Source organism: Saccoglossus kowalevskii, chromosome 6 (genome assembly GCF_978046115.1).
Source record: "Saccoglossus kowalevskii chromosome 6, keSacKowa6.1, whole genome shotgun sequence".
NCBI classification, from domain to species: domain Eukaryota; kingdom Metazoa; phylum Hemichordata; class Enteropneusta; family Harrimaniidae; genus Saccoglossus; species Saccoglossus kowalevskii.
Window position 1 is genome coordinate 29,520,915 of NC_140646.1, and position 236,220 is coordinate 29,757,134.

General features: G+C 35.0%; 13 protein-coding genes and 1 long non-coding RNA gene across 20 annotated transcripts; 6 read left to right on the plus strand and 8 right to left on the minus strand.

The window, feature by feature from the left end:
• Nucleotides 1-2,472: 2,472 nt before the first annotated feature.
• LOC102800514 (uncharacterized) lies at nucleotides 2,473-21,132 on the minus strand. Its single transcript, XM_085500655.1, has 19 exons — nucleotides 20,544-21,132; nucleotides 16,135-16,351; nucleotides 15,136-15,282; nucleotides 13,746-14,011; nucleotides 11,537-11,968; nucleotides 11,192-11,428; nucleotides 10,843-11,005; nucleotides 10,059-10,335; nucleotides 9,187-9,435; nucleotides 8,803-8,930; nucleotides 8,489-8,609; nucleotides 8,210-8,309; nucleotides 6,898-7,039; nucleotides 6,016-6,253; nucleotides 5,789-5,909; nucleotides 5,424-5,577; nucleotides 4,290-4,402; nucleotides 3,796-4,003; nucleotides 2,473-3,232 (listed from the first exon to the last, which is right to left on the minus strand). Exons 1-19 carry the CDS (start codon nucleotides 21,130-21,132, stop codon nucleotides 2,473-2,475), a joined length of 4,662 nt encoding a protein of 1,553 aa, XP_085356781.1.
• Nucleotides 21,133-34,497: 13,365 nt separating this feature from the next.
• LOC100374731 (poly [ADP-ribose] polymerase 2-like) lies at nucleotides 34,498-58,978 on the plus strand. Its single transcript, XM_006818198.3, has 16 exons — nucleotides 34,498-34,703; nucleotides 37,530-37,799; nucleotides 38,560-38,766; nucleotides 41,735-41,875; nucleotides 43,378-43,496; nucleotides 44,133-44,229; nucleotides 47,408-47,580; nucleotides 48,933-49,022; nucleotides 49,970-50,193; nucleotides 50,704-50,767; nucleotides 51,234-51,368; nucleotides 52,601-52,725; nucleotides 54,173-54,272; nucleotides 54,625-54,723; nucleotides 55,378-55,502; nucleotides 57,553-58,978. The coding sequence occupies exons 1-16, from the start codon at nucleotides 34,679-34,681 to the stop codon at nucleotides 57,704-57,706; spliced, it is 2,148 nt and encodes a 715-aa protein (XP_006818261.2). The 5' UTR covers nucleotides 34,498-34,678; the 3' UTR covers nucleotides 57,707-58,978.
• On the minus strand, nucleotides 58,804-72,102 carry LOC100374878 (mitochondrial ribosome-associated GTPase 2-like). 2 transcript variants are annotated; one of them, XM_006818217.3, is made up of 7 exons: nucleotides 71,674-72,102; nucleotides 70,046-70,193; nucleotides 68,824-68,939; nucleotides 65,655-65,723; nucleotides 65,167-65,316; nucleotides 64,278-64,416; nucleotides 58,804-59,892 (listed from the first exon to the last, which is right to left on the minus strand). In XM_006818217.3, exons 1-7 carry the CDS (start codon nucleotides 71,824-71,826, stop codon nucleotides 59,534-59,536), a joined length of 1,134 nt encoding a protein of 377 aa, XP_006818280.1. In that variant the 5' UTR covers nucleotides 71,827-72,102; the 3' UTR covers nucleotides 58,804-59,533. The 2 variants fall into 2 exon arrangements, with proteins under 2 accessions (XP_006818280.1, XP_085356462.1); XM_085500336.1 differs by lacking the exon at nucleotides 58,804-59,892 and adding an exon at nucleotides 64,095-64,175.
• A 3,319-nt stretch (nucleotides 72,103-75,421) lies between these two features.
• On the plus strand, nucleotides 75,422-80,373 carry LOC102807657 (plasmanylethanolamine desaturase 1-like). The gene is made up of 4 exons (XM_006818199.3): nucleotides 75,422-75,595; nucleotides 77,256-77,375; nucleotides 78,533-78,624; nucleotides 79,756-80,373. Exons 1-4 carry the CDS (start codon nucleotides 75,427-75,429, stop codon nucleotides 80,233-80,235), a joined length of 861 nt encoding a protein of 286 aa, XP_006818262.2. The 5' UTR covers nucleotides 75,422-75,426; the 3' UTR covers nucleotides 80,236-80,373.
• A 1,945-nt stretch (nucleotides 80,374-82,318) lies between these two features.
• LOC102800745 (protein NipSnap homolog 3A-like) lies at nucleotides 82,319-94,872 on the plus strand. Its single transcript, XM_085500337.1, has 6 exons — nucleotides 82,319-82,462; nucleotides 83,360-83,588; nucleotides 83,957-84,121; nucleotides 90,851-91,012; nucleotides 92,153-92,239; nucleotides 93,604-94,872. The coding sequence occupies exons 1-6, from the start codon at nucleotides 82,418-82,420 to the stop codon at nucleotides 93,678-93,680; spliced, it is 765 nt and encodes a 254-aa protein (XP_085356463.1). The 5' UTR covers nucleotides 82,319-82,417; the 3' UTR covers nucleotides 93,681-94,872.
• Nucleotides 94,873-96,758: 1,886 nt separating this feature from the next.
• LOC100375031 (uncharacterized) lies at nucleotides 96,759-104,591 on the minus strand. Its single transcript, XM_078010477.2, has 5 exons — nucleotides 104,471-104,591; nucleotides 100,265-100,875; nucleotides 98,951-99,095; nucleotides 98,018-98,134; nucleotides 96,759-97,168 (listed from the first exon to the last, which is right to left on the minus strand). The coding sequence occupies exons 1-5, from the start codon at nucleotides 104,497-104,499 to the stop codon at nucleotides 96,889-96,891; spliced, it is 1,182 nt and encodes a 393-aa protein (XP_077866603.1). The 5' UTR covers nucleotides 104,500-104,591; the 3' UTR covers nucleotides 96,759-96,888.
• Nucleotides 104,592-104,792: 201 nt separating this feature from the next.
• Nucleotides 104,793-127,240, plus strand: LOC102800968 (protein broad-minded-like). Its single transcript, XM_085500338.1, has 32 exons — nucleotides 104,793-104,870; nucleotides 106,036-106,194; nucleotides 106,827-106,982; nucleotides 107,666-107,843; nucleotides 108,627-108,701; nucleotides 109,194-109,319; nucleotides 109,445-109,523; nucleotides 109,746-109,852; nucleotides 110,273-110,334; nucleotides 111,023-111,149; nucleotides 111,345-111,401; nucleotides 112,091-112,193; nucleotides 112,544-112,681; nucleotides 112,854-112,931; nucleotides 113,544-113,686; nucleotides 114,166-114,302; nucleotides 114,616-114,817; nucleotides 115,676-115,828; nucleotides 117,616-117,696; nucleotides 117,847-117,934; nucleotides 118,166-118,284; nucleotides 118,545-118,664; nucleotides 119,022-119,110; nucleotides 119,290-119,400; nucleotides 119,938-120,146; nucleotides 120,470-120,595; nucleotides 120,981-121,134; nucleotides 121,522-121,649; nucleotides 122,654-122,808; nucleotides 123,158-123,298; nucleotides 123,996-124,184; nucleotides 124,505-127,240. The coding sequence occupies exons 2-32, from the start codon at nucleotides 106,058-106,060 to the stop codon at nucleotides 124,616-124,618; spliced, it is 3,882 nt and encodes a 1,293-aa protein (XP_085356464.1). The 5' UTR covers nucleotides 104,793-104,870; nucleotides 106,036-106,057; the 3' UTR covers nucleotides 124,619-127,240.
• A 796-nt stretch (nucleotides 127,241-128,036) lies between these two features.
• LOC100373666 (phenylalanine--tRNA ligase, mitochondrial-like) lies at nucleotides 128,037-139,279 on the minus strand. Its single transcript, XM_002735117.4, has 5 exons — nucleotides 138,690-139,279; nucleotides 137,221-137,380; nucleotides 136,685-136,816; nucleotides 129,796-129,953; nucleotides 128,037-129,561 (listed from the first exon to the last, which is right to left on the minus strand). The coding sequence occupies exons 1-5, from the start codon at nucleotides 139,191-139,193 to the stop codon at nucleotides 129,274-129,276; spliced, it is 1,242 nt and encodes a 413-aa protein (XP_002735163.4). The 5' UTR covers nucleotides 139,194-139,279; the 3' UTR covers nucleotides 128,037-129,273.
• A 417-nt stretch (nucleotides 139,280-139,696) lies between these two features.
• LOC102806487 (LYR motif-containing protein 4-like) lies at nucleotides 139,697-144,727 on the plus strand. Its single transcript, XM_006816948.2, has 3 exons — nucleotides 139,697-139,796; nucleotides 143,074-143,194; nucleotides 144,273-144,727. The coding sequence occupies exons 1-3, from the start codon at nucleotides 139,714-139,716 to the stop codon at nucleotides 144,345-144,347; spliced, it is 279 nt and encodes a 92-aa protein (XP_006817011.2). The 5' UTR covers nucleotides 139,697-139,713; the 3' UTR covers nucleotides 144,348-144,727.
• A 13,945-nt stretch (nucleotides 144,728-158,672) lies between these two features.
• LOC100375477 (glycogen-binding subunit 76A-like) lies at nucleotides 158,673-207,310 on the minus strand. Of its 5 annotated transcripts, none has more exons than XM_085500341.1 (2): nucleotides 206,483-207,310; nucleotides 158,673-158,959 (listed from the first exon to the last, which is right to left on the minus strand). In XM_085500341.1, exons 1-2 carry the CDS (start codon nucleotides 207,194-207,196, stop codon nucleotides 158,945-158,947), a joined length of 729 nt encoding a protein of 242 aa, XP_085356467.1. In that variant the 5' UTR covers nucleotides 207,197-207,310; the 3' UTR covers nucleotides 158,673-158,944. The 5 variants fall into 5 exon arrangements, with proteins under 5 accessions (XP_085356467.1, XP_077866604.1, XP_085356465.1 ...); XM_078010478.2 differs by lacking the exon at nucleotides 158,673-158,959 and adding an exon at nucleotides 168,691-170,485 and having other exon boundaries at nucleotides 206,483-207,308; XM_085500339.1 differs by lacking the exons at nucleotides 158,673-158,959; nucleotides 206,483-207,310 and adding exons at nucleotides 168,691-170,485; nucleotides 189,828-190,739.
• Nucleotides 183,724-187,431, minus strand: LOC100375326 (glycogen-binding subunit 76A-like). The gene has a single exon (XM_002736108.4). The coding sequence runs from the start codon at nucleotides 187,340-187,342 to the stop codon at nucleotides 186,563-186,565; it is 780 nt and encodes a 259-aa protein (XP_002736154.2). The 5' UTR covers nucleotides 187,343-187,431; the 3' UTR covers nucleotides 183,724-186,562.
• An 8,188-nt stretch (nucleotides 207,311-215,498) lies between the features above and the next one.
• Nucleotides 215,499-218,956, minus strand: LOC102807841 (glycogen-binding subunit 76A-like). The gene has a single exon (XM_006818200.3). The coding sequence runs from the start codon at nucleotides 218,760-218,762 to the stop codon at nucleotides 217,971-217,973; it is 792 nt and encodes a 263-aa protein (XP_006818263.1). The 5' UTR covers nucleotides 218,763-218,956; the 3' UTR covers nucleotides 215,499-217,970.
• A 6,691-nt stretch (nucleotides 218,957-225,647) lies between these two features.
• Nucleotides 225,648-227,156, minus strand: LOC146742219 (uncharacterized). The gene is made up of 3 exons (XR_014929707.1): nucleotides 226,907-227,156; nucleotides 226,344-226,415; nucleotides 225,648-225,882 (listed from the first exon to the last, which is right to left on the minus strand). It is a non-coding gene; the product is annotated as an uncharacterized LOC146742219 (long non-coding RNA).
• Nucleotides 227,157-227,388: 232 nt separating this feature from the next.
• On the plus strand, nucleotides 227,389-231,261 carry LOC100375626 (cytosolic beta-glucosidase-like). Of its 2 annotated transcripts, none has more exons than XM_006818222.3 (3): nucleotides 227,389-227,517; nucleotides 227,944-229,286; nucleotides 230,746-231,261. In XM_006818222.3, exons 1-3 carry the CDS (start codon nucleotides 227,507-227,509, stop codon nucleotides 231,024-231,026), a joined length of 1,635 nt encoding a protein of 544 aa, XP_006818285.1. In that variant the 5' UTR covers nucleotides 227,389-227,506; the 3' UTR covers nucleotides 231,027-231,261. The 2 variants fall into 2 exon arrangements, with proteins under 2 accessions (XP_006818285.1, XP_085356468.1); XM_085500342.1 differs by lacking the exon at nucleotides 230,746-231,261 and adding an exon at nucleotides 230,497-230,735.
• The last annotated feature ends 4,959 nt before the right edge of the window (nucleotides 231,262-236,220 follow it).

Sequence of the window (236,220 nt, forward strand, 5' to 3'; positions counted from 1 at the left end):
AACAAGAAAGTAACCGCCTTCTACTGTGGTTTTCTGCTAATTCACTTCAACCCAACTTATAAAAATTTCAGTATATGCTGTTTGGCACTCGTCAACAACTACAGAAAGTACCTGCTCACATAAAAACTCTCATTATAAAAGATCAAACAATTCACTCAACTACATCTGCAACTTGTCTTGGGCTGAGAATGGATCCTGAATTAAAATGGTGTAACCATATAGCCTACCTTTGTAGGACATGTGGATTCCGCCTATCATGCCTCGCAAGATCTCGTCGCTGCATTCGTGAGAAAGCTCGCAAGGACATTATCTCTGCCACAGTATTCTCACTACTTGATTACTGTGACACTGTGTATTCTTACTGCAGCATGACACTAAAAAGTAGTCTGCAACGTATCACCAACCTTGCTGTATGCATCCAATGTGGCTTGAAAAGACATGAACCTGTCTCCATTGCAAGATCAGCTCTTGGTTGGCCAACCATTCAAGACAGACAAACTAAACACTTTAATAAACTCGTTTACAAATGCAAGCAATATTTAGTCCCAACATATTTATCTGACCTTCTCATTTCAAACTCTGCCATCCATTCCTACAACACCAGAAATCGATTTCATATTTCAAACTCTCACACTCGCTCTTTTAAATATCGCGCAGCTACAGCTGCTAATAATATTGTATAATTTTATCTTACTACTTTGTTGTAAATTCATATTTTACCATATTTATGCATTTTATCATTTTATTCGGACTGCTATGTCATTTTTTTTATTGTTATTTTATATTATTTCGTAGTAATTTTATTTTATACCCTATTTATGCATTTCTTTATTGTGTTCTCGTCATTTTTGCAGTGGATTGTTTAATTCTATGTTATATTTTATATCTATATGCTGTGCATGAAAAACCATTTATGGATGTACTGTTCTAAATGAATAAATTACAAATGAATTACTGGTGGTGATGCTAATAGTAAATGTTAGAATACAGAGACAGAGTCAGTACTGGTTACAGAACTGTACCACTGATTGTATAGGATTTGTTCATTCACCTAATGGGGTATTCAAAGAATGTTACACAAAAGTAAAAGATACAGAAAGCAGGAGTTCACCATGTCTAATAAGGAGAACTAAATTAGCATATATTAATGTCACCAATGATGCCCTGTATTGCTAGGCAACCAAGGGCTGCACCACTGGAAAAACCTCTAGGGAAAACCACATTTGTCAATATTGGAGAATATAATAGTAGTAATTGGCTATTTGACAATATAAAAAGAGTTGAATACCCAATAATGAATATCTGGAAAGGTGGTGCACATTGTTAAAATACTACTATCGTATGTCAAACAGAAGCACCTACTATACTGTTATTTTCCATATTGATGTACTGCAAATGCTGTTCTGTTCTGCTTATAAATACTTTCAGCAGCTGGCGATTATTCCTCAAGATTGCAAAAACAATAACATGTATCAACCAATAACCAAGAGCTAAATAATAAATGTATTAATAAAATAGTGTGACTACACCACCTTTTAATACATGCACGGCCACATAAAACACCAGTACACATCATTTTTGTTGATATTTATTAAACGTACATTATTTAGGGTTGTCCCATTTAAAGCGAAATTTGCTGCAACATTCAAAAGTATTTCTTACGTGTAAATTGTGGTTATTGCACATGGTTTACGTTACTCTATAGTCACTGCATTAATTATTTAAAACAAATCTTACCACCATAAGACAATTTGAACAATTGTGTACAGGGTCCTTTATATAAAATTTCCTGAAAATATGTTCTCCACTTTTATCAGTATTATTAACACAAAGTATGAGTATTGACTCGTACTCTAGGTCATACTGACTGCTTGTGCAAATTAGCACTGGGTACTAAAAGTTGTAACATAATTGCATTACTTTTTCCGAATTTTGAATTTTTTCAGGTTGAATGAAAATATTACCACAACAGATAATTAATAGTCTATGACACTTACATAGCAGTGTAGAGTTTTTTTTACTGTAAATACCACTACAGAAAAATGATTGAACATGTATTGTGTACATAAATGTAAAAAATAAATTCTTTATAATATTATAATAATAAAATTCTTGTACTAGTATATTTCCTGATACATGTACATTAGTGTAGATTTCTCTTCCACAATGCAAACTTTGACACACAACACATTGTGTTTCAAATATGCTAAATCCAAGATCTTATGTAAAATTCAGCTGAATTGATGAATTGAACAAGACCAATATGGTCAATGTTTGGAATAGAGGTAGTTCTGAAGATGCCCAATAAATTTTGACAATGTGGCAAGCTTCATGAAGCTGTTTTTTGTCAGAATTGCTCTGACTGGTGATTGGAATTATTTGGCATCCTTTCAAAGATACATTTTCTGTTTTAAAATACAGGATCTTGTTTGAATGGCAATAAAGTTTTATAACAACTGATCGGATGGATTTTCAAACAATAGAAGACGCTTCATCTGGGAGTGACAAGGCAAAAAGTACATTAAGTTTGTGCATTTGCATTGTCTCCATTTCAATGTCTGGCTTCTTTTGCTTCTTATAGTCCTTGTGAGAGAGGAGACTGTCTTGACTTCCTGTAGATTGATGTCGACTATCATATCCTGAGGAATTTTCTGAATCTGAAACAATCTCCTTGTGGCTAATTTCATCATTGATTTCAATGATTGAATTCTGGTTTGTATCTTTAAGTGTTAATGCACTCCTGTCAACATGAATGTCAGTCTTCTGTTCATCAAATACATTCTCTTCATTAATCATTTCTTCAATACTAGGTTTTTGAGAGTAAGGTATTGATCTGGATCTTTCTTGCTTTTCTTTATATCTTTCAACATTAATATCATGCAACCTTTCTGAAATTGTTTTTGATCTTTTCACCGAGATTTTTTTCCTCATCGCTCCATTCTTGGGATGTCCAAAATCGCCCGAGTTACATGTAGAGTGTGATCGTCTCACAGCGTCAGTTTTCCTACTCAGCAAAGGTGACTTTGTGAATTTGTTCTTCCATCTGTTTGGTCTTGGAGGCAAGGGTGGTGGTTGATTTTCTATCGAACAATTTGTGGTATCTTTGCAAAACATTGGCGATTCTAAACATGGTGTTATCAAATCCATATGGTAACCAACAATTTCCATGATTTCTAATGGGCTAGGTCTATCATCTGGGCTTATGGACCAACATCTCTTCATTAAATCTTTTCTAAAAAGTAATAGCATAAATGATATTTTGAAGATCAATTGCAAAAATCCTTTTGTCATTTTCTCATGTCTTTAAAATTAAATAAATAAATAATGCAATAAGGATGAGAGAATGTAATTTTTAGTATTGTTGACACTGTATATTCATGGATACATGGGTCTTATGATTTGTCAATAAAATGAAAACACTGTTCTTGTAGCAGACATATTAATTCAATGAAACAATGAAATTCCATAATATGCATGTGCACTGGTTGTTTTAGTGGTTTTGATTTTGTATCAAACGAATACATTCATGTATCTGCAAATGAAAAATTTTTCAAGACAAATCATAATCTGATTAGATCTGCAGTGTTGAGTATCAAACAACAGCTTAAAAAAACAAATGTTTCATCCATAATGCTACAATTATTAATAATTGAACTGTAACAGTTGTTTCACCAGGATTATTATTAACTATATAATATTTTAGTGTAATTATTTTCATTGCTATACTTTATACACTAGAAAACAACAAGCCCCAAATGCATTTTTTGTATTATAGAGAGTAAAATGTTCACTTACAATACAGGATTACATCCTTCTGGGGGATTCAATGTCTCATTGCGCTTTAAAGCATCCACTACTTCAGAATTTGCGAGTCCTTGGTAAGGGAAACTACCAAAGGTGACTATCTCATACAGTACAACACCAAAACTCCAAACATCACTTTTAGTGGAGAAAATCCCATCAATAACACTCTCTCGAGACATCCAACGAACTGGTAACAGACCTGACGATCGCGAACAAAATTGAATTGAATATTCCATGGTACATACGGAACTGAAAGGTTCTAAAATTGAGTTTTTCAGAATAAACATGCATTTTAAACGTCATGGACGGTGGTGTGTTATGTAATAATCTTGCAAATCAGACTTTCTGATGTCATTATATCTTCTTAGAATTTACTTTCAATAAGTAAAGTTCGATTCAAAATTTTATAGTAACAGGAAAAAAAAACTATAATTGATATGTTTTCATATGACAGATAAAAAGATAAGACAATTAATTATTTATACCTTTCTTGCCAAATCTATAGTAGTCAGAGTCATAGAGTGGTCTTGCCATCCCAAAGTCACACAGCTTAACTACATGACTAGCATGTACTAAACAATTACGACATGCAACATCCCTGTAAGTAACAGGTATGGAATTAGAATATAGGATATACAAGTATTTAGGGAAAGTACTAAGCATTGCTCTGATCAAATATAGAAATGTTGGTGATGAATATTATTAACTTTTTCACCACCTGTTCAAAGTTTCCTCTTTTCATCAGAAATTCACAATATAGTTCTGTTTATAGTCTGCACTTTTCTTCAGAAGATTAGAACAAAAATAGCAAACTGAAAATTAACTCAAATTTTGTCTATTGGCTCCAAAATTAGGGTTCATTTCTAGAAATATTGAAGAATATAAGAAAAAAGTGCAAAAAAAATTTGGGCAAGAAAGTCTGGTGGTGAAAAGGTTAAAGTGGTATTGTTGGCAGTATTCACAATATATGGGCATCAGAACATTACTGAGCAGTTCCATGTTTTTGTTTGCATTCAAGTTTTCTGTATCTTATTGTCGCATGCCATATTCCCTCTCTTCAACAAACAAACATGGACTATGTAATAATATAAGATGAATACTGATTGAGGACTATTTGTCTTCTCAAATTACTTTTAAAACCTGAGTTTTGAAGAAAAAGGTTAAAATAATGCGGTTCAATAAAAACAGTGCTAAAAATTGTTTCATAATATATAGTACAGCAGAATATATTTCATTGTTGACTAATAATGAATAGTTATATATTTCTACACTTAATACTGTATTTGATTGTTATTAATATAATATTAGGGAAAACTGCTTAATCTTAGAGAGTGCTCATAGATAATGTCAATTACAAAACCCTGCCTCTGTTTACTATGTAAATTAATGCTTGTCTTAGGATGCTAACAAAATATGCCAACTTATATTTTATGCATAAACAGGCAACTGGTAGAATGGACACACTATTGGACTGCAGGCAAAAACTTTTGTAATAAATGCAGGCACTCAACTGATAAACATCGTTGGACAAAAATGGCACTAAAATGAAACTGAAATTGAAGTATGCGTTACAAAACTGTTTATTTTCTTGCACTTTGCTGATATGGTAAATTATCTACCTGTGAACAAAATGCATACTGGAAAGATAATCTAAACCAGCAGCGATATCAAATGCCATCTCAGTGAGCACATTAGGAGAAATGAGTTCTGCTTCCTTTGAGCCCATCTGTGGTACCAAATGACGTCTTGATAGTAAGTAGGTTTTCAAGTCACCTAAAGAAGAAAACAAATGGTGAGAGAAACACTGAATACTTGAAGACGTCATTAAACAAATGTTGATTTAGTTCATAGCAGCATACTCATTGACCACTGTATACATGAATTTTAGTCCAGTCCTACTACCACCAGCATCTGCACTAGATAAGATTTTTGTCTAATGTTAGTAATATATTAAAAGTAAGATGAATTGATAAAAGAGTCTTACCATGTAGCATGTACTCCATGACAGTATAAGCTGGTTCAGATCTTGTACAAACTCCAAATAATTGTACTATATTGATATGATCAAACTGTTTCATCATCTCAGCTTCACTCAGGAAATCCAGCTGAACAAATCAAAACATTTATAAATTAGTACAACGTATTTTTTGAACTTTCACAAAATGTGAAATATTCAATCATGCAGGAAGTTCATTGATGACTCCAATTTACCTTATCTTCAAGAGATGATCCTATTTTCAGTGTTTTCACAGCTACAGCTAACCATTTTCCATCCACAAGTCCTTCTCCACCGTAGACTGTACCGAATGCACCCTCACCTAATTTACGATTGAGCACCACATTTTCACGAGCTAATTCCCATTCATCTAAAGTCAAAATATCTGCATTCCTATGAAGTAATCCCAGCTCTTTAATCCTGGCATTGGTGCTTCGTACTTTCCTATCATACCTGATAGTAAAAAGCAAGGCTAGTTACACTTTGATACCTCTTGGGAAATATATCTAAAAAGACCTAATCACAACAATCTCTCACAGTGATAGAGGGACTGTGACCTGTGACTGTGAAGAAAATACTACATTGTTGATTTTATATAGCAGATACCATACTTTTATTTAATGTCATCACTAGTGAAAATCCTAAATCCATGAAATTGTAAATCAAAATATGTAAGTAAAGTTAGTCTTTGACTATAAAGATGTGTGTTGTGGAAAGATTCCCTGTGTTGTTTTTATTATTGTAAATGTAGTAATTTTTTCCAGGATTTGTATTTTTGTTGATAAGTGAAATTTACTTTTAATTAAATCCACATTAACAAATTGAAATTTACAAAATTCATCAAACTTAAAATCCAGTGAATATTCTCAGAATATCAAAATAAAAAATAAAGAAATTTAATTCCCCATGAAAGTTAATAATTTTACGGTAAAGTACAGTGAAATAAAATATTATCATTATTAATTTGGATATGAAATTTTGACAATCCAAATGTCAAAAGTTGAATATTAAGTAGATTTGTAATGAACAAGATCATACAAATATTTTATAATATAATTAAGGTACCGGTATATTGAATAACAGTGATAATGACTTACCTGAGTTTAACAAAAATACAGAAACTCAGGATGATCATAGTGATAGTGATAAGTACAATACAAACAAGTATAAAAATAACTCCAGAACATTCAATACCAAGGGATTTTCTCATTGATTCACCAAAAACACAAGGCACATAATCTGCAAAAAAATATAATATGTACAGGTTTTGTAATTGAACTGTGAACATTCAGTTCTTAGACTGTTTTAGACTGCAAGACAACTTAATGTATAAATGTCTATGTTGGCAAAATGTAAAACAAAATGGCTGTTGGTATGCAATCTTCGATTGGATTGCAATATAGATAAATTGTTTTCGACATGTGAGAACAATTGCCATTATACCAACTTTGGACCTAATTGATAGAGAATTTGAGATATAAATTATGCAAAAAAAAGATGAAAATATTTGTATTGTTTATTTTCGTCAAACAAAATGACTGCCAGCCAGCCATCTTGAATAAAATCACAACAAAAATTATTTGTGGAACATTACATTGTCTCTGTATCAATTTAAGTTTCAACAAGTCATGCTCTGGGTCTAAAATAGCAGAATTGCTTTATTTTGATTTGTTAGCATTTAAATGGCTGCCATTCGGTCATCTTGAATCTTATGGTCAAAAAATAAATGTACATATTTGCAACAATTCAAGATGTACAATCTATATATAAAGTTTGAACATTATTAGTCAAGGTATGTCAGACACACATCTCTGGAATCACATTTAATAAAATGACATGACGTGCATCAAGGTCTCATTCATATACAGCCAAGATTCTGTCCCGAAATGGCTGAAATGAACAGATGAATTTTTATGACCACAAAATGGCTACAATTTCAATTGAACTCAAAAGATAATAGATATTTTACAAATGATCTAACTTTGAACAAAATGGGTCTGTGAAGCTTGGACATAATGCTCTGCGTATACATATATAAAATGTAGGTTTTTAGATAATTTTTGGATTAAATATGATCATCAGTCAACAGTTTTGAATGTACATACTGTATATAAAATGTAGGTTTTTAGATACTTTTTGGATTAAATATGATCATCAGTCATCAGTCAACAGTTTTCAATGTGATCAGAAAAATAATCAGAGGCACACATATACCAACATATAAGAACTACATAACAAGTCTGGAGGCCATTGGTCCATGAGAAAATTAGACTTGCAAACGGATACACTGATAATTCATAAGCTTTTTCAATCGGGTCCAGTCGGGAAGTAAAAGAAAAGTGATCAAGTGATAATGCATGTATTCTCAAGAGTCTGACCATATATATAACTACAGCTCAGATATATTACCTGATTTCCCATCATTTGGTGGTACACCAGTAACCCATGTAATAAGACTCTCATCAATAGTCAGATTTCCAAGGCCCGAAGGATAACATGAACCAAAAAACTAAAATAAATAATTATAAGTTGGTAAGTGATTACAAAATACAGAGTAGAAAATAATATAATTTTGTGAGTGAGTCGTTGTGTTTTTGAGCATTTTCTACCGGTAAGTAAGTGAGTGACTGACTAGGTAGGTGATGGAGTTAATTAACAGTAATGTTTCACAAAGATTGTAATACTTACACTAGATGTATGTGCGAACATTTGTTTAATCTTTATACTACTTGTTCTATCAGGCCCATCAAAGAACACTTTGCCAGACAAACCCTCGAATAATGATTCATCAATAAAGCCCATGTATTTCCTAAAAATTAAACATGATTATTTTCTTCAGTTAACCATACAAAATAATTGATGTTGTAACAAATGGTATATTAAGTATATTATGATAGAAGCCTATTCATAAATGCAAACATCCAGGATTTGTACTCCTGGGTTATTGACTTAAAAAAAGTCAGCAGTCTAATTTTTGAGACAATGGTTTATTGCATACTCACTGTACAGTTTTATTTGTTGTTATGGTACTCAGTGCAAATACATCATGTTCTAATAGTTTATCCAATGCAATAGCGATAGTCCATACAGCATCATAGGCATAGGCAGCATAGGGAGATGGTGGAATACCCTGAAATTAAAAAATCAAGATAGTGTCTTCAATTATAATTATAGATGAGCTAACGATTAAATTAAATGAATGAATGAATGAATGAATGAATGTATGAATGAATCAATGATTCAATGAATCAATGAATGAAATTAAATTGAATGCATTTATAGCCTTATATCAATAATGTATTTCCCATGCTGATATGAAATGGCTTATATCCTTGTGTCTGTGGGAGAGGTATAGTAAACAAGACTAGGTAGGAGAGATTACTAACCAAATTGTCTACAATATTCAGATATTGTTCAGTGAACTCTCTGACAGTTGTATCACCCACAACAGTTACATTACTCTCTTGCCAGTTCATTCTTGAAAAAGTCATTATGCCTGCAACAGCTTTCTCCATTTCCTGTGTTGTACAATGTACATATTCATTTTCATGTTCATTGTAATAGTCCGTATCCCACCAGTCTCTAGCATACCATGCCGGCAGAAACCACTGATATCCCTCATGGGCAGTTGTACCCTAGAATAATAAAGGCAATACATACAGTACTGAAGAATAATTGAATAATTGTGGGTACACAACTATTACTGGTAGTTTTTAAACATGTTTTCCAAGTGCTGCCTAAGTGTACCCTTTGAAGTTTCCATTTATCACTGTCATTATTTATTTAGACTGCCATGTTTATGATTGTTTTTACAATATTATTATGAATAGTATAATATCAGGTTATTACGAAGATACCTCAAAATATGCACAAAGACAGTACAGCGGCAGTATCAACCAACGCGCAGCAGAGGTCGATGTGACAGCGTACTGTCTGAGTGCATACTTTGAAGTATCTTGTAATAACCTTATTATTATACATCTTTTCCTTCCAAGGATACATCATGGGAATGCCGAGATCCAAATAGTTTAGAATAGAATCAGCGAACTTCTTTGTATGGTATGGAGTCCAGTCAAACCCTGGTGGCAGCCATGTTTGTTTTTATTATTAGAGGACACTTATGCGCGTAATCATTCCATATTTGGAATTTGCATTCCCTAGTATGTAGGATGAAAATACCTCATAAAATACTGCAAAATTACGGCACGCTGTAACTTATGGCGTTACGGTGACAGATGTATAATAATTAGATTAATACCTGTTTGTATGCTTCACATATTACAGCTCTAGCGGCGTATTCATAGAAATTACCAATGACAATGTGTGCCTCATTTTCTTTAATCTCTGTGATGTAGAATGACATGTCCAGGGAATGTTCACCTTCAGTAAACCTACGACTGACTACCACATCAATACCATTCATAGTAAATGCTGCATGAATAGCGGATACTAAGTATGCGAATTCGCTTCCATCTTCCGTTAAAGTGGCACATTGCTCCCATCCCCAGTATTCAAAGAACTCTACATAACAATTACTGAAAATTTAAATAAGAAGATATCAGGTCAGATATGGTAATTTCCATTGATATCTAATAATGGGTCTGAATGAACTGTAAGTCATTACCCATGTTAATACGTGATGTCATTTCTTTCAATCAATGCAATGAAAATACCCTGAAGCCCTGCTAAGGGCAGTGGAAGATCAGATATTGGAAAATCTGTTATTATAAATTACCAGTAACCAGGCTTGGCCTAATAACTTTCATTATAAAGTCAGATATTTGAAAATGTACATGCTTGGATATTGCCTAATATAGAGGGGTGATGTAGATTATTTTCACTACTTTTGGTGAAGAGATCTCCCAAGAGAAATATAATGGAATTGTGAGAAATGGAAATACACAGTATGATGTTGAATATATTACATTCAGTGAAAATTTTGAATGACTATCAGTTACATTTGTCAACTCCCAATTTACTGTTTTCAGTGAAAACAAACTCCAGCTCAAATACTGTAATTCACACTATTTAGATGTACTTACGCAAATTGTGTGGCAGGTGGATATGTTCTGTAGTAGTGTGGATACTGACTTCTATCAGATAAAACAGGTGACTCTGAACTATAGCTTATCATGATATTATGGAAATATGTAGACATTCCAGCTATTATCTGTGCCTCATCTGAACAGGCTGGACCAACAATACCTGAAGTAGTGCACACAGAAAACACTTAGTAGTCAAGTTTAAAGTGCTAGCTGGTTATGAGGGTACCGGTAATATTGAAAATGAATAACATACAGGCAAAAACGAAAGAATTTTCAACACATACAGTTGAGGGCAGCAAAAAGGGTTTACTCATACATGGCAGGAATAACGTATGAAAACACTTACCAACACTTGTATGTTCATTATCAGTTATATATTTTAGATATGCCAACATGGAAAGTTGTTCATTACACTGTGTGTTAAAGGTATGTAGATCTAAGTTGTATACTGGTAAAATAGATGAATTAGCATTGACAGCTGATATTGCCATGTGGGCAGCTGGCTCAATTCCGGGCTGAGGCCATTTACCACCAGTGTTTGGGAAGAAACCACCAAGATATATAGTCTGATTCACTACAACACCTGTAAAAACAAAGAAATATTATTTGTACTAAAAAAAATAAATTTAAGATGGGTACTGCAGAGAGAAATGTATAACAGGAAATTTCATATAGATGGTGACTTGATTACCTGGTATCCATGACATCCATATATCTTCATTCTCTCGAACCCAATCACAAGCAGTTTCTTCTTCAGTTATATGATTTGAATATTGATATGTTAACAGGGAATCCATCTGGGATGGCGTAAATTCCATATCCATGAGGATATTGAATGCATGAGGCAAACCAGACTGGAAATCAGCCCATGCATATTTATGTAAAATATTTGTATTGAAGTCGCATCCCCTGTCAATCCTTTTGATGATGCAGTTTGGAAATTCAATCCTTGTATAGTTGCCAGATGCTGTGATACTATTAGGCACCCAATTAAAGTAGAGCACAGGTTTGCTTTCATGATAATAGGATTGAACAAATCGAGTTAGCTTAGGACCAATCCATGCAATGGTGACATTTAACTGCAAGAATGTGACTTGGTCTACCAATACATCTTTGTTGTTATCTGTAAATAAAAGAAAATCGATTTCATGGTATGTCTCAATCTGATTAAAATCTAATGTTGTTTTCTGGATTTCAGTGAATATGTACTACTTCTAGCCAAAGGACTGTAAGAAGTGTGTTCAAAACCGCATTAAGGCAGCTCCCCCCTGACTGTCAAAACGATATTCAGGCAGCTCTTCTTCAGCAGTAATGATTCTTTGGCTGTCAAAATTGTGTTCAGGCAGCTCCTCTTTGACTGGTAAAATTTGTCAACTAATTAAGGCTTGAATAGAAAGTGGCCTGTAACAAGAGTTCTGACCCTTTATCCACTGAAAATTGGACTTTACTTTAAAAAAGGTTCCTTAGTATATGGTAATATATGTGGTTGTGTATTATTTAGATGAGAACAGCATTTAATGTGGCCCAGTTTGGCATAAACAATATGCTGATGTGCTTGAACCCCATTGTCTGTGAACCAATGTTGGACCTGATTGGACAGTGAGAATTTGAGTTATAAAACTTGTGCAGAAAAAACATATTGATGATTTTCATCAAACAGAATGGCTGTCAGTCAACTACCATATCTTGGATTGTATTGTAGCACCAATCAACTTTTGTTGATGTGCTAAAACAGAAATATCTGTAAACTAGGATGAAACTTGCCATTTTTTAGCCAAACAAAATGGCTGCCAGGCGACCATTTTGAATGGGATTGTGATACAATCAATTTTAGTTACGCTGGAACATAATTGTCTGTGAACCAAGTTTTGAAGTAATTGAACAGCATGAATTTGATATATAGCAGCATTGTGCAGTTAAAGGTGAAAATTGCTGATTTTTGTGAAACAAAATGGCAAAATGGACAGCCATACTGCAAAAAATCTTGAAAAATATTAACTCTCAACTTCATGAAATAATATGCTGTACTTCCTCTGTACAAAGTCTGGAAAATTATGTACCAAGTCTCAAATATGAACAAAAATAGGTATTTTTGTTGTTTAAAATGGGCTCCAGTTGGGTGATTTTAATAATATAATAATAGATGTGCCTCAGTATGCCAACATAAATTTATTTAATATATTCTAAGTTTGAACATAATCGACCAGCATAACTATATAAAATATACGTTATTTTGGGGTCAAATATGGCTGCCATTTGATAATTTGAACAGAAAAAAAATGAGGTATACTATGAGGTTATTAAGAGGTTACCGAGAAGTATACACAAAGACAGTACAGTGAGAGTATCGACTGATGCGCAGCGAAAGTCAATGCAACTACGTACTGTCTGAGAGCATACTTTAGGTATCCTAATAACCTTATTATTATTCATCTTTTCCTCCCAATGATATGTCATGGGAATGCCGAAATCTAAGAAGTTTATAACAGAATCAGCGAACTTCTTTGTGTGGAGTCTCGTCAAACCCTGATATGGCAGCCATGTTTGTTTTTAATATTGGAAGACACTTATGTGAATAATCATTCCATATTTGGAATTTGCATTTCCTAATATGGTAGGATGAAAATACCCTGTAAAATACCGCAAAATTATGGCATGCTGTAACTTATGGCGTTATGGTGACAGATGTATAATAGTATCATGTATCAACTATGTACCAAATTTGAATGAAGTACTGAGATAATACAATGGACGGGCGACAGACAGACATATGAACAGAACCCAATCCATGAGCCCCCAGACTGTCCAGTTGGAAGCTAATAAAATGGTAATCTATGCCATGTCCACAAAAACATAAAAAAATGGATATTTAGGCATATAGATGAAATGTGTGCAATTACCTGCATATTCTGCTAACAGCACAGCACATTTAGAATTATTTCTAGGACAGCTGGGGACTCTGAACACACCATCTACGCAGTTAGAATCTTCACAATATCGACTACCATCTCCATCGTCAGTCAATGTAAGATTGTCTAGCAGATCAGCATCAATGTAGAAAAGCTCATTTACAAATGGATCATTCAATACCCACCAGTTATTTGCAATGATGTTGCGTTCTGTATAAATATACTGCATAACATAGGTTGGTTCATACCAACCATATCTATCAAGAAGCAAACAACTGAAGTTTAGTTATTGCGCTATATTATGAGGGATAACAAGAAATACAAAAGCATTAAGTATATAAAAACCTTTAGTTTTAATATTAGGAACAATGCATTATTATGATAAGACGACGGTTATGTTTATTCACTATTTTGATATTTTGGGTTCAGTCACGAATTTAAAGTTTAAATTCACAAATTTGTTTTTTTTCTTCAAAAACTTGTTGATAAGTAGCTCTGCCATCCAACAACAATCCAGTTCAAATTTCAGGAATTCTTTTCAATTGCTAAAAACAGGTGACAGGGTCACTAAGAATATTTACTGCACTCATGGTGAATTTTCAGGAAATAGGCCTGAATACTCACAGGCAGGTAATCTGGGAGATGTGAGTGGGGACATATCCTACGTATATCCTAAGGGAATCAGCATTTTAAGATAAATAACCCAATGTTTTGGTAGTTTTATCAAATTATCCAGCAGTGTACATGATCTCATGACCTAAATTTATATATTAATTAAATATCAATGATGTTATATAAGGCTTGTAACTCGTAATGAAAGAATGTGATCTAATAAAATGCATATTATTTGCATGGCAGCACATAGTGCAAATGATTTTCAAATATTCTCAGGTTTATGTGTCAGAATGTGGCCATGTACTGTACGTTGTTCTATGCATAATTTATTCCTATTTATTGTAAAGCTATTGTAACTGTAATAAGCAACATTTGTGTCTTTAATATGCAGTGACTCATCATGATCAGTGAATTTAGCATTTCGGGCATATTCAGTGGGTTTTAAATTCATTTAGATAATGTGTTCTATGCTCAATTTTACATATAATATTCACTGGGTTTTAATTTAGCGCATTTTCCAGTCATCGAAATAAGCAAAATTACAAACCAGTGAATAATTAACCCTTTTACAATAGTTTATTTTATATAATTTTATTATATAATATTTACTTTAATATTGTAAGCTTTTTGTGATACGAATAGGTATAAATTGAGTACAGAAGGTAATAAATAAGACGGAAAATGGCAAATGAGTTGAACCCTAATGCATTATTATAATAGGTGCTCCAGAATTTATTTTTAAAGTAGGATAAATATGAAAACATACCTGCCAAGGGGTCCAAGATGTCCAGCATGAACTACATAACCAGTTTCTACCCACTCGTCAGCTGTTTGGCCTATTTCTTGATCACACCAAACCTCGGCATTTACTGTTGATGGAGGCACACTCGCAACATTGTTATCATTACATAGCCTAAAAATAAAAGGTATAGTCATCTTATCTTCAATCAACAAATCCTTATTGCAAATCTGAGACACAACACAACAAAAAAAGCTTGAATACTAGTTTAGGTCATGCACAAACTACTGTAAAAGGATTAATTATTCACTGGGTTTTAATTTTGCTTATTTCGCTGACTGGAAAATGCGCTAAATTAAAACTCAGAGAATATGTAAAATTTAGCATAGAACACATTATCTGAATGATAAAACCGTGAATTTAAAACCCACTGAATATGCCTGAAATGGTAGAACAGCGAAATTTAAACCCAGTGAAAATTAGTCATTTTACAGTATGACAACATTTTTTACAATTATGACATAGAGGTGCAATAACAGTGCACAGGGCCACTTCATTTATGTTTACATCATGGTGGATGATTGAAAAGCTGTCTCAATTGAAGACAAAAAAAAGAATAGAGAATCTTATCCAAAGTACTTGTAGCTGAGATTATATTTTAGGATATTTTGTTTGCCATTCTCTAAACTTAATTGAACTTAATTGTTGTCCATCATGAGGATGGAAGTATGTCCAAGGAATATACTTTGGACACAAAATGGAAACAAAGTACATGTATACAAGTTCAAACAATGATACAAAGGGAATTGGGAATAGCTCCATTTAGATGCCTGAATGTACACAGTTTTCTGCCAGAACACATAGTTTGGTAATTGTTTAAACAACACTGACTGGTCTAACAACTTTTTATCAGCGCCACTAATTGTAACAGATGGTAGCCCAGGTGTCTACCAAATTATTTGTGGGATTGTGGGAAATTTTTACACTGGTCATGGACAACGTTTTCATAAAGAAACATGCACTTACCATGGAAAGCTTGTTGGACATCCTGTTAAATTCTGCATTACAGAATCAATGTCTGGATTGCCTGGGGTCTGTTTGATTTCAACGTCTCGAAACCCAACCACTTCATGATACAATATAGCTAGAATATAGGTAACTATCAAATTCGAAGATTTTGTTGTAGATTCTATTATAATTGGTAATATCTCACCCTGATGATACCATAATCTCTCAACAGGATCTAAAAAAAAAAGATTTTCAATTTGTATGCTGAATATCTCATCAAGTTTCAGAGGCAGATTTTTTATTTTTTTCAGGGGGGTGGGGGTGTTATCCTTACCATATTTTGTGGTATTGTTCTTTTATGCCATGAATTTCAAGGTCGTTTCTGCAGGTACATGTATACTAAAAGAACAACCTGATGAGGACAAGGACAGCTTGATGCATTATGCTTGGTGATGTGAACATTGGCACTGTTCCTAATACCCCTCCTGCTATCAATTACCACAACCTTCTGGAAACATATAACTACTTTCAAATAATTTATACCCCTATGAGAGTCACTGAAAATTCTAGTTGAATCATCGATCAATTCGTGATTGTGTAATTTGATATTCAGCCAGCAATTTCTCCATTTGTTTTTGAATTCATCAAAATAATTTCCAATAAAATTGACTGAGGTCTGTAGGTTGTAAATTTCTGCTTCTACTGTTTTGATTTTGTTGATTTTTCTACCAAAATTTTCAACTTTTGATTTTAATTCTAAGAGTTGGCTATGCTTGTTGTCATTTGTTACTTGGTTTGAACTGCCGAGGATTTACTGTCATTAGGAAATTGACCATTTTCCGTACACTGCGAGAATCACGCGTTATGCGTGAAATCGAACGTAAAAACAGGACAAACAAAGGTCATAGCGTCGTAGTCGCGTCAAACATCGCATGGGATTCGACAAACGCGAAAGTATTTCGGGGACATTTCCATGCTTAATAATGTGCTGTCCACATTTGATGATAGGCAATTTCGATTAAGTGAGGGTATTCGGAAGCAATATTCCTCTGTCGAAGATCGGCCAGTCAATGTAAGCTGCGAAATAAAGAAATTCTAGTTCAAAATCAAATCGTTCGATTTTTGCGGCAGACGTTCGACGCGCGTCTTTCATGCATCTCGCGAGATCTCGCAATTGTTCGGAAAATCACCTATTGCTTTTACTTCAAAGCTGAATATCTCATTGGCATAAATGAACACCTTTTGTAGCTCTACAGTCATTACATTTAATCATTTAATCTCGATGGTTCGGTGTTGACTGGACTTTTGTAGTAATATTATGAAATAAGTTTCACCAGAGGTCAGAGAAAACAATGTTCACTCCCTCTGTTTGCTCTTGTTCCATTTCACTCTAAACAGAAAGTTTTGCCTTTATATATCATTAGTCAAATTTATTGTTGAGCTACATTTGTAGTTATGCAGGACATGCAAAATAAAGCTGATGAAACAGAGAATAATAAACTCTTTAACCAACACGATGTTGATATTATAGTTGTACTGTACAAGTTTTATAATCACTACAATCATTGGGGGTGAGCTACATCACAGAACATTCTATGTTGCTAAGGAGTGCACCACTGTACCATGTTTTTCTATGGGGGCTCTGCGCGAGCTGCTGTAGAGCGCAGGTCGAGGAGCTGGTGAAAATAGCTGAAATCGAGAAAACAACACAAACTCAACTTTGAAGTAATCCTGAACAGCCAAATTTATATATGTTGAACATGCAGGGCTAATCTTTTTACACTGTTCAGGGGAGTCTGACCAACTACTCCAAAGTACTGTTTTCTGATAGTTTTCGGCTTTTGTTTTCACCGTGGTGGTTGCCAGGCGGTGAAAATGCCCAGATGTCCACTCCCACGGATTACTTATATAATGTAAGGTAGAGTTGAAGCTTACATGTAGATTGATGTTTCAGTTTCTGCAATATTGCCTCTAGTGTTGTTCTTTGCACTACATAAATAGGAGCTGTAAACACTTATATTCACATGGTACTACTACTATTGTGTTTCTGAGTGCTTAAGTACATCATAAATTATTTGTTCATGACAGCTAATTTTTTTTTTTTTAATCTAACCTTTGTCCAAGAGCACTATTATGGATACAAATCCAAAAACGTTTTATGATAAATTGATAGGATACATGATACATTTTTGTGTCTAGATATTTTTTGATTGCTCCGAGAGTATTTCATCTTTAAATGATGCATACTGTATTCCTCTGGTGGCTACATAAACAACAATTTCAAGATGCTTTGAATGAATGAATTAACTTGATCATCTAGAATCATTTTATAATTGGCTAAACAATCTAAATATCATATGTGTTAGAAAAATGTGACAGGCCTGTATGTTTTCCAGACAATGAAAATATTATCTATAATCCCTCTCGATTATTTATTTATTTATTTATTTATTTATTTATTTATTTATTTATTTATTTATTTATTTATTTATTTATTTATTTATTTATTTATTTATTTATTTATTTATTTATTTATTTATTTATTTATTTATTTATTTATTTATTTATTTATTTATTTATTTATTTATTTATTTATTTATTTATTTATTTATTTATTTATTTATTTATTTATTTATTTATTTATTTATTTATTTATTTATTTATTTATTTATTTATTTATTTATTTATTTATTTATTTATTTATTTATTTATTTATTTATTTATTTATTTATTTATTTATTTATTTATTTATTTATTTATTTATTTATTTATTTATTTATTTATTTATTTATTTATTTATTTATTTATTTATTTATTTATTTATTTATTTATTTATTTATTTATTTATTTATTTATTTATTTATTTATTTATTTATTTATTTATTTATTTATTTATTTATTTATTTATTTATTTATTTATTTATTTATTTATTTATTTATTTATTTATTTATTTATTTATTTATTTATTTATTTATTTATTTATTTATTTATTTATTTATTTATTTATTTATTTATTTATTTATTTATTTATTTATTTATTTATTTATTTATTTATTTATTTATTTATTTATTTATTTATTTATTTATTTATTTATTTATTTATTTATTTATTTATTTATTTATTTATTTATTTATTTATTTATTTATTTATTTATTTATTTATTTATTTATTTATTTATTTATTTATTTATTTATTTATTTATTTATTTATTTATTTATTTATTTATTTATTTATTTATTTATTTATTTATTTATTTATTTATTTATTTATTTATTTATTTATTTATTTATTTATTTATTTATTTATTTATTTATTTATTTATTTATTTATTTATTTATTTATTTATTTATTGCTTCCCTTTTGTAACAGGGGCTCACTATGTAAACTAGGAGCTGCACCAAATAAAAAATACATTTCACTCAAAGACTTATGGATAAAAAAAAAAAACTTTTGATAGACAAAAATAAATTAAGTTACATGAACTAAGATAACAAAATATAACAACAACAAAAGACATCTAAAAGTAGCAACAACAAAAAAAAAAAAAAAAAAAAATAAGAAAACTAAAATATAAGAAGTACACTGGAAAAATATTAAATATTATCTGTATACCTCTTTCTACTGTCCATGGCATCAACTAAGAATTTTTTTGTAAAAGTATCAATTTCGTCACACAGGACTGAATCATACTGCCTTGTACTGTCACCCAGGATTAAACATAGCACTTCTTTGTTTGCTTTCCCACTGTACGTTGCATTCTTTCTAATTTTTCTATATCTGTTGAACTAAATATTAGTAACTCACAGGCATACTCTAAGGCAGGTCTAATAATGTGGTTCCATGGTTCCACAGGGATATACCATAATCTACTCTATTTACATTGCCATGGTTACCAAGAATTGATTTCATAATGGGGAATAACTTGTTAAACTTTTCAGATATTTTTGTACATTGTGTATGATCTGACAAGTTACATGTAATCCAATAACCCAAATATTTATACTCAGACGCTTCTTTTATCTTTGAGTTCCCAATCTGCCAATCTTTGTTTTTGTTAACTTTCTTGTTAATGATCAACACGTTTGACTTTTCCTCATTAATTGTCATCTTCCATAGCTTGCAGAAATGGTTTGTGACATTTAACATGGATTTGAGTTGGACCTCATTTGGTGCAATAAGCACCACATCATCAGCAAAAAACAATCCATTTATACAAATTTCATCCAATTTAACACCAAGTACCGGTAGTGAATCATCTAACAGTTTTTTGAATTCATTCATATAAATTGAGAATAACGTTGGGGCTAAAACACATCCTTGTTTTAAACCTTCATTCTGTGTAAAATAATCTGTTTCAATATCGCCAAATGATACTTTACTTTCAATATGGTTATATGTATTTTTTTATTATACGCCATAATTTGCCCTTTACACCATTCTGCCATAAAGCATACCATAAACCTTCTGTCCAAATGCTGTCATAAGCCTTTTTAAAATCTAAGAAGGCAAAATATGTATGCTTTTTCTGGTGTTTACGAATTGAAGCTATCCCTTTTAGAATGAACACTTGGTCAATTGTCCGTCTGTTTTTCCTGAAACCCCCTTGAATTTCCCCTAAAATATTATTAGATTCCACCAAATCGGTTAATTCTTTTTCAACTATTTTACTATAAATTTTTCCAATAACTGAGCTGAGTGAAATGCCTCGATAGTTATTCAGATTTTTTATATTGCCTTTCTTGTGTAATGGTATTATTATGCTTTTTCCCCAATCTACAGGGACAACCTCAAGGTGGAGACACATATTAAACATCAATTTTAATGAGTCTGTCACTACTTTGCCACCACCTTTGATGATTTCATGGGTGATTTCATCTGGCCCTGCAGCTTTATTATTCTTGAGATCTGATATTATTTTATTTATTTGTTCATCCTTTACGGAGATATTATTTACATTTTGTGATAAATCTTCTTCATACTTGGCTATTGAATCTAGAACTTTTTTTTCAAACATCTTTGATTCTTGGAAAAAACTATCTTTCTCATACAAATTATAACCAAGCATATAGTAACAGTAACATCATGTGGGCATTTATTCTGCTTGATATAACATGTAGTGACAAAATATATCTTGATCTTGTAGAACTCAAGCAATCGTTATGGCTATCATGTCTTATTTTCAGAATGATGCAAGTTGGTTAAATTATACTTAGTGAACTTTAGAAAGTTTAGAGAACCCCTCACCCCAACCTTCACCTTAGTACTAAAAGGTGAACCCACAACCCATATATTTTTAGCTCCACTGTCGACTTTGTCGAGCGGAGCTTATCATATGAGTGATTGTCCGTCGTCGTCGTCCGTCGTCGTCCGTCGTCCGTGTCAATGTTTTACTTTTTCGACTTCTTCTTGAAAACTACAAGCCTAAATGCTTTGATACTTGGTGTATATGTACCTTGGGTAGACCTCTCTTAGGTTTGTTCATTTCATGTTGATATCTTTAATTCTCTAATTTTGGTGAATATTTTTGTCATTTTTGGTAAAAACTGATATTTTCGACTTCTTGTTAAAAACCACAAGTGCAATTGCTTTGATATTACATATATAGGTACTACATGTGGACCTCTCTCAGATTTGTTCATTTCGTGATGATATCTTCAATTCTCTAATTTTGGTGAATATTTTTGTCATTTTTGGTAAAAACTGATATTTTCGACTTCTTGTTAAAAACCGCAAGTGCAATTGCTTTGATATTACATATATAGGTACTACATGTGGACCTCTCTCAGATTTGTTCATTTTGTAATGATATCTTTAATTCTCTAATTTTGGTGAATATTTTTGTCATTTTTTGGTGAAAAGTGATATTTTCGACTTCTTGTTAAAAACCGCAAGTCCAATTGCTTTGATACTACATATATAGGTACTACATGTGGACCTCTCTCAGATTTGTTTATTTCGTGATGATATCTTCAATTCTCTAATTTTGGTGAATATTTTTGTCATTTTTGGTAAAAACTGATATTTTCGACTTCTTGTTAAAAACCGCAAGTGCAATTGCTTTGATATTACATATATAGGTACTACATGTGGACCTCTCTCAGATTTGTTCATTTTGTAATGATATCTTTAATTCTCTAATTTTGGTGAATATTTTTGTCATTTTTGGTAAAAACTGATATTTTCGACTTCTTGTTAAAAACCACAAGTGCAATTGCTTTGATATTACATATATAGGTACTACATGTGGACCTCTCTCAGATTTGTTCATTTTGTAATGATATCTTTAATTCTCTAATTTTGGTGAATATTTTTGTCATTTTTGGTAAAAACTGATATTTTCGACTTCTTGTAAAAAACCGCAAGTGCAAATGCTTTGATATTACATATATAGGTACTACATGTGGACCTATCTCAGATTTGTTCATTTTGTAATGATATCTTTAATTCTCTATTTTTGGTGAATATTTTTGTCATTTTTTGGTGAAAAGTGATATTTTCGACTTCTTGTTAAAAACCGCAAGTCCAATTGCTTTGATACTACATATATAGGTACTACATGTGGACCTCTCTCAGATTTGTTTATTTCGTGATGATATCTTCAATTCTCTAATTTTGGTGAATATTTTTGTCATTTTTGGTAAAAAGTGATATTTTTGACTTCTTGTTAAAAACCGCAAGTCCGATTGCTTTGATATTACATATATAGGTACTACATGTGGACCTCTCTCAGATTTGTTCATTTTGTGATGATATCTTCAATTCTCTAATTTTGGTGAATATTTTTGTCATTTTTGGTAAAAAGTGATATTTTCGACTTCTTGTTGAAAACTGTAAGTCCGATTGCTTTGATATTACATATATAGGTACTACATGTGGACCTCTCTCAGATTTGTTCATTTTGTGATGATATCTTCAATTCTCTAATTTTGGTGAATATTTTTGTCATTTTTGGTAAAAAGTGATATTTTCGTAAAGTGATATTTTGGTAAAAAGTGATATTTTCGACTTCTGTAAGTCCGATTGCTTTGATATTACATATATAGGTACTACATGTGGACCTCTCTCAGATTTGTTCGTTTTGTGATGATGTCTTCAGTTCTCTAATTAATTTATTTTGGTGAATATTTTTGTAATTTTTGGTAAAAAGTGATATTTTCGACTTCTTGTTAAAAACTGTAAGTCCGATTGCTTTGATACTATTCATATTGTTCATTTTCTAATGATGTCTTCAGTTCTTTAATTGAAATGTGCATTGCTAACAGCGGAGCTATCTCAGCCGATAGGCTGCTTGTTTAAAATAATTCTTCCGATTCATTTTTTATTATTTTTAGTAACATGCCCCAAAACAGATTTTACGAAGGGTGTTATATTAAACAACTTTTTTCTTTTACGTACTACGGTAATTGCATGTTTATAAACCAGTCTCCCAAACCTAACACCACATGCTTGGAAAGCAAGGCAGAATGTACTCGGATTTATACTACTAAGTGAACAGTTGGCTCTGGGAACCTCCCTGGGTACGAGCCGAACTCAATAAACACTGAATCACTGACCAGGTTTAGAAAAATTCTTCAACATATTTTTCTCACACCAGCTCTTTAACTAACCTACATGGATTAAAGTGAAGTAAACAAACAGCAGATATCTTCAGTACATTATAATTAATGAGTTGATGGCCTGTACAGAGACAGATAAGAAACACTAATAACTAACTTCATACAATATATGTCAAACAGGTAACACCAGTGCCTGGTACTTCACACATAAATCCAAATGTGAAATACAATATGACAAATCTCACAAGGAATATACATGTACCTTTAAAGTATTTAAAACAATATTAAAAAAAAAAAAAAATAGCCTTCAAATACCAAGCATTCAAGTACAACATCTATGTAAATATTTACCAAACCATAAATTAAAATTTAACTTTTTCAGTTGTGACCTCATCCCCAACCATAATATTTTATATATCAGCGTTTAAACTCACACGTGTTGTAAGTCGATATCATATTACTACCAATAGATTAATTTGTCAGTTACAATCATTTTTTATTTTATTTGCTATTCTGTGAATGAAGTTAAAGTTTAGTTAGTAACTGAAAAATTTACCTTCGCCAACTATTTCAATCAGATTTCAACGCAACCTTGTGTTAAAGTAAACAAGATATCACATAGAAAAATTTGATCAACATGATTGTTGATTGTGTTAACAATTATATTATTTGCAGTAGATATAGTTTTAGTATTTTGTCACATTTTGGGGGTTTCAAAATTCAATGTGGGATATCAATGTAATTTGACAGGATGATCAAACAAAACATTACAACAACAACAGATGTGGGCAATAATTGAAAACTATTGGTCCATATCCAAGAGAAAAGGAAGGACAAAATATTATTTCAAATCCACAAAGTGCCGATAAAATACTCTAAATATCTGTATGTATAACTGGATATCATGATGTCTGGCACCATCATTCATTAGCCATATGTATAACTGGATATCATGGTGTCTGGCACCATCAGTCATATGTATAACTGGATATCATGGTGCCTGGCACCATCAGTCATATGTATAACTGGATATCATGGTGTCTGGCACCATGATTCATTAGCCATATGTATAACTGGATATCATGGTGTCTGGCACCATCATTCATTAGCCATATGTATAGCTGGATATCATGATGTCTGACACCATCATTCATTAGCCATATGTATAACTGGATATCATGGTGTCTGGCACCATCATTCATTAGCCATATGTATAGCTGGATATCATGATGTCTGGCACCATCATATATTAGCCATATGTATAACTGGGTATCATGATGTCTGGCACCATCAGTCATATGTATAACTGGATATCATGGTGTCTGGCACCATGATTCATTAGCCATATGTATAACTGGATATCATGGTGTCTGGCACCATCATTCATTAGCCATATGTATAGCTGGATATCATGATGTCTGGCACCATCATTCATTAGCCATATGTATAACTGGATATCATGGTGTCTGGCACCATCAGTCATATGTATAACTGGATATCATGGTATCTGGCACCATGATTCATTAGCCATATGTATAACTGGATATCATGGTGTCTGGCACCATCATTCATTAGCCATATGTATAGCTGGATATCATGATGTCTGACACCATCATTCATTAGCCATATGTATAACTGGATATCATGGTGTCTGGCACCATCATTCATTAGCCATATGTATAGCTGGATATCATGATGTCTGGCACCATCATATATTAGCCATATGTATAACTGGGTATCATGATGTCTGGGCACTATCAGTCATATGTATAAATGGATATCATGGTATCTGGCACCATCAGCCATAATTAGCCATAAGTATAACTGGATATCATGGTGTCTGGCACCATCAGTCATATGTATAACTGGATATCATGGTGTCTGGCACCATCATTCATTAGCCATATGTATAACTGAATATCATGGTGTCTGGCACCATCAGTCATATGTATAACTGGATATCATGGTGTCTGGCACCATCATTCATTAGCCATATGTATAACTGGATATCATGGTGTCTGGCACCATCATCCATTAGCCATATGTATAGCTGGATATCATGATGTCTGGCACCATCATATATTAGCCATATGTATAACTGGGTATCATGATGTCTGGGCACTATCAGTCATATGTATAAATGGATATCATGGTATCTGGCACCATCAGCCATAATTAGCCATAAGTATAACTGGATATCATGGTGTCTGGCACCATCAGTCGTATGTATAACTGGATATCATGGTGTCTGGCACCATCATTCATTAGCCATATGTATAACTGGATATCATGGTGTCTGGCACCATCAGTCATATGTATAACTGGATATCATGGTGTCTGGCACCATCATTCATTATTCATATGTATAACTGGATATCATGGTGTCTGGCACCATCATTCATTAGCCATATGTATAGCTGGATATCATGATGTCTGGCACCATCAGTCATATGTATAACTGGATATCATGGTGTCTGGCACCATCAGTCATATGTATAACTGGATATCATGGTGCCTGGCACCATCAGTCATATGTATAACTGGATATCATAGTGTCTGGCACTATCAGCCAAGTCTATTAACGACATATCTTGACATATATAAATCAATGCAAACATTTTATGCTATATTATATATAGGTGCTTTGTGGGTAAAAAAAAGTTGATTCACATTAAGTTATGCAAATGAGCTAATTAAAATAATAAATATGCGCATTTTTCTTCTATTATAGATTTTAGTTCAAGATTTGCAATAAAGGTAGCATGTAACCTACTAACACTACTAACAAAATGTCAGATAAAAATACACAAACTTGCTTAGTAATTTTATAATTCAATACTGCAACACATTAATTCAAGAAAATATACCAGATGAAACAGATGGTATTTATATTTCTGACTTGCTCCATTGGACATTTAGAATTTTTGAGTATAATTTATGAGTATGTGGAATTTTCATGAATGTTTACCATTTTTAGCTTGCACATTTGACATATTGAATCAGAAGGCAAAAAATAAAATATTGTATTTGCTTGATCAAACACGCATCTCTAATAGAAGTGCATTTGTTGTATACTGAATCATTAAAATATGACATTTTGACCATGAAAAACACCTCTGTAATTTGCACATGCTTCATAAGTTTCCATAACATTGGCCATATATTAAAACATACCGGTATTAAGAATGAAGGTATCATTCAGACGACAAAAAAGGTCGTAAATTCAAAACAATAATTAAATAAATTGTACTGAATAGCTGTTTCCTCTGTTATTAGTAATATTACAGAAGTAAAATATTAGGAATGTTACAGTAGTAAATAGAGATTTTATTCCAAATTTACTAAATATATACCGGCACAAGATTAATTAGTAAAAATTACATTATGATGAATATTGGAAATGTTATTTATTATTTTCTGTTCTCAATTATCACTTTTACTAATAGTCAAACAATCCAGAGCATAAAGAGCACCAAGAGAATAGATTTCAAAAAGTGATATGACCAGTATAGAAAGGACACAGTCGTGACCAATGGTATCTATGAAGGAATGCCACATCATCCTGTTTACTCTTACCCCCCACAGGCGTCTAACAAGATAAGATTCGGTGAATAACAATTGACAAACAAACATTGAAAGATTGCGCTCTAACCACAGTGTAAATAAATTATTAACATATCTCGCTAACCCTTTGAAGTTAACTGATGTGTCTGAAAGGACAGATATTTTTCGAGATGGGTCCCATTGCTACGTAAACAGCACAATGTCATGTAAAATCACACAAAATTTGAATGGTGCTGCAAAATGACCTTCACCCCTCACTAGCTGGCTGCAACCACCTGTAAGCAATACACCTTCTTCATCCTAGCCCTGACTCAGCAAGATATACCAGTAACACTGATTTTCAGATAAGAAGTGCTACACGTGGCTGCTACACCAGACAACACTGGCAATTAACACCACAAAAACAGTTAATCATGACCTTAGCTATAAACGAACTGACTTTGACAGCATGTGTAGAATCTTTTCTAGGGCTACTACATGCACCCAGTGACAATAAATTACGCAATTGCACCATCAAAAGGTACTGTATGGTAAAATATCAAAAAAACTTCACATTCTAGACAAATTAAATTTTATAGAAGTAACATTACATATTAGAATTTACAAAAACATTGTTTGCTTTTTAGAATGTAAACTGAGTGCAGATATATCAACTTATGTGATGGAGCAACAGGTGATGTACAGGCCCAAAGCACAATGGTTTCCCTAGCAGATTTTCAGTTGAATGATCCAATGAGTGACAATATATTTTTCACTGAAACCAGGTTATCTGAAATTTCTGTCCTCACAGCATCAACAATGTCCGACCTACATTCAGTGTCAGAGGCTTACAGTTCAAAAGAGAGATAAAAAAGAATTTCATTTAATGACTTTTAACAAATCAAAATAAAGCAGATAAAAATCAGTAGAAAAATGGTGAAAACCATGTGGCCTCGCAAAATTTCATTATCAGCTCACAAACACTCAATCCAGGGGTGCAATAAATGTCACACACACTGGGGGTAACAGAATCAACAACAGATGTGCTGATGTGTTGTAACTTTGAAAACAAATTCTATACAGTTGTTATGAAGGCAAAGAAGGGGGCTCAGACACTTGTCAAATCACAAGGCAGACCACTTGTAATTTCATTTATGCAAATATCTACTTATCCAACACTCACATTGTGTCTTGGAATGAAGTGCCATACCTATAAGTGTCCTCAACTAGCTCAGAACGCTGTTTACAGCAACTGCAATACAGTCGTCAGGACTGCACTATAGTTCTGTGGGAAAACCTGTCTAAACAAATTTGGCACCAATAAGGACTAAAATAATTTGCTGAAAATATTAAAATGTAATTATAATTTGTTACATCATAACATTAAGAATTACAATTCATCATAAAACTTAGTTTTGCTTTGCATACTGTTAGTAAATCTGTTAAAATCAAAATCTGAGAACTTGTACAGACTACAATGTTATGATTATTGGACCATTACAGTATACTTTAAAGGGGGAAATATTAACTGGATTTAATTATAGAGGATTTAATGTTGCATTGGTTTTTAATTCACAGCGATCAAGGTGAAAACTTGGGTTGAATGTAAACCACTGCGATGTACATTTGTACAAACAGATCGCAGGTTCAGCCTACTGATAAGGAATATTTACAAATGATCTGCCCTTCAGTTTCACGTACAGAACACGTGAGCAAGGCTTATTATCCATATATATACTGGTATTTGCAAACAATTTATATTTGTGTAAATAATTAATTTTTTGTCTCTAAATCTACCAGGTAAACAATGATCCCTACCCGTTTTAAATAATTTATCTTCATTATTGTCTATTACCGGTATCAAGACATCAGACTGGCCAAAAGCATTCTGATGAACTTTTACCTACAAAATGGCATGATTAGTGTGCCTAGTGGAGATGTAACTGAATTGGACTACTTATAACTTAATGCCTGATCCTATCTACACAGATGAAACAAAAATACAACAAAATCAGACTAATTACTAAAGTGCTGAGCAACAGAAAAATACTTGTTAACAGACTGAGGAGGTGAGATAAATGATTTACTTCAACATATTGTATTTAAATTAAAACAAAAAACAAAATAGTTGATTCTTTGGAGCAATCCCTAGGCTTGAAGAGCAGCAGTTCAGGCCCAGAATAAAAAAGTTCTGGTTCATTTGTTCTCCACAATCAATGCATGCGCATGTTTTTTCATATATTTTTATTATTATTATTAAATTGCCTTTTATTTTTTTTTGTCATAAAAATGAACCGTTTCTTTTGGAAAACCTGAAAATAAGGGTTGACACACACATGTCACGCTGATGAAAAAAAATTAAAAGAAAAAAAAATGATATTTAAAGTAAAAATTGATTCCAAATATTGACTCAACTACCCGGTAGTCATATGTGAAATTAAGTTCACAAATTAAGAGAATATTACATTTTACTGTGTTATGAACATAAGTTTATGGTACAAATATGGAAATATGTTACATATGATTTATTTAATTGTGCTCATCTGTGAAAATGATACAATTATTCAAAAATTTTTGTTTAAACTTGATACACTGACTCATAGTCACCCCTACTTTAGATAAATTCAACACAGCTGGAAAGATAATACTTTTTGCTTTGTAGGCTTGTTTCAAATCAAACTTAATATCAAAGAAAATCTAAATTGTGGTGACTGAAATTCAAATCAGTTAATAGATCAAAACATACTTTTATAGAGAGACAATATAAAAATTGACTGAAAAACACCTGATGTAAAAACTTTATCGATGAAAGGATAGATATATAGCGAATTTAAAAAATATCCATTTTGTCAGTTTACATAGTGACTTCAGTACTCAGTTTAGCCACCTCATCTGCATAAGAAAATGACCATCACAAACTCGGGAGGGGAGCTGACAGAGCGGTTTTGAACATTATTTGCTATATGATTTGATTTTTGTCGTATTTCATTTTTCGGTAATAATGAATTAGTTATAGTAAACGTGACGTGATCTTTCTGGAAATAAATATGACATTAACGGAACTTACCTGGTCTATCAACTAGACACTTTGTATTATTTGAGGTAATAGTAGCTTCCGTTGAAAACGATTGATGCACACACTCGACATTAAAGATATACAGAGATATACAGAGACAATAGCAGTACCAACTGTTTATGATCTTCATGGTGGCAATCACAATAGAAAACTTGGAAGTTGGAAGGCAAATTTTAAACGTCCATCACCCATGCTACAGTACTTGTTCTGACTGGCTACCGGAAACTTCGTTCACTTCAAGCATACCTCTTTAACGTTTGACGTAACAAAGTTGACCTATCGCCCATATGAAGAGAGTATCATCAATCACGCGATGATCTACGCCTATTTCATACTGACCTCAGTGGAACATGCCAGTAAAAATGACTGAGTGATACTTGACTTTGAACCTGGACTGCTGATGAAATGTAAACAGTAGTTCTGATTATAATCTTGGGCTGCTAAACGGTTTACAAACATGGCCCACAGTGCATTGCATAAAATATATTTAGAAATATTCATATTCCACTCTGGAGTATCACAGCCACACCTACTTGACTGTCCATAGCAACCTGTTATCTATAACTAAAATAGAGTATTATTAAATAAATATTCACTATGTTTAAATTTAGCGGGTATAGATAATACTGCAGGGATTATTCCCTATATTTTAAATTAACAGGTTGAACGAAATATTAATGCAATCTTTGGTTAACTTTGTATATACTAGCTCACTAGGTTTTGATTTAGTACGGTAAATTTATATTTCAGCAAAAAATGAAAAAAAAAGTGAAAATAAAATGCCTGTAATCAATGAGATCATCTTGACTCAACCCTGGGCTTTGTTAGTTACCAGGGTATATCAGTGTTCCTCTATCTGATAGAGGGACTGTGGGTATATGTACCAATTAAATTGTGTGTACTGCCTATAGGTATCTGTTTGTACGCAAAAGCCTATGTGTGATCATGGAGGTAATAAGAATTACCTCCATGGTGTGATGAAACATCAGAACAAAATGCCCTTTAAACTCAACACAGCATTACTGTGTCAAAACAAACAAAAAATAAATAATCAAAGAAAGCTTAGAAAGAAATAGAAATTAGGTGATTAATAAGCATAAATATTTACCAAAAACTAATTGGGTCTCTGCATAGTCCTAGGTTCATTGAAATGTGATGATGAATACTCTATAAAAGTTTTAATAAAATCCAATTAGTAATTCTTTATATATCAGTGGAACATTCATGGAAAAAATTAACTAATTATGCTAATAAGGTGATTAATATGCACAAATATTTACCCCAAAACTAATCAGGTCTCTGCACAGTCTTTAAGTAACTATGTACCAAGTTTCATTGAAATGTGATGATTACTACTTGAAATATCAAAAGCTGAAAATTAATTAATTATGCAAATTAGGTAATTAATATGTACTGATATTACCCTAAAAACTATCAGGTCTGTGCAGTGTCATATGACATCTATGCACCAAGTTTCATTGAAATGTGATGATTACTACTTAAAATATCAAAAGCTGAAAATGAATTAATTATGCAAATTAGGTAATTAATATGTACTGATATTACCCTAAAAACTATCAGGTCTGTGCAGTGTCATATGACATCTATGCACCAAGTTTCATTGAAATGTGATGATTACTACTTGAAATATCAAAAGCTGAAAATGAATTAATTATGCAAATTAGGTAATTAATATGTACTGATATTACCCTAAAAACTATCAGGTCTGTGCAGTGTCATATGACATCTATGCACCAAGTTTCATTGAAATGTGATGATTACTACTTGAAATATCAAAAGCTGAAAATGAATTAATTATGCAAATTAGGTAACTAATATTTACTGATATTACTCTAAAAACTATCAGGTCTATGCAGTGTCCTATGACATCTATGTACCAAGTTTTATTGAAATGTGATGATTACTACTTAAAATATCAAAAGCTGAAAATTAATTAATTATGCAAATTAGCTAATTAATATATACTGACATTACCCTAAATCTATCAGGTCTGTGCAGTGTCCTATGACATCTATGTACCAAGTTTCACTGAAATGTGACAATTACTACAGAAATATCAAAAGCTGAAAATGAATTAATTATGCTAATTAGGTAATTAATATCTACTGATATTACCCTAAAAACTATCAGGTCTGTGCAGTGTCCTATGATATCTATGTACCAAGTTTTATTGAAATGTGATGATTAGTACTTGAGATATCAGTGGAAAAGCCAAAAATTGATTAATCAATATGCAAATTAGGTAATTGATATTGCACAGATTTTTACCCAAAACTAATCAAATCTTCGCATTAGTTCAGAGCATCTATGTACCAAGTTTCGTAAAAATCCAATGAGTGGTTCTTTAGATATCAGTGGAACAATCATGGAACAGCTAAAAATCAGCTAATTATCATGCAAATTAAATAATTAATATGCATGGATTTTTACCAAAACTTAATCAAATCTGCGCATTGGCCCATAGCATCTATGCACCAAGTTTCATCAAAAATCAATGTATGGTTCTTGAGATATCAGTGGAACAGACACATACACAGACACACAAACTAACTGCAAAGACTCCCTTTTTGTGCTTCGCACACAAGAGTCAAAAAGGTATAATTGGCCTATGCTACAGGTAGAATATTATGCAGTAATTATGTTCTATCAAATATATTACCACAGTCCCATGATAAGAGAGAGTGTGATATTAAAAAGTGTGTAAATATCCAAGTGAACAAAGAAATCTGGCTCAATATAGGCTCAATTTTTTTAATTGCCATATTTTGTTTAAATTCTTGTTTACCAACATCTATTTTTTCAAGTTTATTTGCCATGTTTTCATACATCATTTCTTGGTCATTCTTGTCACCAGAGCTTACTTTCGTTTTGAGACTCTACCAAAAGATGTAGGTATGCCGTAAAGAAGCCATGGTTGTGATGATGTTCTATATGTATGTCACCAAGATATAATAATAATAAATTTATTGCTATCTCAGAAATAGTTTCTATTGGTTGACAGCTATAAAATAAGTACAATATAGTACTTGACAGATTCTATCGTTACAACTAAAAGAATAATTAAAAAACTGATGTAAAAGTGTTTTTTGAGATACGCTTTCAATCAGAAACGGGTGATCATAGCAAGTTTTCAAATTCATGGAGAATGCAGAGCATGTTGATATATCACTCTAGTACCATTGTACAAAATTGAGCATAATGTTTTTAATAACTTTTTCCAGAACTCACTCCTGCAGGAAAATAGTAGTGCCTAAACTGGTTGTCGATTGAATTGTTTTACGATAGACACGATCTTTGAGGCTTTATTAGACTAACCTATTTGTGGAAATTCTATCTTAAATCGAGGTCCTATGCACAATGAGGATTATTACTGTCAAGAAATCAATGAAATGATTTCTAATCTATTCGTAAAAGAGACGTAGTTGCTTCAACAATAACCTAGGAATGACAGACCTTGAAATACCGGTATTCCACCAACTTGAAGATCAGACAGCGCCCTCGCATGCCAATCACTCCCTCTGATTTTTGAAATATTTTTAAATGTCCATAAAACAAATTCATACATGCAACCCAGTGTATGGCATGAACATATTTAAAAAAGAACGGCACATAAAACCAAAAACTATAAGAAAACAAATTATGGAAATTGAAAATATCGCCGTAACGAAAGACATTCAATACTTCTTTAGCATATGCAAGATAATGAAGATTTGATAAAATGTCGTCAAAGAAATGGATGATGAAATAATACAGTTACCATGAATTCCAGAATGAATTAACAAATTTACTCTGAACAATTTTTTGCTCGTTTTTCATAAGCAGCATTTTAAGGTTTTACATTTTACATGTAAAAAATGGAGTCTATGCATACATCGGATTTTTACAAAGCCGGTATCAATCGTTTGGCTCTGCAGGCTCGGGGTTCAGTGCTATGCGATACAGTAAACAGCAACTTCTAAAATTTTCTTTTGCCGAACTATAAGTAATTAAAGTAATTAGCTCCATGTCTAACGTTGACGAACATGTCAATATTTGTTTTGAACTAGACTGGCCAAGCCACAGTTCATTTCAACGCCAGAGATTTTACAAATTATCATAATAAATTTTCCATAGGCCTGTCAAGTTTTGAACCAGGCGCTACGAATGATAATTGTGTACTACGTACAAACTTGTGCACTAAAATTGATGACGTTGACATTTCTGAAGATATGGCGGGAATGAATCACATGAGCTCTTGTTGATACTTGTAGGACGAAAATAGCCTTTGTTTGTATGTTATAGCTGACTCAGCAAAGACTTCCAGTATTAAAGTAACGTTTGCATTTTGAAGATCAGTGCAGCTTTTGGACAACACTACGTTTACTATGCCCCCTAGACGCAGAAAGGCAGGTAAGTCGACAGTTGTCAAAACACAAAATCATGAAATTGTATACACGTGTCTTAGTTACGCTGCAGATTTTACTTTCACTTTTCGATAATATACGACACTGACAGTCTTCTGCTGCACCGTACCAATCTCAGACAATTTCAGGGCTCCGGCATTCGCGTTACGACCTTGCTTCTTTTGATATTTGTCTGCTGTCGTTGTTTTTGTTTTTCTTCACACAAAACTTCAATAGTGACGCTAACTAGCGGCCTGACGTCAGAATGGCTCTTTGACCTACCCCGAATATATGAGGCTGTGCAAAACAGTTTATTATCAATAATATGTTGACATTATTACGGGAGTACAAAATTGTCAATCTGCATTTGAAATACCATTTTGTGACACTTATTTTATCACGGTATTTTTTTCTGCATTTTTTACAGTAATTAATCGAAAGTTCCACAAAACAGGTTATTATGTAATACCCTCCCCCAGCGCACATTTAAAGGCTGGTCTAGTGGCTGCACTCAGGATTTATCTTTTGCTGTTCATTGATGTTTAATTGTTAAAGGCAATGTCTAGCATTATAATACTAATATAAACTAACAAACAAGTCAGTCACTACTGAACCTTTGATCAGTGCACAACCACCCAAAATGCTCATCAAGGTTACTTGTTCGTAAATATGTGACATCAGAAAAATGAAACAGTAAGTTACTTCAAAAACAGAGCAAAATGTGAAATTCTTAATTCCTCTGCCGGTGGATAGTAGATTCGTCCCAAGTTGATTTGTTTGATTTTTTATGTTGGCACGATACTAACTCCCACAATATGTGCAACAAGATCTGAATAACAAACAGTATCTAATTGTGGTCATGCACTCATCAGGCATAAGACAGCACCCCGAAAACTGAACCAAAGTTGTTTATTGTTTCACCATTGGCAATATGTTAATCTGTCAATTGTCAAATCAAGTTATTCTTATTTCAAGATTAATGTTCTGAAAAGTGGTAAACACAGTAAAAGTTGTTTATTTCTTAATATTTGGGAATACTATACACGTAAATATTGTTGTAACAATGTAAGGACATGGACATGTTAAGCTTTCCGGTTCTATTTTAAATGCAGTGTGATTGTCTTGTTACCAATATATAAAAGTAATCTTGAATACAGACAACATTATTCTTTCTAGTTTGTAAAAAAAAAAAAATAACACGGCAAGCGAATCACGTTTCAGTTCAATCTCGTTAAAATCTGATGTATTGCACGGTGTGAATTTATTATATTTTTACTATATACTTTAATTATTTTGTAATTGTTTTCATTATTATTACGTACATCTTATTTTGCGAGCCTTCAAGATTACTAAAATTAGAATTCAAATTATAATAAAGTAAAATTAAAGCAATTAAAAAATAATTTTTAAAAATATGATAAAAAAATTTGATCTTATTTTAATCAATTTGTTTTCAGTCAAGACTCTACAAAGTGAGAACAAATTTATCAATTACTGATTGCCTCACACAAGTATTTGCAATTATGATTTACATGTTTGATGTTCAGATACATTGATGAAGTATGTTGAAATTAAAAATTTAATTTAGCAAAATAAATTACCAAATATTATTTGAAATAAAATATAAATTCTTGGTTTTACAAACTCTGACAGCAATTTTGTTGACATTAGCAACTTGGAACTACCCCATTTGGTCGGCTGGTAAAAACTGGTATCTTTATTCACCTGCTCACAGGAACAGGCACTTTGTTCATTTACTTTTCCCAGCTAAAATATGACTGTCTGGAACAAGTGGACAGGCCTTAATGTCGATCCCTGTTGTCTCATTGAACTTGAACTACCAACCATTCTGCAACATTTCTGGTTTTAATGTGAACTCAACTCAAAAGCCCCAGGTTAATTATATTCGCCCATGTAACCAAAAAAACATATCGCATTTAAGCTTGGGTATGCCCCAAGTTGATTATATACACTTTAAGAGCTACCCATGTGACTCACCAAAACATACCACGAACATACTGGGAAATGTTCTGAAAGCACACATTGCCTTCATTGCCATTCACCATTCCAACAAAATTGACAATTATTTGCACACCAACACAGAAATCAACTTCACCCTGCACTAGATCATAAAGCTTACCAAAGGCAATGGGACAAATGTGTATTGGGACAGATCAACTTTTGAAATGAATGTGAATTGGAATGAATTGACTGAGAATCTCTGCCTGTCATGGTGTTAAGCTCAAGCATAAACAAAATTCCCATTTTAATAGTGACAGAAAAATAAAATTCAGTTTTCAAATACACCCAAACTATATCATTTTGCACTGAAATGCTCTATCAGAATTGTGAATGAATGTACGTACTTGGCATTATGTGTTTAAAAATTATAGAAGTTTATAGTTGTTGGAAGGCAAATTCAAAGTGACGTTAATGGCCACTTGTCATTTTGAAGTTTTTGCACAGTTATCTAGAGAATACACATGATGGTCTGCTTAATTTTATATTTTTCTTTTTTCTTTTTTCTTGTATGTATGTATGCCATAATGTGAATATTTTTTTAATGTACTGTATCTGTGAACATATCCCCCACTACTGTACTGCATGTGTACAGAATGGTGTTAGTTTGTTGCTGTTGCTGACTTGGCAGTGAATGACTTGTTCATGCTATTACATGTATAATGTTGGACATTGTCTTAAAAAGTATATTTGTTCCATGAAATGACATGAGTCATTGATCTATTCCACACTGAATCTCATAAAACAAAAGCAAAATCTCATAAAACAAATCTAAATGATGGAGAAAACTGAAATAATTACTGATTTATTGCAGCAAGTGCAGCGGATACTGCAACAGAAGCTAAGAAACCAAAGACTGAGTTGGTGTTGTCATGGGAATGGGAAGGTGATGCGGGAAAATGGACTGCTTATGATGAAGATCAAATCAAAGAAATTAATGACACCTTTGATAAAGATAAAAATAAAATTGAATTTATTGTGGGTCCTACCAAATTCAATGTTTTGTTGGATAAAATGGTTCAGAAAAATGCAAAAACAGGCTGGGAAAGACGGTTAAGATGTCTTATTAAAGATGACAATGATTGTGAGTATAGTATTTGATTACTACATGTACTGTAAAAGCACTTATTTTCATTGGTATTTGCATGCACCTAGGTGAATGACAAAGAACAAATTTATTCCTCTAAGTACAATCTGGAGGTACTAAAATGTATTAAAGATATTTTTCTAATAGTTTCAATACTGTATTTTCCTCTATTAGTAGTGCAAATGCTTGTATAAATTTATGTATTTATGGTCGAAAAATGTTTATGTTATATGCACTTCTATATGAAATGCATTTCATATGAAATTATTATTTAATCATATTCTCATGGATTTAATTCTACTATTTTGAATAATATTTACTGGATTTTATTTGTTCTCATTGATTTCATTTAGTAGATTTCATTTGTCACAATCCAGTGTATAATAATACTGTACTTGGCACCCAATCCTGTTTTTAGGGGGGTGGGCACTTAATCAAGCACCCCACTCAAAACTCTGTGCCAAATTAGGGGAAATACCAGTCTTTTTTGGTGGAAATAAAATTGCAAAATGAGTTGCATTTCCACAACAGTTTTACATTGACAAAACAGAAATGATTACAAAAAATATGCATATTTTGTTACAATATTATTTACATACCATCAGAATTTACAGTGTGAAATTATTACGGTTTGTTGGAAAATGGTCAAAGTCAAGAGATTCATCATTCTCTTTGTTGAAACCCTTTAAAGTGGACCCTTATGGTATATTTACAGTATTACCTTTAATTTGATTGGAAAAACTTTGTTTTCTCACAGATTTTGTGTGGCAATGGCAAGATGAAAAAAATAAGTGGAACCCGTATAATGTAAAGAATACAGTTGTCATAGAAGCCAGTCATAAGGCAGGAAGTGATAATGTTGGTATTGAGGCACTCCGCAGAACATACACAATTGATCTTAAAAAAATGGAACAAATAAATGATGATACTGATGTAACAAGAAAAATTGAAAGATTACAAGTTGGTAAGGGACGACGTCAAAAGATCGATGTCGGATAAAAAACTTATTTCCTTTAGTTTGGGGTGGGGGGTTTTTGACCTCTAAAAGTTTCCATTCTACAAAAACGATTTTATTTTTTAATGAAGTCAAAAAAATCTTGGAGTATTTGTAGTTCGTTTTTTTTCTATCCAGCCATGGACAGAAATAACCGAAAAGGGAAAAAAAACAGAAAAATGGTTTGGTTCAAGTGTAAGTCTGCGCGTCAAATGAGGTGCATTTGTAAAATCTTTTTACACCCACCCGACAACCAACTGTTATGCAATACTACTGTCCGATTATCAATTTGTATTTAATGGTGTATTTGCATAATGATTAATCAATTGTTGGCTTTTCCACTGATATCTCAAGTACTAATCATCACATTTCAATAAAACTTGGTACATAGATATCATAGGACACTGCACAGACCTGATAGTTTTTAGGGTAATATCAGTACATATTAATTACCTAATTTGCATAATTAATTCATTTTCAGCTTTTGATATTTCAAGTAGTAATCATCCCATTTCAATAAAACTTGGTACATAGTTACTTAAGGACTGTGCAGAGACCTGATTAGTTTGGGGGTAAATATTTGTGCATATTAATCACTTTATTAGCATAATTAGTTACTAGTAATTTTCAGCTTTTCGCCTGATAACTCAAGTACTGATCATATTTCAATGAGACTTGCTACATAGATTCTCTAGGACTATGCAGAGACCTGATTAGTTTTTGGGTAAATAATTGTGGATATTAATTACCTAATTTGCATAATTAGTTATTTTTTTCCAGGAGTGTTCCACTGATATATAAAGAACCACTAATTGGATTTTATTAAAACTTTTATAGAGTATTCATCATCACATTTCAATGAACCTAGGACTATGCAGAGACCCAATTAGTTTTTGGTAAATATTTACCGGTATGCTTATTAATCACCTAATTAAAATAATTAATTAACACTGATATTTCATTTACTGATCATCACGTTTGAATAAAATTTGGTACATAAATGCTCTAGAACAATAGACAGGCCCGATTAATTTTGGGTTGTAATTTGTTCATATTAATTCTCTAATAATAATTCATAGTTTTTTTGTTCTAATCCCATTTCAATGAAACTTGGTACATAGATATTACATTACGCAGGCCTTATTAGTTTTACACTCAAATCTGTTCATATCAGTTAGGCCACAATTTTATTGATGACATCCGCGCACGCATTAGTTTTCGCCTGTTTTCAAAAAAAAAAAAATCTCTGACAAAGAGTCTCCACAGATCGGTTTTCTGTCTGGAACTTGCCACTCATATTGTCGCAAAGCGCCGACTTGTCGTAATACTCGTTTTTTGGACTACCTCAAAACCAAACTCCGCACAGTTAGATGCGCGCTACGTAAAGTGCAAAGACATATGGGAAGGAGATTGCGTCAAAACATGCCAACTTTGTCATAAATGATCCAACATGACGACCACACCACCAAAATTCGTGAGCATAAAAGTTCAGAGGTAAAACGGGGGGATTGTTGTAGACTAGTACGCAATTGACATTGGCCAGGGAGATGTGGCGTTTACACAGCTATACGAGAGATCAGTGGCGGCAAGCGAGTTTCGCCCAGACAACTTTAAGGACATATTGTCCAGAGTGGCTGTCCCGCATTTCTTTTGCAACGATGAGAGAAATGGGAGAGGAGTGGAGGTGTATGGTGACCTAAAAGTCGGTCAGACGACAAGTCAGTTTGGTTGCCTTGTTCGCATTGAAGTTGACAAAACTGCAACAAAAGCAGCGGAAGCTCCTTGGCCGAAATCCCCGATCAGGGTGAAGAAAAGTTTCTTATTATTTTTTTTTTCCATTTTCTGATTCGGATAATTTGCTTGCACACACAGTCAGTAATATTTTGATCATATGACAAATTTTCTGCATCCAAATTTTTGTTGACTCTCTGTTGGTGTTTTTTTTTTTCAATATCGAGCCTCTTATAATTTGTTACATAGTTGAAGTAGGTCTAGAGCATTTGTGAAGTGTCACTTTAAAAGCTGTAGTTTGAATGTCAAAGATGTTAATTTCCAGGTTGCTGTTGACCAACTTATTGTTCATTTTCAATACAACACAGTAAGTTTTTCTTTATTATTGAGTTGATGTGTATGCCTTTGGCAAAGCTAACATCTGCTTTATCCTCTTGCCTTTTCAAAATCAAAGGTGATGATACCTGTGACAGTAATACAGTACGAGATGTGTACATCAACATGTGCCTCCTACAAATAAAGACTTGTTGTTTTTTTGATACACTGTGGTTCAATTCGTAATAACGGCTCCGTAGTCCTGTGGTTTTAGCAGCATTTTTTTTTGGCAGAATTTTTTTTTTTGCCCTCTCGCATTAGTTTTGGGGTTTTCAGAGGATGTCATCCATAAAATTAAATCAGTGTGGCCTTACCTGATTTACATAATTAGTTTTCAGCTATTCCATCAATATCTTCAAGTACAAGTAATTTTGAATTAATTTTTAACGCGTCTTCAATACTCTCAGCACACGGGAGTTCTTTCTAAGCTTTCTTTGATTTAAACTGTATTGTAAATACTTATTATTACCGTAAATTGTCCAACAATAATAGTATTTATAATGAAAAAAAAAACAGGTTGAAATTAAACTCAAATGTTTGTGGTTGCTGTTACTCAATAAGAGTCCCATACTACTCATAGCAACATATTTTCATGTTGTGGGTCAAATGAGGTTTTACACTAAATAAAAACTACTATAACCCTTTAAGCATTTGTTAGTTGCTCATACTTTGAAACTATATAAGTTAGGGTGTCGGATTAATTCAGAGAAACTCTTGTTAATCACTAATCTAGTGATTAGATAACTGAATTTCCAGGGAGATAATCAGATTCAGAAGTATGGTATATTGGGGCAATGATGAAAGAAATTATTTTCTTTGCTTTGTATTACAGATCATAAACCTCTAAAGACTGTTGCAGCAGCAAAGGCAAGTACAGCTAAAGTGAAATCTGAGGCTCCAGTTAAGAAATCAAAAAACAAAGTCAAAGAAGAGGATACTGGGAATGATGTGAAATCATCAACGTCAAAATCAAGTAAGATTCCAGTGGATTTTGTTATTATCTAAGATGTGTATTGTTGCTTTATTTTAGAAATCGATCAGTAAGCTGTGATGATTGAAAATAGCTGAGTGACCAGATTTAACTTTAACAATAATAATGATATTGCATCCTTAAAAATAATTTCTATTGATTGATTGCAATAAAATGTCAGTAATAAAATACAATACGATGCTAAAGGAAAATATCAGTCATTGATATTTCTGATTTCAAATATTTTGTATAATATATTTTCAATAATATAAAATATCATGTTATCACAAAATAAACAAGGGACATTATACATTTAAATATCATTACTTTTTAGTTCTTTAATATTGATATTATTACAGCCATTCTAAGAATTATTCCGAGAGTCAGTTAGCAAAATGACTTGCAACTTTGCAAAACACTTTGATCTTTGCTCAATCTAGACTTGTGGACGCAACTTGATTGACGGGCACGTGGTTTGGGATTACTATTTCATAGGGGTTGTCGGCATGGTGAATTGCAAGTATTATCTAGCATGCATATACAGAAACTATTCTTTATTTTTTCATATTTATATTGTAATTATTTTCAGTAATTTTAAAAATCGCAAGTTGGGTGTTGCTTAAATTTGTCAAAAAATGTCAACCCCTCACTCTTTTTAGTCAGTTGTACCTGTTACAAAAATGGACTAGACATAATAACGGTTGTCATACCCTCGTCATTTTCAAACTGCAGTTGAAAAAGTTTTCCGTCCATGTATCCTTGACGTACTCTCCTACCTCGGTATGAAATCTAAATTTGATACATAATGCAAGTAATGTAAAAACAATTTTTAGTTTGGCTCAAAACTGTCGCGAAACTGCAGCACATCCAATGCTAAGAAACTTTACTTTGAGCCTTCCCCCCAAAGTTCATCAATACCTGGGGTTACTCAACACTCGGAATTTGTTTTGTAAATTGCATTATGTCAGGTGGACTCAGATGGTTATACCAATTTAAAATAACATTTTAATGCATATACAACATATAAACTGTTAATGTATGGTAACCAACATGTGTCGTTTTGAAAACGGAATTTTACCCGCATCTAGCAAGATAATGGAATGATCCCAATTGTGGGCGTGTCAATACAAGTCTAGAATTGAAAATAGAGTGTTTTGCAAAGTTCCAAGATATATTGCTGACTGTCCGAATAATTCTCAGAACAGCTGTAAATAGCTTTTGACTTTCTGTTTTGTACCCAAGATGTTTAATGACGACCTACAATTTGATTATTACCCTTCATTTTGTCACCATCAAATGCTAGTGATGTTTAAAAAAAGATATTTTAAGTTTAGGAGGTTTTACAGGACTGAAGAGTATGCAAAAAATAGTTGTGTTATTCAAAACCAGAATTGTCAGTGAATAAGTGAGAAAGTTTGCTAACTTGCTGCCCAAGCAATTGCGAGACATGCTACAAAACATGTTGGTGTACAAGTTTCCTAATTATATTGTGCTTGTGTTATTAGGTATGAAGACTGTCATAGTGAAAGGCAAAGCACCTGTAGACTCAGAATGCGAACAGAAGATAGGGGTTGCACATGTATATTGGGAAGGCAATGATATCTATAATACCATGCTTAACCAGGTCAGTTTATAGTGTCACATGACTGGGTCTTTAAAGCTCTCATTAGAGTAAAGTTATGGATTTTGGTAAAACTATCACCTCATCAGCATGTCTACAAGACACTTTCCTAGATAGAAAGCCAGACTCAAATATTGAGGGACAAAAAGTATGCCGTGAACACAACTGACTATGCTGATGTGTATAGTATTTTATTATATATCTGACTTTGAAACGTCATATGGACATGTTCGAAAGTGTTACAAACACATTTGAATGCCTTCCTTATTTGGAAATTGTGTGTCACCTTACTTCACATTTAAAAAAATTTTCTTTGATTATTTCAGACACAGAAGCATTATCAGCTTGTGATAACAATACAATCTCATCACTGAGCGCAAATGTTTACACAACGTGAACTGTTTTTTTGTTGACATTTCAGATTGTTATTTCTCATTAATTTATTACTACAAGCACAGGGTGCTCACATGAGTGTTGCAAAATATAAGCACTTGGGCAGTATGGAAACACTACGCTTTGGTCAATACAAGCATTGTACTGCCTTCTTGCCTACTTTGCAGTATTCTCATAACAACCTCGTAATATTTCAACCGAGAAATGTCATAAACATATAACATTCTCTTTTATTTTATTTTACAGACAAATTTAATGAACAATAACAACAAATATTATCTCATACAGTTACTTGAAGATGATAATAAACCAAACTATAGTGTGTGGATGAGATGGGGGAGAGGTGAGTCTATTTACGTGTCAGCATAGAATTTTGCCAGTGTTCCATTTAAGCAAATTTGGCACTAAGAATTGTTGTGTTTGCACCTCAAAAACAAACTTCAAATTGGGTGTATTTAAATATAAAATGCTTGAAATAAAAAATACAAAAACATTTCACAGAGTACTCATCTTTTGAAAATGCCATTTTACTTAATTATATTATTGAAATAAAGTTGTAGCTATCCTCTTCCGTTGACTGTTGGCAAAGAACCCAACAATTTAATATACAAAATTTGGATTATTTTTCATTTACATACTAGGAGAAAATAATTTGTACCAACTAACATCACATGCATACAAACAATTAGTAGATGCGACAGATGTTCAACTGATAGCTGCAGTATATTTGTAGATGCAACAGATGGTCAATTAATAGCTGCAGTAGATGCAACAGATATTCAATTGATAGCTGCAGTATATTTGTAGATGCAACAGATGGTCAATTAATAGCTGCAGTAGATGCGACAGATGTTCAATTGATAGCTGCAGTAGATGCGACAGATGTTCAATTGATAGCTGCAGTAGATGCAACAGATATTCAATTGATAGCTGCAGTATATTTGTAGATGCAACAGATGGTCAATTAATAGCTGCAGTAGATGCGACAGATATTCAATTGATAGCTGCAGTATATTTGTAGATGCAACAGATGGTCAATTAATGGCTGCAGTAGATGCAACAGATGTTCAATTGATAGCTGCAGTAGATGCGACAGATGTTCAATTGATAGCTGCAGTACATTTGTAGATGCAACAGATGTTCAATTAATAGCTGCAGTAGATGCGACAGATGTTCAATTGATAGCTGCAGTACATTTGTAGATGCAACAGATGTTCAATTAATAGCTGCAGTAGATGCAACAGATGTTCAATTGATGGCTGCAGTATATTTGTAGATGCAACAGATGGTCAATTAATAGCTGCAGTAGATGCAACAGATATTCAATTGATAGCTGCAGTATATTTGTAGATGCAACAGATGGTCAATTAATAGCTGCAGTAGATGCAACAGATGTTCAATTAATAGCTGCAGTAGATGCAACAGATGTTCAATTAATAGCTGCAGTAGATGCAACAGATATTCAATTGATAGCTGCAGTATATTTGTAGATGCAACAGATGGTCAATTAATAGCTGCAGTAGATGCAACAGATGGTCAATTAATAGCTGCAGTAGATGCAACAGATATTCAATTGATAGCTGCAGTATATTTGTAGATGCAACAGATGGTCAATTAATAGCTGCAGTAAATGCAACAGATATTCAATTGATAGCTGCAGTATATTTGTAGATGCAACAGATGGTCAATTAATAGCTGCAGTAGATGCGACAGATGTTCAATTGATAGCTGCAGTAGATGCGACAGATGTTCAATTGATAGCTGCAGTAGATGCAACAGATATTCAATTGATAGCTGCAGTATATTTGTAGATGCAACAGATGGTCAATTAATAGCTGCAGTAGATGCGACAGATGTTCAATTGATAGCTGCAGTATATTTGTAGATGCAACAGATGGTCAATTAATGGCTGCAGTAGATGCAACAGATGTTCAATTGATAGCTGCAGTAGATGCGACAGATGTTCAATTGATAGCTGCAGTACATTTGTAGATGCAACAGATGTTCAATTAATAGCTGCAGTAGATGCGACAGATGTTCAATTGATAGCTGCAGTACATTTGTAGATGCAACAGATGTTCAATTAATAGCTGCAGTAGATGCAACAGATGTTCAATTGATAGCTGCAGTAGATGCGACAGATGTTCAATTGATAGCTGCAGTACATTTGTAGATGCAACAGATGGTCAATTAATGGCTGCAGTAGATGCAACAGATGTTCAATTGATAGCTGCAGTAGATGCGACAGATGTTCAATTGATAGCTGCAGTACATTTGTAGATGCAACAGATGTTCAATTAATAGCTGCAGTAGATGCGACAGATGTTCAACTGATAGCTGCAGTATATTTGTAGATGCGACAGATGGTCAATTGATAGCTGCAGTAGATGCAACATATGTTCAATTGATAGCTGCAGTAGATGCAACATGTTGGATTGATAGCTGCAGTAGATGTGACAGATACAATTTATGTTCAACTGATAGCTGCAGTAAATGCAATGTGTTCAATTAATAGCACAAAAGATGCATCAGATGTTCAATTGATAGCTGCAGTACATTTGTAGATGCGACAGATGTTCAATTGATAGCTGCAGTACATTTGTAGATGCAACAGATGTTCAATTGATAGAAGCAGTAAATGCAATTTATGTTCAACTGATAGCTGCAGTAAATGCAATGTGTTCAATTAATAGCACAAAAGATGCATCAGATGTTCAATTGATAGCTGCAGTATATTTGTAGAAGCGACAGATGTTCAATTGATAGCTGCAGTACATTTGTAGATGCGACAGATGTTCAATTGATAGCTGCAGTAAATGCAATGTGTTCAATTGATAGCACAAAAGATGCAACAGATGTTCAATTGATAGCTGCAGTATATTTGTAGAAGCGTCAGATGTTCAATTGATAGCTGCAGTAGATGCGACAGATGTTCAATTGATACCTGCAGTATATTTGTAGATGCAGCAGATGTTCAATTGATAGCTGCAATAGATGCAACAGATGTTCAATTGATAGCTGCAGTAGATGCAACAGATGTTCAATTGATAGCTGCAGTAGATGCAACAGATATTCAATTGATACCTGCAGTATATTTGTAGATGCAGCAGATGTTCAATTGATAGCTGCAGTAGATGCAACAGATGTTCAATTGATAGCTGCAGTATGTTTGTAGATGCAACTGATGTTCAATTGATAGCTGCAGTAGATGCAACAGATGTTCAATTGATAGCTGCACTAGATGTGACAATATTCAAGTATTAGATTGATAACTCCAGTAAATCAGTAAATGCGACGGGTGTTCGATAGCTGCAGATGCTACATGTCCAAAAATTTGTTGTTTACAAACACTAGAGGGCAGTGTTACAATAGCTAGCAAGAGATGAAGAACATCTCTTTTTGGGCTCAGTTTATATTACATTTGTTTACTCTTTCATTGATTGAATGTGACTTTGAACACAATTAACTGTTTGAGCTGCGCTTCTATAGAATGAAAGAATAAAATGCTGTCTTTTTTAAAGTTGGTAAACATGGCCAGACGAGTTTATTTCCTTGTGGTTCTAATCTGGACGAAGCAAAGAAGATATTTATGAAGAAATTTCGGGATAAGACTTTAAATGACTGGTATAATAGAAAGAAGTTTGTGAAAGTGCAAGGAAAATATGATATGTTGGAAATGGACTACAGTGCTAAGGTGAGAATGGGAACAAGACATACTACATTATGTGAACAAGCCTTGCAGGTCATATTTCAGCATTATGTTCACTGATTATTGACTGTATTAAAGTGTAACTTGTTAGCTACATGTTTAGATTGGTCTGCTTTGAACTAAATTAGTACAAAATCATCGACATTTCAAGTTTGGTCGGTTGTTTCACATCATTCTGTGGTGAGTTGTGCTCTTTAAACTTGTCACAACATTAGCATATCTCATTTCTTTACACTGTTCTCTATCAGTCATCTTTCAGAACCCTCTAGACGGAATCTGTTCATTATTTGCATGTGCCTAGTGATTTAAATCAAAGATGGCCAACTGGTAGCCATTTTTGTTGTTGAAAATGTAGAATCCTGGACTTTTCATTTTCAAATTTGGCACATACATTATACATGTTAGGATACATGTTCATGACAATTTGTTTTACAATCGGATGGATGGCGGCGATCTTGCTTTTTGGCTATACTTATATCTCCAAGACTTACGGACCATTTATTATTGATATTTGGCACATACATCTTACATGTTGGATTACATGTCTGTTAGCCAGCCATCTTGTTTTTTTAGCTCCGCTGTCGACTTTGTCGAGCGGAGCTTATCATATGAGTTGTCCGATGACCTTCGTCCATGTCAATGTTTTACTTTTTCAACTTCTTCTTGAAAATTACAAGCCTGAATGCTTTGATACTTAGTGTATATGTACCTTGGGTAGACCTCTCCTAGATTTGGATTTCATGATGATATCTTCAATTCTCTAATTTTGGTGAATATTTTTGTCATTTTTGGTAAAAATGATATTTTCGACTTGTTGAAAACCGCAAGTCCAATTGCTTTTATATTATATATATAGGTACTACATGTCGACCTCTTTCAGATTTGTTACTTTCGTTGTTTATATCTTCAATTATCTAATTTAGATGATTGTTTTTTTCATTTTTGGTGAAAAGTGAATTTTTGATAGATGTTCATTTTGTGATTTGATTAAAGATATTTATTAAAGAATTATAAAGTGTCATTATTATAAATAGCAAATACATGTAGAAGTATAAATTTTGTGAACATATATTAGATTACAAATTTAGAAGTAAATTAATAAATCTTATTTTTGTTGATACTAGATTAGTATATTATTCACTTTCAATTACTGACCATACACTAAAAATTCATTCAGAAACAATTTACCTGGTCACATGACCAGTTATTTTAATATCCAATTTGATGGCTTATGTTATTCATGTAGGTAGGTAGACTTGCAGCCATCTTGCATTTTGGCCATATTACTTTGTTAGGCATGACATGTTTCCTAATTGCAACATATTTTCTTATTGCAGGATGCAAACGAAACTGAAACTGATTCAAAGAAGAAAATAAAGAAAGAAGACATTCCTGTACCTGATTCAAAACTTGATAAACGTGTGCAGGTAAGCTGGTGTCTATGTTATGATTTAGTGAATAGTGCTACAAAAAGTGTTAAAAGAATTAACAGTTGAAGTTGTATTGTCAGCAGAACTTACCATATTTTGTTGATAACACTTTGTCGAGCGAAGCTTATCATATGAGTGATCATCCATGTCAACTTTTTCGACTTCTTCTTGAAGTCGACAATTCTTATTTCTTTGATACTTAGTGTATTATGTACCTTAGGCAGACCTGTCTTAGATTTGTTCATTTCATGATGATATCTTTAATTCTCTAATTTTGATGAATATTTTTGTAATTTGTGGTAAAAAGTGATATTTTTGACTTTTTGTTAAAAACTACAAGTTCGATTGATATGTACCTCAGGTAGACTGCTCTCAGATTTGTTCATTTTCTAATGATATCTTCAGTTCTTTATTTGAAATGTGCATTGCTCTCAGATTTGTTCATTTTCTAATGATATCTTCAGTTCTTTATTTGAAATGTGCATTGCTAAGAGCGGAGCTATCTCAGCCCAGAGGCTGATGTTTTGGTTGCAAAAAATGCTTATTTAGGATTCAAAAGAAAAAAAGTTTACTGTAGATCAAAGTATCCTTGTTTGGAAGTTATTTTTAGAACATTTTTATCTCAATTTAGAGACCAAATTATGTTTTTTGTTGTTACTGACTCCTATTCAAGAATACAATGTAAAATTGTGACAAGCATGAATGGGTGAATCATGTTTTGAGAATGAGCTGTTATTGTGAAAAGTCTTAAATGCTTATATTAAATAATTTATCTTCTGAAAGTGACTAAACTTTTTTTATTATTCAAAAATGACTTTTCATCAAAAGCAATGTCATTGATAAATCTCTATAGCAATACCAACACTCTGAGATGTACAAAGTATTAAAGTGCACCCCAAGCTGCAGTGTTAGTTGATTTGGTGTATTTGTGTTATACATTGCAGGATCTGATTGAGCTAATATGCAATGTCAAAGCCATGGAGGATATGGTGATTGAAATGAAATACGACGCCAAGAAGGCACCACTTGGTAAACTAACAGAAGAACAAATTAATGCTGGTTATAGTGCTTTGAAAGAAATAGAGTATTGTATCAACAATAATGTAATTGGAAATCGACTCATTCAAGCTTGTGATGCGTACTATACTCGGGTTCCTCATGATTTCGGGTTAGTTGGTTTTATATCTCTGAAATGTAAACTTTTGTGTTGGTCTCTGTTGATGGTAATGTTTAATTTTTGGTGCTTAAGGGTTTGACCATTAAAAGCTCTGAGAAGTGAAGGAGGTAGAATTTGAAAAATTCCTAAAATGAAAAATCCTACAGAATAAATGACCAAAACAAAATAAATTGATTGATTGAAACTCACATTGTTACATTTAATACAGAAAATGTAATGGTCAAACTCTTACTACTACCATTGTAATTGATGACATAATATGTCATCTTTATTTGCAGGTTTAGTTTCCAAGAATCCCACATTTACAGGAAGTTAAATTATAAATATGGGATATGAGGCTTTCTATATACTAGTACTATATACTCTATATACTAGACTACACATAATTTACAGTAATTCTCAATCAATCTAAATTTATTGTTGGATGCAGTTTGGAATATTAACATTCTTTTTCAATAAATAATTGTGAAATCTAAATATCTTTATTTTTACTCCTTCCAGAATGAAGAGGCCACCAATTATAAGAACAGTAGTGGAATTACAGCGAGAGATTGATTTGATAGAGGTAATTTATTCCGTTAAAACCCATAATCTTTGAATTCAATTTTGTGAGGTTTTTATTTTGATCAATACCTGTACCCAATAGAAAATTTTGCAGTGTATCACCAAAATTGTAGATGACAATTTAGTGTTGAACAGTGTAAATCTTATATATATGATTTCAAGGTTGTGCAGATATTTTTACATGGTTTAGGTAAGTTTTATATAGCACAGATTCGTTTCATAGGCATATATGTTTTATGTGCAGATAAGTTTTACTAGTGCATATATGTTTTTATATGGCGCAGGTAAACTTTATGTGGTTTATGTGCATATATCTTTTATGTGATGCAAATAAGTTTTATGTGATGCTGGTAACTATGACATGACTATGACTTCACTTCATTTTTACGCATAGAAATCAAATGTTCAACCTCATCTGTATATATTTACAAATTTATTAAAGCGTGTTTTGTTTTTTTTATTTACAGGCTTTAGGAGATATTCAGATTGCTATGACCATAATAAAGAAAGAATCTAATGAATTAGAAAACCCTGTAGATAGACATTATAAATCACTGAAGTGTAACTTGGAACCATTAGACAAGAAAGATTCTGTCTTCAAGGTAAGCATATACATATCAGCAATATCCCATTCTGGTATGTTTTTGTATGGATCAGTGTATGTGGTATTACTACAAGGCAGATAACACATAGTAGAGCAACCTTTATCATGTAGTCTGTGGTTTTGCCCAGTGTTCCTTCTAAGCAAATCTGTACCATTGATATTTTCTCCAGGAAAGTCAAGCTAAATATTGGTTTTGTTTTTGACCAACTTAGTGCCTAGTGACCTCAACTCAAAAGATCCTGACTTTTCACCCAATTCAGAATTTATCAAGATATTTTTGCCCAGCAAAAGTCTTGACGAAGTAAAACGTTGTACAAAACAAGTTGTATCTGCATTCATTTCTACAATGAACAACAAGCACAAATGTTCTCAAAAACCAAGTTATTAACCAATTAAAGTACTGTATGATACTGAAACAATTCACCACAAATATTCAACTATTGTCGATGGCAAAACTATTATCGGATTTGTTTGTATTGATTTAGGCAGAAAAATTACATGTCTTTTTAGGTATGTAAGGGGATCTGAAATCTAACTCTGCGGTGTGATTTTGCGACTCGCTAAATGTTGATTATTGCACTCTGCGAAAGAGTCACAGTGTCACTCTGCGAAGAGCATGATTCTGATTAGTTGGTTGAAAAGCGTGAATACCAATTGTTGATCAATGCCCATATTACTTCTTTATTCACAGCGTAAGGATTACTGTATGCCTTATAAAAAAATTAAGTTTTAAATGGTTATTTCGCCGACTGCTCACTAACTATGATAAACAAGTGTGTAAACATTATGTACCAGAGACGTGCTGCATAGTTTGGTGATCGGCAAGCACATGGAAGACAAATTGTAGGACCAAACAAATGTCACATGGTTTACGGTGATTAGACACATCACACCGCTGGCTAGAAATGTGAAATAGTGTAACACCGTTGGTCTTGACTGCCTATTTACGATGTGGCGTTAACGCCATCTTGGAGTTGTAAGGCATCGTCCTTACAACAATGCTCATTAGCATAGGCGACAGTTTCAAACGTGACTTTTCACATGTTCTACGTTTTGAAAACAACCAATTTCTTGATTTAAAAAAAATCATGCCATTTTACTATTCAAATAAATGAAAACTTCATTTATGGTTCATTTTAAATCTGCACAATGTCCCTGAAATTTCAGTGAACATTGAACTCCATTCATTTACATTGACATTCATTTACATTGATGTGTTTGATTTTACAGCTTATTAATGATTATGTACAGAACACACATGCAATAACTCATAATCAGTACAAAATGGAAGTACTTGATGTTTTTGAAATGGAGAAGGAAGGAGAAAAGGAGCAATTCAAAGATTTAGGTAACAGGTAAAGACAAATATATTTAACTATACTGACCAAGATTGAAATTATTTTATTGCTTAACTTGTTTAATTTTTCACTTCCTTAGGATTGAAAATTACTGCTGGATTTGCTATATTAAAAGCACACTTAAATAGAGAATTGAATATAGTGTGCCATGCTCGGTTCATCACGTTCAAATACATCACATATCTTGGGTGACAAATGCATTATTCGATTCAAGATAGCCATTTTTTGCTAAATAAATCATCAAGATCAAACATTTTGGCCATTTAAGAACCAGATCTCAGTCGTGTATGGATGGATTGCGTTCAAATTTGGTGAATACATTCATGCCATTTTGAATCTGATCTGAAAAACAAACAAAAAATGGTGGCCATTGATTTAATGAATGCTGTTCAGGGCCGTATCTCTGACATCATGTTTAAACCATGTCATACATCATGTTGTACTTATGAACATGTAATTGTTTGATGATCCAAATCAAGATTGCTGAATGGCAGTCATTTTAATGATTAAAAAAATTCACCAAAATCAAACATTTCTGCCATTCAGAAGCTGGATCTTCATTGTGCATGGATGGATTAAACTTGGACATTGGATGTTATGATGTTGAACTAACTACTGAATATCAATTACAACTTGGTATAGTTTTACAATACCATATCTGGATTGGTCATTTGAAACCAACAAGCATTTTGATTTTGATTTGTACATTATGGAATCTTAATGAACGTCATTTTGTTTTTCCCGATCAGATTCAAAATGGCCGACTGACAACCATAATGTTTTAATAAATGCAGTTCTGAATCCATATCTCTGACATGCCTTGACCATCCATGTCCAAACTATGTTACAATAGATAAAACTTATTTAACTTGATAACTGATGTGGACTATGTAATGTAATTCCATCCATTTTGGTTATCTGTGAAGGCTTTCAGCAGGCAATGTATTAAAATCATAAGCCGGATTATGCATTCATAAATATTACATCTGTCATTCATTACAAGCAGGCATATTTGTAAACATAGATGTTTTATTACTACTAACTTAGGGAATACAATAACCTTACAAGACCCCTTATCATAGCATTACAATTAAGACTTTTCTTCATCACAACTCCGGGCTCCCATCATGCTCTGCGGCCAACTATGGCTGCCATTACAATGGTAAACCAAGTTAATGAGCAAACTTGGACCGTTGTTACAGGAATACGGCTTGGTATATTTTTAACGCAATATCACAGAATGATTGTCAGAATACAGTTTATTGATATGGATACCATGAAACGGCTGTGTTTTCTTCCCCTTTAAGCCTTGATATGGTAATTGGTTATGTTAAATAAATGATTATTTATGATGTTCCACTATCAATAAATCTTCTCTATGTATTTATCTATTGCGACAATGATAAACACAGCTTCCGCTCATCATTTCTTATTTACTTTGTAGGATGTTGCTTTGGCATGGATCTCGTCTCACTAATTATGTTGGTATTTTAAGTAAAGGATTGCGTATTGCTCCACCAGAAGCACCAGTCACTGGTTATATGGTATGTATGGATACAAATTGGTTTCAGACAAATTGTACTTTCAAAATACTGTAATGTATTGAAAATTCCCTTGGCATGTAACTTAAATTGTGTTGGGTGTATTGAATTTAAATAACATGCTGTTTAAAGTTTATTCCTACTCAAACAAGATTTTGTTATGCAATAATCATAACATATCTATCTTTGAGTACTGCCCCAGCAAATTATGAAAATATATGGGCCTGTTTCATTCTGTGTAAAGTCTTTTCAATGATATTAAGTGTATGTGTATATATACATCTGTAAATAACAACAATGGCTTGTTTTAAATGAGTTTAAATGAGTAAACAAATCTAATATTTGTATTTTTCAGTTTGGGAAAGGAATTTACTTTGCTGATATGTCATCAAAATCTGCCAATTACTGTTTTGCTACAAAATCCAACAATGTAGGATTCTGCCTTCTGTGTGAAGTAAGTGTTTTAAGATGTTATTAAAGCTTACAAGGAGAGTTAAGAATGTAGTAGCTTTTTGTGAACATTTAAGAGATCAAGTTGAAGCTAGTTTATTCACTTAAATGTTCAACTTAATTTATGGATGATATACATATTTTGGTAGGTTATAATCTGTTTGACTTTTTTGTGATTTTTTTGGTTCCTATTCGGACTTTATGGATTGACAGATGACATTCAAACTTCATACAAACTCATTCAAGACATATGTACGTCCATTTGTTTCATGATTTAATTCATAGACTGCCATTATTATGCCTAAAATTCATCAAAGTCAAGCATTTCTGCCACTCTGGAACAAAAACCTTGTGTACCGTATCTCATTGTTTTTCTAATCAAATTCAAAATGGCCGACTGGTGGCAATTTTGTTACAATAAATGCAATTCCAGGGTGTTCTATGACATGCATTGATTAATCATGATCAAACTAAATACAATTATATCATGTCACACATGTATTCATTTGACGATCAGATTTAAGAATGGCGGTCATTTTAAAAATGCATTCCGGAACTGGATTTCAGCCATATATGGATGAATTTCATTGTAGTCACAGTTTCTTCTTTACATTTTAACATTTCAAGATTGATTCATATGTAAAAATTGTTGTTTCAGGTATCACTGGGAAAACCAAATGAATTACTAAGTGCTGATTACAATGCAGCTAAATTACCAGCTGGTACTCACAGTGTACATGGGCTTGGAATGATGGCACCAGATCCAACTAAAAAACACACAATGTAAGAATATACATTATGCTTCCTTGTCATACCTGATACATGGTAATGTACATCTATGATACAATTGGAGAAACCTGCCCCATCATATGGGAGCATACTCTAGATTTATATAGAGTATACATCTAGACTATACTTTATAGATTTGAACCATATTCCATAAATCTACACTATAATCTAGACAATGCTCTAACAATTTAGACTATTCTCTATAAATCTACCTAAAGTTTTAGACTATTCTCTATAAATCTACTAAAGTTTTAGACTATTTTCTATAAATCTACCTAAAGTTTTTGACTATTCTCTATAAATCTACCTAAAGTTTTAGACTATTCTCAATAAATCTACTAAAGTTTTAGACTATTTTCTATAAATCTACATAAAGTTTTAGACTATTTTCTATAAATCTACTAAAGTTTTAGACTATTTTCTATAAATCTACTAAAGTTTTAGACTATTTTCTATAAATCTACTAAAGTTTTTGACTATTCTCTATAAATCTACATAAAGTTTTAGACTATTTTCTATAAATCTACATAAAGTTTTAGACTATTCTCTATAAATCTACCTAAAGTTTTAGACTATTCTCTATAAATCTACCTAAAGTTTTTAGACTATTCTCAATAAATCTACTAAAGTTTTAGACTATTTTCTATAAATCTACCTAAAGTTTTTGACTATTCTCTATAAATCTACCTAAAGTTTTAGACTATTCTCAATAAATCTACTAAAGTTTTAGACTATTTTCTATAAATCTACATAAAGTTTTAGACTATTTTCTATAAATCTACTAAAGTTTTAGACTATTTTCTATAAATCTACTAAAGTTTTTGACTATTCTCTATAAATCTACATAAAGTTTTAGACTATTTTCTATAAATCTACATAAAGTTTTAGACTATTTTCTATAAATCTACATAAAGTTTTAGACTATTCTCTATAAATCTACTAAAGTTTTATACTATTTTCTATAAATCTACCTAAAATTTTAGACTATTCTCAATAAATCTACTAAAGTTTTAGACTATTTTCTATAAATCTACTAAAGTTTTAGACTATCTCTATAAATCTACATAAAGTTTTAGACTATTTTCTATAAATCTACCTAAAGTTTTAGACTATTTTCTATAAATCTACTAAAGTTTTAGACTATTTTCTATAAATCTACCTAAAGTTTTAGACTATTCTCAATAAATCTACTAAAGTTTTAGACTATTTTCTATAAATCTACATAAAGTTTTAGACTATTTTCTATAAATCTACATAAAGTTTTAGACTATTTTCTATAAATCTACATAAAGTTTTAGACTATTCTCAATAAATCTACTAAAGTTTTAGACTATTTTCTATAAATCTACATAAAGTTTTAGACTATTTTCTATAAATCTACATAAAGTTTTAGACTATTCTCAATAAATCTACTAAAGTTTTTGACTATTCTCAATAAATCTACTAAAGTTTTAGACTATTTTCTATAAATCTACATAAAGTTTTAGACTATTTTATATAAATCTACCTAAAGTTTTAGACTATTTTCTATAAATCTACATAAAGTTTTAGACTATTTTCTATAAATCTACTAAAGTTTTAGACTACCTCTATAAATCTACATAAAGTTTTAGACTATTTTCTATAAATCTACATAAAGTTTTAGACTATTTTCTATAAATCTACATAAAGTTTTAGACTATTCTCTATAAATCTACATAAAGTTTTAGACTATTTTCTATAAATCTACATAAAGTTTTAGACTATTCTCAATAAATCTACATAAAGTTTTAGACTATTCTCTAAGTTTTAGACTATGCTCTATGAAGCTAGACTATACTGTATAAATCTAGTCTACCGGTATATTCTACAAATCTACACTACACATAAATCTTTTTCAATTTGTCTAAATATTTGGTCTGGGAAACTTTTTGTGGAGTCTTTCATGGAATGATTTCTTGTTTGTTAACTTCTTCATAAGATAGATGTATGTTAAAATCAAGTGTTTTGAATTCACACCCTGTTTGCTGGTACGAGTGTAACAATTGTGTCTTTTTTTTGACAGGTCTGATGGTACTGTGGTCCCAATAGGTAAAGGAAAGAAGACTGGTGTCGCTAATAAACAAGGATATACACTAAATTACAATGAATTTATTGTCTACAATACTAATCAAGTTAAAATGAGATATTTAGTGAAAGTCAAATTTCATTTTAAATAAATGAAAATGTTCCATACAAATAAATAAATTCCACGAGGCGGGGGACATAAGTTTGTTGCAGTGTTAGTGTTTTGTATGACGATATTGCTGTAATAATAAGAATATACATTTACTGTAAACCATATACCTTTGGTGCTGGATATACAGTACAGTCAAAAAGTAACTTGACATCCAAGCTGGCTGTCAGTTGGATTTGCCTTTTCATAAAAAGTATTATTGCCATCACTAATTACAACTCATTTATTGTTAACAGTAGTATATAACTATATCACTAATATGAGACATATTTATGCAAATTACTTTGCATAACTTAAATATGTGGTAGGCTAAACTATCTTTAAATCACCTTAGAGATAGCTGAATGTTATGTTATGCTCTGCCCATACTGTAGTTATATTCATATGCCCTGTTATGTCACCATTTGAATGTTGAGTGTGTTTTAGTTCTTATGGTTGTAGTTTAATTAGTTCCCGCTCAATGCAGTCTGAAAACGGGGACTTGTGGATTGACCTCTACACGTTCGTCCGGACATATATCTTAGACATGCTAAGATGACTGAATGTCAATCATTTTAATGTTAAAAAATCAACATAATCGAGCATCAGCTTCTGGATTCATATCTCCTCTGTCATGTTTTTGTTCAAATTGTATTACTATAAACAAAACCTTAAATTGATAACTGACTGTGTCATGCATGGCTTCCTCCTAATATGTCACATATTTTGTTACAAATTGTATAGTTTGTATTCAAGAACCATACTGCCCTGTGATGACATTGTCCTTTTGTCAATGTACGTACTTTCTGTATTAGAAGTACATCTCTAATACAGGCATAATTTAATAATATAATATAATATCCACTTCTGTAAATTTTCAACCTGCTGTATATTCAGTAGTTTAAGTGTTCAGTGAAATGATTTGTCTCCAACACACTCGTCTGTCACTGTTCTTTTATCAAACATTTATCTACGTTTAACAGCTATTATAAGACTGAGTTCTGTTTTTAGAGGTATTGCTGGAAACCAACAATTATTTTCAGATTTCATTTTGTCATGATAAAATAACAAATCCTAATTTGAAACTATTTACACTGAATATCATGTAAAAAAAAACTACATTTATTGAAGAACATGAATTATATTCTCAAATCATTGTAACATTTGCAATACCTAGTCAGATAAAAATGGCAACATACAAAGGTTCAAGTAATAGACAACTGTATGTACATGTGAAGATACTTGCATTTTGTATTAAAGTATTTTTGATAGTCAAGATGCGTTTGTTTATATTATACAGTACCATTGTTTAATTGCTGCATATACACTATACATGTTCGAAAAGTGTTTATCTGATAAACTGTTTATTATTATGACAGAACATTGTTTCGTATTCTGCTAGTACCATAGCAGTTTGTTTTCACTTCTATGGCCATATAATTGGTAAACAAAATAAACCATCACATTTGCAAACAAGATTATTAAAACCTGAATTACTATGTACTTGAGTACCCAAATTTGGGGACACCAGTTGAAATCTCTATTATATTGTGCCCAGTTCCACCTCTTATGATCTACCACAGTACCACTTAATGCTAGTACCTGTAATGCTCCCAGTTGTACTATGCCTATTTCCAGCCTCTACAATTCACTGCACTACAACAATGCTGCCAGTTTTGGGACAAAAATCAGCAAAATGAAAAATCATGATCTCAAAAGTGCGACTTTAAGGGGGCGGTGGTTGTCTCGCAGTGTCCCATATTGAACAGGATGCATAGCAGCGACCATCGCCCTCTAATATTTGATTGAATGGCCGTCCCCATTTGTCATCTCACTCAACATGTTCATCATATAGTTTTCTGAGATGCACTTTAAGTTTTTCGATATTTGTTAGACATTTAGCTGATATTGGTATGATTGGGAGCATCACATGATTTTCCAGATGTTCTAAATTCTGATGAGATTCGGGTAGATCAATCTTGTTGCCTAATATTGCATGTGGTCTTTCTGATAGGCCCTTCTGGTATTGTTCAAGTTCAAACTTCAAGTCAGTAAGTTGAGTCCAAGGTTCATTGGCAGATAAGTCTATTACATATAATAAACACTGGCAGCGTTCTATGTGTCTGAGAAAAGAGTGACCAAGTCCTCTGTTCAAATGAGCTCCACGTATAAGCCCAGGAATATCTGCAACTAGAATGATAAAAAAAATAGTAAAGCATTATCATGATAACACATTCTACCCCTGTCATTCATGAAAAAAAAAACTTGAAACTAGTCAGAACTTGAAAAAAATGAAAGTCAACATGTGGGATAATTTGCTGTCAATACATTCAGAGATGTGGCTAATGGAGCAGCACCATTTAAAATGAAATGATTGCCGGTTGGCCATTGTGAATTCCATATGAAAAACAAAATAACATCAAAATCCCATTATTTTCAATTTATACTAATTAATCCCTTTCGGACGAAGTCCGAAAACGGGGACTTATAATTTGGTCTCCGTGCGTCCGTCCGGAGTCGTATCTCAGAATCCCTTGGACCGATTCCGTTGCATGTGCCTAGTACTTTATGTGGGACATATGCACATGCAGTGGTTTAACGATTCGATTCAAAATGGCTGACTGGCAGCCATCTTGTTTTTTGAAAATGTTGTATTTTGGACATGCTTTGTCAGTTTTCATTCAAACTTGGTACATAGATTATACATGTTAGGATACATGTCCACGATGATTTATTTCACAATTGGATCAAAGATGGCCGACTGGCAGCCATCTTGTTTTTTGAAAATGTCGTATTTTGGACATGCTTTGTCAGTTTTCATTCAAATTTAGTACATAGATCATACATGTTAGGATACATGTCCCCGACCGTCCGTGAGTTCCTGAGTCTGTCTTCCGACCGTTCGTGTGTCCGTCTGTCCGTGCGTCAGTCTATCCAACGTCATATTTCAGAATCCTGTGGATAGATTCCGTTCATTCTTTGCATGTGCCTAGTACCTTATGTGGGACATATGCACATGCAGTGGTTTAGCGATTCGATTCAAAATGGCCGACTGGCAGCCATCTTGTTTTTTGAAAATGTTGTATTTTGGACATGCTTTGTCAGTTGTCATTCAAACTTGGTACATAGATTATACATGTTAGGATACATGTCCATGACGATTTATTTCGCAATTGGATCAAAGATGGTCGACTGGCAGGCATCTTGTTTTTGTTTTTTTATGCGGTATCTTGGACGTGCTCTGTCAGTTTTCATTCAAATTTGGCACATACATGTACTTTATACATGTTAGGATGCATGTCCATGACAATTTGTTTTAAAATCTGGTCAAGGATGGCCGATTGACAGCCATCTGACTTTTTGGCCTTACTACTATATTTCCACAATTTATGTACCATTTTCATTCATATTTGACACATACATCATACATATCAGTGTGTTTCATAATCAGATCAAAGATGGCTGAATAACGGCTGTTTTTATTTTGGCCATATTACTATGACACGAAACACGTGTTTTGATGTAAATAAACAATCTGTTGTATACGCCACTTGGAACTCAAGTTTCAAGGACACGCTTGCGACAACCCCTCCGCTTTAATATGACGAGCACAAAGAGAACTTAACGGGGACTGTGTCATTTTCAATGACTTGTTTTGAATTAAATATGTCCATGCACAACCAAGATGTGGTTCAGGAATGGCTTGATTTTGATGCATTTTTAGCACTAAAAATTGATGTCATTTGGCCATTTTGAATTGAATTACGAAACGAATATATATGCAGATGTACGACATAATTTATTAAGCTTGAACATAATTAGCCTGAGATATAGGTGTGGCAAAAGCCAGACACACTTATAGCACACTGTACCGGTAATTAAAATTTGTATCAAAATGTGGGTAGATCCATGTGTATTGTGCTCTATTTTGCAAGGGTTGGCATATTTATTTAATATGATACATTTGGAGTGAGCAGTCGGCTGAATCAACTCTTTTTATATTGCCTTGCTATTGCATTGCAGTCTATAGGATGGAATTGGCAGTGGAATGTCAGATGGAAAAATACACCCCATCACTGGCTCTGTTTGACAAGGCCAGAGTGCTAAGCACAATGCTGAACTCTACTGAGTTCAGTTGGTATATACTAATAGTGGTGGAAAATAATAAATGTTTTGTTTTTCACTGTGAAAGATGCATGTGCACCACACCTACATATGTGGGATCCTGAGCAAGTCAGTCTTCACAATATGTCATATTAATACATTGGTCATTTATTTGGCTGAGTTGGTCATGCCATGGAACTATAAACCCCAGGAAGAACAACGAAACTAAGAGGATTAAAAAAACCTTTGTCTTAGTTTATCTTACAGTGCTTTCGCTTTTGTTTCCACGACATTAGTCATACTCCATGTTAGTTGCCGCCGATACGCCCGTTTCAACCGCTTTGCTGGAAACGGAAAACTTGAAAAAAAATGTTCATATCTGCGCAGTAAAATATTTCGTTCACTACGCATGCGCAAACAAGTCGGTCTGCAGGGTGACCTTCAGTGTACCGGAAATCATGCAACGGGTCGGAGTTTTAGCGAGTTTTCATAATTTTTAATGTCGTTTTTAGATTACTTCTTGTTTTTTTCAACCCTCGAAAAAATAAGGTTGCGAAAGTTTGCGAAACATGGGGTTTGGTGAGCTGTTTGTTGTTGAGATATCCCGACTAATTCCGTGTTTCCCTTCGATCGCCAGAAGTGGCAATGTGTTTTTTTTTCCCGTTGAATGTCGATCATTTATCAGTGTTTTTGTCTTGGCGCCATTGTTTTTTTATGCTATAACCGGAACAACTCGGTCACGTGATCTCCCGGAGTCGTCCGATTGACTCCGAAAATGACCGATAGTCGGAGATAAACGTTCATTTGCGTAAATCGGCTTATTTTTTAATGCGACAAAATAAACAGTCAAAATAAACATTCGACATCGCGGCAACTATCATAGTTCAAAGGAAACAAAGTGGTTGTTCTTCCTGGGGTTTATAGTTCCATGGTCATGCCTAGCAAATTCGTAACATGTGGACAATGGTTTAGTGTGTTTGCCTCACACCAGGGAGGTTTCTAGGTTCCTAGAGCTTACTGTTCACTCAGCTGTATAAATCTGAGTACAGACTGCCCTGCCTTCCAAACATGTGAACTTAGAAATGGGAGACAGGTTTGCACTTTCAAGTAATCAGGAGAGAAAACAGTGACCTCACATCTTGAATTTTCAAGGTGAATGTTCCGGCGAAGCACTCCACTCTATATCACCTTGAAGTATTTCATTAGGACTATGTGTATGTGACAATGCCCTCACAGTTTAGAATCAGTTTAACAACAGTCAATCATATAACTTCTTTCTTCAACGCGCTTGGCCAAGCTATCAAAATCTTCGAGGCGGAGCTAAGTCACTAAACGCTCCACGTTCATTTAAGACGCGCACCACAATACCATGTATTTCTATGGACTCTGCGCGAGCTGCTGTGCACTGGTCAAAAAATCGAGAAAACAGCACAAACTTAACTTTGAAGAAATCCAACCAAATTTAAATAGTTTGCATATGTAGGGGGTGACAACAACCATCCCATAATACCGTTTTCTGAGAATTTATTGGTCTTTGTTTCACCATGATGGTTGCCAGGCGGTGAAAATGCCTGACCCGAGAATAAATGTCGCTGAGCACAGCTAAAGCTGTGTTGGCTTGGATGTCGAGGCGATACAGCGACAATATCCATACATCATGCAACTCACTGATATTCAGACCAAAGCTATTCAAGCTTTACTTAATAATAGTGGTAATAGTGTTGTCACTACTGTTGACGATTATAGAAGAGGTAGGTGTTATACCCCAAAGCTCGTGATATCACTGCAACACATATCGGCAGTAATGAAAATATAAGAAATGCAGAGCTCCGAGCGTTTTCTGGCAGTCTTTGTAACAAAGCTTTCTATTGGTTGGTAAACTTTCTATCGCGCAACTACGTGACATACACGATTATGAATGGTATTACCGCACAGTGTTGTAGAGGGAGGAATGTCCGAACGGAACAACACCGTGCAGGCGGACGATGGTGACCTCAATGCCCAGAAATGTTTTAAAAAATGATACGTCTTTAATAGTTATTAGGCCAGACTTTTATTATCCCTTGTTTCGCGAACCCGCCGAATGAACAGGAGCCGGAAATGAAATAAAAATAAAATTTTATTTCAGCGTAATTTCTCGCGCCCGCCGATTGTAAGTGCAAAAAATTGCTAAAACAAATTATTTTTATCTTCATTTTTTTCCACCCGCTGCATAACAAACCCAAGTTGCATTTTCGTGGGAGTATCATGATTAAAGTACCGAAGTCTTGCGCAGATGAGAAACAAGGTTATACATGGAATAAAATTTTATTTCATTTCTTCTCTCTGACCAATGATCTCACTTTCAATTCTTTGAGAATCACACAAATCTAATGGAAAAAAAGAATTTATTTTATTTTATTTTTGTCCTCCTTAAAAAAAATGCCTTATAAAAACTCGAGAAACCAGGAATGAAAAAAGTCTGGCCTTACCTGCAATCTGTTCTAGATCGTCATACTCTACTATACCAACATGTGGATTTAATGTGGTAAATGGGTAAGCAGCTACTGCTGGTCTGGCATGCGACAGAGCTCTCAGTAAAGAAGATTTACCAGCATTAGGAAATCCTATCTGTTGAAATAAAAATAACAAACAGAATATTAGATATACAATATACTTATGCTGTACATATCATTTCACTGAATTCTAAATTCAGAATTTCACTATCATAACAACAGTTTTAATACTCTGTCACTAAAACACTGGAATGTACCGGTAATCTAGTGAATAATAGAAAACAAATGATACGGGTCGAACTACCATGCGGGCACGCACGAGACTGTCCGGACACTTGCGGGAACGAATGGGGGGAAATAAATGACAATACAGTACAAGGTTTGACTAGACTTGGAATAAGAACAAACACTACATTTATGAAAAAGAAAAAACAAACTGAAATAGGAATATAAAAAGATAAATGAATATATACCGGTAATAGAAACTTTGTTAATAGTACTAAACAGCAATAACAAAAAAATTAAAAAGTCAGTTTAAACAAAAATACAATACAACTTTTGCCAAAACAAAATTGCTGTTAATTTTCTTTTTTTATATCTTTTTGACATGTAAAAGTATTTTGCGGTAATATATTTTTTTTTCAATATTATATGAATAAAAAAAAAATGCATCGAAAATGGGTGTTATTAAGCCAAGAAACAAATTAAATACAAAAACAACAAAACATACTCCGTATCCCAGTGAAAAAATAATGCATCTCGCATTATATACTTTACTGTTACAAGACAGATGGGTTGGTACGAATGCATGGTTGATCTAATCCCCCTTCTCAATAGATACTGGAAGTCTGAATATCTTACTTACCAGCCCAGCATGGGCAATCATTCTCAACTCCAATTCTAAAGTTCTTTTCATACCAGTAGATCCTCGTGATGCTACCATTGGTGATTTATTCTCATTTGACACAAAGAAAGAATTTCCTTTACCACCCATGCCTCCCCTGGCAGCTATAAACTGAGAGATGAATGATTCAGATAGATAAAATAATGAAGAATTGCATAAACAGATATGTTTATATCAATCAATCATATGCTATCATCAAATGTAACACATTGGTGAAATTTTTTTTTCTGACTTTACAGCATTTTGATTGTGTAAAAATGAAAAACAGGCTTGACTTCATCATTTTATGAACTCTCAGAAACAGTAATACAAGGCCTTATTTAATATAAAAAAATAGTGTGTCAGATTTATATATCAATTATAAAAATAGTACACGTAGATTCAAAATATGTTTATGTTATAGCAGTACAATTAAAATATATTGAATATTAAAAGTAACTACTAAGTACCTGTTCACCTTCCTTTTCTAAATCAGTTAATAATTCTCCATCTTCCCTTATCACCGTGCCAACAGGAACCTGCATTAGAAAGAGACTAGTAATTCAGGTAAAATATGATCAAGATTGTCTCAAGAGTATGTCTGACCAATCCAGCCACATGTTTATGATTTCAAACTTGCACACAGTGATTTATTTTATGATCTAGCAGTTAAAGAAAAGACTGGAAGATTTCAGATACCCATGTTGTAATGATTAAAATGCTGGGGCATTTTTTACTTGAATGTGAATGTTTAAAACTTCAGAGGGACTCTATGAAGGAGGCAGTTACCCTATATACAACAAAGATTGAATTTGAACTGGGAAAAGAAATATTTCGGGTTTTTTTGAGTGAAAGCACAAATGATAACTGCGTAAAACAAAATTGATGAAACTGTCAAAAACTCATTTAAGTTAAGGAAATCAGCAAGAGATTAGAATTTTATTTTATGTTATGAATTGTTTTTCAATTTGCAGCTCCTTGTTTTAGTGAGTACCGAACCTGTTAAAAAATAAATAAACAAACAATGAAAAATAAAATAAAACAAGCAGCCTGTCGGCTGAGATAGCTCCGCTGTTAGCAATGCACATGGCAATTAAAGAACAGAAGATATCATTAGAAAATGAACAAATCTGAGAGAGGTCCACATGTAGTACCTATATGTATAATATATCAAAGCAATTGGACTTGCGGTTTTCAACAAGTCGTCGAAAATATCACTTTTTACCAAAAATTACAAAAATATTCATCAAAATTAGAGAATTGAAGATATCATTATGAAATGAACAAATCTGAGAGAGGTCCACATGTAGTACCTATATATGTAATATCAAAGCAATTGGACTTGCGGTTTTCAACAAGAAGTCGAAAATATCACTTTTTACCAAAAATTACAAAAATATTCACCGAAATTAGAGAATTAAAGATATCATTACAAAATGAACAAATCTGAGAGAGGTCCACATGTAGTACCTATATATGTAATATCAAAGCAATTGGACTTGCGGTTTTCAACAAGAAGTCGAAAATATCACTTTTTACTAAAAATGACAAAAATATTCACCAAAATTAGAGAATTGAAGATATCATCATGAAATGAACAAATCTGAGAGAGGTCTACCCAAGGTACATATACACCAAGTATCAAAGCATTCAGGCTTGTAGTTTTCAAGAAGAAGTCGAAAAAGTAAAACATTGACACGGACAACGGACGATGACGACGGACGACGACGACGACGGACAATCACTCATATGATAAGCTCCGCTCGACAAAGTCGACAGCGGAGCTAAAAATTAATTAATTGATTTCTAGCAAGCACCTTGCCTGAGGAGTAACTCATAAAATGGTTCTTCACAAACTTAAGTTTGTACTGGGTAATAATAATTTTCTTAAAGTTTTCTGAGGCAAATTGATGAATTCTGAACTGCATACTATGGCAAGCTTTATTTGAATGGCGATACCTAGGGTTATCTTAATACTCCCAGTATAAAGTCATAAGCAGTATGTGGTGTATCAATAAACACTGGGGACTCCTGTATGGCAACTTACAACTTTGTTTAACTTTGTCACACCAAGTGTCTACTTTGGGGAAGGGTGTCTACTTTTTTCACACATGAATCATTTGATTTCATTCAAATATCACTGTTTTGTTCCAAGGATTGATTAAAATGAAATGATTGAATGCTAAACTAGGTTTCAATTCTTTATTGCTTCATGGTAGATTGTGATTGTCTATGAAAATAAAGTTTTTTAACAAGCACCACCACCCCCCTAGGCCGAAGTAACTGTCTGAACCCTAATTAGGTAACAATACCTTCTCACTATAAATCAAGAAGCAGAGAAAAAAAGTACAACTTCAAAGTCAAAGCTGAATTCAAATTTTGCCCTATTGGGCATGTTATTGCATATATGCAATGCATTATAAGTGATAGAACTTCCCAAACTTAAATGTCAATTTTTTGAAATCATTCAACAACATTAGTTTTCAGATAACAAATTTTGAAATATGAATTATTACCATTATCAATGACTTTTTAGATTTTTGTTTTTTGTTTTCCTTTAATTAGGCAATAATAATGAAAACATGAATGAGATGTGTAATCTAAAATTCAGTCCGAACCTCTTTTAGATATAGCATTGTGGTGCTTTTATAGGGACTGTCAATGTCTTTGTTTTAACCAGTCACCCTATATAATTAATGATTAGTCAAATTTCAATCACAGTCAGAGATGGTGTCACATGGTGATGTTTTTTAATTAATTCAAAATTTGACTCAATTGAGTCTATCTGATTATAAAGCTTTCATTGCTCAATAATTATGGTAGACACCTTGTCCGAAATATCACTCGTATCTTTTTCCAGGTTTTGAAAACATTCAATTAAAATTTGTTTTTGATGGCTGTCAAAATAACAACCTCGGTCACACCCTCTTTACTGCCATGTGCGAGTGTTTTGGCGCATACCCCTCAACTTTTGAATTGCATCTTGACTTTTTGTTCACATATGTGTGTATCCTGAGCTTCAGTATACATGGAAGATGCATCCCAGAGTTACACTTGACAATCAGAGCAGGTATAAACTATGTAAGTAACATCTACTGAGAAACCAAGTTCAACACTGGCAATTGTAATTACATGGGCCAATATAGCTTTACGAATCCTATTTTAAAATGTTTAGCCATATTATATCTCACACATGCCAACAATCTTTTTTATTTTTAATGCCAATAATTGTAGAATTTGATTGATGGCTGAAAGTTATGCAGCCATCTTTGCTTGGTACAAAAAGAAAAATGCAATTAAGGCTCTGAAATGTGTTTTTATAAAAATAATCAAACAGGGGTTAAAATTAATAAAAATGTATAATGAATAAATTCAATTTCAGTAAAATACTTTATTTTCACTTGGAATACATTTTAGCTGAAGGAATGTTTCAGTGAAAATAAAATCCAGCGAATATACCTTTTTTTCTATATTTAACATTCAACTCATCAATCAAAAATCAGTGAAAAATAAATTGCATACAAAACACTAAAAATCTTTTCAGCGAAAATAAAGTATTTTACAGTACCCAATGTAGCAACCCTTTATAATGATATCTGAGATGCTGAGAATTATTCATATACAATGAATGGTTTTCACCTTTATAATTGTGTGCTTGGCATTTCTACCATCACATTTCTGTTTTCCTCCTTTGACACCATCTTCTCCTCTATATTGATGGTGCACAGCTTCTAAAGATATCACTTTTTTCACAGCTAGAATATTGAATTGTTATCACACTGTTATCAACAACATTATGAACAATGTGACTAATATTCTATATGGCAACATAGTGTATGTAGGATTGACTATTGATTATAACCAGTAAGATCATTGGCCAGCTATTGTAGCAAGTCTGACATGATTGGTCAAAAGATGTATTTGTGAGATATGATTGGCCAGCAGTTGTAGCCAGTGAGATGTGATTGAGTAAGGACTGTAGCCTGTGAGATCTGATTGGTAAACACTGATAGCCTGTGAGACTTGTCTGGCCAGGAGTTGTAGCAAGTAATATCTGATTGGTTGCAAACTATAGCTTATGAGATCTGTTTGGTCAGAACATGTAGCCTGTGAGACCTGTTTGGCCAGGAATTGTAGCCAGTAAGATCTGTTCGGTTAAGAACTGTGCCCTGTGAAATCTGTTCAGCTAGGAAATGTATCCTGTCAGATCTGATGGTTAATATCGGTAACTGTAGCCTGTGAGATCTGTTGGGCCAGGAATTGTAGCCCATGAGATTGTGTATACAGATTTATTCCTCAAAAAAATGTTATTATTTCATATTACCATTTATGTGAAACAAAACATACGTCTTGTCTACATTAGAGATTCAGCTGTAGTACACTGAAAATGGCAACCCCAAGCAATTGAGAAAAAACACAAACATTCACAGCAACTTGCACAATGCATCATGGAATATAATAATTTTAAATGCCAGTTCATCAAATTGGTGTTTTATTTATACTTTCATTATTTCTAAAGTTTATGATCATTTTCTTGATAGGGTCAAAATATCTTGCAAGTGCCATATCGTTTCAGGATGTTTTGCTAGTGTCATTGCTTATTAACAATATGTACATTACATGCTTATTTCTGTATTCAAACCCAGCATTCACCACATTCTGTCATGTTAATAAAATGTACATTACATGCTTATTTCTGTATTCAAACCCAGCATTCAGCACATTCTGTCATGCTAATGGCTAGAAATATGTTTGACTGACATGCATACGAGATGGGATCTTCACTATACATAGATTTGGAAGGTTGCATACCGCTATAAATTCTAGAAGTTCCTATCTCATTTTTCAATCAAATACTGACCGATGAATATAATATGGCCTCCATTGCCACCATTGCCACCATCAGGACTACCAAAGTCAGATCGGTTGGAGTGTACCATTGAAATACAGCCATCACCTCCTTTGCCACCAGACACACTTACATGTCGCCAGTCAATAAAATGCCTGCTCTGAAATTAAATTATACTCTTCTATAATAAACATATTTTAAGATACTTGAATACCAGTGAAAATTGTGTAGTATTTGTACATGTGCATATATTTACATATTTGTCTTTATTGTTGCTTAGGTCCACAAGCCACCCAAAATATTAGCACACAAAAATATGAGTATGAACACAAATTGCTTTTGGAATTCAACCAAAAATAAAAATATCAAACTGGTTATTAATAGGCAATCAGACTCTTTGAATTATTGCTTCGGACATCACTGCAAAACCTGCTAGGTATAAATTGCCATCATAAGAGCTAAATAATAAAGGTGTTATCTCAGAATCTATCAAGTCACATCCATTGGGGGGGTCACTGTTTTGCCCAGAGTCACAGATATTTTATCTGTTGCAACCACACTGTTAATGACAAGATAATAACTAGGAGTAAAACATTATTTATTTGACAAGAAATCAGTAACTAGTACAGAAGCTGATAATCTCAAAACAAATATTTCAATTGCTCGAACTGTTAATAAGAATTAAGTTATAAAAGAAAAAAGCGACACAAGACTTTCCTAGTCACAAAGAAATCCATTACCGGTATATACATTTTCAATAAAGAAGGAGAAATAATATAAACTGCTGTTATACTCATTGTAGGTAAGCTCATTATGGGAGATTATTCTGTCAACTAGATAACTAATGCATATTATATTACACCATTAATGTGATTGGACAATACCTTCTTCTAATTTATGCAAGCAAGTTACTAAATTACTATCAAGCATCTCATCTCATCGATTTCAACAAAAAATAAAGCAAAAACTATGATATGGAACAGCGGTTTCAGCTAATCAGTACATATTTACCTTTCTGCTAATTGGATGACAATGCTATTCTGTCTAACCTCCCTCAGTAGAGTTTAAAGTTCATTGAAAAACTGCAGAAATCGGCCTTAAAAGCCAAAATCTGCGGATAACTGTTTTTATTTTAAGCAAGAAAATACATCTTTGTTGAATAATTTATAGTTTTTGCTTTTGATTTTCCAGAACCAGCAAGAGATGCTGGTTTCCAAACATCTTCTTAAACTTGTACACTCTATGCCATTGGAAGAGCCCCCTCTATGTTAAAAAAAAACATTTAGCCAAACTTGTTATTGAATCTCTCTCACAGTAATGTGAATTGGCAAATGGATGGTGGGAGCTCTACTTGGTCTTGGCTGACTGTAAAAAAATGATGTTTATTCATAAATCAGCCCAAAAATGTAGACAGAAAATTAGTATCCGAAATATAATGAAAAATGAATGTCAAAATAGTCATATTGACCTATTTGACATTCGAATGTTCAATAAGGAATATGTAACCATGAAGAAACTATCTTCACACCGGTCTTATTTGCATTAGTATTTCTAATAATACACGTCTGTGATCATTTTGCAATACATTAATTAGTATAAAATATAATGTCAATATGACACACCCAACATTAAACACATACCAGTTGTTTTTCACTTAGCATTGGTCTCTTTTTCTTCTTCTTCTGCGATTTGGTTGCGTAGTAACATACTCGATACCTGAAGATACCAGAATAGAGGCCAAATGTTGAACTAGAAAATAACAGTTTAAGGTCGCAAATTATTGCACTATTCATCTTATTTAAATAACCATTTTGAATCACTCCTCGAATATCTACAACAACCGTTCACAGCAAAACTCGACGACAAACATTTTTAAACACATGTGCAGGGTCAAAGGGTAACTTCTGTATCAACCAATGGCACTGAAGGACAAGGCAGGGACCAATCTCCTGGGCAGAGTTCTATTTCTACGAATATATACTTTCGTTGATCTAACCGCAAGGAACTCTGGGAAGGAGAATGGGAAGGGGCATGAGACACTCTCCATTCTAGAGTTCTTAGCGCAGACAGGCTAATGATTTGAAGAAGCGCCATCGTGCGTGGAGAGTGGGGCATGAGATAGAAGCTTACAACCCAACGTAGCTGGCGCTCGCTACCACGTTTGGTTTCGTTTCAATAAACTGGTTGCTATTAATTTAGTTTTACATACTAACAAGCATCGAAATAAAGACCAATAATATTAGATTGTTGGAATAAAGACATTTATTTTTGTTTACTAAATATGGGCGAAATGCAAAATATATTATGTATAAATTATTAAAACACAATTCCTAAAAGAAAAAATGTTTGCAAGAAAATTTACATGCTATGGTCAACTATATATTAAAGCGAAATGCAAAATATATTATGTATAAATTATTAAAACACAATTCCTAAAAGAAAAAATGTTTGCAAGAAAATTTACATGCTATGGTCAACTATATATTAAAGTTTCAAGTTTTAAAGATACAATATGAACGAAAACAAACATATTTTAAAATGGTTGTCCGATACTTCGTAATGTAAACAAATCGGACTATGACCTATCATAAACTAATTATGTTGCGTTTGCAGGACACTCAGTAGTACTGGTTAGATAACAAATCGAAACAACTAATACGCACGTGCAGTAGGTGTACATGATAAAAATAACGAGTGCGCATGCACGTGCGTACTAGTATTAGAGTATTTTATTGTTTAATCGAACGAATACTTTTCATGTCATGTTAATTATAGTACATGTATTTATCAATATACGGTATCAACAACAAACTTAAAAAAATGTTCGCGTCTATATAATAACTTTTTAAACTAATTAATCTACTTTTATATATATTTTTTTTCAGTGACATTTTCTCACTTTCCCATGTTATGTCTACTATTCAACAAGTTGATGTTATAGATGTATTCATAGTTTGTCTCAGTTTTATTTTTAGCCAAGTTTATGCATAACACTAAATGATTGTTTAGTGTCCACATATATAGTATCAGAGGTACATTACTTGGGGTTTGTAACTACGGTGACATGATACCAAGATCCCGTCACAATCTCGCTCTCGTATAAACGTTCCAACTCAGAAAAAATGCGAATGCGCATGCCCGAGGTAACTAGGATACTGGGATGTCCAGGTGGATCAAAATAGCTGCCCACGATATGACGGATTACGAGAACTATATTTTCTGTACATTTTCGATGTATTACATTTTTCACTATGATAGGGACAAGAAAAGTTTATTTTTTTCATTACAAACCTTGAACATTGATATGCGTCATGTCAGAAGGTCGTAGTCTCAGTCTCGCTATCTACGAGAAGAGACTTGAATGGGATCTTGACATGATATCACCATACAGTACTATGCGAGTTGCAAACCCCAAGTAATGTACCTCTGATAGTATACAAGAATTTTAAATTTAATAATTTTATAGGCATTTTACAATCATAAATGATTAATTTGGATGTTTATACCTTAGAAAACTGTCCACTGACTCGGTTCTAATGTAATAATATACACAAAATATTAACTTTACATACTAGTAGTTCTGCTTTGCGTGTTTTTTTTTTTTCTTCAAAAAGTGTCTTATATTATCAAATCACTTACCGACACGCTCTCTATCACAAAACACCAATTCCGTTTATTGCTGTTTAATAGGTGCAAACTGTCTCAGGTGTATGATAAACACATACTAGTTTACTATTTGTCATAACGAAACATAATAATAGTATAGCTATTACAGGTGGTCAGAGTTAAATAAGATGGACCGGAAACAGATTGTAGGTCAAGTTGTATATACGAGATTACCTGTACCTGATTTGCTAGCACTGTATGGCTAAAATATTTTGCTAAAATTACCATCTATGACATTCATCTGTCTTTAGGTCTGCTTCCCGTGGCCTTGGCTGCTTCCCGGGCCGGCAATAAAACTTACTACATGTACTAGTATTTAGTTTGTTACGTTGTAGATATTCTCTGCGACCAAAGTATTGTTTGGTGTCACAGTAAATACATGGTTAAAATACAAATAACTCAATCAATACTATTTATTATTATTTTTTTTAATTGTTATATTAAAATTAGAAATAATATTTTGTTTTGATATGCAATATGGACGAGAGCTTGTATTTTTGAATTTTATTTTTTAATATTGTTTTTTGATACTGTATATTGATTGATTAAATATTTTGGGCAAAGACTAACATATTGCTACCAATTAACTGATTCAACAATCAATTCAAGACCGTGTGAGATAACGGAGGCGAGATAACAGTGACTTGAGGAAGTAAACGAGGTTTATTATACTAACACAAAACAGTATCGTTAGAAACAGGAAAGTATCTTTATTCTACCGATCGAAACACATCATCTGATAGTGGCATTAGCAAGATTTGGTTGCTCAAATCACCCGTTAGCTATCGAGATTGGGAGGCATATGCCTCTAGACACTGTCAATAGAATAATGTTTGTTTCGTGAGTAATGGCAAACTGTATGTAAGAAGATTTGGAGTTTAGTATCAGAAGATGAATTCCAATTTTGGTATATTGATAAACACATACGACTATCATTTATAATGAAATGGAAACACTGTTCTTGTAGCACACATCTGAATATTCTCTCAACGAAACAATCACATTCTCCAATACGCTTTCGTACTTACAACATAATGCACATACGCATTAGTGGTTTTGATTTCTAATGAGTGTTGTTACTTGTTCTACAAACGCAACATTTTCATTGACTGGTGATTCATACTCTGATTTAGATGGTTGAACAACAATTTAAAAATATATTTGTTTTCGTGCATATTACATCTTCAATTCAAGTATGAATATACACAACTTCTGTCAAGAAATAGTTTCACGTCGGACAAAACAATTATCTTTAGCGCGAGAATTAACACAATTTCGGCATAACAACTCATGTTTCATGTTTTGTTGTTATTACATAGCAATAATTAATGCAATTTTCCAAGAGAGTGAAATGACAAACATAACATATACAAAATAGATTATTTGTTCACGAAAATTATGTGAATGAACATAATCCTACGGAAAACAGTCCCCGAAGTGAGCGAAACGAATACATGTATAGTGTACTCATGTACACAATGTATTTTTGTAGCACTTGGGGTAATGTTCAGTAATGTTGCGCATCTGGAGCCCAGATCAGCACTACTTCTGACTGTCAAATGGTAGTATGTGCTCTTTCAGATTCCCCGATGTGTCATTGTGTGTTTATAACAAAAATAAAACTGCTGTGTTAATATGTAATGATTTGATGCATGACGTTGTATGTGTGCTTGTTTGCGCATGTCACAGAAACTCGGTCAGGTGATTTTATAGACATTTTACATTGCATGACCGACAGACATAGCGAAATGGCGAAGCCGGTTGCAAAAAAAGTGACTGACTGCATGTCGGAGGACGATCCAAACGCAAATGTAGACGGCTGTGGCGCGACAAACAAGGCCAGATGGGGACCTAATCATGCTGGGGCGAAGGAACTGAAAAATCTTTATTCTACCGGTAGGTTTGACAATGTTGTTTGTTAATCCCCTTCACGAATGACACTAGGAGTGGCTTCGTAGCTATGGATCGCACGTTTACGGGTACTTTGTCCTATTGCCCGCAGTATAAGTCTACAAGGCATACGTCACGTCGGCAACACTTTTAAATGATTCTTAGTTAGTTATAGTTCATGAGTGTCGTACTCGTTGTTAATCACAGGAATTTGATCGCCATCTTGCTTCTTAGGTCGTTTTTAGCTCCATGTTTTTAAGCGTCGGTAGTGAACGCCATCACCCAACGGTGGTAAAAGAAACGACGAACCAAGCAAGTTGACGACCGAGCCGCTGGGTACCTTGTTATAATCAATGTTTACAATAACATCAACATTTTATTTCTAGTCTGTTAATTATATATCGCGTTGTATCGTGTTGCATATTGTACTGTCAAAATGCAAATTAGGTATTGAACTTGATGACTTTATTCATAATAATCAGTGTTTGAAATTTCTCCAAATTGTCGACCAGGGCAGGTAACTTTCAATTTTCACCAGCCCTGCATTACAGATTATTTTCATTCGTTCCTATTCGAAGTAAGCACACCACTCAGTAACTGATGTAGACATGATCACAACGGTCAGAATGATTTCAGTGTCTCTTTGGTCATCACTTCCATGTGTGAAGTCTGATATATAATTAAAATGTCCCATTTCAAGTTGTTGCATATTTTATTCAACAATCTTTATATCAGTCTTCATAGCGGAATGCCATTCAACTTCAACCGATAATATTATTTAATAAAATTGCATTTTCAAAATTTCAAATGCATGTAAATATTGTTACTAGACCGCTGGGCATGTAAGTTTTAATTTTTTATCAGTCTGATTGGAAAGCTAACCACATCTTGTGTACAGGCGACAGTAATTTCAAACACTGCATTAATTAGTAATATATTTATTCATTCATTCATTAATTATTACGATTTGTGATCAGAAGTGAACCTACAATTTTTCAAAGCTATATTGTCATCCTTCATATATATTGTGTAAAACTTTATTCATATTACGGTAGTTACTTTTAATTTCTTAAATGCCAATTTTAATTTCCTGCTCAAATTGGGGTAAATTTGTTCATATTTTCTGTAATTTTCACTTATTGTGACATTACTTCTAGATTTTAAATTTGAAAATTTCACAACATTTTATGTGGAAAAGAGCTAAAAATAGAAGTATTTTGTGGATGGCACCTAAAGTTGATTATAGCACACAGAGTGTCAAAGTGTCACGGTCGTCACTACATTTTGTTGTTATAGGTCCCATTCAATGTATACAATGATTGAGGTGTATTTTAATTGATACATTGTTGTGCTAATACTATTAATTTTGAAAACTTCATTTCAGAAATCAATTAACAGTTAAAGCACCAGTCATTGTGTTCCATGGGACTCCCATGCAACAGAGACTGCAGTAGTTGACACTTGTTTTCATTGTTTAACTATTTTTAATGCATTTTTTAAAAAAATGTTTGTAAGCAAGTCTAAGTATAGAGATTGTATAGTAATTCATGTTCAAAATTATATGAAAAATAATAAATGCAATGTTGCAAATAATGGACACATAATCTTAATTCATACAAATAAATTAATAATGTTAATGTACTGATATTTTTTCCCCCACTGTTAGGTAAAAGAGTCCAGGAACTAATTTGTGTTGCAATCTATCTTGTTCTTATTGCCTACGACTTATTCCAAATGGTTTATCATTTCCAGTCTAGCAAGATAATGACAATATTACCATCTATAGGTAAGCATACCAGTATCTTTATAATATTTTAGTTTGTACATTGTAGTAATGGGTTTGCAATCACTTTATTGGCCGCCTTATATGACTATTAGATAAACATCACAAGAGTGAAATTTTGTGAAATAAAAATAAATAAAATGTGTGAAAATGTTTTATAACCAAGTTGAAATGATTAATAGAGATGACATCTATCATATAATTTGGTTCTTTTGATTTGCATTTAGTCACTATTGTCTAAATATAGACTGCTAAAAATAGTTCAGGTTTCACATGGTTGTACATTCAGTGTCAAAGTATCATTGTTTGTGAATTTAAATGTAGAATATCAATTGTTTACAGTAGAGATTTTTAGTGTGAAATATCAAATAGTGCTATGTACCATTTTTCTCGCTACGATATAAGAATTTCAGACAGAATAACAAGAATTATTCACATGGTGCGATGATTATAAATCAGAATAATGATGACAGAAGGTTATTTAAAAATAAATCTCACTAAGAATGGTAATATTTCTGCTGATTTCGAAAACCATCAATTGTTTTAACTGCAAATGCAGGTTCACCAACACACTTGGATGACGTTTTTAATTAGCATAAATTAGCATATGATTTGTAAGTATAGTTTTGTAAAATCACGATTTCTGTCATTTTGACTTTTGACTCTTGTATCATCTAGCTCTATGAACAGATATCAGGTGATAACCTCATATCATGTATATCAACTGTGATATCTACCTATTCCTATTGTTTGAGCATGTGTACTATCACATGATATTTACACTAGGTCATGTGACATGGGTTAAACAATAGCACTGACATGCATAGAAAAACCCTTGGATAGCATCCTATTTCGGCAACATAACTAGTGCTGGCAACTTTGGCGAAACTTAGTTTGTCATCTTCCATATTGACAAGGAAAATAAATTTCTGACTCGCGATATTTTGCCTGTTTTCAGCAAAAAACAAAAACTGTGGCTTAAGCCACCAGCAATTTATATAAAAATAGATGTTTTGATTTACTGAAAATATTCAGTTATAAGCAGTATGTGTATATTATGCAGCAAGTATGCTGGTGTACCTATATTGTGTTACCTGTATTCAAATTTCCTTTTTAAGTTTTATTAACTTGTGGTATTACAATGACTGTTTTGATTTCAGTTTTTGGTATTATAGTAGCAGACTTTGCATCTGGTCTAGTTCACTGGGGAGCCGACACGTGGGGCTCGGTAGAAATGCCAATATTTGGAGCAGTAAGTAACTTGCATTGTAATTCACTCACCCTTACCACCACCTTTCAATTAATCAAAGATTGGATGTACATACAATAACAGTTATTATTATGATTATTATTCATATATATGTAACTTGGGTGGACCTCAAGTCAGAGTGTGTGTGTGTGTGTGGGGGGGGGGGGGTCGTCATGTATTGCTATCAAGACAGTTTGAGTCGATTTCAAATGTTGTACTACTATGCATGTTACTGCACATGTGTGCAATGCATTATGGGAGATAACTTCACATTGTATATAATGTGAATCTATTTTCATTTTAAAAATTGAAGAAATAATCCCATTATAGAAACCAGTGTATAAAATTTAATTTTCACAATTTTCAATGAAATTTTGGACTTCTGTATCTGAAAAATTGTTCAGTTATTCAACTTTTTTTGCATTCCTTGAATTCTATCATTTAATCCCATAGTAATGAAAGTACCGGTATTGCAAACATGACATGTAATTTGTAATTCGACTCAAAGCTTTTTAATATGCATAGACATGATTTTATGCAAAGTATATGCTACATTTACAAATAGACAACATTTTATGGAAGTTATAGCTGGACATGTGAAGAAGCATAACAATAACATAAAGTTATAAAGTGGACTTTATGAAGATCTGTGTTTGCTTCCAATAGAACACATGAATACAGCGACTGGTTGGCAAGAACCTGTTTTTTTGTTCTGAAACATAGAATAGTGTTTGATGCTAATCCATAAGCAAAATTTGTTTTAATAATGTTTTTTAAACCATTACTTTTTATAAGCTGAATTTTGTGCTGTTTTGTCATCTCACCTCAGGGTTTAATTTCTGTCATATTTGATAATTATGTACCATATTTGCTCCATGTGTAAATTACAGAAGTATTCCTACTTTCAAAAAAGATAATATATCAAAGACTCGTTATACAGCAAATGTGCATGATTCAGGGTTTCTATTTGCTTCTAATTAAGATGGTAGATTTGTGTGTACTCTTTATAGGCATAGGCTATGTATTTGACATACAAGCTTACAAATGCAATCAAGCTTGTATTAGTTGCACTGTGTTTTTGATTACATTTTCTATAAAATTAATTTAATTTATTTGAACACTTTCTTCCATCAGAGTTTTATTCGTCCATTCCGGGAACATCACATTGACCCGACGTCTATCACACGACATGATGTCATTGAAGTGAATGGTGACAACTGTATGGCTACACTACCTGGATTGATATGGTTGGCATACAAGTATATGACTCAGAACCCAGAACAGATTCAGGAAAACTACAACTATGATTGTTTTTTGATGGCTCTAGTATTTTTCGTCACTTTGACAAATCAGTTCCATAAATGGTCTCACACATATTTTGGTCTTCCTAAGTGGGTAACATTTTTACAGGATTGGAATCTTATTCTTCCACGTCAACATCACCGCATTCACCATGTGTCTCCACATGAGAGTTACTACTGTATCACCACAGGTTGGTTGAATTATCCACTTGAAGCAATCTCCTTCTGGAGAGGATTTGAATATCTCATTGAAAAAAGCACTGGAGCCAAACCAAGATCAGATGATATGAAGTGGGCTGTCAAACAGGAATAGGAGATAATTCTTGCTCTAACCAATGCAATGAAAAGCATATGAATCTTTTCACTTATAGCCAGTTGCACTGTCATTTGAGTTCTGGGACTTGTAATTGCAGACCTTCATGAGTTATAAAATTTGAATGCAATTGTGTATAATGATTCTATATAATGTTACTGTGCATTATCACCTGAACCCTCAACAAAAGCTGGTAACAATTCATAAAGCACTTCCAGGTTTCTTTTGTAAATCACACTTTTTAATCCATTTGATTTAACGCTTATGTGGTCAAGTCAGTTTAAAAGACAAGATTATGGTTAATATTTCCTCTTCACACACCTTAATATTTACAAGTGTCCTGTCCCTGAATTTAACAGGTATTTCATTGGTTGATCCCTCCATCGATTTTTGTCCAAATTATTATGATGCCACTTATGTTTAATTAGGTATTTAAGATAAATCAAATCATATCCATTTTTAATTCTCAGCCAAATTTTATAATACTATGTGCAATGACAGTTTTGATAAAACAGTTTTACATAATGGATAGGTTTTTAGAAAATAATATTAGTTTGCAAACATTTTTATGTGTGATGTATTGTTCGAGATGTCTTCTCCAGTTTGTGCTATATATCATTGTCAGTAACCATATATCTTTTATTATAGGAATAATTTGAGTAGTGCACATAGTGAATTCAATGAATGTTGTAATCTTTTTTTTGTTTCAATTACAGCAGCCTAATTAATAAAATTGTCAAAGAAAGTGTAATTTCACACCCATACCCAATCATGTGTATAGGTATTTTAATAATAAAATTTCTACTTGAGGTGGAGATAAAATGCATTTTAAGTGTATTGTGATTTTTCAGTGTGTATTAAAAGTTGCACTTTTATCATTGCTGTAGATTTGTTGGGACTTTTATATGACATGGTTGATTCTCTGAATATGTGGGAATAGACGTATTTATATATTTCCTTTGACTTGTATTGATTATGGCTTTTATGTCACTTGCATTTCCCCAGCTGAAGAAGAAAAATAGGGAATAATATTATCTCATGCACAAGCCAAGTTGTTGATTTCTTCAATGAATTTTTCTTTGAAACTTTGTTTTGAAAATATACATGTTCATCTGCTGAATGCACTCTCTATGGTCAAAGTGTTGAAGATTAAGGCCGCTTTCAGCCTCATGATTGGCATCATAAAACTGATCTTCATCCATTCATCCATGTAAATAAATACCTTGGCTTGCGGTACATACATTCATGATGGCATGCATCATCACACTGACAGACGACACGTTCTCAAAGATTAGATGCTGTACAGTGTCAATTCACTCAAATGCTTTTCAACATTCAGATGTGCTGTTTATCTCTTGCAAACTGCACTAATTTAACCCATCCCATAATAGTCCCAAGACCCCACTACAGCTTCAGGAATGATCGGAGTGTAACTTTGAAGTGGATATGCATATATGATACGGTAACAGAACAACAAGCAAAGCAATGTCATAATGGCCATAAACATACATAATTTTGCTATAAATTCTTGTCTCTAATTTTTCAAAAAAGTTTTCCATATAGATTTGTTCCATTCAACATCTCCTGAGTTTTTAGTGGTCAATCCCAAAGTTTTACAAATGCAAAACAGACTGCAGTATCTGCAGACTTTTATTGCCACGAAGTGCAACAGACATCTCATGAGCCTACCACAGCATCTGATATATGTATATCGCCACCATGTGTTCAAATCAAGAAATGTATCAACATTGTTTTATGCCATACATATCAGTCTGTGAAACAAACTACCATAAAACTCAGTTTGCAGTTGTAAATACAATTGTAGTTTCTTTAACAATATATATTAATTTGTTCACTGGAACTATTTTCTGTCAAGGTCAAGGCTCTTTGCTGGTACATTTATACTATGGTACATTATATATACATGATTCACATTGCAAATATAAAATTACACAATGTATACAAACTCTGTAAACGGTAGCTTTATGAATACAGGGAGTTTGCTGAATTGTATAAATAAAAAACTATTGACCCCATTACATTTTTAAAGCATCTAAGGGTCATTGTAGGTCATATAGTGGATGGGGTCAAAGTTGACTGTATGCATGTCACAAACTGGCTATAGATGTGGCTGGTATATTATTGACTGCTGTAGCATCAAAACCAGCATCTGCATATAAACATGGCAATGTCTACATGTAGATATCTACACAGACCAATGAGAACGGTGAGTTTACACATTGCCATTATGGATGTACACACTGCAAAAATTGGCATCAAACGAGCAAAGGTCACTGAGATTGAGATTTTATCTAAGTACTAGGTTTTAAGTTAAATTGTGTTAGTGTTTGAAATTAATATGTCTGCTACTGGTTCCATTTCAAATTTTAAAATGACCATTTTCTGATCAAACTGTTTTTATACTAGAGGTGTACACTTTTTTTGATGGGTGGCGTGAAGAATGATATTACCAGCTACCATAACTGCAATTTCTGATGTTGCATGGTTACCTACAGTACAAATAATGCTTTTGTTTTGCAGTGTTTTTATGAGTACTTTTCTAGCTTCATTCAAATTCAGGCTTTCATGGGCTGTAGTATAACAATTTGGTAATGCCTGTGACGACCCACAAGTCTTTGTGGGATGTATTCAATCATTGGCTGATTTACTGCCATGAAACAGAAATCACTGTCAGTTGACCATCTTTAATCTGATTATGAAACATGTATGTGCCAAATATGAATGAAAATGGTCTATAAGTATTGGAGATGTAGTAGTATGATCAAAAAGCAAGATGGCCATCAGTCAGCCATCTTTGACCTAATTATAAAACAAATTGTCATGGATATGTATTCTAACCTGTATAATGTATGTACCAAATTTGAATGGAAATGACAAAGCATGCATAAGATACCGCATTTTCAAAAAAACTGCCAGTTGTCCATATTGGATCGAATCACTAAACCACTAGACATGCATATCTCCCACATAAAGTACTAGGCACATGCAAAGAATAAATGGATTTGGTCCAGAAGGTTCTGAAATACAACCCTGGACTGATTGACAGACGGAGATTGAATTATAAGTCAATCCTGGACTAAAAACAAACTGTTAATTACTGTAGGTTTGGGCATCCTCCCAGACTGTGTCGAGGTGCTTTACCACTGAAGATAATGGTTTTTCCAATAAGTGGTATGAGCTTCGCACATACAAGATACAGCCCGCTAAGTTGCAGGACTTCATGAAGCTATCAATAGATAAGATAAACCTACGATTCAACCATTCAAAAGGCATTGGTTATTGGATGGCTGACATTGGGGGTTTGAATGAAGCAGTTCACATCTGGGAATACGGTACAGTTGATCATATTAGTTATAAAATGATGATGATCTTTAAAGAAAACATTGCTCTATGTCATAAACATCTTGTACTGATTGTTGATTGGACAATGACGTGTCTATTTCAGAGAGTAATTAGTCAAGTACAGATTGTTGATTGGTCAATTACATGTCGTTTTTGAGAGTAATTAATCTAGTGCAGATTGTTGATTGGGCAATGTCAAGAATAGTGAAATTACACTGGCTAAATTAGTACACAAAATTTGGTAGTTACAAAATAAGCATGCATAGACCACAACTAATACATATTTATCATATAGTATGGTCCATGTATATAAAGATATACACTCATAATATAACTCCCAAAGTGTGTGTCTCCACAGACAACTTTGCCCATCGCACTAAAGTCAGAAAACAAATGTCTGAAGATCCCAGCTGGAATGCAGAATATTTATCCAAGATGTTACCAATGCTAGTAAATCAGGAAAGTGTAGCACTGAAAGCTGTTCCTTGGTATCCACTACAGGACACCCCTAAGGAGGAAGGTGGTAAGTAATCAATGCTACATGCAAGTATAGCTGCTGTTCCTGGTATCCACTACAGGACACCCCTAAGGAGGAAGGTGGTAAGTAATAGATGCTAGATGTAAGTATAGCTGCTGTTCCTGGTATCCACTACAGGACACCCCTTAGAAGGAAGGTGGTAAGTAATCAATGCTAGATGCAAGTATAGCTGCTGTTCCTTGGTATCCACTACAGGACACCCCTAAGGAGGAAGGTGGTAAGTAATAAATGCTAGATGGAAGTATAGCTGCTGTTTCTGGTATCCACTACAGGACACCCCTTAGAAGGAAGGTGGTAAGTAATAAATGCTAGATGCAAGTATAGCTGCTGTTTCTGGTATCCACTACAGGACACCCCTTAGAAGGAAGGTGGTAAGTAATAAATGCTAGATGCAAGTATAGCTGCTGTTCCTTGGTATCCACTACAAGACACCCCTAAGGAGGAAGGTGGTAAGTAATCAATGCTAGATGCAAGTATAGCTGCTGTTCCTGGTATCCACTACAGGACACCCCTAAGGAGGAAGGTGGTAAGTAATCAATGCTAGATGTAAGTATAGCAGCTGTTCCTTGGTATCCACTACAGGACACCCCTTAGAAGGAAGGTGGTAAGTAATCAATGCTAGATGCAAGTATAGCTGCTGTTCCTGGTATCCACTACAGGACACCCCTAAGGAGGAAGGTGGTAAGTAATCAATGCTAGATGCAAGTATAGCTGCTGTTCCTGGTATCCACTACAAGACACCCCTAAGGAGGAAGGTGGTAAGTAATAAATGCTAGATGCAAGTATAGCTGCTGTCCTTGGTATCCACTACAAGACACCCCTAAGGAGGAAGGTGGTAAGTAATCAATGCTAGATGCAAGTATAGCTGCTGTTCCTTGGTATCCACTACAGGACACCCCTAAGGAGGAAGGTGGTAAGTAATAAATGCTAGATGCAAGTATAGCTGCTGTTCCTTGGCATCCACTACAGGACACCCCTTAGAAGGAAAGTGGTAAGTAATAAATGCTACATGCAAGTATAGCTGCTGTTACTGGTATCCACTACAGGACACCCCTTAGAAGGAAAGTGGTAAGTAATAAATGCTACATGCAAGTATAGCTGCTGTTTCTGGTATCCACTACAGGACACCCCTTAGAAGGAAGGTGGTAAGTAATAAATGCTAGATGCAAGTATAGCTGCTGTTCCTGGTATCCACTACAGGACACCCCTAAGGAGGAAGGTGATAAGTAATAAATGCTACATGCAAGTATAGCTGCTGTTTCTGGTATCCACTACAGGACACCCCTTAGAAGGAAGGTGGTAAGTAATAAATGCTAGATGCAAGTATAGCTGCTGTTCCTTGGCATCCACTACAGGACACCCCTTAGAAGGAAAGTGGTAAGTAATAAATGCTACATGCAAGTATAGCTGCTGTTTCTGGTATCCACTACAGGACACCCCTTAGAAGGAAAGTGGTAAGTAATAAATGCTAGATGCAAGTATAGCTGCTGTTCCTTGGTATCCACTACAGGACATCCCTAAGGAGGAAGGTGGTAAGTAATAAATGCTACATGCAAGTATAGCTGCTGTTTCTGGTATCCACTACAGGACACCCCTTAGAAGGAAGGTGGTAAGTAATAAATGCTAGATGCAAGTATAGCTGCTGTTCCTTGGCATCCACTACAGGACACCCCTTAGAAGGAAAGTGGTAAGTAATAAATGCTACATGCAAGTATAGCTGCTGTTTCTGGTATCCACTACAGGACACCCCTTAGAAGGAAGGTGGTAAGTAATAAATGCTAGATGCAAGTATAGCTGCTGTTCCTGGTATCCACTACAGGACACCCCTTAGAAGGAAGGTGGTAAGTAATAAATGCTAGATGCAAGTATAGCTGCTGCCCTTGGTATCCACTACAGGATCCCTAAGGAGGAAGGTGGTAAATAATCAATGCTAGATGTAAGTATAGCTGCTGTCCTTGGTATCCACTACAGGACACCCCTAAGGAGGAAGGTGGTAAGTAATCAATGCTAGATGCAAGTATAGCTGCTGTTCCTTGGTATCCACTACAGGACACCCCTTAGAAGGAAGGTGGTAAGTAATCAATGCTAGATGCAAGTATAGCTGCTGTTCCTGGTATCCACTACAGGACACCCCTTAGAAGGAAGGTGGTAAGTAATAAATGCTAGATGCAAGTATAGCTGCTGTTCCTGGTATCCACTACAGGACACCCCTAAGGAGGAAGGTGGTAAGTAATCAATGCTAGATGCAAGTATAGCTGCTGTCCTTGGTATCCACTACAGGACACCCCTTAGAAGGAAGGTGGTAAGTAATCAATGCTAGATGCAAGTATAGCTGCTGTTCCTTGGTATCCACTACAGGACACCCCTTAGAAGGAAGGTGGTAAGTAATAGATGCTAGATGCAAGTATAGCTGCTGTCCTTGGTATCCACTACAGGACACCCCTAAGGAGGAAGGTGGTAAGTAATCAATGCTAGATGCAAGTATAGCTGCTGTTCCTGGTATCCACTACAGGACACCCCTTAGAAGGAAGGTGGTAAGTAATAGATGCTAGATGCAAGTATAGCTGCTGCCCTTGGTATCCACTACAGGACATCCCTAAGGAGGAAGGTGGTAAGTAATCAATGCTAGATGCAAGTATAGCTGCTGTTCCTGGTATCCACTACAGGACACCCCTAAGGAGGAAGGTGGTAAGTAATCAATGCTAGATGCAAGTATAGCTGCTGTTCCTGGTATCCACTACAGGACACCCCTAAGGAGGAAGGTGGTAAGTAATAGATGCTAGATGCAAGTATAGCTGCTGCCCTTGGTATCCACTACAGGACATCCCTAAGGAGGAAGGTGGTAAATAATCAATGCTAGATGTAAGTATAGCTGCTGTCCTTGGTATCCACTACAGGACACCCCTAAGGAGGAAGGTGGTAAGTAATCAATGCTAGATGCAAGTATAGCTGCTGTTCCTTGGTATCCACTACAGGACACCCCTTAGAAGGAAGGTGGTAAGTAATCAATGCTAGATGCAAGTATAGCTGCTGTTCCTGGTATCCACTACAGGACACCCCTTAGAAGGAAGGTGGTAAGTAATAAATGCTAGATGCAAGTATAGCTGCTGTTCCTGGTATCCACTACAGGACACCCCTAAGGAGGAAGGTGGTAAGTAATCAATGCTAGATGCAAGTATAGCTGCTGTCCTTGGTATCCACTACAGGACACCCCTTAGAAGGAAGGTGGTAAGTAATCAATGCTAGATGCAAGTATAGCTGCTGTTCCTTGGTATCCACTACAGGACACCCCTTAGAAGGAAGGTGGTAAGTAATAGATGCTAGATGCAAGTATAGCTGCTGTCCTTGGTATCCACTACAGGACACCCCTAAGGAGGAAGGTGGTAAGTAATCAATGCTAGATGCAAGTATAGCTGCTGTTCCTGGTATCCACTACAGGACACCCCTTAGAAGGAAGGTGGTAAGTAATAGATGCTAGATGCAAGTATAGCTGCTGCCCTTGGTATCCACTACAGGACATCCCTAAGGAGGAAGGTGGTAAGTAATCAATGCTAGATGCAAGTATAGCTGCTGTTCCTGGTATCCACTACAGGACACCCCTAAGGAGGAAGGTGGTAAGTAATCAATGCTAGATGCAAGTATAGCTGCTGTTCCTGGTATCCACTACAGGACACCCCTAAGGAGGAAGGTGGTAAGTAATAGATGCTAGATGCAAGTATAGCTGCTGCCCTTGGTATCCACTACAGGACATCCCTAAGGAGGAAGGTGGTAAATAATCAATGCTAGATGTAAGTATAGCTGCTGTCCTTGGTATCCACTACAGGACACCCCTAAGGAGGAAGGTGGTAAGTAATCAATGCTAGATGCAAGTATAGCTGCTGTTCCTGGTATCCACTACAGGACACCCCTAAGGAGGAATGTGGTAAGTAATAAATGCTAGATGCAAGTATAGCTGCTGTTCCTTGGTATCCACTACAGGACACCCCTAAGGAGGAAGGTGGTAAGTAATAAATGCTAGATGGAAGTATAGCTGCTGTTCCTGGTATCCACTACAGGACACCCCTAAGGAGGAAGGTGGTAAGTAATCAATGCTAGATGCAAGTATAGCTGCTATTCCTGGTATCCACTACAGGACACCCCTTAGAAGGAAGGTGGTAAGTAATCAATGCTAGATGCAAGTATAGCTGCTGTTTCTGGTATCCACTACAGGACACCCCTAAGGAGGAAGGTGGTAAGTAATCAATGCTAGATGCAAGTATAGCTGCTGTTCCTGGTATCCACTACAGGACACCCCTTAGAAGGAAGGTGGTAAGTAATAAATGCTAGATGCAAGTATAGCTGCTGTTCCTGGTATCCACTACAGGACACCCCTTAGAAGGAAGGTGGTAAGTAATAAATGCTAGATGCAAGTATAGCTGCTGTTCCTGGTATCCACTACAGGACACCCCTAAGGAGGAAGGTGGTAAGTAATCAATGCTAGATGCAAGTATAGCTGCTGTCCTTGGTATCCACTACAGGACACCCCTTAGAAGGAAGGTGGTAAGTAATCAATGCTAGATGCAAGTATAGCTGCTGTTCCTGGTATCCACTACAGGACACCCCTTAGAAGGAAGGTGGTAAGTAATAAATGCTAGATGCAAGTATAGCTGCTGTTCCTGGTATCCACTACAGGACACCCCTAAGGAGGAAGGTGGTAAGTAATCAATGCTAGATGCAAGTATAGCTGCTGTCCTTGGTATCCACTACAGGACACCCCTTAGAAGGAAGGTGGTAAGTAATAAATGCTAGATGCAAGTATAGCTGCTGTCCTTGGTATCCACTACAGGACACCCCTTAGAAGGAAGGTGGTAAGTAATCAATGCTAGATGCAAGTATAGCTGCTGTTCCTGGTATCCACTACAGGACACCCCTTAGAAGGAAGGTGGTAAGTAATAAATGCTAGATGCAAGTATAGCTGCTGTTCCTGGTATCCACTACAGGACACCCCTTAGAAGGAAGGTGGTAAATAATCAATGCTAGATGTAAGTATAGCTGCTGTCCTTGGTATCCACTACAGGACACTCCTAAGGAGGAAGGTGGTAAGTAATCAATGCTAGATGCAAGTATAGCTGCTGTTCCTGGTATCCACTACAGGACACCCCTAAGGAGGAAGGTGGTAAGTAATCAATGCTAGATGCAAGTATAGCTGCTGTTCCTTGGTATCCACTACAGGACACCCCTAAGGAGGAAGGTGGTAAGTAATCAATGCTAGATGGAAGTATAGCTGCTGTTCCTGGTATCCACTACAGGACACCCCTAAGGAGGAAGGTGGTAAGTAATCAATGCTAGATGCAAGTATAGCTGCTGTTCCTGGTATCCACTACAGGACACCCCTTAGAAGGAAGGTGGTAAGTAATCAATGCTAGATGCAAGTATAGCTGCTGTTTCTGGTATCCACTGCAGGACACCCCTAAGGAGGAAGGTGGTAAGTAATCAGTGCTAGATGCAAGTATAGCTGCTGTTCCTTGGTATCACTACAGGACACCCCTTAGAAGGAAGGTGGTAAGTAATCAATGCTAGATGCAAGTATAGCTGCTGTTCCTGGTATCCACTACAGGACACCCCTTAGAAGGAAGGTGGTAAGTAATAAATGCTAGATACAAGTATAGCTGCTGTTCCTGGTATCCACTACAGGACACCCCTTAGAAGGAAGGTGGTAAGTAATAAATGCTAGATGCAAGTATAGCTGCTGTTCCTGGTATCCACTACAGGACACCCCTAAGGAGGAAGGTGGTAAGTAATCAATGCTAGATGCAAGTATAGCTGCTGTCCTTGGTATCCACTACAGGACACCCCTTAGAAGGAAGGTGGTAAGTAATCAATGCTAGATGCAAGTATAGCTGCTGTTCCTGGTATCCACTACAGGACACCCCTTAGAAGGAAGGTGGTAAGTAATAAATGCTAGATGCAAGTATAGCTGCTGTTCCTGGTATCCACTACAGGACACCCCTAAGGAGGAAGGTGGTAAGTAATCAATGCTAGATGCAAGTATAGCTGCTGTTCCTTGGTATCCACTACAGAACACCCCTTAGAAGGAAGGTGGTAAGTAATCAATGCTAGATGCAAGTATAGCTGCTGTTCCTGGTATCCACTACAGGACACCCCTTAGAAGGAAGGTGGTAAGTAATAAATGCTAGATGCAAGTATAGCTGCTGTTCCTGGTATCCACTACAGGACACCCCTTAGAAGGAAGGTGGTAAGTAATAAATGCTAGATGCAAGTATAGCTGCTGTTCCTGGTGTCCACTACAGGACACCCCTAAGGAGGAAGGTGGTAAGTAATCAATGCTAGATGCAAGTATAGCTGCTGTCCTTGGTATCCACTACAGGACACCCCTTAGAAGGAAGGTGGTAAGTAATCAATGCTAGATGCAAGTATAGCTGCTGTTCCTGGTATCCACTACAGGACACCCCTTAGAAGGAAGGTGGTAAGTAATAAATGCTAGATGCAAGTATAGCTGCTGTCCTTGGTATCCACTACAGGACACCTGCGCATGCGTCAGATGGCTATAGTGTGTCATTGTTGACAAACAAGCGTCTACCCATGAGCCTTTGCATTTTTAGCGTGTGTTGTTATCGTCGCTTGGGACTCAATTCCTGCATATACGCAGGTGACGATAAATTGCAGACAAAAATAATAACCTAATTGTTTATTTTATTATTTGTATTATAAAAGGTATTTATGAATTACGATACTATGTACTGTCATCAAAGTATTTCCAGTCATACGATGAAGCACTGAAAGATGCATTATTAGCAAGAGTTGAGCAACACAATGAACTGAATTATGGTAAATTGATGGGGGTATGGCACAGCAATATTGGAACATTACACAAGGGTATGTATATTAAGTATAGTGTATTCAAAAGCAAGCCCAAATCTGTCCTGCAATGATGATGTAACAAAGCTGCAAAGTGAAAAGATGTTCTGTTACAGTGGTGTTCTATGAAGAAAGTTTCATTACACATGGCTATGTGCATTAAATAGTGTACATAAAATCACATTGTTAAGTATGTTAAACATAGTTATCATGAAAACACATGGATATGTCCGTCAAATATATTGTTCATAAAACCACATGGCTATGTACGTTAAACACAGTGTTCATGAAATCCCATGGATATGTATGTTAAACATATTGTTCATGAAATTACAATATGTTGATTATAGTGGATGAAATTACATGGGTATGTACAACATAGTGTTCATGAAATCACATCGGTATGTATTATTATAATTTTATTAGACGCATAAAATCCTTAGGAAAGGATAAAAAGGGTCTTACAGAAAGAAATTAAAAAAAAAAACTACAATCTAAAAAAGAAAACAAAAAATAAAAACTTTTCTGAAAAAAACAAAAAACAAGTCAAAAACAAAAAAAGACAATTTGCAGCCAATGGTGAATACAGAATATAGAATGAACACAGAATGTGGCCTAATACACTGATAGTTGTTGCTGTTTTGTTCCATAGCTGTTTTTTAAGAAGACAGCTAAGGCTGGTGCTAGAGTATGGTTTGCCATAATCAAAATGAATTTATTCTGACTATTTTCTTTATCAAAATTTGGAATTTTATGTATGTTAAGCACAATGTTCATGAAATCACATGGGTATGTACAACGAACATAGTGTTCATGAAATCACACAAATATGTATGTCAAATACAATGTTCATGAAATCACATGGGTATGTACAACAAACACAATGTTTATGAAATCATGTGAGTATGTATGACAAATACAGTGTTTATGAAATTACACGAGTGTGTATGTTAAACACAATGTTCATGAAATTACACAAGTACATGTATGTAACTGTATGTCAAACATAGTGTTCTTGATACAAGTTTCATTTCATAGCAGAATAGCATATGATACAGTCAAGTAGCATATTCTATATGGATGTTTTAACATTACGGAATTAATATCACAATAATTTTTAATGCAGCTGAATAAAGGGACCTTACATATGTTTTTCAGTTTATCATCTATGGAATTGGAGAAGTTTAGATATGCGAGAGGAGGGTCGAGCTGTTGTTAATTCCACAAAAAAGGTTGTAGATGCTTGTAAGTATAACTTCAGTATATCTTGTCAAGTGATGGTATAGACCAAATTGACACTCCCTTCTCCAGCATAAATGCCTACAATTTACACCTGACCAAAAAATTATAGTTGCTTTAATGGTTTTGATGACCAAAATTCGTGTTATATGCCACTTTCAAGTAAGCATACTCTAATTGGTTGACAAATCCTTTCAGAGTGGAACTGCCTGAATGTGAATTGAATGGAGATTTAGTTTGTGACAATGTGGTTGTCGCATCAGACTCATGATCGGTAGACCCAAGTTCAAATCCTACCTTAGACTGAACATCAAAGGGTCAACCCCTACCCTGGGTGAGTGTGCCACAGACTCAATGGCAATGACAATTCCACTGGCGGAGATTCATTCATTCACTAACGAATGCGACTTTGGGGGAACCTTGGTTAAGGTCTGCAAGTGCTTGTGTTCGACCAAACCTGGTTGACGCCAGGATAGCGCATTAAAATTGCCATTTGATAGGAAGTTGGCCACACAGCCCTGTCATGAATATGACTTCTGTGGCGAAAATGCACTAGCACAATTTGCACATACAAAAAAAAGTCAGGAGAAACAACAGTGACACTCAATGAACTGTCGCCTGGCACAAAAAAAAAAAAAAAAAGTGACAATGTACACCAGCAGCCTTGCCAAATACTGACAATCTTACACAGAATGCATGCTCTCAAAGGTATTGAATCAGTGCATGACTGTAGATTGACGCAGAATTGCACATGTTCTACTGTTCTCTGGTGATATATAAGCATTTGCTAAAATTAGAGAATTCACATACATCCCTCACACCACAGGCTTAATGTAGTTGGTTCAAGTCCAGTATAGCTATGAAGTGATAAATATAACTAATGGTCATAGTCTTAACTATGACCATGCTCAATACACAATTAACCAGCTTGAATGGCAAAGTTCACCTGGTTTCAAGCATGCAGCCATGTAATGTTGCATGGTTTCATCATACAGAGGAGCTGAGTATACAGATAAGAACACCTAATCAGGTTACAGAGGTACAGAGGTAAGGCAATGTATCGGTATGTGTAAACACTGAGATGGCGCACAGATACAAACAGCAAATCATATTACAGAGCATATGCTTCATTAAGAGCAATACCTCAGTTTGTGCAAAAACTGAAATGGCATACAGATACGAACAGCAAATCAGGTTAGAGAGCATGCGTTACATTGAGAGCAATGTATCGGTATGTGCAAACATGGAGATGAGAACAGTCAGCAGATGTGTGACAGTCACCTTAGGTTCCTCAATGTTTATATAACATATTACACATATTTATTGTTTGTCCTGGTCTTAGTGGTTTCTTTCTTTTTGCTTATTTTCAGCTAAAGACATCATGAAGATGGCAAAGCAAGCTTACAATAAGATCCTAATACCAGCACCATTCTCTCCACTGAAATAGACATTAACAGTTTCTAAATTTATACCACTGTTGATGAAACATTAGTTGTTAACAGGCATTCCAAGCTTGTACATACAGGGGTAGAAATAGTTTTATTTTCAAAACTTGTCTTCTTAGGCCCAAAACAAATCTTGCTGGTAATTTGACCAAAATTAAAAATGTTATGTCATCAATGCCATAAAAAATGATGACCAATCTTAATTGTTAATGTATTAAAAGCTTAATAATGTTGTAGCTATAACATGTGAAGTACTGTAAAACCATTTTTCTTCACCGGCATTTAATTTCGCTATTTTACTGTATTTTAAGTCCACAAATTTGTTATATTGTTATTTTACACGTTCACATGGATTTAAAGCGCGGTAGTCATCACGCTGCGCATGTTCGACATTTGTGTTGTTAAATATTGATTTTCCCACAATCCAATGCGTTCTTCAAATGGAATTCACAAGTATGAGATTTGACCTGGGCGTGACTTGCACTGATTATCGCCGGTGACTGCTTCAATACCTTCCAATCACATGAAAATTACCTAATTAAAGCTTGGAAACAGGTCAGTTCGTACTCGTTCATCTGCGCAACAGTCAAAGTCGCCATCTTTGTTTATATGAGACCCATGTGCAGTGCGATGACTACCGCACTTTAATTTAATAAATTTTACATTTTTGGCAAAAATAGTGAAATTAAAAATTAGTATGAATGCATTTATTGTGTGTTGGGGGAAAAAATACAAATTCTACCAACATTTGTGTTTGTGGAATAATATATGTAATCATTAACACAGGTACCAGTATATATTTTTAACATTAAAATGACTGCCATTCAGCCATCTGATGATCATACAAATATTTGCAACAAGATGTATGATGTAAATTTTGAACATGATCAGGGAAGGCATCTCAGAGATTCAGCTCGAGAACCACATTTGTTAAAATGGCCACCAGTTGGCCATTTGGAATCTGATCTGAAAAACCAAATGATGTGCATCAAGGTCTTGTGATGTCCACAGTATGTATATAAGTTTGAAAAAAAAATCCATCCGTACATACATAACCAAGATCTGCTTCCAGAAATGCATAATTTTGATGAAAGCATTTATCTGTACATTGTATGTCTACTATGCAAAATCCTTTTGCTATGCAACAGATTTAAACCAAATCAATCAATAAACACATGAAATATGGTTCCACAAGGGCTTGATATTGTTGCATTATTTATTCTGATTAACACTTATATGACAGGCATGATACAAACTGAAGCCAGTTGTGGTTATTTAGAAAAACCGGTATGAAAAATCATGACACACATGCTCATGTACATTGTATATGCATGACACGATTTCTGACAAAAATGTGTAGTTTTAATGCTTTAAATGGCTGCCAGCTGGAATCAGATGCTACAAAATGTTCGTGCATATGTTTGATACAGTATCTGATGTACGTGTGCAAAATAAAAGTGGATGCATGGATGAAGGTTCAATCCATAATTCCCTGTTCTCTGTCTGCATCCTAACGGGACTAAAAATTTCAACCATTTGGTCATCTTGAAAAAGATCATGAGACAAATGAACATGCATATATGTACCCTAAGATATATGATGTGTATGAGAGATTTGAATGTTGAAGCATGTCTGCGACACAGGTCTGATGGATGAACTGACAATCGTACACACCCACACCATACACATGAAGGTCAATTCAAAAAGACCCACGTCCAAATAGAGACTAAAAAGCAGAGAAGTTCCCATTATGGTTTTTGTGCGTACATGTATAATATATATACTCTGAATGGACAATATATAGGACTGGTATAAAATGCATTCACCCAGAGTAGAACACACTGGAAGTGGCCTTTAATAAATCTTAGTTCACTGATCAGTTTACCTCCATATCATACTTAACTCATGTCAAAACTGAATTACTTGCGACATGATATATAAACATGTATATAAAAGCGACATGATCATCAAAATAGCTCTGCTGTTTCAGCAAAGCCTTGCAATGATAAGGTTATGCATAGTTACATAAACATCATAGTGTAGGGGGGGTTGACCTTTTGGCATTTTCAACAAAAATCACAAAAAACATTTGCTTAAATTAGAGAATTAATGATATCATTATAATATAATTTTTTATCAAAAATGACAATAAGCATTCACTAAAAATAAAGAATTAATGATATCATCACGAATCTGACAGAGGTCCATCTAAGGTATCTACTTATAACATATCAAAGCAATCTGGCTGGTAGTTTTCAAGAGGAAGTTGAAAATATCAAAAATATTTACTAAAAAAAATGATATCACTACAAAATGAACAAATCTGATAGAAGCACCTTACTTACATACTAGTATAACATAAAAGCAATCAGGCTTGCAGTTTTCAATAAGTCGAAAATGTCATTTTCACTTGATTACTACACAAGATGTTGATTGAAAACTGAGATGGAAGGCGTGGCACTAAAACAGATGAAAGACGTGGCACTAAATATGAGATGTAAGACGTGGCACTAAAACTGAGATGAAAGATGTGGCACTAAGTATGAGATGTAAGACGTGGCACTAAAACTGAGATGGAAGGCATGGCTCTAAAACAGATGAAAGATGTGGCACTAAATATGAGATGTAAGACGTGGCACTAAAACTGAGAAGAAAGACGTGGCAGTAAATATGAAATGTAAGACGTGGCACTAAAACTGAGATGGAAGGTGTGGCACTAAAACTGAGATGAAAGACGTGGGACTAAATATGAGATGTAAGACGTGGCACTAAAGATGAGATGGAAGGTGTGGCACTAAAACTGAGATGGAAAGCATGCCAACTTTAGGTTAACTATTATGATACAATTGCATGAAAAACATCAACATTTTGTTAATCCTGTAAAGCAATTCATGACAAATACAAGTTGAAATTGAAGTCACTGAGAATAACCTTAAATGAGACACTACAGTGTTAAAGAATGATCCAGAGAGACAGATAGAGACATAACAAAAAAACACAAAATGGCCACCAGATGGTCATCATAGATCGAATCTCAACGGGAATGGTCTTACTAGCTTTGTTAGTAATGTATGGTATATGACTGCAGGCAGTGCAAGTACTATTTAAAAATCCTGCAAAAATTTGCATCCACATATACTTGTGTCTGTACTGTGAAGATTTTTCGTATTTTCTTCTTTGGATTTAGAGTGGTATCCTTTTTAACAGCACTCAGTAATAATGCTGATGATCAGATTTCTTTTTCTTTGAATGGGTAAAAAAATGTTTTCCAGCACTGGAAATACTTTTCTTCTCTTTCGGAACATACATCTTACTAGTTTTCTTGTTTTTGATTTGCATTATGGCCTTGCATGTGTTCGTTCTACTCTGATCATGTACTGAATCCTTATATCTTGGCATCGAAAGTTCCTCATGCTGAATCTTTTTCTTCTTTTTGGTCTTGGAAGATCTTTTATGGTCAGCTATAAGCCACTTTGTTTTTCTCAAATTTCTAGAAATAAATATATAAGATGGGTATTGGCAAATTTATTTTCATTTCATTTATATAGTATCATTTTTTTTTTTTTAAATATGAACAATCCATCACATTCAAGCTGGAGGGATTTACATGGGTAGGCTAGTTGCTTAATAGGATCCAATTAAAACCAGACAAATTCAATGTACATTTATTAGAAGTATGAACCCATTTGATTTTGCCTAGTGTCTTATTCAGAGAAATGTACTACCCGATAGGCAAAATAAAATAAATAGTGTGTTTCTAGTAACAAAAATAAGTAGGTTGGTGTAACTTTTTATTTTGTTGTATTTTATCTTAATTAATAATGCAATTGATTTCGATGGAAATGTTGGTCCATCAGGAGCATAAATGCAAATTGAATTGTCATAACATATGACAGTGTACGTGTATTGGCAGACATTTTCATTTGCATCAAAATATTACTTCTCTCGCTGCTTGAAGTTTTTAGTCAATTTAGATTGGAGTTGGTGACATTCGTCATGGCATTGTGTAATGGAGTTTATTAACCCAGAATCGTGTTGACAAGTAGTATATCTCGGGCATGTATCTCAGGCATGTATCTCAGGCATGTATCTCAGGCATGTATCTCAGGCATGTATCTCAGGCATGTATCTCAGGCATGTATCTCAGGCATGGAGCTTGAGGTCATGAACAGCTCATTGATGCCCAGCAAAACTAGGTTGAGTCAAAACTGAGTGGGTAACGTTAACTTTGAGTTGGACCCTACATTTTGGTACAAGTGTGAACACTGTGATAAGGTCACGTGTCTGAGTAATGTGTGCATTAAACAATGTAATAATAATAAAACAATTTAATACATACCTTTTTAAATATGGTAGGGAGTGCTTGACAAAATTTTGTCTTTTATTTTTTTGCACATATTTCACTGCATATATATTATCAATGTTTAGAATGGTTGTATACAGCGGTCGACGGATCCTGCATTCAAGAGCAAAAAATTTTGAAAAAATTGAATTATTTTATTCATACATGATTATTCTTCTTCTTTTTGTTAAAGTAATCCACCAAACATGTACTATGTTTTTAATAGACTATATATACATTATTGTAAGTGACTATCAATCCCTGTCTGTCTTGTCTAGGGATCTTGTCACGGCTTTTGCACTGTAGTAGGAGGGTTTATAGCAATGAACTAACTTAAGAATAAAAAAAAATACATTGTTTTCTTGTCAGTTTATCAGGTGCGCATCACATCATTTTTTTCTCTTGTAAGAATATTGTAAAAATCCCTCTATTACCATTCCCAAAACAGTTATTAGTTGAAGTGTGATGTAATCTAATCTTGTCCGCCAAAGCCAACGTTTTTGGTTATTCAATCCCAGGTAGGATTTGAACTTTTGTCTATAAATACTGATGAGTCCAATACAACAGTGATGGGAGGATCACCTATTTGCATCTAGTGTTCCTGTTAAGTCCTGTTGTATGCCCCATGTGGTCATTACAGACACACACATACTTGTATTGCTATATGTTCTGAGGTAAGGTATGGTACAATTATATTAATATTAATATAAACTGAACCATACCTTCCCCGATACTAAACCTAAGCTTCGCAAACCTGACTTAAATTCGATTAAATATTAATATAAATTATGGATTATGTTTGGGGCTCCACTTGTACAAAGGGCTCCACTTTGTTTGTGTATGTCTGGACTACTGGCTCTACTTCTACATCTACACCAACACACACACACACACACACACAAATTAACCTATTATTGTATTTTAATTTACCTTTTATTGAAAAACATAAATGATTTACGTCTATTTGAATTAGAATTCTTCTTCACACCTCGTTCTTCTTTGCTTTGTCTCTCAGCTTGATGAACACCATAATTGTGAATATCCATGGCTATCAGCCTGCCATTTTGAATGAAATCTGGGAAAAATAATGACGTGCATCAAGGATCCATTATGTTCATTGGACATTACAAGTTTGAATAAAATACGTTCATGCATGACTTAGATGGAATGGCAGAAATGCATCTGGAATTGGATCACAAAACAAATGCTGTGCACATGTGTATGTATGTATGATATATGCATACATATGATGTGTGTTAAGTTTGATTGAAATCAACAAAGCGCAGAGGTGAAATTTATAAATCTTCATTTTCAGACTATGTCCGAACTGGGACTAAAAATTAGCTAAGAAAGTTAATATTTTTTACCGATTTCAAAAAACCTTCAGCAGTAACTTGCAAATAAATGTTCACCAATCAGCTTAGACGTCACCCCAAATTAGCATAACGTTAATTAGCATATCATTCATAAGTTTTGTAAAATCATGATTTCTCAGTCATTTTGATACTTGGAGTTGGTCATGTGATAAAGAACTTATCTGATATCTCATATTAACCACTCATCTTTGGTTTGTGGATAATACTAGCCCATGACATCACTTGTACTAACCAGCTCTATGAACAAGTGATATCAGGTGATAACCTCATACCCTGTGGTATACATTGTTAAACTCAAAACAAGCTGCTTGATTCCAATAAGTTTATAGATACATGTATGTATACTATTAATGGTATGATATTTTACAAGACAAAAGTACACAAATGACAGAAATATGCAACCTGTATGTCTACTGGTACATGGTGCGAATGATCCAGTAGTCGCCATATTTATGTTGGTGTGAACACAAGATTATGAGATTCTAATATTTTTAATTATTACACACACTTTACACACAGATTTAGTCAGATTCAAACCATAAACCTTCTAACTGGGAATCATAGCCATTGATACCCCACCTTCATCATCACTACATAGAATGGCCTGAATAATATTCGGTAGAATGAATCTGATCAGTCAAAAATTCAGAACAGGTTTTAAAGTGAGGATTGGGAGAATATTTGTTAATGATCAAAACCCAGGATTATACACAAATTATAAACAAAAACAAGTGTATGACAATCAACATGTTATAAAACTATAATCTAAAGCTGATCCAGTAACACAATATCCCCCCCCCCTCAGATATGATACCAATGTTATTACATTCATGGCCCTCAGTAACTTGAGATTCTAAAACTTACTTACTCTTTGTAACAGGTTTCTCCTCTTCATTGGAATTCTCGCAGTAAATTTCACCAGCATTTTCAGTATGACTATAATTTTCACATTTCTCAGACTCAGTTTTATAAACATTTTTACTGTCACTGCAATTTTCATGGGTTTCAAACTCTGCACCATCAGCATTTTCAGTGTCACTGAAATTTTCATGGGTTTCAAACTCTGTTTCGTCAGTGTTTTCACTGTCACTGCAATTTTCATGGGTTTCAAACTCTGCGCCATCAGCATTTTCAGTATCACTGTAATTTTTATGGGTCTCAAACTCTGCGCCATCAGCATTTTCAGTGTCACTGAAATTTTCATGGGTCTCAGACTCTGAATCATCAAGATTTTCAGTGTCCCTGTATGTTCTATCATTCTCTAACTCATCTACATAACCAGAGACATTTGTGATATTTTCCTCAGACTCACTGTCTGTGCTATATCTATCGTTACCATTATGGTAACCACTATGTAATTGGGAGTCCTCAGGTGATTCGCCTCTTTTCCGTTTTCTCTGTCTCGACACTTGTACACAAGGAGGTAGACCATTGTAAATGTATCCCTTAGTCTGGCACCAATCATATAATTCTCTATATCTGTAATACAAAATAGAACATCACACACTGCTTTGTGAAATACAAACATTGAAATGGTGAACATTACATGTACACTAGGCTGGATCCACACAGTTCAGTGTACCGGTATGTAAGAAATATGAAGGTGTGGTTTTTCAAATTCCGGGTTCTGTCTGCTAATGCCAATGTTATGTAACAGCGATTGACGGGAGCTTATTATCAACGACCTTTATCAGAATCTGAGGCTGGGCTACGAAACGAATCTGAAGGTGGATTTGAATCTGGGACTGTAATATTGGCCGTGATCAAGAATGTGCATCCATGACTGAGATGTCGCGGCCAGGATGGAAATCTGAGGCAGGATGTGAATCCATGGCTTGGAAATAATCGATGGCTTGGTTGTGAGTCTGCAGCCAGGATGAGCATCTGAGACTGGGATCTGAATCCAAGATTGAGATGGGAATCGAAGGCTGGGATCTGAATCTAGGATATGAATCCAGGGCTAGGATGAGGGTAGGATCTCAATCAAAGATTGTATGGGATATAAATCTGAGGCTGGATTCTGAATCTTGGGATTGTACATGTAGAAAAAAACAACCCCCAATTAGGTCTTAAATAGACAAAACATCCCCTGAAGCTGAAGTTGTTATAAAACAAGTCTGTTAGAGATGTGTAATTGTCACTTTGATGATATACAAAATACTGAGTTTTTACTGAGGGGAACAAAGTATTGGTAATACCGGGTATATTTATAAACTGGCAGCCATTCCAGTAACACAGCTGATAAAGGTAAAAACCAATTTTTTTTTTTTAATAAACTTCCAGTTATTTTTTATCAAAGTGCATGTAAACTACACCATCCCAGGTAGCTGCCTTCTCTACACAGATGATATTGTGATGCTTTCTGAAACAAAAGATGTGTCTTGAGAAACTATCAGAATACACCAATAACTGGAAATTGAATGTAAACATGTCAGATAAAACAAGTCATTGAAAATGACACAGTCCCTGTTAAGTTCTCTTTGTGCTCGTCATATTAAAGCGAAGGGGTTGTCGCGAGAGTGTCCTTGAAACTTGAGTTCCAAGTGGCGTATACAACAGATTGTTTATTTACATCAAAACACGTGTTCCATTTAGTAGTAATATGGCCAAAATAAAAACAGCCGTTATTCAGCTATCTTTGATCTGATTATGAAACACATTGATATGTATGATGTATGTGCCAAATACGAATGAAAATGGTACATAAATTGTGGAAACATAGTAGTAAGGCCAAAAAGTCAGATGGCTGTTAATCGGCCATCCTTGACCAGATTTTGAAACAAATTGTCATGGACATGCATCCTAACATGTATAAAGTACATGTATGTGCCAAATTTGAATGAAAACTGACAGAGCACGTCCAAGTTACCGCATAAAAAAACAAAAACAAGATGCCTGCCAGTCGACCATCTTTGATCCAATTGCGAAATAAATCGTCATGGACATGTATCCTAACATGTATAATCTATGTACCAAGTTTGAATGACAACTGACAAAGCATGTCCAAAATACAACATTTAAAAAAAACAAGATAGCTGCCAGTCGGCCATTTTGAATCGAATTGCTAAACCACATCATGTGCATATGTGCCACATAAAGTACTAGGCACATGCAAAGAATGAACGGGATCGGTCCAAGGGATTCTGAGATATGACTCCGGACGGACGCACGGACACACGAAGACCGAATTATAAGTCCCCGTTTTCAGACTTCGTCTGAACGGGGACTAATTATAGTGTTCAATAAATCAAATAGACTTCCAACCTTTTCACCACCAGCTACACTTCTCACCCACATTTTTCTGCACTATTTTCTTATGTTCTTCAATATTTCTGGAAATGAACCCTAATTTTGAAGCCAACAGACAAAATTTGCCTAAATTTTGAGTTTTTACTCAAAAAATATGGCTATTTTTGTTCCAATCTTCTGAAGGAAAGTGCAGACTATAAACGAGACTATTTTGAGAATTTGAAAAGAGGGAACTGGTAGTGAAAAGGTTAAACAATAACCTATTAATTTTTTAAGGGAATGAAATTAATCAAATAATTTTTGGTTATCTTGGGATTGTATCGCGGTACTGCACCACAAAGGAAAGTTTATGGAAAGAATCATTACCTTAAAACGAAAAGGCCATAAAGCAATGACCTCAATCAAAAAAAGTTATATGATACATGTATATACCAAATGTAAAAATAACTACAATGTACTTCTTTTATCACTCATTGGTGAGCTGATTCAATATTAGTTTATAGGGAGATGAAAGTAATTATAAATCTGCTATCGAGGATGCACACCTAAGCTACCGCTGGTTATACTTTGTGTCTCAAATAATACTCCAAAAATGGGCATTTATGAAGAACTCAGCAGATACCCATTAGATTTATTCATCAAGAGACAAATGAACAAATATTACAATTAACCATCTGTGGGTTTAGTAAGGTAAAAAACAAATGAAGTCTTTTTTGAAATTATTTTGGAAATAAATTCATGATATTGATGACAACAAGAATAACATCAGCAAAAAAATAAACTAAGAACAGAGGTTTCAAAAAGTTATTCAGACTGGAAAAAAACCTGGTTGCATAAATTCAGAATCAGCAATCACTGTCTCAAAATTGAAAAGGGTAGACATACAAAACCTAAAATGCTGACTGACAAAAGAATTTGTGAGTTGTGTACTGTTATGGAAATTGAAGATTTTGTAGTGTCATGCAAAAAATACAAACAGCAAAGAAATTTACTTTTTGACAACACAGCAAAAGTAGTTAAAAATTTCACTGTTTTGACGAAACAAATTCTTCGCAATCAGATAGGAGATTTCTTAAAGCGAGGGAGTTGTCACCTGCGCATGAGTCAGATAGCTATAGGGTGTCACTGTTTACAAACAAGCATCTACCTATGAGTCTTTGCGCTTTTAGCATGTGTTGTTATCGTCGCTTGGGCTTGGTGACGGCCCTCCCGCTTTAATATCATGTTAGCAAAGTACATAGACAAATGTTTAGTATGAGAGATGAACTTCCAATTTATTTTTCTGTTTCACACATAGAATACAATTTCTCTGTTAGTTTACGAGTCTGACTAGAAAAAGCCATGAGTATTCCAAACGATAGTACATCAATAATTTAGGTAGATTAAGTGTACCCAGGACACAAGCACATAGAATTAACACATCAAGTAATGTTTGTATACATAGTATACAATGGGCCATTCAAAGGCTGGGATCTGAATCTACAAAAAATAGGCCAAGTGGGATCTGAATCTGGGACCTGAATCCAAATGCAGGAATGTGAAAAAAGATGCTTTAGTCTGAATACAAGGCTGGGATGTAAACATGAGACGAGGATATCAGAATCTGTGGTTGGGATCTTGATTCGAGGCTGGGATGTGAATCTGGATCCAGAGGATATGTGAATCAGTGACTTTAATTTGAATCTGATCCCCGGGATCTGATCACATTCCCGCTAAGATGAGAGCGGAAATACACAGTGCATGCATGTGCAGCCAACCACACTGTGAGACATCTATACACCTTATATAACTCCAACACAAAAAAATCACCAGAAGATTTGCTTACGCTTGTTTAAAAGTCATACATGTATCCATATTCAAGGTATGTCCAGATATTCCTGGTTTTTAAATGTTAAATCGCATCTGTTAGAGGTTTCACAAATCAAATTCTCCGCTTAGCATGAAGATGTCAATTAAATAAGGATACTTAACGTGCTGAGGTTTTTGTCAGTGATGGGAATGGCGAAACATTTTTTGTAGTTTTATGTTGTTTGACCAGTAATGTAGTTTGAAAAGACAATTTACGTATGACTCGATTCACATCGAACTTATCTGGACATCGTGAAACTATAGAACTCAAGACGAACTGTAGACGACGTTTTTACTTAAGCATAGGGAGTTCAGCAAAATCCAAGATGGCCGCTTTGTGTTGACAACAAAAAGTGTACTTGCAGCTTTAGCCAGAGGTTCGTTTGAGGATATTTATGCAATTAACAATAGTTTTTTTTAAGTAATCCATGCCTTTTGTGACAAGTGTCTTCTCAGATATAGTGAAATATGTCCCTTATTTACACCGTCGAAATTGTAGTGTAGAACACAGATGTAAAATCTTGATCATCAAGCCCGAGTGTAATGAACTCAAAGCTGGTCAATAATTGTCGTTTTGTTTTACATACTTGATTTCCGGCTTTGAGCTTGTGTCATTCATTCATTCTTCACAGTAGTACTGTGGCATATGTGCGTTTGTTTGAATTATTTGATGAGGTCATTCAGTAGAATCCTATTCCAGCCTCAACGTTTTTACCATGGTATTTTATAGTACTGTATACTTTTCCCTGGGGTTGGAATTTATTCTCACTGAAGGGAAAATAAAATTCAGTGTAAAGTCTAAAGTATTGGTGCAGCATGTTAGCTAACTTTCTCAATATTCGCCAACCACTTTCGTTTTGACCTACAAGTCGAATATTGCCCTGGGCCTTTATTCTGTCACCATCAAATGCTAGTAATTTCTTAAAAACAAAAAAGTATTTTGAATAAGTTTATGAAGTTTTACAGAACTGAAAATCATGACAAATTTTGTTTGCTAACTTACTGCCCCAATAATTCTGAGACTTGGTGTAACTCAAATTAAATTTTAGCTATTTTTCTGCTATTTATTTTCGCATTCATAAAGTATAAACGAACAGCATAATCAATAACATCTGCTATGATTCCAAGTTCTTACTAAATAAAAGTAACTGATGTAATCGTTAAACTTTAGTTTGGTATATGAAATATATTAAATGGACAACATGCGTAGACTATATATAGAATACCAAAGAATACTTTTTAATTAAGAAAGAATATGTGGCACAATATGCAATAACTATTTCAATATGCAAGACCCCTCGATCAGTGGTACGACTTGTTTTCAGTTCTTGTATATCTCTATGCCACTCACACTGGAAATCATATGATTAAAGTTTCATGAAAACACAAAGAACCCTCTTAAGGGTTTGAGCATGACAGTTTTTTTTTTTTCATTTTTGTAGCCTTTTTCATAGTATGGTCATCAAATATAATGATTTATGATTTTTATAATGCATCACATATTATTCTGGAAATTCTGTAGTGATTTATTTTGTTCTACAGGAATACATGTAGCTCTTCCACAATGGCTGATGAAGATTTACTACCAAGTGTTCGGCAACTGATCAGCAAGATAGAACCGACTATCAGATCAGCCAGTTCTGTTGATGAAGCAGAGGAAATGCTTCTGCATCTTGAAGAAACTGATGAGAATTTTCACAGGTAAATTTCTTTGATCTCATAAATCACTCTGAATATCTGTATTACCCTGAAATGCTACAATATATCATGGGGGTTTGCCTCAGCAAACATGGCTCAAAATCATACATTTTGACTATTCAGAACCAATGCTACACATGTTGAATATAATGAAATTTTGATGCAATTAATTTTATTTTTGATTGGGTTCAACATGGCTGACTGTTGTCATTTCCTAATCCATATATTCAACATATACATGTATGCCTGGACCGATCAAGTTCAACTTCACATCAGACATTATATCAGACAAGTGCTGCATTTTTGTCATCATCAAATCCAAAATGTCTGACTAACAGGGACTATGTCATTAATAATTATGCAAAATAATGCTTAAAGCTACAAATTTACTTTTGGTCATTTTGGTTTCAAGACAGGTTACATGTACCGGTATATCATTCAACCATACCATGGTTTACTTATGCACATATCATAATTGCTATATACATGTAACTGACTTTATGAAAAAATAATATACCGGGTAGTGTCAATAATTATAATCTGTATATCTACACAAAACCAAAGGCTGGAAATGTGGCTGAGTTTATCTTTATGTGCCTTCATTCATGCATATAACTTTAATGTTGGCATTGCAGGTATGAGTTCATCAAATATTTACGTAATAAGATTGATACTGCATTGAGTTCTCTCATTGATGAGGAAATTGAAAAAAAGATGGTTGGAGGCCGAGGCAAAGGAAAGGAAGCAGAAAAGATACAAAGTGTGACGGAAGCTGTTGTTGAATCTCCTGTGTGAGTAAATGAAATACAGTTAATAGTTACAACACAGTTAAAAGCAATTCTACTTGTATATTACAGCTTTTTTGAATTACATTGTTCTGCCCAGCCCAAACTCAGTTAATAGGTTCTATCCTGTGTTGGAATTTAACTTTTGTCACTTTTCACAAAATAAAATCTTCAAAAGAAAACATTTTTTAAGTTTAATCTGGACCTGCAGGCAATTGGAATTATATTCATTTGCTCAAAGGGCTAATGTTCAGCTTTTCTTGTTGCTTGTTTTCCTGGGAGACTGCGTTTCTTTCACATAAATAAATACTACCGGTAGTTCTTATCAGACGATATGCATTTGACTGGCCGTCTGTGTATGCATGTTTTCGTCCGTCCATCTGATGTCACTTCTCGAAGATATCTGAACTGATTTTGTTCAAAGACAAGTCATAATGGCACATGCATGCACTTGATTTGTTTTTTTGTTCTTTCAACCAACTGGCATCTATTGTTGTTCCAAAAAACATTTTTTCTCTGAGGTACCCTTGTATGCCTTTTTTATTCAAACTTTGTATTAATACCACCCATGGTGCATGACTGATACATGTCATTTTGTTTTGCAATTTTATTCATATTTTTCATAATAACCAATTTGATACATAATATACCCGGTACTGGTATTCATTAACTCATCATTCATTGCTTAGATATGCTGAGTTAACACAGACCTTGAAACAAACAACCAAAGATGCCATTGATCGACTTTTGGAAACCTTTGAAGAAGATGTTGCCAAGGAACGCAAGATTCTTGAAGGAAGAGTTAGTCCTAAAAAGACAGGTTTTCCATTCAGTGATGATAGCTCATTTGATTCTTCCTTTAACCAGGTTAGTCATTTCAGTTTATATGCACAGGGACTGATGGATTAATATATAATTAGTCCAAATAATTACAGGTAAACTGCAAATGGTCTGTCTGTGCATATTTTCGTGTGTGTGATCAATTCAAGCTTCCCACATACTAACATATTATATCATACTTAAACACATGCATTGTTTCATGATTCAATTCAAGATGGCTGAATTTTAGTGCTAAAATCATCAAAATCAAGCATTTTCTGTTCAGTTACAAAGACTCACAAATAAAATTGTCCCAGTTTGTTTCATGTCTGTCATATGAGTAGCAATCATAATAAATAGTAAAGACATGAATGTCTTGTATTGGCTACAACCAACAACAGTCATACTATGATTACATCTTGTACACTATCATACTAACTACACCAAATTCAATTGACACATTTAAATAGGTCATTGCTTTCTTTCACAATTACAGTTGTTTCTTTCATAAATCAACCCTTTCCTTTTTTTTTTTTTGGATTGTCTTTGAAAAAATACCAACTGAGACTGTAATATTTCTTAACTTGTTTATCAAACATTAATGATTGTTTATTAACTGATTATCTGAAAGTTAAGCAGTTTATCTGAATCAACTGTTTTCATGTCTACGCCCAGCGTCAACACAGATTAGTTTTCTCATACTATCAATTTATACTTGGTACCTAACAACTCATGGTGTTCTATTTTTTTTAGGGTTCTAGATGTACATGTATATTAATATTCTTCACACCCACTATGTATAATGATGCTATTGTTTTCTTTGCATTGTAGGCTAATTTTTCTTTTCCAAATGCAGAAAAATTTCAAATGCTTGCAAATAATCTTGAGTCCTGCCAACCTCTTGAGGTAAGTAAACTTTCTTTCTTTGAAACTGTCACTGGGCGTAATTTATATATATATAAAACAACAGCCTTGTTATGATTGTAACAAGAGAAACAAAAATATAATAGAAATTAAGAAAACTGAGTTTAGACGAGTCACCTTCTTTATTTTGTAAATTTTGTTTTGTTGGGATTATAAGCATGGTACAGACATTAATTTGCCAAGAAAAATGGAAACATAGTGTTCAAAACATTTACAGAACACTACTACAACTGTTTCAAATTTATCCCTTTGAGTGCCAAAAATAGATTAACATTTTCTGTAATTTTCACTGAATTTAATCTTAATTTTGGGACCAAACAAACAAAATGTTACATTATTACAACTTTTTGATCAAAAGATTTGAAAATTTTGCACTAATTTATTTAAAAAAAGAGCAGACTACTAATATAAATAGAACTATTTTGTAGATGATGCCTGAAGTTGAAGGGTTAATGTGAATTTTAAATGTTCTAGGTAAGAAGAGATGCTCTAAAACAGTTATGTCAGTTTCCTCCTGCTGATGTGTTGGCCTGTGATCAGTGGGGTAAACTAAAGAAAGGTTTAGGAGCAGCACTATCAGACAGTGATGAACAGTTAGAAGTAAGTAGTATATTCGAAGAATATTTCACAATAGTAACCTTTGTGGGATGCATTTTTTGACTGTCTGGAATATACTAATACATGTATACTGATTTAATATACTTATTTGTGTATATTTTTTACAGGACAGAAGTTTGAAATTCCATGCTAAAATGTTCTCAACCAATTCGCATACTATCACAAAAGAAGTCTACACAAGTCTTGGTAAGACAATATATTGCATGTCATTTTGAACTTTGTTTGGTTCCTTGATGTCAAAATGTTGACTGATTTAGACTTTTCGGCTAATTTACTGTACTTACATTTTTTTTTAAATGCTTGTATGTAGAATTTTAAACAATCTAGCATACAGTATACTTTTTAATTCATGTTTGCACACCTTCACTCTGTATTTGTAGATTTACTGTTTCTCTTTCTATGTTTCAGTTGATCATCTAGCCACGTTGTTCCAATCACGTAAAAGTAAGGCATCTATAACGACTAGTGAAGGGCTGAATACAAGTGAGCAAAATGTGCAAAGAGTGCTCAGAAAGGTAAGCAGAGATGACTGATAATTTAGGCACACTGAAACAAAAATAAGTATATTTATGTCAAGTTGATACATTCCATGCTAGCCGTAGTAAGCATTTCTGCTCATACAAATGTACATGCATAGGTATTAGAGGCTTACTTCTAAGAACAAATGTACAGTGTTTATCTTTAGGCAGCAATTATATTGTACCAAGTTTTACCACATGAAGTGCAATGGTGTGCCTTAGAATGAAATTCAAGGCTTGAATCTTGGCTTTTAAACCCAGTGTTAAGGCCAAAACTTTCAAAATTGCCTCAGACTGACTGTAATTCTGACGAAAATAGTTGACTACCGGTATTATGAAAGGCTATTCCTTGTTAAGATGAAGTATGGTGGAAGTGAACACCAAATTAAATTTCATCTTCATACTGATTTCTTCCAGTTTCGACTAATGAATGAATTTCAGCGACAAGCACCGTCCTATTGGATTAGATTTCCTGAGAAGTAAGTCTAATATTACAATGATTAAAGTTGTACTCTGTGGCTTGCAATAATTTGGAACAGAAACAACATTTTGTGAATCTATCTACATTGTTACTATATTCAAAAGTGTTAAAAAAAAAAATTTGAACACACAATCAAATGAAAAGCTAAAATGTTCAGACGTGATAAAAATTTTACGTTTTCCCACAATTTGTGCTCTATGAATGCTCTCAGAGGGCAACTTTAATAACTTAGTGTTTGACTTGACCTACCTGTGTGTTATGAGGAGAAAATGCTGAAATGTGTTTGCAGTATACTGTAATCTTCTATCTGTATCTCGCTTATCCCTGATGATAACAAACATTTGATCTTCATATTTAAACTGCCATTGTTTTCATTCAAACATCCATAATGTTTTCTAGTGCAAGCCATACACATAACATAATGATCACCAATTTGGTATTATCTTATATAACAATATGCATACATTGTATACAGGATCATTATAATATGAGGTTATTACGAGGATACCTCAAAGTATACACAAAGACAGTACAGCGAGAGTGTACAGTGTATGGTCTGAGTGTAATATGTCTTATTTTGACCATAGATATATGTTATTTATATGTATGATAAAATCAACATATCTCTTGAAAAATACCAGTATTGTAGTTGTGAAAATATATTGATTGTTTTTGTCTGTTTCCAGATTTGTAGATGATGTACTGGAGAGTACCTTGTCTCTTCTTGCTATTCATACAGCTAGTGAGACCATGACACCATTGCATTATTTGTCATTATTGGATCCACAGGCAATGTGGTTTAAAATGTGGATGGTAAGTCATGCTCACATTACAATTTATTCTGACCATAGAGTTTTATGGAAGTGCATGTGCTACTAATAGAGCAAATACAGTAGTCCTATTCGAAAACAAGCTTCTTCAATGAAAATAGTTTTTCCACATTTTCAATCAAAATTACCACACTCAAAACTTGAAATAATTTTAATGATTGTTTTCATTGATTTCTAGCATTCAAATTATAGCAGAACAGCTGTTATTAGAATCATAAAAAAGCATAGAAACCTGGTGAGTATATTAGTCACTATATTATACATGTACTTACATGGTATATGAGATTTCACTCTCAATTAATTGGTTCTGAGCTCTCATTCTATCTTGAATACTAAAATGGGGTTACTTTGACTGACTCAGTGAGAAGGCAAATGAATGCCTGTGGATGAAATTCATTTACTTATGGATATGACCTGGTTGATGGCGGGATAGTGCATTAAATTGTCACACAGCCTTGTGCCCCAAACAAAAATATGGTTTATGTGGCAAAATACACATTTACCATCAGCTCATGCACATGCAATACAAACAAAATTAGAAGTGACAAGCCTGACATTTCATTGTTTTAAGATGTTAGAATCAAATTTCCCATCAACATTTTTACCATTTTATCCAATAACACTCACACATCCCCCCTCAGGGGATGGAAATGGTTCCGACAACTAAAGAAATATGCAAACAAGAAGAAAAAAAACAAGACAGAGACACCAAGACAAACACTCTCACAAATTCAAATAATTTCAAAATGCCAATGCTGGATAATAAAAATTAAATTTCTGAAACTATTCTGTTTATAATAAAATAATGTTTATCAGGTCACATTAGGAATTCCCCTATACCACATGTCAGTACACAAGTCATTGTTTTCACGCTATAATCTATTTGTTTGATTTGTTTAATATTCACTTATTTAATTTTTTCAGATTGACACTTGTGTGAAGTTTTTAATGGACTTTGTATCATCCAGAAAGATGCCTCAAGATATTGTCAGTGATGTCACTGAAAAGTTGAAAAAAGGAAAAATTGGTAAGAAGTAATTATTTAGTTGTCTATCGGTATGTCAGTGTCATGTCAAATTATATTGTTTAGTAAAAGTATATTATTCTGTGAATTTTACAGTTAATACAACTATTCACCCCTGCAGTGTCGAACATGGTTTTGGTGGCCTTAGCCTTGGAGATTTTTAATGACCATTGCTTTGATTAAATGGACATTGCCATATGAACATTCTTACTGTTCTGGCATTGCATATTTTAAAAACAGAACAATAACTTTGATAACTTTAACAGATAAGTCTAATTTATTCTGTGTTGGAATTCACATATAAACATATTAACACAACTCAAATGTTATAATTTTAATATTCTGCATTATAGGTGAAGACCGAAGAATACTCTTCACTGCACGAGAAGTAGAATATGTGTATTTTGTACATTGTTTGGGAATAGTTGGAGTTGTATTATTGTATCATAATGGCAGAGACTTGTTCCCTGTTAAACATAGAGACAAAGAAGGTACGTGCATTCATAGATAGTGTCATGATAAGACCTGGCCCAGATTAGAAAAGTACATAATGACTGCTGGAGGGGCAAAATCTTATGCATGTTTCATAGTGCCTTGAACAGTTTAAAATATGCAATCAATAAAGTAAATACATCTCTAAATCATGTTGTGTTTTGATTTCAGTTGCTGTCACCGATTTATTGGTAGCATTGATACAGCTTCTATCTGATGGAGGGTCACAACACATGTTAAAAAGAGCTGGTAAGAATATCTTTAAAACTTAGTTAAGTCTAGTATTCTCAATATTAATGCAAACTATGTGTGAATTAGTACAGTGTATTTGTCATTCTTCCAAGTCAGTAAACCTATTTATAGATTTACCATAAGAACGAGACACGAAACTCAGTGAAGCTTGTTGAAAACTTTGTGTTGGATGAAAACAGCTGCAAGGGTAACAACCTCAGAAGGGAAAATTCTTATTACTGTAAAATCTGTATTAAAAGCTGCGGCTTCTATTAAAATGGCACAATGCAACAGAGGGGATGCGGCTTCTATTAGAGCATCTACACATATGAAAAATGGTGAATTTTTGGTTCTCAATTGTTCAAAAAGAATAGGTGCGGCTTCTATTAGGGATGCAGCTTCTAATACAGATTTTACGGTACTACTGCTGGTGATGTGATTCAAACCTACAATAAATTTCTTTGCTTTTTAGTCCAGAACCCTTGTCCACTCGGCCACCAAACCAGGTTACTTGCTCTTCTGCACTTCACAAGTCTTTTGGAGGGTAGAAAAGTGGATTATGTCTATCTGTTACCTTAGCTTTAAATGAAGTCCATTTTTCCTAATGTGTACATAATCAAATATTTCCAGCTGTGTTTGATCCTGGTAACCTTGTTCGTGATGTCCTAAAGAACTTGTCAGCATCCCATGCAGTTTGTTCGGCTTGCATTTGTAAAAATAAAGTGATCACAGAGCTGATAAGTCCAATCAAATCATGGCTACCAGGGAAGAAGGTAATTTCAAGTACAAAATTTTCATTTGACTATATTAGTTGGATGTCATAGGTGACTGGATGGCACTTACTTGGAATTACAAGCTGTGACAGGCGGATTGACTTTGTTATTACTGTACAGGGCTTGACCATTAACTGGGTTTTATTTTTCATTATTTTGACAATGAATGTAATGCATGTTTTTAAAATGTTGTGAATATCTCTGAAACATCAAATCTGCCCAAATTAAACCTGGTGAATATTTCTCTTGGTTTCAATCTGCTTTGAACACTGTCACTGAGTTACTTTTCCAGGGATGTTCATTCTTTAATTTGTAGTATGCATAGACATGTACTTCTTATTTTAATACAGCATACCTGGGTAAAAAGGAACAAAACACAAATGATAAATGAATTGTAGAATGATCAATATCCAGCTATATTCTCGCTAATATTGCAGTGTTGATAACAGTACACTTTGCTTCACTCTATCTGTTCACAGAATAAAGCACCATCCAAGTTACCCAAGGAGTCTACATTACTGCACATAGCTGAGATACTGTCTGTATTGGCATCCCTACAGTGTGGTAGACAGATACTACTGTATGGTGAATCAAAAGAAAGATTACAAACCAATAAGTAAGTCTTCTCATTAATCCAGTTTGTGCCACTTTTTCCAAGAATACTCTCCTAGTATATTCGATACATGTATGTATTCCTGTATTTTAGGTTCATAGCCAGGTGAAGTGCATGATGGGTGGAACATATCTCTGGTTTGTGTGTTCATTCCTGCCATTTGTCTTTTATAGGCAATATTCAAATTGAAATTGTAAACTGTGCTGATGTTTCCATCCAATATGGCTGACTGACTGCGATTTTTCCACTGAATGTACCAAAAAACATGTTTAAGTGAATGAGACTTGCACATAACATGCATTCATATTTTTTCTAGATCAGCTCCCATGCATTCCATAGTGGAATTTGCTAAGAAGTCTTTAAGTCATTCTCTGTCAACAAGCCTGGGCCCACCACCATCAAGAGCAGTGGTTGGTGCATATGTATTTGTATGTAGACAGTTGTACAGTAACTGTGAAGGTTTACATGTGCTTTATCACTATGGCTTACACACCTATATCGCTGATGCTTGGAAAGAGGTATGTAGCAGCAGCTGTGATATAAACAGAAAAATTGTTTCCATAAAACGTATTTGTTTATTGACACGTGAGTTGTATCCTACTTTTTTTGATGTTATTTGTCGTCATGTGTAGCAGTATTAATTTGAACCAGTTTACTGGTACGATATATCGAAATTCACATGTCTCATGTAAATACTCATTGAATTCAGACAGCACATAATGCAAGACATTCAATGAATAAAATTAACCCAGGCATTTCTGAAAAACATTGAACCATATCGGTTAAACCATGTCTGGGAAATTATGACTCCAAACTGTTCCACTGACATTACTTGAAACCCTATAGTTTTTCAGATTTTGACCAAGCAGGGATTAAGAAAGTTTTCCTGTAGCATGCAATGTACAGGACCCAAATCTACACAGTAGTTTCACATAAGTCTTTCTTACGAGTAATATCTATTCTAATGATATATGCATAATGTTAACCAGGCACCTGCGCTGTTAGGACAGCAGTAGTGCATATTTCCCTGCAACACTATTTATTGATTGGTAAAATTGATTTCCAATGTGTATCACCAGCACCACATAATGTGCAACATGTAAATTCTGTGAAATACATGTATCAGCATATACCATATCTTGACTGGCTGCGGACATCTTTGTGGATATAATAGAATAACTAGCTAGTATCTTGAAAATCACTTTGCCAATCAATAAACAAGTGAATTTGTAATAGATGTCTCAGTCTCACATGTGCCGAGTGTTATTCAGTGTGTACACTGATGCATATTAAAAAACACCAGATGGGAAAATGTGAGTAATATTTAATGTATTAATCAACAATCTTACTTGTATTGTTATGTAATGTTATTGTAGGCAAAAGAAGAATGTGAGAGAGCACCAACACCAACCCCCGATACTGAAGGTGACACAACTTCACAGAGTGGTAACAAACAAGAGTGTGTTGATGCATTTGCATGGGAGCAGATGCTAGTGGATAATTTATTAAATTTTGCAGGTACACCTAAGGTAAGTTGTACATGCACCCCACATACACTGTATATTACTGTGAACAAAAAAACAACCAAACTGCAGTATTGCAATATAGCTCACTGTTTTTAGCTCCGCTGTCGACTTTGTCGAGCGGAGCTTATCATATGAGTGATTGTCCGTCGTCGTCGTCGTCCGTCGTCGTCCGTGTCAATGTTTTACTTTTTCGACTTCTTCTTGAAAACTACAAGCCTGAATGCTTTGATACTTGGTGTATATGTACCTTGGGTAGACCTCTCTTAGGTTTGTTCATTTCATGTTGATATCTTCAATTCTCTAATTTTGGTGAATATTTTTGTCATTTTTGGTAAAAAGTGATATTTTCGACTTCTTGTTAAAAACCGCAAGTGCAAATGCTTTGATAATACATATATAGGTACTACATGTGGACCTCTCTCAGATTTGTTCATTTTGTAATGATATCTTTAATTCTCTAATTTTGGTGAATATTTTTGTCATTTTTGGTAAAAAGTGATATTTTCGACTTCTTGTTAAAAACCGCAAGTCCGATTGCTTTGATATTACATATATAGGTACTACATGTGGACCTCTCTCAGATTTGTTTATTTTGTGATGATATCTTCAATTCTCTAATTTTGGTGAATATTTTTGTAATTTTTGGTAAAAAGTGATATTTTCGACTTCTTGTTAAAAACCGCAAGTCCGATTGCTTTGATATTACATATATAGGTACTACATGTGGACCTCTCTCAGATTTGTTTATTTTGTGATGATATCTTCAATTCTCTAATTTTGGTGAATATTTTTGTAATTTTTGGTAAAAAGTGATATTTTCGACTTCTTGTTAAAAACCAATAGTTCAATTGCTTTGATATTACATATATAGATACTACATGTAGACCTTTCTCAGATTTGTTCATTTTGTGATGATATCTTCAGTTCTCTAATTTTGGTGAATATTTTTGTCATTTTTGGTAAAAAGTGATATTTTCGACTTCTTGTTGAAAACTGTAAGTCCGATTGCTTTGATATTACATATATAGGTACTACATGTGGACCTCTCTCAGATTTGTTCGTTTTGTGATGATATCTTCAATTCTCTAATTAATTTATTTTGGTGAATATTTTTGTAATTTTTTGGTAAAAAGTGATATTTTCGACTTCTTGTTAAAAACTGTAAGTCTGATTGCTTTGATACTATTCATATTGTTCATTTTCTAATCATGTCTTCAGTTCTTTAATTGAAATGTGCATTGCTAACAGCGGAGCTATCTCAGCTGATAGGCTGCTTGTTTAATAACCTGATGTATACAGTGTGTGGAAATCAATATTGATATCAGCTTATCATTGCAAACTGTTACACTTGAACTATCAATATTGCTATTTTGTTTGCAAAACAGTGAGCTATATTGCAATAGTGCTGGTTGGGTTGTTTTTTGCTCACATAATAGTAAACAACTTACATCATGGTGAAGCTTTCAAATTATTTACTAGTGTAGCTATTTGTCACATTTGATTTACTGTAGAATACTTTATTTTCGCTTGGAATTTATTTTGCTATTTTCGCTGAAAGGATGATTCCGTGAAAATAAAATCCAGCAAATATAGTTTTTTCCCTATATTTCACATTCAACTCGTCAAAAATCAGTGAAAATAAATTCCATACAAAACACCCAAAATGCCTTTTCAGCGAAAATTAATTCCAGCGAAAATAAAGTATTTCACAGTACTGTGTGGGACATAAATAATAAGCATGTAGAAAGATGATATTTGACATTATAAATGTGTTTTATTATTGTTTATAGGGTTTATTATTATTACAACAAACTGGAGCCATTAATGAATGTGTTGAATATATGTATGTCAGATATGCCAAAAAGTTACAGGTAAGTGTTATGTTCATATGCATCAATTCATAGTCAGAGCCAAAAAAAAAATAATTATCAGCGTTGGTATTCAGAAGCTGTACACTTTTATTTATTTAATATATATTATGCTTGGTATATCTATAAAAATCATTATTGATTAATGCACAGGTTAGCAGACATGAGAAATTTGGTTATGGTACCATGGTCACTCAAGTAGCAGCAACTGCACCAGGCATGGTTGCTTTACAGAGCACAGGTTAGGGTTTTCAGTAATTTATTTAAATAAGTATACAAGTATGTTTTTAATTGGTTAACAATTCATATTTAACTATTTATCTGTACTTGGATACATTCATCATTTGATTTCCAGTTGTCCTTGTGAAAGTGATTTGGTGATTTGTGTTTTATTATTTTGGAAATATCTTGTTTACTACTGTTTGATATATTGTACATTATTGACATGAGAGATATTCATGTATTATGACAGGTTTCATCAAAGCTTTACTGACTGTGTTATGGTCTGTATTGGAATGTAGTCAAGATGAGAGGAGAATTGTAAGACCCACTTCAACACCGATAGATGCTGTTGATAGAGCAGCTCATAAGGTAAATAAACTAATCTTTTCTTCATCAGTGTACATATGTGTACATGTATGTAAGTAAGTAAAAAAATCAGTGTAAATGCAATAGAAGAGAATGAAGGACTACTAACCGATAGTATAGTGGTTGTCGTATCAGACTCGTGATTGGAAGACCTAAGTTGAACATTAAACTCCTATCCTGGGCAAGTGTGCCACAGACTCAATAGGAAGGTTAAATGTGATTTTGATATTCATTTGATATATTTCTGTATGTCTTTATTCCAGTCTTTTATGAATCTGATAAATGTATTATCAGCATACCCTGCTGTGTATGAAGTAATAGCAGATCAACAACTATCAGAGAGAGATTCCTATTCATTCAGGGAAATACCTACCACTATCACAGTAAGTATACCTGGTATGTGTTTGTGGTTTCAAGATATACAACCAAGGACAGAATAGTGTGTGTATGTAAATTTTTAGTTTGCCACAAGTTATCAATATTCTGTGCTTTATTATCTACCATCATGTCTCATCTCTGTGGCAGTGCTTTCAAATCGGCTTCAAAGGGATTACTGTACAATACGTCTACAGTCATTGTTTGTACTTTAGCTGATAATTCATTCTCAAAGCATTCTCTGCACTCATCTGGTTTTGACACGTTTCACGCAGTCATAACAAATGCTATTATACCACTGGCACCTTGTGTTCAGTTGATAGATCTTGTATATCTGTTGGTAAGCTGTCATTTATATGTTTCAGGGCATAATTGAGCGTCTCATTATGGTGAATACTCCTGGGAAAATTCATTCATTATTTAACGTGGAACAATCTCATGTGTTTGGACTCAGGTAAGACAAGCTACATTATCATTTGCTGTGTGTCTGTTGTTATGCTATATAAAGGTAGAAGTGGGTGAGTTTTGGTGTTGTGGGGGATGGGGTAACAGAATGTAGAAATGTCCTAATAACTGTGATTTGGAATGTGGTTTGTGATTTGAATGATAAATTCTATTAACATTTGATTGTAGGATTCTCAGTATAATGTGTTGCTGTTTGGATTCACTTCTATTGCTGGAAACTCAGTATAAAATACTTGACATGCTGTTACAAGGGCAGCAGCTGAATAGAAGAGAGGAAGGGTGAGTTCATGTCATTAAGGTGATATTCACTTATCATAATATAATATTGCTAAATCACCATTGATTTCCACACACTGTATATACCCCCCGGTAATATGAGATTATTAAAAAAGTGCCACAAAGTATTCACAGGCAGTTTGGTAGTAATACTGACTGATGGGTAGTGATGGTTGATGCAATCCTGTACTGCCTGGGTGCATACTTTGCTGCGTTCTTGTTATAAACTTACTATTAAACATTTTTTACCCACTTTTAATAATAATTCAGTGCAAAATGCTGGCAAGGATATTTTATAAGATTCATGTTAGTTGATGGTTGCGATATAAATAATCTGGAACATGTTGGTAACATAGTTTCCCCCAAATAAAAGAAATTTCAAATGTTGGATATTTAAACATATTTTTGAATGAATGCAAGTTTGGCTTTTACAAAATGTCTATCGTTTTTCGGTGCTATGCATGATGTAGGTCTGTAGTCATGCAGTAGAATTAGGAGGTCTATATAGTGTTTTGATATTTGAATATTTCCCTTTAACAGGAGTAATGAGTTCATCATTGACATGGTGTCTGTAGAAAACAACCATATACTAGTACGAACACATGTGGTAGGTGGACCATCCGAAAGAATATTACCACCACGTATGTTGAATAACGGCGATGATCCTTACCCATGGCCACTCTTCTCACAATTCCCAGTACCAAAGAAGTATACACCATCATTGACAAGACCATCAGCAATGAAACAAGGTACACATTTTTATTTTATTTTTCAAAATATACCCAGTTTCAAATCTCGACCGAGATTGTAGCGATACAAATCCAAAAATCCAAAATGATATTTAAATGATAAATGACAGTGCATATTTCTATAAAGTGGTTACTTTATTGTCCCCATCAAAAACAATTAGTCTAAGAATACATGTATACTGTTGATTATATTTTCGGTGGGATATGTGAATAGTGCCACAGGAAGTGGTCTGATTATTAATTTCTACTTATTTTAAACAGTTTAGATACATTGAACACAACAGCATTACTTGTACTGACATATTAATCTCTTGTCTTTCCAGAAAATGAGCTGTCTAAATTCCTCATTAGTAGCAGGAATGAAGATGTGAATTCACTGTGGTTAGATAAATGTAGAAAAGCCTTCTGTAGTTTATTGACAAGGAAAGCAGATCTCGCTACAGGCAAGGGTAAGTTCAGTAATTCATATAGTAGTAGACGCGATCATATGTTAGATAAATCCACCAGTCAGTTATACAACTATGAATGCCTGTAATTTAATCTTAGATTACACATATGTGTAATTTTGCCAATGAAAAAAGATAAGGAATGTGTGCTTTCAAAAAAATAATGGACACAGCAACATTATTAAAAAGTATTAGCAAGCGAAATTAGGTTAAGCATTAATGTCAGTGAATTTGAACATTGTATCTTAATGGGGTATGGTGCCTCCCCCACCTCCTCTACATAATAAATATTGAGAGACGAAGCATTTAGATTTGATGAGCCATGTGTATAATGACCACAAATTGCCTGATGTATATATAGTAATTACATTGTCTATTTTGATGACAGTGTTAGTTGATATGTTGGAACGAGTTGTTGCTGCTCAGCTGAAAAATCCTGATGAGAGTATATTTCCCCAGAAGAATTTCAATGCAACTGATAGTCAACTGAAAGCCCATAAATTACCTGATGTACAAATATCAGGTATTAGAATGGCAGTCAGGTATGTTCAATTTTTTTACCATCTCATAGCTAGTCTGGCCTTCTGCTAACCTTCTGCCAGTCATTTTAGATTTGGCTATAACAAGGTGTGTCACTTTGCCACCAGGAATTTTTGTGCACCAGGAAACTTTGTGCACTTGTCTGCAGAAAAGTAAACATCAGGAAAACGTGTGTTTAATTAATAAGTTACATAATAAGCAGTATATTTCTATTTTCTATATGAATTTAAAAACAATATTGTGATCTTTCATTATGTTGTGTTTTTCCTGTTTTTTTAAGTGGCTAAATAAGTTGGTATTTCATGCTTAGCAGAATGCTAAGAATGCATAGAATTGGTTGGCATAATGCTTATATTATAATCACTCATTACATGTCTTTAACCACACAGGTATGGTCTGCATCTTAAAATACTAAATAACAACAATGAAAGCAATGAAAAGCTGACAATGTTACTGAAACAGTGTAGACATTATCTCAGACAACAGCAGCAACAGAGAACTGTCAACTCAGACATACGTATCCTTTGTACCTTTTGATTAGGTTTAATTGCTTGCAGGGCCTGTCTGGTTAACAAGGCTCATAATTTAATAGACATTATTAATCAAAGAAAGCTTAGGAAGAACTCTCATGTGCTGAAGGTATTGGAGGCATGAAGTACAAATGCTATATTAAAAGAACATCAACAATACACATAAAGCAAAAATCGTGTTTATTGCATGCAAAATTATTGAAATACTTATTTTGACCATAGTCTTTGTCCTATATTTTTACACAAAGCACTCGTAATGTGCTTCTAATAGAGCAAATACAGTATTTAAAAAATATAACAGCAATATAACAACAATTCAAATATTTAATGATATAATCATCATATATGATGGGTTGATATTTTGATCATATTGTTTGTCAGACAACACAATTATAGCACTGGTTGCATGTCCCTATACTTGGTACATTGCATTTATGCATATTAGGAAATACACACGAAAATAATAACAGGTAATTAATATTCATGGATTTTAACCCTCACGTAATCAGATCTGTGGATAATTTAAAAGTATCTATGTACATAGTTTCATTAAAATTTGATCAGTGGAACTCAAGATATAAATTTATGCAAATTAGGTAATTAGTGAGCACAAAATTTAATCCTAAACTGAACATGTATATGGCTTATCTCTAAGCATCTACATGTGTATGTATCAAGTTTCATTGAAATTTGTTTAATGGTGCACGAGAAGCAAGTGAACATTAAAGTTTCATTAAAATCTGATTATTGGTTCTTGAGATATCAGTGGAACAGATGCACACACAGATGCACTAACCGCAAAGACTCCCATTGTGTGCTTTGCACACAGGAGTCAAAAATTGGGGAATGGCTCATGATTTTATCAACCATTTGCATAAACATTATTTGATTTGATGTGATTTGATTTATTGTAACTCTTGTATAACTAGATTGCATATTCAGTAAAGACTACTTCTGTTTCGTTAAATTCCTTGACTGTTGTTGTTCTTAGGTTTTTTACAGCAAGACTACATGGGACATGATTGGTTTGCTTCTACTCTATTTCTAATGTGCTCAGGTAACCGAGATAAGAGTTGGAACTTACTCCACAAATTCTCCTCACTGGTAGCATCAGGATATCTCTGGTTGCCAAGGTTACATAAATCGGTAAGTATATGTAACTGATGAGTCTATACTTCTTGTTGTAACATATCTGCTTACATTAGGCATGACACTTTCAGTATTTTTCTTGTACTAGATAATAAGTGTCCACCGTTTTCTGACCATTTATCTATAGTTGGGGATTGGACATGGGGATTGATCCTGTAGCATTGTGTGAATTTGTAATATTTGTGAGACAGAATCATCAATAGTATTGAGTGATTTCTGTTTTGTTTCAATATTTATCAAATAGATTTATACTTCTGTAAGATGTGATTGATAATCAGTTATCAGACCATGCAATCCTACCTGGTGTGTATTTTGACAATGAGGTTATCTATTTTTATTTCTATAGGCTTTGGTTCCTCGTCACCTGACTAGCAGTGGAATCAGTCCATTGTTTTCTACTACCGGCCATAATATTGAATTGTTATTACAAATGGAAGTACCACTAGCATTCTCAGCATTAAAAATGTGTGGATATACCCCCTCACAGGCAAGTCATGTCCTCCATTACATATAGCGTTCGTGTTCCAACAGTTGTTGTAGTGCATGTGTATTGAAAGATATTCTTGAAATTATGTACATATCACAAGACCATTCATGGATTTCTCATTGATTATATCACTAATCCACTTACATTCCTTGAACCTTGAACGACTGTCATGTCATTTCACCCCACCCCCCCTCATGTGTACGACTCCCTCCAGATTGCAAACTGCGTGACCAGAAATGAGACTCTCCAAACAGACAATGTGCCTTTTGGAGATCCTGTTTGCGAGTGAAACAAAGACCCATGTGGACAGTAATTGCAAACATTTTTTGAGCAACAACTAATACTTGCAATTTAAATAAAAACAGCTGGTGTGATCCTCCCTAAGTTACAGACTTTTTATGACATTTTCATTTTTGAGTAAAATAGCAATAGAGAGTTTGAATTTATTTGTGAGCTTCTTCATTTGCAGCATAGAGTTTGAGTTTGTTTGAGTGACTTACTGAAATTTAGTTTAGTCGTTTTTTAAGTTGCCAGTGTTTTAATAAATGTTTTCATGTATTTGTAAGGATCATTATAAAGATAACAAGTGCACATGCAGCATTAGCCATGCCATAACCAAGTTACTGCATATAATCAAATAATTTTTCAAAACAGCAAATCATGAACGATAACACTCACAATGACATCTTAATTTCAGATTTGCTTACATTGGTTGCGACAGTGCTTCTGGAATTACTTGGATTGGCAAGATATCTGTCACTATATTTGTGTGTGTGTTCTTATGGGTATAGACTACCAAGTATACATGTGTGTTGCTATATTCCGGTATTTACAACAAAACATATTGACACATGCACAAAACAGAAATTTACAGGTTTACTTCAAGGTAAGTGAATGGCAATCTTCACAATTCTGTCAGCAATTGTTACCTTATGACTTGCAGTTTATTGAGCCTGAAAGTCCGAAAACAGAGATTTTGTATGTTTTAACCTTTGTGGGTGCGTTTCTGCATCTTCACAATGTACATATGCACATGCATTTGTATTGCAATCTAAAATGCGATATACATTAAATTTTGCATTGAATTTCACTGGCTACAAACAAGATGCTCCCTGATTGGCTAACCTTTTTAGATGCAGGGTTGGTTAGCCAATCAGTTACAATCTAATCCATATTTTCTCCCAATGACCTATTACTTTGTTACAGGAGGAACCTATTAGAGGATTTCAAGTTGGAGCACATCTAGAATACATGCAACAATTGGAACAGAATTACAGACAGTTGATTCTGACGGATATGAAGAATATAACCAAACCATGAATAATGTGTGTAACACTGCTGTACTGTATTAAACACTGCATGCAGCCATGGTTAAAGTTGGGTAGTACAGTCAAACTTAAAGTGCCTGTGAAATGGCTGCTATTTTCATGCCTAAAATTATCCATTGATACATAAATATTATTAATTTTTATCTTTCTAAGCATGAATTATTTTTTTTAAGTGAAAAAATGTGTTTTAAACTCAGTCTACGGCAACTTTATTTTTGTGTATTTTAAAACAAGGCTCCTCATTTGCATACAGAAATTCCCCTTTTGACGTCAGAAGGGGAAGTCGCATGGCAGCTTGCATTGCCGATATGTGTAAATAAGGCAAATTTCTTGTGCAGTTTTCTCGTCTTTGACTAAATTGTCATTTATGTACTTGTTCGTCGAGGAAGAATGGACCATAATGAACACATAGTATCAATTTTTGTTGCATGGGGTTGAGTTAGATGCGAAACATGTCCGTTCTGGTGTAGCTGGTCACCGTGATCGTCACCGACACTGGCACACGTTTGTACACTGTCGCTGAACAAAATAGAATTTGACGTCGGTATTATCTCGTTATTTAGCAGGTTACTAGGCACGTCACTACACTGTTTTATTTCATCGATCGTCTGGGTAAAACTTTCAAAATTAAAATAAAAGAGAACATATTTTGACATTCTAAACATTAGACTATAGTGATCACTATAAAGTAATTAAAAAAAACGACAAATCACAGTTACTAAATAAATGACAGTTGCGTGGAAATAAATTGATATTTTGTTGAAATAGGTGAACACATCGGGTCACGACGAGGGCAAGTGCGTTAAAAGCGGCGTTCAATTGGACAACAAAAATAATCGAGATGGACACACATACAGATAAATTCAGAGTGGATTCGAGTTAGCGTGATCCATGGCGTGATTGTCATAATTATAACATCATATTAAAACTTTGGTGGAAACACATTGACCAAGCCCGGATTCTTATTTCATAAATTATTATTCAGATCAAGCTGCAAACATGGAGGTAAAATAAGAACAGAGGTGTGAATTCGTCGTTCAACACCAATCACCAAACAATTCAGAAACTTTCAGCCTTCGAAAATGAAAACAATTAGCAGTGTGTAAGGGCTGTGTAATTTCCTGTTTGTTTGATGCTTCGTTTTCATGTCACTGTCAAAATTATTGCTACCTTTTACTTAACTGGGACTAAATGATCTATATAAAACGATAATCAGGATCGCAAAAAAAAGTCAACTCATTTGAAACACTTGCCGGACGTCTCTCTCTCTTCTAAAATCCGCCTCGGTGATCATGTGCTGGTCCGTAATCTATTTCTTTCAAAAGTGTTGCGCCAGGTTTACATTGTTGGAGTTTCTCTTTAAACCTAGTTTGTTTGTTTTTTCATGGAGGAGGACAGTTTTTCCACACAAAAAAAGCATCTGAGGTTAAGTGGTCTTCGTCCATTGATGCCGCACCTTCGGATCGATTAGAAACGTGTGAATACATACACTATGACTATACGTTTCACTGCAACTGCCCACAACACATCTAAAAACTCTCTGAAAAAAAAATTAAATAGACAAAAAAAAAAAGAAAAAACGCCGACCGAAAAGTGTATATCGTTTAAAACTATACTGAATGTTCAGTGTAATTACGGCTCGGGGGTATGACTTCCTCTCACATTTTTGTCATTTAGTGGCGCACTTTCGGCGAGAGTCGGAAATCCGGAAACAGTCGACCGTTTCAGGATAGGTGGGCGTGGCTACAACACGAGAAATGTGTCAAATTTACTTGGATACGAGTAATCATTTTCAGCGAAAAAAACAATAACTGCCCATTTCAGTGGGACACAGATCTGAAATGGGAAACGTGAGGATGGGCATTGCACAGGCACTTTAAAGCTGTACTACCATGACAACATTTCAACTCCATTCAGGACATTACTACTTGGAGTCCAGTACTGGGTACAGTTCATTGATACACGTTATATGACTATATAAATAATCAGTACATATTTAGTCAAAACACTGCTTTTACTGTAGGCCATATTGAGAACTTCAATCATTTTTATTCATTTCATGAAAGCCTAAGTTAAGAATAATAATGATAAAGCACTAAACAGAAATGATAGTCAAATGTTGTTTGTTAAAATTACTACTACTGGTATATATGTGATGACAGAGCCTCATAAATTTATTATAAATATGGGTCAGCTATAAGTTGTATATGTACATAGTTTTGTCACTATTATGCCAAACTAAGAAAAGTCATAAATTTTATATATAATATGATTGTGTAATTTTAAGATTAATGACATACAGCATTCAAATCATTTTTATACCAAAGATTAAGTTTATTATCTCCACACCCCCCCCCCCCCCCCCTGGTGGTACCGGTATTGGCTCCACCTGTGAATACGGTATTTCCATTTCAAAACATCCTTTCTACTGCCAGCATAAATTATCATTTTTTTTACCTAAAACCTGTATGTCACATCTTGTAATTGTAGCCTATGATCAAGAATAAGTTTGCTAATTAATTGGGTGGAATTATCACTTGTATATTGTGGATGTAAATTTATTAAGCTCCATATTATATGTATGAATTTCTTAATATTAAATTTTACTATCAAATGAATGGTTTCCTCTTGTTCTTCTAGTATTTATAAAGCTATGGTACCGGTAGAATGTATAGTAGAATATATGACTACTGTCACTGCCACGTTTTGAACATCAAAAGAGAAATATTTTCTGGTTTCTGGTTTGCAATCTTGAGATCGTTACATGATTATAACTAGTTAGTTCAAACCACTTTTACGAGAGCATGGTGTTTGGCACAAGACACACCAGCAACTGTTATTTGACATGCAAGACTGCATCAGTACATTTTGTTTAATTTGTATAACTTTCCATTGTCATTCATCAGTTTATAGGATTAGATGAAATAAATTACACGGTCAGAGCTCACCCCCCCCCCCCAATACAATATCGGAGCTGAACACATTTTCACAGTGCTGTAAAATGCTGATGTGTAACAAAGTATGGTAATACATTCCTATTACTCTCAGTTGGACAAATTCCTTCACAAACCTTGATCTGATTTACCTTTCATTGTTGTTTCATATATCAAACTTTTACAACATTCACAGTGGTGCCTATCATTGTTACTGCTTTATATAAACTAGAGTTTATAACTGCAGATAGTATGTTCAAGTTTCAATAAGCATTCTATTACAGCTATTCTACGATTCATCTCAGTTGCCAGGCATTTCTGTAAATTTGGGATAACACCATAAAATTATCTATCCCAGCAGTGATCACTACACGTATACTCCTAAATTACCTGAGCTACAATGTAGGTACTGTACAACATCTATTACTTTAGCTTTAGCCATCTGGGCTCTGAATCTGAGATCTGGTAGATGAACAGTTACTGTAAAATACTTTATTTTCGCTTGGAATTCATTTTCGCTGAAGGAGTGATACAGTGAAAATAAAATTCAGCGAATATACCTTTTTTCCTATATTTTACATTCAACTCCCAAAAATCAGTGAAAATAAATCCCATACAAAACACTCAAAAAGTATTTTCAGCAAAAATTAATTCCAGTAAAAATAAACGGAAATTAATATCTGTAATTTGGTCCAAGGCCAACTGACCTTGTGTAGAACTGGTAGTTTTGAAAACCAACAGGTCCTTTTGACTGATACAAAAAACATGCCATGGACCTGCAGTACGTTTCAAATTGACAACTGGTCCTTCTAAAATTCTAATTGTCAACCACCTTAGAAAGTGATATAAATTGGGAGATATATTCTAAACATGCCCCATACAGTCGCTACTCAACTTCATTATGTGGATGATGCCAGTCATTTCTCTGCACACCAGAATACCAGATACACTCTCATTTTGTTACACTGTCACCAAAAATATCAACACACATCATTGACTTACAGAAAGATTAATTAAAAAAATGAAATATTACATATAAGGTAATAAATAATATCCAAATTAATGTATGCAAAACTAAATTACTTACACCCAGATGTACTTTTACAAAAATCGTTATACATAATTTCTACAACATGCAATTATCTGCAATACAATGACGTATAACAATTTTTAAAAATCTGTTCATTGCAAAACGTTACAACTCAAAAATCAACAATCAAAACCAAACTTAGATTCAGTACGACTATCACACACATCCATTATTACATTGGTATTTAGCATTTTCTCAATAATTGAAATCAAAAGTTGAATATGTTAAAAGCCTGAATACAGCAAATTGTCATCCCGAATGATTTCGTTACAGTCCCTGAATAGGCATGGAAAGAAAAATTAATAAGGACCCCCTGGGAAAAATTATTCTGCATAGTTTTGATCTATAATTAACACTGTTGCAATATATTCAGGGGAATGTATCAAATACAATCCGATTAGAGTTCTATTCATCAATTATTTTATGATGCTTTCGATTTCTTACATGTTTTAAGGATCAGTGAATAAAACATAAATGTTGTGCTCAAAAGATGTTTGTTTATACATTTGAGGGATAAAAAATCGGGACCAGCTTTGTCTTGTCTTGTTACGACTTTCTGACCTGAACCTTATTTATGTTAATTTGTACATCTGGGCACTGAGTAGATAAAAGGTAGGATTCTTATTACTTTCTAACTTCAATTCCGAGCATATTCTCAGCAACCGTAGCAATTTTACCATGTAGAATGCTCACTTCTTTCTGTGTAAGTGTTTTCTCCATATGTCTGTAAATTACTGTGTAACAATGACTCAGTCTTTGAGTCTTAGGATGCACAAATTCATCAATTAATGTCACCTGCTCCACTAAGTCACCACCGATGGAACGTACGATATCGTAGAAATCGTTAGAATGATAGCCATCTGGACACCAGAATGAGATGTCGTTACGTAGCTGTGGGTACCGACTGAAGGGCTGCAAGAGAAGTATACGTTACGATGCGGTTGATTGAGTCGAATGGTCAGCACATTTGTTATTATTTACTTATTTTAAAATAACACGTGATCTTCTGAAAAGTTTCACTAATACATGTTATTTAGCATCATAACACATCATGATAAACATATTATTAGTTTTAATTGCAAGATAATCACAAAATTGCAGCTTTGAATGAACATATTTATTTTCAGTGTAAACAATCTTTAATACCTTAAATTTGACATCATATGGGTCATCTACTTTAAACTGCGATAGGAATCTCTCATCTTCACTCCAAAATAATCGGATATCCGGAATACCAAATAAAATCATAGCTAATCTTTCCAGTCCTAATCCGAAAGCGTAACCAACTTTATTAGCTGCACCCGCTGAAACCAAACATGGATAAATTAAATGGTGAATCAAAGAATTGTAACACGTTAGATTAACAAGCAAATGATGAATGTGAACACCATCAAATGGTGAAAGTGAACACTATCAAATGGTGAAAGTGAACACTATCAAATGTGAATGTGAACACTATCAAATGTGAATGTGAACACTATCAAATGTGAATGTGAAAACTAGCAAATGGTGAATGTGAACACTATCAAATGGTGAAAGTGAACACCATCAAATGTGAATGTGAACACTAGCAAATGGTGAATGTGAACACCATCAAATGGTGAATGTGAACACAATCAAATGGTAAATGTGAACACTATCAAATGGTGAATGTGAACACTATCAAATGGTGAATGTGAACACTATTGAATGATGAATGTGAACACTATTGAATGATGAATGTGAACACTATCAAATGTGAATGTGAACACTATCAAATGGTGAATGTGAACACTATCGAATGATGAATGTGAACACCGTCAAATGGTGAATGTGAACACTATCAAATGTGAATGTGAACACTAGCAAATGGTGAATGTGAACACTAGCAAATGGTGAATGTGAACACCATCAAATGTGAATGTGAACACTATCAAATGGTGAATGTGAACACTATCAAATGTGAATGTGAACACTATCAAATGGTGAATGTGAACACTATCAAATGGTGAATGTGAACACTATCAAATGTGAATGTGAATACTATCAAATGGTGAATGTGAACACTATCAAATGGTGAATGTGAACACTATCAAATGGTGAATGTGAACACTATCAAATGGTGAATGTGAACACTAGCAAATGTGAATGTGAACACTAGCAAATGGTGAATATGAACACCATCAAATGGTGAATGTGAACACAATCAAATGGTGAATGTGAACACTATCAAATGGTGAATGTGAACACTATCAAATGGTGAATGTGAACACTATCAAATGGTGAATGTGAACACTATCAAATGGTGAATGTGAACACTATTGAATGATGAATGTGAACACTATTGAATGATGAATGTGAACACTATCAAATGTGAATGTGAACACTATCAAATGGTGAATGTGAACACTATTGAATGATGAATGTGAACACTATCAAATAGTGAATGTGAACACCGTCAAATGGTGAATGTGAACACTATCAAATGTGAATGTGAACACTATCAAATGGTGAATGTGAACACTATCAAATGTGAATGTGAACACTATCAAATGGTGAATGTGAACACCATCAAATGTGAATGTGAACACTATCAAATGGTGAATGTGAACACTATCAAATGTGAATGTGAACACTATCAAATGGTGAATGTGAACACTATCAAATGGTGAATGTGAACACCGTCAAATGTGAATGTGAACACTATCAAATGGTGAATGTGAACACTATTGAATGATGAATGTGAACACTATCAAATGGTGAATGTGAACACTGTCAAATGGTGAATGTGAACACTATCAAATGTGAATGTGAACACTAGCAGATGGTGAATGTGAACACCGTCAAATGGTGAATGTGAACACTATCAAATGTGAATGTGAACACTATCAAATGATGAATGTGAACACCATCAAATGGTGAAAGTGAACACTATTGAATGATGAATGTGAACACCATTAAATGGTGAATGTGAACACTATCAAATGGTGAATGTGAACACTATCAAATGTGAATGTGAACACTATCAAATGATGAATGTGAACACTATCAAATCGTGAAAGTGAACACAATTGAATGATGAATGTGAACACCATCAAATGGTGAATGTGAACACTATCAAATGGTGAAAGTGAACACTCAAATGTGAATGTGAACACTATCAAATGATGAATGTGAACACTATCAAATGGTGAATGTGAACACTATCAAATGATGAATGTGAACACCATCAAATGGTGAAAGTGAACACTATAAAATAATGAATGTGAACACTCAAATGTGAATGTGAACACTATCAAATGTCAATGTGAACACCATCAAATGGTGAATGTGAACACTATCAAATGGTGAAGGTGAACACCATCAAATGGTGAAGGTGAGCACCATCAAATGGTGATTGTGAACACCATCAAATGGTGATTGTGAACACCATCAAATGGTGAAAGTGAACACAATCAAATGGTGAATGTGAACACTATCAAATGGTGAATGTGAACACTATCAAATGGTGAATGTGAACACTATCAAATGGTGAATGTGAACACTATCAAATGGTGAATGTGAACACTATCAAATGGTGAATGTGAACACTATCAAATGTGAATGTGAACACCATCAAATGGTGAATGTGAACACCATCAAATGGTGAATGTGAACACTATCAAATGTGAATGTGAACACCATCAAATGGTGAATGTGAACACCATCAAATGGTGAAAGTGAACACTATCAAATGGTGAATCTGAACACTATCAAATGGTGAAAGTGAACACTATCAAATGATGAAGGTGAACACTATCAAATGGTGAATGTGAACACTATCAAATGTGAATGTGAACACTATCAAACAGTGAATGTGAACACTATCAAACGGTGAATGTGAACACTATCGAATGATGAATGTGAACACCGTCAAATGGTGAATGTGAACACTATCAAATGTGAATGTGAACACTAGCAAATGGTGAATGTGAACACTAGCAAATGGTGAATGTGAACACCATCAAATGTGAATGTGAACACTATCAAATGGTGAATGTGAACACTCAAATGTGAATGTGAACACTATCAAATGTCAATGTGAACACCATCAAATGGTGAATGTGAACACTATCAAATGGTGAAGGTGAACACCATCAAATGGTGAAGGTGAGCACCATCAAATGGTGATTGTGAACACCATCAAATGGTGATTGTGAACACCATCAAATGGTGAAAGTGAACACAATCAAATGGTGAATGTGAACACTATCAAATGGTGAATGTGAACACTATCAAATGGTGAATGTGAACACTATCAAATGGTGAATGTGAACACTATCAAATGGTGAATGTGAACACTATCAAATGGTGAATGTGAACACTATCAAATGTGAATGTGAACACCATCAAATGGTGAATGTGAACACCATCAAATGGTGAATGTGAACACTATCAAATGTGAATGTGAACACCATCAAATGGTGAATGTGAACACCATCAAATGGTGAAAGTGAACACTATCAAATGGTGAATCTGAACACTATCAAATGGTGAAAGTGAACACTATCAAATGATGAAGGTGAACACTATCAAATGGTGAATGTGAACACTATCAAATGTGAATGTGAACACTATCAAACAGTGAATGTGAACACTATCAAACGGTGAAAGTGAACACCATCAAATGGTGAAAGTGAACACTATCAAATGGTGAAAGTGAACACCATCAAATGGTGAAAGTGAACACCATCAAATGGTGAAAGTGAACACCATCAAATGGTGAAAGTGAACACTATCAAATGGTGAATGTAAACACTATCAAATGGTGAAAGTGAACACTATTGAATGATGAATGTGAACACCATCAAATGGTGAATGTGAACACTATCAAATGATGAAGGTGAACACTATCAAATGGTGAATGTGAACACTATCAAACAGTGAATGTGAACACTATCAAACGGTGAAAGTGAACACCATCAAATGGTGAAAGTGAACACTATCAAATGGTGAAAGTGAACACTATCAAATGGTGAAAGTGAACACCATCAAATGGTGAAAGTGAACACCATCAAATGGTGAAAGTGAACACTATCAAATGGTGAATGTAAACACTATCAAATGGTGAAAGTGAACACTATTGAATGATGAATGTGAACACCATCAAATGGTGAATGTGAACACTATCAAATGTGAAAGTGAACACTATCAAATAGTGAAAGTGAACACTCAAATGTGAATGTGAACACTATCAAATGATGAATGTGAACACTATCAAATGGTGAATATGAACACTATCAAATGATGAATGTGAACACCATCAAATGGTGAAAGTGAACACTATAAAATAATGAATGTGAACACTCAAATGTGAATGTGAACACTATCAAATGTCAATGTGAACACCATCAAATGGTGAATGTGAACACTATCAAATGGTGAAGGTGAACACCATCAAATGGTGAAGGTGAGCACCATCAAATGGTGAAAGTGAACACAATCAAATGGTGAATGTGAACACTATCAAATGGTGAATGTGAACACTATCAAATGGTGAATGTGAACACTATCAAATGGTGAATGTGAACACTATCAAATGGTAAATGTGAACACTATCAAATGTGAATGTGAACACCATCAAATGGTGAAAGTGAACACTATCAAATGGTGAATGTGAACACTATCAAATGTGAATGTTAACACCATCAAATGGTGAATGTGAACACTATCAAATGTGAATGTGAACACCATCAAATGGTGAATGTGAACACCATCAAATGGTGAAAGTGAACACTATCAAATGGTGAATGTGAACACTATCAAATGGTGAAAGTGAACACTCAAATGTGAATGTGAACACTATCAAATGGTGAATGTGAACACCATCAAATGGTGAAAGTGAACACTATCAAATGATGAAGGTGAACACTATCAAATGGTGAATGTGAACACTATCAAATGGTGAAAGTGAACACCATCAAATGGTGAAAGTGAACACCATCAAATGGTGAAAGTGAACACCATCAAATGGTGAAAGTGAACACTATCAAATGGTGAATGTAAACACTATCAAATGGTGAAAGTGAACACTATTGAATGATGAATGTGAACACCATCAAATGGTGAATGTGAACACTATCAAATGTGAATGTGAACACTATCAAATGGTGAATGTGAACACCATCAAATGGTGAAAGTGAACACTATCAAATGATGAAGGTGAACACTATCAAATGGTGAATGTGAACACTATCAAATGTGAATGTGAACACTATCAAATGGTGAATGTGAACACTATCAAACGGCAAAAGTGAACACCATCAAATGGTGAAAGTGAACACTATCAAATGGTGAAAGTGAACACCATCAAATGGTGAAAGTAAACACCATCAAATGGTGAAAGTGAACACTATCAAATGGTGAAAGTGAACACTATCAAATGATGAAGGTGGACACCATCAAATGGTGAATGTGAACGCTATCAAATGGTGAAAGTGAATGCTATCAAATGACGAAGGTGAACAACATCAAATGATGAATGTGAACACCATCAAATAGTGTAAGTGAACACTATCAAATGTGAATGTGAACACTATCAAATGGTGAATGTGAACACTATCAAATGGTGAATGTGAACACTATCAAATGGTGAAAGTGAATGATATCAAATGGTGAATGTGAACACCATCAAATGGTGAAAGTGAACACTATCAAATGGTGAAAGTGAACACTATCAAATGATGAAGGTGGACACCATCAAATGGTGAATGTGAACGCTATCAAATGGTGAAAGTGAATGCTATCAAATGACGAAGGTGAACAACATCAAATGATGAATGTGAACACCATCAAATAGTGTAAGTGAACACTATCAAATGTGAATGTGAACACTATCAAATGGTGAATGTGAACACTATCAAATGGTGAAAGTGAATGATATCAAATGGTGAATGTGAACACAATCAAATGGTGAATGTGAACACTATCAAATGGTGAATGTGAACACTATCAAATGGTGAATGTGAACACCATCAAATGGTGAAAGTGAACACAATCAAATGGTGAATGTGAACACTATCAAATGGTGAATGTGAACACTATCAAATGGTGAATGTGAACACTATCAAATGGTGAATGTGAGCACTATCAAATGGTGAATGTGAACACCATCAAATGGTGAAAGTGAACACTATCAAATGGTGAATGTGAACACTATCAAATGGTGAATGTGAACACTATCAAATGGTGAACGTGAACACAATCAAATGGTGAACGTGAACACTATCAAATGATGAAAGTGAACACTATCAAATGGTGAAAGTGAACACTATCAAATGGTGAAAGTGAACACCATCAAATGATGAAAGTGAACACTATCAAATGGCGAATGTGAACACTATCAAATGGCGAATGTGAACACAATCAAATGGTGAATGTGAACACTATCAAATGGTGAATGTGGACACTATCAAACGGTGAATGTGAACACTATCAAACGGTGAATGTGAACACTGTCAAATGGTGAAAGTGAACACTATCAAATGGTGAATGTGAACACCATCAAATGGTGAATGTGAACACCATCAAATGGTGAATGTGAACACTATCAAATGGTGAATGTGAACACTATCAAATGATGAATGTGAACACTATAAAATGGTGAATGTGAACACTATCAAATGGTGAATGTGAACACTATCAAATGGTGAGTGTGAACACTATCAAATGACAAATATGAATGATATAAAATGGTGAATGTGAATTCAAATTATTGGATTCTTTGTCTATTAGTAAATCTTGTTTATTGTCAAGGACTTTAATGTTGATCCAAACTGTTATACAGGAACATTTTTAAAAAAAATTAAATCACCATAACACATGATGTGCATGCAGAAATTGCCAGTGAGGTTTGGAAGCATGAAACTGTTAACAGGAAGTGAGCGCTCTCTTGCTGCCTCTTCACAGTTCAGCCATAAGATACAGGGTTGTCAAGAAAAAACCTAGTTAAGTATGGGTTACCAGAAACACAGTTTTTATTTGGCTGTACATTAACATTGTACATGTAGTACCTTACCAGTGTTGAGTATTTCTTGTTCCATGACACCACTGCCCAACACCTCTAACCATTCTCCTTGGAATTTAATTTCCAGCTCCCAGGAAGGATGAGTGAATGGAAAATACACTTCACTCCACTGAGTTTCAATATCTACCAATTAATCAATGCAAAATATTATGTCAAATTCCTAGTTTCATCCTGTTCAGCCTCAAATGGTTGAAACAGCAGGTTGATATTGTTTGTTTATACCGCGTAATTCTGCCCTGCCATTTTAAAATTGTTGAGTCTATTATCACACAGTATGTAAATACTTGTCAAAATAGCTATCATTATTGCTTCAGAAGTGATGGAAAAGTTATTTCAGATACTGCTGTCTGTATTTTTATTGATTGCTTCGTTTTAACTATACAATGTATATGATATGAAATACTGTGAATTTAAAAATGATGTTTCAACAAGTAAGTCACATGTACTTGGACACATAGAAACTGAAAACAAGCATTTGACAGACATAAAATTGAATTGTAGCTGAGAGAGAAAGTGTGATTAATTACCTTTGCCAAATAAATGCTCCATTAATTCAGTCAGTGTTTGTTTTAATTGAAATTCAACCAGTTTGACGGTTTCCATTGTGTGTGTTTCTTGTTTCACGCTTGTTCTTCTTGCGTTCTCAAACAATTTGAGTGATGTAGGATCATTCACATTTTTGAATAACTAAAAAAAGGAAATCTGTCATTGGATAGCAAACACCCATGAGTCCCTGATGTATCTCTGATGACATTTCAAATGACCAATCACAACACTTCAGTGTATATATAGAATATGTTTGGCATAGATGGCAGTAAATTGGCAAAATGATAGAAGTACATGTAGTTCTTCAAAGACTCATGGGTACTTGTGTGTATGTGTGTGAGGGGGGGGGATTACCAAATGGCTTCAACAGCCAATAAAAGTGTCTTCTTTGGGTTTGAATGAAGCAGAAGGGCATGTGTATTTCATAAATTTCTGTAAAAACCTTCATGCCATGGATGTTGTTAACTGTAAATTCTTCTAAACAAATTTAAATGAGTTTGTGCTTGCCTCTACGTGTATGTAGAAGGCTGGCTGTACAAGGACATGATCATTTATTCATCTGCACCAGTGACATCAAGCTCACAGTTTCTGTGATGGGTCAAATGGTGTTCTATTGCCATTTTGAGTTTTTAAATGTTAATAAATTATTCAATACTATAATTTATCACATGTATAACATCTATATCTCTATATCTAGTGGCATAATACAAGACAGACGGAAAATTCATATCACATTGTTTGATGTCACATACTGCCTAACTTTTTCTCATTGTACGTACAGGCTGTACAGAGCTTTTGGGTTTATATATGGTAAAATAATTTGATTGTGATAAAAATGTTGCATGATTAAAAGCTCCTGTGTGTATATTCTGTATTACTATTTAGTTCCTCTGAAAAAACAAATGAAATTTTAAAAAAATCCTAGCTATAAGAAGAAAATATGTTGAATAAGCCACACATTGTTTGCATGAAATAGAACACCAGATCATCAACAAAATTAGCATACAAGGCACGCTGAATAATATATTCATATTTAGTGTTATTTCAGCAATGGCATTTCAACATTCCATCGTTTCCCTTTTTTTGGACTGTGGAAATATGCATGTGATAAATCCCAAGACATTCTTTTCTGAGGTTGACGTCAGCAGACACTTGTGATTACCACCAGAGTAGCGTCAATCAATCAAATGATACAAGACTACGGTGGTAATCATGTGTTTACTAGTACTGAAGTCAAGCTTATAAAATATCATTGATAATGATAATTCATGTTTTTTAATATCTGCTGGATATTATGGATATCTCCCAAACTCTAAGCACCATTGGCCATAAAATCTGGAAGTTTCATAACTAATCTTTAAATTTGACCAAACTGGGAGACTTATTATGGGAATTTTATATGTTTGAGAGACACAACTCTATACACTTTCTATTCTTAAAAGTCACTTACCTCCCGTTCACTATATAATTTGACCCCTTCCATTTGATGGAATACTGGATAATGGCTTGAATCAATGGTGTCTCTTCTGTAGACATCTCCTGCAACTAAGAACGCATCTAGTCCTGATTTCACAAGTGCAAGTTGATGCGCTGATGTGTGAGTGCGTAGTAGCTGATTTTTATTAATATAATAATTGTCTCGACTCTGCCGAGAAGGGTGATTTTTAGGTACAAGCACATCATCAAAATTCTGTTCCGTGGTAACCAAAGGATTTAGATTGTCATAGATAGAAAATATCGGGTTCTTTCTCTGATTTAAGAACTTCTGATAAAAAAAATCACGTATTCGTTCTTTGATGAGACATATAGGATGATATTTCTTGTTATGTAAATTTGTCCCTACTCTGGATATTATTTTTGGAGTGATGGTTGTCATATCATCGCGGGTGAAGACATTTCCTTGTATTGTAACATTCTTTTCCAAATCAGGAGATAGCTGCTGGGCCCAATGCATCGATGAAGAGCTGAAAGATGTGGTACAACGTGGTTGTCGTGACAACAGCGTCGATGATTGGAGGAGGCAAGCGCTCCTTACGAACTTCGGCATGGCGTTAATGATCCGGTCGATCATTGTGAAAGAGATAAATTTGTGGATATTCTCTTGTTTCCGGTATGAGACTTTGTAGATATACTCTGAGAATCGAGGGTCGTCAACTATGACTTTTGAATAAGTAATACTATAGAGAATGTATACAAATTTTATAGAAATTTGAGTAAAACTCACATGGATATGGGCGCAGCCATCTTATAATGACCCTCTAGCAAAGTGTTCAAAAGTAGGAGACAACAAAAAGAATATGCATCCAATTACACCATGAAGTCTAATACCCTTTATTGCAAAAAAATTTCAATAAGCTATTAATACTTGTTCCGCCATGGTTTTACACTGGAATATGATAAATTATGTGAAGAAAAAAAAACATATTTCGTTACAAATTTTGAGTGAGCTGCGCTGGCTTGTTACAGACAGAAAAATGGCAGCGAGCAGAAGACAAGTTCTTGCACTTTATAAACAAATGCTACGGGAATCAAGTAAATTTACGGGATATAATTTCAGGTAAAGTACAGTAATAATAACATCTCACCTTCCTTGGGTTTGCCGATCGATGTTTTCCCGGTAACTGCAAGCAAGTTGTTTTTAGGACGCAGCCTGCAGGCCCACCTCTGCATTGCCAGGCTACATAGCTGGGCTGGAACACCCCTCGAAGCCACGCGTTAGACTCATGTCTTCGTTTGTGTTTCCGACATGACTAGTACACGTCCATTATTACCTGTACGTTGAACTATTTAAAATCAGTTATACTCCGTATTTAGTGAAATCGTGGAGATCGATTTCTACAAATAGTACACTGAAGCGCCACCAGGCGGCCAGTTTGATTGAGTTGGGTAGTACAGTCAAATTTAAAGTGCCTGTGAAATGGCTGCTATTTTCACGCCTAAAATGATCCATTGATACATAAATATTATTAATTTTTATGTTTCTAAGCATGAATTATTTTTTTTAAGTGAAAAAATGTGTTTTAAACTCAGTCTACAGCAATTTTATTTTTGTGTATTTTAAAACGAGGCTCCTAATTAGCTTCTCATTTGCATACAGAAATTTCCCTTGTGACGTCAGAAGGGGAAGTCGCATGGAAGCTTGCATTGCCGATACGTGTAAATAAGGCAAATTTCTTGTGCAGTTTTCTCGTCTTTGACTAAATTGTCACTTATGTACTTGTTCGTCTAGGAAGAATGGACCATAATGAACACATAATATCAATTTTTGTTGCATGGGGTTGAGTTAGCTGGTCACCGTGATCGTCACTGTCGCAAGTTTGTACAATGTCGCTGGACAAAATAGAATTTGACATTGGAATTATCTCGTTATTTAGCAGGTTACTAGGCACGTCACTACACTGTTTTATTTCATCGATCGTCTGAGTAAAACTTTCAAAATTAAAATAAAAGAGAACATATTTTGACATTCTAAACATTAAACTATAGTGATCACTATAAAGTAATTAAAAAAAAGACAAATCACAGTTACTAAATAAATGACAGCCGCGTGGAAATAAATTGACATTTTGTTAAAATAGGTGAAATAGGCGTCTGGTCACAACAAGGGCAAGTGCGTTAAAAAATAATCGAGATCGCGACACATACAGATAAATTCAGATATGATTTGAGTTAGCGTGATCCATGGCATGATTGTCATAATTATAACATCATATTAAAACTTTATTTGGTGTAAACACATTGACCAAGCCCGGATTCTTATTTCATAAATTATTACGCAGATCAAGCTGCAAGCATGGAGGTAAAAAAAAAGAACAGAGGTGTGAATTCGACATTCAACACCAATCACCAAACAATTCAAACACTTTTAGCCTTCGAAAATGAAAACAATTAGCAGTGTGTAAGGGCTGTGTAATTTCCTGTTTGTCCGACGCTTCGTTTTCGTGTCACTGTCAAAATTATTGCTACCTTTTACTTAACAGGGACTAAATGGTCTCTACAAAATGATAATCAGGATCGCAATAAAAGTCAACTCATTTGAAACACTTGCCGGACATCTCTCTCTCTCTTCTGAAATCCGCATCGATGATCATGGGCTGGTGTGGAATCTATTTCTTTCAAAAGTGTTGCGCCAGGTTTACGTTGTCGGCGTTTCTCTTTAAACCTAGTTTTTTTTTCATGGACAAGGACAGTTTCCCCCCCCCCCCCAAATTAATCTGAGGTTAAGTGGCTTTCGTCCACTGATGTCGCATCTTCGGATTGATTAGAAACATGTGAATACATACACTATGACAACACAACATCTAAAAACTTTCTCTCAAAAAAAATTAAATAGACAAAAAAAAAAAAAAACTCCAACCGGAAATGTAAATCGTTTAAAAGTATACTAAATGACCAGTGTTATTACGGCTCAGGGGTATGACTTCCTCTCACATTTTGTCATTTGGTGGCGCACTTTTGGCGAGAGTCGGAAATCCAGAAACAGTCGACCGTTTCAGGATAGGTGGGCATGGCTACAACACGAGAAATGTCTCAAATTTACTTGGATACGAGTAATCATTTTCAGCAAAAAATCAATAACTGCCCATTTCAGTGGGACACAGATTTAAAATGGGAAACGTGGGTATGGGCATTTCACAGACACTTTAAGGTAGCACCTTCTCTGTATTAGTTTAGTCCATCTGTGTAGGTATATGTATTTATGGATGTATGTGTATCTGTTCCACCAATATCTCAAGAACCAATCATTAAATTTCAATGACGCTTTGTGATAATGCACAGACCTGATAATGTTTCAATGGAAATCTGTGCGTGTCACTAATATGTATGTTATGTTATGCCTTACTGCTTTATTTAGAAAGAAAATTTTGTGAAAGATGTATTTGTAAATAATGATCATTTTTTTTACATTATTACATTATTATTACATACTGGGTACATTATGTTGAAATCATATAAAATAGTATATATAAATTAATGTACAAACACCACTGACTAAATATATATATATTTCAAGTACTAATTATTACACTTCAACCTAATTAATTAATATGCATAACCATAATATCTCAGAAAAAGGCAATTCTGTAGTCAAAATAAGAAACTTCAATGATTTTACCTAGAAAAAATTCATGCCATCTTGAGAATTTTATATGATAGGCCCTAATGGGACTTGAAGTGGTCATTTTGAACTATTTCTAGGCATTTTGTTATAGGTTTATTGGAATATTGGCTACCTATTTTCCTGAAAAACATCAGAATATGATTAAAAAATTTTTCTTCAAAACCCCTGAACATATTGATGTAAAAGTTGTTTTTTAGTATCTATGGGTAAAGCACAATAAAGTTTGAGAAAAATTAAATGATTTCTGTATCCAGTACAAAAAGATTCCATAAAAATGTGTTTTGAACAAGACCTAATAATTTAATTGGTAGAAAAATAGTTGACTCTATTGGAAAATTTCAGGAAGAATATACACTTTCTAAATCCATCACAATTGGAAATATTATGGTAATGGCATTTTTTATTTGCACCTTTTCTTTAATAAAATAATTAGCATAAACTCCACCATGTGTATTCATCATATTTGGTTAAGTATGTTCATATCTCCAATGTGGCAGTTATAATGTGTGATATAAATATTCAATACCAAAAATGATACATAACATAAATAATCTAATAGATGGGCCACTCATTAACAATACATGTGTGTTGTGGTTGTGATAAATGTGCAGGGTGAATGGGAAAAATATGATAGATTTTCATTTGCCTTGATACCAATCCATATACAGCAGTGAATTCACTCAAATGTTTGTATTTGTTTGTTCTTCATCAGAAATTATGCAATTCGGAGGATACGTGACTCCTTCAAAGAGAATAAATCGATTACAAATCCAGAACAAATCAGTGGTCTAATAAACAAAGCAGAAGAGAACTTAGCTGTAATTAGAAGACAAGTGAGTAATCTGATTATTATTACACATATACTGCCGTTTAGTATGTTCTATCTCTGCAAATATTATCAGTATTCTCACTACTGCCATACAAAGGAGCACAACAAGAAATGCAATAACCCATGTGTCTGAGTTTGTTATGATGTGCCTGACTTGTCAGTATTTTCACTGCATTATGCAATTTAGTGTGGGTATTTAATAAATGATATTCCAAATTGTAATGATGTTGTATATGCTGCATTTTCTTATCAGCAGAAAACACTGTGAGGAGTACAGGTCTGCTAACATTTGCGCAGAATGGAATGCCGAATTTACCAGTCTCTGAACAGAATTTAAAGGGCGGCAGTCGTCGTGCCGCGTCCTGCTCTATATGGGACTCATAACGACGTATACAACGCCTGTAAAATACATTGTTTATTTACATGAAATTTGAACACGCACTGCGCGACGACTACCGTGCTTTAAAATAGGTCACTGTCTTTGCATGCACTTATACAATGATTTAGAATGATGTGATTACATCTTGCCTGATTTTCCATAATTGGAAACATATATAATAATAATAGCAGAACCCCATGGCTGTACCCAATACCCCATGGCTGTACCCAATACCCCATGGCTGTACCCAATACCCCATGGCTGTACCCGCGACCCCATGGCTGTACCCAATACGTGCCTAGACAATCTGATTCCAATTTGGAGTATGTAGAGGCTCTATTCACATTTGATTCCAGTTTCTTGTGTTTATCACCTCTAACTACATCTGACACTATGCAAATCACATTCAAGCAGCTCTCCTGTGATGAGATTTGTCAACCAATTAGAGCATGTCTTACTAAGGATAGATCTGTAACATGATTTCTGATTGGGTGCTGCGAGACATGATGATTTACACTTGTTTCATCAGATATAGTTTGAGGTGATGTACGCCAATGATTGGTGCCAATAAGCCATTCAAGTACCCCCGTAATACCAAAATAATAAAAGTTGACAAATGTGACCCTTTAACCATATCATACTTTACTCATCACCAACATGCTTACTTAAGGGTGTTATGTGTTTTATTTTCATTATATTTCAGACTGTCATTAGCCAACTCTATGCCGAACCAAAGCTGATTATAGAATCAAGAAGTGATGCAAAAATCAAAAGTTGAATTGGTGCATTTTTTCCTGTACAAGTATATAAGATATATAGTAACATTTGTTAGTGCTGAGAGACAGTGCATCTAATAAACAGGGTACACATGTTGCATTTTATTCAGTGGCATGGAATGAATGTGTGGCTAACAAATCATGAATATTTTCTTTGTTGAAGATTGGCAATTTAATAGGCTGTTCTTTATTATACTCCACAAATATTGTGTTGTAACTGCTTTAACAATTTCAAAACCTGTATAAAGTTGTGTTACCGATCTATATGTACAGTAAGTCGTAGTCAGTCTGCCCATTATTGCTTCGTGCTGCAAATGCTTAAGTTCAGCACTTATGTTTGTATAACAATGTCTGTCTTTGATGAGGCTCACATGGCAACATGTGAAATAAAACTAGGAACACTGTCAGACCTTTTTTCACGCTCTACATATCGTATTTGCTCCATCAGAAGCACATCTCCAATAGATACGCATATAAACCAAAAAATCATCATTGTTGTATATTGCGTCATTAAAATGTTAATTATGATTATGTGCTATGAATAGAACAAATACGGTATACATCACTATAAATCTATGCAGACTGTATTTGTATTTTAAAGAGCATAGATTAAAACAATATGAGCACATAGATGCAAATATACAAAAACAGAATATACCTGTGAAGAAAAGTTTAGTAGCTTTGTTATCAGAATATATTAACCTTGTTTTCTGTTTTTTATTTAAAGTATCTTTTTGTTACTGAGAAAATAAAACAATCTATGGAATGTGCTTACATTAACACTGAATGTTGTTGATTATATTTGTATGGTTTTGCAGTATATTTAAAATATCTAAATGACCTTGGGGCATATCTATTTTATTTATTTATTAACACACAACATAAATGAAAACTGATCACAAAAGATTTATGTTCTGTATATTCACAGTTGTTGCTGTACCACAGACACTGGTTGCATTTACTTGCATTTACAAGTTTTGACATGATTTCCTGGAAAAGAGAAAAAAATACTTGGTGCACAAAAAGGCAACAATAGACATAAAAATAGACACCAACTTTCTGAGTACATGGCAGTACCGGGGGTATGTCCTTTCTAAACAAGAGCATCCCTCCCATTCCCATTCTCAGTCGCACTGGGGAAAATTTGCCAATTGTGTATTACATGTAAAAGTCTAGCATGTTTATTTAAGTACATAAATAGTATAATATTGTACTCCAGACAGCAAATCCCCTCATTATCTTCAATCTGCTGCTGTATACTCTTGTAATATGAGCATTGTACAATGTAATACCAAATGTTGAAACAAGTACATGTAGTAACAAAATGGTGGTCAATATACTGAATTATCGTAGTTTGACCAATCAACCTGGCGAACTTGCACATAAGGTATATTAATTAGTTTTATTTGCCACCCATGAATGTGTTCTGAAAAATCAACATGGCGATCTTAAAACATTAGGTATAATAATGCCCAGTATAGTGCTGCGTGGGTTAGTTAAAACTAGTTTGTTTTGTTGCGCCCTCTATAGTTCGGACTGAGAAATTATGAATACTATTACCGGAACATGCACTGACGCACATAGAATGATGATATTAGTCCTCAGACAACTAATAAGTTATTATGAGTTGTCTGAGGTTAGCCACACTGACTTTTTTCTTAAATAAATTTAATATTTCAATGGTGCAGTATTTCCAGCTCAAATAAACTGAAACCATTAGCGTGTTGAATGCTGTAACATCCAATGCATAAACACGTTCTAACATTCACCGAGCATGCGTGCGATTATGTTTTTAGTTTTCACTCATTATTATTACACATACGTGACACACGTCGCGTGGACATGGCGGTCCCTTCGTGTCCCGTAGATTTGTGACGACCTGTAGGCATTATGAGATTATCTTTACGAGTCGACTATTCAATATACTGCTAAGCACCCAAACTTTTCTCCAGTTGGTAGGCAGCTGTATGCTGTTGAAGAAAGGTTTGTTTGTAGCTGCTGTACTTCGTATTTCCTTTCTGTGACGTACAATGATGTCAATGCCCAGACAGTGCCCTTTGACAGTCTGTTTTATTTTTATCCGGTCACGTAAATCACTGTACTGTTGTGTACATGACCAGACTACACAATCCTGTGTAGCTGTATCTCTCAACAAAATCTCAACAGAACAGTGCAATGCTTTCATTCTCAGTACATATTTAAATAGTAGCACTGTTATTTATTGAACCAGCTATCAGATAAACTGTTTGAAATGTATATTTAAAGGCAGGTTCGCCGAGGACATCGAGTACCACTTTCGTTGATAGCTACATGTATATGGCTGTTTAATACATGCATTAATGACTGCAGTCTTTCTATTACTGTGTTCGGGTTATGACACTTAGAATGTCCAAATTATTTCCCCATCAAAGCATTCGTTGACACGATCGGGACACCAATGTCATATTTTAATGCATATATTTATATAAGTTACTGACAAATAATAAAAAGTAAGAATTGTCGTCTGCCCTGCTACATATAGTATTTTTGCTAGCAAATGCTGGACAATCAAACCTTTACATTTTTAGAAAGCGTTTGATGACCTGGTTGTTTATTTAAAAATACTGTTTTCTATTTGTGTGCTAGTTTTAGTGTCACATTCCCATTTTTTCTCCTCGATGTTTATAAGCACCAGTATAGCGTCACGAAAGGAAACATTACTTTGTCGCTGTTTGGCTTTTCTATGTTTCATTATCAAAGGCGTATGTAAATTTCCTAAGATGATGCCCTAGTTATAACCTCACAGTTACATTAAAAAAAATGAAACAATATTTACAAAAATTACTCGTGTATTCTTCATGAGATATTCTTCATAATGGTGTACTTTTTAATCATTTAGCTAAATCTGTTCTGTTTCATTTATGTGAGTCATGTAAAACAGACATAGTCTACACAAAAAATAAGTGTTTTCCGGAAATTTCAGGCCAAATGCCTATACATTCTAAGAATGTAACGGTTTTGGTCACTATTGGGTCGGGTTATAACCATCAATATTTTCCTAGCAAAGATACTATCCTTCTAACACATTATATTATGTACTATGTGGTGTATTATTTCAATGTCTGCCATATAGACATATCATTAGACATGCATTTAACTAATATGTTTTCCAGGAATATTAACGGAACTATCATCCAGCTGAGCCAGTGATTATCATTAGCATGCTCATCTTAAAATTGATGGAGCCGTATTAAACTGACGTATATGTCCAGAGCCACTGAGTACCCCTTAAAATATACTCAACGTATAGTTAGTAATGTTTTATTGACATGACACAACAGTACAGCAGTATGGTCTCAAAAATCTAACACTAGGACACAATAAAAATACAAAAGTTTGCATTAAATAAAGAATCACTATACAAACAGTACAGTGCTATAACTCTGAAATGATTCTCGGTATACACAGTAGAGAACATGGGTTTATTTACAAATCAACCTCGTTGCTAGCAAGATTCTCAAAGCCAATCTTTTCTGTTGGTCAGCTTATACCATCTTATTCTGGTAGCCAAGGAGATACTACAACCCAGCAAGTGTGATCAGCCAGGACACCGAGAATGCCTTAATCACAAGGAACCTAATGACTAGTTTAGACTGTTGTTAATAAGATAAATTTATGGACTGGTCCTTCAAATGCTTTAGCTTGAAGGATCAAAGGTCAACCCGCATTGTGTTTTCAGTCTGTGCTTTAGGAGGTAGACTATCCTCCCGCAGATCACCCACGCATATTCTGTACAAGCTATGACCGGTTGTATAAACTGGGTGTAGAGAGGTAGGGTCACCCTACCTCTCTACACCCAGTCTATGCGGCACGAGACGAGCCTGAATGCAAATAATTGACCATGATGCTACAAAAAAGTGAATTTGTCATAAAAGTGCAATAAGGGTTCGAATGTTGGAAAATCTGCTTAAAATTGTTTTTATTTTTAATTTTTGTTTACATTTTTACCGAAATGTCTGTTTTGAACGACCAGGGCATCTCACTATGTGTGAATTGCTGGTGGCAACTATATACGTTATATTTTGTTACCTACACATACCGAGTACAACTGAAGACACCAGGAGCCACTGTGCGTTATACAATGTTGATAAGTGTACGGAATGGCAGAATAATAGTTATTTTATACATCCAATTGGTTTTGGGGGCAAAGAACCAGTCTAGTCACAAATATTATCATAAAAACGCCATCATTTGGCAAACAGTGCATAGAGGTAATATAACGTTGCAATTCAGAGTCTTTCTTTCTTTTTGTTTTGAAAATAACGTCAAACGAGAATGGACACATAAAAACAGAACGGATGAAAAACGACATTAAAACATGCCTATAAATACATCAGATTTTAATAGCAATTGGGCTATATTAAGCATCAGATGTGATTGACATGTGACGGGCTCACTAGAGTCCCCCAAGTGATATGGGTGAATTGATTGAGGGCGCCAGCCACATTTCAATTTCCGGACTCGGGCATGTGGTATTAATATCTATAGTGTGCATGATTTTATGTTAGATATCGGCCTTTCATTGTTCTGCCCTCGTATATCAAATAACTATGGCATCCATTTTATTCCATGTATTATTAATTGCGGAGTACTGGTGTAGGCATCTGTCAACCATGAATAGTGCAAGCCACAGAGTTAAACTATTTTTCGTCTTTATCGATAATTAAAGGACCGTGGTCGTAACTCCGTGTCGTGTTCGATGTGAGCCCCATAACGACGTATTCAGACAGAGATGCTGAATTGTTCGAGTTACGGACTTCGAGACCATATTTTAGAAACCACGCCCACTTTGACGAAACCATGCCCAAACTCGGTAGATTTGTTGTTTTGTTTAACGTTCAAATTTTAGTACATGTAACTCGAATTATAATTAACAGTTAACCGAACTTCGATTGACGGGCAACATGATACAACGTTAGACAAAACAACTAATCTATTTTGCCCGAAACTTGAAGTTCAGTTATTTGTTAATTATAATTCGAGTTACATGTACTAAATTTGAACGTTAAACAAAACAACAAATGTGGACTTTCAACAAAAACAAAACTTATCATGATGTTGTCCGTAAGTTCTATTGACTGTTAATTGGACATTAAGTCACAATTTGGGCGTGGTTTTGTATTTTTTTATAACACGATGTTTTCGTGACTCGATGTCCGTAACTCGATCAATTCAGCATCTCTTTCACTGGCAAACAACGTTATTATTTATTCTTCATGAAACAATGCTTTTACATGGATTGATGAAAATTGTTCCAAAAATGCTCATTTTTGACATTTTATCACACGATTTTCTTCAAAACCGTGATTTGTGCAGGGTAAAAACGCTCTAAGAATTACAATACCAAATCTACAATTAAATAGCACTTATAAAACAAAAAATATTGTGATAAAATTACCACCTTATTTAATAGGTCGTGATACCCGTGAGATAATTTAGTTATATTTTGATTATGAATAAAGACATGGAAATATTACTCGTATTTTCTACACATGTGGGTAAACACGGTTCACTTTTAAATCTTTAAAGTTTGCTCATTACGTATCCAACCTGCCATGGCTTAAACCACACATGCATACAATCGTAATACCGATGGCGTAGTTGGCGCGTATGCACAATATACAAAGCATTCGTTCGGCCAGGGAGCTGTAATGGTTCCGCACACTTGACATCAATAGCGTATTCGTGTGGGGTGGGGAGTCCGTAGTGTAATGCACAAATATCATTATGTATATAGGACATAGAACCACAGCCACGTCCGGCGATGACCTAAAACTACACATATACAGGAAATTCAACAGACGTACAACACACCTAGATTTAACAGACGTACAGCACACCTAGCCGGAAACACGTGACATCAACGGCATATTCTTCCAGGGGTGTTCGTAGTGCAATGTACATATATCATTATGTATATAGGACATGAACTATGAACCACAGCTACGCCCGACGTACGTGACACGTGACATCAACGGCGTAGTGCAATGTACAGATATATAGGTATATAGGACATGTCGTTCACCTGGGGCGCACTTAAAGATGGGCAGTGCCGACGGTGAAATATGAGTTATGTGCATGCACAGAAGACTCAAAAGACGATTTATGTGTATTTAGAAAAAAAGATCGTTAAAGCATATCGCGGAAGGATTGAACGTAAATCAATATTCTTCAATGAACTCTCAATCGACATTTAAAAGGTATGCAGTGAACGTGGAAATGTTGAAGTGGACTCTAAATGCAACAGCGCCACCTAGCGTTCGCCCATTTATTTGTTTCATCATGGTTTCGCATATAATACTAGTAAGTGCCCATCGCTTACAGATCGAACTGGAAATGTACAGTATTACAGCAATATAAGGTAGAAGATGTTCAGCTTGTAAAATTAGGGAAATTGAGATTGAAAACAAAAACAAAGTAGAGTTATTAATTATTGATATTACAAAAAATAAAGATGAAAACATTATGAGTGATATGACGAAACCTATGTACAACTGTTTTAATATACGAGAACATTCAATTAAAAGTGAAATGGTTAAATCAGCCAATTAGCCAGTTTTCTCTTTTTTTATCTTTAGAATGTGTGTACTGTAAAATACTTTATTTTAGCTGGAATTAATTTTCACTGAAAAGAATATTCGGGTGTTTTGATGGAATTTATTTTCACTGATTTCTGACAAGTTAAATGTAAACTTTGGAAAAAAAGGTATATTCACTGGATTTTATTTTCACTGTATCACTCTTTCAGCGAAAATAATTCCAAGCGACAATAAAGTATTTTACAGTATATAATGAACGTTTAAATGTCAAATAAATATATTCAAAAGCGATTTCCATACGATTTCAGCGTTTTCTCAAGTGTAACAAATAACACACAACTCCCGACGTTATGATCAAAAGGGTCTATATGCCTTATGTTCGCATAGTACGTCCGTAAAATAACCCATTTGTGCCAAGGTGAACATCACTGTGATTCACGCCATGTCTGTGTTCTTTCAAGCATTTCAACAGGTTCAGCAGCGCGTGTCCATGTGCAAAAGTCGTGACATGGGCGTGTTATCGTGAATGGGCATGCTTCCGACGAGTGGTTATGGAAAGCCCTTACCACAGAAAGCAGAAAGTATAAATATGATACCTCAACTTCACAACCGCACTAATAATGTCTATAGTTGAAATACAGGCATTTTTTGCTCTGAAATATTCGTTATTACACACTAAAATAAATATTAGAACCTTGTTCCCTCTTTATCGTCATTCTGCTATCAAACCCGTTTACCAATGCATTTTAACGTCACAAAATGATGAAATAATTTTGACTTATCTAACGGAAACGAGGCTTCTGACCTCACTTCTCGCAAATTCCGGTTACGCTACAATGCGGTTGTAAATCACGGCGGATGCAATTACAGTCTCATGGATTGCTTTATATTAATCGTTTTTGTGTAGATTGGTTTGTTTTACGTAATACCGAGTTACTAATACTATCAATATATACATGTATGTGCATACTAAGGCGAAACGGGATGCTAGCTTTAAAATTAAACAGTTTTTTTACTATCCATTTCATGTGCATCTGCTGAAATGAAAAAGACTATTGACACGATGAGTGGTATGAACCTTTATACTTGTATTCGCTACACTGATATGCAAATTTAGTAACCATAAAATATGTGACTTTCATTTTTATATACATGTGTCCATTAACCGCAATACGCCACAGAAAATGTCGGAGATAATAGTTGCTGACATCTTGTTAACAGAAAATAGTTGCAAGTTGGTTTTACTTGACACCGTTTTAAACGGGATTGATATTGAGTCGGGCCATTGTCTTGTATGCTTTCAAACGGCTCTTCCGATAACAATGTTACGCCCGTCAGATTTACTGACTTGCTCGTTGATCGGATGGAGTCAAATTTAGTGAAAATAAAAAAAAGTGTTTAAGTGATATCCGTTGAAAGATAGTTGCATAAGTCTCTTGTTTATTTGTTAGTGTTTGTTGGTGATAAATAATTCACGGTAACCATATTTTGTTTTATTGAAAAAAAACATTGGGTACTCGTGATACCAACATTTATTTTCCCCGCGCTTTCAGATGTAACAGAGAAATGTAAAACGTATTCAAAATATCAATATAAGTTTTTTGAAGAAATGACAATAAAGAAGAAAAACTACCAATTGTTTCTGATTATCGATTAGCGCATTCGTCAATACATAGAACAACGCATTTGCTTAAATCTAAAGAGTACCGGCAATAATAATTAAAAGCATTAATTATCGATAATTAGTCCCAGCTGGGTCAGTTACGACGTGCATACCAGGTAGTGAGGTCACCGCCCGGGTCACCGAAAGTTCGATTCTAGGTCAAGGCTAAAAGTGTTTAAGTGGTTTACGTGTACGTGACAGTGTCACGTGACCCCGACGTTAATATGTCGATACGTAATCATGGGAATTCAATGAAAAAAACACATGTAGGCGATGAAAGACAATTTCAAATTAATATGTGACCACGGGATATTTCTTTCCTCTATGATTTTCATTGATTACTGGGACATCTTATAGCGTTTATCCAGGACCATAGTTTGTGAAAAACGAAAGAATATAATAAAGAAAATTATCGTCACGTGCATATCGCATGGTAATATAAATTATACAGTCGAAATAAATCGACGCCAAATTTAATAAATAATATAATTACATTTAATGTCAAAATAATGTGTTAATAAAGCAAATAATCAAATTATGATAGCAAAACAATGACAAAATTTATTTTATATGATAAATATCTTATCAATTGATAACTAATAATTGATTGATACCTATAATACCTATACCTATAAGCCGCGAGATTGAGGTTGAATGATTAACATGATAGTTGCTGGTTTGAAGTTCTCTTCACAAACACAATTTGCTGGGGATGCGTATATTCAATAATTCTAGTAGCCATGGGAACCAAATAATCAATCACACTGAACGTGGGTGATAGTATACGACGCATCATTTGTTTAAATGTGTTTGATATATTCATCTGTGTGGAAATATGACATGGTTACATGGTGTTTTACAGGCAAATTACACTTTCTGTATATGATATTAATATAGACACATAGCAATCATTCTTATTTTAAATAAAAGTCAAATAACACATTTCGGTGAACACTGAAAATATGTGATTTCTGTAGTTAAACTGAAACAGGAGTAGTACCATCGCAATACTTATATTATCCAAGAATTGAAACTTAATCCCCCAACGGCACGTGAATTCAAAACACGTGGTTGCTATAACAACATATTTATAAAAAAAAAAGAATGTACTGTTACGTGTCGATACAACGTTATGTACGGACATAGTACATGATATCAAAAGTGCAGCAACCTTAGTAATAATGCCACTGTTGGCTTTATATTCTACAAAGTATTTGAATGCAATCGAATCTGCGTCAACTCATGACCAAAACAGTTATAAAACAGCATTTGTATTTTTTTTCAGTCTAAGAGCAGCAATTACGTCACCACGACATCATCCATACTTTATAAGGGCCATTATATAAGACACAGACGTCAGTGTTGTTATTCCCTATGTGTTTTTACTAGCGTATAGTAATTGTTTGACATCTTGATGTTAGTACAGTGAGCCGTAAACAAGGCTGCTCTCCTAAATTTTACAAAGGCGTTCGGTCCCAAGAGGACTGGCATGTTGACAGCCGCTTATGAGAAAGCATAATAAAGTGTATTTTTAAAAGAAAGTCTGTTAGAGTTGTAGAGCATTTAATCATTGATTTGTATTGCAGTACATGTAATATATATTCCAACATGTCACTATTGCCCAGGATGATTTTTCTAACAATTGTACTTTTTGAAATAAAAAAAACAAAAACATTCAAAATATATCAGGTGTAAGCTTCATTTAATGACAACACGTTTGCTCGTCATGCATGGTCTATGCAAACAGCGGTAAATCTGTGGATATTATGAAAACTACGTGATAGATATACGTTACGGTACTGGAATATACCGAAAATATTGAAAACACACGATTAGTATTTTCACGTAAACCAAAAATATTATAAATTTGCGCCACAGTCGCTGTCAATTATTCTTTGTGACACCATGACTTGAACATTGAACTGTCCCTAGCAGCGGTCGTTACCATGAGCCAAATACCTGTTCTAAGCACCATATTCTTAGCAGTACTTCCCCTATTGTACTAGTATACTCATCACAGTATTTATTGCGTGTATAGGTATTTGTTTGTGTGCGCTTATTAAGTCTTGTGTAATAATTTTGTTCCATGCCGGATCGTTCGATTGATTGGCATGTATTCACCCATAGTATGCTATGTGACATTTTTCACTGGTTGTTATGTCTGTGTGATACGCGTTTTTATTCTGCTCGCTGCAAGTGTTTGTAGAAGGGTTATTTGGCAATTACCAGCCAACCAATCGAAGATAGAAAGGTTTCACGTAAAGCGAATACCAACCAGACACGTATGACGAGAATGCACAGTATCGTGTCACACACCGTTTTGCAGCAAACAAAATTAACATCTGTCGGAAGATTTTAACATTCCATTAATTCAAAACATTCACTAAAATATTTTCAAGGGTTCAGTCAATATTACCTTTATCGTGTCCATGATTTAAATTAATCAGATCGTTTTTATAGTTTCCGCTAGTGGAACTTTGATTTCGTGATTGTTCAAGTGTAATTGCCGTCTGATGCAGCCCTGGAAAATAATTTGATTTCAGTTCAATTTTACGCCTCACAAAACAAAGAATATTAGCACTTTAGGCTTCAGGATAATGCATTATATTTGCACTGTCGACATGTCACGGCCTTTTAATATACGAAGCGTCGAAGCGATTGCTCGTCTCAACGGGGGACTCCTTATTAGACAGAGTGAGTTACCGGCATCGGATTTGATCACGCTGGAGGGAGATTAGTTCGTTTCCTACCCTCGTGAGTCTGTGTGTGGCATTCTAGCGTGGTTGGCACGTGTATGCGTGCGTTGGCTGAGGTGGGGGCCCGGGGGGGGGACGTATTTTCCAATTTTGTGTCGTATTCTCGATTGAAAAGTTCAACCCGTTGAAGAATCAGCGGAAATAGTTGAAGTATACATCATGAAATGCTGAACAAGGAATTGTTTAAAATACCTCTCGGCGATTCGTAAAGAACGCAAAGAGGGTTGGAGTATATACACTGCCTTATTGTTTGTACGGTCATGAATATACGGTTGGCATGGCAGCAGGGGCTATTTTGTCTTCTGTTAAATCTAGCGACTAAACGCGTGTATTAACTGGAAACTGGTGAAATTGACCTTAGCATTTTTAGTTTCTGCGCACGGTGCAATACTTGGCACCAGGTATTCATCGATGGCAGTGTTCTTCAGGGCTAATTGAATTTCCATAGACGACAATGTTAACATATGACGAGATTGCTATGTGAAAATGATGAAGAAAGTTGAAAACATGGCTCAAAAATGGGAAATCAACATGCCAGTAATCAACCATATGAAAAAAACTAACATGTTGGCCAGCTCAAACTCTTACAAATCTCAGGTAAACAAGACACACCTACTGTATTTGGATTGCACCTAGAGAAATCACTGAAAAACACTAAGATTAGAACATCCAAATACACACAGAACAAGAGAACTGGTGATGGTTGTAGAACCATAACTGCCTCAGCTCAAAGACTGTTATGTAATATAAGGGATGTAAAGGGAAATGTATTGTAGTGTTACCTCTGTGTAATTTACAATATATCTGCATTACCCTTTACTGTTAAGGACAATGCGGAGTTCACTTGAATGACTGGTAGAAGCAAGGCTGGGCAAATTTTGCAAAAACAAAGTAGTTAGTTAGAATTACCAGGCACGCAATCGACACATTGATATCGAAATATGGATGATAAACGGCAAGTGATATTTCTAGAGATATTGTTGGAATTGAAGCAAGGGAGTGGCCTATTATCCCATGAAACATACTCGCGCATATCTTTTAACTTTTAACTTTTAAATTTTGTAACTTTAATTAGCAGTTATTCAAATTCGAGTTGGTAACTCATGTGCGCGTCTATAATGTCGCAACAATGTTACTGTTATTATTGCAACCAAACGCGCCAAAATCGAGTAATGTGAAGATTTGAAAATATGTTTGCCTGATTTCACACATTGAACTAGTGAAACGGAAGACATTCGTGGGTTTTTCAATTTACAATGAATCGTTATATAATAAAAGAAGGAGAGTCTGAGATGATGAAAATATGGAATGACGCCGATGAGGAAGTATAGCGACTCTGGTCTCTGTATGCGGTCTGTGAAGTTGTGAAGATGTACAGGTGACCATGGAGGTCTTTTTACCTTCATGAGGTGACTAAGCCCAAAAGTTGAAACAAGCAAGCTAACTGCGTGGTAAAAATGAAAGACGGTATCTGGATGAACAATAACTACAATCTACGTTGCTTACTGTTAATTAAAATTCGAGTTAAAAAATTAGAAAGTTAAGCAAAACAAAAAATATATGTTGCCCGTTACTCGAATTTTGATTAACTGTTATTTAAAGTTCGAAATGTATGGTGCCCGTAACTCGAAGTTCTGTTAACTGTTAATTGAAAGCGCGGTGGTCGTATTTTGCGCGCGTTGTATACGTCGCTATGAGTCCCATATCGAACAGGACGCAACACGACGACTGTCACCCTTGAACATCGAGTTACAATTTGGACGTGGTTTCACAAAAGTGGGCGTGGTTTCAAAAATATGGGCGTGGTCATTTCTGTAACTCAATGTTTTCGTAAGTCGCTGTTCGTAATCGATGTCCTGATGGCTACCTCCAAAACGACGAATGAGGTCGAATATTATTAGCGGTTGGATGTGAAAATTTATTTTCTCCTTCTTTGTATGAAACTGTTTCTCATCTTGTCTCTTTATTTAATTTCAAGCCGTATTCAAGATGGCTACCCGCATATAAATTGTAAATTACTCGTACTAGTTTTACATTGTCATTCCTCGAATAACAAAGCAAATCATTCAGGGGAATCCAAACATGTATCAAGCCGCGTAAAAGCATTTTATATCACCTAAGCAATATGGACTCGCCCCGAGTAGACGCGACCACAAATTGGCGCCAGCAAGATTCGAAAGCCAACTGTTTAGACAAAACCCAAGCAGTTAGCCAATTCGCTAGCGAGTTTGCAAATTGGCTGCCCCAATACTTCTGAGATTTGTTGTAACCGAACCATAACATTTACAAGATAAACGTTTTGTTTACTAGAAGGAAATGTCTTTTGGCAGCATTTCTTGTATTAATTTTCATTGCACAAAAAGCAGCAAATACTGTTACTGAAGCACAGAATTTGCATGTTTTTTCCCCGGCCATTCATGCAAACTGCAAATCAAGTTTGTTACTGCATCCCTAGTTGTTGTCACTTTGCAGCCGCAATGATGGATGCATTGTGACGTATTTTGACCCCCGGAATTTGACCTTGCATTCTAGCTACATTTACCTCCCTTTCATACCAGTTCAATTTCCTTTCATTATTCAGTTTCATCCAGATTCCATGACATTTAACATTTAAAACCAACCTTTATTTCACAGTCACTCTAGTTTTCACTTTTCTAAAATTATTTTATTGATCAAAAAAATTTTCACTCCCATCATGCAATCTCCCATAGTACTTCCACAGACATAGAGGCGATCGCCAACATATCTACAAATAACCTCGCTCTCAGGAGCTGAGGAATAAACCCACAGGTACACAGCCGCTAAGTAGTAAACAAAAGACCACATGCTGGTCTCACCTTTGACCCAGATGATTACGCCTTCAAACAGGGAGCACCTGAGAAAAAAATGACGTGGTATTCAAGTAGGTTTGTGACATGCCGGTAATTTTATCGCAGAATGTCTCCTTAGAAGAATTTAAAAGTATTGAACAACACACTGAAAAATGATAAGAAGTCAAGTTCGAGTTCATTGTAGTAGACTTGAAAGATTTCAATCGCTCGAAATCGGTAGTTCAATTTGCTGCTATTTCGGTTTGTATGTTTTAAACGGCGAAGATGTTTCGTCCGAATATTTTTGTTCATTTTGATCATTCAAAATAAGTGAATTTTCGTAACTTTAGGCGTCTTTTTACACCTTTTTACGTCTTTTTACATCTTTAAAAAAAAATTAAAAAATTGACGAATGAATTGTAACTGGGCGGGTAAAGTTCTGTAGATAATATATATTCGGGAAATTCCCATATACGCGATCTTGTCACTCCGACAAAAGAAACTAATGGTGTAACTAATGTAGGAATTTGGAAACAAAATTTATTTATTCAACAAATTTAAGAGAATTTACGATATTCGTAAACACCAATGGTAAATCAATATCACAGAAAATCTTACACTTAGATAAACACAAAAAAACATATCTTCGAATGCAATAGACGGATGTTCTCTAAGTGCTAGGTTACCGAGCGTGTGCAAAAGATGGAGGTCGATTTCAAACCTTGTCGTTCACTTCTAACTTCTCTTGGTCGTTTGTCCCATTTATTGTTCGTGATCTGTGACATATGAATATCAAGATGTCACCAGCTAATAAAAAGAAAACACGTTTTGTTATATTTTTTGTTAACTTTCAAAGGCGATCAGAATGCCTAAAATACAAACTACAATATAAAATATTCGGTTAACTGCCATAATTGTAAAATTATGGTATTCACCTCTGACATAAATATATGATTAAAGCACCTCTTCTTCGCACCGCGTCCCATGAAATATGTGACGTATATGTTGTACCGTGACGGAACGCGCTACAAACAATCACACTTTCAAAAATATTAAATAATCCCCATCATTCCCCATCATTCTACATCTTTATCTCCTGTACACACTTTTACGTCTTGAAATGAAGTGAAACTACGATTATCAACACTATAGTAACGTACATATTTGTGAAACTTGTTTATTAATCAGATTAATCGTCTGAAAATACTGAATACATTCCGTCCTCGCCCCTGTGCTATACGCGTTAGTGTCGGGTCACGGAGTTTCAGAAGTCAAACTTTTATTCATACAAACCTTGCGCTAACAGTGCTCCGAATTTGCAAGTTAATTGGCTGAGCACAGGTATTCCCATTCAAATACAGAATTTGCTTTTAGTCAACCTCACATTGCTCAAAAAATGATATATGATTTAGGCTTGGCAATCTGTTCATGTTATGACGTGATTACTTTTTGACAGAAAACTAGGGAAACTGTCTGTCATGTTGTTAGATGTAGAACACGTTCGAGATTTAATATGAGGCATATTTATTATTGCTGAATGGAAATTCTGCAGTGAAAGTGCAATCTCACTTTTTGTGTATAACCTTACAAACATAAATTTTGGTTCTACAAAAATATTTTTACTTTATGAACGTGAGGTAAATATTTCAGTGACCATAATTTTTATCTGAATTTTGTGGTTAACAGAATACAATAAAGTTATACTACATACTTTACAGTCCAATGTAATTATAATAATAATAATTGTGTTGAACTACTGGAAACTTTACACAGTCCAATGCTTTATTCAACCAGCCAGAAGTTTGCTATTACAATTCAAAACTGTCTCTCGAAGAGTGTACAACAATACAGTGTTGATTTCAAAACTGTCTCGTTGAATAATGTACAATTTTAAAATGCTGAATTTAAAACTGTCTCGTTGAATTATGTACAATATTAAAATGCTGAATTTAAAACTGTCTCGTTAAATAATGCACAATATTATAATGTTGAATTCAACATTTTCTCGTTAAATAATGTCCAATATTACAATGTTGAAGTCAAAACTGTCTCGTTAAATAATGTACAATATTAAAATGCGGAATTCAAAAATGCGTCGTTAAAAAATGTACAATACTATAAATGTTGAAGTCAAAACTTTCTCGTTAAATAATGTACGCAATTATAATGTTGAATTCAAAACTGTCTGGTTAAATATTGTGTGATTTCACAATGTTGAATTCAAAACTGTTTCTTGAATCATGAACAATATTACAGTATTGAGTTCAACTATCTCGTTAAATTATCAATATTAACATAATTCAAATATTGAGTTCAATATTGTCTAGTTGAATAGTGTAATATATGGTCGTTAAATAATGTACAAAATATATATTTTAACATTGTGTATTCCGTTTTTTTTAAATAACTATAATTGTTAAATAATATTTGGACAATATTCTTAAAATTCTGCATGGAACACATTTGCAACACAGCATATTGTTCAATGTTACCATGAACAATAAACAAATGAACAACAACTACTTATATCATACTGGCATATACCACGCTGAAATAACTGTCTTTCTAATTATTTGCGATTATCCGATTATTGTATAATTACTCTAGTAACATGACTTTGTATCTAAAGAAAATATTTTGTACTTAATAATTTTAATCCTATTTCCCATCAACCCAGAAACACATATTACACGACGTGTCCGATTACATCCTAAGGCTATCTCAGCAATCTGATCCCAATTTCCACACATCAATCATTTCGTTCATTTATCAGAGATGTGATGAAGGAGCAATTTGGCATCCCCGAGACGTTAAATAATAACTCCCCTGCGAGTATATATATATACGACAAGGTCAAACGTTACGGTGACTTATGCGTTCCGTTATTGCGTACATATACACTTCTGCTTTACAAAGGAAGTCTGAAATCACCATTCTTCCTGAGAAGAATGTTTGTGTTCGCACACGGATATTAAATATAGATTTTCTATGTTGGAAATCTTCGAAGGTTGTTATGTGTAACTTTTTGCTGTATTATAATGGTAGGTCCTTGTTTAACTCCTCGATAATGTATAATTACATTGATCTCAAGAGAACGTTTAATTAGCTTATTGTAATTACAATTTACTTAATTAACGAGTAATTAAGCAGGAATGTATGGCCATTGCGGTGATAATTGCGGTTAAAAGTTCACTTCCTGTATATTCATGCTGTACTAACATATTCATAGTCACGCTATTCAATAAAACACGTAACATTGGTAAGACTTTACATTAAACGACGATTTTAAATATTCTTTGTAATGACAACGCAGTGAAACACCCGATGTTAAGATTAAATGTCCGCACCCAATCTCTTTTTATTTAAATAAATTCAACTTTTCCGTTATAATATATAACGTGTTCTATGTAAACAATGTGAAAAACGCAAACTTAGAATAATACATATCACAATAGGTACATTATACAATACAAATATTATTATAGTCGATTGCCTGCTTATTTCAGTAAGTTTAGGTTTGTTTATTCCTTATTATATACATACTTACCACTTTCTTTATCTTTGTACGTCATCTAATCATATTAGAAAGGAATTTTATTTAGCATTAGAAACCTCACTGAGAAACAATGTTGAATCTTCATCACTAATGAATAGTTTTCTTTCAGGGGGGTTGAATTATAGGTTCAATTTCCTTTTTGGTGATACACTATGGAACATAAATGAAAATGTGGGAAATACCTCATCAGCTTTAATTAGGAAATATGTAACTGATTTATGGCAATATAGAAAAGAAATGATGAATGTAATTTAAATATATGTATTACTGTTTTCATGCTGCCGATACAAAGGTTGAATTATTATTATTATTATTATTATACTTTGCATAAAACACACGAGAAACCGAAACTGTCATGACAATCTCTCAGTTCAATAAATGCGGCGTTATCTACAATTACTCAAACATGCTGTCTTATTACATTGGTTTAAACACGCACGGGAACTAGACAGCCTGAAACATGCGTCACGATTATACAAATTGATTGTGTGTCCAGTACCATACATTCTTCGTGATTTGATGGTCGCCATGGTTACGTGGATAGTAGATACCGAAGATAACGAACGACGTGTAATAATGCATCTTTTTGTGTCAAATCCACGACTAATTGGCCGATTTCTCTGTCAGTAACACCCGCTCGTTCGCATAACCGTTTTTAGATTTGCTTCACTAAACTGCAAGACATATCATGGACGGTGATCAACTCTGTTACCAATACAATTAGAAAGAAAGTGTTGTATGTCTCCGTTTTTCGTTCCTGAATTGTTCTGCTTCTGAACATTTCTTATTTAGAATGAAACATTTGTGTATAAATACATCTATTGCACCGGGCACCATTCTTATTAATTGTTTAGCAGGTGCGGAGCTACACCAAATATAGAAAGTAATATAGTCTCTGTTTTAAGACTATTTTGTCAAATCATCATTGAGGTGAAATATATGCGCTACATTTTGGGGTCTGTATATATACCATAATTGAACAGAAAGATTTGTAGACAACGGTTCGGCTGGCTGTTATCATACCTGTGACGTTATATCGAGCACAGCCAACTTAATTGAAACCACAATAATAAGCAACAACCATGTGAATATTTCTTGTTGCTTTATATCTTAAATATACTAAAGGATTGATAGTTGCTCTCACCAATTCTGCTATCCCAAGCGAATTCGAGTTATTTGATTCCCGTGGCATAGCAATATATTTGAATTCCGACGAGTACATAGGTTAATTCAACAAAACACATAGCAGAATTTAATTCGTTCTTTGGATCTCATGGGCATATATATGAATTAATTATAAATAGACAGAAAAATATATATTCGAAGTCTGGCGTCTATAAACGAAACAACCTACGTTTATATATACACATAATTGCACGTAGTACATATCATTTCTCCACACGTGTCATGTATGGACGGGGGGTCACCGGACGTATTGCGCAATCATGCTGGGAACCATAACAAACAAACTTACCATCAGCAAATTGGTACATACTTGGAGCAAGTGAAACTGCCTACCACGTTTCGATTACGACTAATAGACAACTGAGATACTGGTATCAGTGATTCAAGCCAGGTGGCAGATAACAGAACTATACTTTTCAGTATTGACAAAGGTATTATAATAAAAAAAAAACTGCATCCCTATTTGTGTGACTAAACCCTCTCCGTATATCCTATATTTAGATAAAAGTACACATGCATCGTGCAATAAATTGTATCCTTTGTAAAACTCACCAGTAATAATTCGGATTCAGCAAAAAATACGTAAAGTGGAACAAAATCCCAAACGTCATTAGCTATGCATCCATCATATGACTAATGTGACGGAGCTCAATGAGTATGATACTAGGTGAAACTACAGAATGCAAATAAACATCCATTAACATGTCAAATTTGATGTCGTTTATAAATAATAAATTTCTCCCGGAAACAATAAGTTCATAGTAACATAGCAAAAACATAAATAATCAAACATATATACTTCAGATGAACATCTATTGACCTTTTACTTAGCAGTTTTCAATCTTTTCCGGTATCCCAACAAAAATGTGCGTATCTGTGTGCGTGTTCGCAACGTTCAATGCAAAGAACACACGCTACAGTTTTTTTTATTTTCAATGCCTATGCCGATCTGCCTATCAAGTTTGAACAAAATCAGCCAAGCCAAAAAAAATCACAGAAGAGTTAAAAAGCCATTCCTGGTGAACAGTTACTCTAACTTTGGGGTCAAATTTCTCATTAATGAAAAAAGATATAAAAAAATTCATATAGTAACTTTGTACCCACACTCAAACCGAGTACAATGAGCTATGTCTGAGGTGTTGTATCACAGGGAATTGGACAAACTTATGTATTTTAATAAATTATTGAATAATAAAATGTTATATAACTTTTCTTTTACCCCCTCCCCTTCCTGGTATCTAAATCAAGTAATCACTATTTTTATTTTGTAAACACATTACCGTCTGCTATTTTTGTCAGGTTCAAATCGTTCACCAATCGTTCATTTTTGGCATGTTAGATGTACATCACATAGAATACTAGGATTGGGAGAACTTAATGTATGTTGACCACCTGGAAACTGAGTTTTATCAATCTTGAAGGGCTCTCTGAACATCCACCCGCAGCCTGGACCGGCAGTAAGATCAGCCTTTTCACTTTGGCGCGTAGATGTTTTGACTTGACAAGTTGTTTGACAGCTAGCAAAAAGATTGTGCGACGCGCATCGTCGGCGGCATCTTTTTTATGACGTTTTGAACACTTAGTCAATTTGAGCAGTATTTATTCGGACAATGACTCAAGTTTAGACGTCTGATTATTTTATTTTCACACGTACCATGGAGCTAAAAAAAAGCTCCATGCACGTACAGTGACACGCGTTCTACACTGACACGCGTTGCTAGGTCGCAGCACTGTCTTGGAGCATATTAATGGGCAATTGGGTTCCCCGACCTAAATTTCTATCCCGATTTGTTGCACGTTCTTTCTTTAATATGAAATAATCAAATATGGGACATATGTAATAAACAGAACCCCACACCCTCCCAGTGGCTTCGCTCGTGAAAGTACGGCAACAGGATACACCGCATCACTCGTGAAAATAACTTCCATACGCAATGAAAGGCACGGGGAGGGTATGGAGTTCTGTCATAATACTTCATTATCACTGAAAATATTTTCCCCCTGAAATAAATTCTAGTGAAAATGCCATTTCCCTCACACTCTATTGAGACACAGCACAGTGAAAATTGGATTCACATGTAATGCTTGAAAACATGTCAGCAAAAATAAATTAAGTGAAATTCTACGTGACTTCATAAGAGTTGGAAATGAACAAATTACACCCGACCCTACCACTCCATACACAATGTAAACTACACCCCAAAACATCCTTTCGCCCATGGGTACTATCGTGTTTCACCAGTGTATTCTATTTGACTTCAGGAGAAATTGAAATAAACAAATTAATTATAATTTCAGCCTCTAGTTGAGCACTGATTAAATCATAAACTACCTCGTCTTTATGTCAACTTTAAGTTATTCATTGCCTACATCAGTGACTTCAAAATATATGTTTCAATCCCAAGAATTTAACTCGCTGTTAATTGCATGGGAGTGCCAGTCTTTCATGAATTTCTATTGTCATGTCAATTTCTTGCGATTACTGGGAACATGAAGCTGTAACTAAATCCTGGTATAAGCACCGGTTAGGCAGGCTTGAACTATGCATGTGAAGCCACCTGAGAGGTATATTCAATCCAATAGATTTCTCATTGTTTGGTAACTATTTGCTGCAAATGCAGCAAAAATCAATATAAAAATATTACCCACACAGCATTCTACAGGTTACTTGTATCATCTTAGTGTTGAAACTCACTGCTTTGGCTAACATTATTCATATATATTGCAAACTGACCACACAACATGTTGTAATGTATCGACAATATTATCAGACCCTAACACAATTGGAGGCCGTTACATTCCTCACCACTGACATGTAAGGTTCAGAAGGGTATCTTACCACATAGTACTAGTAATTGAATCGCCACAATTAGAAAGGACGGTAAAATACCACACTGTACAGAGGCGGTGGGGCGAAATTTTGCACGGAAGGCGAGATCTGCTCACCAACCATGCTCTCCCTCAACAATTTTTAAATATAGACCCTCTGAAACTCTGTTTCCTGCATTTTAGGGGCACATTTTACTGACATAAAGGGTTTCAGCTTGATTTTGAAGGGGCGACCGCCCCCAACATGTTTTTCGAGGGAGGCGACCGCCCCCTCACCCCCTGTGTACATGTTTACCGCTGTCAGTATAGCTTTTAATTTACGGCATCCTACTACAGCTTCTTGCCGGGGTTCTGTCCCAAATCTAAATTATGTATCATAACGATTTACTGGCATAATCGCCATCTCAATCAACATTTACCGACTCAAAACAGTCACACCGACTAAAATAAGTGAAATATGAGGAGACGATGTCTGCTTTTGTAATACTGTCTTCGGCCAGGTATACTACACCGGTGTAGTCTGAATACAGCGCACCCAGCCAAGCGAGCTACTCAGACAGGCGCAGTTGACATTATTCGGATTTCAAGGACCTAAAAGGGAAAGTTACGTAATCTGCGATACTAAATCAATAATAATATATACGAAATTTTTTAGATCTGCGCAGGTATGCTTTGTAGATTCAGCATTTGTGAAATTATCGCAAAGGAGCATGGGAGAATATAAGAGCGTGTAACAGCTTGACACGTACTTTGCTGAGGTAAATGAACTATGTCCTAATTGGAATGACAAGTTTATTCAACCACTTTGATCTCAGCACACAACGACAATGAATCTTCTTTGATTGTATAATATTTGATATAGAATTAGGAAAATATATGTACACCCTTGCGAAGTGTGAAGAACACACGAAAATAAAATGTTTGAAATTGTTCCGGTAATTTGAGCTTTATTCTGTTCCACTTGTGTTAGATCTCCGGTATTAAAAAATGTTAAGCCAGGTCTGTTTACTTATGAAAACTTAAGGGCTCATATGCTGTGTCTATCCGAATACTAAATTAATCTGAGGCAGCCCACAAGTGTTGCATTACTGGTTATAGTTTAAAGGGCGGCGGTCGTCGCTGTATACGTCGCTATGAGTACAGAGGGCAAGGCTGAATTTATGTACCCAGTAGAATTGTAGTATACGGTATACTGCTTCCTCCATTTGAAGATGTACAAACCACTATTTATTTCAACCAACCAATTAGTCGATACTTGGCAAAATAAAAACACATTCATTCCAAAGACTATGGACGATTAAATAAGTTTATCATGTAAATACTTTATTGACCATTACCCATATATGGCCTGGTTGTATTAATTGTAGTTTGTAAACCCCCATAGTGCACACACAATGGTTTGCAAAGGTGTGCAATTGTTTGCTCCACTGACACATTGACAATCAATTATCAGCAGTGTGTACATTGAGAGGACCATGTCTTTTCGTGGTAGTTACATTTTAAATTTCGGGGTGCTACAATAATATCAATTAGCAGGAAACAAATAAATTTGCCTAAATTCAGCTCATTGTTTTTTCAGACCACTTCACCTATTTCTGGTGACTTGATTGGCTCCGTCGGCGTCGTACATGAGGTGCAGACACACTGCTATACATGCGCCATGTTCATATGTCATTATAGATAACTAGTACATGATCGCATATATTATCATACATTAACACAATTAGAGGTCGTTACATTCACTGACACTGATATTTAAAGGTCATAAGGGTATCTTGCCACATACTTAAATTGCTGCAATTAGAACGGACGGTTTCAAACCACATTGTAAAACACCCAACAACTCATAAATTTTTACTGGCGTCTACCAATGTGTAACTAAAACATCTGGCCTTATATTTACGGCAATGTTTCTTCCGTGTTCTATTCCCACGAAACGGTGACTCAATACTCTTTGACATGATGCTGTGCCACGACGATTACATTATTTATTTTCTTGTCAATGGAAATATACCATGCCGTAATATTAACTTACAGACTTTGCAGAGGTCAATGAACACTATGTCTTCTTTTGGAAGGTAAAGGTCATGCAAGCTGGGATCTCAACACACATGGTCACAAGCACTGTGTGTTTAAAGATTGAACAATTATTGACATAGAATCAGGAAATAAATAAATTGGATTTAACTTGTACAGTGAAGACGTAAAGATATTACGTAATAGGTGTGTAGAATAAGGTTTTATTAGCAGCCAACAACCAGACCGCGACTTGCGATTTACTATTTTCGATTTAATAATATGCAATCCAAGTTTGCGTAGCTTTGGTTTATAAAAAGGGGTAAGGTATGGGTTTCTATGGTAACAGATATCTTATTACTCATCTGGCAATTGGCTCAATCATTATTGCTTTCTGTATATACGCTATTCAATAAATACACTGTAACACCACTAAGCTTCATGTTAAAAGCGTAGAACTTTTGTACAGTGAAGACGTAAAGATATTACGTAATAGGTGTGTAGAATAAGGTTTTATTAGCAGCCAACAACCAGACCGCGACTTGCGATTTACTATTTTCGATTTAATAATATGCAATCCAAGTTTGCGTAGCTTTGGTTTATAAAAAGGGGTAAGGTATGGTACATGTTATACACGGTGTACCACACTTTACACCCTAAATTATTCAAACCATTATGAATCAAGTTACTATTGAAAGGGTAGAATGCAAATATTACATTACAAATACAAAATAGGAAATCCCCATTTCGAACTAAACCATACACACATCAATAAACAACCTTCAATGAAGGTTTCAGGACAGAGAACAAGGCTGAATTATTGTACTAAATACTAGGCGATACTGTAAGCATCATTTCGCTCATTTGAAGACGTGAACGAGTTACAAAGCTCTCCCTAACCAGTTAACTGATATTGGGCAGAAGAGAAATCACACTTACAAAGACTACCACGTTCATTAACCATTCAGTGAGTTTATTATCAACTTAATTATCAACTTGGTAATTAAATATTTTTCTTTTCTTCTAATATACACAATTCTTTTTACACACAAATACATGCTATAAAACGTAGTCACAAAAATATCTTACATCTTTTCACGTGCTCAAACATTTGGTCGACTGAAATTCAGGCAAGAGTACTTATTCCACAGTTAAACAAAACAAAGATATGGCACTGAATCACTTCCACTCCGTAGTAATCTAATTATATACAATATGAACGGAAGAAATAACCAGCACCAGTGTACTATGAAAATTAAAACAAAAGTAAAAAATGTAGGTTTAGCACCATGCATTTAAAAATCACGCATTGGCAAACTGTACAAGAGAAATATTTCTTGGTTCGCTTAAAACAGCAGTAAATTGACATTATCACTTAGTTTAGTTTTAAATACTTTTCTTAATATACATATACACTAGTTTACAAACATTAGCGCTACGTCACATATCCTACAAAATGGATTCTCATGATCGACTTATTATTTCTAGTTGTATTGTTTATATAATATAGTTCTCATTTTGCACTGTGCAGTACTGTACAATTCCACCCCGCGCCGTCAACAAAACACACGGCATAGTTACGAGTGAATATATAGTCTCAATATAGCGTTACTATGGCAAGATAATTGTAAAAAACAATTCAGTAAATACAGACATGTAAAACCAAAAAATTATATTTCATTTAATATTTTATATCTATTCGAATGTAAATGTAAATTCCTTCATGCAAATGTTTTCGAATTTTAAACAGCTGCCCTGGGCAGCCGAATGACGTAAATGAGTTTCTATGGTAACAGATATCTTATTACTCATCTGGCAATTGGCTCAATCATTATTGCTTTCTGTATATACGCTATTCAATAAATACACTGTAACACCACTAAGCTTCATGTTAAAATCGTAGAACTTTAGATAATAATTAACAGTAACTAAGACACACCTTTCATGTATTCATACCAGTCTTTACACCAATTACATGGGGAAAAGGCATAGCGCAAACAAAAATATTAATTTCACAAAACATCGACACAATAATTATTGTTACGAGAGTTATAATATATCTTATCCAACACCGCACTCACATTTCTGTCATTTCCATGACATTAAATACACACGTTATAGGATAATTACAACAGGACTGAAACAATTTGTTCTCCTGTAATATTAATTTCATTAACGTCACTATTTGAATGTGAAGGGCAGGTAATAATAAGTTCAAACCATACAACTTGCTTTTTCATAGAATAGGAATTAATTTCAAGTCGGTGGCATAATTAAAGCTGGGCGTTAAAACCACGAAAAAACACATGTTGGTAGTGGTTGTCACACTCAAGTCAACACTCCACAAATTATCGCATTATCAATATTAAACACACCACACTAAATGTTATTTGGGACAGTAATTAATTAATAACACCACTGCTATGAGCCACCATACCACCAAACTATTTGCTCTTTTTGATTTTGATATAGTATAGTTCACAGTTCAATTAACTTGATCGTCTACCTTTGCTTCAAAAACGTCCTCGATCGAAGACACTATGGGATCTACGACTGTTTCACAAGTGGGCCGTTCATCAGCTCGCCCGTCCGTCAATAAGTGTATAGTAAGTATATAATAATTGTCAGCTTTGAATAATTCTTAACACGTGTTAGTTCATCTAAATCTTTATCTTGGGTTTCCGTAATATCGTTACTTTGGTAATCTTGTCGATGCCACGTCTGTGTAAGTTTCGATGCAGCTATATCTGAAATTATACAAGATAGGCAACTGTTACTAAAGTGAATCTGAAAGTAAAAAACAAACATTACTATAAATACGCACATCACTACAATTTCACGGTCGGACCTAATTTGATGCCATCGACAAACAATACTGGTTGTAAATAATTCGACCTATCGGGGACGGTAAAGCAAATCTCAATCATATTAAATAATCCATGGACATTACTATATATTCTTCACAACGTTATGGTATTTAAGATATATGCTGGTTACATGTCATTACGACGTGTTCTGAATATGTATGTGACCTTCAGCTACGTAGTTCATTCACTTTCATCGTGTCAGGATTATACGTTTGCTGAGCCACATTCATTAACTCTGATGGTTTCTCTTTGGCAGAATCAATATGTACGTTGTTAAGAATTGGTTCATCAAACTTTGAGAAAATCACTACCATGTATACGACAAAGATTATTTGCATATAGACTAGTACACTACATATATGTATATTTCCTCAAACGAATAAATTGAAACTCAAAGTGCTAGATTGTTGAAATATATTTCATTCTGTTTACATTATATAATATAAAATACGACAAGCCGTGAACAGTAAAACACCCCTTCAAGGCCCAATCTACCTTTATCTGCACATTACCATGGCAACAATTATAGAGATAATGAACTGACAGGTATGTGTTAGTAATAGGAGTGTATTCTATAGAAATTGAGTTCTTTATGTGACACAGAAAGACTTTTTTTCTGCTAACAGTATCATGAATGAGCTCAACCTAGAGAGATCGTAACCATTGACTACACGAACACCCGCTACGTGACGAAGGTTGGTGCACCAATTCTCGCTAATTGCAACGTCATTGGATCGTATATACTGGGCCCGTCGTTATTTAAGTACGAAACTATTTTTACTGATGACGAGGAATATGATTATTTTCTGTTAATTTAATGTGTTCGACAGGTAAATTGGTGATGCATATCTACACAACGATTTGTCTTGTGGTTGAGAAGCGACAGGATAACAATTTCCTAATTAGTGGACGATAGAGTTGTCGAGGATCGAAGTGGATTATGATTTATCGTAAATTACAAACTCCGCATTTGCAGTATGCATACTATTAGTTCATCGATGAAAAATACCAATGCGCATGCGCAGTGATAGTATCAAAACAAACAACACATGAACCCATTAGTTTCTGCAATGAATACGTTGTGATAGAAGAACAAATGATTTATGATCAATTATAATCTAATACATTTGGTGTGTGTGCGCTAGGATACCATTGCACGTGGTTGTCAATATGTTATCAGCTCTAAGCACGATACTGTGGATATCGTGTTTACTTTCAATGGGTTATAACGATAATCCGAAAAGCAAATCTTACTGAATAATTCAGACCATTCCTCTCTCAGTTAGTTGCCAAAATAAACTATTGTTTAATGATAAAAATATATCTAAACATTTTTGACAATATATCAATCAGAACTTGACTTTGTAGATTTCGTATCTCTGCATACAATTTACGCAATGGAGATGATAGACCATTACATAATCAGGGGCGGATCTAGGATTCTGGAAAAGGGGGCGATAAGTTGGCCGAAGGCCAAGTTCGCGAACACCGATGGCGCGAATCCCTGTTGGTTGTTGGCCCTCTCTAAATCCGCCCAAGATAATGAAAGGGCTGACAGAATTTGTGTTTATTATAACCTTAACCAAGTTGAGGATGAATTCCACTTTTGTTTGATTTATTCATTCTGTAATGCCTTAAGAATAAAATATACTAGTATCCGAGAGAATTTTCTTATTTTCCCTACTGTAACAATAGACAAATTTATTCATTTAATGAATACCACTAATGTGACTTGTTAGAAACCTTGCCAAATTTTGTTTATGCAACTAGGAAACGTAATTCAACAAGATAGATTTTTAGTATTGTAATGCAAGTTTCTGCTCATTTGTATTCTGGGTTGTTATTCTGGTAACCATGCAAATTTTAGCACAAACAGCTATTAAGCGCTCTGTAATTCATTCTTGACATATTTTACTTGTACTTATAGGCCGGTGGCATTTGTAAATAAATATATATCTATATATATATTGTGTGATTTAGCTTGCTATTTATGTGACGAATTCGGATTATTCAAGTAACGAACCCGACGTGTTCGAATTACTCGTAAATATCACCAGTTCTTAATGAGGGACAGCAAGCCATGCATACATACGTCAGTATCACTTGTTTTGTACACTCACATGGAGCCGTTGGAACAGTACTGACAATACTGATTTCCCATGTGTTTCAATACACATATAAATCGCCAGTGGTGTAAACATAATGCTGCAGCAGCATTCATGTACAAATAGACCGATAATGTAATGAATAATGCTCTACTTATAAGTATAGAAGCTTGAGGAAAGATTGCTGCAAAATGAAACACTGCCACAAGCCATTCCGCATATTACATTTCGCTCAACTAGTAAATGATTTATCAAGTCCTGATAGTATGCACTCCGTGGCGTTTGTAATGAGTTCCCCTGGTAAACGTTCGAATGACCTTGGGGTCAATTTCATTTATACTTGAACCTTCGAAAACCTTCGTCAGATGTTTAATTTGAATATTAAATATCAGGGTATCGGGTAAAATTAAACCGTTGTTACATAGGAGCAAGGTACTTGAGAACATTTCAGATCAAAATAGGGAATTTGCTGAGTGAATTGAACAAGTTACTGACAGCGTGACAGGTTAATAAAGAAAAATATTAATATACATTATTGGGGCCATGATGGATGTGAAGAATTAATGGCACTTTTATAAGCTGCTTTATAATGACAAGCTATTATGTAAACTGGAGAGAAAACAATTATTTCAGTTGAATAATGCAGAAATTGCAGTAGTGGGGTATTTTAACATATTTTCTTGCGTAAATTGTAGTTATTCATTGTAATATTTTTATATTTTAACAAAACATGTACTTAAGGTAGAAGCCTGCTCATAAATTAAAAAACCCAGAATTTATTCATTTTGCAATAAATTGTACTCCATGGCAATATAAGAATATTGACCTAAAAAATGTTGGGGGTCACCAGCCTTTTTTTTCGAAAAATTGATGGTTGTATTTCAGTGGAAAGTCACCATTTTGACACTATTATAACACTTTTACCACAGGTTCCTATGTCAGAGATCTTATGCAATATCTCAAAATCTAGCCTGGTGACATAGGCTGAACAAATTATATATTGTTAATGATGGAGTACTTTTGTTGTTCTGAATTATTAAAAAAATCTGCGTTTTAAAAAGTGTCAAAAAATGCAATTTTTCTTTAACATTATGTTCTATGGAATTGTTCTAAAAATAGCAATTTTCAAGAAATACTAGGACACGTTTCTCAAAAAGCTTAACTGTAACACACAAAATAATGCTATTTCATTATACCATGGGACATTAGCTTCATGATTGTACATAATAAACTAATGAACATTGTCATGCGATTTATGACCAATTTTGTCAAAAATTATGACTAGGCTTCTACGGTAAGAGTTGATTAATGGAAGTTATGTGTGAATTGAAAGTGGTCAGACATGATACACACACCAATCTACTATATGTGTAGTTATATAAATCTTATTTCCCTTTTAAGCATTCTAATTGATCAACATAGATAGTAATTAAAATTAATTAATTAATTGAAACCTTGAATAATGATAACGTGTATTTTGTAACAACTGTATATAGCTTCAATACAGAAACTTTCTTTAAAAATAACCCCAAAAGCTAAACCTCTTGCAACTAAATCGAAATAAAATAATACAAATATGATCGACATCGCACTAACTTTTTTAAAAGTAATAAACGTATTACCAGTATTTCAGTATTATGAGAAACGAAAATCCTTAATTGTAGACTCGCTAATTTCATACATGTGACATGAACAGTATTATGTGACCAAAATCAGATGAATATATTAGTTCAATTTCCGCTGTCCCTAGATTCCGTCGTTACATTTTGTATTTGACACAGATGACAGATACATGTATTATATACAGTAATTAGACACACATTGTATGGTGTTACCTTCGTTATCGTAAATTATTCGTCTGACCTGTTGTATGTTATAGTACACGAGTTTTAAAAGCAGTTACATAGATTGCATCATTACATTTCAGTGTCGTGATCAAAATATATAGATCACAGATAGCCGAATACCTCAGAGAATATCCCAGCGATGATTGGATACACAGTGAATGTCTGGAAACCTCGCGTAATGTTTTAAGCGTAATAATCGACTTGATTTGATTTGCTTTTCAGTAGGTAATTACTATTTTTTATTGTTACAGGATAGGTGGGAATTGTTTTGAACATGACAGATGGAGAAAAGGCTCAATCAGTGTACAAAGGTTTTGATTGAGACTGGTCGAAATGAATGAAAGTTCCTTTGATAGAGTGAGTGAGTTATCGGACATCTCATTAAGGGAATAAAGGGTGACTGGAGGTGTTTGCAATTCTAGTATTACTCGAGTACACCATAACCGTTACCTATAGCAACATTTAATTATTTTCAAGATAAAGGCAACTTGAAGTTAAGATGAACATTTGCACTTCCAATAACATAACTTATGCATACAATTGCTTTATTTGACACAATTGCATACACATGTTCCTGAACATATTTCGTTATACTCAGAGAAATACCCTAGTTACTAAGGCATAGCAACATTATATAATGATTAAAAAGGAGCAATTGAAGCGAACAGCACAATCATTGGTTGAAGGGATCGTTCACTGTGTTGTGAATTACACTACCATGACATAGTTACCATGTCTATTGTCAAACCTAATAGATTTTATTGAATTAGGAAAAGTAATACAATTACGTATATTTCAGTTATCCTTAGAACGTTGGACAAATATGGAATTGTAAACGATAATTGTCCTCAGACATGCATAATACGAAGCAATTTAATTTTAAAAAGAATCATTTTAGCCACACTCGATAGATACAACATCTCTATATGTGTTACTCGAATAGCGTTGTATTTTAAATTGCAGACATAATCAGATATGTTTGTCTTTAAACATATTAGTGAGTAGAATCGACCAGTTTATTCCCGTCACAAAGCGCAGACAGTTATTCCGCAGATGATGAGCATGACGCACTAGTGGTATAAACGAAACAAACATAGATAGAAGATGCATTTAAAGCTACAGCTTATTGTTTGTAAAGACAAACACAATAGTAGTTGTATTATTATCATCATTCTCTTGTCTCATAGAACAACAATGTACTGACCAAACAAAGCCGCGGGCTGACCTGATACTCAGTATTTACCAGGGCGTGAACACCCGAACATAAATGGCAACTTCAGTTCTCTCCTGTGAAGTTAGACAGAAGACAGAAGTATTGTGTTTCGCCGAAGCCAATATAAGCGACACTAGGACAACAGGGATTATGTCGCTTTGCAGTGAATTCATATTGAGGGAAGACGTCATACTAAACATCAACCTAATGCGCAATAGCATGCACAGCCCGATTACAACATGCCAGCAAAAGTTGAGATTAGTCAGTGGAGACGAAAATAGAGTCACCAGTATACCTTTTGTGGGGATTAAATCGACACGGCTTTACAGTACTCCAACATTGGTCACACTGTAATAATTGAAACACGGAACAACGATAATAACGTCAAGCACGCCAAGTAGTTCGGACATTCAATATATCTGTGAAGAATTTCAGTAAAATCCATAAAAGATATTAGCAGTGTACTCAGTGATATAGTTACATGTACATTGTCATCCGACCAACTATTGTAGATAAAACACAGAATTGTACTATATCCGACACCGGATCGATACGGTCCATACGAAAGTTAATATGCGAAAATTATTGCTGTGTGATGTTTAGCATAGCTTTAAAAAGACGACTGTTCTAAGATTGGAATTTCTACTCTCACAGACGTGCTAGAATATTCCACAAGGGCGGACGCAATAAAAACTTAATGACAATGCGTTAATATCAAAATTACGTCACTTTTATACAACGAATGGGACTGCGCCAAGGCAAAGAAGCTACAGGAAAATACAGTCATCTGAGAAGAGCATTTCACACACACACCATTGCAATCACTAGACGAATGAGATAATATATTATCAATCAATTTAAATTAAGAGATCTTCATCGATTTTTAAAAATTTGAATATTTAAAAGTTTTTTCATTTACCGCCGTTTTTTGTCGCCCTAGAACTTGAACACTGTTGCACATATACTTCTGAAACTTCTCAAAAACATTGGTGACTATGAGATATGAGAACTGGTTCACTCTAAATTTCAGAATTTTAGTTGGTCGTCTGGTTTGGAGCCATCTTTGATTTAAGTTAAACCGGAAGTGACCATTTTGAATCCTTACTGAAGGACTAGACAGACTAAATGTTTTCTTAGTAGCAATATTGGTATATGGACTGCACATTTCCTGAATAAATACGTTAACGGTCGCGGGACATTTTCAACCATGTCTTAGGAGAAAAACAAAATGATTGTCATCAGCGATATTTTTTCCGCCACCTTAGATTTTCCCCCAACAAGTGGGGGCATTTGTTTCTCAGGAGTGCTTCAATCGACCAAATTGTTATGACTTCTTAGACTGATCGCAGATTAATATGCACGAATCAAACATATACAGTACACTGGATGATTCAACATCGGCTGAAACTGCAATGATAAATTAGCCATTAGCCATGGTTATGCCATATTGTTACTACAATGATATGTCATATCACAACCATAGTAGTGTTTATGGTTGTTGCTATGGCACTTACAATTATTATAATTGTTTCAATGACTTCATTTTATCTTCGATCACGGGAATGTTGAAACCCTGGGTTCGAAACCCGGCATTTTAATTTTTTTTCTTGCTGTCAGCCCATGCAAAACAAATTAATTTATTATATTAAAGTATTGCACATTTGATGAGGAGAAACATTTAAAGATATGTTAATTCGTAATTAACCTGGTAGTTTTCAAGAAGAATTCAGCCATAGAATTGTTGACGGACGGACGGACGGACGGATGGACGGCGGCGGACAATCGCCTATATGAACAGCTTAGCTTTTTTATCTTCGATGTCAGCGGAGCTAAAACCTTATCCAGTTCGCTTATGTTCAATTGAAATAGAATTGTAGTGTTGTCTGGCTTGTGATCAAGAATTTAGAATTTTGGTGTCATTTGGATTGTGTTCAAGTGACATTTTGTAAATTCTTGTGTCGTCTTTTACGTGTTGGAATGCGTAAAATAGGTTCAAAAGGAATTGAGGAGTGTATGTCATCTGCGTTATAATTTTCCATTATATACAATGAGAGGTTCTCTCCCATAATGCATTGCATATATGTGCCGTAACATGCTCAGTAGCACAATATTTAATTCAGCTCATTTGGAGCCCGAATACTGGTTGTCTATACATGGAATTCCCGGATGAAGGTATGACTAATGCAGTATGGATATAGTAGAGCTCCACGAAATACGTTGCAATAAGAGGCATATGCCAACAAATGAACAACAAATTACTCATTAAAACACATAACTTAATAGTACACACTGATCGTGCGCCATACAACATACTTAGCAACAATTCTAACATGGAAAGTCTATATCAAGTTAGAATATTCTCAAGATTAGATACATGTATATATGCCATGTTTACGGTTGGGTTCATTGAGGGCAATGCCCGTTAAGTTTGTACCTAAGTTTCCCTGAATACAACGCGTTGTTCACATCGACTGTTCTAAATCAGCAGTAATAAATTACCATATGAAAATTAAAATTAAATGATTAAAAATATTCATATTTCTGTTCATGTTCATACAATGAACACTGCCAAGTCCAGGCAAGTGAAACGAAAACGACCTTGTATAAGTCTTACCAAATCTCAAATGTAAGTGACACAACGCTGCAGTTTGTCATATTGCCACTTGAGAAAAGCAATAAATGTATTTATTTTAGGTCAGAAAACTGCCATACATATTTCCACGCGATCATTACTTCTGATCACAAGGTAGGAAACTGAACATATTAAACAAATGTTGTTCAACGCCGAATTTTTCGTACACATTCAGGCAAGCATGTACTACGTTTGCACATGCCTCGTACATTGCATGTGTGGCCCATTATTTATACTTCCCCGTCCAGCAATGAAACACTGGGCTCAATTAAGATAACAAGAAGGGGGGAAATATCTGTTTTTAACACATACTAATGTTTCTTTAAAACTTAGATGAATCACTTCACTCTGAATGTCGTCAGGATGTTACTGAAATGGGTGTTTAAGAGGCTCAGACGAATTGCATATTTGATTGTTTGTGTCATATCAGAAGCACTTGAACTTTTAGGTTATTTGTAAATAGTCAGTGGATAATGGGGAACCGTTGTGTTTGATAAAAGATTATACATGTACATAGATTGGTATATTTACATAACAATGAATGATAACTGTCACTGACACATTTTTCTCAATTTTCATGAAATTAACTTTTAAGAACGAACTTTCATTTTGACCCCTGTCAAATCTACCACGTACGTGCAATATATATCAAATTTCAAGACAATGAGAGGTGGATGTAACCGGGTTTTTAAATACAATGCTTTGTCACAATAAGTGGTAACTAGTAGTGAATTACTGGGTTGTAAAACAATTTTCCGTAAACGTTTAAAAAATATGTCCATAAAACAGTCGATACAAATTTACACGAGCTCAGTAACACTGTATCCCGTAAATTTCAGCCGGAAATACTGCAGTGGTTTCAATAAATCGCTAGTTTAGTCACTCTGTCCGGATACTAGCTTGTCACGTGACTCCTATATAAACATAACTACCTGGTAGTTTAAATTACAGACTAATATAGTAGTCTGAGGTTATAATGAGGTCTCTCGCTTTAAAACAACATATTGGTAAATGAGGTTTTGAAAGAGATAACAGGCAGAGAATTTATTTAAGAATATCTTGAGGTCCTTCCTGTTGTCTCAACTCGCGATGCACTGATTCTTAATTGAGTAGAAGGAGTTATAAAAGATTTGAAAAATTTCCTAAAATAATTTAATAACCAAAATTTTCACACATACTGTGCATGTCATCTTCATCTACCTGTAGTTTATCGGTAATGCAAGTGCATTATTACAGATCAGACATGTGATTAGCACTGTTTTGTTGCTGGTGATTACGGGTAAAGGTCTCAGTGATGTTGCGAATAGAAAGGTCGTAGAGGTTGAGCGCTGTGGTGTATTCAAACAACAATGAACACTAAACCACGTATTTAAGACTATCAAATACAAAACGAATCGGAAATACACTGCTTTAGGCCTTGGCGGTATTTTTGTCAATATTCACAATAAAAAATACAATTGTGTCTGAAGAAATTGATAGACATTTCTGTAACAGATATGTAGAGTAGCAGAGGGCAATGACGATGCTTTTCTTGGCAATATGATATATTTGACCTGTATTTTAAAGCAATAGAACTCGAGCTTTCATATTCAAACGCCTGATTTTTAAAGAAAAGTTAAAATATTACCGTTCATAAAAGGCTGCATACATTACACAAAGTGCATCCAGAGGGCGTCACTGTCATTCACACTGTCATTGGCCTGACTGTAACACTCAAAGATATAGTTATTTCCATGGTTACTGTCCCAGAACGGCTGTCCCGTCACATCGTAAAGTATGGCGAATTCAAGGCGATCTCCGACGTGGAACTCACGTGGAGTAGTCAGACCAAATGAAAATCTGTCAGTGGGTCCGTCGCAAGATCCCTGCACATAACTCGCGGGAATATCGTAGTAACTTTTCCAGGAGTTCGTTGTGAAGCGTACTTTGACAGATTTATGGTAGCCGATATTTGCAACCTTGACAGTGCCCAGGATTGTCAAATCTGATACGATAGCATTTTCTAGACATACTTTGTTTTCATGAACTCGACGAATGAAGTCCGAATCCGCACTGGGTTGAGAAAAACAAGCAGCGAGATATCTATTATGGTCTTGTGTAACGTATTCCTGCTGGCTGCTATATGAATTGTATACACAGTCTGGTACCTTGGGTACGGAGTCTGTCAGAATATGGCGAACGGTTTCCAAATCAAGGCCGAGGGCGTCCGCGAACTTGACTGATTTACGCCTTGTTGGTGTACCCGGCGGCGTTTTCGTAGGATCTTTTAGCGAACTGCCAGAAGGTCTACGATTTCTTGACGGACTGATCGGCGACGACTCCCCAGAAGAAGCCCCTGACGAGGCACCGCTGCCACTGCCGTATGAGAAGTAACCATTGCTTTGGAAGTCGTCGGGTGAGCGACATTCCCTGGATGGAATTTCATACGACGACCACATTCCCGGTGGACTGCTAGAAACGTCGCTGTGATTATGTCCGAACACGGCATCGATTCCATTCGTAAACCTGAAATGGTTGTCGCTACAGTCCCCCATACTTCAGTTTGTTGTTAATGTACTGGCAGCAGGAACTCAGCCGAGTCGAAAGTAGACGTCGACTGACTTCAATTTTAACATATCCTGTCGTCGCAACGTAGACTTTGCAATAAGACGTCGACTTACATCAATACAAGAGAACAAAAATGCTCTCCCCGTAATAGTAAACGTTTCGCTTTTTGGGCTCCATGAACCCCCAGAACTGGGAACTCGGTGTTTTTGCATAAAGCCGAATCTTGCTCACTCGGTCAGACTGGCATACCGGGTGTTTAATAATTCATTCAACAGCCGCTCTATCATTGGCTGTTATAAACGCTGGACACGCCCACATGGTGGGTCATTTGAAGGACACAAGGTGAATCACCCACAATTGCGCCGCAATTGTGTCTTAGAATAGAACTACTATTTTATTCAAGATTTTAAGTTTAATTTGAGTAGCGAAACACGGTTTCAAATGTCCACGTTTTTGTTTACCAACCCATGATGCTTATTGCCAACCGCACACAGAGCTATGACGAGGGCCCTGCTTCGCTGCTACTGTATTACGTCGTGACGTCAGCGCTGCCCTATTAAAACAAGCGATCACACTCCCCGGATACTGGGTATTCAATGTGAATTCTTGAAGCTTACGTCACCCTTATAAATATTAATGTAGCTCGCGATAATTGCGCAAATCAGTATCACTATCCCTTGTACTTGAGCTAATAATTTAACGATAATTTATGATAACAACATTGTTGAAAAAATACTCTTCGGGGAGTGATATTATTCAAAGTAATCGCTAGCTTTATTATCATCATGCTTTACCTAGGAATGTTATCTGGGAGGTCAAAGGGCATCTTGGTGTGTTGGTCCAATGGTACTGGATATGACGGTAACGACCTTGAATTACATAAATATGTTATCTACATAAATGCAGTGAAACTGGATGATGTTGGCCACTGTTTGAAGTTCAAGTAAGCCCAGCCAAAAACAAACAAAATATATTCTCTACCTTGTGTTTGTATTATAGTAAACAAATAACTAAATAAAAAATCAATAACAAAATCACATAAATAAGGTTACGGACCGGAAATACACATCAGAAATTCTTTATTTTAATTACAATTAATTAACATTTAATTAATACTAGTATTATTAGTCTAGTTTTGTTTAGTGTAAATGTAACCATTTTAATTCCTCCTGGGGAATTTTACGTGTTTAATAAAGTATAAGTACATCTTTGCGTCCAGCTATCGTACTGGAGCGAGATGCGACAAACGCCCTCTAGTGTCAATGCGTCTGAATGCTTCACCCAGACATGTTTATAAGAAAAAAATAGTATAAATTGAATCTGAAGCAAGATTATTATTTACATGAAACAACACACTATAACTCGGCGCGTTCTCTAGTGACGGGCGCTCCTGTGACGTCAACTTAAAGCATATTTATGAAAGCAATGTCATTCAACCCGACAGCGGCTATTCGCTGTATAGTAGTTTGTCATCTAGAAAAAACGTACTCGTAATTGATGGACGACTACATATCAAACATATAACGACGCTTTAATCGGCCTCCGTGCCACCCATTTATGCGCGACTTTTAGAAAATGTGTTGAGATGTGAGATCGAGGTAGGCCCAAGGTAGATCATTATCTCTGCCAAATTTTAATATTAACAACTGTGTAAAAATCATCTAGTAGGGGATTGGAGGGGGGGGGGTATTCTTTCATAGAGAAGCTATACGGATATGTGTCGTTCGACAGATGTCTTACTCTCATCAGTTGGCATAGAAGTGGGTATAAATATTGACATGTTTATGGTCCAGAAGTGAGTTAGACAACACACAGGAAACGAAAACATTACGAAGGACTATAAAAACATCTTACTGGGAAAAAAGAAAGTTTGGGATTAATGCAAAAAGTCGCAGAACATTCATACTAGGAGTAATCATACACAAAGGAAATCATCTTATGTGGCCTTCTATTGATAAATATGAAAATTAGATGAACATTTATTTAGGTGAACTAAATATTCTAAATTGGTTGTTTAATGAATAAAATGAACAGAGTGAAGTTTAAACTAAAATAAAGCATTGTGAGACATGATTATGGCACGGGATTATAATGTGTACAATTAAGACAGTGATGTAAAGTAATTAATTTGATCATGTAACTATCATCATAGATAATACTCGTAAATAAGAATCACATTGCATCAGTTAGCTCAAAGGTTATAAAATTAAAATATACATAAATCTGCCCGGAAATTCTAACCCCAGCAAATATATGCATGTATTACACAAAGAGGATACAGGCTAATCACTTGACGTGTAGAATGCCTGGCAAGTGTCACCCTCACAGCGCCCTCTATCAAAGCTCCAGCAGCTTCCGGCTATTGCTATTAATATAAAGTATGCCGAAACGCTTTTGTATTTACATTGCCACAGTAAAAAAAAGTAAATTTCTCACAGAACAAGATCTATCATTGACGTCACAGAAGCACCCATGTCTCATTTCTATCGAAGTCGTAAACCAGAAATCTCTCTGGTCTCGTAACCTTATTCCTGGCATTTCCCATCGTTTTCCCCCCTAACTCTACAATAGTACGGGTTTTCTAGGTTGTTACCATTCCCACTACGATCCACATGTTATTTAATAGAGCAGATGAGTGGACAGGTAATAAATATGTTCAGATTTCATCACAAAGGATGAACTAATCAGGCTGGCCTATGTGCTCATTATTAATTCAATAAAATTCGAAGATGGCTCTTGAAATAGTAGTGAAATAGTACTCAAAATCACAAACAAACAGGAAAACAGTGTTTTTATTTGCAATTCACATGATTACCAATCTCCAATCTGTTACAAAAAATGTTGCACGATTTATATTTCTATAAAGTCTAAAATGTCAAATCCAGGCGGGGGAATGCCCCCTTCATATTAGCGTTTAATAGGTGATTTTCCGAACAATTGCGAGATCTCGCGAGATGCATGAAAGACGCGCGTCGAACGTCTGCCGCAAAAATCGAACGATTTGATTTTGAACTAGAATTTCTTTATTTCGCAGCTTACATTGACCGGCCGATCTTCGACAGAGGAATATTGCTTCCGAATACCCTCACTTAATCGAAATTGCCTATCATCAAATGTGGACAGCACATTATTAAGCATGGAAATGTCCCCGAAATACTTTCGCGTTTGTCGAATCCCACGGGATGTTTGACGCGACTACGACGCTATGACCTTTGTTTGTCCTGTTTTTACGTTCGATTTCACGCATAACGCGTGATTCTCGCAGTGTACGGAAAATGGTCTATTCAATCACATGCCATTGTAATGATGTGGTGAATAGGAGCCTATCATTTAATGCGTCAATGCTAGGTTTACGGTTGTGGGCTTTTTCGCTCAAAGTTTAACTTTCAGTCATAATAGTTTTGCCCTAGTAAGAATATCAAGGGCGTCATCTTGTGGTAACATGAGAAAGTATTTAACAAACGCAATATGGAATAGACATTATAAACTTCTCCTCTAATCTAAAAAGTAAACGTTTTGAATTTATTTTAGCCGACACTGTAAAATGAAATATATTTTAGACATTTTATCTGCCGCGAAGAGGTATTCCAAATAACCCATGTAAAGCTAAATTATAAACTATCAACTTATTCACTAACGCAGAGCTACATATTTAGTCACCTGTTGCGCATAATCTTCCGCTTAGACGTACCCCAGACCATTCGTCCCGGTGTTATCGCTATCGCCACACGAGACTCCAGCTTGTCTCCTATACAATTTGACTGCGCACATCCAGAAAGTAGATGTAGCTGTGATTGGTGGAATACTAATGAGAGTTGAGTGTCAATCAAACGCCCACGCTATCTTTAGTAAACAAAGTCACGTGACACGCGCCATTTTAGTTTTGGCAGGCGATTTCAAGGCAGCACGCTTAACCCTTTCGTTCACAGGTTGGGAGATATTAGAATGACTGACAATTTCACGCCACTGTTTTACATTATTGGCGGATTTTTCTGCGCTATCAATCTTTCTCTTACAAACTAGACATAGATGAGACGACAGAGTCGCTCCTTTCACAACGTCGCACTGGATCAAATTGGAAAGACGATTTCCATAAGTTATCCCTCCTGCTTTTCCTGGCTTGAATAAATTCACACACGACTTTAACTGTCCACAAACTCGAAGACTACACGAACACAGTCTACAATAGTCGTCCGCAACAATATGTATGTATTTCTTCGGTGTACTGATGCACGAATGCACCGTGACACGGTGTTTCTCGGGTGTCGCCATCGCTGAGAATGCCGCCGGTGCAATTTTTCACCCAACTCGCGATTCTGTTTTGCAACATTTTATCAATATTCCCTTTGACAAAATCGCCGACAAAAGCACCACTTTGCTGATCTTTTGTTCTATAATTCTTAATGCAAACACCGACCCTAGTAGTAATTAGTAACATCGCCTAGTACATATGAACGGTCGTCATTGCAAATCGAACATCCTTTTGAAATTTGGACGTCGGGCAGGCGATTTCAAGGCACCGCACTTAAATATTAGCAACATATTTTTCTGAGCGGTTGTTTATTCTCTTTCAAACGAGACATAAATGTGACGACATAGTCGATCCCTTATCCACCGCTAAGAATGCCGCAATATTTCGTTCGTTTTGCAACATGCCACAAATCGTCGAAAAAAACACCACTTCGACGGAAGCTTGCGTAATAAGGGGGTTAAAACAAGAAAACAAATGCCATGTTTAATACATATCGACCTGTTTTACTTGCGAAAGATAACGGAACATGAACTCGTTTCGTGCGACTTCGGAACCCGAAGGAACACACCAACAACGTTGAATTTACCCGCTATCTTCCAAATATGGTATATTAATTTATTCAGTTGTTTATTTAGAGTGACGTCCGCGGTCGAATGCGATTGGCTATCGATGTCAGTGCAAAGGTCATATGAATATTAAAATTAAGTGGGCGGAAGGAAAATTGTATAGGAGACAAGCTGGAGTCTCGTGTGGCGATAGCGATAACACCGGGACGAATGGTCTGGGGTAGCTTAGACGGCGCCATATTCGATTGTCACTCTCTGGACTTTGAACCTTGGAAATTCAAGATATATAAGTACAGTTGTAAACAGTTCTATTTCCGCCCACAATCATATTTTCGTCTCACGATGAATATTCTGGGTACCAGTACATACCTACAAGCTGCCGAAATATATTTCGTTAAATGAAATGAGGAAAAGCTACAGCTAAATTAACAACTTGGTCAATTTAAATCGAACATTATATATTTTTTCTATTCGGACAGTCGTCACCTACGCATGCATCAGATGGCCATAACGTGTCATTATTTATAAACAAGCGTCTACCCATGAGCCTTCGCGTTTTTAGTGTGTCTTGTTATCGTCGCTCGGGACTCAATTCCCGCGCGTGCGCAGGTGATGACCCTCCCGCTTTAAGTATTCGGAAAAAATCACCAACTCATTAATAACAGAAATGTAATGTAAAAATGTAAAATACTTGTAAATATAATATTAATGCCAATCGGGCCACAGCTGTGTGGCATTGAAGTAAGTGAATAAACACTACATAATTTCAAATGATCCGCCCCAACCAGGAGAAATTCAAACAAAATGGTGAGACCAATTATGATCACGATGATTGTTAGTGGGCGATGACGTTTTAGCGTAACATGCCACAATGTAATTTGAACCATGGTTATTGTCCCAGTATTCGTGTCCACACACCTTGTAACACACAGCAAATTGAAAATATGATCCAGCGGAGAAGGTCTTTGGTAGGGAGATAGTGAACGAAAACTGATCAGTAGTTCCGTCACTAGAGTTCTGCACATAGGCTCCGGGAATATCGTAATATTTTTTCCAGTCGTTGGTAGTAAAACGAACAATAACATTTTTTTGGTAAGATATATTTTCAACCCGTACTTTTCCTAACACTGCCATGTCCTCGGCAACGACTAGGGTTTCTAAATATACTTTCTTTTCTCTCACTAGTTTTAAATAATTCGACGAATATCCAGGCTGAGGGAAGCAAACAGCGAGATATCTGTATTCGTCTTGTGCATCTGGCGAGTTCTCCCTAGGATGGGGCGCTTGGCGACAAAAGCTGTTTCGAACGCCATCTTGCAACTGCACTTTTTCCATTTCCATCTCAACTTCATCAGCAAAGTGTACCTGTTTCTTGTCTGTTGGTGTGCCGGGTGGTGTTTGTGCAGGACTTTTCAAACAGCTACCCGATGGCCGCCTCTCTCTTTCAGTAATAACAGCGTCCCTATTACCATCTCCACCATTCACCATTTCGTTCTTGTGCATAGGATGCCAGTCTGTGCAAATCAAATCATGCTTCATAATGGTAACCGACAGTCTACATGATGTAGCGCTCATTTCACAATGGCCTGGTTTCAACTGACTTGTGCAGTCTGAACGACTGGAATAGTACACAACACCGCTTACATGGGCGATGCCACGTGATCAAATTCAGAAAAGTTCACTTGGAGGTTACCACCGTTCAGCAATCCGATAATATTTATATAACGTCATAAAATTGATTAATAAAGAAGTTCACTTGATAAAAATGATATTAATTTCTCAAATTGTATATTATTATGTATTTTTTTCCCTAAGCTTTAAGAAATTGAGTATTGTGGGGTCATCGACTCGTCATATAACCCACTTGTTGAGCAGTGAATGGCGGTCATCCAAGGAAATGGAGGGGGGTACTCCATAGTTGAAATGCACAGGTATGCGCCGTTGTTTCGACCCCCAACGGAGCCAATCTTTTTTACCTCTATTTTTTAAGATTTTTGGCCAATTCAGCAAAAGATTGATAATTTTTCGGCGGAGCGCCATCCCCAGAGCGCCATCAACGCCAATCGTGTTTGGTCAAGTACCCTAAATCCAGACGAGCCCCCTCCTCGGAATGTTGGTTGCATCCTGCAGTGATGTTAACGTTCATTCTGTTATGATGTCTGTTAAGTTTGTATTAAAGTACTGCAGTCGATGTGCAGTCCTAGATCGACTGTTTTCGAATGTTACCGAGGTCACAAGTTCAGCTGTCTCCATGGATTGTCACGTGCAATACAATGTATATATGTCAATAACCTCTGGGGCCAGTGCCCTGCAATGTAGTATTAGTGCGCCAACACTTAAATGGGTCGATGACCCAGATACGAATATAATATAGTAAAAGCTCATTAAAACGCAATATCATCGGTTTCAGATTAACCATTATGTATGTAAAATGACATGACAAAATACACAAATATTACTAGGTTGATCAACGCAAGTAACTCTGCAAGTTCGGGATTGGTATGTAGTGTAGTCGCACAGCTATTCAACACGAGTCATTTGAATGAGGTGCCTGTGAAATGAGTGGATAAAATAAGAAACCTACATGCACTGACTGATATTCAATGCACAATAACGAAATGTTGGAAAATGATGTAGTTGAAAATAGGGAGAAGAGAGAAATGGCCAAAGAGTAACAGTTTGAAAAGTCCTGCAAAAACACCACCCGGGACATTAACAATTTGGGACAAGAAACAGGTATATTTTGCGATGAAATGAAGAAAGAAATGTAAAGTGCTGCACATGCGCAAGACGAATAGATATATCTCACTGTTTGAGTTCATAAGCCTAGTTACTTTTTGAATTATTTAAAACTAGTGAGAGAGAAGGAAGTGTCACGTGTTTGGAAAACCTTGTCGTAGCCGATGACATGTCAGTGTTAAGAAAAGTACGGACTGAAAATATATCTTACCAATCAAATGTTATTTTGCGTTTCACTACCAACAGCTCGAAAAATATTTCGATATTTTGGCATCCTACTAAGGGGAATAATTGTCTTAAAGCTCAGGCCACTTTTATTTCATTATTTACGAAATTAATTGGCCTAGTGTAGATCATACAAAACATTTTTCTTACACTGATTTAGATGATTTGATTTATTTAGCTCGAGGTTTTACAAGGTTTCGGTAACTGCTATAGTTTTTCGTAAGTTAGATCCCATGATTTTTGATTTAGTATTTTTTTAGTAAATCGAGTTTATTATTAATACTGTTGAAAAATTGATGATAAGAAAATGTTTTATTACAAGTAAAAAATGGAAAAAAACAGATCGACAGTTACAGTTATTGTTGCTTTACGTTACGTTGAAACTGTCTCGAAACGTAAAAGTGTAAAAAGAAATAACGTATTGGTCCGCCATTTTATTATTAGTGGTAAAATAAGCACAAAGGGCGTAAATTCGCACAGCTGCTCTCCATCACCACATGGTTTCTAAGACCAACTCCAAAATTATTCGTGTATCACGTGACATGCTTCAAACATTTTGCTTTTTTGTTTAAATAATGAGTTTTGGTCTACTGGTATATAGTGCAAATATAATGTAGAACATAAACTAAACTAAACCGATCAAATAAAACTAAATACATACACACACACAAATAATGCCATAAATATAAATATTTATTAAATTTTGCTCGTTAATATTTAAATTATGTGTGTGTGTGTGTGGAAGAGGTATACGGCTCAAATTCATGTGAGAGCGCCAATAACGGCGTACAACAGATATAAGGTTAAAGAAGAGTCAGTGTATGTCATTGAACTAACCGTCTAGTAGAATTGTGGGGAATTGTGTCACATATAGACTATGCTTATATGCACTAAACAAATCTCACAACATTTCTATTTATTTATTTATTTATTACGTATTTATTCGATTTTTGGAAATACTAAATAACGAACACATGCAGGGTGTCAAACATTTCATCAATAACCTATATATAGAAGGCATATCACACAGTTCTGAATAAGAGAATAACTTGACAGACTCGTTCCCCGAAATAGGATTCTCGCAATAATTACTTACCTAGTGAAGTCTCGTGCAGTTACATGAAATGTGTCCACAAGGTATCAATGTTTGGGCGATGCTTAGTTTTGGTGAAACACTCAAACACATAGTTCTCTTTATTGTTATTGTCCCAGTACGTCTGCCCGTTCGCTTCGTACAATATTGCCAGCTCTATGCGGTCCCCGATGTCAAAGAATCTTGGAGGCGTGATACCGAACGCGAATTTGTCAGTTGGACCATCGCAGGAGCCTTTTACATAACACGCCTGAATGTCGTAGAAATTCTTCCATCCATTGGCAGTAAAGCGTACTTTAACTGTTTTATGAAAAGCGATGTTAGCCACTCGTACTTTCCCTAATATCGTCAGATCAGCAATAGCCACATTTTCTAGGCTTACCTTTTGGTTTTTGACAGTATTTAGGAATTTCTTGTCGATAGTTGGAAGTGAAAAGCAGGCCGCTAAGTATTTCTGCTCGGGATAGTGATCCGAAAAGTGTACCTTCTTCTGGTGTTTACGCTGGTCAGTTGTGTGTCTCTTCAGCAAAGGTAGCGAATTTCTTAGAATTCTAGGGCTTTCTTTCAGACATGAGGTCGGCTCTGAGATCGGAGGTAACCGGTTGCATGGAAGACTATCGAAATTTCCCCGGGCACGGAATGCGATTTTACGCGTTAACGGCGAGTATTTCATCTTACGTGGTTTGGGCTGGTGGCCGTATGGCGAAGTCGACCACTGATCCGAGCAGGCGACTACGAGGGTCTTCCAGCATCCCACTGCCGTGCATTCCGACATTGTTGAAATTGGCCCACAAATACTCAGAAGCAGCCCTGGAGAATGTATACCATCGTCTCTCTACGAATCAGATTACAACTACAGCCTCAGCCAGATCATTATACTCCTTCAAAGACCCTTTCTCTGACATATAACCTCGTCCCAATATAACAGCTGACGACGCAGACGCAGTAATAGTAGAATAATATTGAACAGAGCATTTATTTATTATTCAAACTACGCAATACCTATTTTACCTCCGGGTCACATTATATACTGTCACGCAGACAGCGTGTGATCGGCAAGCAGTTGTACTGTCGTTTGCATCATGCCCTCATTAGCAACTACAGTCTAAGACTTCCGAATTTGTTATGTAATCAGTAAGTGTGGCACAATACACTTTTTTTTACATATTTCAGTTTAGAATATTATAACACAATATTCAATGGCACTTTATGGCCTCCTTCAATGCTAATGTATCTAATGTATATAATATCGCTGAAATGTATGTCAAAATGTCCGTATAATTGTAAATCAATAAAATTGGGGCAACAACGTTCAATCGAGTACACGGTATCACATTGCAACCACGACAACGTTAATTATTCTGTAGAACACTTTAGCATGTTAGTTTGGCATTTGATTTAACGGATAAAAGAGATCTCAGACGGTTGATAAATGTAAATGATCGCTGTACTACTTGTGCTGTATTAGATTATTTATACCCCGGCCTCTTATATTGAGCCTACGGTTTACAAGGGTATTTTTTTTCAAATTGTCATATAGGCATAATACAATCAGCCCATGCTCCCTGGGGCACAGTGAGAGTGACAGGAGTGTAATAATGAAAATTTGGCATGTATGTATTGATTTATACTTAAAAAGGAAGAAGTCTGAGTAACATTATGTTATATTACACTGTTTATAAATGAAATACAAACAATATCTATACGTACGCATCCGACCAATGGTCAATGTCACATTCATTTTAGTGGTATTTATCATGTAGATTGTGGCACAATTATAATACTGATGGGAATACCGTTTCATATGCCTACTGAACAATATGAAAATCTTCTTTGACCGATGTTACATTTGAACATTTGAATAAAATTATACATTACAGTGTGTATTCCGTCATTGGAGTATCTTAATAATTCATTTATATATGGCGGTCAAGATTAAAGCCAAACAAAAACTAACGTCGTAATTTACGGGGGGGGGGGGCAACCTAATGTATGAAAAATGGCGACAGTCACCGTGGGGACAACGCAAATAACACACTCACCCCCTTTGAGTTTAGAAATACGTAATAAAATACTCTCAAACAACTACTATCTCAGTTATGAGTTGACACAGTCCGAAATTGCAAAGTCTGAACGTTTGGTCGCAGTTACGAAATCGTGATGCACATTTATTGGATACCAGAAAGGCCTCTTTTGTACACACGCGACCCGGCTGCTGGAAAATACGACGTCGCCATGGAAACCATCAAATAATAGGTCAAGAATGTTTCGCTACGATTGATCTGATGCCGATAGCTGTTGTGAAGGGGTTGGCTTAGAACTCCAGCTCCCGTGTGACTAGCAGGTTGTTGGAAATAACAGGGTTTGATACAATAAAATTTATACAGAACAGATATCCATGGGATATTCATGGTATGCATCTCCCTTTCCCACGCCTCAAACAACTTAACATGTACCATGGGTGATGCGAGCCTGAGGTGCAGATTCGAGCGCGCACAAGAAACCAGAGAATGTGAAAATTAAATTGCTACTTTCGGCCCAATAAAAGCATTCTCTTTACAAATATTTATTTTAATATTGGCCCATTGAATAACATTGGAACGTTTTCAAATGACCTTGTTGCGCACTGTGTTCGCCAATTGGCTGGTTTGCCAGCCAACTGCCATTGATATTTATGAATATTTGAAGATGAAGAGAATGCGTTTGTTGCGCCAAGAGTACTTCGATGATTCATTTACAACGAAGTGAGCTATATCAGTACAAATTCACGATTGAGGGCGTTTTGCTTTGCTTGCTCATGAAGAAAATATAAATTTGCGCAACTCATATTAAATAACGAAAATGCTTTTATGTTTAATTTATGTTGATTCATACCTACAAATCAGTTTATTTTCAAAACAGAACTTCCTACATCGAAGAACAATGAATTGCATCCAATAACTTGCTTTGTGTGAAAATCTTGTTATGTTTGGTCGCCATTTTGGATTTCTTGATATAGGTGATTGTTCGTCGTCGTCCGGCTTCTTTTTGAAAACTACCATTCAATTGCTTTGATACTTGGAATGTATGTACGTTTGATATACATCTGTCATATTTATTCATCTCGTGAAGATATCTTCAATATATTTTCGGCGAATATATTTGTCCTTTTTGATAACAATGTTATTTTTTGTTACAATAAATTGCACATGCAAACAAACAGACATCGTCATGGCAGACAGACTAGCTTTGGATCCATATTTTTTGTGGTGTAGTCTTTGTGAAGGTATTTTAGTAATTTCTGATACATTTAGTTCTTTAATGAGCTACGGCTCTTTGGATAGACTTATGTTTAATATAAACATAATTTAAAGTGGTGATAGAATCTATTGTATGATATGAGATTTGGTGTCATACGTTTGTGTTACGCAAGTGTATCGAAGGAACCATAGCTTTTCTGTGTTGATAATTTCTTATATCCAAACACAACAACTTCAAGAACACCGACTGTATCAGAAATGTATGAACTACAGTCACGCATACTAAATACCAAAACAAGAAGAGCCACGGGCAGACATGCTACCTACTACACTACACCACCTGAACCAAAAACTAGTTACCACCCCACAGTGAATAGTCGAATCTCGAACATCATAAACAATTTATGTAGCTATTTAGTCAAAATTCCAATGAACTTTACCTAGTTGTGATTGATAATGGAGACATGTGTGTATCTGCCCATTAGCAGAGACAACTATCAAATCAGATTAATAAATTGTACATGCAAACAGACAAATATTACAACTTGAAACACAGGATTCAAATTCACAATCACTGCAATCACCTCGCCAGTGCAGGCAGATGCGCTACTTACCATGTCACACCCACTTAAGCAAAAATGCAGTTCAAAATGATGCATAGTGAACACTACCCACAACGACTAGATCGTATGAACAAGTTGAATCTCGGATATTAAAACAGCATATATAGTACTCAAGGTTCAAATACACTTTACTTAGTTAAGATTGATCTCAGGGGACATATATATGTCCACAGCAGAAACAGCCACCCAACAGTTTAATCTCTGATATCACTATAGTACTATAATGAAAACGATAAGCTTCACTACTGATACATCAGCCTATATTAGCTGAACAAAGTATATAAATATTACATCGGAATATGAATGAGCCATCAAAAATGATAGAGACTATGTATAAAGAAACTTATCATCTAGTAAATAGCAGCAACGGACGTCATAGATGAGATAAAAAATGTACATGTCTAAAATTGTGTATAAATATAGTGTTCTATTGTGTTTGTCCACGGAATATGTATCATTCTCTTTTTTAAAAAGAGAACGACGCCCTCTACGACGAACTTTTAAACTTGATTAATAAAGTGCAGCACAATCTGTTTTGAAAAAATCATAAATCACATTGTGTTAGCTATGCTAGATTTGTAAAAGACAGGAACAGATACACGAATGACGAATATCAGATTTTGCATATTACTTTATGATTTTCGTCCCAAATGTATGTTCTCTGAAAGTTGGTGGACACGTGTCTTGTAATACCTCACATCTCTCACTGGTCATTAAGTGTCCTACATAAACTGGTGCCCATCGCCCCACTATTATACCTTGGCAGAATTCCAACTATAAACCTGTATTCACTGTCAACGAAATCAAACACAACATCGCATGCCCTGGTGCATTTCCAAAAAGAACACAAACAACACTTGACTTTGTGTTCTTTTTGGAAATGCACCAGGGCATGCGATGTTGTGTTTGATTTCGTTGACAGTGGGAAATGAAACGCAAAGTCAAGTCGGTTTAACAAAGACATGACATAAGATGGCAAAATCTAGTAGTTGAAATTAAAGGTAGTTGTTGTTACAGTTATGATGATTGATGGACCCATCCCCTTGTCATGCCCAATTAAACAATTGATTCCCCCAACATCGGTTCATATGGATGGCCACGAATGACGGCTACTGTGAAACAATGCAGACCGGACAATGTTGGGCACTTTTTATTTTTCAAATATTGATTGAATATTTGATACAACCTAGAGTTTGATAGGTCATGGTATTTTTCACAGCAATGTTAGGGAGAAAGTGCCTGCAGATGCGGTTGGGGATAGGCGAAGCACAGAAAATGAACAAAAAGCACAGAAGAAAATGTGAAAGACAAAACATTAACTGACTCGCGATTAGGGAGAAAAAGTACTATGCTGAGTTCTACTGTACTATACAAAACATATTACAAGTCATAAATACATGTATAGCAAGTGAGACTCTAATTGTGATAACAATAGGCCAGCCACCAATGAGCAGCAGTGAAAAGAATATCAGAATAAGCATCCTCAATGTAATCAATTTCCTGATGAGGCTAACAGCAACAGTTTAGAGGAGAAAGATGCACTGCTGCAAGTAAAGTTGCGTAAACATGAGTGCAAGCAAGAACATGGTGGTATTGTTAAAACAAGTGTGAAACCAGGCAGACACAGCCCCAAACTATAGAACGTATAGAAAGGCAATCTTTTTTCCTCAGGCGATAAAACGTTTACAAATATAACTGGGTCTGTGTATATCAGATCAATGTCGGAACTATAAGTGATATATAAAAAGGTTGGAATTGGTTTTTGGTGAATTAGAAACTGGTGAAATCACAAAGTGAAAGTGTTAAAGTACATAGTTGAATGTGGGGTAAACAGTTCATGACTGCAGTCTCCAACCTAAAGGGTTCATGGGATATAAGTGAACCCATATATGAACTGATGAGACAGCAGTTCTTTCATGGACTGATTACTGTGAATGTGGGTACAGATTTGGTGCGTCTTGTTGACCAAGGGATGTCATACAGTAAGTTGTTCACAAAGGCAATAGATTTGGTGATTCGTGCAGAATGGTTTTTACCACTGATTCGAAGAGTTTAGCAGATATGTATGAAGAAAAGGAAGAGTGGTTTGAATAGTTTCTTAAAAATGCAATCATCCCATTCAAACTTAATAATGCCAAAACTACTTGTCAAAAAGCGTTAAAGAACGCTTTAGGAAGATATAATATGGATAGATCATATATGTGATTGTATTTTCGAAAACGCTTTAAGAACATATGAACCACTTCCAAGAAGTTTGAGAGAAGCCAACCTGAACATAAAAAGAGTTAACTATTCAGTGGTCATGTGAAGTATTTGGGACACAAAGATCCAGAATATTCAGCCATATTGAATCTGCCACATCAACTAACAGTAGTTTAACTGACAAAGATGCAAAAGATTGAACTCCGAAGGCAGACAGACTAACTTTGAAATGATTGATGAAATTTTGAACACCTCCAGTTTATACAAAATTGTACACAGATGCCAATACTATAGGAATATGAGCTGCATTATGCCAGGTCCATGAAACTGCCAGGTCCAAGCAAAGCAAAGCTAGATGCGTACAATACGATGATGGGTACAATATAAAATTACAAAATTAGAAGGCATAATATACTAACATTAGTTCATGACACTATTGGGTATTCACTATAATACCTTATGCTCAGAAGTGAAGCATTATATGCCCTATTTGGGATACAAGCTGAAGGCAATTTAGGTTGAATGGATTTCTAAGAACATCAAATTAGCCGCATGGACAAATAAGAAATCCCAAGACAAAAACAAACTTATATATGATGAGAAGGTTAGAAAAGTCGTATTGAAACAATAAGACTGGGTTTAGATGAAGAACGTTAATCAGCAAGATAGATAGGAGAAAGGAACACCTATATATGATTGCGTGTGTAATTACACCACCAAAAGCCTTGATATGTGATAACACTAGATTAGGGTGTCAATGGAAATGAAATTAGGAATATGTTTGGATCATTTATTGATTGCAAAGACCAGTATCCGCTGTAGGAGAGACTAATTATTATATATTTTTTCTACATGAATTTGGGGTTTTATTTGTGTAAATTGGCATTTTGAAACATATTCAGCAGTCCGAATTTACCCGACAAGTAGTGCACATTCCAGATTCTGTATTCAAATCCCAGGAACGCTCACCAAAGAACATATGCATATATGAGAAAGGCGCATGACATTTCCGCTAACAAAATATATACAGAAGTAAAAAAGGAAATGTTTTTTTGAAGCTGACCCAACGACTAATCTTAATAAACTAAATTATGAGCTGTTCTTTGTATAACACTTACAGAAAACAAGGATACTAGAATCTGATGGTGAATGTTCTTGACACCAAATAGACATTTTTGATGTTATACTCAAAGTGAAGGCAGAATCTGTAGTCGCCATTTTTATACTATTAAATAGCAACTATAGTGTAAACATTGCATATCCTTAGTTGTTTTTTTATAAACATATAAAGGTGTCTAAAAAATACCATTGATTTTTTCAAAAGATAAAAGCTACTCAATGTCGAATATTGAATAATTGAATTGTAGGTATTAGTGGTTGATTGGTTCATAAATTTGTTCCAAAATCTAATCAGGTCACAAAGTATTCGCATTCCAAATTGCACCCCAATCCACATATGACAATTGAATCGTAACATTGGCACACACACAAACACCACTGCTTATTCCCAAAAAACCACACAAGAACGTGAAAGTACGTTTTGGCGTCCTCATATTTTAGATCCTCTTGACAATGGTGGAAGTGGTGTGATGCGTTCAAGTGTTTATAATGCAGTGTGTGATCACTTTGTATTTTAACCATGTTTATTCAAATGCTCATGTCCACCCTTAAACAGAGCATTCGATATTATAAATACCCTAGTTGTATAAATTTACATACGCTGCCTGCATGTATATATTTATTTTCACATGAGTTCCAATTTCAAGTGCCAATTTCAGGTGCTTATAACGTAGATTGTTGCCTACATTGTTGCTTAATTTGCTCAAAATAAATTGGCAGCTAGTGTTAATTTGCATATTTATTCATGTTGATGATCCCGAATCCTAGGAAGATATTGGGGTCTGAATACATGGAAATGGGTGTGCAATTGTATTAGGAGGGTGAAAAACAGTCCGGATAACAGTTAGATAGCTGCAAAAACAAAAAAGGAAGGAGCGTGCTAATGAGAAAACTGCAGAAGAAAGCTACCAGATTTATAAGTGTTTGCAATGCGATGTATATGACCCAGAGACTCTTGGAAAGTAGCTTTTAGTGCCAAACTATCAGGGGTCCTAGCTATACACCACACCTTGCGTACCAGTGAAACTAGGAATAGAGTTGAACTTGCTCTGCTAACTGCATATAACCTTAAGTGATAACCTTAAGTGTAGTTTCGTCAGGGAAGCCCATGAACATGAAAAAACAATACGTAATGAGATTAGTAGGCTATTTGAAAAAAATGGATAGAGCCTTCTGGCATGACCCAAGTAAAAAAGCGAGGCTGCTGATGTGTAGTTAAACACTACAGGGGTTAAATACTAAAGGGAGGGTCCTAGAAATCACAATCTAACATGTCTTCTGTAAAGGCTGTATGCCTTAGTTTTAAATTTGCATTATAGCGCATTCTATTGGCAAATGTTGTCATTCTTGACAGGTGCTTTTAGCTGCGTCAGAAGTAACTACTGTGCTGATGCTTTGTAAATTTAGACATTATTAGAGAGGCAACGCAAGCACAGAGGTACGCAATAATTTTTGTGAAGATTCTGAGACTTTGATTATGTGTATTTTGTTTTCACAAATTTTAATGGTAAAGAATTTGAAAAGTGACATGTCTGCCATTATGTGTTTACGCATACGAACAATAAGTCCAAAAGTGTAATTAACCCAGGTTGCTGTGAATTTACATTTTCAACTGTATTTAGAACAGTAAAATTTTTTTATTCTCACTGATGCAACACATCGATAGTTTTGTTATTTTTACTGCTTTTCTGATTATTATCTATATAAGTTTTACCCGAATTGTGAATCTTGAATTATGAATCATGCTTTATGAAATGTGAATCCATTGTATACAAATGTAGAATTTGATCACTCATGGATGTTTGTGTACTGAATGTTAGAATGCTGGAAATATCTAGTAGTTATGGAAGGAAAGTAAGAGTGAATGCTAGAGGCAGAGAGACGTTATAGCAGGTAATAGTAACGACCCATGATCCATCAAAACAATATTAGGTTGGGGTGTTAATGGGATAATAAATCATTCAGATGATAATGAAGAATCCATACCTGCAGACTTAAATTACATTAACATATTATAGTTAGGGTCTGTCAACAGTGTAATTTGTGAGAACAGAGGAAAGAAGATGTCCCTTTGTGTACAGAATGCAGACAAAGAAGATTAGATCGGTCCAGGTTAATCATATGTTTGAAAAAAAGACTAATGATAAAGTGTCAGTTCAAGAAATTAACAAAGATGCAAGATGGATTCCATCCAAGCGCCCTGATGGCTACTTCAAAATCCCACTTCCACTTTCAAACAAGAAGATTTGAGACTATCAAGTAATAGACCAATGGCTGTGAAGCGTTAGGGAAGACTGGGTACAAAACTTCTAAATGACAAACAGTATAAGGAAGATATCTATAGGTGATATATTAAACAAAGGGTGTGCAGAAAGAGTACCTGTTGATGAATTTAAATGAGCAGATCAACATGTATGATATATTCCACACCATGGTGTGTATCATTGGAAGAAGCCTGGTAAACTAAAAACAGTCTTTGACTGTAGTGTGGATTATCAAAGAGAAACACTGAAATGAATACTTACTCCAAGGTCCAGACCTGATAAACAATCTCACAGGAGTTCTTTGTTGCTTTAGACAAGTGCAATTAGCATTCACAAGGGATATTTAAGGAATGTTCAATCAAGTGGGAGTAAATTTGAAGGATTGTGACTACCTCAGATTTGTGTGGTGGAAAAAGGATAATCTCACTGAAGAACTTGTTGAATATCTGTCACAAGGTTTGCTATGATATACATGTTGGGTTAAATTTAGTGTTTGGAAAAAAGGTACTATACTATAATACAGCCAGAGGTAGGATTATTTCACAGCCGAGCTAGTAGATTTTGACACACTTCGAAACTCCATTCACAAGAGACGCGTGACATACGTGTGCCGGATATTCATTGTAACCACCTGTTAAATGATTAGCAAGAATGATGGTGCTGGGTGAATTTTGTAAGCGGATTTCAACTATGTTTAGTTGTCATGACAATGATACCAGGTGGGGGATGTTATAAAAGGTCAAAGTAGATGCAGCCGCAAACGGAAAAGACACTACGAAACGAGGCAGCAGCAGCAGCCAGAGCCAGCCTTGTGATGTGAGTTAACGTGGGAGAATAAGTCCATCTCTACATGGTGAGCCGGTTACTCGCCTAGTTAATGGACTTGACTTGTTTCCTATGTGCAGTTCTACTGACCTTCTGTGTTCGACATGACTTCTACAAAGTATTCTACGAGAAACCAGGCCCAGGTAGCAACATTTCTACTATAGCCCGACAGAAGCCGGTAATTATCACGCTCGTTACACACACATTAGGGAAGGGACCATTGGCTGTTTTTTTAATGTTATTTTTGGTAGTTATTTGTGTAATTTATTGGCGGAATTATTGTATTCTTATTTGAAATTGTAATAGCATTAGTTTTATTGTATTTTATAACGTCCTGTTTCTTGCTTCGAAGTTTTGCGCGCCTGTCGGCGCAGTTAAGTAGTTGCGTCGTTACATAAATAAGGTCTTGCCCATTGTGATCCATCCCGGTTTGAGGTTGAGTATATGGGTTACCTATGGGACGCAACTGCTTTATTCTGTCCTGACATGTGGTTAATTTTTCCTATTGTACAGTGAATTCATATTTCTCTGTGTACTATTGATATCATAAAACAGCTGTAGAATTAAAACATCCTTTACGTTATTACTGTGCATCTCATTGTGTGCGAGTGGGTCTGGTATGATAATAATTTATACAGGGGACAACCAACTAATCAGTACGGCGTTAAAGAACCCACAACACAAGGTGAAGGCGTGCCTCTTATATTTGTGGTCAGATGCTAGCCTACCCTGTGGAGCTGAAATGATATGGAGCATTATGTACTTGTTTAAACACCAGAGCTGTACACATCAAAATATCAAAGTCATTAAATATAGATACATGTCTGAAGGCATATATGTGGTTTGTTTGTCAATGTAACACAGTTCGATCGTCATCGAAGATGCTACCAAGATAACAACTTTGTTGCTGCTAAAGGAGAATTGGTGGCTGTATCAGCAGTAATGGAGAGACAGTGAAACAATTATTGCTGAAGGACAGCTGTGACAAGATGAATGTCCCACACACATGGGAGGAGTGTGGGAGAGAATGATCAGATCGACAAGTAAAGCTCTGTCATCTCTACTGACAGTAGGCAGTTTCATGCTTGGTCACCAGTTATTCTCAACCCTAATGCTTGAGACAGAAGCCATAGTAAATAGTCAACCTTTCACATATATTGATTTAGTTTGGCTGGTGCACTATAATCTCTCTCAAAGATCGTTCTACCACCATCAGGCATAATCCATAAAGAGGATGTATATTGTCACTGTCATTGGAGATGTGTATAGTACTTTGCCAATAAGTTTTGGAGCCGTTTTTACCCATTTCATAAGAGCCCGAAAAGTGGATACCAGACAAATTTTCAGAAGGATGATGTCGTAATCCTCCTGGATGGTAAAAAGAATGGGACTTCGATCAAGAATTTGTATACATATATAGGATTTGATCACACAAAGATGTTTGTGTACAAGCATTAGTGTATACTTTACGGATGGATAAACATGGTAAGATGAAGTGATTAGTGGCAACCCTGCAACATGTTTTGATATTGCCTCTAACAACTGCCACATCTTCACAATAACTCAAGGTTGGTGCAAGCCCAACCGCCAACAAGTGGTTGATAATAACAGTACCCAGCATTGTAATAAACAAAGGGTTCACATTAAAAAAAAATGTCGTGTAGCTAAAAATGCATTTGGTAATCCATTAAGAGTGGTATCATGCATTCAATGTAGCCCTAATTCTAATTCACCAATTTAAAGGCCCTGCTTTAAATAACTCGATTGAGACACAGTCTATGGATGTAACGAAATAGTTACAGCCAAGACACATAGAGGGAAAAATGGGTGTGGACTCTGCAGGGATCGCTACATGCCAGTTGTAAAAACTGGGATTAACAACGGTATGGTAACAGTGCTGGGAGATTATCCTCCTGTACCTGGAAGTGCCCATAGGAGGATCCACCCCATAGGGCAGGGGGTGTGAAAATCTGGAAATCTGACTCAGCAAAGGCATACTCTAGTGGGTGAAACAGTGTGGTTACAAGGAGTAGGTTTGTGCACAGGTCAAAGCCTGTAGTATCTGAGTCTGTGATGGATTTGAGACAGTGTCATTAGGAAATACATGTGTTATGGAACAGAAAGTACAAGCCAAACATAGGGAGATATACAAAAAGGATTTTGACAAGAAAGCTAGACCTATAATACTCAAAGAGGGTGACCAGGTACTAGTACTATCTCCCATAGCTCCTAATAAGTTGAAAATGTGGGGGCAGGGACCATATGAAGTTTAAGTACAGGTTAGTTCAGTAGAATATAGAATCGAAATGGGTGGAAAATTAAAGTTATATCATATTAAGATGTTAATCATTATGAGGTGAGCCTAACATAGGGGCTGATTATTTGAGGTGAAGTACTGAATAAAAGTGTTAATAATAGAAAATAATGATCGGCTAGATTTTTTCATCATATGCTACTATCACTAACTTGAAGGGAAAGTGTGCTTGGAATTATAAGACTATTGTTAGACTTATTGTGTTATATTTGATGTGAATTGGATAAAATTGTTATGTTAATCCTTTTAATGGTTCCATCTTAGCAGAGATTTTACGATGTACAGTCTTGGGGTAAGTGTACAGTCTTATCTTTTGGTAAGGCGAGTTATTGTATTAATCAAAACTATACATTGAAATTGAGAATACCTAAGATTACAGACGTACACAATGTATATTACATTCATTCTCGAACTATCTAGTATCTAGTTGATGATGGAAGGACTCGACAAATGTATTTATAGAAAGAAAGTATATGGAAACGGTATGGCTGAACTGATTGGCTGATTTTCTCATTAAACCTATAGAAACTATCGCCTTTATAGGGTACTGTGTTCGAATAAACATACACGCGTATATAAATTTACTGAGGTAATTGATGTGTCTGGGAAGGATGTCGACCGTATACGGAAGGTAGTATGAACTGGTGATCTTTTTTCGGATGGTGACATCGGGAAAACGAAGCCAAGCCAGAAAATAGAGTACATACAGTAAAATGGTTGTCCATGGTGTTGGCTAAACGACTAAGCCCAGAGAGGAAACAAGGGAACTCAGGTCCTGTGTTTATGTCTTAATCTGTCAGAGTCTATCTGGCCGGGTTTCTCTGAGTCTCTCTAAAGTAACATGTCTTTTTATAAGGTAAATCACGTGATACATTGATACATCACATGACTCAAAACAACTTTTATGACAGGACAGTGATTCAATACACCCGCATAAATCTCCAGAAAAATACATTGAATGAAAATATCTAGTGGCCCAGCTGTGGTGATTTTTTTTTCAGTTAAAAAAAATTGGAAAATTAGTTTTGTGAAAGGTGGGGTGAACGCGAAACCGCCACAGTCTGGTTTTATTTTCAGCGAATCTGTTGCTATTATTTATTCATGATATGCAGTGACATCACTGAACGGATACAGAAAAGAAGTGGGGGCGTTATAAATAGTAATTCGTTTGTTATGATTGACGATCGAGAAACTTGAAAGAAAGTCTTCAGGTTAAGGTTAACTGGATATAGTTTTAAAGGTCAAATTATTTTGATTGGATAAAGTTCTTGCCTGTCATTCTGCTCATTAACATAAAAACTAGTATGAAAACACACTAGTTCCTGCTTTCACCACAGAGTCTGGGTGATTTCGCGGTTACAGATACGCTTGATATTGTTTCAATACAAGCGTCACCCGTGGGAGTCAGACAACGCTCATGATGGGTGTCCGTATGAGCGATATGACAGTACCTACGAGCAGGTGGATACGGGCAGGAGCATGCGGCACATGATCTGATTAAAGCGGGGGAGTCGTCACCTGCGCATGCGTCAGATGGCCATAGCGTGTCATTGTTTACAATCACGCGTCTACCCATGAGCCTTTGCTTTTTTAGCGTGTGTTGTTATCGTCGCTTGGGAGTCAATTCCTGCGCGTGCGCAGGTTACGACCCTCCCGCTTTAAACTACGACTTTGTTTAGATACCGCTCATTGGTGGATTGGACAACACCTTGTGTACATGTTTGTCGCATACGACTTGTTTACCACTTCTGTGTGACTGAGAATGTTCTAGAACCATACTGTGTCTGGGTGGAATTTTTAGATGTTGGTTGAATAGGTAATAGGACACTGTAGAAGGCAATAGAAGGTAATGGAACATTCTAGAAATTTGTAGTAAGTTCCAGACTCATTATGTATGCTGATGTAATGGTCTATTTATAGACAGTGTGGGTAAATATAGGGGAGTTGTTCAGCACTGAGATCAAATCGGAGATCTCGTTGAATTGTATTGGAGTTTAAGTATCTAGTTATTGGAGTAGTGGAGTTTTACCGCGTTATTGTACTTGATGTTTGCAGAGTATAATAATACCAGTACCAGTTGAAACCTCATCTGTTGGCTCCGTGTTCCTATTTTATCATCGCCGCCAGGGAAGTCTTTTGTTACTGTTGCCATTTTGGTATTTGAACCATCACACCTGTACTATACCAATTACGGTAATATTACGTTGCGTGTGACAATGTTGTTTAGCAATGGCTTGTCGCTATATAAACTAGAGCGTGATGTTACGTGTGATTGATTTTCCATTTGACATTTATGTTTCACGTAATGTTGAAACAAACTCTACGTAATGTGCATGTCTGTGTTCAGCGAACTGTCTACGACGTTTGTCTGTGTGCGACTACTCTTCGTCGCTGCGTCTGAGGCAGTGGATCACGACGGTTGACATCCTGAAGAACAATTGGTAACGTGAAATATAATATACCAAATCTTGGTGGTGGATGTATTATAACGAAAAATATTATTCTGAGAGAACTGTTTATAGTTGAAAATAATTTAGTGAGAATTGTGAGATCTATATTTATTATACGTTTTCAACAGACACAGTTATAAATTTTATTGTTTAATGTTTGTTTTTAATTTAACATGTGCACAAAATGATGCGTATGTTTGTATATAGTAAATGTTCATATAATTTATTTGAACGTGTCCCTTGTATCTATGCTTGAACTGGTCTATGTAATAATTTAAACGTACGTTTTAGCGACTTTTTATTCAGGAACCGTATAGTCATATTATGCGCCAGGTCAGAAGATAATAGTGACAGTGCATGACGAAAACTGTGATATAGCAGACTATTGAAAATAAGGTTGATTTCGTAGAGCAAGGGCCACTCACTTTATAATACAAAGCGAAGGAACGACATGATATACTACACGTTACTATACAGACCACTGAGACGTCAGTGGCGGATCCAGAGGGGGGGGGCAGGGGGCCATGCCCCCCCAAACGCATGACGATTCATATCATCTGGATTACTAGTACGCATAGCTTCTCTGCGATTTTCGTTCCGTATATCTTAAGCGAAGCTTCCCCCCCCCCCCAATACATTTTGCTGGATCCGCCACTGTGAGACGTTAATGTTATGACACGAGTACACATATATTATCGAGTAATGAATGCGACATTGAGTCTAATCATGTATATTTAAACAGTCGTGTATGTTTAATGATAATTAATTTCAAAGACGGTGAGCAGACATATACTTTATATTTCAGATATGTATTATTCGATATGCATTCTACTAAGGAAAATTGTCGTGTTAAACAGTGCCGTAGACATGACTGATGACATGTTATGTTATTTTTCATGAAATTATGAATTAGTTGCATTTCTCTCGCTTATTTAGATGATTTGATTTGTTTAGTTCGAGGTTTGACGATTGAATATAATTTTACGAAGGGTGGTTTTGATAATGTTCTTGAGTTAGATCCAATGACTGACAATTTATAAATATTTTCACGCAATTGTAGGGTACAATATTATTTGAAAACCTGAACGGAAAACTTATTTCATGAACACACTACAGCGGGATAACAAGGTCAAACATTACCTTACTTTGATTTCAGCTTTGTGAATTCTGATTGAAATCTAAATTACAGACATATATACGAACATGAAATTCGAACTCACAACACAGCAATGATTGAGTTCGATGCAAATGTGTTCTATTAAAAAATATAAACAAAACTGACGAAATCCCACAAACAAATAAAAATAAAAGGACACAACAAGAAACCAGTTCTTATAATATTTCCTGAATGTTGCTAGTTTAATATAATATTTACTAGTAGGTAGTGGGGGGGGGGTAATATCACGGCTGAGATTCACGTGTGAGTGCGCCAATGACGACGTATAAGGGCGATGAAATGTCACTGTAAGTCATTGCACCCATCGCATTATGCACATATCAGTTCTATTTTTCTTTGATTTTGTAAAAAATGTCAAAACATTACATCAAGATATTATATATTAGTTCTGGTATTTGAATAGAAGATTCATATTTAAAAATAAAACTTAATTATAATCACTTACCTTGTTATAGTAACACAAGGTAGCAATGTTTGGGTGATGCTTAGTTTTCTTGAAACACTCAAACACATAGTTCTTTTTATTGTTATTGTCCCAGTATGTACCCCCGCTCGCCTCGAACGATATTGCCAGCTCTATGCGGTCCCCGGTCTCAAAAGATCTTGGGGGCGTGATACCGAACGCGAATCTGTCAGTTGGACCATCGCAGGAGCCCTTTATATAACACGCCTGGATGTCGTAGAAATTCTTCCATCCATTGGCAGTAAAGCGTACTTTAACTGTTTTATGAAAAGCGATGTTAGCCACTCGTACCGTCCCTACTATCGTCAGATCAGCAATCGCTACGTTTTCTAGGCATACTTTCTGGTTTTTGACGTTATCTAGGAATTCGGTGTCGGTACTTGAAATTGAAAAGCATGCCGTTAAGTACTTCTGCTCAGGATACTGATCCAAAAGGTGAACTTGCTTTTGTTGTTCACCTTGATCAGTCGCATGGCTTTTCGGATTTTCCAGTATTGTATGTTTTTTTTCCGGGCATAAAGTCGACTCCGGGATTAACTGCAACTGCTTACATGGAAAACTCTCGAAATTGCCCCGGGCACGGAATGGTTTGGTCCGACGTGGTTTTGGTTGGTGGCCGTATGGCGCTGTCGACCACTGATTCGAGAAGGCGCCGACGAGATTCTTGAAACATCCTTCCGGCGTGCATTCCGGCATTGCTGCAATCGGGAACAGATTTCGGGAATATATGCAATCGTGTCTCTCCGAATCAGACTACCTCCACGGCCTTAGCACCAACTGTATAAATACCCTCGCTATGACCTTCCTCGTCCCAATAACAGCTGATGACGCAGACGCAGTAGTATCAAAACAATACTGATCTGAGCATTATTATTCAAACTACGCAATACATGTAATTTACTTTCAAGTCACATTATAAACTGATATAAGTCGTTGGCGAACATCTACGTTTTTTACATTGTGCCATCATTAACAACTGTCAAATATTTCCGAATTTGCTATTTTCTTGTAAGGTTATATTTCAGAATTGAAAGCAATGCATATATAATTAGTTGTCTCGTCTGTATGAAGTAAGGCTCATACATTTCCTACATATTTTATTTCAGAATATTATAACACATTATACTGATATTCCTCTAATGCTATCTAATGTATCCATTAACGATGAAATTAATGTCAAAATGTTCGTATAAATGTTATTTTGAAACATCAATCGAATAAAGTTGACTTTATAAGAGTATGCTTCGTTGAAGCAAAAACGTTCAATCGAGTTATCTGTGTGTCATGGCGACCACGACAATGTACTAGTATATAATACTAAAGAACCTACAAAGTGACGACAATTTTGCATGTTTTTTTTGGCCTTTTAATCGTCTGAAATCATCTCAGACGGAAGATGTGAATGACGTAAATGGCGTAAAACACGAATCGATGGACTATTCTACAAACAAATAAAACTGACGATCCGGACTAAACTGGACTGAACTAGTTTCTGTTATTATAAATACGTGAACATAAAATTGTGTTTTTCAATTCACCAAACACGCGTTCTTAAACCTACTGGACCCAGTCTAGAATTTAATAATAACAAAATTAAAAAAAAATATACCAGCAATCTCAAAATATGTTTATTATACTGGGGCATTTATAGTGGAGATACATAAAACCTTATTATGAAGAATAATAAATTTGTAAACAGGCACTCCATATACAGCTTACGAGTATGTGCATGGTTTTAGGGGTGGGCGGAATGGAGCGGACTAAATTAGCACCCCCTTCCAACGTCTCTCATACACAGTATACTACTTTTCTCTGTGTGTGCATTTACCACTTCACATGTACCATGGATGATGCGAGTCTGAGGTGTAAATTCGAGAGCACACAGAAATCAGAGAACCTGCAAATGCAATTGCTAATTTGATAAACTGAAAACACAAATGAACTGTATCAAACCGAAAAACCCATCCGTCTATTATAAATCAGAAAGTAAACGAGAAAAATACGGAACAAGTTTACAATTGGGGGCGCTCTTATTCTGATAAGAATAAAATATCAATTTGCTCAATTCGTATTGTATATTGAGGTGGCTCACAACATGGCATTTTGTAAAACCATTTTTACAATTAATTTACATTTTGAAAACGCATTTTTATAATCCTTTTTTGATAACCATTTTCGGTTCTGAAATCGATTTTAAAACCCCACTTTCGTTTCTCTGTTCTGTTTTTATTTTAAAAAAACAATTGTTAAAAGCCATTTTCGTTTTTAAAATCAGTTTTCAATTTTAAAATCTATTTCCGTTTTTAAAATTCACTTTGAAGCAAATTTTTCATCAGAATGTACTGAAAAACCACTGTTGTTTCCGCCTATCGCATCAACTTTAACATAATAATTGTTTTTAATGAGATTCTCATTTTATTCGATTTGTGTTTTCAATCTCATTTCAACTTTAATTTTAAAAATTCATTTTAACTTTTTGACCTGTAACCTCGCCCTCTGACCTCACACCACGTGACTAGAAATTGTAAATCGGCAGTTTTTTTCTATTTCTACCAGCGACGTTTCCATGGTAAGACTTCTTTACCTAAGTTCTTCTACAGGCTATAATCTATTTAGCCATGGTTTCACGGCATTTTGGGGGTGATTGGGTTCATAGAGGGTTCATCTGTCGCCTCACACTGTGGAAATTAGTCAGAAAGGTTGCAAACTTTGATAGATCCGTGTATAAGTTGGAAAGTTAGTTAGTTGGAAAATTGGGTTGCCAACTTTGGTGGGACCGTGTATAAGCTGGAAATTTAGTTCGTTGGAAAGTTGGGTTGCCACCTATGGTGGGACCGCGTATATGTTGCAAAGATGGTAAGTTGGAAAATTGGGTTGCTAACTTTGGTGGGACCGTGTATATGTTGCAAAATTAGTAAGTTGGACAACTGGTCGCCAACTTTGGTAATACCGTGTATATGTTGCAAAATTAGTAAGTTGGACAACTGGGTTGCCAACTTTGGTGATACCGTGTATATGTTGCAAATTTAGTTAGTTGGAAAATTGGGTTGCAAACTTTAGTGGGACTGTGTATAAGTTGGAAAGTTAGTGAGTTAGTTATTTGTGCAACTGGGTTGCCACCTGTGGTGGGACCGCGTATATGTTGCAAAGATGGTAAGTTGGAAAATTGGGTTGCTAACTTTGGTGGGACCGTGTATATGTTGCAAAATTAGTAAGTTGGAAAATTGGGTTCCCAACTTTTGTGGGACTGTGTATAAGTTGGAAAGTTAGTTAGAGGGAAAGTTGGTTTGCCAACTTTGGTGGGACCGTCTATAAGTTGGAAAGTTAGTTAGTTGGGAAATTGGGTTACCAACTTTGGTGGGACCGTCTATAAGTTGGAAAGTTAGTTCGTTGGAAAGTTGGGTTGCAAACTTTGGTGGGACCGTGTTTAAGTTGGAAAGTTAGTTAGTTGGGGAATTGGGTTGCCAACTTTGGTGGGACCGTCTATAAGTTGGAAAGTTAGTTCGTTGGAAAGTTGGGTTGTAAACTTTGGTGGGACCGTGTATAAGTTGGAAGGTTAGTTAGTTGGGAAATTAGGTTACCAACTTTGGTGGGACCGTCTATAAGTTGGAAAGTTAGTTAGTTGGGAAATTGGGTTGCAAACTTTGGTGGGACCGTGTATAAGTTGGAATGTTAGTTGGAGGGAAAGTTGGTTTGCCAAATTTGGTGGGACCGTGTATTGGTTGGAAAATTTGGTAGCCAACTTTGCTGGGACCTTGCATAAGTTGTAAATTTAGTTAGTTGGAAAATTGGGTTGCCAACTTTGGTGGGACCGTGTTTAAGTTCGAAAGTTCCTTTGAAGGAAAGTTGGGTTGCTAACTTTGTGAAACCGTGTATTAGTTGGAAAATTGGGTTACCAACTTTGGTGGGACCGTGTATATGTTATAAAGTTAGTTAATTGGAAAATTGGGTTGCCAACTTTGGTGGGACCGTGTATAAGCTGGAAAGTTAGTTCGTTGGAAAGTTGGGTTGCCACCTTTTGTGGGACCGCGTATATGTTGCAAAGTTAGTACATGTAAGTTGGGAAATTGGGTTGCCAACTTTAGGGGAGCGTGCATAAGTTGTAAAGTTAGTTAGTTGAAGAATTGGGTTCCCAACTTTTGTGGGACCGTGTATAAGTTGGAAAGTTAATTAGTTGGAAAATTGGGTTGCCACCTTTGGTGGGACCGCGTATATGTTGCAAAATTAGTAAGTTGGATAATTGGGTTGCCAACTTTAGTGGGACCGTGTATAAGTTGAAATGTTAGTTAGAGGAAAAGTTGGTTTGCCAACTTTGGTGGGACCGTGTTTAAGTTCGAAAGTCCTTTGAAGGAAAGTTGGGTTGCTAACTTTGTGAAACCGTGTATTAGTTGGAAAATTGGGTTACCAACTTTGGTGGGACCGTGTATATGTCGCAAATTTAGTTAGTTAGTTGGAAAATTGGGTTGCCAAATTTGGTGGACTGTATATAAGTTGGAAAGTTAGTTCGTTGTAACGTTGGGCTGCCAAATTTAGTGGGACCGTGTATATGTTGCAAATTTAGTTAGTTGGAAAATTGGGTTGCAAACTTTAGTGGGACTGTGTATAAGTTGGAAAGTTAGTGAGTTAGTTATTTGTGCAACTGGGTTGCCACCTGTGGTGGGACCGCGTATATGTTGCAAAGATGGTAAGTTGGAAAATTGGGTTGCTAACTTTGGTGGGATCGTGTATATGTTGCAAAATTAGTAAGTTGGAAAATTGGGTTTCCAACTTTTGTGGGACTGTGTATAAGTTGGAAAGTTAGTTAGAGGAAAAGTTGGTTTGCCAACTTTGGTGGGACTGTGTATAAGTTGGAAAGTTAGTTAGTTGGAAAATTAGGTTTCCAATCTTTTGTGGAACCGTCTATAAGTTGGAAAGTTAGTAAATTGGAAAATTGGATTGCCAACTTTGGTGAGACCGTGTATAAGTTAGAAAGATAGTTAACTGGAAATTTGGGTTGCCAACTTTGGTGGGACCTTGATTAAGTTGGAAAGTTAGTTAGTTTGAAAGTTGGTTTACAAACAAGTAGTTGTGTATTGTGTGATGGTTATTATTCGAGTGTGCATATTAATTTCTTTTAATATTACAGAGTTTCTAATGTATATCACATCCTTTTTTAAACCTAGGAAATACTATTTTGATTAGGCAGTGTAGTAGCGTTTGTTGAACCTAGAAAATACTATTTTGATTAGGTAGTGTAGTAGAGTTTGTTGAACCTAGAAAATACTATTTTGATTTGGGAGTGTAGCAGAGTTTGTTGAACCTGGAAAATACTATTTTGATTAGGTAGTGTAGTAGAGTTTGTTGAACCTAGAAAATAGTATTTTGATTAGAGAGTGTAGTAAAACTTGTTGAACCTAGAAAATACTATTTTGATTTGGTAATGTAGTAGAGTTTGTTGAATCTGGAAAATACTATTTTGATTAGGTAGTGTAGTAGAGTTTGTTGAACCTAGAAAATAGTATTTTGATTAGAGAGTGTAGTAAAACTTGTTGAACCTGGAAAATACTATTTTGATTAGGTAGTGTAGTAGAGTTTGTTGAACCTAGAAAGTACTATTTTGATTAGGTAGTGTTGTAAAACTTGTTGAACCTAGAAAATACTATTTTGATTTGGTAATATAGTAAAGTTTTTTGAACCTAGACAAATATATTTTGATTAGGTAGTTTAGTATAGTTTGTTAAACTAGAAAATACTATTTTGATTAGGTAGTGTAGTAGAGTTTGTTAAACCTAGAAAATACTATTTTTAATAGGTAGTTTAGTATAGTTTGTTAAACTAGAAAATACTATTTTGATTAGGTAGTGTAGTAGAGTTTGTTAAACCTAGAAAATACTATTTTTAATAGGTAGTTTAGTATAGTTTGTTAAACTAGAAAATACTATTTTGATTAGGTAGTGTAGTAGAGTTTGTTGAACCTAAAAAATACTATTTTGAATAGGTGGTTTAGTATAGTTTGTTAAACTAGAAAATACTATTTTGATTAGGTAGTGTAGTAGAGTTTGTTGAACCTAGAAAATACTATTTTGATTAGGTAGTGTAGTAGAGTTTGTTGAACCTAGAAAATACTATTTGATTAGGTAGTGTAGCAGAGTTTGTTGAACCTGGAAAATACTATTTTGAATAGGTGGTTTAGTATAGTTTGTTAAACTAGAAAATACTATTTTGATTAGGTAGTGTAGTAGAGTTTGTTGAACCTAGGAAATACTATTTTGAATAGGTAGTGTAGTATAGTTTGTTAAACTAGAAAATACTATTTTGATTAGGTAGTGTAGTAGAGTTTGTTGAACCTAGAAAATACTATTTTGATTAGGTAGTGTAGTAGAGTTTGTTGAACCTAGAAAATACTATTTTGATTAGGTAGTGTAGCAGAGTTTGTTGAACCTGGAAAATACTATTTTGAATAGGTGGTTTAGTATAGTTTGTTAAACTAGAAAATACTATTTTGATTAGGTAGTGTAGTAGAGTTTGTTGAACCTAGGAAATACTATTTTGAATAGGTAGTGTAGTAGAGTTTGTTGAACCTAGAAAATACTATTTTGATTAGGTAGTGTAGCAGAGTTTGTTGAACCTGGAAAATACTATTTTGATTAGGTAGTGTAGTAGAGTTTGTTGAACCTAGAAAATACTATTTTGATTAGGTAGTGTATTAGAGTTTGTTGAACCTAGAAAGTACTATTTTGATTTGGTAATGTAGTAGAGTTTGTTGAACCTAGAAAATACTATTTTGAATAGGTGGTTTAGTATAGTTTGTTGAACTAGAAAATACTATTTTGATTAGGTAGTGTAGTAGATTTTGTTGAACCTAGAAAATACTATTTTGATTAGGTAGTGTAGTAGAGTTTGTTGAACCTAGAAAATACTATTTTGAATAGGTAGTGTAGTAGAGTTTGTTGAACCTAGAAAATACTATTTTGAATAGGTAGTGTAGTAGAGTTTGTTGAACCTAGAAAATACTATTTTGAATAGGTGGTTTAGTATAGTTTGTTAAACTAGAAAATACTATTTTGATTAGGTAGTGTAGTAGAGTTTGTTGAACCTAGAAAATACTATTTTTGAATAGGTGGTTTAGTATAGTTTGTTGAACTAGAAAATACTATTTTGATTAGGTAGTGTAGTAGATTTTGTTGAACCTAGAAAATACTATTTTGAATAGGTAGTGTAGTAGAGTTTGTTGAACCTAGAAAATACTATTTTGAATAGATAGTTTAGTATAGTTTGTTAATTTAAAACTGGAAAATACTATTTTGAATAGGTAGTTTAGTATAGTTTGTTAAACTGGAAAATACTATTTTGAATAGGTAGTGTAGTAGAGTTTGTTGAACCTAGAAAATTCTATTTTGATTAGATAGTGTAGTAAAGTTTGTTGAACCTAGAAAATACTATTTTGAATAGGTAGTGTAGTAGAGTTTGTTAAACTAGAAAATACTATTTTGAATAGGTGGTTTAGTATAGTTTGTTAAACTAGAAAATACTATTTTGATTAGATAGTGTAGTAGAGTTTGTTGAACCTAGAAAATACTATTTTCAATAGGTAGTTTAGTATAGTTTGTTAAACTGGAAAATACTATTTTGATTAGATAGTGTAGTAGAGTTTGTTGAATCTAGAAAATTCTATTTTGATTAGATAGTGTAGTAGAGTTTGTTGAACCTAGAAAATATTATTTTGAATAGGTAGTTTAGTATAGTTTGTTAAACTGGAAAATATTATTTTGATTAGATAGTGTAGTAGAGTTTATTGAATCTAGAAAATACTATTTTGATTAGATAGTGTAGTAGAGTTTGTTAAACTAGATAAGACTATTTTGATTTGGTAGTGTAGTAGAGATTGTTGAAACAAGAAACTACTATTTGATTATATATTGTAGTATTGTTTGTTAAACCTAGAAAATACTACAGGAAAATGAAAATTTGTAGTGTACGCTGTTGCTTCATGAAATGTTATATTAAGAAATATAACATAAATTGGAATATTTAGTATGAGTGTTCATTCATAGAGTTTATGCGCGTCTTTGGCATGTCTTTTCGCTTTTACATGTATGGGTATACTCTAACGGGGTGCAGTGTGTTATGGAACACCCGTTGAGTGACCTAATACAGGAGTGTGAATGAGCTAGAAAATGTTGCTGCCCTCATGGCTTGACAACGTTAGTGTTTATTCTGCATAATCTCACGAAATATACAAGTTTATATTTTGACAGTCAGAATAAGATTATTTGCATATAACAACACACTGATATGATATAATATTTTAAATATGTATTCTAAGGCAAACATGTAATGCATGATTCAAAAGCTTTTATTTTTGCAATGACAAGAGATTAATCATAATAAAACTAATTAAAGCTCATTGTAATGTACATGTATATTTAATATTTTTGTATACCCCTACTTTGTGATTCCCTCATGCCAGTACGAATTGTTTTTCGAATGCACCTCCAAAAATCCACCGATCCCTTCACATAAGTTTCTGAAAGCAGCCTAACTTCGGGAAATACTGTACCATTGGCAATTGAGGAAGTTGAGAAAACAAAAGCTAACTTTTCTAATTTGATTTCCAGCTTCTTCACTCGCATATATTTCGCATATCATTTCACTGAGACTACATGGACTATCCCCACGTACGTCACCAAATTCGCTCGATCGTTCGAGGTCGACTACACGGTTATTGAATAAATAATGCATCTTTAGAACAGTTTCCGATTTCATCTGAGGTTCACGTACCACATTCTGAGTGTACATGTGTCAGGTGTGTAACTGTATTTGCATTATGAAGGGCGCCATCTAGAAAATTACAATTGTTCACTCGTTTGTCAGTATATCCGGACGAACTCTGCATCGTTCATTCGAGAATTTGGTAGCAAGTGTTCTGCTTCGATTAATAGGTTGAACGAATTCCACAACACGCATGCTACATGCTCGTATCAATCACATTTATAAAAGGTTAATATTACGTCAGAAATTATTGCCAAATGATTTCATGAAGTGTTTATTACAATTTTCTACAACATATTGTATTATCAAAACATACATTTGCACAACTATGTGTCAGTTTCTCGTACTCATTCAATATCGTACATGCTGCTGTCCAAATAAGGTCAGGTCACTTCCATATTTGGACACGACCGAGACATATATGGACATGGTAGCAATCAACACTCAGTGACGGATGATGTAATATTGTAAATTTAGTACCGAGATGTTTAAAAAATTACAATATATGATGAAATATAGTTTTAAAATTATTTCAGATTGTCGACATATGAAAATATGCCTTCAGATGTATTACATTTTAACTGAGTTAGTAATATAAATGTAAATAATTCATAAAAAATGTATATATCGTCATGTAGTTTATACTCTATATGGGTTTGAAACATTCCATGTTCTGGTCTAAGGCATGTTGCCGAAATATTAACATGACTATAACAAATACACCTTACAAATGATTAGAAATATCCTATAATATATATATATATATATATATGCGGGAACTGAATCATTCAAGTTGGGTGCCCTTATATCGAGGCTAGCGGAAACTATCAGGCAACTTTGGGCACGTTGAAACGTGAGCAATAGTCAACTTTGTAAATAAACGGTTATTCGCCAGCAGTGTTAGCAATAGGATTATGAGTCCCACATTCACATAGTCATTTTTAACGATTTGTACTTAATCTATACGAACGCGCAAAGCTTATTGTTACATTCACTTGAAAATATTCTCAAATTCCACTTCAGTCATTTGTTGTAGATGAAAAAATATATATATTTTTGCATAATTTTATCCATATAGCTGGGAGCTGTGTGGTGGAACGCAATATGTCTAGCATGTTGAACCTTGACATGATTACCACAAAAAGGCACAAAAAATACCAAAAAAATTAAAAATACGTAGGTAAGGAAAATTTGTGAGAATGATACATCTCACTACGAAAACCAACAATGTACACCGGGTTTTCTTTAAAGCGTGAATTTGTTTATAAGCTTTTTTTTTATAAATGTTTATATATTCCAAATGAACAATCACAAACCTTAGCGGATGAATACCGTTCGTATAGAACTCCACTGTGGTTAGTTAACCTTTAACCTCTCCTTTGAAACTGGTTTGCTTTCGCAGTTTAACGTTCTGTGCCATACGATAATGGTACGACTTGTACTCGAATTCTTTAAAATTTGTCTCAACGAACAAATCACTGATTTCACGCGTTTTAAACAAATTTTATGAATTCTACTTTTGCGTTCATGGCAGTAAATTTGACGAAATCTCACAATTATACACGGTAATGAATTACCGAATTATTTCTACATCCAATGAAAAAAACCTTCTTCCAATTTAAACGAAGCGAGAGGATATTTCGGAACAAATGTTTATAAATGTCCTTAAACACATTCACGCCTTCGTGAAACCCAGAGTAATGTACACAAAATCAAAATACAAATGATCATTCAAAACACAATTTTATGATCAGTTTCTCAGTGCTCACAATATGCGTCAATCTGTTATACGTTCCCCTCCATAAAACATAAATTTAACAACTCTAATTCATTAATTTAAAATTACAGTTGTCGAAACCATGGCATGAGGTTGTCTCATGTAAGTGGTTGCACAGAACAGGACTGAGCAGAGCTATCCGTGTTAATCTGATGTCATCCCATTGTCGGTCAGCACCAAATCACAGCTGGTCGTTTTATGGGACAAACCTCGCTTAAACATTTGTATTAACTGTTTTTGAAATGCAAGTACACCTTGATGGAAAGCATCGCACATTGACACTAAATGTCAGTTTACTAGTCCAGTCAATTTATCGACAAATCGTGCATAACCTGGCACTAATTGCATAAAATCTGTTCATGGTAACAGATCTCGTCAACGGTTGGTCAGATAGTAATGCCACAAGCCGTCACCTGTACTTTCATTTCTAAAATTAGAGAAGTTGAATGGCAATTACATAACCAATGACTAGAGAAAAAAAAACTGCTCTTTTGAAAGCAAATACTGAGAAATAACATGTTTTTGTTTTTTTAACAGCTTTCCCTTACATCGATTTTGTTATATCTATGATATGTTGCTGATTTTTGACTTGTTACAATGAACATACTTCCTTTTGTAATAAGTGCCATGTTTAAATGCATTTTGACTGGACTATAAGAATCAGCTGCATAACTACTCTCATAACAACACTATACTAACAACTTACTCTGAATAAAAGCATAATCACGAAAATTGCTTGCTAGTTATTAATCCGATTAGTTATTACATTTGTGTACATAGACGACGGAGACAATTCCGTACCAGTTACCAAGTCAAGTGGGTGATGAGTTCGTGCTAGCAGTTGTACTGGACTACAAAACGTTATTGAATAGTTTTATCTGAATTCAAGTTGCAATGAGTATCGTAGGGGTTACGCCTAGTATCCGGAAACATAGTGACATTTTACACAAAGTGATGCCACCATCTGTCACGGTAATCGTTGGGACAAGCAGTTTTCGCGTAGCAAGCCACGATATAATTCGACTGGTTGTTGTTGTCCCAATATTCTTGACCATTCAGCCGGTAAAATACAGCGAATTCCAAGCGCGTGCCAACGGTGAAATTATTTGGTAGCGATAAACTGAACGAGAACTGGTCGGTAGCCCCATCACATGAGTTCTGAACATAATTGGTCGGAATATCGTAATATTTTTTCCAGTTATCAGTGGTGAAACGCACGTTAACGTGTTTAACGTAGGCAGTGTTGGCGACTCGTATGGTCCCCAATATCGTCATGTCTTCGGCGACAACTAGACTCTCCAAGCATACTTTCTGATCGTTTACTCGCTGTAGAAATCCGGCGAGAGCACCAGGTTGCGGGAAACACGCTGCTAGGTATCTGTATTCGTCTTGTAGTGGCGTATCCATGTTGTTATGTCGAAGGCACGTGTTGTTTGATGAAACGGGACATGTCGGGGAGCTCGCCTCCCCCAAGTCATCAAAGGCGACACGTACGCTTTCTGCCAGGTCATCAGCTTCATCAGCTTCGTCAGCAAAACGCACTTGCTTTTTTTCCGTTGGCGTTCCTGGTGGTGTCTTTCCCGGACTTTTTAAGCAACTACCAGATGGTCTTCTCGACAACACTGGGGTTTCATCCTGGTTATTTTCGGACGTGCGAGGGCTAGCTTCCAATTCACTGCCGTCCAAACAATGCCAGTCAGCACATACATCGGTTACGTTTGGATTCTTCTTCATTATGACACACGGGAAAGCAAACCAGACATGAACCCACAACAAGTAACACTACCGCTCTCGGTGCCAGTGAACAGCAAACGCCGGGCACAGTTCACCAAGAGCTGGCGACGACCCATTGTGGACAAGTCTGTCGCTGACACATTCGTACTGTCGTTGCGATAACCAGTCTAAAGAGGATTTCTGTTTACATGTATACCTCGTGACGTCACATGACAGCTTTACGTGCCAACTGGCCTAAGCATAATGACGACACCAAATACACGTTTACTGTCAGTGAAATATCACTCTAATATATTCAGCTTTTTAATTAAATTAGTTGCCACATTTCTATGGAATAAACCATATGCTGGAATGCGAGATAAACCAGGCCTGATCCCCAAATAGCAGTAGTATCTGCGCCTGCTACGTGGTATCAACACATCATTATCTATGCATTGAGGTCAAAAATGAGACGGAACGTCATGTGACTGCATGACGTAAATAAAGTCGCTGGGTTTGGGCTTCCCTATTTGTGGTTTCTCGATTCGAGGCTATAAATAACAGCACTGGTTCAAACAAGTCCTGTATACCTGATACCTAGAATAGTCTAGTTGGTTGTCACGTGGTGCTTACACATGCACAAACATAAACACCATACTCGACTCATAAGCGGAGGTTGGCGACCCTTAAAAATTGGCCTCATGATTTAAAATGAGGTTTTTACGATAGACTTCTATCAATGTAACCAAAGTAGCAACAATGTTTCCAATTTAGTCTTTGTTTTGCGCGTTCAATCCATTCCATCGATATCGATCGTAGTGATGGCCGAGGATATCTGATAGAGGGAAGTTGTGCAACCAAATTTGCCCAGTTCGCAGTTTTTCGACAATAAAAAAATAACTAAGACAAAAACTCACGGTCACACATTATTCTCTATCAATATACCTCCCAAAATAGGGACATTTCTACTAATTCTTGTGTTTTTTCGACGTTTCTGCGAAAGTAGAACATTCCGGAGGGGGTCTTTGGCAACGACCGCAAACGTATCGTGTCCAGCCACTGGTTGGCCAAATAGAGGTCAAAATACGCGTTCTATTTTTACGCGTTATGTTTGGCTCTTCCGTTTCACCCCCTTCGGAATGTTCTACTTTCGCAGCCTAATCGCAGGTTTTTCGTAAAACGTCGAAAACACACAAGAATTAGTAGAAATGTTCCTGTTTTGGGCTTATTATTGATAGAGAATAATGTCTTTATTACAAAAATGCTGAAAAACCGTGAGTTTTTGCCTTAGTTATTTTTTTATTGTCGAGAAACTGCGAACTCGGCAAATTTGGTTGCACAACTTTCCTTTATCATATACACCCAGCGACACCAATGCCAACTGACTGTGGGCCGAGATTACCACGGTCGTCCCTAAAATACGTATCTTGTCGCTACACATATTTGCTTAGTAGTTTTGTATTTCTAGATACTAATAATATGGTTTTACAAAGAATGATTAAATAAGGAAAAGAAAATATCTGCTATATGTTTCGCAATGCTGAGTCTGTAGTCTACAAAGTATCACACAGACATTTGCATTTTAGAGACATTTGCCTACAGAAAATAACCGAGTGTGATTCCCAGACACAACAGCCGAATGTAAGTAATAACAATAACTGCTACTGACTACTTACTACTACTAATAATAACCTAGCTTCGAATTTATTAAACATGGATGATTATTTGAGCTCACAAACGTTGAATATTGAAATATTTTCCCCGAAAAGCCAAAACATGGTAATTTTCACCGAAGGAATAGTGGATGACCATATAAATATAGAAATGTAAAATAATTTATGCACAAGAAATGTTATCGCAACTAAACTTCAATTATTGAAAAAGTAGAAGACAAAAATAAAGCTGAAACATTCGTTGTCACGAAAATTCAAATATGATATTTTAATGAAATATGCATTTGAAAAAAGAACAATCCGTTGATTCTATAAAGATCATGTCGTCGATCGGACACATTCTTATTGCTCCTATTTACCAGTACGTTACCTGTTACTCCTGGCATGCGTAGATAATGGGTTTACGTGACGCCGAGATGATGACGTCATCGACTATCATCCATTCACCTTCATATAGCTTCGCCCTCATTTTTATTAGCCCTACCTGTTTAAACTAGTTTACCTTTCGTAGCCAAGTTGACATTTGCCCGGCAATGGACAGATACCACAGTATTTAGTTGTCTCTCAATTAAACGCGATTTCAAGTGGTCGTATTTTGTAAGATGATTTGGTTCAAAGGTAAATTCTACCCTCTGTGCGTATTGAAATGGGGGTACTTTTGACTGGAACTTTTGGCTAGAGACTTGTTACGCGTCAACAACAATGTGTATTATATATACGGGTTTCACGATCATTAATGACATCATGACCACATATTTGCACATTGTAGAATTTGACCCCGGTGTCTGACCTCTCGCTGTGTAAAGAGTCGCGTAAAATGTCGACCCCTTCCCAATGTTTATGTATACTTTTAACAATCTGCTTCAGATACCAGTGATAACCGAGAGAGTTGTATATCAATTAGAGCCGTAGGTGGGGATGAATGCTTCTCTGACGGTAATCACCGTGACGTATGTCTTCTGACGTCAAGCTAAAAGAAAATGTGTTGCCAGTGGATTATGGGTAATTCTCTCTTTGCGTTCATTTATTAGCCCAATACTATAACAAACACAATCAACAATGAACGGTGGCTTTAGTAATATGACACAAGCAAAAGAGAAACCCTTCATTGACAACTTGTTATGTGTGTGGCTGCTTAAACATGTAATAATAATACATTTGTTAAGTAATTATTTAGTTAATGCATCGCCATCTTTGGAATGTTGTATTTGTGAATCCGAAACCAGATTGAATCACAATGTAGTTTTTTTTTTAAATTTTAGTATAAACTGCTCTGAATATGTTCGTGCTATATATACATACGATTCACGATAGCTTCACAGCTGAATATTTGTGTCAAATTATGCGCACATATTGCAGCCTTTCTATTCTAATTGATGCATGTTCTTAGATCTTAGATCTTGTCATATTGTATACATTGTAATCTTGATAATGTGATAGGTATTGTATTATTTTATTCGATCTTTGCTATTTAAATTGTTGGTGCATTGCACTGTTATATAACAGTTGTGATTATGCGTTATGAACAATTAATATGTCTTCTATTATATTATCTGTTAATTTATTATAATATGAGTGAAGATAAACCTTAATTTATTTGATGTTACATGAGTGTACCTTAATATGGTAAAGCGATTACATTTGTATGCAGCATAGCGAAACTGTTTTTTTTTTTATTGGAAATGTGTAGTATATCAAGAGGGCGCTATTAGAGACAAACGTATATAAACCACATTTCATTCGTCGAATTGGTGGATTTGATTTCTTTGTAAAGTCAATGTAATATTTACTTGCTTTGCATGTAGCTTAGCTCTTCCAGTGTATGTAATGTCATTCTGTTGATGTTAGTCAAGGAGTACGGTTACCCAGGCATAATTATATAAAAATTACAACCCATTTTATCACGATTTAGATTTACGTTTTCTAATTTACATATAAATTAGGAACGCTTTTAACCAGCTTCAATTATATTTACGAGAGAACACAACTGTAATCAAAGTTATAGTGTTCTAGCGAAGTATTGTAAAATACTTTATTTTAGCTGGAATTAATTTTCGCTGAAAAGATTTTTTGGGTGTTTTGTATGGAATTTATTTTCTCTGATTTTTGACAAGTTTAATGTAAAATATAGGAAAAAAAGGTATATTCGCCAGATTTTAAATTTTAATTTAAATTAGTGAACATTAATTGCAAGCAAAAATAAAGTATTCTACAGTGATTGATTAGTGTCAGGACGGATGCAGTGGCTAAGAGAGGCGTTCCTTTACAATGACGTAATTACTAAATTGCGTTATAGCCATGTATTCACGAATAACCATGGCATGGTCCGGTCATCCCTAAAACCGTCACTAAGTTTCTACATTTTCAATAATTGTAAATTGAATTACTATCATAAACTATAATGATGAGATTGTGAACAACGAGTTTGGAAATCACATCAATTGCGCCACCTCGTGGCAAATCCCAGTTCTTTGACGTCACTCGCATAAGATCGCTGCAAGCAATATATTGGTGATGACGACAGCAGGCCCCAGTGCAGTGTTCGTTATCTAAAAACGACGCAGCAGTTAGTTCAGACGTACTTAACTTTTTAAACCATAATTTATTGAATATTGATTTATCACTATATTAACGTATATTTATTGGGCAATTAGTCGTCAGCTAATGCATTTGCTCGCAAGAGATTCGTCAACAAAACCACTGGCAAGCACCACTGTGACAACAAATTAACGCCGCACCTCAATATTCAGTGTATGACACTCCCCACTTGAAACTATACATGCAATGAAACAATTAATTTAATAATATGACACAAGTGAAAGAGAATTAACATCTTTGTGGTAACGCTAGCGGGAATGACAATTCTGAAGAGTTTAATGTATTGAATTAGTAACAATATCAATCTAAAATTATGTTCACAGACAAGACAATAATATTGTATCCGAGTACGTGGCCCATCATACTAATTAACATAATTATTCCATCAATGCAAAGTGTAACATTTTTATAATGTTACATATCGTATTATACTTAAACAAGTGCTATATTGAGCCCAAAACGCCATCAACGCCTTGGTATGTTCAGGGACTTGTGTAGTATATCGGTTTGTCTATAATATCGGTGAATACAATTGTTTTTATTTTTTGTCTGATGAAAACATGTTATTATTTTCACTGAATGTAATTTCGAGATTTGGCAGCTGTGTGTCGGTGAATAGTATGGACTGAGATAATATTGTCCATTTTAAAGCCTATCCATTTCACTGAATCGACACAATAGTCAGCGCATGCGCAGACACAAAATACATAAACCAATTCCGTACAGCTGGCAGAAGCGTGATTTGCTGTCCAGCCCACTGCGTGTTACACTCGAGCGTAAGTACCCCTATACAATTATTGCGTGTTTACTTTGCATTGGCGAGGTTTGCATTAAAGTAATAGCAGAAGGAACGATCAGTCACCAGGTCGGATGGTAGTGTCGGCCGCGAACAACTATTTCTTCGATGTCGTGATATTAAGCTAAGTCACAGTCCCTCTATCACCGGTCTCGAAACGCCTATTGTCTTAGGGGGGATTAGCAATAAACATCCAGTGAGTGCGTGTAGCGGTTGTTGGCGTCGCATAGTCACGTGACAGTATAGCGTCGCTTTCCATTTTGGACAACGTATGATCGAGGGCTCCGTATTTTATTCCTTGCTCTTAGCTGTAAAATTTCATATATTTAACAACTTTTTGTTATTACCGAAGCGAAATACCATTAGTTAACAGGTGAGTTATTATCCATTCTTTCATTTCGAATATTTCGTAGTTTTTTCGATCTTGAAAATTTGACCTCGATTTTCTGACCTCCATTTTGTCAAAAAGTTCATCGCTCAAAACATGTCGGTAGTTTTTCGGTTCCCTTTTCTCGCTTGATATGCTAGCAAAATCTTCAACTCGCATCGTTTTGGCGGGTGGAAGTGTATTTGCTTCGAGTGGGAGTGTTTATATCGTATTATTTTTTGTCGAATTCTTGAAAACTGTGTGATCTTGGTTATTCACATACGACCAAACATCCTGAGAATAGTCGATTGTTGCGATAATGGGTCGTGTTTTTTAAATCAGATATTCTTACGTTATGATCACTAAATTCACTATTTTATGTGCTGTTGAAGGTGCCATTCACGGTAAAAGATGTTCTGTGCTGCCAACATTTTTTTTGTGTCCCGAAAAATAGATTTTCTGTGTGTGTTTTTCGAAACTCGTGGTTCAACTCGACGCCATTTTAGATACCGAACTGTGCGTAAATACATCAACGAGAGTTTCTCGTTTCGGTTCCTTTTTTGAGAATAATACAAATCCGGTGTAGATAATAATACCCAATACTGGTTGTTATGAAGATTAACAAATGAGTTGTGGGGTTAAGGTATATTTGGGTATCTGCTGTTTCGTTATATTCGGTGAAATATCTTTGTTTACATTTTTATTTTATTTTTATATTGTCAGACGAGAACGTGCAGCTGTTGAAGCCATACAAGCTCTTGACAACCATGCCTCGTAAGAAGAACAGTTTTCGGAGGCCCAAGAGTTACTACAAGCAATTTGAAAAAAAAGTCCAGTGAATGTGATGACTTTTCACAATCGCATGTTACCATTGCTAATGATGCTACAATGCAACATGTAAGAATTAAATGTGGAAGTTATTATATTCTCAAAGTGCTGGAAATGCTATGTGTCTTAGTAAACAAACGGTTGATGAATTGAAAATGACTGGTGAGTTGAGTCGCACTTATTTTTATTTTATGTGAAATTGTTATTCACTGTAAAGTTTTCCAGAAATTGGTAATATGCTAGTAATTTAAAATTTATCTTACGAGTTATTTTTGTTTTGTTTTTCCCAGTGCATTCTTTTGTAGAAGTATCTAAATACCTACTAAACCATGGAGTGGATTTTATATTGAGTGAGAGGTTCCGTCAAGACCCACTACAAGCCCACTTCAGTAAGCATCGGCACAGAGGAGGAGGAGCAAATAACCACCCAACAGTTATGGCTTTTGGGTATCAAGAGAATGTCATCAGACTTCAAAAATCTTATCACATGCAGTGCATCACAGGCAATACAGGGAGACACAAGAGAAGGCCCTTACAGCATATAGTAGATGATACTCCTCCTCTTCTCTTTCCAAACAGAAGTGTTAGTATTTCTGTTTTTGAAAACAATGTAAAATAGTAAAAAAACAAGATATACTAATATATTGCTGTTTTTTGTATTTATTGTTAGATGTAAATAAGTTATAAATAAATAAATAAATACAAATTTTAATTAATTTTGCTTTTGTGCTTTCATTGCCATTTTCTTTAAGTTGTAGGGAATGTAATCAGCAAAATATCTGAGTGCCTGCTCTTCCTCAATACTTAGTTCACTTGTGCTTGCTGCTTCAACTGTTTCAGACTGGTAGTCCATGGTGTCCCTTCGGGTTCTTGCCAACACTGCAAAGTTAAAAATGCATGTTCTGAACAGTTCATCTATATCTGTGTCACTGGGCCGAAAATCCATAAATACATTAATTATGTCATCTGTGGTTTTTCTGTCTACCCACATATTAAAAAAAGCATGCCAAACCATCTTGTGGTGTAAGGCCTTTGCAACAACAATTTGTTATACACTGCTGGGTCTGGTAAAACCTGAAACGGAAAAACTTAATTATTGCACATGGTAATTGCATTTTTTAAATTACTATATTTTTATTTTAGGATATTACAATGCTCTTCCTTCATGGATACTAGATGGCTAGTAATAATTCATATTCAGTACATTTGAGTTGAAAAAAATATTTATTAAGCTTATCTAAAAAAAATAATCAGGCCCACAAAAAATTCTTTGAGCCTATCTTAAAAAAAATTATAACGTGGCTCTATGGAGATTAAACCTGTAATAAAAAAATGTCTACCTGATCTGCTGTGTTCTTCACTGGACCTTCTTTTCACAGATTGTATATTGCCAGTTTGCTAGTGTTCAGGAACTGAAAACAATGTAATATAACCATGAAGTATACAGATTACCATAGATAGAAACTAAAACTTATAAATAAATATATTCATAATAAATCATTCATATTTTCATATTCGTCAAGACATCGTGAGGATTTTCGGTCAACAATACTCATTCACACTTTCACAAGAGGCGACAAGTTGGTAGTGATGTCGACTTCATGTTATCGTGTCTGCCCAGTTTGATTCATACACGGCGAGTCTGCCGACCCAAATAAAAAGCAATAGGCTCTTTTTCGTATAATTATTGTACTCAAATTTATTGCCTCCTCCTTGCCCAAGATATTGTCACAGGAGCGCCGTGAAACGGAAGTACATGCAATCTCAGACAACTAATAATCGTTGGAGATGCAACCAGCTGCCTGATGCAACTGTGCTAAAAATATGAAAAAAAATTCGAACAACATTTAGACCAAACATTTACTAATTCCCCTCGATCATACAGCAATAGTAACGGACATACCTTTGACGTTTGTATCATGAACATTTTTCATGTGCCCCTTGAAGCCACTTAAACTTTTGTACTGCTTGTCGCAAGTCGGGCAGACGTAGACGAAATTTCTCCGTTTAGCAGATTCGCGTACATGTACTTTCATATCGTCTGGAACATCGGCAGCATTAGAGGGGAAAAAGTCTTCCTGTCCCATCACAAAATCCCATTCGATATCTTCGTCCTCGAAGCCAACAAAATCATTTCCGTACTTCCACGACATGCTGCTCAAAAATCGACTTCCAATGTTTTGATTCTGGTTCTGAAAACTTCTGCGCAACCGCACAATTTTTTTTCGCAAAGCATGTCGGGTAAATCATTAATGGTAATGATATGCGGGTCAACTTGAAGATGACCCCTGACAAGTTGCGTCAACTGCGGATTACGTATAGGTGTCAATGGTTTATTTACCCGCTACGCGCAATAGGACAATAGGACAGCGGCCGTTTCGAGACCGGTGATAGAGGGACTGTGGCTAAGTATATATCTGCAAGACAATATCAGGCTTGGGCTGCTGCTTTAAAGTTCCGTTATTCCATTGACACCGGTTAAAACTACCCTCGAGAGTTCATCATGATGATCTGGTCAGTGAAACTACATGCATGAATACTTAGTTCAGACACTGTAGGTCATTCGTAGGCAAAGTTTTTTAGTGGCACAACAGGTGCTTGTCGCAATGGCGACATATAGATATACATAGATCAAAGTCTACACAGGTCTGGTCAACCTCTGACCTTTGATCGCAGTGCGCGAACTTTTGTTAGCCTTTAGGATATCATTACATGCAGTCTTTCAGTATACACAATGTGTGTCCATATAGAGGCAGCTGTGGATTATGTCGGACAATCAGGGATTATATACTAGAATTATGGCAGTAATAGAAGATTTATATTTTAGGTGTTTTTTTAATATTTTGATTTTATAAAAAATCTAGTATATTATGTAATAATGATTTAAATACTGAACAGAACGATACTAATTTAAATGTATCAATTTCATTATTCCTTCAGGCTACCATTACACTTTTTTACGATTGCGATTCTGACGTCTGGATTGAAGTTGACAATGGCTGACACTTTAAACTATGATAAATTTGTATACAGCGAGTTCAACGATCCTGAACGAGACCAACTTTTATATGGCCATTTCCCAGATAATTTTACATGGGCAGTAGCAACTGCGTCGTACCAAGTAGAAGGTGCCTGGAACGAGGACGGCAAAGGTTTGAGCATCTGGGACACATTCACTCACCAGCCTAACCATATTTATAAGAACCACAACGGCGATGTAGCTTGCGATAGCTATCACAAGATTGCTGAAGATATCGATATACTAAAAGACTTAGGTGTCACTCATTATAGGTTTTCACTGTCGTGGCCCAGAATTCTTCCTGATGGAACTGTTGATAATATTAACAATGCTGGTATTGATTATTACAACCGTTTAATTGACGCGCTGATTGCTGCCAATATACAACCTATGGTCACTTTATATCACTGGGACCTTCCACAGTCTCTCCAAGACATCGGCGGATGGAGCAACGACATACTTGCTGTGTATTTCAATTTATATGCAGAACTTTGCTTCGAAAAATTTGGAGACAGAGTCAAAACGTGGATTACCTTGAATGAGCCATACATCGCTGCTAGGATGGGCCATGAAATGGGCGTACATGCACCTGGTCTACGTCACCAAGGTACAACAATCTACAGAGTGGGTCACACTATGCTGAAGGCACATGCCAAAGCGTGGCACAGCTACAACACTATTTACAGACCTGACCAGAAAGGTTCTATCGGCATCACTCTGGTTGGTTTCTGGGGAGAACCTGCATCTGACAGTGACGAAGACAGGGCAGCTGCTGATAGATATGTCCAGTTCATGCTCGGTTGGTTCGCTCATCCCATCTTCATTGGAGATTACCCGGATGTGATGAAAGAACAAATTCTGAAGAAGAGTCGTGCACAGGGTCTTACATCTTCGCGTTTACCATCCTTCACTGAGGAAGAAATCAACTTGATTCGTGGTACGAGCGATTTCATTGGCCTGAATTACTACACGACACAACTAGTTCGTCATGCTGAAACTGAAACGTTGCCGGTCGGATTCTTAGAAGACCAGGACCAAGTCGCGTGGTATAACGAGAGCTGGCCGAAAACCGGAGTACCTTGGCTGCGACCAGTTCCATGGGGGTTTCGCAAGATTATGAATTGGATTAAGATGAATTATGATAACCCACCAATCATTATAACTGAGAACGGTGTAGCAGAGTTTAGTGATGGGAAGGAACAACTATTGAATGACACATGGAGAATACAATACATTACCTCACATGTCAATGAAATGTTAAAAGGTATGTATTAACTAATCATTAACCAACCAATTGACATCCAGTGAGGCCAGGCATTTATTGAAGTATTGTCCGATAAGAAAAAAAAATGCTAAGCGATAGGAAATAATATGTTATTTATTATTTCTATACTTGTATTAATTGATGGCACCACTGGTTGCTTCTTAAAGGGCGGCAGTCGTCGTGCCGCGCCCTGTTCGATATGGGACTCATAGCGACGTATACAAAGAGTGTAAAATACATTCAATTTGTTTATTTACATGAAATTCGAACACGCGTTGCGCGACGACCGCCGCGCTTTAAAGTGGTTAGTGTACATATGATATCCCAAAATAATTTCTATTAAATGAATTCAATATGACTGTGTCCAATCCGATCTGACCAATTATGCTTTGGTTGCAGTAAACTAATTGTGAACCATTTGATTATAGCTAAATGCCCGGTGCTAAATGGCACACCATATTTTGATTTTCAAATTATGTGTATTAGTATGTATGACTTTCAAAGGTCGCTCTAAATAAATTCATGTCGAAATTATTGGGGTTTCGAACTACACGTTATAAAATCCAAATATTCAATGCGAGGGCACGCTCTGTGCCAGCATGCACAACTGAAACAATTTGAGGGCTGTTCATATTAAAACCTTTATGCAAACATGAATAAATCTCAGGGACAACCTCGTGTATCCATGTTTTAGAAACATGTCACAATTTATTTGTTTTAGGGTATTTGTGCTCTTTATTATTCTCATATCCTCCCAGTTACTGCAGTAAATTATGTATAAAAATATGAATTATATTTTCATATTTAAATGCGTTTCATATATATTACCTTCATACATCTGTAACTAATTAATCCATCTACGCTCCTTGTATTTTTCAGATAGCTTGTTAATGATATTAACTAATTAATCATCACCATTGTTTATAGTTTCTGTCATTTTCAGGCGGCACTTGGTTAACATTGCAGGCATTTATGCACACGTTCACAGATAAGGTCATTCTACTAACCACTGCACATTTTTTAATTAACCTCGTAACTAAAGTATTGGCAATTGCCGCGATCATAGAACTTGCTTTATAACACGCTTGTCGCAAATTCATTGCCACAAAGCATTGCACTAATTTAGATGCTTTCAATTTCAAAATCATACGTGTTTTTTTCGTTTAGTGCTCCTACACGGCCAACACTTTAGTTATACGTTTCTCAACAGCAATCAAGAAAGACGGTGTCGATGTACGAGGATATACTTGCTGGTCCTTGATGGATAATTTCGAATGGAGTGATGGCTATAAATTTAGGTTTGGGTTAATTCATGTGGATTATACCGACCCTAAACGCACCAGAACGCCTAAATCGTCGGCTGCAGTATACACAAATATAATTAGGAGCAACGGTTTCACGAGTAAGCCAGACACGACCAGTTCCTTATAAGCAACTTATAATGTTATCAATTTTACAGCCCATCATAAAGACGGAGTAGATGTGCGTGGATACACGGCATGGTCCTTAACGGATAGCTTCGAGTGGACGGCTGGATATGCTTATAGGTTTGGTTTGTATTACATGAATGCCGATGATCCGATTAGAAAACGAATACCCAAAGCTTCTGTGGACTCTTTCTCTGAAATTATAAGAAATAATGGATTTTTGTTGCCTTATGAGCAAGAGATCAAGATGGGTGCAATGGGCACGTTTGGGAAATGGATTCAAAGTTTTTCTCAAGTTTTTCGAAAAGGTTAGACGAGGAGAAAAATACTTTGGTTTGTCCGTAAAGTCGGTGAAGGGAGTGGTGTATAAACTTGATATGTCTGAAACAAGATACCTCATTTCACTTCACTGAATTCATAATTGTATTGATTTTAGGTAAATTCATTTTTTTTCCGTTATACTACAGTGCCAGACTACACAGTTTCTGTGTTAAAATTCAGTAATTCAATGTGATCTTCAGTAAAATTAAAGTAATTTTGGAAAAAAATATAGGTTAACTTATTCTACATTTAACACATTTTTTATAATCATTACTTTTGTTTACATAATACTGATTGATTAATTATGCAGAAACAATTACAGGCACACATATGATCATATAAACATGAAACATCAGCTCCAAACTTACAACTGCAAATGAGTCTCGCAACTGTAAGAAGACGCGCTCCGTTACGCCACGTCACAATGCTAACATTGTGTGGAATAAAAAAAAATGTAATGTTAACGTTGCTGCCGTGTGCCTCATACTTCCACGACTAAATTGCATTCAATTGGTTTACTCTATATAACGAGTGCCACTGGGACAAATTACGTAGTTATGTTAATTTTTGCTTTTGCGCTACGGTCACATAAACCGGGTCAGTATGAAATAATTTCGACCAGCCAGTTTATTTTCTTGTTCAGTGGTTGGCCAGAATATGTGAAAACAAAATAAAAGCGTGATTATACATCGCTCGGTAGTAAGTTAGTAATTAGTATGGTAGTAACTAGACATGACAGTATCACAAGTCAACAGGGATGTTTGTTGTCATGGTTGCTAGGAAACACAATCATTTCCATTCCACTTTGTGAAGATATGTCGTAATGTGGGTTGAATATCGGATTCCCGGAAATAAAACACTTAGGAGGAGATGGTCGAGACAGGTAGTATCGCCCGTATCTGACATGTCCCACCAAGCCATCAGAGGGCGTTCTGAATCGGCATTCTCGTATTTTTCTCCTGCGTGCCCACGTATAACAGTGCTTAGGATTCTGAGGTGTGAGTTTAGGGTCTTACTTTCTGAATATTGCAACTCTGCTTCCTTTAAAAGTTTAATAAATTTAAGTTTTAAGACCGTATATTATCATAGTAAGATAATTTGTTGGAAATATCGTGGCTGTGGGTCAGAATTATGTGGCGATGATTATCGGACGAACACATTTTGTAACGTAATTCTGCAGCGTGAAGACTGTGGCGGCGTGGTGGCAAATGGTTAAGTACATATCACCTTTTAAATCCGTTACATTTCATGCCCAGTGTAATATCAAACATGTTGACTCTTTGTGAACATTCGGTTGCATGTACAGGATGGTTAAAAAGGACACAAGTTTCCCCCTACCAATGCTTGGAATCTAGTTTATGCATATTCATGATGTCACACACACGCCCCAAAATTACGTGATGTCGTGATCACAAGATCCGTCCAGTATTTGCAATATACATTTTTATTGTTTGGGACCACTCAACCGCATTGTATAAATCCGCATTCGTATGCTACATTATAATACATGTTGATTATATTTTAGAAAATCCTTTGAGATTGGCTGGTGGTGGTTCTCAAGACGTTTAGTTTTCGAGCTCCAGTGAATCCGGCACGGATTTGAAAAAAAAATGTATTTTTCCCGGAGAGGTTTTATTTAGGATAACAACAATAGGGAACAGTGATGTGAATTGTACCAGTCGACCTAAGTGGAATATTACATGGAATGATCAATAGAGTGGACAGAGTGTTCTATTGTATTATTTATTCTGTTAATATTGGTTTCTTTTTTTAACACAACTGCGAATCCACCTCAGGTCGGGTACGTTTCCAACGTATTCAAGTTACCCACCCGCTGTCGCCAATATACGGTTGTGTAATTGCAGCTGTCTACCTCTCATTATTTGGCAACATTCACGATTTTCCGTCAACGTATTCGATAATAAACGGATGTCACGCAGGGCAGTAACATTCATTAAAATAGTTTATTAGGAAAGTAAAACGTTCATAAAATAAGAAAATTGATAGAATTGCTTTTAAAAACGTTGGGACTGTCACAGAAATGAAAACACGAATTTAAATATAAAATCACACTTCAAGACTAAAACGGCATCTGCGCCGTTTTGATATATAATGTATACAGTGAAGTAGTAAATTCGACAGTTAAACGTACGAGATTTGTTGATACATTCAGTCAGTACCTTTCGCGAATATGTATACATTGATGGTCAATAAAAAGTAGCTGCAGAGTTGTGGGTAGAAATACTAGGCCGATTTAAAAATGTATAAATTATTTCTGGGACCACCGTGTTCTACTTCAATTCAGACTCTTCATTCTCGCCAATAACAGATAAAACACACACCAAAGATTAACTTCATGAACTCAAAGACAGTCATGAATTGCACCGTTGTCGCTGAACATTTGTTGTCTAGACATGTGATGTTAGTTCATATTAACTTTCTATGAATGCATATAGCATTATTCGAAAGCCTGTTTTATTATAGTAGTACACGTTCGCATATTCTAGATGCACCTTCAGTTTAGCATGCCAACGCTCTAGCGCCATTAACGTTGGATATCTGTCCTTTATTTTTTATCGGTAAAGTCATATCCTTTGTTGTTAAAGAACATGCAGACTATATTGCATAAATCCATGAAATAATGGTCAGAACGACCGATCCAGTTGCCCTCAGACAACAAGAAAAGCCCATAGATGAAAGTAAAATGAACTGCAGACACAAACATATTACATCATATTTCACCAAGCATGGTTCAAACTCACAACACGGCAAATGCACGTGGCCAATGTTAGCAGATGCATTTCTCATTACGCTATAACGCACTGCTGCCCAAAAGACAGATTCAAATAGCATGTAGTGAACACGCACTTACGGTGACTGAGAAATACATGCGTAATCAGAATCTCTAATGTCACATACATATATAGCCATATGGTCACTAGCAGTGAACAACAAACTATTGGTAATTCACGTTTGTGTGTGTTTATTATCACTAAAATCACTTTATTACCCTCTATAACCTAGTTATATTGCATTTTGTATATGATATAGTGTTATTTTTGAAAAATAACAAAAAAATTAACGTTTTTTGTTATATCAGCTTCATTTATTATGTACATACAAATGAATCATGTTTTTCTTTACCCTACACATTGTACAAGTATATTCCAGTACTAGTGTCATTTTACTTAATTGGCAATACATAATTAATACATATTTTGATGTTATTGTGATAGGTATTTTTGATGGTTAAAAACCTTTCACTTAGGTAACCGGGATTCGGTCGTTTCCACGCTAGGCTAACAAAAGACACACACAAGCTTCGTTCATGTTCCCAAAACGATTCTCTGCCAAGTCCCTGGTTTTCACCCGAGACAGCATTAAATCCATCTTTATTTCTTGTCACCCCTTAACCAATTACAATCAGTATAAGAGACTCCAAGGCCTTGCCTTCCAACAAACAACCAATCACATGAAAGTTTTACACATCATAATCAATTAATTACTCGTCAAGCTGTCTAGAGAAAACATTTCTATACATTGTCAACGCTAACTAATATTGATGGGGTAATAATCTCGCACTAACATTCCACAAAGATACTACCTTAGTTAAAATCGCAAACAACATTGGTTTAGAATTACAGCTACTGTCTTGTATCTTAAAACCTGCAGAGTCATAAGATGTTTTTGGTTGATTTCGACCAGCTCGCCATCTGGTCTTGTCATTAACCTTTATCAGTATATGTCATGGCAACCACTGTCAAAGTGACTGAAATATAAATCATGATATTATTACTAAAATTGTACTGTAGCATAAATCTGGCGTAATATATGTATGTTGAATGTTGAATAAGTAATAATTCTTATACATATTAGTAAATATTTTCTAAACTTCAAAACTTTGATTTGATTTGATTTGTATTGATCGTTATTTTAATTGGACGATTGCGGAACATGAACTTGATTCGCATCTTCAATTTAGTATCTATATGGCAACAATACGTTCACTCCAACATTGAATAACAGGTCAATGTCACAAAATACAAGTTCATTAGCAAAAGCAAACTTGTACATAGTAATGTGGGCATGTTATAACAGTCAAATGTATGAAGATGTCAAAATAAAAATATTATAATAAACAATCTACACACATGTAACCATAATATTGTAAAACAAATCTCGTAGTATTAAGCTAATATATGCATTTATCATAACAATATAAACTTTACACATTGCATACGTGAGATTATTAAAGTACGCCATAAAAAAATAATCACTTATGCCCATCTTCCGGAGTTCTGTTTTGTGTTATATGATCTTGATAAACATGATTGATACGATTGAACAATTTTCTGCGGACCATACTTTGAAATGCAAACTCTCTTTTTCGCTATCGACAACGTGAACTTACGACAATTGGCGCAATGTAATATCAGGGATACCGATATTCAAGCCCACTGTGCCACCAATATAGCGCATAAATACTCAATATGCATTAAAGGGCGGCAGTCGTCGCGCCTCGTCCTGTTCGATATGGGACTCATAGCGACGTATACAACGCGTGTAAAATACATTACACCCGAACACGCACTGAGCGACGACCACCGCCCTTTAATTTTAGTTTCCATCATCCTGCCTTGTAAATGACCCTGCGCTGCCCAGTATGTTAAACGCTGAAATCATATATATCGATGCACAACGGCAAGTAGTTACTAAAATAATTAAATATACTATCCCTGTTCACGAAATTATCGTGGAGTCAGCATTAAAGCACGAAGACGTAAGCTTAAATTACTAATAAGATTCTCACAATTCAGTCAGCTCATATTTCAATTCATCAAAAATACGTAATTAATTTATTTGAGACAGTATAGATGAAACTTTTCCTTCAAAACAGAAAACACTTTCAACCACCCTAGTTTTGAAATAATAGTACTAAGTATGTTATCATTATACAATAATACAGATTTTGTCTTGTTTGTCACTCTATAATTTGTGTTTTTCTTTAACAATATTTTACTAACAATTATAGCCATGCGCATCAGTGCATCCCATTGTCATATTTTTGCCGTTGATGGCGTACTTGGTACCTGAATTTCGCTGTAAATTTAATCATCAAGTCATCTACTCATTATGCTTTCTTTGTATGTTGTAACTTAACTCGATTTGTTTCGTTTTACATTGAA

What these genes read in the sequence shown, in the direction of transcription:
- LOC102800514 (XM_085500655.1), bottom strand. Translation starts at nt 21,132, where the DNA reads ATGTTTGAAAAAAAAGTTCTAGATTCAATAGCCAAGTATGAAGAAGAT. An exon ending in ATGGCAGAATGGTGTAAAGG is followed by an intron (nt 16,352 to 20,543) that starts GCAAATTATGGC and finishes TTTTTTTTTTAG; the next exon opens with ATCCTGTTGAGAGATTATGG. An exon ending in GCTGTTAGCAGAATATGCAG is followed by an intron (nt 11,969 to 13,745) that starts GTAATTGCACAC and finishes TTTTATTTACAG; the next exon opens with ATAACAACAAAGATGTATTG.
- LOC100374731 (XM_006818198.3), top strand. Translation starts at nt 34,679, where the DNA reads ATGCCCCCTAGACGCAGAAAGGCAG. An exon ending in AATTGAAAGATTACAAGTTG is followed by an intron (nt 38,767 to 41,734) that starts GTAAGGGACGAC and finishes TTTGTATTACAG; the next exon opens with ATCATAAACCTCTAAAGACT. An exon ending in GATTCTGCCTTCTGTGTGAA is followed by an intron (nt 54,724 to 55,377) that starts GTAAGTGTTTTA and finishes TTGTTGTTTCAG; the next exon opens with GTATCACTGGGAAAACCAAA.
- LOC100374878 (XM_006818217.3), bottom strand. Translation starts at nt 71,826, where the DNA reads ATGAATAGTGCAATAATTTGCGACCTTAAACTGTTATTTTCTAGTTCA. An exon ending in TAGAAAAGGAAGGTGAACAG is followed by an intron (nt 65,317 to 65,654) that starts GTACTTAGTAGT and finishes TTCATCTCTCAG; the next exon opens with TTTATAGCTGCCAGGGGAGG. An exon ending in CGATCTAGAACAGATTGCAG is followed by an intron (nt 59,893 to 64,277) that starts GTAAGGCCAGAC and finishes TTATCATTCTAG; the next exon opens with TTGCAGATATTCCTGGGCTT.
- LOC102807657 (XM_006818199.3), top strand. Translation starts at nt 75,427, where the DNA reads ATGACCGACAGACATAGCGAAATGGCGAAGCCGGTTGCAAAAAAAGTG. An exon ending in GACAATATTACCATCTATAG is followed by an intron (nt 77,376 to 78,532) that starts GTAAGCATACCA and finishes TTTTGATTTCAG; the next exon opens with TTTTTGGTATTATAGTAGCA. An exon ending in AAATGCCAATATTTGGAGCA is followed by an intron (nt 78,625 to 79,755) that starts GTAAGTAACTTG and finishes TTCTTCCATCAG; the next exon opens with AGTTTTATTCGTCCATTCCG.
- LOC102800745 (XM_085500337.1), top strand. Translation starts at nt 82,418, where the DNA reads ATGGCAATGTCTACATGTAGATATCTACACAGACCAATGAGAACG. An exon ending in AGTTCACATCTGGGAATACG is followed by an intron (nt 83,589 to 83,956) that starts GTACAGTTGATC and finishes GTGTCTCCACAG; the next exon opens with ACAACTTTGCCCATCGCACT. An exon ending in AAAAAAGGTTGTAGATGCTT is followed by an intron (nt 92,240 to 93,603) that starts GTAAGTATAACT and finishes GCTTATTTTCAG; the next exon opens with CTAAAGACATCATGAAGATG.
- LOC100375031 (XM_078010477.2), bottom strand. Translation starts at nt 104,499, where the DNA reads ATGGATACATGTATGACTTTTAAACAAGC. An exon ending in TGTATGACTTTTAAACAAGC is followed by an intron (nt 100,876 to 104,470) that starts GTAAGCAAATCT and finishes TTTGTATTACAG; the next exon opens with ATATAGAGAATTATATGATT. An exon ending in TCCCTACCATATTTAAAAAG is followed by an intron (nt 97,169 to 98,017) that starts GTATGTATTAAA and finishes ATTTATTTCTAG; the next exon opens with AAATTTGAGAAAAACAAAGT.
- LOC102800968 (XM_085500338.1), top strand. Translation starts at nt 106,058, where the DNA reads ATGGCTGATGAAGATTTACTACCAAGTGTTCGGCAACTGATCAGCAAG. An exon ending in ACACATGTTAAAAAGAGCTG is followed by an intron (nt 112,932 to 113,543) that starts GTAAGAATATCT and finishes AAATATTTCCAG; the next exon opens with CTGTGTTTGATCCTGGTAAC. An exon ending in AACTGTCAACTCAGACATAC is followed by an intron (nt 121,650 to 122,653) that starts GTATCCTTTGTA and finishes TGTTGTTCTTAG; the next exon opens with GTTTTTTACAGCAAGACTAC.
- LOC100373666 (XM_002735117.4), bottom strand. Translation starts at nt 139,193, where the DNA reads ATGCATTGGGCCCAGCAGCTATCTCCTGATTTGGAAAAGAATGTTACA. An exon ending in GGAGCATTTATTTGGCAAAG is followed by an intron (nt 136,817 to 137,220) that starts GTAATTAATCAC and finishes ATTAATTGGTAG; the next exon opens with ATATTGAAACTCAGTGGAGT. An exon ending in ACAAGAAATACTCAACACTG is followed by an intron (nt 129,954 to 136,684) that starts GTAAGGTACTAC and finishes GTTTGGTTTCAG; the next exon opens with CGGGTGCAGCTAATAAAGTT.
- LOC102806487 (XM_006816948.2), top strand. Translation starts at nt 139,714, where the DNA reads ATGGCAGCGAGCAGAAGACAAGTTCTTGCACTTTATAAACAAATGCTA. An exon ending in TTTACGGGATATAATTTCAG is followed by an intron (nt 139,797 to 143,073) that starts GTAAAGTACAGT and finishes GTTCTTCATCAG; the next exon opens with AAATTATGCAATTCGGAGGA. An exon ending in TAGCTGTAATTAGAAGACAA is followed by an intron (nt 143,195 to 144,272) that starts GTGAGTAATCTG and finishes ATTATATTTCAG; the next exon opens with ACTGTCATTAGCCAACTCTA.
- LOC100375477 (XM_002736107.3), bottom strand. Translation starts at nt 180,936, where the DNA reads ATGGGGGACTGTAGCGACAACCATTTCAGGTTTACGAATGGAATCGAT.
- LOC100375326 (XM_002736108.4), bottom strand. Translation starts at nt 187,342, where the DNA reads ATGAGCGCTACATCATGTAGACTGTCGGTTACCATTATGAAGCATGAT.
- LOC102807841 (XM_006818200.3), bottom strand. Translation starts at nt 218,762, where the DNA reads ATGAAGAAGAATCCAAACGTAACCGATGTATGTGCTGACTGGCATTGT.
- LOC100375626 (XM_006818222.3), top strand. An exon ending in TGTCAATGAAATGTTAAAAG is followed by an intron (nt 229,287 to 230,745) that starts GTATGTATTAAC and finishes TCAATTTTACAG; the next exon opens with CCCATCATAAAGACGGAGTA.